Raw genomic sequence first — 288,358 nt, forward strand, 5'->3', positions numbered from 1 at the left:
CTTTCATTGAACTAACACACCATTCAGGATTTTTCTCCTTTGTGTCACTAAGTAGCTCAGACTATAAACTGCTGCAGAGGACTGTTGCATGGATACAAAGAGTGTGTGGGAGTGTGTGTGTGTCTGTGTTGCTAAAGGAGTTTGGTGCCTATATGTGTGCCGGGGAGGTCTCATTCATTTTATTTCAACCTCTCGTAATCCCCTTCGGAAATCTCTCAGTCCCATTGCTCGTTTCCTTCTTTAGCCTGTCTGCATGGAGTCAGTTTACCCCCCACCCCTCTAAATCACCCTCACCCCCTATCACTTCCACCCCCTTGTGGGTGTTGCTATGGAAACAGGCCTCCTCTGTCAGGTGGCTCCATGCCTAACGCTCCCCAGCGCTCTGATTTGCTCTGACATCGTCTGGCTGAATCACTCTGACACGTGATCCTCAATCAGCCAGTCCAGATGCTGAATATGGAGCTGGTCTCTCTTGTGACACCCCCACCGTGTGCGTGCCCCACCTCCAGTCTTCTCCCCACCCTCTCATCAGGGGAAGTTATGGGTGGGTGAGGTTCGTGTTAATTCACAGAAAAAAGATATAATTTACTAAGAAATAAAATGACTGATTTGTTCAAACTACATAATATGTGGCTTCATTTAAATAGATTAACTTTAATATTGTGCTTTGACCCTCTTTATCAGTTCAGCAGACACTGTTTCTTATCACATTCAGCTCATTTGTCATTTTTCTCTCTTTTATAACCTTTCAAAATAGTAAATGTTTGATTTTTGTGTCGCTGTTAATCAGATCAGCCTCTCCTTTTGTTGATCTAAACCACTTCTCAACAGTTTGGAGCAAGCTGAAAAAGGAAATCTGAACTGGTTTAGGTTTTTAAATGGTTTTGTATTTTCAGCATCCATCGCTCCTTGTGTTCCCATGGCACTAAATGCTAGTTTATTATGTTAAAGTGCTAAGCTGTTCAGAGCATTCTTATTCTAAGAAAAGGATGCTATTAAACGCACGAATGAGCAAGAACAAAAAAGGAAATTGGGAAGTTTTCAAATAAATGTGTGGATTGCTCCTGTCACAGAACAGTGGAAACTGGCTATAACTGGAACAGAAGGAGAAGTGGGAGCCCCCCACCCGTGCACAAATGCGTGTGCAGTTTGAGAAACCACACAGATCCTCAGCTGGCAGCTTCATTAGGCGGTTCGAGCAAGATTGTGCAGTTAATTGTAGTGAGTGGTAAACACTGTTGTGTGACATGAAATTTCATAAAAATTAGTTTTCTATAGTTAGGTCAAGAATGCTTGACATGACACTTTGTTGAGACTGCAACCAAATTCACCTGAATGGACAGATTTGTTGCTTCTTCAATCAACAACTTCCAACTATGCCAACAAAATTAATTAGACTTTTAACTTGGATGACACGCGGGCGCAGCAGTGATGGTTGCTGAAAATGGGCTTAGAGGTATTGGTAAAATTAATTAGTGATGAATATTTCTATTCATCATTATGAAAAACAAGATTGTTTTAGATAAATTTCATCTTTATTAAGTATGAACTGTTTCCTTGTTTGGTGCCGTAACAATGAAAAGAGTCAATATGCACTGACCAGTTCAATGGCTCGTTAATGCAGATATCTGATCAGGCAATCAGAAGGCAGCAACTCAATGCATTTAGGCATGCAGACACAGAACAATCTGCTGCAGTTCAAACTGAGAATCGGGATGGAGAAGAAAGAGATTTAAGGGACTTTGCAAAAACCAGTCCGTCTGGTATTTCAGAATCTGCTGACCCACTGAGGTTTTCCCATATAACCATCTTTAGAGTTTACAGAGAATGATCTGAAAAAGAGAAAATATCAGAGGTCAGAGAAGAAGGACTAGACTGCTTCAAGCTAATAGGAAAGAAAGAAAGACAAGAAAAGAAAGCCATCAAAAGGAAGCCCCTTATCATGAGGAACTGTGTGTGTGTTCTGTGATTAGATAAATTCATATTGCTGTGAGAGCAGCATTGTAGTGTTTTAGCTGGTTCAACATTGTCTCTGTGAGCCACACCTGTGCAAAACTATATTTAAGCACAGTGTTTGGGTAAACACGCCTGCTTTCCACCTCTGTTGTTTCCACCAGAAAGTTTATTGGCAGACACTTTCCAGCACATGACTAACTGACGCGCTTCCCTTCCTGTTGTTGTTTCCTCGTGTTGTTTACACTGTCATCGATGGTGTGGTTTACTGTGCTATCTTGGGCTGAGCTCCAGAGTGGCTGGGATGACATCATTGCACACATCATGCATCACCTCCTGCCAGCTCAGCAGGAGAGATGCAAAGTCAGGTACAGGGTGACACTGAAAACACACATGCACACATGCGTGCACACACACACACACACACACACACACACAGCAACGCTTTACTCAGCAGGTCGTCTGAGGATCAGCGCTGCTAATTTCTTGGCGCCCCTGTGAAAGTGTTTTAAGTGAAAGTTGGTGTGAGTCAGACTGACTCTTGTGACTCTGTGTGACGAGGTCGAACACCAGCCTGTAACCCAACCGGAAAACAAGAAATAAAGATCTTGTCTTTATTAAACAGAGGCTGAATTATTTCCTCCAGTTTGTGAATATGAGTCACTTCTCAAAAGCACTTCAGAAGCGAGGCTGGAGTATCAAACAGGCAACTTTCCGTCTGTACCGCACACTCAAGGGCCCCCAGAAAAGAGTAAAGGTCACTCTTGTAAGTATTCATATTCCACTTTCATCAAATTTGAGAGACATAAAAGAGACATCTTAAAGAATAATAGACTGACTTTTAGTTGCTGGTGCTCGGATGAACAAATTAAATGGACCCAGAGGTCTAAAAGCTCCGTGGAGCCCATACGAATAGGAGCAAGAAAAGCAAACTAATAGCAGCATTCTTGTTTTCGCTCTTTTGGTGTCATTTTTAAAAAACTGTAGTGCCATTTCAGATGTTTTGTGTCTGTTGGTTGTTTGAGTATTTCTGGGATCATCTGACAAACAAAATAAGCTCCTAAACCTGTTTCTGATAAATTGATTGGTAAAGGAAACGAGGTCATCTTTATGCTTTATCCCAGTTTTTAATAACAATTTAAATGCTATGCGCTTACCTGCTGCTCTCTGGCAGGTAGCTCCATGCCCTCCTGGGTTTTAAATGCACCTTAGAACACACATACACCAACACTACATATGAGCGGGTGGAGGGAGGTTGGAGTCTTCACACACCCCCGTTCTCTGCTGCCTGTTGGAGCGGGGGGCATGGGAGGAGGAGTTGGCCGTCCGATTGGGGTCTGGAATGTGGGGCCTCCCTGCTGCTGCCTAGTCGGGGCGGTCTGCTTCTCTCACCGCAGGGAAAAGGGTAACACTACCTGGGTCTGGGTGCAGTTTCCCCCTCCAGGGGCAAGAGTACCTAGACCTGGGGCTTAGAGTACGCTTGGTGAGTGTGATTGTGTGTACAGCGTCTCTTTGTGTCTGTCTCCACATTGGGTGAGTGCTGAGTAATTGCATATGAGAGCATGAGGGTGGGAATGGATGTTTGTATCTGTGTGTGCCTGTTTGTCTGTGTCTATATGTCAGGTTGGGTATCAGACGCCACCTCTCTAGGGACATCTCAGGTCCTCCAAGGTATGGAGGCCTATCTCCCCCCACCACTCCCCCTGCCAGTGGCAGACGCCCTCAGAATCGGTGCGTTGGTGGTTCTTTGTGTCCGGGGATGGGCGTGCAGGTACCCACCGGCTCACTCCTTGGTGGCTGCTTATCGGGGCCTGGAGCCTGGGGCTCGCTCAGCCCACTTCGGGGGTGGGGTACCCTCGGCCTCTCGGCCTGGGGCTCGGTCACTCTGGCACAGCTGGCTGCCGGCGGAGCTCACGGGCACGTCACTGCAACCCCCCCTGGCTTCTGCTCCGCGGCTGCTGAGTGACCCCTCATCTGGGGCTCCCCTCAGCTCTTTCTGGGATAGTGGCGCGGCTGCCCCTCTGTTGGTCTTCTTTGGTCTCTTGTGTTCTGGGGGCCTCTGGATGTCTGGAGTTTTGATCTCCTCCATACCTGCTTCATGCCCTGGAGGACGGGGCTATGGCTCCCCACACCCTCTAGCACATAGGTGTCAAACTCTGGCCCGCGGGCCAAATTTGGCCCGCAGCCTAATTACATTTGGCCCGCGAAGCCATACCAAATTACTATCAGAGCTGGCCTACTGGTATTATACAGCTAATATATATATTGTTTAGTATTAAGCTTTGCTTGTTCCATATTCAGTTTTCCAGCAAAACTTATTTGAGTCCATAAGAAAAGATTCATTCTTATATCTGGAGGAAGATTTTTTTTCAATAAATATTAATGTTGGCCCGCGACTTTGTTCCAGTTTTGAATTTTGGCCCACTGTGTATTTGAGTTTGACACCCCTGCCATAAGTCATTGTTGATTTTGTCTTCACTCTCCATCCCCTGCCAAGCTGCACCTGTGATTCTGCGGCTGCTCGCTGATGAGGTGACAGATAAGATCTTTTCTTGTCCTCTGCATCCTTACCCTATCACCTCTGCCTCCCACAGGGCGCCAGCCTGCCCTGTTGAAACACTATTTTTTTTCAGTGTTTCAACTGAAAAAATAGAATGCTATTGATCAAAAATAGAATGCCTTTGATCCCTTGTGATGTCATCATCTTGCTGAGAGAAAAAACCCATAAGTAGGAGCTTTGCTCTGTTAAACTTTGCTGCTCAACCTGACAGTAAGCAAACCCTTTTGGAGAGTTTTGAGAGAATTTCTCGTTACTTAGCAATTCACTGACCAAGCCGACACATTTCACCATGTTAGCTAACCCATCCTTCTGCTCAAATGAGCTTGAAATAGTTAAAGGGAGCATTTTGGGAAACCACTACAAGGTAGAGGCTTTCCTCGGAGAAGGGGGCTTTGGTATTGTAGCCAAATGTCGTGATACCATGACCAACCGAGCTGTCGCTATTAAAGTCAACAAGAGCGACCCTGATATTCTGCAACAGGCAAAACTGGAAATTTTCATCCTGGAGCAGCTGAGAAGGTTGGATCCAGATGCCGCCAACATTGTTCAATGGAACGGCTTTTTCCATGACGGAGAGCGGGTTTGCTTAAAGTTCGAACTCCTTGATCAATGCCTGTGGGACTATATAGGGGACCGGAAAAACCAGGGTCTCCCCATAAGCGAAGTCAGGCCAATTTTAGGTCAGCTCACAAATGCTCTGTCCCACCTGGGTTCTGTGGGAATAGTGCACGCTGACCTCAAACCTGGAAACATCATGGTTGTAAACCGCCATGAGTCTCCCATCAAAGTCAAACTTATAGACTTTGGCCTTGCATGTCCTGCATCTGCAGTGATGCCTGGTGACCGTGTGGGGACGGTTGGTTATAGTGCACCTGAAGTTATGCTTGGCCTTCCTTATAATGAAGCAAGTGACATGTGGTCTCTGGGGCTGGTAGCTGTGGAGCTTGGTACAGGGGTGCCACTCTACCCTGGAAATGAAGACTATGATGTTTTGAAATTCATCATAGAGACTCAGGGTCAGCCACCAGATCATGTTCTAGACTCTGGCGTGTACACTGAAAACTATTTCATTGAAGACAACGACAACCAACAGCGCTGGACATTTAAGACTGACCAACAATTTCAGTACGAGACAGGACATGAGTCCCTGGAGACAAGATACATAAAACTGACGCGTCTCGATGACCTCGAACAAGTAATGATGTTTAGACGAGGACCAGAAAATGGCCAACGTTTGTTTGTAAGCTTAATTAAACAGATGTTGGCCTTGGATGCAAACCAGCGCATAACACCGTCGGAGGTTCTCCGGCATCCCTTTTTCAACCCTAAGAGTTCCCCTTGCATTGACATGAGTGCTGAAAGACCACAAAACCCTGTGGTCTTTCAGCACCCTTCAAACTTGAAATGCAAGAGATCAGAGAAAATCAACTGCAGTTTTCAAAACTCGGTTGAATTTTCTCAGCAAGTATTCGTCCACACGTCAGCCAGCCCATCCTTCAGCTCAGATGAGCTTGAAATAGTTGAAGGGAGCATTTTGGGAAACCACTACAAGGTAGAGGCTTTCCTCGGAGAAGGGGGCTTTGGTATTGTAGCCAAATGCCGTGATACCAAAACCAACCAAGCTGTCGCTATTAAGGTGAACAAGAACCGCACCGATATTCTGCAACAGGCAAAACTGGAAATTTTCATCCTGGAGCAGCTGAGAAGGTTGGATCCAGATGCCGCCAACATTGTTCAATGGAACGGCTTTTTCCTTGACAGAGAGCGGGTTTGCCTGAAATTTGAACTCCTAGACCAATGCCTGTGGGACTACATACGGGACCCGAATAACCGGCGTCTCCCCATAAGCGAAGTCAGGCCAATTTTAGGTCAACTCGCAAATGCTCTGTCCCACCTGGGTTCTTTGGGAATAGTGCACACTGACCTCAAACCTGGAAACATCATGGTTGTAAATCGCTATGAGTCTTCAGTCAAAGTCAGACTTATAGACTTTGGCCTCGCATGTCCTGCGTCTGCAGTAATGCCTGGTGACCGTGTGGGGACAGTTGGTTATAGTGCACCTGAGGTTATGCTTGGCCTTCCTTATAACGAAGCATGTGACATGTGGTCTCTGGGGCTGGTGGCTGTTGAGCTTGTTACAGGGGTGCCACTCTACCCTGGAAAAAAATATTATGATGTTTTGAAATTCATCATAGAGACTCAGGGTCAGCCAGCAGATCATGTTCTCGATCCTGGCGCGTACACTGAAGACTATTTCACAAAAGACAACGACAACTACAACCAACAACGCTGGACATTTAAGACCGCCCAACAATTTAAATACGAGACAGGATATGAATCTTTGGAGACAAGATACATAAAACTTAAACGTCTGGATGACCTTGAACAAATAATGATGTTTAGACGAGGACCAGAAGATGGCCAACGCTTATTTGTCAGCCTAATTAAAGAGATGTTGGCCTTGGATGCACACCAGCGGATAACACCCTCTCAGGTTCTACGGCATCCCTTTTTCAACCCTGGCCTCTCCAACAGGTTCCCAAGTATCAACATTGAAAAACCATACAGAGTCAATCTCCAGCATGGCATCTTCCACCCTGGACAAAAGTGATAAAAACACAAACTGGGGTTGGAAAAGGATATTAACAGCAAATTACACTGGAAATATTAATTAAGCTGCTCCAATAATTATCACTTTGGCTTTTTTTTTTTTTTAATTTTCACTCCCCCCACCCCAACCAGTCACGGCAGATGACTGTCCCTTCCTGAGCCTGGTTCTGTCGAAGGTTTCTTCCTTTTTAAAGGGAGTTTTTCCTTCCCACTGTCGCTAAATGCTTGCTCATAGGGAATCTTCTGATTGCTGGGGTGGCCAAAACTCTAGGGGAACTAGCAATTCTTGTGAAAATTAAAAAAAAAAAAAAGCCTACCAATATTCAAAGCAGAGCAGCGGACACCTTACCATCACATCAGTCCTTTAATCCGACCTAAAACACCATGTTTACAGAAATAAATTCCATACAAATTGGAAATAAATTGTTGTTTTTGATTGTTTATAAATATATAGTGCTACCCTTCAACCTCCTAGTAGACATACCTGTCTTATAAATGTGAAACTCCTCCGATTTTCAGAAAAGTTGACCTCTGACCTTGAAGTCAAGGTCACTGAGATTTAAGCTTCACAGAGATTTTCAGTAGATGCAACCATGGTATTGATTTGAAAAATCTACACAATCACAAACTTGGATGTCCACAGCGCCTCGCCATATACCAAAGATTAAGAGGTGTTTTTTTCTAGGTTTTTATAAAGATTACAAAACACAAATAACAAAACTGCCAACGCTATTTTGATGTTGTCTAATGTAGTGCAAAAAAACAAAACAAACCCAAAATGTAATAAATAAAGTAAATAAGGTATATACTACATAGTATACAAAATTTTAGTGGTCCACAATGGGGTCAATGAACAGAATGAAGGAAGTAAGTCTTTTATATGACAATGGTGTGAAAAAGCGTTTTCCTATTTATTTGTATGTTTGTCACACTTAAACATTTCAGATCATCAAACATTTTTTTTCTTTTTTATGTAAAAAGAAAAATCCTTTAACTGTCCAGTTTTCTTGATGTTATGATGCTTCTACCACTGGTTTGTCATTAATAAAACAGACTTTGGCTGCAGCAGCAGAAAAAGACAAAGAGAAAATGCAATCACACAAATCAGAGGTGCAGATTTACACTTTACCTGAAACAGAGCAAAAGTGCTTTTTAAATAGGTTAATGAATATTAAGTAATATAGGCTAGATGTCTGGACATTACTAGTTTAATTTGGGCCTTCTGGGCCATTAGTCCTCTGGCTTATTGCCAGTTACCAGCCAAGTAGCTTGTGTATTTTATTATCTTAGTGTGTTAAAGATTCTAGTTCTTATTCTGGTCAAACTGTGCTTCATTATTTGTTTACAGCACAGCTACAGTTCCAGGTGACTTCAAGTCAAAAGGATACTACATGTCAATGGCCAGCAGCCTGTATTCAGTTTGAATATTGCAGTAAATGTACCTGGATCTGTTTCTATTGGGTTGTGAATTTGGTCTCACTGTTACATCCAACTTTTAGAGTGGGATAAAGACAAAAAGAAACGAGAGAATGGATTTGTAGTTAGAAATCCAAAGTTGCTTCTGTTTTGCCCACACACATTGATGATGATTTCACATCACTAAGCAGGTTATCAAATGTGGACAGAATGTTAGCAGAATCTTATAATTCTCATAAGATTCTGTTTTTGTGTCATTCAATACAATGTGTTTATGTGTGACGTACTGATATGAATCATAGTATCTTATGGAATTCCAAAAATGGCTGCCAGGACAGCTGCCACCACACTGATGTGACACACTACAAATCAACTCTTTGATGTTCTGTGCTGAGTCTGCACAATAACCTGCACTTAAACATTCATTTAATATCACATACACATATACACATACTGTCCCTCAAGAAGACACTGAGAAAAAATAAAGAATAACATTGAGACTGTAACTTTGCCATAAGTCATAGGTGTCAAACTCTGGCCCGCGGGCCAAATTTGGCCCGCAGCCTAATTACATTTGGCCCGCGAAGCCATACCAAATTACTATTAGAGCTGGCCTACTGGTATTATACAGCTAATATATATATTGTTTAGTATTAAGCTTTGCTTGTTCCATATTCAGTTTTCCAGCAAAACTTATTTGAGTCCATAAGAAAAGATTCATTCTTATATCTGGAGGAAGATTTTTTTTCAAATAAATATTAATGTTAGCCCGCGACTTTGTTCCAGTTTTGAATTTTGGCCCACTGTGTATTTGAGTTTGACACCCCTGCTCTAGCAGATCATTACATGAAGGAACCTTTTAATACAAGCGCGCTCATGCTCACAGGTGTACACACGGGTGCTCACACACACAAACTACACCCTTTTTGGCTCCTACCTCAAAGCACACTGTGCGCTGTAGATCTTACGTGCTGCACAGTAATGTTTAATATTTAGTGTTTACTGTTATATTCCCATATATCATCGTGATGTTGTTTATTCTATTGCTCTTTTTTTTTTCGTCTGCTTGTTTTCTCTTTTTTCTTTCTCAACAGGTGATCCAGGTGATTGATATATGTATTTTTTGTCTGCTTATTTTGTTGGTTTTTGTTTTTTGCCCTTTATCCCCGTCCCTCTTCCCCGCTGTTTTTCTTTCCCTCTTTCTTTCTCCCCTTTCTTTTCCCCAGTCAAATCTGTCCCGTATTTAGCAAGTGAAAATAAAATAAAATAAACAATAAAAGGTGAATCAAATAGACCAATACAGCAAGGCTGGGATGGTCCATTTGGTAAAGTAAATCCGTTGGGCATCTTTCTTCACCTTTAGACAATAATTCTGATGGCAAAAGAACCAAACGGGACAGGCCCAAAAAATAATTGGGACTGGATGACTTCAAAAAGTGATGAATCTGACAAATATCTTACCTTACCTCAGTTTTAGTTTTACCTTACCAGAAAACTAAAACTGAATATCATATCAAATCCACTCTGAAAACTAACTGGAACTGTGTAATTGTAGCCTCAGTTTCCCATTCCCATTTCCCATTCTTAGCTGAGGACCACCCAGTGTGGTGTTGTGCTGCTGTAGCCCACCTGCTTCGAGGCTCAAGAGCCTTCAGTTATGCTCTTGTGCACACCTTGGTTGTAAAAACTGATTATTTAAGTTTAAGTTGCCTTGTTATCAGCTCAAAGTAGTTTGGCTTTTCTCCTGAGACCTTTGACATCAACAAGGTGCTGCTCTGGTTGTTTCAATGATTTTCTGTAAACTCAGGAAATATTTGTGCAGGAAAGTCCCAGCAGATCAGCAGACCAGCTTATTTGGGGCCAACAACCATGTCACATTCAAAACCATTTAAACCACATGTTTTCCTCTTCCTGATGCTCAGTTTGAACTTCAGCAGATTATCTTGACCATGTCTACATGTATAAAAGCCCTGAACTGCAGCCATGTGATTGGCTAATTACATATTTGTGTTAATGGACCAATTGAACAGGTGTACATAATAAATTGTCTGGTAAGTGGATGACACAGTGCAACTCAAGCTACCTCCCTGGGTGGCATTTAATAGAATACTGATATGGTAATGTCTTAACTTTCTCTGTTATTTCAGAGCAGTGTTGAAGTGAAAGCACTAAACTGTAACCCCCCTCCAACGTATCAGGTGTAAGGGGTCAATTTATTTTTTTTGTTTCCCATTTTATTGTCTTAAAACCTCATTTATAGCTTTAGAAATGTACACACAGACTGCACTTTCACATTTTTTGGTGAATTCTACTGAAAAGTATTTCTTCTTCAAAGTCAGGACATTTTGTGTGCACCTCAGTAGCCTGTTTTTGGTCAGGCGAGAGTGAGGAGCAGTTTCTTATTAAAGCCCACTGACACATTGATCCTTCAACAGCCCCCAGGAGACCAATCTTCATCTCAACCACTTTAGATGCTTTCACAGGAAATCAACTCAAAAGCATCTTCTTTTTCCCTTCCTTTTTGGTCTTCCAGCTCTCTACCACCCGTGTCTCACCCATCTGAAGTCTAAATATGGTATATACAGCGTTCTGATCAATGACACCCACTGAGGAGGCCGTGCTGTTTGTGTGCACAGTAACGTTACAGGTCCTCTGCCATCGAGCTGTGCAGTATGTGAGCACAAAGGAGAAAAGGGAAAGCGGTGACCTTTTGTGGCACAATGAGAGGAATTAAAAAGGAACAATGTGATAGTAATTTGGAGGCATTGAGACACTGACGGAACAGGACTAGAACAGATGTGATGTGGCATAGCCGGGGAGGAAGCTGGGGATGAGCATTAGGCTAAAGCGGCCACTGCCCCCTCAAGGCCTCTGTCGATTCATCCTTCCGGCAGGAAGTGTTTAAGGATCAATAAGAAGCGAGGGTCTCTGGAGAGAGACAAAGAGAGAGCCTTCGTGCAGCCCAGGTCTCTTTTTGTTTCATTAAGCGGCTCCTCGCCCTGTTCTGGGCTTGAATTGAGAATAACGAGCTTAAAGGTTTCTGTCTCCATTTCTTCATCACTGCTAATGAAAACAGCAGTGAGAAGCTGCTTCCCGCATGGTCATCCAAACCAAAAGGTTTCTTATCTGTCATTTTTAACACTTTTTAAAACTTTTTAAGTGCCACACACTTTCATTAGATCAAAAGTATCTCATTCACACTCTCAGAAATTGAGTCATTTTCCCCAACACATGTCTCCATGCTTCCTCTAAAATGTGTTTATTTAGTTTTGTTGTCACATCCTCCATTCTTCTTTTGAAGCAGGAAGGTTTCTCAGCATTCAGCTCACCTTAGTCTTACACTTTATATTGCATTTATAATAACAGCTTACATAAATGACACCTATAGTTTCATTAAAACTGTGGTTCTGCATGCAGTTTACACTTTTATGTGTGCAGTTACACGCCAGCTGAATCAGTGACAATCATGCACTAGCCACTGCACTGCAACTTAAATTATTTCATCTAATTATTGTAGGTGAAGGAATCAAATGTTCCTTAAACTCGTCTTTGATTAATGAAACATTGTTCTTGCTCTGTATGATTTGAACACAATCAGAATCAGAATACTTTATTGATCCCTAGGGGAAATTATTTTTCGTTACAGTGCTCCATTATAAACAAACATTAACAGAGACAGACAATACACTAACTAAGAATAGCACAATATATACAGGCATATATATACATAAAAGTCACTTATTAATAAATAGCTGAAAAGAACATGTGCAAGAAGGGTGTAGCTGTTGCAGTAACCAGTGTGTGAAGTGGATGCGTTGTACAGGGAGATGGCCACAGGCAGGAATGATTTCCTGTGTCGTTCAGTGGTGCTTTTCGGTAATCTGAGTCTTTCACTGAACGTGCTCCTGTGACTGACCAGCATGTCATGGAGTTGGTGGGAGGTGTTATCCAACATTGTCTTTATCTTGGACAACATCCGCCTCTCCGACACCACCTTGAGGGAGTCCAGCTCCATCCCCACAACATTACTGGCCTTATGAATCAGTTTATCGAGTCTGTTGGCATCTGCGACCCTCAGCCTGGTCCCCCAGGAAGCAACAGCATAGAGGATCGCACTGGCCACAACAGACTCGTAGAAAATCCTGAGCATTTTCTGGCAGATGTTGAAGGACCTCAGTCGCCTCAAAAAATAAAGACGACTCTGGCCCTTTCTGTAAAGTGCTGTGGTGTTTGTAGCCCAGTCCAGTTTATTGTCAATGTGTACTCCAAGGTATTTATAGTCCTCCACAATGTCAACACTGACCCCCTGGATTGAAACAGGGGTCAAGTGTTTCCTGGTCTTCCTGAAGTCCACAATCAATTCCTTGGTCTTTGCCACGTTGAGCTGCAGATGATTCTGCTCACACCATGTGACAAAGGAGTCGACCACAGCAGTACTCTGTCTCATCATCCCTGCTGATGCATCCAACCACCGCAGAGTCATCAGAAAACTTCTGAAGATGGCAGGTCTCTGTGCAGTGGCTGAAATCTGTGGTGTAGAGGGTGAAGAGGAAGGGGGAGAGGACAGTCCCCTGTTGTGCCCCTATGTTGATGATTACCTTGTCAGACACACACTGTGGGAGACGTACATATTGTGGTCTTCCTGTCAGGTAATCAACAATCCAGGACACCAGAGAAGCATCCACCTGCATCGCTGCTAACTTATCACCCAGGAGGGTTGGCCTGATGGTGTTGAAAGCACTGGAAAAGTCAAAAAACATGACCCTCACAGTGCTCGCCGGCTGGTCCAGATGGGTGTAGACACGATTGAGCAGATAGATGATGGCGTCTCTGTTCCGAGACGAGGCTGATAGGCAAATTGAAGGGGATCCAGATGTGGTCTGACAATGGGTCGCAGCTGGTCCAGGATGAGTCTTTCCAGGGTCTTCATGATGTGGGAGGTCAGTGCCACGGGCCTGTAATCCTGGGGGCCACTGGGACGTGGCGTCTTTGGAACAGCAAAAGCAGTTAGTTAGTAGTCATCAAAAACTAAAATCATGTGTGAAGTTGTGTGTCTGTACATGTGTAACAAACACAGACTGTAAATAAAAAATGGTCATACTCTAGCGCTCATAATCACCCACCGGTTTGTAGACCCACAGCCTGAAGCCTCAGGCTTACTTTTATTGCAACTACCATCTTGGGTTTTGTGTGAAAAGTGTCCATATTTGCAAAGGAGGGTGGACTGCTACTACAGTACTGTGAAAAACTATTTTTGTCATGGTCCGGGTGTGTCGCTGGAATTTTCCATCAGGCTCCTGAGTCTACCTGGTATCCACCCCTGGGCAGGGCCACCTCCTCCTCCAGTTCCACACACCTGGAGCTGATTGCAGGCAATCAAACCAGAGTGAACCTCTGGATTCACGTCACCCCCTCTCATTGCTCACTTCCTCCACCTGCAAGTAAGTAAAGTTATATAATATACTCACCATCTTCAGAGCTCCTCTCCACTACCTCCCTAACTCCGATGTCCTCTCTCCTTAGTATGTCTGCTTAACTGCCCCCTTCCACTCTGCATCTCTGGCCCAATTCCCCCTTTGTAGATCCATATCCACCTAGCCACGTTAACTAGGCCTCGCAACGTTAAGTTCTGTGTTTTTGTTGCCTTTTGTCTTTGTCACGCTTTCAAATTTAACTAATAAACATTGTGAAACGTCCTGTCTCTGTTCTGGGTTCCTGCCCCTGAGTCCAGTTTTAGTACCGACCTTTTGGTCTTCTGACAATTTTCCCCTTCTTGGTAGCTTGTTTTTTTTGGATATTTATCGCATTAATGTACATGAATCCTTCAACATGCCATGGAATATTTAAGGGATTTAAGAAAATATTTTGTAAAAATTGCTTTACATGCAAAGGATCCTCATTTCAAAGCAGAGCAGGAGAGACAAACCCAGCCTCAGGGGCTTACGAGCTAATGTACTGCTGGTCCCAAGCCTAGATAGATGGAAGGGCAAAAAAATCTGTGCCAAACCAAACATGCAGATCGATCTGCTGTGGCAACCCCTCGGGAAATAAAGGAGCAGCTCAAAGTAGCTTACTTCATACTGTATTAAATAAAAAGACATAACATACATAAGCTGATAAGACATTTTTATAGTGAAATAAAAGCCAATTTTTTCCAAATGTGAAGTCATAAGAACTAAGAACCAGGTGTTAAGGTAATTCTGTGTAGTCTCCATTGAGACAGTGACACAAAACATCTAAATTCATATGATTTCTTGGGACCATATTCATCAGACACCAAGTCTCTGGGCTGGTTTTAGTACTTTACAAAGACTTGTAAATCGTTGAAGCCATAAAACTGGCACCCTTTAAATCACTATGCTTTTCTTTCATCACTTGTCTATACTGCTAATCATTACACAGATCACTTAGAGCTGCTTAATGGCTGAGAAAAGAGTTCAAAAAACAAGATCACATCGTGACTGCTCTGACTTAAAGCAGGTGTAGAGGAAACACTCAGATTAAATACTGACCTTTCAAATCAGCTCATCCACTCCCACTACCACCTGTCTGTGGCCTGACCAGGCCATTATTTTAGTCCTTAACCCCCCCACCAGACTCAATCCTCTCAGGGAGGATTATCATGAAGCTAAACTCTGTGTGCCCCCACCACTGAGACGGAAACATCACAGAGCCACGTGAAAAGCCTAATTTGGCCCAAACAACATTTATGTAATAAAGGACAAACTGACTTTATTTGTTTAACCTTGCATGTTTGAAACGCAGCTCAAAGAGCTTTACCAACTGGAAAAGATATTACCCTTGAAGACAAACCCCCCTTAAAGAAAAACTAAACCCCCATCACCCAAGGTTTTTATTTCAGATGTTGCGGACATGACCTGTTTGCTTTCTTCAGCCAAGTGATGGAAGAAAAGATCCTCTGAAAATACTTCTGTTACATGCACAGAGGGAAATGTCATTTCCCATTTTGTCTGTGGTTTTCTGTCACTTCCCTGAAGTATGAGCCTAATCCCTAACCCCACATAGGATGTACTCTGGATTATAGTTCTTCCTGGGGAGGAGCAGGAGGAAGAGAGTTACGAAACTATGAACATGTTTTCATATTTTTATGGACAGATTTGTTTTGGATTGAAGGTGTTAATTTGTGGCACATCAGATCCTAGTTTTCCTTCCTTCGTTATGTTTTGGATCCCTGATTATCGTGTTAGGTGTTCACATTACAGACCTCATTTGCTTTCATGCTGATGTGACCTCGTGATCACCTCTCAAGTGATAAAAGTATTCAGTATCAGTTTAATCACCAGATCTGACAACACAAAGCAAACAAAAGAGTAAAATTAGATGTTTGACACGCTGTCCTGGAACCCCTGGTGAGCTGCTCCAGTGCTGTTTTGGGGTTTCTGGTTTAAAGGGCAACACGAGGAAGAGGTGGGACTCCTTTAAGACGCCCACACTGTCCTCCACTCCTGTGAATCTGGGTCTGTGGTCAGCTGATTTGTTTATATGCCCCTGTGTCTGTGCACGCTCTGAAGAATGGATCAAATTTCCTGTTTTTCAAACTAATAAATGTATTTTTCCATGTACTTATTCTTTAAATAGCACGCACAGATAAACAGGGCATCCAGCATTGTGTCAGTGGCAACAATAAAAGGGTGTGGCTCCTTTAAGGGCAGTGTTAAATAGATCAGTGTAACACACACGCACACATAGCCCCCCCAGTGCAGGAAGATGCGGTCAATTCAACCAAAGACACACAGAAAATGACAGCATTTTAATGCGCCTTCAAAATAAAAGGCCCTCGTGATAATGCTGAAAGTGATTCAAAAATTTGCAACGAAAGTGTGTGTGTGTTTTCTGTGGATGCTAAATCTGAACAAAGAGTGAGTTATCTTTAAAAATGATTTTAAGGAACCAAGCAGTTTAACTGCACAGCATGTATTTTCAGTTCTGTATTTCCATGTTCAGATAACGGAAAGCGCAGTGCACTATAACTCATAGAAACCAGGCTTCAGTCAGTTTGTGATCACCCAATGAAGAACACATGTGTTTAATATACAGAAATCAGCATTGTGTGATCTGAAAGTTGCATTAAAAGCAAAACTATAAAAGGCCCCACTTTTGTTAAAAACAGCTAGAAGCTCGTTTTCTACTAGACCAACAAGTAGAAACACTGCAGAGTATCATCATCACTGAATTTATTCATTACTCATTATTAATCTATTCCTGTCTTCTTCCACTCACCCTCAACCTTTCACTCCTAAGTGAATTTGATTTTTCTTCCTGTTAAAAGGGAGTTTCTTTTACTTCCCACTGTTGCCAAAGTCTTGCTTTTGTGGGAGGGGGGTTTTCTCTGTAGGGCCTTTACCTTACAGAATAAACCCACTTGAGCTGACTGTTGTTGTCATTTGGTGCGATATAAATGAGATTGAACTTAACTGAAAATATTTTGAGGACACTTTTCTGTTTTGCTACAGAGGTTTATAAAATGTTTTTTTTTATTAGTTATTATGTAATTTAGGGAATCTGTGGTATACTTCCTTTTTTATTTTCCTGAACGCACATTACTTTCTAAAAAAGGACTCATAGTAACCAAGCACCACCTTAGTTTAGTTTAATATTATTTATATAAGAAATTCTTCCTGTTTTCTAGTATAAATTTGGGTAATTCATACATAATAAATCAAGATTACTTTGGTTTGAAATGACAAGTTTGTGGTATATATAATTCGCCTAAATCATAGCTGTGTTACAATACATTCACCTAACATTAGTCTGTATTTCATAGTGCTTTCCAGAATATGATTATAAAAGTAGGCTACCACTGAAAAAATCAACAAAACCACATGATCCCATTGTTCTGTCAGATTTACCAAGCTTGTTCAGGTTTCCATAATTCACAATAAGGAGCTGGAGAACAACTGGCACGCCACACATCATGTTAATATCTTAGGAAAAAATGTCCTCGTCCTCCAATTTCCACCCAGACACAGCTACTTTTGGCGTGTCTGTGAACATATATAATCAAGCTCTTTACAGGCAACTCATTCCTTCCCCTTAAACTTTTAGCTTTATTCTGAAAGCGGTAAGCGGAAGTAGCAGCTTTTGTGACTCTCCCCGGTTGATGGTGGTCTGTGGAGAGCGGAGCCAGGCGTTCAGCAGGAGCAGCATAGTGCGTCGAGCGGAGATGGAGGTAGAGCTGACCGGCTGTGAGCTCGCGTAAAGACAGCAGCCGAGCCCGGGGAATGACCATGTTTGATCCCGAAAAGTGAACAACCTCACCGGGATCGCCTCAGACACGCCAGCGTCATGACAGCACTCCTGTATTGAGGTGAGAGCTGATGGCACCGCAGAAGCCGTCGCTGCGTTTTATTTCTTATTTAGCGCGTCTGGACCATCCTGACGCGCAGGGTTAGACATTTCTGCAGAGCCTTTCTCGTGTGCTCGTGCTGACAGCAGAAAGGAGTCAGCATCGTGATTTGTCGAGGACAGCAGCAGCAGCACACCTCCAGGTGCTGAGGCGGAGAAGAGGCTGCTCTGTTTGGGTGTTAAACCCGCTTCATCCCCGCAGCTTAAACCTGCGCTCAGAGCCAGGCAGAGAGCGAGTGCGGTCTTTTGATGATGATAGCGGCTTGTTGTTTGGGGGGGGGGGGGGGGGGGGTTGTGTGTGTGAGAGAGGCTTCCTGGTTTTGAGGGGGGTCGCGGTGTAAGAAGGGGGGCTAATCCGTTTAATAGACTTGGGGGAGTCGGTGTGGTGGCTCACAGGAGGGCTCGGGGGCCCTGATGTGATCTGGTATGATGCACAGTCCGGTTCCGATCGCGAGGATCCAGAATCAGTATACCAGCTCGTGACTCTACACGCGGACTCCCATTCATCGCCTGCTTTTGGACCTGTGTCTGTCAGCCATTCAGCAGGAGGCTGCTGCCGATTCCCATTCATGAAGTCCAGTGCGCAGCCTGCACAGCGATTCACTGTCGGCTTTAAATAGGCTCCCCGGGCCTGCAGTGGGCCTGTTATAGGCCTGCTATTGACTTTCTCTTATGTGTCTTTTTATTGGTTATGTGAGACAGTCAGTCAATATGAAGCCTTATCAGTCAGATTGGACCAGGATGCGGGCCTGCTCGTGTTTGTTATGTTTACATCATTGTACCATCCTGCTAACTCTCCTCCGAGGCTGGACTGCGTCTCTGTCTCCAGGTTATGGTTTTCTATTGAAGTAATAGAAGGAAAACAGCATATTATTCCCGTATTTTCTAACTAAATTCTCTAATATTGCACTGGCGATGCTGTTTTTGTTTTGTGATGTTTAACTAGGATTTTAAAAATCAAGGTTGTCAAAGACCGAACAGTTCTTTGAATAAAAGTTAAGCTTCTCTGGAACTCGCCTGAGCTCTTGTGCCAGGTGAGAAAACAACACCTAAGCATTTAACTCTGAATCTACTCAGAGTAAAGTAAAAAACAAAAAAACAAAACAATAAAACACAGTAACATACAATGCGGTGTAGTTATGTGCGGACTGTGCTGGTGTATAGGCTGTTCCATCATTCTTATGTTCTGATAACACTTAAAGGATAGACCAGGTTGAAAGATGATACTTTCACTAAAACTCTAAGGTGTGACGTATGACTGCTAAGTGATGTTATTTATTCTACACCGTGAGAACACAACAAAAAAATCTAGATGTTATCATGCGGTCAGTTAGGCAACGTGTCTTTTGCACAGCTGAATCAACACTGGGCTTCGCTCTAGTCAAATATAATAGTGATATATATACATATACATTTATAGGACTTTTGATAGTTCAGCTATATAATATTTTTGGGGTCTTTTTTGTCTTGTCTTCTTATATGGTCTTGATGAACTTGAGTAATGTCATAGACCTTGTTGTGATGGACTTTTTTCATTAATAAAAAAAAATCATTCTATACAGTAATTACATTTTGCTTAGGCAGCCCCTCAAATATCTTGACACTGGAACATCTTTCATACTCTGTGTTGTGTTTTACTTCCTCGATGTTTGAGATCTCACAGAACTAGATGCTGTTTGAAATAATTACTGCAAAATCAACCCTGTGTTTCTCCATCTGCACTGATTTAAACCAAAATGTACTCACAGGCACTTTATTAGGTACACCTGGACCGTCTTTTTGTTTCAGACCTTCCTCAACAGCATGTTGGGTGGGCCCAGATCCACTACATCTCATAGGTGCGCTATTATATTCAGACGTATTGACCACGGGACCATTTGAGAACCGTGTTTAAACAATGCTCATTTGGTATTTAGGGGGCCAGAATATCCCCCACATCATTATGCTCTTCTGCATATGTTGGGTGTAACTATGGTTACTGTTGCCTTCCTATCAGCTCAACGCAGTCTGGCCATTCTTCTCTGACCTCTGACATCAGTAAAGCACTTTTCACCCAAAGAACTGGTGCTCATTGGATATTTTCTCCTTTTTGGACCATGACCTGTAAACTGTAGACATGGCTGTGCAGAAAGTAGCTCAGATTCTAGGAGAAACTTTTGTAATATTCTATGTGGTTAAAAAAGACTTGAGGATACCATTACTCAAACTTTGACATGTACCGACATGCCTATTAAGCTTTGCTATTTATTATTTATTATATGATATTCAATCAGTTAAATAAACATAAAAAATATTTCTTGTGTAACTGAAACAGCGTCAGGGTGGTGGGTTACTTTGGCACAGGGAGAGATGGGGTGGAGTAAACAGGACCGAGTGCGAGTCCATTAAAGAGCACCGATGGCGACTACGCTCACATTCACATCTACAGCTAACCTAACATGCATGACTGTGGACTGTGGGAGGAAACTGGAGCTCCTGGAGGAAACCCACACAGGCACACGAATTATAAAAGTAACCAACAGATTGATCAGTAATGAAAATTAGATTTCTGTGCAGATCTAAATATTCAGATTCAGATTTGCTCACGTTTTACTTTACATCATTTAAGGCGTGCGAGACTGAAAAGATGAAATATGATGACTTCATAAGTAAACTACAGGGACTAATCCACGGCTGAAGTTAACCACAAAGTAATGTTACATAGATCTGTGTAAGCGGCTGTCTCCAACCTCTGTCGGCACTATCATCGTGCTGTTTTCTGCATCAGCTTCACCACAAATTAAAAGCCCATCTAGTCCAGCAGCTGAAAGACTCGACGCTCACACAGGTTGTACAGTATTCCTCCTTCTGTGTGCTTCTTTGTGAGAGGCCTGTGGTCATCTGTGAAATTAGTTAGACCTGGTGGGTGAGAGACAGGAAATGGAAGTCAGTGGTGCAATGTGCATCTCCCACACACTTCGTCCTTTATCACTGGCTGCCATATGGATGCTTGAGCTCACTCAACATTTACATTGTCACTGCTTGCCAGAGGAAGCATGTGAGAGAGCGAGAGAGAGAGGAAAGTCTGCCTGCAGAGGACACGCTAATTTATGTGTTTAATATCTGAGCGATGAGGCCGTACCTACATCATTAGTAGCGTCTGGGGAAAAAAATCCCGCAGGTGAGCCGACTCAGTTTATTTGTGTGCAGTTACAGTTTGGTGATTTGGTCCTCAGGAATGCTCGATCTCCATCACCACTGGCTTCTTATCATTGTTGTATCTGTCTGCCTCTGCGCACACATACACAGGCTCGCACAGACAGCTCAGGCATATCAGTGTCTGGATCAGGGCTGTATAGCTTTCATAACGTCTGTCTGCGTGCGCCGTCACCCGTCCAGTGAACATAGACGCTCTCTGCGGTGGTCCTGTGTTACAGGACAGAAACTCTTCCAGACATTCAGGAGCTTTGGGGAGAAATGAGGTTATCGCCGCTTGGGTTAAAGGTCACTGACCAGCTCCTCTGAAGTGAACAGATCTAAAAGTAGTCGAAGGTCGGGGTCTATCACTGCTGACCTCTATTTCTGCTCTTTCTCTTGCTGCAACGTCTAATCCCCTTCCCTATCATACCTCTCTATCTCCAGTTTCTCTCTCCTGGGATTTCACTCTTTTTTTTTTTTTTTATGATTCGCCTACATCTCTTCTGGTTTTCCTTCCACTCCCATCATCCTTTCTTCGTCTGTAGTGGCAAACCTGGAGTGCATAGTACCCTTCTTTCTCTTTTGCTATCTTTACTCCTACACACACCTGGAGGACTGCTGTAATAATCCGTATTGTGTCTTCTGTAGGTGAGTCAGTTTTTTGTCAGCGTGACTTTCCTCCTGTGTCTGCTTCGGTCCTCCTTTAGCGTGAAGTATCAAAACAAAAGAGCTATCCTGTTTATTCTGCAGCATGTTTCTGCTGCAAAGGGAAATCTTAATTTTGCATGAAGCATTTTGATTCATCTCTTTATTTAAAGGCACTATATGGAGTAACTCCAATATTTAACATTAATGTGTTTGGCAGCTGATGTGCAGGTATGTTGCAGTACAACTTTGAATGGTCTTAAAATGGTTTCAGGTATTAGTACTGACTGACTAACTTTATCCAGAATTGGTTGGTTGTTTTAACTGTTTTAATGTGTTTTTCTTGTTTTGTTTCTTAAGTTTTAACTCATTAATGGGAGGGGATCTATTTCAACTCTATACTTTTATAGTAGTGCTGTACTGTTATAGTTACTTCACACGGGCAAAACCAGACAATAGGCAATGCTTTGGTTCTGGTGGAGATCGGATAAACGTTGCCTGGTCTAGATTTCGATTTCTGCAGCCATATTTGTGAGGTAGGGTCAGAATCTGGTCTAAACCAGAGGCTACCTTTGCATCGTTGCTGCCCATGTCCATCCCTATATGACCACAGTGTACTCATTCTCTGTTGTCTACAGGTCATGCACATGTCACAAAGGTACAATCAACTCAAGCTGGCGTCTTAAACACAATCAAATGGCCTCCACAGTCACCAGATCTCAATCCAAGGGAGCACTTTTGGGATGTGGTGGAACGGGAGATTGACATCATGGACGTGCAGGAACTTTGTGATGCTATCACGCCCACATGGACTAAAATCATCAAGGAATGTTTCCAGCAGCTTGTTGGATCCAACCCAGTAGTATCAATCCATAACTAATAAAGTGTCCACTGAGTTTGTTTAGCTTTGGCATGTATGAATGGTGCGCACAAATCTGTGTGCAAATGCATACACAGAGCATAAACACATAAACAGTATATCGTTTGTCCATTTCAAAGCGCTGCCATATTTCCATCTTATATAAGAACACATTGTTAATTAATTCAGAGAGCGTTGAAGATGCTGTATGTGTACATCACTGTACTGAGTGTGCTGCTAGCTGTGTGCTGTCCTGTGTAGCAGGCTAATCTTAGAAAACATGTCTGGGCTCAAACTCCCTGGAGTGGGAGCACAACATCACCAATCATCCTCCTCAGACAATCGCAGAGACTGTGCTCCTGGCACGCAGCTGCTTGCAGCATATAGGGCATATAAGTCTGGTAAAGGGCAAGTGCAGTGTTTATCCCTGAAAGTGCACAGAAGTAGACATGGCTACATAAATAAAAATCCATGTGCATCCGGTCCGCTTAGCTAAAGTATCATTTCCTCAGTAGCTCTATATTACTACCCAAAACACCACAGTATTAATCGGGCATGTGTAATTCCTACCTCTGCTCAGTTCAGCCCTGTGAGAGCTCTACAAGGTACATGAAGTGAATGGATTTTGTATGATGTGTTTTGCAGGCTGTAGCCAATCACTTCTCCCTGCACAGTAATCTCTCTGCAGTCTCCCCCAGAGTCAGTTTACAGTTACAGACAGAGCTCCCGACCACCTGACAGAGATATCTGCCCCCTCCCCTGGGGGAACGCACCAGCAGGAGGAGGTGGTGGGTGCACAGGAGTGGTAGATTTTTACAACCGATAGGGACAAGTAACAGGAAGGAAAAGGGCCTTTCGAGGCCTGGAGGATGGAGGTAAACATTTTTAGATTCCCCACGACTCCCCTTAAGTCTGTTTTATTTCTTTTGCTTCCAAATCATCGGAGCTGAAAAAAAATCTGAGGGGAGTCGCGGCAATGTGAGAAACTACAGGGTGCCCCTGCTCCCCCCCATCCTGCAGTTTGTCTCCCTTTCTTTACGCTCCCCTTGTCTCCACCTCCACACATCACTGATTGTTTTAGCAGCTGGCCTGTGGAGCAAACACATGCCCCCTTCAAGTGGTGGAAAAAGTATTCAGGTTCTTTACTTTATCAAATGTACCTATACAACAACAGAAAAATACTCCACAGTAAATTTAACGCCTTTGAGTTAAAGTAGAGTTAAAGGAAAAGTTTGCTTGTTGTGATAAGCCTATAAATTGCTCCTTTGTAATTAGCAGCAGAAACAGGTGACTTGCTGCTGTCAGCAGTGGAATATTTAGCAGCTAAAATGCTGAATATGTTCCTCACACACATCCCAGATCAACACGCGAAGGCCATTTTATGCCCGAATTCTCAAACAATGGTAATTAAAGAAAAGCCATTCATAGGTGTAGTTTATCATGAACTTTTCACTTTTTGTAACCATATTACAAAGAGCTTGTTAAAAATGAGACTTTTTAGAAACGTTTGAAAACCCCCCCAAAAAAACTCCAAAACGTTTGCTTTTGACTTTTGCTGTTTTTCTACTTCAATACTACTTTCTTTTTTTGTGCAAAGTAGATACATTTTTGCATCACCAGCAACACAACATAGTGTTTGCTTTTTTCAAGTGGAGAAAACACAGGAAGTCACAATAACAGAAATGTAGCAGTCTGTGACAATACAAGTAGTATGACAGGATTTTCCGTGCCTAAGTTTTCTGTGTACTTATAGATGACCTCCTTTATTAAAAAGTGGTTTTAAATCAGTGGCATTCTATATCATTAAAATGTTGACTTTATATTTTGCTCAAAGGACACAGGGTAAAATGTTTGCATGGTTGCTGAGTAGCCTACTTAATGCTACATTACGTTAGCTTAAGCTTTTATGTAGCATTAGCTGATACAAACATTTTAGCCCATAGAAAAATAATTGCTTCCACAAAGACAGTGCCAGGTGTCCATGAGGTATTTCCATACCTGACTCCTCTTACTACCTTTCTTATCAGTGAGTTTGGGCAGACAGGCTAACAGATGTATGCTTCCCACTAACACTAACACTAACTCACTCAGTCATTGAGTCAGCATGAAACTCAAGCCACGAGTGAATATATTGGCCAGAGCACAACCTATTCACTTAAAGATATCAGTTTAATCTTAATGTGTTGTTAGGTTTATGAAACTTAAACTGTCTGAAGTACATCTGTCAAACAAACGTTAGGAAAAAGAGTTGAACCTTTCCCTCCGCTTCCGGTCAAATGTAAAGTGAAAAAATGTGTTCCCAAAACACATTTCTGGTCAGTACTTCAAGTAAAGAGCTCGACTATTTCCACCACGGACCTCTCTCATCCGCGCTGCATCACCTCCCCCCATCACTCTGCTTTGGCTGTTTCTGCCATCATTTAAACTTTATATCCTCGTGTGTCTTTCCAGTATGTAGTCAGTCTCAGTTTGCTGAGCCTCAGAAAACCATAATGCCGTCCACTTCCTCCAGCGTCTCATGGCTTGAGTTTCATGCTGACTCGATGACTGAGTGTGTCAGTGTTAGTGTGTGTATGTGTGTTGTCATTTCAGTATCCTTGAGAGAGGCGCATCCTCATCTTTACAGAAGGGCAGGAGTGTGAGAATCGCACCTCACAATGTGTTGTTGTTTTTCTGCTGAATGAGTGGAAAGTGGGCCCAGTGCAGGTTTTTAAATAGCTGAATGGATATTGACTTCCTTGCCTTGGCAACAGCAACAGCAACACACACACACACACACGCACACACAACACACACACAAGCAGACACACACACACTCAAGGCGAGGGAGATAATTATTACAACACTGGGTTAAATCTTGTGTGCTGTGAAAGAAAGAATGAATGGATGTTTAGATGAACGAAGTGATAGATTCGTGAATGAAGTTCATGAATGAGTGGAAAGAGAATTTAGCTTTTTACTTTTAAATGTTTAGCAATTTTCTCCTAATAAGTTTTTAACATTGGGGATAATAAGACATTTACTAATGCTTTATAATCAGTTATAAGGCATTATAAGAGCAAACCTTGTACTGTTGAGTTATGAAAATCACCCTGTATACTTTCTAATAAGTCTAGGCTTGAATGGTCTTTATAATATTTAATAAGAGTTAATTGTAATAAGTGGTAAATGAATGGATTTGGGTTCAGGTCCATTGTGACTCTTTCCAGAAGCTATACTGTTCTGTGGATGCCTAACACGTTCTGTCCAACCTGAAATCAATGATGCACTTTGTCTTAATTTGCTAGTCATAATATTTTTCCCTTCCATCCGAATTTGACTGGCTGATTTCTATTCTTTGACATTTCCAGTCAGCAACTTGCAGTTTAAATTTTTTGGTTCACAAATGATTTTTCTTTGGTTTGTGAAACTGAACAGAGTCACAAAATGACCACTGTGTCTGTCTGATACCTCTTAGGATGTATTTCAGTGCCTCTCTTTCATTTTTCTTCACTATTCAGTCTTGGTGGTACAGTCGCCTCACAGCCAGTAGGTCCTGTGTTCAAATCCATCGTCCAGCTGGAGTCTTTATAGGTGGAGTTTGCATGTTTATCCCAAGCGCTCACAACTTAAAAACGTCTTTAGGCCTCCTCTGTTTCAAGTAAAGTATGGTAATTGCAGGGACACATGTTACATTTTGCTCCAGTGGACAGTGCAGTGCATTGCTGTGGAGCTTGATGGATTATCTTTTTAACCCTTTAAAGGCTTAGATACAACTAGGTTTGGACATTTAACATTAATCTGTTGCTAATTTGCGATTTGTAACTTGGTGAATTGTGTGGACTCAATGCATGAAGACTCCTTTATGCTTAGTTCAACTGAATTCAGCAGATTTATTATAGTTTTGCATTTTCTAATTAGTTTTTATTCTGATTTCATTTTAACTTTTTTTTTTTTTAACAGTTTTTCCAGGACAGGTTTGCTCATTTCAGTTTAGTTTTTATTGTTTGAAAATGTTTTCTTTTAGCTTGGTTTCAATTGTAGTTCTATTTATTAAAAACATTTTTTTTAAATAATATTGTATAGCAGATATATGTCAGAGGTAAGATTTAGGAAAATCAGTACACGTATTATAGTAAAAACAGTTTTTTTCCACTTATCAAGTTTCAGTGAATTCATTAAACCGTGCTGGCACACCCTCTGCATTTACGATTACGCCGGCAGTCACTTTACAATCACCAGTTAACCTGATGATCGTCGTCAGATGGGTTTAAACCCAGAAGCTTCTTACAACATAAGCTGCATCCAAAGACACATTTTTCACTCTTACGCACACATGCAATCCATGGGAAACATGGATGCATTCAGGAAGTGTTTCAAGGACACTTCAGTATACAGATGCACGAGCTGGGGATCAAACTACTGATGTTTTGAATAGTTGACGACCTGCTCTAAATCCCGAGCCACCACAAACACTATTTTGGTGGGTCATAGATGAGAACTGGGTAACTGGTGAGGAGTATAAAGATGTTCATCCAGAAGATGTGACTAAAATAAACCATATAACTTGTACATCTGTTTAAACTGAGACCCCTGACCCACCCGCTTCGTCACACTTAAATGAAGTAAAGGAGTAAAATAAGTCTAAATTCCCATAGATTTGTGAATAGCTGTAGTTTAAAGGAAAACATTAACCATTCTCATTTTTTCCCTTGTTAATCTGAGCCGTTCCTTTACTTTCAAGTGTCTCTAACCATCACCGCACTCCTCTAAAATTTTAACACCAGGTCTTAGAATCTAAGATGTGCTAGTGAGCTCCCTTTATCACATCCTCTCTGTGATCTGGCATACTGTTTGTTTCAGATCTGTGGGAGAAGAAACGAAAGAAAGCGACTGGCTTGTAGTTGAACATGCGTGTCAGACTTCATTCCAGCGGCGAGAGCGCTAATCCTTTCTGAAAAGACAACCCACACTGATGCTTTTGAAAATGACAACAAAGCTGCTTGCCAGAGAAATTCCAGGAAACTCTGCAGTGCAAATGTATGCATGATTTGGTTTAAGAGTGCAATTTCAGTAAGCAAACATTTGAGCTCTTACTGTGAGTCAACTGCCAAGAGAAGCCCGGCAGCTCTGAGAATAAGCCTTCGCGGCGCGGGGAGTGTTGGCCGTCCCTTTGTGTATGTTGCCCGGCCTGCCCACTCACATGTTAACTTCTTTGTTATCTGCGCGCTTTTACAGAAATGATCAAACCAGCATGTTTCTGATGGTTTGGCACTCTTTGCTAATGCTGTGTTAGTCACTCGCGCGCTGAAGCAGAGAGAGGGAGTGAGAAGGGGAGGGAGGTGAAAACTGTCGTTGGATGTTGCTGCTGACACAAAGATGGTATGACTCTGACTGTGCAGCGAAGAGTTTTTGCAGTGATGTGCTGCGCTCTGGCATTGCTGGGGCCAGAGAGGGTAGGCAGTGCTGAGGAGTGAATCATGCAAACACACACCTGCTGGAGGGCAGAGGAATGCAAGGATGAGTGGATCAGAGCAACTCTCATAAATACTCATTATTTAGAAAAGCGCCAACGAGTGAGACACACAGGATGTAAAGAGGATCGGTTTGTGTTGAATTTGCAATCCGCGCTAACCTGATCTGACAGAACACACTTCCAGATCGTTCAGATTATCTCAGCGTGCGTCACAAATGATCAATTGGCGAGGCTCAGAAGTGATAGAGACCGAGCTTTTGTGGATCATTTCCTTTCGATCCGCTGTCACATCGAATCTGCTCACATGGCAACTTCAGCCCTTCATGGCATGCCAGCACTGCTCATAATCTTGGACTGTCACACATCTGGACTCAAAGTCAAAGTGAATAAAGCCCCAACACAGTGAAATGGGGGGCTGTTTGTGCGCCAGAGCTATAACGGCAACTGAGGACACTCAGGTCATGCTTTCTGTCATTTTCTGGCTTTTTAGAAACGTGGTGGCGTTTATATCCTCATAGATTGATATTTTAAAGAGGTTTTTCTTTTAGATTGAATATCTTCTTACGATAAATAAACTATTAAAAAATGTAATTGTCTGTTAGAAAAATGAAAAATAGGCTGATTTCACATATCCTATAACACTGTTAACATTGTGTACATAAATCATAGAAGAAGCTGTTTTGCTTAACAGTGCAAAAAAAGTAAAAATGTGTAATATTTTATTAGTAAATATTTCACTGAAAATCACTTCATTTTTCATATGATTAAGATGTAAATATTGTAATGACAAACAAGCTGGTTTGCAGTCTGCCTCATCTTCTTCTTTGTGCCATCACACATGCAGGCTGTGCCACAACTGTTGCGTGTGACATCCAAGACCAAGAGATGGATAAATTCATGTCGCAGTCCATTTATAGTTTCCACACTAACTGTGCTCTTCTTCCTCCCCTTCAGCCTCTCCTCGGTGGGTTGGCATGGCCCAGTGATGAACGGAGCGGTTTTGCCCGGTAGCCCCGAGCTCTCCTCCTCGTGCCCGCTGCCCGACTGGCGAGAGTTCTGTGAGCTCCATGCTCGAGCCTCTGCTGCAGACTTCGCTGACAAGTTCCAGCGCTTTCTGTCGGAGAACCCCTGCTATGACTCGCCAGGCGCCGATGCCAGCTTCTCACAGCACTTTGCCCAACACTTCTTAGAGTGCTTCTCTGCAGCGCTGACCCAGGCCCGGGAAAACCAAGCATCCTCTCCGGGAGAGGACGGCTCCAACGCAGCGACAAAGTACAGCATCGTTCCTTTCCTGGGGATCCAGGGTTGCCCGCTGTCCTACGGTCACGACCTTTACCAGAGACGCAAGGACGCTGGGGCTTCAAGTGATTCCCTGGACAGTATGGACAGCGGAGGGGGAGGAATAAATGGGGGAGGCAGCGGCACCACTGCCTCCAGGGGCCCTCAGACGACCCACAAGGTCTCCGCTCTCGGACAGTCTCGCAGTTCAGAGGACGTTTCAGTCAGTCACCCAAAGGCTCGATTCAAGAAGGGCTTCTCCCTGAGGAACATGAGCCTGTGTGTGGTGGATGGGGTGAAGGAAATGTGGCATAGACGGGCTTCCCCTGAACCCGATGCTCCCTCTGGGACCAGGAAGGCTAATGGGGGAGGAGGAGGGGAGGCTGCGGGCGGGGAGAAGTGGTCCCAAAAGCTTCGGCTTCCACGGGGTTCCCAAGGCCACAAGGCTGAGCTCCTGGAAATCCAAAGAGAGGGAGCACTGAGATACATGGTGGCTGATGACACAAACTGTATGGGTGCTGCACAGTGGCAGAAGTGCCGCCTGCTGCTGAGGAAGGCAAAGAGGGAGGAAGGGGAGAGGTTCCTGCTAGAGTTCTATGTACCACCCAAGGTATATCAACACTGATACTCTTATCAATACTTGGAATGTGCTTATCATAACAGCAGCCCATTCTTATTACACATTGGCATGCTAACCAGTGATGTTTATTGTCTAAACTTTATACTTAGCAGGCATGAAGGTGTACAAAGTAAGCATGCCTCTGAGGTCAGGTGCTCCCTGTAGACCAGGGATGTCAAACTCACTTTATGTCACAGCCTACAGGCAGTGGGCCGGACCTTTAACTGGTCCGGCCCGAAGTTTAACTAAACATTTAAAATATTTAAGATAATATAAGCCAAAGAAGTGCAGTTTCAATAGAACATCTCAGTTTTTCTTCACGATAAAGAATTGCTGCTGTCATAAATGAAAGAAATTTGTCAGCACAAAAAAATTAAATGGGCAGCACAGTGGTTAGCACTGTTGCCGCACAGCAAGAAGGTCCTGAGTTCAATTCCACCATCAGGCCAGGGTCTTTCTGTGTGGAGTTTGCATGTTCTCCCCGTGTTTGCGTGGGTTCTCTCCGGGTACTCCGGCTTCCTCCCACTGTCCAAAGACATGCACTTAGTGGGGATAGGTTAATTGGTTAATCCAAATTGCCCATAGGTGTGAATGTGAGTGCGAATGGTTGTCTGTCTCTGTGTGTTGGCCCTGCGACAGACTGGCGACCTGTCCAGGGTGTACCCCGCCTCTCGCCCTATGACAGCTGGGATAGGCTCCAGCGCCCCCCGCGACCCTGAAAAGGATAAGCGGATGCGAATGGATGGATGGATGGAAAAAATTAAATGTGTAAAATTACAGAGTTAAAGTTCTGGTAGCTCATGGCCCAGACTATCATTTCTAGAGTAGATAGCGAAAAAATGGGAACTTTTCTTTTATTTAAATGTTTATCTACTACTTAATTACTTTGACGTTGTGTACGAATGGCAATGGATGAGCTCATTATCAGTAGGAAAAGCTACACAACCAGGAAAATACAACAATACAATAAAAGTCCAAAATCTTCACTCTCCTTCAGTTATTCCAAAGACATCCAATGGCCCAGATTGGAGTCTTGGCCTGGCCAATTCTTGCCCCCAGGCCTTATGTTTAACACCCCTGCTCTAGACATTTTAAAAACCATGATACACAAAATAGGACAGCTGAGGAAAGGTGAAACTGTGCTGGAATGAAAGGTTTTAAATCTTTTGTGATAAACATGCCGACAGCCCTGTCTGGGTTTCCTTATCTAACCACTGAGCAGGTGTTTGACTTTAGAGGCTGACTGTTTTCCACTGCGATTGCTGCTTGCCTAAACTCTAGTAGCATTTAAAGACATGGTTAATAATGATGCCCTAACCCTAACTTATTAACTAATAATAAATTGAGGAGGTTGCATTTTAAGTTTGGCACATCCTGTCAGCGTCATTCGCTGGAGTGAGCTGTGTTTTCATGTGGCTCACATGTTTGATCAGTCAGCCATGACCAGAGAACCGAATGTAAACACACAGCAATGTCAAATATAATCGCCTAAGACCGGCAGCTTTGTCATTATTTGGGTCAGTTAGGAATTTGAAAACATTATCTATGTCAAAATGAATTAACGTTGCATAAAAACCCATAACAGCAGCGTCTGCCGAGGCACTTACCAGTAGTCGTGTACGGGCTAGTCTGGCTGGATCTGGTATCAAGTTTCTTGACCCATCTCTGGTGGAGAGTTAAGGAAAAAATGATTACGATGAAAATGGATCAGCTATTATTTATTATTATTGCATTAATCAGATAGTTGTTTTTGGCTTTCAAATGTAAAAAAGTGTGCAAAACCTGAAATCCTTAGAATTTGAGAAGTGGACACCAGCTCTTTGTTGTTTAATCTAATAATAATCGTGAAATATGTTTTTCTTATCAGTCAACTAAAACAATAATCTTAAGTGTCTCAGATTGTTGTTGTTGTCGGCGTGTTTCTTTTGGCCTGTTTGTGCTTTTGACAAACTGATATAGTTAATCTTAGTCAGAGATTAATAAATACGGGTGGTCAGAGCTTGAAAATGAAGGCAGCTGAACTTTTTTTGGTTTGTGGAGATGTTTGGCCTCTCATCCGAGAGGCTCTTTCAGTTCTTACACAGTGAGGTATTTCAACCCCCTCTCAGGTGACTCACATGAGTCATAGCCTCACATGATGGTGGGGCAGTGTCTCATAGAGGTTTCACCTCTGGACACTGGCCTTTGGTTCATGTGAGGACTCACATGGTCAGTAGTGGGTCACCTCCAAAGGGGTGGTCTCTACTCCAGTTGTTTTAAAGCTGAAGAGGCCTCTTGAATAAGAGGGGATGTGTCTTCACAAAGACTAGTTTGACCCGAATCACTGAGAACCAGCACAGACATAGCCTGTTGCTTTGTGGTTGCTAGGATGTATAATTCAGTTGTTCTGTATATACGTGAGCCGTTATTGATGTGAAGACAATAAGAAAACTATAAGAAGCTTTTATTTTATTTTCAGGTGTTGTAGTTGCATAAATGCAAAACATAAGTCATTTCAGCCCGTTGCTAGAAGTTTGCGAGGCAACATGTATATCCAGTATAAATATGAACCTTTCGGGACCTAAGATTGTACCTGTGTGCCAAGTTTGGTTGCTCAACCCCTGATCATGATAGGGCGGCCGAAGACTCAAACAAACAAAGAGATTTATGTTATTATAATAAGATTTCAGCTAAGTTCCTTTTAATTTTTAGTAATTTGTCCTCATCTCCATATATTTTAAAGTTTTTCAGTGTTCCCAACATACCCAGCTGACAAAAACAAAAACAGATAATGGTATGGAAAAAGAACTTTTAATTACACATTTTGGAAATCTAGTTTTTTTCACAGCCATTATTGGTATTGCGAGTTCTGTCTTTAGCAGTTTTAATTTTCCAAGCTTAGTGCATTTCTAGTTCCTCAAGTCTATTTATAGATTAGGAAAATGTTTAAAAAGTGATGAAGTAATAAAAATAACCAGTAGTAGTAGCACTTCCTAAATTCTAGTTTTAAATTTAGTTGGGCGATCCAGCCCTGCTGACGCAGAACGACACAGTTCAAACCACGCGCTCACGTGTGTGCACACACCCTTCACATTTGTCTATATGGGATTTCCAGATCATTGCCCCTGACCTTAAGTAGGCCACAAGGCTGTGCAGCTGATTGTGTGTAAATCTGCCACTGTCCTTTGATCATGGCTGGTGGGAATATGGGGGAGAGGGGTAAGGACAGGTGGGATGCAGACGTGCTGGGGCGGGGGGGGGGGTATGAAAGTAGAAAAGCTGAGACTGTGGGAAAGAGAGGGAGAGAGGAAGCTCTTACATTGATTTCTATAAGGCGAGGGGATCACAAAGTTTCCCTTTCATGTGCAAAAAATAAATATCGATCGCTTCCGCGCCTTTGGCAAACTGTCAGCAGTGACCAACTGAAAATGGGAACCAAAATAGTTTTGTCAGTCACTCGAACTCTGCCAAGTTGCTAAGAACTACAAAAAGAACAAAAAATGTAACGACGGCTCTAAAGCAGTTTCATCTGTTAACTTCTATTAACATCCAAAATGGGAAAATTATTATCAGCTGTGAACAAGCCTGAGACTTCAGAGCGGCGGTTACGGCCTTGATGACACATTAATTAAACACATGCATTTCGACGGTCCTGCTCTGCAACTCTCTCACTTGCTTTATCACTGCCATCGTATTCGCGCAGTACAAGTCATAACAGTGCAGAGTCAACAGTGCATGAAAGATAAACTGACTCATAAAATCTCACTCTTGCCCGCTCCTGGCTCTGACTCCAGCTCCGTCCCTGTCAGGTCCATCTATCTGCTGGCTGCTCTGTGTGGCAGAGACGGCACACTGCAGCACGCTTTCGCTGCCTGCATTATGACACAGCAGCAATGCCTGAGATAACCCGCTCTGGTTCACACCACAAAACTAACCTGCACAAACTAAAGAGGAAGAGTAGCAGCAGAGGCAGTTAACCTAAGGACCAGCTTTAAAGGTGGAACTATTGTGCTTATTTTTAGCTCCACATTATTTATTCAGTTAAGTTGAATTCAGTTTTATTTATATAGCACCAAATCACAGCCACAGTTGCCTCAAGGCGTTTTACATTGTAAGGTAAAGCCTCTACAATAATACAGTGATCTGATGACTCCCTGTGAGCAAACACTTGGTGACACTGGGAAGGAAAAAGTCCATTTTAACAGGAAGAAACCTCAGACAAAACCAGGCTCAGGGAGGAAGACGGGACAAAAGACACACTGTAGAGGAGAGCCAAAAATTAACAATAACTATTGATGAAATGCAAAGTGGTGTACAATTACACAGAGAGTGAAAGGAAGTGAGTGACAAAGAGACACTCAGTGCATCATGGGAAGCCCCCAGCAGCCTAGGCCTGTTGCAGCGTTACTAAGGGAGGATTCAGGCACACGTGATCCAGCCCTCAGTATAAGCTCTATCAAAAATGAATGTTTTAAGCCTAATCTCAAAAATAGAGAGGGTAAATGTCTCCTGAATCCAAACTGGAAGCTGGTTCCACAGAAGATGAGCCTGAAAGCTGAAGGCTCTGCCTCCCATTCTACTTTTAAATATCCTACAAACCACAAGAAAACTACCAGTATGAACGCAAAGTGGTCTATAGGGGTGCTATGGTACTATGAGGCCTTCAATAAAAGATGGGGCCTGGTTATTTAAAACCTCGTATGTTAGGAGAAGGAGAGGTGCACTTTACTAGAGTAGCTTCACTAGAGTAGCTTTGCATGATTCATAGTTCAAAACAGTCCATGTTTATTTTATACTAGGACAAGCTGCTCAGTTTATCTGAAACAAGCTGTTTTATCTTCTATCACTTTAAGCCAGCTTTCTTCCAAAAGCTGCACTTTGTGCCATATGAAGGAAATCTTCCTCTCATCGACATCATTTAGAGCCACATCTAGGAATAAATGCCTGAAACCAAGCATTTTTGATCAGTCTGAAGCCTCAGCTATTGGCTACAAGGGATTAGTTATATGCTGACCTCATTTTCTGAATCTTTTGCATTATTTAATATCAGCATCCACCATTGTAACTGTATTTGTACGGGCAGAAAATAAGTAAAAACATGTGTGTACTTTTGGTCACTACTGCAGCTTTCATTTCATACATTATTCATTGTGAAATGCTAAATATTTATTTATCAGAGCCTTTACTTTCAGGAAAGTGACTAATATAGAAACACAGTAATGCACATATACACAGCAGTCAGGGAAAGCTGTTGCATGCATGCATTCGTCTTGTTTCAAACTGTTTTACGTCCTGTCATTATACCAACTCAGAGCCTTCTACGCCCTTGAAAGAAGCCAAGCCCCCTTTTCAAAGTCACTTTTCTCACTTATCTCAGATAACAACCACACACTATTAGAGTTTTAAGCACAAACTGCTATGTGCACTGGTTTGCTTTTTGACAGACAGAGCCCACTTAGATCGCACAGGAAATAGTTTATTACAGGAAATGGTTTTTGACATCTGATCCAAAGAGAGGGATTGTGGGCGGGGACAAGAGCCAGCTGCACAGGTGGATCAAGATGAGGACGGTGTTTTCTCCAGACAGATCAGCTGATAAAAGCCTCCGACTGACCATCAGTCAGTCAGCCTCTTCCCACTCCGCCTTTCCTGAAACACACACAGAAACGGCTCACGGCTCACTACCTCGACACACATTCACCGGATCTGCTGCAATTGTCATCTGGATCCAACTCTCTGCAGAGGGGGAACATGAGGCCAGCATGTTTTCTGTGTTCACGCTTTTATAAAGCCTTCCTGTGTCGTATTTGTTAGTCAGCCAGCAGGAATAATCGCCAAAAAATAGGCTTTGAAATGAGATACTGCATAAAATCTGAGCCATGGAGATACTTAAAAGTTATTTAAATGAATGTTAATTTCAACTGAGCTGTACTATTTAATCTGTGGGTGTACTGCTAAGGCTGAACCAAATGTTGTGACTGCATGTTGCCCCTTAATTATCATGTATGAGAGCGAAGTTTGAGGGTTTGGAAAAGTTATCTTTGTGTGTTTCACACTAAAGAGAGGGGGTAAAGTGGTGAAGTGGTACTATTTAAACTACCGCACTACTAATTTAAAGCTAGAAAAATATACAGTTTCTACTTTTACAAGTGTTGCAGTTACCTCCTGTAGGATGTAACCCAACGTTTTTCTTTTTAACTTTGGACCAATTATATTTGCCTCCTCTGCTTTGGGTAATAGTACACTGGCATAAAACTCAACTGCCACACAGACAGAGATGCAATTTTTTTTCTGGGGTTGAAATTATATATATATATGTATATATGTATATGTGTATATGTATATATATATATATATATATATGTGTGGTGTACAATTACACAGAGAGTGAAAGGAAGTGAGTGACAAAGAGACACTCAGTGCATCATGGGAAGCCCCCAGCAGCCTAGGCCTGTTGCAGCGTTACTAAGGGAGGATTCAGGCACACGTGATCCAGCCCTCAGTATAAGCTCTATCAAAAATGAATGTTTTAAGCCTAATCTCAAAAATAGAGAGGGTAAATGTCTCCTGAATCCAAACTGGAAGCTGGTTCCACAGAAGATGAGCCTGAAAGCTGAAGGCTCTGCCTCCCATTCTACTTTTAAATATCCTACAAACCACAAGAAAACTACCAGTATGAACGCAAAGTGGTCTATAGGGGTGCTATGGTACTATGAGGCCTTCAATAAAAGATGGGGCCTGGTTATTTAAAACCTCGTATGTTAGGAGAAGGAGAGGTGCACTTTACTAGAGTAGCTTCACTAGAGTAGCTTTGCATGATTCATAGTTCAAAACAGTCCATGTTTATTTTATACTAGGACAAGCTGCTCAGTTTATCTGAAACAAGCTGTTTTATCTTCTATCACTTTAAGCCAGCTTTCTTCCAAAAGCTGCACTTTGTGCCATATGAAGGAAATCTTCCTCTCATCGACATCATTTAGAGCCACATCTAGGAATAAATGCCTGAAACCAAGCATTTTTGATCAGTCTGAAGCCTCAGCTATTGGCTACAAGGGATTAGTTATATGCTGACCTCATTTTCTGAATCTTTTGCATTATTTAATATCAGCATCCACCATTGTAACTGTATTTGTACGGGCAGAAAATAAGTAAAATATATATATATATATATATATATATATATATATATATATACACATATATATATATATACACATATATATATATACACATATATACATATACACATATATACATATACACATATACACATATACATATATATATATATATATATATATATATATACATATATACATATATGTATATGTATATATATACATATATGTATATGTATATATCTTATGTATATATCTTACCAACCTTGGCTGAGTCCTGACTGACCTGTTGGGACTCACTGGTGTCAAGTGCAACAAGCTTACTTTATGCCTTTAGTATGTGGCATGTATGTGCACTATTTTTAATATGCGTCTGTTTGTATGTTGTAGTCCTCAAAGCCCAAAGTTAGCATCCCTTTATCAGCCATTGTGGAGGTCCGGACCACCATGCCGCTGGAGATGCCTGACAAGGACAACACGTTTGTTCTTAAGGTAGGAAATACACAAATATTTGTGCACAACTTCCTGCTTAACATCAATAACACTGAAAAACCCTACATATAAGGCAGAGCTTAAAAAACGTCTGGTATGCAAATCAAGTACACCGTGACTTTGCTGAAGTCACGTTCCACTTCACCTGTTTTTTGGTGGGGTTTTCTTTTTTTGCTTTGACGTGGTGCACTGAACACAGCTCAGTGTATGACTGCAGTTTTTGGCTGCTTCCACAGGTGGAAAACGGGGGAGAATACATCCTGGAAACCATCGACTCGCTGCAGAAAAACTCGTGGGTTGCTGACATCCAGGACTGCATAGACCCCGGGTAAACCACCAGATAAATATTTGCTGTTGACTGAAGATGGAAAGAAGGAGAGAGGGACGGAAGCGGGGGGCGGAGGAAAGAGTGGACGGGAAAAGGGGGAGGAGGGTGAACACACACAGTCATTAATCATCCAATTACTAGAGTTTTTGACAACTTTCTTGAGCATAAACATGGGCGAGCCTGCACCGCGGACATTCCTGCCCAGTTTCTTGGACGAGTGGACATTTGTCAGTGCAGCTCAGGACATAAACAGAAAGGTCGCTTGTGTAGGTGCTTGTAGGATTTGTGTAGAGTCGTCTGTTAGGACTCACTGATGTTTGTTTGCTCATGTGTGTGGATGTGTATACGTTCCTGCGGTTCTTCTGACCCAACTGCTTGTGTACAGTGACAGCGGCGATGACATCGAGTTGGCGTCCTGTCCTCATGGTCAGGCCTCCAAAGAGTGCTCCATGGTGGCCTCTTGCAGCTGCGAGCTGCTTTCTGAGGGTGAGCGTAGAGACTTGTTTTTAGTCTCCGATGCAGCACCGTGTATTGCATGTTTTGACACTGACCAATACAATAATGTATAAAAACATGTTTAGGAGTGTACCGTGCTCCAGAGAGATCGTGCTCTACAGCAGCAGAGCATTACAGCACCTCCTCAGTCCGTTGCAGGGAACCTCCTTTCACCCAGCACCCATCTCACATGCCTTTAGAGCGCTTCCTCCAATCCCCAGAGGCCCAGGGCTCCAACTCCTCTGCAGGTAATGATGAATTCATTTTATTTTCCTTACAGGGTGATCCAAGCAGGTTTACGAGAAAATAAACATGAGAAAATTACAGATGGGGAAAAATAAACCGTGGTTTCTCCTGTGACGCTGCTTAGGTGGCAGTGAAGGATCAAAAGACTCAGATGGAGATGCCAGTTTGGCAGGTTACCCGTGGTTCCATGGCACGCTGTCCCGCGTACGTGCAGCTCAGCTGGTGCTTGCCGGTGGGGCGAGAAGCCACGGGCTGTTTGTGATTCGTCAAAGCGAGACGCGTCCGGGCGAGTACGTCCTCACCTTCAACTTCCAGGGCAAAGCCAAGGTGAGATGAGTAGATGGACGATCTGCAATGTCATGTGACTGAAACTTGCACATTGGAAATGATTTCAGTTTTATCTGGTGAGCTGAAAAAATAAATGTTTATTTTTTATTTTCGTTAATTAAAAAAAAATGGGCAGCTTTAACTAAATGACATACATATTGTTTTGTTCTGTGAATTCTGGGGACTGCAGTTGCTCAGGCTCTGGAAAAGCTGCAGTAATGTCAATGTTTTATGTTCTCTTATGTAACATGATCCCTGCACATCACATCCTGCCAGCCGGCAGTGCTGAGGAAGCTTCAGCTGCCACCTCTTCCTCTGGTGTCAGCCTTGGGCGGTCTGCCACAGCAATAAGTCTCTCAAATAATGTCCTGACCTCTATCTTGGTCTGGTTTGTCTGATTGTTTCTGATGCTCACTGTGTCTCACACTTTGCTTTGTCTCTTGTTTTTCTCCTCTTCTTTCTCATTTACCGAAACCTCTCTCTACTTGTTAATGCCCCCCCCACCCTCCACCTTTCCACTCTCCCTACCAGCACTTGCGTCTGTCAGTTAATGAGAATGGGCAGTGCCACGTCCACCACCTCTGGTTCCACACCGTATCGGACATGCTGCGACACTTCCACGCCCACCCCATCCCCCTTGAATCTGGAGGCTCAGCTGACATCACATTACGCTCCTATGTACAAGTGCAGCGGAGCTCAAACACAGGTAATCAGTGCAGTAACTTACAACACATGTTGTGTACACTCGACGTTTACTTTATTTGGTATGCCTTCTATTACTAGTACTTTCCCATGATGTGAGTCTCCTGTTACACCACGTCCAAAATGGTGCTCTGTTAGCCTGAGATCTGGTGATTTGAGTGCAGTGAACTCATTGCTATATCCAAGAAACCAAATTGAGATGATGTGAACCTTGTGATATGGTGCATTAACTTGCTGGTTCCTTCAGAAATGGCTACACTGTGGTCATAAGGGGATGGACATGGTCAACAGCAGTACTCAGCTAGGCTGTTGTGTTTAAATGATGAACAGTTGCTACTACGGTGCCTAAAGTGTACAAAGAAAATATCTCTCCCTGCTATTACACCAACGCCACGATGAACAATTGATGCAAGGCAGGATGGATCCATGTTTTCATGTTGTTTATTCATTAGACCAGACAACATTTTTCCTATCTTTATAGAAATTCCTGTTCTTAGCTGGCATGAATGTTACCTGGTGTGGACTTCTGCTTCAAGTTCTGTTGTGTTGTGCACTCAGATATGGTCTTCTGCATTCCTTAGTTGTAAAAAGTGGTTATTTAAGTAACTGTTGCCTTCCTATCAGCGAAAAGCAGTCTGACCACTCTCCTCTGATCGCTGACATCACTCGCTGGATTTTGTATGTTTCTTTGTAAACCTAGAGATGGTTGTGGGAAAATATTCCAGTAGATCTGGAGTTTCTGAAATAATGAGGCCAGCCCATCTGGCAGCAACACTGTGCCATGTTCAAAGTCACTTAAATCACCTTTCTTCCCCTTTCTGATGCTCAGTTTGGACTTCAGCTGGTGATCTCAGCCATGCCATCTCTATATGCCTAAATGCACTGAGTAGCTGCCATGTAATCAGGCAACTGGATATTTTCATTAATGAGCAGTTGAACAGATGTACCTAATAAAGTGGTAAATATAATTTTAGCTGCTAATTTGCTGAATTTTTACTCACAAACCTAATAATCATTAACACTAATGATTATTAGGTTGTTATGAACTCAAACTCAGACTCCACGTAAGGTTTCCTGTGGAGCTTCGGACCTGTTTATATCTCACTGTTTATCACATGAACCCTGCAAACTAGTTCAGGCGAGCAACTTGAGCTCCACTGCATCATATACACGTAACATGGCTATTTATGCTGCAGAATTTCCCATCTGCTCACTGCTGCCTTGCTTTTCTGCCAGCTGTTTCAACCCGTTCACCATCCAGCATCCAGCTGTCGGCTCTAGGAAGGATTCACTCACCAGTTTTATACGTAGAATATTTGTGGCAATCGATAAGCTTGGACCTAAACTCTTAACTGTAATAAATCTGTAACTGTAAAGTTAAACCAGTGGCGTCGTTACTCCACAGATCTGATGTAGGTAATATAACAGGATACACTGCAATGCACCAGCAAAGGCAGAGAATTCGAAAACTGCAAGCTGGTAAACACAGATGTAAACAATACTGGATTTAAAAGACCCACCCCCACCTTCTGCCCTCCACTCTCCTGGCATGGGATAAATGCCCTCCTGTACAGGAGAGTGAGGGGGCGATTATACCGCAGGAGTTTTGCATGCAGGCCGAGACTCCGGCTCTTAGCCACTCTGGTGGTCACAAAGAAGTCCTCTGTTTCCTCAAATGCTGCACACACTCACGCACTCATTGACAGACACACGCGCGCACACACACACACACACACACACACACAGTGAGGGTTTGATTCAGGGTGTAAAAGACTTTATTGATACGCTGGTCAGGCGTGTCTTTGGCAACAGTGTTGTCGGTGTTATTGCCTTCTGAGAGAAAGGATAATAAAGGAGGTTCGCACCGCCTGTGTTTACACACTGCTCTGTGAAGAAGCTTTTTACAAGCAACTCTCTTAGTGGAAGCCAGCAAACAAATAGCAGCAGCACAGAATATTCTGTATAATTAATATGTCCTCTATTAAAAGGATCCCTTTCTTCTCCCCACAATCTCCTACAGATGTGACCTCGCCTCCAGTCCTTACTCCATCCAGGGATGCAATGTGCCGAACAGATTCAGCCCAGCCAGCTCTTCACCTTCCTGGAATCGCAGCACCTACGGGGCCTCCATCTGATGCCCCACTTTCCTCAAGCACCTCCTCCTCACCCACCGCCCTTCCCTCCCTCTCCCGCAGCGACCCAGGTACTGGAGGAGGAGTAGGTGGAGGCTTGCAGAGCCGGAGCAATAGCTCTGAACGTCTGCTGGAGGCCTCTAGTGGTACATCTGATGACTATCATGATGCTGATGGGACTCGCAGGGCCCGAGCTGTGGAGAACCAGTACTCTTTCTACTAAATGACCCAGGCCAGGTCCAGAAAGTTGAAAGCTACATTGGGCTCTCCTCTGCTGATGATAAAAATGGTCCAAATCACTGGATCACTAATCATCCAGTTTGTCGGTTTTTGTTTCAAGGCAATTTCCTGTTCCTCTGATTTGACAAGGGATGGGATGATAATGATCCTTAGCAGCGTGGCCATGCTCATAAAAACCCTCCGCCTCTGTGGATTTCTCTGTGGATGCCGGTTAATGGGAGACAGTGAGGGCTACAGGTAGGAAAGGATGGGTTAAGGTTGAGAAGGAGCTGTTTAAAAAAAAACAGAAAAAGGCTGTGGTGAATGTAATCATAGGTGGAGAAAGCAAGAGGAAGTCATCCAGTAGAGTCATATGGCTTTGATTCATCTCTACTGACCACTTCCTGTTCACCCTTACCCATAGTTCCCTGGGAGCAGAGCCCGTGTCACCACCCTGCCGAAGGCTTGCGAGTTTAAAATGACCCCGAAGAAACAGCCCTTCCCTCATGAGCTCTGTTAATGTTTGTAAAGCTGCTTTGAGCCCGTCCCGGATATCCTCACTTTCCCTGTGGGCTTTCCCTACAGAGTCCTGCTCTGGGTCTTTGCTCTCCACTAACATAAGTACAGCAATCATGGGTGTGTTAGTGTTAGCTTGGAGATGTTTTTTCCCAAACATGTACAGCCTAAAGGGTCTTAGTGCCTGACAATTATCTGATTAATTTACTGTTTGAAACATACCGAACCTGCATATCTGCATACTGAAAGCATTTTCTTCTACACAGACACACACGGTCATATGTTATGTTACAAATCAGTTTAAAACTGTTTAAATGGAACATGAACAATAGAAGTCTGCACGAACAGGGAAGCGTGGCTCCAATTTTGTCGTCCTACTGGGGTATTTCTATGAGTGTGTGGTGGTGTATTAGAGTGCAAATATTTTTCGATGATCGGTGTGCTACAGTAGTGTTTCTGAAACATGGTTTTCGGGGTCCCTCCATCTGGTGACGGTTCTGTATTCACGCTCAGCATATGAATAACCTGTAGATTAGATATCCTGTTTATATAGATCACATTAAAGTAATGCCTTGAAAATATAATTATACCAAATCCAGCATTTATTGGAGGGACTTGGGACATGTTGTTTTGAATGGTAGCAGTATTGTACACTGTATATGTGGCCTGCAGGTGAGCTTTTGGGTGTGACCTGGAATGACACAGTTAGTTAAATAAAGGGTACTACATGGCCATGCTTGAATGGACAGATATGGCATCACTGCTTTAATTTGTGCCGACATGGGAATAAGCTTTATGCAGAAAATTATTCAAGAAAAACATCATTTTCACAAAAGGAAAAGTGTGACATTTTTGGAAATATTGCTAATAACTTATTAGTGTAATACAACCAGAGCCCCATCACTTCCTATCACTGCCTCTGTTATACTTACATTGGCTGCAGTTTATCTGGAGAGTGAAAAGCAGCAAAGCGTTCAATGAATGGGACTGAACAGAGCTAAACATTAGCAGAACTTATTTGGACCTGCGCCAGATCATTTCAATTTTCGGAAAATTACTGTCAGTCATTTTGATTTTCTTACAGTAGAACAGATTTTGCTCGTTGCAAGCTAGAGCCACACGGGATTTATGACAGGACATCCTCCCTCGGAGGCGTGTTTCCAAAGCTGTGACTCGGGCTGACATTAGCACTGTAGTCAAACTAAAACAGAAACTCGCCTGCGTGTAAAAAGCAGTCGGTTATTGTGGTAAGTGGTGACTGTTGTCAGGTGATTGCTGGTAGAAATCGCACGGTGCTTATTTGATGTCTGGAAACCAGACTTGTCACTAGGTGACCCTCTGGAAAGTAAAAACTGAACTATATCTATGGTGTCAGACACTTTTTTTCAAAAACATGGTCAAAATTTGAAATGCTTTTTGGCCACATGAATGTTACAGCTACCACAGGACCAAAGTTGATTCTGGGCTATCTTGCAAGTGCCCCGTAGTTCAGGAAGTTCTGTTTCCTGTGAAGCCACACTGCCAACAGGTGGCTAATTTAAATCAAAGACTGGAAACACAGGGAGCAGTTTTCCTGGCCAAGACTCGCTTGTGTAACATGTACAACAATATGTTCTGATTGCATGCTGGACTAATTTTTGGCTGGAGCTACTTTCCAAGCAACCTGCAAGCTCGCCCAAACAGAGCACACACTTGCAGTTTGGGATTTGTGCTAAATAAAGGAGACATAAATGAGCCTCGGAGAAGCTCATAGATGGATATTGTCACCTCGAATGGAGTCAGCCTATCTTAGCTGAACCCTCTTTACCTCCAGTCTTAAAACTGGGGCAGGCAACATGATTTTGGCACCAGTGAGCAATAATCCAAGAAAACTATGATTGGATTCCTGCATCTCTCATGGCTTTGTTTTGAAGCTTTAAAAACTCTAACCTGTGGTAGGGAGACTTTGTCCAATCACAGGTATTTTCAAGCCAGATTAACTGTGCAGTATAGAGAATTTTAAGTCCATCTGGAAAGTGTTGGCATAGTAGATTAAGCAGAACCCTTCAAAGTACGTGCATATGCTTGTGCTCATCAGATGAAAGGCTCTTAGATTACAGAGGGCAGATGAGGAGTTTTTTCCTTCTAGATTTCCGCCTGTTACACCCTTATTCTAATGAATAATCTAAAAGATAAATTTGGCAACTGCAGCTTCACATTTCCTGTCAGTCATCTCAGCAATCTCTTGGCAAGGCAGTGAACAAGCATATTTCCTAACATGTCAGTCTTTTTTTTTTTTTTTTTTTTTTTTTTTTCTTTTTCCTTAAAGCATAAAAAACAGACAGTGCAACAGCCAAGCGAGCAGCTGTTTGTAACAGGTGGCACATATGCAACACTTTTCTTCAGTTGTAATAAACATATCAAGCGTTAACTGCCCCTTCAAGCGCGGCCATTTAGCCTCACAGGAGATTGCAGTCGAGGAGCGGACGGAGCGGTTCATGTGCCAATTTGAATCCTATTTTTGAGACATATTTATTCCTCAGCCGTTGTAAAATTACATTTTTCCTATTGAGTCTTACTTATGTACAATTGATTGATTCTTCTTGTTTGTTTGCAAGAAAGCCATCTCACATATCGCAGATTACTCATCGTCTCCCTTTTATTTTCTTAACACTCCTACAGCCGAGTTTTTCTGTTGTCTGGCTGAGTTTTGAAGAGTCTGTGTAATTTTGTACAAAGTGATGTACTTGACATACTACTTTATATTTCTGTGAATAAAATGTGAACAAACTTTTGCGCGCTTTCTCCAGTTATTCCCGCTGAGATGTCACCGTTCAAAAGTTCAGGCAGGTAACAGACTCGAGAGTTTCAACAAACATATTCTCATAAAGTGCCGAAAGTAACACAGAGACAAAAAGAGACCTACTTATGAGTCTATCTGTGTTAACAGAGGTATGAAAACTCATATGTACCGTGGGTTTGCTCGCTGTTTGTGTGTTTATATTTAACGTAACCACCCACCTTTATTCTATAATTAAGCTCTACGGCTGACATAAAATGACCTGCCATTCTTTCATGCTCCCCACGTAGACTCATCAGGCTGGCCAGTGATCTCAATTTAAAAAGCCACAGTTTACAAATGTTTGACTTATGCTAGACAACAAGTTAAAGACATGAGTCAATATTTGTAGTGCTTTTATGTCTTTAATATGTTACAGCTTGCATGCATTCATACTCACACAAAGAGCCTCTGGGAGCCTGTCAGGCCTCCAGCTGTAACCTAGTGATCATTTCATTGTGCTCAGATGCCCTCTACAGGTCAGCTCTTGTAACATTGGGGGGGACAAACACGGGTGCTCTGTGCACATAGTATTTAAGTAGTAAGTATTTTCCTGCAAACACCAATGCAGTATCATATAATGCATTTTTTTTATTATTAATTTCTATTCATGAGGACATGATACAGTTATCTCACAAGGAAAAAGAATCCTGGATTCAGGGCCAAACTAAAACGTAATCGCTTCTAAGCTGGGCCGAATCCTCAGCTCAGGTAATTATTAGGTAACTGCAGCGCTTTCAACTCACAGCGAGAATACAAGAAGGGTTTGAGTTCTTTGGCCGGGGACTTTATCTCTGTACCTTTATAGGTTCTCTCCCTTTACACATGCATGTTAGAGTAACGTGTAATTCTAAATTGGTCATAGGTGTGAATGTGAATATGAGTGCTTGTCTCTCTGTGTTAGCCCTCCGTGTTGTTGTCCTCTGCTTCCGGCAGCTGGAACAGACTCTGCCCTGATGCTGAATCAGTCAGGAAGAAAAGGGATGCACTGCACAGTTTTATTGTATTTTTCGTACTGCAGCTTTCCTTACACATAATAATCGACTTTAAATTTTTATTTTACAATACATAAACATATTTACACTGAAATACATGGAAGGAGGTGCAAGTATGTAATGCTACTAATACCAGCTTAATCTTATATGGAAACTTGTTTTTGCCACTGAAAAGTCAAAATAAGTAACAAGATTGTAACTTTAAATTTTGACTTATGTATCGTAAAAAATATATATTTGGTACCAAATCTTTTTTTCCCCCCAGTGGGACAAAAAAAAAGATTCCATAATCTTCAAATTTTACTAAAGTGATTTTTCCACATTACAGAGCTGGAGTATAAGGAAGGCCAAAGGAATTGTGCATTATTCAGGAAGGACAAGTTGAATGATCGTCGTCCTTTTGCAGAAGTTTGATAGACAGAAATCAACCTGAACCACCAAAAGCTGTCTGACTTCAGCCTGCTACTACAGAAAATAGTATAGGTGCTAGAAAGACTAACCCAAGTCTATGCCAGGTACATGGTTTGCAACATGTTAACAACATGTTTCCACACCGATTTCATAGATGCAAAGAAAAGAAAAAGGGTCCAAAGACGTCAAAGCTCCAGCAACATTTGCAGTATAAAGAACAGCTTTGTGATTTTTACCAGCCTGCTGCCTTCATCAGGGTAATCTTAATACTACAGGTGTTGTTGGAGCTTTGACCTCTTAAGACATAAAAACATGAAATGAGGTAATGAAGACATCACCCATAAACTGAGTGTATCAGGGGTGTCAAATGCAGGGCCCTGGTAACACGAACCGTTACACTACAGGACAGCAGCGACATCTTTAACTTGTTCATAAAATCCACAAACATCACTGTACATGAGTGAAAATGGGTCAAAGTTATTGTTGCTTTTGTTAGTTACAACAGCTACATGTGAAGGTTTTGTGCTTTTGCAGGTCCACTGTGGTGTTTAATGCGGGTTTCGCTCCAATCATCCGACTGTGGATCAAAATGGGCTGCCGGTGACTACAATGACTTTGACACCCCTGACTTACATTGAAGTCCCCAACCTGTGGGGTGGTTTACAGTTTCCACTGCCTTCGATCCATCGCCCTTCTACACGTGGAGAAACTGAAACATTCAGTTGTTGTCGTACAGGATCGCTGCCTGTCTCAACCAGGTTTTGCTTTCTGTAATCATTCCTCATGTTTACACTGGTCATTAAGGACGTGTTCACACCATGTGTGCATAGTGCTCACAATGAACCAATACATACAAAAAAAGGGACATTCAGACAAATGCACAACCTGATTTTCCACTTAGCGTAGGCACAGGTTGTTGGATTTAAGCAATCCTCTTCTTAAATGAACTTTCAAAACCTTCAAAACCCAGTCTCTTTGTTTCCCTGAAAAGCGGTTCTACGCTGAGCTCAGGCAGATATAGAAATAGTGAGCTGCCAACAAAAGAGCCTGTCTTTCAAGAGGACATCCTCTTTGAAATGGGGACAGCTGAAGGCTCATTTTAGCTTCAGTTTTTTGAATAGAAGGGGAAAACTGGGGCTTTTGTCCAACATCGCTTACAATAAAAACACATCATGCGTGATTTAAAGGTCAATTCAATGTCCTGTGAACTATTAAAATAAAGCCTGGCCTCTTTTTTTGTCATCACTAAGCATGAACAGGAGGAACGACTGTAAAAAGCAAGAACTCTTTTGGGTTTTTTTTTTTTAAATCGAAGACTTGAGAAATGAACCCATGTTTTTAAACAATCAGTATACAGTACAGACATGGAGCCTAAAAAGTTGCTGCTTGAAACAGCTTAAATAATCCGAGTGAGATGGTTTGTTTACTCCTGAAAACAAATGAACCTCTTCAGCTGTCAGCAACTGTGCAAACACTTCCCGTCTCCACCTCCTCACCCTGAGAGTCATAAAGTGCAGCCCCAGAAAGGAGCGCCTCCGGCTGCCGCTTCTATTTCAAGGCCGGTTGACATTGATAATAATTAGCCCTGCCATGGCCAGCAGCATTACCACAGCCACCTCCATCATTTTCTTCTGCCTCCACCTTCTATGATGCTTCTTCAACTCCTCCTCCATCCGCTGCTTCCTGGCTCTCAGGTCCTTCTCTCTCTGCAGCTGCTCCCCATAGTGAGCCTGATAAAAGGCATCAAAATCAAATATGGGCCTCCCTCCAGGTTGGGAGAACTGTCTGGCTCTCTGCTGAGGCTTTTGTTGGGAGCCCGTGGATCTGCTGGAAGCCTCCTTGCTGGAGGGTCTGCCTGCATTTTGGATGTCTGCCCGGCTCAGGATGCCGCGGTCGTACTTCCTCCTCAGGCTGATGTTTCCCAGCACGGTGTAAGCCTCGCTGATATCAGAGAAGCGCTGGGTGGCCTCCTTGCTCCCGGGGTTCTTGTCAGGGTGGTAGATGAAGGATTGCTTGTAGTAAGCCGTCTTGATCTGAGACTGCGTGGCATTGAGAGACACTTTGAGGATGTCATAATAGGCAGTCCTGCTCCTGTGCAGCAGAGGAGCGCCTTCTGAGCTCCAACTGTACCTTCTAGCTGCTGTGAAACTTGACTTCAGGGCGTCATGGAGCAGATTCAGACATCTCAGTCCGTGTCCACTTCCCAGCCTGTCTGATCCAGGATCTGCCAAGATGAAGGTAAGCGTGCAGAGAGCTCGGCGCTGTTGGGGGGACCTGAAGGCGTCAGGGTGGATGGAGACAGCTGCTGTCGTCCACAGTCTCATCCTGCAAAGCAGCAGCTTCTTCTGGAGGAAAAGAGCAGCTTTATGAGCTCGCAGGCTCCCCGTGTTTTCTAAAAATTCGGTGAAACCGGAGGCAGCCGCACTCTCCAACACCTGACTCCCGCTTTCCTTCACTGTGGAAACTTTCTCTGACCTGAGAAGTGTTTCTGTGCTTTCTGAAGCTGACTGAACTGCACGTCCACACTGGACTGATTTCTCTGTAACCCGACCGGAAACGAAGGCATGGTTTGTTATAAGACACCCGGGACTTCCTCCGGGGCACACGGCTCGACTCTGGCTGGTTTTGAGAGCAGACAGCCGGTAAACTCCGCTCCCCAGCCTTTGACCGACCTCTGCCATTTTACCGAGCAGGGGCCGGAAAACAGCTGCAGCATCCGGCGCGTGAGAGAAAGAGGACCCAATCAGAGTCAATGTTTACAGGAAGTAGTCAAACACAACCGACCAATCATTTAGCAGAGCACCAGCAACATAAATATCAACATTAACACTTTATTTCTCGTGTAAAATTAAAGGAATTTAGGACAATTGATTATCTTTATCTTCTAAAATGTAAAATATAGTTAAAACATTTGAGAGAGATTTAATTTAAGTCCTCTTCTTTTACTGAAATGACAATTCCTTATTCTTAAAACTGTATTTTTATTTTCTTTTGTAATGTAAAAGACAGAGTAGCTACCCATGCAACAGCGTCAATGTAGAGGCACAACCTTTGATAAGATAATTCCAACTTTGTTACTGTGTGATTAATTAAACGTGAATTTTATAGAGGAAAGGGTTTCTATCTCTCTGGATGCAAAGGAAGACGGATAAGAGGATTTCATGAAAGAATTAGTTTCTGCATAAAGTTCCTGTTTTTGTTGGAGTCAAGAGGAATGAGAACCTGGATAAAGGTGCAAAAAATAGACAATAAACATATCACAAAGATGCAGCACGATGAACAGATATATTAAAAAATAAACAGTAAGTTGGTGATGATATGGAGGGCCAAAAATGACTATAATTAGTGATTATAATAATGTAATAAATATAGTATTAAAAATATGGCAATAAATCTGATTTAAATCTGATTTTTTCATTACAGTTAATCTACAAATATTATTATTTGAGATTTATCTCAAAATGTTGCCCTCTCAAAATCAACAGCAATAATAAAAGAATGTCCTAGATTAAAGTCGAAAGACCCAAGATCCAGATTTTAAGTTGAAGTAGTAAGTATTGCAAATTTGCTACGAAAAATAATGTATGAGTATTGGGACCACATTCAGAATAAAGTATTAGTCGTTTTTTTCTAACAATCTATTCTCAATTAATTAAAAAAAAAAGAACTTCCAGTTCGACTTCAGTCTTTTTTTTACTAGCATTTCTAATTTTGAGAATTAAGTCAAAATTTGAGATAATAGTATTATGTTAGGATCAAAGTAAAAATCTATATTGATAATAAAAAATGATCTTTTCATATGTTTTTATTTATTTTATTCTATTTTTTTTTTTAGAAAGCTTAGGGTGGTCGGCACGGCAGGTCAGAGGGTGGCAGTAAAGCGCTCCAACGTTCCAAACGGTGCAAAAGAAGAAGAGGCGTGCCGTCGCTTGTGAATGACGTCAACATAATTCACGTGTGGGTCTTTTGCTACCAGGCAGCTTGTTTATAAAATAAAATTACTCCCGTAACATAACGACTGACAAGGAGAAGCGAGCATGGCGTCCAGCTGTCGACGACCCGAACACTCAGCTCCTCCAGATGTGGTCAGTCGGACGGTTTATTGTTTTTTTTTTAGCTTTTGTTTTCTGCCGGTGCTGCTTCTACAGGAGCATTTTAAATCTGTAAATGGCTCTTTAAAGGCCTCCAGCTGAAGCAGCTTTAAAGACATGGTTTAAATGGTTGTTTAGTGAACATGAGTCGGTTATTTGTTTTTTTCAAAGGATGTGATTTGGTGAGCTTTGTGTTAGTCTGCTTTAAATTATGCTTGAAGCACCAGAGAAGCAGCTGCAGGGTTGTAGGAGTAAACTGAGGTGTTACTGATCTGTCAATCTGATGTGCTCTAATCTCTGCAGTTCTACAATGAAGAGGAGGCCAAGAAGTACTCCCAAAAGTGAGTGTGGATGTAACGATACTATGTTTGTGACTACGTTACATGTTTATATGTAACACACAGCTCTTTTTTTTTTTATCCAGTGTCTCAGTGTTTCTGTCCTTTGACATAATTAAACTGTGCGCTTCATTTAGTTTTTTGTTAGGGTTGCATTTCTAACATAGAGAATCTAAACTCAGTAGTTTTATTCCAACCCTTTTACTGTCCGCTGAACTTTATATATACATTCTGTATATGATTGAGACACTTCATTTAAACCATTTTTATTCTGCCTTCACGGCTTCTTGACTGCTGTTTTTTTATGTTTAACTTGGTTTTAGGACTAAATGAGCAATCCGTTAATCTGTATCAAACCAGGTACAGTGGGTTGATAATGAGAACTCATTAGTTGCACCTCTGGGTGAATGCTCATTACTGCACAGTTGTTCAGTGTATAAATTAATTTGAAGACCTCAGGAAAGGATACATTTTCTTGACTAAATTTAAAGATGCCCCGTGTTTAGCCTCTTTCATCCCACCTTGGCTAACTTACTTTGATGTGGGACACTGACCAAAGATTCAAACACCTAAAACTCCTTTGGGTCAAACATATAACAACTTAAAGAGGCTTTGTTTGTGGCTGTCATGTATGAACCACCCTTCCTCTTCCAAAAAAGGGGTATAGCTGTGTCATTACCTCCTTTCCCCCCCGATTCAGACGGATTTACAGTAAAACAGAATAGAGAACAGTTTTATGCCTGTCCGTTAGCAGCAAGTTGCCTGATTTTGTGTTCATAAGCGAGAAAATTAAGTTAGCATATGCCAAAAAATGTTTTAATAATATAAAAGATCTGAAATCTTGTTGTGTTTTGTTGCTTCTTAGCTCTCGAATGATTGAGATCCAGACCCAGATGTCAGAGAGAGCTGTGGAGCTTTTGAGCCTGCCAGAGGGACAGCCCTGCTTCTTGTTGGATGTTGGGTGAGTGAGTGGCTGAATTTACTTATAGCAAGTACATTAAGTTAGAGATGTAACATGGTAATACATATTTACTCTTAACAATAACATGAAAGGCTCATCAGTAATCTAAGCAGTGCTTTGACAGGTAGACGCATATTGGCAGTACTGTTGCATGAATGAATGTACGTTTAGAACTAGCTCCAATCAAACTTTATTGAATTCTTTATTAGTAATGAAAGAAAAGAAAAAAGAAGTAAAGCATTTAAGGAAATCCCTGAAAAATTGAGTTTTGAGAAAGTGGCATTTTCCAGTACAGGACACATTTCCAAGAACTAGGAATGTTCTTGTGATTTGACTAAAAGGACCAGGGTCTAAATCAAGTTTCTGGGATATTATCTTTATCCTCCAAGAAGCCTCTTGCTCAGGGAATGGTGCAGTGCTTTTAGTCTAAAAACTTGGGAGGTGGGGGATGTAAACATTTATGATTGGCTGTGGAGGGTTTTGTACCTCCCGGATTTATTTTAAGCAGCATTTTTTTTCGTGGTGCTTAAAGGTGGAAATATGGCAAAAGTCAGAATGTCTGCTGGTGTTGTAGAAAAGTCATTGTTATGAGTTTTAGTTTGAACATAACTCATTGTTATGTGACACAGTAATCTGATGTATTTGTGATGAGAAACAATCTGGTCTGTGCCTCTCAGGTGTGGCTCCGGTCTCAGCGGAGATTACCTGTCAGAAGAGGGACACTACTGGGTCGGAGTCGACATCAGTACCGCGATGTTGGGTTCGTTTGACACTCAAACTTTATATCAGTCATGATATACGGAATATATCATTAAAAATTTGTACATGTGCAGCTAAATACTGGCATATTCTAACACACCTGAAGGAAATGAACAGTCAGCCTCCTGTTTTATTGATGTCCGTGTGTTAAAACATAATGTTTTTCCCAACATATGGTGCCAAAGCTTGACTATATTCCAAAAATATTCCTAAAGTCTGTCTACAGACTGGAACTAGATGAGTTAAAGGAAGACATTGTTAGCTTCAGGACATCCAATACATTCACACACTTATAGGTAGTCATAAAACTAGAAAACTAAAATGCTCAAAGTGTGCAAAATCATATATCCCCGCCACAATACACCACGAGCAGTCTAAACTGTAAATACAAGGCAGGGGGGATCCACGCTTTAATGTCATTTAGGTCAAATTCTGACCGTGCCATCCAAGTGCTGCAGCAGAAATTGAGACTCATCATCACCAGGCAATGTTTCTTAAATCCAGTTTTGGTGAGCTTATGTACATTTTAGCCTCAGTTTTCTGTTCTTAGCAGACAGGTATGGCACCAGGTGTGGTGGTCTGCTGGTGTAGCCCATCTGCTACAGCTCAGACCTTTGTGCGTTTCAAAATACTCTTGATTTACTGTTGCTTTTCTATCAAGTCCAAGCAGTCAAGCCATTCTCCTCTGTCTTCAACAGGATGTTTTAACTCTGAACTGCTCCTTATTGGATATTTTATTTTTCTGACCTTTCTTTGCAAACATTAGAGGTGGTTGTGGGGGGAAAATTCCAGCAGTTTCCGAATACTCACACCAGCCCTGATGACATCAACAAAAATGCTTAATTCAAGTCACTTAAATCACCTTTCTTCCCAATTCTAATGCTTAGTGAACTTCAGCTGATCTTCTTGACCAGGTCTACATGCCTAAATACATCGAGTGGCTGCCATGTGATTGGCTAATGAAATTTAAGCCTAAAATTTATTTTAAGCATGATAACAGATCCAATATGCGGTTAAGGTTGGTTGTTTTTTGTGCATTTATGTCACCACAAGAAATACATAAACTCTAAACAAATGCAATTCTCTTCCGTGTGACAGATGTTGCACTGGACAGAGAGGTGGAAGGAGACCTCGTACTGGGAGACATGGGCCACGGGATGCCGTTCAGACCTGGTACCTTTGATGGTTGCGTCAGGTAAAGAACAAAGGATGCTTATAAGTCAGGCTCTTCCTGGGAATTTTGAATGATTTATGACCCCTTTAAAAAACTCTTTTTCTGTTTCAGTATCTCTGCCCTGCAGTGGCTTTGTAATGCAGACAAAAGGACGCACAGTCCCCCAAAGAGACTCTACACCTTCTTTAGCACTCTGTACTCATGTCTGGTAAGATTTTATCACTCAAATATCCAGGAAGCTTATTTTTGATGAAAACATTTTATAACCTCTTTTTGCTCTTTCAGTCAAGAGGCTCACGTGCAGTTTTTCAGCTTTATCCTGAGAACTCAGAACAGGTAAAAGGGGGGAAAAAAACCTCTTTGTGTTTCCATGAAGGCTCTGTGTCAGCAGAGGAACACTCTGAAGGTTTCTCTTCACTCACTTACCACCTTCCTCTTTTCTCTCCAAAGCTCGAGCTGATAACAACACAGGCCATGAAGGCAGGTTTCAGTGGAGGCATGGTGGTGGATTACCCCAACAGCGCAAAAGCAAAAAAGTCAGTATTTACTGGAAGTGGCTCCTTTTTATTTTGACGTCTGCAACCGATTCCTTCCTAATAGGCTGTGAAATTGGTAGCAGGGTGCTCACAACACAGGGCTAATTAGAACAGGGGGGACTTGGCTGCATGATGAATGATTACATATTGGAGCTGTTTGGCTGGTTTACGTTTTCTTACACACACGCTTCCTGTTTATCTCCAGGTTCTTCCTGTGTCTGTTTGCCGGCGTAGCAGGAGTTCTTCCCAAAGTAAGAAAAGCTGTGGATGTTGTGGGTTGCTGCCTTTTGTTTCAGCCAGATGATGATCATGTTAATGTCTTTTTCCTGTATTTCAGGGACTGGGATCAGAAACGTCAGACAAAGCTGTTCCAAACCAGGTTCAGTACTCAGGACAAAGGTAAAGACGTCCACTGCAGGCCGATGCTGCCTACCCTGAGCAATTAGACTGTTTCATAAAGCTGTTTGCATGGGTTGACATAACAGCTGTTAATTCAGTTTATTTCAATCTCTGGTGTTTTTACAGCTTTTTGTGTGTTTGTGTTTCATGTAGACATATGCAATGTGTTTCAGCCCGAGGCCACTCGAGTGTTTTCTAATGTGTTTTTCTGCTGATTGTTCATTGTTGACTGCCGAAGGAAAGAATGTGTGGGATTTTAACAACCTTACATTTTTTTTTATTTCCCGTCTGTGTGGTAGTAGCTTTCAAAGGATTTGCTACATCTCTTTTTTTTCTGCAGCAAACAATATGATCAGTAAAGATGAATGATGTCGGCGACTGTTTGCTACAGCTGTAATTTATTCTCATCAGGATAATTGGTGATTTGCTTATGATTTGTGATAACGCAGCCGTATAAATCATCCCATTTATTACTTTGCATTAGGATAGTGAACTGGTCTCAGCTTTGATGAGTGCAGGTTCAGTCTTACCTGCCTTTATGAAGCCAAAAGACCAAAAGAAATGACAGAAAGGGTCGTTGTCCTGCTCGACTTAAAACCCTGTCAGGCAGGTTTTCCTCCCTTTTACAGAGTAAGACTCAAGTGACTGGATATGTGAGATGTTTTGCATCTAATGCTAAGTATTAATATTCATTTGTCGCTGTGAAGATGTCGTTTCAGAAACATGAAGGGAAAATCGCTGAAGAAGGGACGAGACTGGATCCTGGAAAAGAAGGAGAGGAGGAGGAGACAGGGACGGTGTGTGCATGAGTGTATTTTCAACTCTTAGAGGACGAAAAATTGAATTCATTATACCGAGCTTAAAGCTCTGAATGTCGTAATGTACTCAGTTTAGCTTTAACTGGATTTTACCTTTTATTGCCTGTATTTTATAATGCACCTTAACTGGCTTCTCTCTGTCTCTGCTGTGTGTTTGTTAACCTGCAGGGAGGTTCGAGCCGACACTAAATACACTGGACGTAAGCGAAGACCTCATTTCTAGCTCTGACTCATGCAGCTGCGCCTTCATTAGCCCTCCTCTGTCTCACACACACACACACACACACACACACACACACACACACACACACACACACACACACACACACACAAAACCACCTCTGGAACTGCAGAGTGTTTGGACTCTGATTTATTTTTCAGCTCTTTAATTCAAGTGGATGTGATGCAAGAGCAAAATGCAATTACAGCCAGTCGTTTTTATATTTGGTCGAGTGTTCCTCACTAAAAGCGGTGAGATTGCACTCACAATGTTCAGTTTGGCTGGAAGTACATGAACAAATGTGTGTGTACTCACAGCTGGTGGCAAAAACCACAGTGAAGAAAAAGCAAAACAGTATAAATAAATCAAAGCAATTTTATAAGTGGCCATATCTTTGTGGTTTATTGTATTATCTGCAATGTTTTCTTAATTAAAACTAAACAAAAAATGTATTGAGGTTGTTTAATTATTTATTTTTAGCTCATAAAAGAAATTAAAGAAAGAGCCACAAAATGAATTTACCTTTATTAGGGAGCTATGACAATAAAAATTACTTAATAATGAAAAAATGGTGATTCTAAAATGTCAATAAAAAAAATAAATAAATAATGAAAAAAATGGTAGTTAATCAGGTTAAAAAGAAAGAAACTTCAGGAGCTGCGTTTACAAGGGAGAAACTGAACTAGCCTCGTTTGTAATGGAGGAAAATTATTGTTTCTTGCAGCTAAGAAAAAATACATTTTTGTGCACAAGTTTTAAGTCACCCCTCATTGTTGCATATTTTTCTTGCAAGGAGCCAGACTTTCTTGAGGTTTTGAAGTGGTCTTCTGTTCTCCAGGCTTTCTGATGGTCTTTTGGGGTTTTTTTTTGGACACTTGGCATTTCTTTGCTTTTGTTTAGCTTTTTGAGTCCAGCCCTTTTTATCTGACCACTTTCAGAGGAATGTGTTTTTTTTTTTTTTTAAATGCTGACGTATGAATCATTCAAGCATAGGAAGGCATCTAATTCAAGAGATGCCCCAGTGTTTTGTCTGTACATAACAGACAAGTTGGCAAAGAACCAATTTTATATTTGTTACTAGCAACCCATTGCAAAAAAAACCCCAAACTTAAAATGTGTTCCCATTTCTTTAGCTGAATCTATGAAGAACATCAAAGATAACAGTTTGAGAGGCAAGTAGATTCCCCGTAAAAAGATCTACGCATAAAAAAAACTATCTGCAGCACCACCCGACAGTCATGTCCTTATGAAAAATGGGCTAGGATCTAACACAGGAGCTACTGTTTGCTGAAGCTTCATCAGAAGCTCAGTGGAAAGGTGGCTGTCGAGAAGTCGTTCTTAGGTAAAGGAAATGGGGAGAAAAGGGTGTGGTGTGGTATGCCAAATTACACAAGGACAGTCATCAGTATGTACGGAGGAGGTCAGGAGAGATGCACAACAGTGAATGTCTACAGCAGTCTGTAAAACGTGGTGCTGGCAATGTTGTCAAAATTGATGAAATTATGAACGCAGAAATGTACTGTGAGATTTTGATCCAGCGCGCAATATCATATGGAAAGCCTCTGCTTGGCACAAATGGAACACTTATCGGTCATGGATTGGCCTCCCCAGAGCCCGGACCTCAATTTTACTGAAGCAGTGTGGGAACAACTTGACAGAGAACAAAACATAAAGGCAGCCAGCATCCAAAAGAAGAGCTTTGAAAGTGATTTGAGAAGCTTGGAGAATTATTCCTGAACACTCCTTAAAGCAGCGGTCCCCAACCTTTTTTGCGCCACGGACCGGTTTATGCCCGACAATATTTTCACGGACCGGCCTTTAAGGTGTCGCGGATAAATACAACAAAATAAAACGAGTACCGGTACCGAAAAAAAAAAGAAGATTTATTCATAACACACGTGAAAAGACCCAGGAAAACCGAGTTAACGATAAAAACGATAACAAAATAACGCTGAAAACCGATAAAAACCCTGAAAACTATACATTTCACACCTGAGCCTCAACTCTCGCGGCCCGGTACCAAACGACTCACGGACCGGTACCGGTCCGAGGCCCGGGGGTTGGGGACCGCTGCCTTAAAGAAATAACAAGAAAGCTGCCTACGAGAGTTCAGGCTGTGTTGAAGAATAACCGTCGTCGTACTAACTACTGACTTTGAAGTTTGTAAAATTGTACAAGCTCTGTTTTTGCTTTATATACAGTATTTCACATTTCAATAAATTGCTGCACCATTTTTAGTGGTGTATGGTACCTGCAGGGATTCTGTGCCTGGAAAAGGACCAGTGACACAGACTCCAGCCCACCCAAGAGTTGAATAAATGCTTAAGAAAAAACCAGCTGGAGGATTGTGATAATGTCAAAATTTCTACTAATACAGAGTTATTTTTAATGCTTCTTTGGACCTTGTCTTTATTTTAATTTGCTCAGGAAACAACAAATATTGACTAAAGGAAAAAAAAAACAGGATTGTTGTAGTGAGATTGAGTTTATCAAGCATCTAAACACACAAAAATAAATTCTTTGAATTATATTTTCTCAAATGGAGCTTTAAATACAAAAATATATTATTGAAGGCAATATTTCTGGGTCATTTCGAGCTCCTTGTACTGTTGCCATATCCGTCTGTTTCGACAGGGGTCGCTGTTCGCTTTGGCACAATGCAAAGTACCTGGGCGTTATCTCTGAACCTGCTCAATTGTTAACCAGAGTCAACACAATTTCCCCCCTCAGGCAGGCTCCCAGTGCTTTTGGTTTTTGTGTCAAACTAACCTTCATGCAGTCGGACTAAATATTCAGCCAAAATAATAAAAGAGCTCCAAAAAGAATAAAGAAGAAAAAAAAAAAAGTCAATTAGTCCGGATTGAGGAAGTTGTGGGTGTGTAATGGGTTAACGGCGGAAGGCCTCGCCTCACCTTTATTGCGCGTCACCCAGCTCTGTAAAGTGGTCTCACCATCCCAGCATCCGAACCGAAGGGGGAAAATCACCGCCCCTTGCTGCCGCCAGACGCGCCTCTTCCTCTCGGTCGAGCTCACGTCTACCCGTCGGTCTCCGCCCCGCCGCTCCATCACCGTCACATACACCCAGAAGACAACGGGAACTGAGGGAATAACGACAATTTACCGGCGAAACGGGGAATCATGAAGGACCGCATGCAAGAACTTAAACATGTAAGTTTGTGTTTGTGTGCTTTCTGCTCAGCATCCACCTGTTAATGCGAACAGACGGGCTTTTTTTTATGGAGCGATGTGTGCTCAGAAAGCTCCTGGCCACAGAGCGAGGTGCGCGGAGTGAGCAACAGTTGTGATTCTCGGGTCCTGATGGAAGCTCAAATGTAACGTTTTATTGTAGGAAACGAGCGCGTATTGCTGCCATGGTTTGCTGTGCGTAAATCGGGATGAAGCGCAGCAGACAGGAATGGTTTTAGATGTTAAAAACAAAGTAAAAGTCATTTTCTCAATGGCCCCTTTGATCTTTTTGTCAGTGTTGTGAAATGAGTTTAAAGGCTCTTTGGTGCTAAAGAAAGGGTCATCGGCTAAGACTTTGTACTTAATAGCATCAAATCTTTCTGGTGTCGCTGATTAATCCACTGCTGGTTTCCTTTTAGGAATTTTTTTTAAATTGTAAAATCATTCGGAATTTAAAGGTGTTAGATAACAAATATGTGCACTTTATGTGGAAATATGCCACCAGTGATTTTAATTAATGTGTGCAGTGTGGTTTGATCGATCTGGCCAACTATGGGTGTGTGACTCGAGTGGGGAAATTGGTCCCAGCTCGCCCATTCCACCTGTGAAATGTCCGCCCTCTGCGCGTCACAGGGGTCTTATCCAAGAGCCTTTAAACACCAACAACAAGGAACGCAACGTTTTGTCTTTCAAACCCCTGCAATGTGCTTTATTAGGGATGTAGTCTTGTGGATATGAACTCCGAACCATTTATTCTTACCGCTGATGAGAAATAAAGCCTTGAAATCTTGAATTGTACCATTTGACTTTCTGCCAGCTGTTTTTTTTTTTTTTTTTTTTTTTTTTAAAAACAATTTTTAATTGTTTAAAAAAGCTAACGTGGTAACAAGAAGACGTGTGATTGGATGGCTAACAGGTTTTTGGCTTGACTGATACAGAAGTACAGCCACTGAGTAGCATCCTCCACAGGAATGTTAGTTTCAGCTTCATATAGGCTACTTTCTGTGTGTGTGTGGTGGTAAAGTGGCCATTGTCAGATCTGGGTAATTGGCAGTTAAGCTGAGGAGAGGGGAAACAATTTGCAGCTCTTCAGTTTTCAGTGAAGATCTAGCTATGAATTGGTCACAGGGGAGACAACCCAGCCTTGCCGTGTGTGTGTGTGTGTGTGTGTGTGTGTGTGTGTGTGTGTGTGTGTGTGTGTGTGAGAGAGAGAGAGAGGCGTGCCTTCAGCCTGCCATGCTATGTCTTTGGAGTGCTGGAAAGATGCAGTTGTATCATTGAGAAAGAGAAAGATGGAGAAATAGTCCAAATCTTCCTCACCAGCTTCAGTGTGAATCATCAGCCAGTCCACAAACACCCTGATTCTATTTTCTTTTATCAGTTTTGATCATATCCGTCGTGTCTGAGAAATGGCAGCTGGAGAAGCTCAGCCGGACCTATTTCAGACAAACTGCACCAAATAAAACTGGAATAAATTGCAAGTCACAGAGAGCTACTTCCCATCAGCATTAGATTAATATTGCTTTCCTCTTCAGCTTCAAGTTAATGTGGCTTCTTGATTCTTATCTGTCTCTGAAGGGCCGGCTATAGATGGGATTGTGTCAAAAACCGAACAACAAGCAGTGACAGTAATTTAGTTTCTGATTACTCTATAGTTACTTTAAACTCATTTTTATATTAAATATATTTACAAGTTTCCAGGACCCAAAAAACCCTTGTGTGGCTGACCAATCGTATAGACGAAAGATTATTAGTATGATAATAGAAAAGCGAAGAAACAATTATCAGTCGTATTTATGTGATAAACGATCCATTTTTAATCTATCAGCGCCCTGACTTTTTCAGAGCTCCAGCTTTAGTGTAGAGATGTATTTAGAGAAATATTTTGCAGACCTTTGCAATTAAGTCTGCTGAACTTGAGAGCTTGGTCAGTTTATTGCCAACACTTAAGCTCAAGAACAAGAACTTGTAGCCTACTCATTGGTTTGTTTAGCACCCAGTACCTGAAAGTAACTCTGCAAATAACTGCACTTTTTATATTTCTCCTCTCAGGTGGACAAGACGGGAGAAGATCAAGTTCTATATTGTGCATGCTCATTTCATTATTTTTGCTTTGGATTTTCTATTTCCACTGTTGTATTGGTTTTAATGAGATTTGGGAGTTTCGGGAGGCCCTCTAAGAGCCGCCACCTTAACACTAGGGGAAATCTTGGATTCCCATGACCCCAGGAACTTTTACTTCAAGATCTCTGTGGACTAGCAGCATAACAGAGCATCCTCGCTTTGGGAATAGAAACTAGAGGAACTCATGATGAACACTCGCTAGTGACTCAGTCAGTGTTGCAACCTATTTAGGCTTAAGTACATTAAGGAAGACATGTGGAGGTTTCTTTCTTAGCCAGCAGCCACCACAACATAAACCTACATAGAGTACTGTGCAGTTGTCTTAAATCACCACTAATTTCTTTATATTTTGTTAGGAAAGTGAGAAATAGTTGCAGCAATTTATTGAAATGTGCAAACATACTTGGAAGAGACACAGTCTATAAAGTAAAAACAGAGTTGCAGCTAGCTCGACAGTCTGTATTTGGTATGATCACCTTTATTCTTCAGCAGCCTGAACTCTCTTTTCTTGTAATTTCTTTAAGTAGTCTTTGGGTACAGTTGCAGTAGCTCTCTGGGCTTCTTCAAGGACGTTCAAAGCGCTTCATTGGATGTTTGCTGCCTATTGTTCTGTTCTGTTCTGTCAAGATGACAGTGTGTTTGGCATCACTGTCATGCTGAAAAATGAAGTTGCTGCCAATCAGATGCTTTCCAGATAGTACCTCATGGTGCATTAGTATCTCATGGTACTTTTCCTGTGTTCATAATTCATCCAATTTTGACACGCTCTCAAACAGCACTGCCTGAAGTGCAACCCCAAAGCATGACACAGCCTTCACCGTGTATCACAGATGGCTCCTGACCTTCTCTGTACGTACTGACAGCAATTTGAACCAAAGATTTCAAATCTGGCTTCGTTGACACGGTGCCACTGAGTCCTTTGCACATGTGTCAATAAATAGATGTGCGTGTTTCCCATTTTTTTAAAGCAAAATATAAAGAAATGAGAAGTGGTTCACAGCATTGTATTTGTGTGTGTGTGTGTGTTTGTATATAATTATGGATGGTTGTTCAAAGATTTGTATGTGTTGTAGTTGAACAAGACAACAGATGATGTCTCCAAATCATGAAATGGAGGGTTGAGGCATTTAGCTCGGGGCATCAGTCTTTTTGCCTAAATGTAACATCTGGAAGTTGGTTGAATCATTTCTCTGAAAAACAACATGAGCCTGTTTTACCATGATTGCACAGACTAAAGAAATAGACTGGACTGTGTCCTGTATCTGCTCTGTGTCAGTATTGATCATAACTATCTTATAGTATTTGCATTTGTTAACACTTGCTTTGAGGGTTTAATTTAAGAACTTTTGGTGATTGCTAAAAGTGTTGGTGTTATCATTTATTTGGACTTTGTGATTAGTTCTTCAGTGTAAAATAAGCAAACCAGTTCAGCTAGAAAACCTCCCCCATTATATAAGAATTCTTTTTCACATCGAAACAAAGCATATCAGGAGCAAACGGAAGACTTGTGAGCTTTACAGATTTTGTTGCTTATGTGTCTTTGTGTGTGTCACACTGCAAGTTTACTCAGCCATGTGCTCGTGTGTCATTTTGGCAGGAAATTGAGTTTTGCTCATATTGTGTGAGGGTACAGGTTCTGCTCCAACACTGCCCATATGCACATAAAGCTACTTTATGAGCTCAACACCTGCCTACGACTCTGCTCTCCCTATAACTTGTTAGCTTGCTGCCTAAAGCCGCCCGACTTAATAACAAGGATGGCCACACGGCTTCCTCCCTCCCCTCACCTTGTCCCAGCACTCCCAGTTGGCCCAGCAGTGATTTGGTGACAGATGGTGATGATGTGACGCGTTTGTCAGCCTTCCTCGAGCTCTGAAACCTAAAGGGAAAAACACTGATGAGTTTATTACAGATTCCACACACGACAGGGACTGTTATAAATCAAATGTGATTGTTTATCATTTTGCAGCAGCGAGTTATTCGTTTAGGCCGGCATTATGAGCGCTGCACCTGTAACAGTTAATTTCGCCTTCAGATTTTTTTCCCTGACATTTTATCAGCTCTCTTTTTCTTCAGTCTTGTCATTTGATTGACTGTATCTGCCTCTGTTCCTATCTCTGTGTCTTTAATAGTAAGCCTCTCTTTTCCTTTCTTTCTCTATGTAATGGTGAGTTCGGCCATTATTGCTCTTTGCTCTCTTCCTATCAGTGATTTATCAGATGGCTTCCTGTCCTCCCCTAGATTTTTCCTTTCCTTTATCCCTCCTCGCTTCTCTAGGCATCCTTGTTAGCCATTGTTGGCTCAGGCAGCTCTTTATGTCTCTGAATGCTGGGGCTAATCACTGTCGCTACCTGTTTGGCATTGGAGTGACACATTAACTAATAGGATAATTGTCAACAAAGCCCATTCGTGTCTTTAAAAGTCTTGTTTTTATTTCATTTACCCACCTTTTTTGTTGCATTTTGTTCTGTGTCTTTATCTTTTTTTTTTCTTCTGTCCAGGACCTGAACTTCACTGTTGACCCTTTTTCATTGACACTACCGGCAGTGAGGAAAAAGAAGCCACTTTGGTGGCTGTTGAACTGAACGCTGATCCTAGGGGGGGGGGGGTCAGAGGTTTTGTTTGTCGTCGTTCAAAGCTTTGAGCCTCTGTAAACTGCAGGGCAAACTGGCTGGTTTCTGCTTGTGACCAACAAATGAGACTTTTCTGTAAAATTATGGGTATGAGGAATAAACTGACATTGTTATTGCACTATATTATCAGAAAGGCACACAGACTGTCACAAACACATTATTCATTAACAGATAAATGCTGCATAATTGCATTAATGAGCCATGAAATGAGTGTGACCGATCTGGCATTTCACCAGAGACTTGTCTGTCTTTGCAAATGAGGTGACAGTTGCAATGATATCCAATATCTCTTGGCTGTTAATAGACATTAGATATGTGTGAATGGACTGTCGTTTATACCACTGTTTGCTGAATATTGACTCCTAGAATTAATGCAAATCACCATGTTGCTTGTGGCGTCTTCTGCGTGCCAAAATCATGTTGCGTCTTCTCATAAGCAGAAGCAGCTTTGAAGAGGCGTGAGCTAAAAGAAATCCTAATAATAAATAGATGATTCTGTAATCAAACTATTCCCATCTGTTGTGGGAGACTTAGCTTCAGGTCATCTTTGTTACCGCTGCTAAAATTGAATTTTTAATGTGCTGACCTCTCTTTTCTCATCATCTTATAATTAATGGCAGCAGAAGGGCTCTGTAGCTGTGCCGATAACATCTTTTTATCACCGATGTTTCTTGGTGATTAAGGTCGTGAATTGCCATTGTCCTTATTAGTCCCGGTTTAGCTCTGTCTGCATTTGTAGGTAGTTAATATTGTGGTACAGATATTTTTAACTAAGTCCTCTGGAGTAAACAAGAACATATAACAATATTTGTGCTCAATGTCGCTGACCCAGCAGTTTCCTTTGGTTTCGATTGCTCTTATTAAACACGCTCTCGTCACCTTCTGTCAGATGCCACTGCTGTCTCGGGTAAACACAAGGTGTTTTTCAAGCTTATGTGACTTGGTGCCACATCGTTAGGTGTTAATAGCTCATAGGCCACTTTCAAAAAGAAGAAAAAGTTAAAGTGTGTATCTGGTTGTAGAGGAGCAAAAATAGATGCTGCCACAGTTTATATCAGCGCTGAAGGCATGAGAACTCACTGCAGTATTCTCCAGAAAGACAGATGTCGCCACTCAGACGAAACCTCCAGATCAGCACAGGTATAGCAAAAGAAGACAAGACTGGAAGCAATGAAGTCACAGAGGTTTAATTTTTCCCCTGAGCTTGTATTTTTTTTCCCTTCCAGAAAGCCTCATCTTTCGAGACTGTTGCAACATGGCCTCTGTATAGCTTCTTCACTGATATATATCATTAAAACGGAGAGTTGCACAACCAGCCAAAAAGAACACCAAAGTGCGGCTTGTACCACCGGATGGGACGTCACTTTTGTTGTCTGCTGCTGAGTGAAAATGGTGAACTTAATGGGCCCTTAAGGGGTAAGATACTGTCCTCCTTACAAAGATCAATCATCTCCAACTCAGCCGCAGCCTCATCTGTGACTAGCGGGACTTTCAAACAGTCCGTCTGTGTATTAAATGGGTCGATGAGGAACGCAATCTGTGGCCTTTTCAATTGTAGATCATGAAACCGGGTCACAAAGCTTTCGTGCAAGTTTTCAACCAGCGTTGCATATCTGGCTCTTTGCTTACTCAGGGCGGCGCTGGCGACTTGGCCGCTGGCTTTTAGCAGAGTGGGAAAATGCGATAAATCTACCTTTTGAATATGTGCCTTTAACAGCTTCAGTTTGTTGATAAACGCAAACACACTTTGCACCAGGTCAGGCAGCATTTTTAACTTACCCTGTAGGGTCAGGTTCAGTCTGTCCAAGTAACACAGCATGTTGACCAAAAAGGCCAGATCCATAATCCACTTGATGTCCGAGAGCTCAGGATAGTCCTTGTCCTTCTCTTCCATAAACAGTTTTACGGCATCCAAAAGTGAGAGAGTACCTGGCCTTTTGACACCCACCTCACAGTGCACTGCAGCGGCAGGTCAGCGATGAGATTCTTGAAATGCCTGCGGGTTAAGCGCATGTGTGCGGGTGTAGTTGACGATTTCCATCACAAGCTTCATGATGTTATCTAAATTCAGTGATTTAGACAGGAGTCACTCCATGTGGATGATGCAGTGGAAATTCCAAAACTCAGGAAAAGTTTGGTCAGCTTTGCACAGCCCCACAAGCACGTTCACAGATCCCAGCATAGCTGGTGCTCCGTCCATGGCTATTGCAGTTAATTTCATTATGGGCAGATTTGCTTTTTCAAATGCTGCCATCATGGTTTCACATCTATGCCACGGGTTCTGTCTTTTAATGGCACAATATCAAGGAGTTCTTCTTTGATCACACAATCGTTTGACACAGACCGTGCAAATATTGCCAACTGAGGCTTGTCTTGTATATCACAACTCGTGCTTGCGAAGTTCAGTCCCTTTTGGAAATTCCTGGTCAATGTTAGCATGGAGTGAGCTGAAGCTGCACTGAAGATTTGAAGCTCAAGCGAAGCGAACACGCACATTTTACTACAACAACAACAACAACCGCAACCACCTTTTGATATGAACGTAAGAGCCGCATGAAACCAGGCAAAGAGCCGTGTGTGGCTCGAGAGTCGCGGGTTGGCCACCCCTGGAATGCAGACTGGTTGGTGATCTCACCACCACCACCACCACCCCTGACAACCTCCATAACCACCTTTGATTTCTTTGGTTGCTAGGAGGTTGCCGCGGAAGTCTGGAGTATGCATGGACGACGGTAATAGTGATACTTCAGAAAGTACAACGCAAATAACAGACAGTAAAAGTTAGAAAAGTTGTGCCTTACCACGGCCAACACGTTTGGAAAAAGCACAGCTTTTACTTTGAAGGTGAACATTTAGTTTTGTGACTGTTCAGCTAGAAGTAAGCGAATGTCTGCTGGTAGGTGAGTGTGTTCCATATGAACACTGGGCAGTAATCTGCTAATCAAAGCAATTGCAAGGAGGTTTTCAGAGCAGCAAACCTGAAGACTTCTTCCGTTTGCTCCATTCGATGACTGCTCGATGGTCGTCGACCTCACTGTAGGCCTGTGTGACTGGGGCCCGAGACGCAAGTTTGTGTTTGGCTTTGTTTTATTTTACTCACTTTTTACTTTTGCTTCCACCAAGTGTTGTTTGATTAGTGGTCCTTCACAAGCACCTGTATGTGATGAATTTGGAGTGATAGGCTGATATGAGTATTGCCATAGTCTGGTCAGTCGTAGCATCATTATCAAAGGACACCTTCGGTCATCAGGCACGGCTTAGAAATGACAATATTCAACATATTTCTTAGTGTTTTCCTTTCTCTCTATCGTCTGGGTGACCCTGTATCTTACTTTGTTTTTCACCTCCTGTTTTATTTTCAAGGGACTTCCTTCTTGTGGCTTTGCTTCCTGCCATCATTATTACCCGGCTGAATTCAGTTATGCCTTATTATCTTTCTCCCTGGTTTATATTTTGTCTTTATGCCTTCCCTAAGTTAGTCTGTCGAATCATCAACCTTCCTGTCTTTTTCCTATTTCTGAGTTGAGCTTTCATTATCAACTTTTGGACTGTTATTTTCTTTTCTCATAGTTTTTCCTTTGTTGGATTTTTGCTGCTGTGTCCCTCCAGCACTCTTTTAATAAGTTCAACTTTATTTAAATTGCCTGTTTTTGTCTCTTTGTTGTGTTAGTAACTTGGTTCAGTTTTCCCCAATTACTGAAAATATATGTTTTTGCAGAACAGCATCAGTAACTCCTCAGGAACCGCTGAAGCTGTGAATACCATCCTGACACCATCAACTTTTAAACTGATAGAGAAAACTTTCTAGTGAAAAGCTTCTCATTTACACATCTGCTGTGTTTCTGTTCATCAGGAATCTTTAAAATCAATATTCATGGATACTTTAGCTTTGTTGTAGATAATAAGGTATCAGCCTGTTCATGCTAAATGCTTTTCTGTGTTCACAAGCAAACTGTTTACCGTGACAACTGTTGTTGGGTGCAAAGCAGGAAGCTTAATGTACTCTGTTTTTTTTGGGTTTTTTTTAAACCTTTCTTTTTGGACATGGAGTCAAACCAGAGCAGTATAATTATGAGCCTGAGAAACAAAATCATGTTTGTTTGTTTTTTATTATTATTTTTGATTATTCTCTGTAGATTCATAAGGTACCCAAGTTATTTCAGCCACAATGGTGTAATAAATAAAATAAAATGTAACATCAGTTTGGTGTTCATCCCTCTGGGTCCTGATTTTTATAGATAGCAATTGCTTTTTCTTTAGAGAAAGAGAAGAGTGATACCACCAGAACGGATAATTACGGTACCTTTTTATTACTAAAATACTGAAAGTGTGATGGTGGCTATTTTTGTTTGTATTTTTGGATTAGGTTAGATTTGCAACAGTGCCATTTTCGCCTCCTTTAGCTTCAAGTTATCACTAAGGTAGCAGCTATGGCTAACAATAAAGTGGTACCGATAACATTTGATGCCTCGCTCCCCCATTATCAGTATTGCCTCTCTATAATGTTAACAACAGTGGTAATTTAGCAGGATAACGGTTATTTGTGTCTAAAATGTGTTATGTTTCTCTTCAAAGTCCCTGATTGAATATGTCTGTGAAGGTTCTCAGTCATCCAGGTCATCGTAGTGAAAGGAGCTTGATCCTCCCTGAATCAAGCTCCCTGATTGAAGTTAAAAAAGTTTACCATCAATGGTAGCAGTCTGCCTTAACGAATAAACAGGAAAAAATCAGGGCTGTAGCTTAACACATTATGCCTCGTAATTTTTACCATCGAACCGGGTGTTGCAGTCAAGGTTTGAAATTCTTGCATCACGACGACCCTGAATTTGGCTGCGTTTACTATTACAAGTGTTTTAAAGCTGAAATGACTGTTAAACTGATTAGCAAACACTCTAACGCCAACATAACTTTAATATTTTGATGAAAGTCACTTTTCAAGCAAGACTGGAGAACAAATTCAGTGATTTTCTACTTTTTTTTTTTCCACTTGCATCACCGGAAACTAAATTCTGTAGTTTCGAGCACACCACCTTGGGTTTGAGATATCAAGGGCACTTTTAACTTTATTTATTCCTGACTTAAATACCAAAATGTAATCAGTTAATGGAGATCAACAGCTGTAATTGTTTTGTTTTAAATTTGCCATTTTGTTTCAACCAGTGCTTCCTGACAGCCTGTTTTTCCTCTGCACTTCTTGTCATATAGCTCTTTCATCGCTCCTTCATTTGTTTTCTCTGCATCTTGCTATTCTTTGACATCCCTCTCACTTTCAGTTACATTTCCTCCATATCTGGAATATAATTGCTTTAGTGGTGCATTGGTGCTGTCATAATCCCTCATGGTAAGCGAGATACCAAGCAAAGAACTTAATATATTCCCCAGGGAAGAAAGAGAAGAGACTAGGGGTGGGCAAAGCCATAGTATAAACGGTGACAGCATATCTTTTCACTGCCTGTGATCTGTCATTAAAGTTCAATTGGAGCTTTTATGACATTTTCTCACCCACTACTTCAACGCTGAAGACTAGCCAATGATCCACTGCTTCCTACACACATGCTCAGGGCAAACAAGTTTGTGTATGAACAGCATGTCACTTATATATTCATATCCATACCCATAGGCCAATTATGAGCAAGCCATAACGGGAGTAAGCATCCACTGTTTAGTCTAAAAGGTCAGTCATCTCGTGAGCTCCTTCGGCAGAAAACGATACCTGTAGGAACTACAGACATTGGAAATCTGGTCAGGAAATCAGGATTCACACGAAATCTTCCTATGAACATGATAAGATATTATTTAACCAATAACTGTGTGCCACTTTGTATTCAGACAGGTTTAAATCACTCTGATGCTACGATATTTCTAAATTGGAAGTATTTCCTCATCTGGTCTGAAAAACACAATCGCATCGTTTGCATATTCCACTTGTGGATCAGTTGTCGTACCTTGGTCACCACCCCTCAAATGCACAGCGACACACATAGTAACTCTTGTCGGTGAGTCAGCCATCACTGAATTAGTTTCCATTTTCCATTTGTAGTTTTTCCTGTGCTTGTCGTCTTTCTTTTTCTTCAGCATGTAAGGATACACTGGATCACAGTCTTGTTGTCATATGCTGCCTCCTTCAGTTCTGAAAGAGTTGCAAATCTGTCAGATCTGTGTTGTTTGATATTCCACTTAAGAAATACACTCAGAGGCCACTTCATTAGGTAAATCTACTTAACTGCTTGTTAATGTATAAGTCGGTGACTTGATACGTTCAGACAGATCAAGATGACCCGTGAGATTCAGACCAAGCATCGGAAAAATTGCAAAACTCAAATCATCTCAAACTAGTTTCTTGAACATGACGAGAATTCACTGTACTTAAATGGTCTCCACAGCCACCAGATCTCAGTAGCAGCATGTGCAGCAACTATGCGATGCTATCGTGTCAACATGGGTCCAAATCTCGGAGTGTTTCCATCACCCTGTTGAGTCTGTGTAATGAAGAAGTAAGCCAGTTCTGAAGGCAAAAGGGAGTCCAACCTGCCTCTAACAAGATTTGCCGAATAAAGTGGCTGGTGAGTGTCTAGCAGAATGAAATGTTGATACTTCTGAGGGCAAAGTATCACAACATACACAACATAGCAATTGGTGGTCTTGGCAAGAGATGGTGAGATAGTAAAGAAGAAAAGACAAACAGTGCAGGTCTGAGGAGGGAGAGCGAGACAAAGGTAACTGAGTCCATGCTGTGTGGGCTCACTGCTGTAATGATTCTGTAGTGAAGCTGGAGTCTGGAGGAAGGAGAGCGAGAGAATGACTGACAGGAAGAATGAGAAAGAAAAAGGGAGACCATTAAAGGGGGAGGACATTGAGGAGGATTGTTAGGAAAGGGAAATTGTTGCACATGTTCACACTTTGACACTGTGCTGCTGTAGTGGCAGCGCTTCATCTGTTCTCCAACCCACATTATTCTCCTTCATCTATCTACCCCGTGCTCTGTACACTGTAGGCACAGCTTATAATACAGTCTTGTTAACCTCAGCCACATCTGTTCTTTTTTTAATGGAATATAAAACATTCATACTTCATAAACTAGATGGATATCCTTTTCTAACTAAAGTGAAACTAAAACTCCCAAAATTAAAAAAAATAAATAAATATGAAGGAGAAACATGTAGTATTGGCTTAGCCAAACAGCCAGCAGGTCTATAATATGGTAATAGCAAAAAAGTAATGATTACAGCTCTGGAGCTAAGACTGGAACAAGAGATTTCCTCTAAAAGGACCCTGTTAGCCCTTAGCTCCAGGGTTTTAATGACTGGCTTTAAAATGTTATTTCTTGTGTTGATTCTTTAACCCTTTTGGAGGAAAAACTTCATGTTTTAGGTTGGCGCAGGTGCCAAATAACTGCCTTTGTTCAGAAGCCCCACAATCTCTCCTTTTAATTACCTTCATTTTACCAGGAAGTCCCACTGACTCTTTCACCTGTCCAAGTTAGCAGCCATGCAAACTAAACAAATCTCGAAAAATGCTACAGATTCAACATAAAATAGTTACCCACAACACGAAACATAAAACACTCGTGGCCACTTCAGAGAAACATCCACAAGTCTCATTCATTGTATCCTTACGATGCTTTTAAATTCACTAATAGATATAGATATGTTTAAGTTGAGCTCTTTCTGTAAATTAATTCTGTGTTCAAGCTGCACACTTGTTTGCTTAAAGATTGTGGTTTGGGTTAAACATGCTCCCCTTTGCAACATGAACTCTGCAGTTTATTTAAAGTGGGTCCTAACAAATCATCCACATGTGTCAAGTTGGAGTGAGACCAGTCTCTCTGTTGCTGTAGCTGGCACAATACCTTTTTTCATATCTCTGTGATGCCAGCGGCTTCTGATGGCAGCATTTGACACCCTGGAAGGAGGAACAGCCTGTCATTGTCTTTTTCTTTTTTTTCCTTGGTGAGTTCCTTCTTTCGATTTGTGCCATTTCAGTAAATTGGCTGTGGTTTGATTGCAGAGTGTTGTTGAGTGTTGAAAATATAGACAGGTGGTGTATTGAGCTCAGATGATTGATAAGAAAGAGAACAGTAGATGTTCTTCTGTGTGATTGCTTACACAATATTTTATGTTTTTACTCAAGGCCAAAACTGTAAAGCACCTTTTTAGATTCATATCTTAGATCAACGCAGTATTGAGCTGTATTTTTTTTTTTTTAAAGCACGTTACCAGCAGGAGTCAATGGACAAACCAGTGCATACGAAGAAATGAACCACATTGCTTTTTCCAGCTGACTGCATCTGCTGAAATTCACACTTGCCATTAGTGTATGTGCCCTTAAAGATGGAGACTTGTTGATTTTCTCTGCTCCTGGTTCTGTATGAGAGAAGATGGAACAGTAATGTGAAAAGACCTGAATTAATTTTACAGTTGGCTGGTCTTCTGGTTCAGTCTATCACTTCCTGTGTCCTCTCATCACCCATACTGCTCCATGGTTGTGTAACCTGTCTCGATAGCCCTACGCTGTGTCCTTCTCGTTCATCAGCCGGTCACGCAGTTAGCCAATCAGTGGATCAATCGATCAGTGAGGTTTGTGAAATTGTGGTTTCGATGTGTCAGCACCATCTCTGTACCATCAGTGCTATGCCACAGATGGCTGTCTCTTCCCAAGCCTGGTTCTGCCGGAAGTTTATTCTTGTTAAAAGGGAGTTTTTCCTTCCCACTATCTCCAGGTGCTTGCTCATAGAGGTTCATCTTATTATTGGGGTTTTCACGGTATTCACTGCATTACGTTTATGTCTACTTGGTACAAGAATTTGTATCTTATATGGATTGACTTGTGTTCGGTCCTGCAAAAATCCAACAGCTCACCTGCAATGTGTAGGTTAAATGCTGATTGTTTGAACATTTGGTGTAGCAGTAGCCAGGAAATGCAGCATGCAAAGCACAGTGTAGTCAGTCACTGCAGCATTCTTTTATTTATTTATTTTCAAGGCAACAACTTGATGAGTGCTTAATTATTCACTGATCAGCCACAACATTAAAACTGACAGGTGACGGTAAAGCCGTTCGATTTTAGAACAAATGATAATCACATTTATTTAGGTTAATTAGCACGAATAGTCATTAACTTAAAAAAATGCCCTGCAGTGACTGAGTTTAATAAGATGTCACTTTACAGCAGATTTCCTCAAACTTTTAACATAATTAAACTGAAATAAAAATAAAGAAAAGAAAAAAGAGGTTGCGAGAGGCACAGGATACAGAGTTGGGCCCTGATTAGGGGGTTGCTTTTGATCAAAAAGCCTGTAGTCCAAGGGTAACTGCCAGTTCCTGGTAGCCTGCTTTCACCATGGGACATCTGCTGGTTCAGTCGGGGACAAAGAGAGGCCCAGGTGGCAGTGGATTTCCAGGTTTTAAAGGCATGCATGGCAGCCACAGGCGAGTGGCTGAGTCTGAATTTATAACACACAATAAAAGGGAAAAAAAGAAGATCTTTGTAGCAAAAATAGAAGCAAAAAAGCAACAGTTTATCCTAATTTATTTCTGTTTTCACAATATAGTTGTGAGTTGAATAATTGAAATTTATATTTAATTAATTGCCTAGCCCCAGGTGAAGTGGTTAACATCTGTTATCTGGTAACAAGGCAGTGGTCTGCATGGAAAAATTTGTTACTTGGTCACATAGGATGACATAAATACCCTCTACTGCGAAATCTTCATGGCAACGGCCGTATCCTGCAGCATGACATTTTGCCCTGTCACACTGCAATACTCATCAGCGACGTCTTCAGGAGTACAACAAAGAGCCCAAGGTGTTGATGTGGCCTCCAAATTCCCCTAGATCCCGACTTAATCAGGGAGGCATTTGCGCATGCCTGCAACCAATAGAACCCAAAGAATCTGCTTCTCATGTCCTGGTCCCAGACTTTGCAGGAGACCCCAAAAATGCCATGTTAATGCCCTGACCAGTCACAGCTGTTTACTGTGGGATAAGAGGAGTCTTCACAATAGTAGGCAGGTGAAGTGGTTTTAGTGTTGTGGCAGATCAGTGCATGCACAGCCTCTAAATATAGTTTTTACTCGTACTCTCCTGCGGTGGTTGTTCTGGTGACAGATAAATGTAATTAAACCTGTGCCCCTCATAACAAAGTAATTCTGGGTATGATTTTCTGCTTTAAGCGAAAGTGAAAAATAACATTTCACTTGCTAGCTTTGCTGGTAGATTTTCCTGAATGCATATAAGCAGAGCGTAGATCTGCATATAAGCGTAGAGCGTTGAGTGTCTCGAGGGCTTGAATGAGTACAGGCCATAGCGGTTTAAGTGGAGCTGGTTATATTCAGTGTTTATCTCTGTGGGGACCAGTTGGAGCATTAAGCCTCAGAACAGGGGTTTATATTCAAATAATGAGCAAAATCAAGATGGCTGCAAAAAACCAGTGTGAGTTGATCGTGTAGCAGATTTGGCATCTTATTTGTTGCTTCTTATTCAGACCACCTATATTACTTTAAAAAAAAGCAAACAAAACAAAAGCAATAATGGTAATGCTAAAATTATTCACTTTTTTTTTAATAGACTGAAATGACCAAACACAATCTGAAACTCCAAAAAAATGAAATGAATGAAAAATACAAAATTAGTTTCCAGTTTACTTGGACCTGGAAGGACACGTGCCCATTTAGTTCCCTTGTAGTGAAGTGAGGGGTGAAGGACTTTAATACAGAGTCTTGTGTTCACTCTCTGACAAAATTTATGGCGCTTGAGCCCATGCAAAACTCGCTGTAAGACTGCAGTTTGAAAGTCGTCGTTCTCTTCCTCCTTTACTAGCAGATTCGAAATATCCTGTGAGCAGCAGGGCTTTGCAAACTGAGCACAAATCTGTTACTATATCGTTCAGATTCTGCTGTTTCTAGCTTGGTGTTTGTCTACTGTAGGAAAATGAATAAATAATCAAAGGTTTGCGTGTCACTGAGTGAGCGCACATCTATAATGAATGCTACCTAGCTGTATTGGGATAATAAATGTGGTTATACGCTCAGTGTTCCTCTGTGCAGCTGACACAGATTTTTATGAGTCATTTCTAATGGGACTGCAGGAAGCTGCTTGATTTGGCTGCGATACAAAGATGCAGGAAACGGGTCTGCTTTAATATGGTAACACAAAAGGACAAAGTACTGCTCACATGAGTGTCTACTTGAACTGTCTCTCACTGGTCTTACTCAGCTTATTTTCATATAAAACACTGCACAGAGTCTGAGAGCGTACAGGCTTGCAAGCATATTTTATTCCAACCCCTCCACACCCCCTTTATTTAATCCGATTTCTTGTACATCAACACACTATTGCCTGCATGGCTTTTTGTTGCACATGTTAATGCACTTTAACAGCTTTCTGTAATTGTTTTGTTCCCCTGTTCTCCCTCCTTTTTTTTTCCTTTAATACCTTGGTGATAGGAACCGTGATTCTTGCAGCCTGCTCACTATGCCTGTTTTATCTCTCCCTCCCTCACACTTGGACTACATTTCCTTCTCCTCCTGTGTCTGTGCAGGCACTTTTGTCTTCATAGAGCGATATCTTGCTGGCATGCTGCCCGCATCAACTCTAATCTAATAAACACCATAATCAGGCCACTACTTGACTACACCACAGTTGGGGAGTTTCACCCGAGTGTGAGCCCCAGAGGCAGCAGGCATTCAAAGGTTCTGGTATGATGGGGACCAGCTTGTATATAAAGCTCATTCTCTGTGTGTGTTTACCCTCTGCTGTATATTGCCAGTGTGCTAGCTACAGTGTGTATGTATGTTTGTGTGTCTTGCTCAGAGCATCTGTTGTGTGGATAGTCAAGTCTGTAGGCTCAGTGAAGAGCGCAGCACTAAAGGCCTCTCCCATCCTCTTTGTGGCTCAGCAGGAGCTTCAGATCTGGTGGGAGGAGGACGTTTGAGGTGCGCTACTCGGTCTTCTGTCCTCCTGACCACACAAAGTAAAACCAGACCAAAGCCCTCCTCTCGCTGTGGGAGATACAGCATCTCTCTGTGGAGGCTGAACACAGTACTGGTGCTCTGAGCCTATTCTGATTCCCTGCTTATTCTCCTCCTCTGCCTCCTGCTGCTGCTGCCGTCTCTACTCTGGCTGCTTCTGAAAGTTTGCAGCTCCGTGAGTGCACATCAGCGCCATACCAACACATTAAAGATTAGGTCTCAAAATGGACTTTTAGGACCTTTATTCTAGTTTGTTAGCAATTTACTGTACCTGTAGTGAATATATATACTCTGTGTGTATTTGGATTAGTTTGAGTAGGTCTAGATGTTAGTGGGATTACAGCATCTCTGTACTCCTCTCGCTTAGATCTGTGGCATTTGTCTTGCTAAAGTCTGTCTTCACAAGCATTTTCTCAGGAACTGTTTCCTTTTCTTCAGTTGTTCTCGTCTGATTTCCTTATGTCTCCTCCCCATCTCCTACTGTGTCAGCATATCACATTTTAACCCTCTTCAAAGAGAAATGGCATCGAAGAAGACATTTAATACAGTTATTTATTTATTTTCACAATTTTTATCTTTCAGTGTCTACGTGGTAGAACATAAAAAAGAAGCGGTATGATTTGATTTAAGTCATATTAGATTTGTTGAGTCATTTTATCATATTTTTCAGTTGTAATCTACAAAAAATCTCCTACGCAGACTTTAATTTCTGACGTTCTGACACTTCAATGCTTTTCGCTGAATAAAAAGAGTCAGAAGCAATTTTTCATACTTTAGAATGACTTTAAAAAGATGAATCTCAGTATTTAAGTAACTTGCAGTGCCACCATACATTGGCAACTATATTCACTGACCACTTTATTAGGTACACTTGTTAAGCTGCTCATTAACACTTCAATCAGCCAATCACATGGCAGCAACTCAGTGGATCTGGCATGAAGGTCAAAGCGAGCATCAGAATGGAGAAGAAAGGTGATTTGAACAACTTTGAATGTTGCATGGATGCTAGTGCAAGATTGGCCAGATAGGAAGGCAATGGTAATGCAAATAATACAAATAAATACATCCAAGTATGCAGAAGAGCATCTCTAAATGCACAATATGTTGAACCTTGAAGCAGATGGGCTACAGCAGCAGAAGACCACACTGGCTGCAACTCTTGTCAGCTAAGAGCAGGAAACCGAGGCTACGGTTTGCACCCGTTCACCAAAATAGGACAATGGAAGATTTGAAAACTGTTACCTGTTCCGATGAGTCTCGATTTCTCCTGCAGCATTCAGGTGGTAGGATCAGAATCCACCCTGCCCTGTGTCAACAGACCAGGCTGCTGAGGCATGCATGGCAGCCGCAGGCGAGTAATTGTGTGAGGGATATTTTCCTGGCACACTGTGGAGCGCTTATCACCAACTGAAAATCATTTAAACATCGCAGCCTACCCGACTATTGTTGCTGACCATGCCCATCCCTTTCTGACCACAGTTTGCCATGTCACAAAGGTTAAATCATCTCAAACTTGTTTTCTGAACATGAAAATGAGTTTACTGTACTCAGCCAACAAATCTGCAGATACTGTGTGATGCTGTCATGTCAATGTGGACAAAAATCTCTGAGGAATATTTACAGCAACTTGTTGAATCTATGAAATAGTGAATTAAGGCAGCTCTGAAGACAAAATGGGTTCAATCCAACACTGACAAGGAGTAAAGTGGCTGGAGAATATAAATGTATTTATGAATGTTTGGTAATATCAGCTGTACAAACTTGTATGTATATGTGCATCCTGCTGATCCATTGTTAAACAGTTAACAAGGGATAAGTAGCTCATTTCTTTTACTGGAAATTGATCACTTGATGCAAAAGTTTCCTGTGCTTCCTGCCTCCTGATGCATGTAATGCCTGCATTTGTTTCCCTGTCTGGTTGAACCTGGCTGGCTGCCCATACACATGGAGAGCATAAATAATATCTGGATATGATTCATTGAAGTTTTTAAATATTTACTGGTTAATTTAATGGTTTAAAGAGTTTTTAAAGTTTTAGGGACTCTTAATCGTATTCTTATTTTGGTAACAGTTTTATTTTGAGGTTTGAGAGGAAATGAAGTCGTCATTTTGACAGACACTGGGAAGCATCATTTGCATAATTCAGGACTCTCTTACTGCTGTTTGGAAATTCTGGGATAAGAGTAAGGAGTCATTTCAGGCAAAAGAAGATGAAAACTGCACTCTGTCCTCACAGCCTTGATAAGCAAATGGATCTCATAGGCCACTAATGGGGAACCAAATTAGTTTGACAGTGGCTGTGATGAATGAGATGAGGCCACACGAGATCCCACTAATGCAGTATAATGGCTGATGTGTGATTAGAAGCATGCATTTCAGAATGAATCATATGCCAGACTGCGAAAAGTTTGCAGAGTTTTGAACTTTTTGTTTTTATGTTTTTGCGTCCAAGCTTTGATTTATTCACTGAGAATGTTCAGGCCTTAGTGACGTGAATGTACCTCAGTAACAGCAGAAAACAACCGTAATTACTAGAAGAGTCATTTTGAGAATTTGAGTTTGAACAGGTTCCAGTCTTGTGATTTTTTTTTTTTTTTTTTTTTTTTCTTTTTCTTTGAGTAACCCTGTTGTTTGTTTTTTCCGCAGTAAGCTTTTAGTTGGCTATTTAGGGTTTATTTTTCTACATTTTATTAAGTCACGTAAATTTGGAGAACTGCTAAGGGGATTTTATTACCATTTGGACGAAGTCACAACAGCTGGTTTCCCCCGATTAAAGTCTAACTTGTTGCATGATTTAGTGTGTTAACTACAGAGAAATAGGAGTGGTATCAAAATATTAATCTGCTGCTTTAAGCTGAAATGGTTACATGTATCTGTGCCTGTGTGAAGGTAGAGGGGTGCAGGAGTCAAGGTTTTCTCTGCCCGTAGGTTCTTATTTAATAATGACTTGCTAATCACTCGACCTGTGGTTCTAATTAAAAGTGTCATTAAGTGCTCCTTTATTCTAATCAGGTGATGTTTGGAGAGGTTTCGGGAGGAGGGGGGGGAGTGTTCTCACTGTTCCATTTAACCTTGAATTATGTAAAAACAACCTAACATGGTCCAATTCAGTCATCATCAGTGTTGTTGTTGATAGAAATTATGTTTACATGTTGTTGTTGTGTTTTTTAATGTTATTAACCATGTTTATTGCTTTATTATTTAACTGGTTCATGTAATGTAAGTAATTAAATTGTATTAAGATTATGTATTAATATATGTGTATAATTTTTTTTTATTTCGTGTGTGTGTCCAGGGGAAGGAGACGACTGAGGAGGAAGATGAAGTCGCTGTTGGGATGGAGAAAGGCTTTATGGACGAATTCTTTGAACAGGTTTGTTTCTCTCCCAATCCTGATCCTTCCTTCTCCTTTTTTTTTTTTTGCTGCCAATCACTTTTTCCCCATTTACACATTATCAGGCTCATTAAAGGCTAATAACTTGTCAGTCCAGGTAATTTGCTACTCTACAACACGCCCGGGTGTTTTTCCTCTGCTGATATTGAATCTAATCGTGCTGTTTTTTTTTGGAGCGCTGTAATCAATCTCATGCCGTTTGTCTTCTCTGGGGTGCGTTTTTATGATTTATAACTGTTGATGTTGTTGCTGGTGTGGCATAAATTGTTCTGCATTTTATTTCATTTGAAAAAGCCTTTATTGATTCAACATATCACACCAGTGCTCTACTCGCCCAACTCTGAATAACATTGATATTTTTCATGTATTTCTCTCAGTCTTTCCTCGTGGCACGACAGATGCTGAGCTTGTGTGTCAGCGGGGGATCGTTATTTGATCCCCGGTTAAATTTGTTAGTTTGCTCACTTACCAAGCAATGAATAGTACCGTAACAGTCCCCGAGACACAATATCAACCAAAAATAAAACTTTAAAAAGCGAAAACGCGTTACATAAAAGTTATAAATGGATTTGCATGTCACTGAGTAAAATAAGTAGTTGATACCCAAGCAGATCTTGTTGGAGAAACCCTTATTAGCCGGCACAGCGGTAAGACATTTCTTGTAGTCTGTCACCAGGTTCATACACATCTCAAGAGGGATTTTGGCCCACTCCTCTTTAAAGAAACTCTCTCAGTGCTTTAGGTTTATTGCCAACCACTGCAGTGACAGCTTCGTACCCCTCCATAGATTTTCTGTAGGATTCAGCTCTAGAGACTGGCTAGGCCCTTCCATGACCTTAATGTGCTTCTTCTTTAGTCACTCCTTACTGTCATGCTGGGAGATCCATCGATGACTTCGTCATGAGTGTTCTGGTTGAGGAGAGGAGGTTCTCATACAAGATTTTATGGTGCATGGCCCTGTCCATTAGGCCCTCCTGTACTTTCCTGTACCCTTAGCACATAAACAGCCCTAAAGCATAATGTTTCCATCGCCGTGCTTGACTGTGGGGTTGGTGTCCTGTGGGTCAGCTGTCTCTTCCTCCAAACACTGTGGGTCAGCTGTCTCTTCCTCCAAACACTGTGGGTCAAGTTGATTCCAAAGAGCTCGATTTTGGTTTCATCTGGCCATAGCACTTTCTCCCAGGCCTTCTCTGAGTCATTTAGATGTTTACTGACAAACTTCAGACGTCCTGTACATGTGCCTTCTTGAGCAGTGGGACCTTGGGGACACTGTGCTGTTCTTGGTGACTGTAAACCCAATTGTCTTCATTATGCAGTTTTTGGCTGATCCACCACTTTTCTCACGATCATCCTCCTGTTATCTTTCCCCTGATGTCCTTTGACAGCTCTTTGATCGTGTCCAGGGTGGTAGAGAGGTTGGAATGCAAGAAACTGATTCTGTGGACAGACGCGCTTTATGCAGATAAGAAGTTGAGATCAGGAGTCTCTCAACAATGCTGATTGTAGTCTTTAGATTATCGTCAATATTCTGTCTCTCTTCATTAAAATAAAATTACCATAGAAATTAGATTGTTCACTTCTTTGCACGTTTGCAAACTTACAAGTTCATCAGAGAATAAAATAATAATTTTCCACACCGTCAATTTCTTTTCACATACATTTGGGAGCGTGTTCCCAGTGCGTGCCATGCACGTTTGCTGAGAGTACAAGCTGAACATCATTATAGCTCTCAGAGGGAGGGCCTCGTTTCAGCATGGCAGCAGTTGACATCTCCGCCCCAGAGAGAGGGAGACCCACTGGGAATCATCATTCATATGGTGCCAGGCCTTTTTTTTTTTTTTTTACCCGGTGACGGCGTTCACTGTGAGAACAGTAGTGTAATTTTTTTTTATTACTTGTGTTGTTGGCAGTTATATTTCTTGTATTATATGCGCCACTACTTTCATTTTCTAAAACACCTGGGATTTGCCTTTGAAGTATTTAAATCACCATTGCAAATGCTGCTACAAAGGTGGGTCGGGCGAGGTTGAATGGCATTTAGCAGCATTTTTGAGTTACGAAAAAGGTCTGGCAACCAGCACTTTGATACTTGAGCTTTCAAAGCGCCGTGAGACAACAAACACATCGCCAAAAAGCCGCAATCATCAGTGACTGAGCTGAAGGGAGATCAATCAAAACGTCTGTATAGATATTTAATATTTCAGCACAGACAAACGTCAAAAAGGAGAAGAAGCAGCCTTCTTTACAGACGTGTGATGGAAATATTGTTTTTATCATCACAATATTGTTGTTAAGTCATCAAAAGCACTAATTCATGCAACTGGGCAGCATATAGATGTGAGTTGATTAAATGTGCTCAGTGACTGCCTGCGATTGTTTAACACACTCCACCTCTCCACCCACTTCCAGCATTAGCATTTAGATTTCTCCATCAACCATAACTTCATGTAAATTTAAATGTGGTGGAGTGCACACCCTGCCAGATGTTTGAGCTTAGTAACAAGTTTGTGTTAGACTGGCACAGTTTTGGAGAAACTCTGCAGCAGAGGCAATCAAAAAGCACCATATAGTATGTAAATATTGATAATAAATGAGTAATTAGTCTGTGAATACCTCTTCTGACTGTGTGCGTATCCTCGGAAAATCTTTTCTTACTTGGAGTCATCTGATCACAGGTCAATCAAACAGGCCACCTCAGCTGCTTCTGTCCACAGTCTTATTATTTTATTCATGAGCCAAAGAATGGGCAAGAGACGAAATGCAGATTAACCAGAAAATCGAGAGCTTGTCTACTACAGTGGTCTCTCAAATGGAGCAAAATGTTAATGCGCACAGAGCGGGGAAGTTATGCTTGTAGTAGCTGGCTCGGCTCGGCATCGGCTGCTTCATTCATTCTTCACCATTAGTGGCTCATTCATGTGCTTCGCGGCTATCAGATGACTACTAATCTGTTATCTTGTTACTGCAGCAGGTCCCTCAGGTCCTTTAACCACTTAAAGTTTTTAGTTTTTTCTTTTTTAAATTCAAGGTTGATTGGACTCTGGGAGCAAGAGAACCCACACAGTGGGGAGACCATGAAAGCTCTACGGCACTGCTAAGCACTGCACGGAAACCAGGAAAAGGACTAAGGATAAACTGGAACCAGTGACCACCAGAATGAATGGTCTCTGGTGGCTCTGCCATGCTAATCTTTTCTGGCATGCTTTTGATCCACTTTTCTACCAGGGAATGATTACTTTAAATCATTCAGGATTTTGGAGGCAATTACCTTCATGCTGCGATGAAACATTCATGTCCCAATCGAGATGACGATGTCCCCATCAACAGGGCAAGAAGGGACACTCAATAATTTGACTGTGAAAATGTTGTTAATCATGTCTTCAAAACATTGAAGATTTTGGACTGACATGTCCAAGTGTTTGTACCACTCTCCTCAAAGCAAAAAAGGAGGAAATGATTTTGGAAGAATGTCGTTCAGTCCCAGAATCAATGCTTAGTCACTGTGCAGACTCGTGCTCAAAACGTATGCTCTCTTTTTTCCCTTGTTTTTCTGAGTCTGAGCTGTGGCCACCTTTTAAAACATTTCCTGTTATTAAGATCACAGGTGGCTAAGGTGGCAGTGGCAATATTTGTTGCACATGCTAGTATACAGTGGGGTGGGGGTGGGGGGAACACAACAGAAGAGCACCATCTAAAACAGGAAGAGAATCATCAATCGGCTTGTGGCTCAGCATCCTGGCACATCTGGTACAGCCGTCCATTTTGTTTAAAAGCTTATCTAATGCTCCGATGTTGCCTATCCAGGGTGTCATGGCACGGGAGGCTGGGCACTAGCAAAGCAGGTAGATGGCCCATCACAGTAAGAGCTTTTCTGTTCAGTTCAGAATCACCAGTTTTTGTTTTTTGTTGTTGTTGTTCTTGTTGTTGTTGAGTTTTTTTGTGGAAAGCGAAGCACTGGACAAAGCCCACACAGGCCCAGGGAGATCATGGATTTGAACCAACAACTTTCATTGTGTAAAATGACAGTGCTAAGCAGTGCACCAATGTGCCGCCGCGTTGAATGCAAAATATGAAAACAATTTTGGTATCTCTTAGCTACGCCTGTACGTCAGCAACCAGAACAACACATTTTTATATTTAAAAAAAAAAGTGCAGAAAGTTTTCTATTCTTTCTTTCTTCAGCTGCGAAGTCTAAAACTCCTGAATCTGAGGTTTGACAGTCAGTACAGAGGTAATCCAGGGTATAACTTCAAAAAGTCTGTAATTATGGGATGTTTTAGCTCCGGAGGATCGCTGCAGGCTGCAGCCATTTCTCTCACATTTGTCTCATTTATGTTCTTCTGCTGCTTCCAGCTTCTGACAGACTGTCTGTATCCCTGATATAGAAACGCAGCCCTCTTTATCTGTCTGTAATTTTCAGTCTGTCTCAAGTGAAGAAATGAAGGAGGCAGAGTTTGACTGAAACATGTAGACAGAGGGATCCACAGAGAGCGGTTTGACACTGAGCTAAAAGCTTCAGGGAGAGTGAGAGTGGCAGAGTCGTTAGGAGAAGTTAGACAGCAAGACCAGAGAGGAAGAATGGGTATCAATATGTGACAGAGAGATGTAGATGGTGAGGGGAGCAGAAGGAGAGCAGGCGCGGTCAGGCTTCGACCCCGACTGGGTGTGTTAATTAAGCTTTCACTAGTGATCTGCAGGGATAACGGACAGTGGAAATACCACTGTGACCTTGAGTCACACTGTAAACACTGTGTGTGCATATTGATTTTATGTTGTGGAATTTTTGTAAAGATGAATGTAGCCACCTATGGTCATGCTTAGTATCTATCTGTGTGCATGCCTGTTTATGTGGAGATTAATGCACATAATACCTATAGGGGTAAGAGTTAAGGCTGCATTTGTCAAACCAACAGTCGGTTTTAGCAGCACATGGCTGAATAGCTTCCTGATGCTGTCTAAACTATGCGATTATGTAACAGTCACTGAAACTGCCCAACCCACGAAATATTGTTTTTTTTCCATGTCACACAATGAAAATTGTAACTAAAAGAATTGCTTATATTTCCGTAATCTTTATTAGTGCTGTTGAAATAGTGGATACACAGAGAAGTTCTAATTAGTTTAATTAGAAAATTAATTTAGGATCTGCTTCATGTGATGTGGCTCGTCTTTGAAGCTCATTAGCCAGGACATGCATTCACAATAAAGTGATTAAAAAGCTCTATTTTTACATTTAAGTAGCGTTTTTACTTTGTTGATTATGAAAATCAGCAGTGCAGTTTTTCTCTGCAAGCTTTTTCTGATACGTGCTTTTATAAATGTTTACAGTACTGTGCAAAAGTCTCGAGCCACTCCTTTCTTTATATTTTGCTTCCGAGGAGATGGGTTTGCCTTGAAGAATAGTTTTCAGGCTTTCTGACGTTTTTCAAGGTCTTTCTTTAGACATCATCTGCTCCTCACTTATTTTCAGTCAAGTCCTTGTATCTGATCATCTTCATAGGAATTTTTTTTTTTTCTTTCTTTTTTTGGTTGTATGCCAAACCACAACGGAAGTCTCAAGGTATGAAGCAGTGTTGTGTATAAAAATAACTTGGGAAAGAGCCAATTTTAAATGATATCTTTATTCTCTTTGTTACTAGCAGCCTGTACAATAATGCATCACTTGTTCTCATTTGTTTAGTTGAATCTATGAAAAATACAAAAGACAAAAGTTTGACAGTGTTTTTTTTTTTTTCCCCAGTAAATTTCAGAAATACTTTATTAATCCTTCGGGATTAATAAAGGATTATATCCAAAAGAGCAGTTACTGAAAACTTCTTTTCCACATTGTGTGGCTTTTTAAAAAACTGAGGAAACTGAGGTCTATATGTATCCAGGAGGTCATGAGAGAAATGCAACAGTGAGTGCTTACAGCCATCTGCAAAACACGGTGGAGGCTCCGTCCTGGTGGTGTCAAGATGAACTTTGGAATGACTTTTAGGAAGGTGAAGAGCTATTTGATTATGAGTAAGCTCTTATGTAATACAACTCAAGTTTAGCTGAATTCTACAGCTGTTTTTGCTTTATGTTCTGTGTTTCCATATATGTTTGCATGCTTCTCCTATTTCTCATTCTCCTAAAGAAACATAGAGACGTGATGGGTGGCTCAAGACTTGCACAGTATGTGAATCATTAGACTCCTGCTATAAAGAAATCATTCCTTTCTCATGTATTGCACACAAATGTATTCACAACAGCAAGTGTGTGAATACATTTGTATGCAATATGTTGAGGCTTTAATCTGCTTTGGCGTTGTCTGAGTATCACATCGTTTAGATGGATGCAAACACTACTCTAAGACGCAACTAAATCTAAATTGTGATGCTGTAGAAAGATAGTTTAATTTGAAGATCTAAAGATGGGTAGTAGATGAGGCTGATATTTGAAATTATGAACAATTTTGAAAAAAATGTTTTTAAATATGGATAATTCTAAGAAAATAACAGTGAGCTAAAAAAGACAAGGCAGAGAAAAGATCCTCATCTTCAGCTATTTGTCAAAAAATATGTCTTACTTTTCTTACATTGTGCAACCGAGCCCATTTATGCTTCACCTGATGATGCAAGAATGAAGTGAGCCAAAGCAAGAAAGACTTGCTGTGGCCTCGAGGCTCCTAATCATTCTCCTTACCAGATAAAAATGAGACTTTTACACTAGAATAACTTAAAACTAATGATTTACTGCAATATCCAGCTGGGATTAAGGCTGTTTAACAGGACATTTGCACAAGACACAGAGAATAATAACTAATGTCTTGGGTCAAAAAGTCACAAGCAGTTGCAAAGCTACCCTCCAAGTACGTGTATCAGTTTGTTTTTACACATCTGTGGGCTTTTTAGCCTCGTCTGATCATGTTTTTCTCTCATACCAATAAAATTTATCTGATGCCTTATAAGAGCAGAGAGATGTGCCATGACTCACTAACGTGTGATTTCTAAACCGAGGCAGCTTAAAGTGGTTTCATCTTCTACTCTCTTTGACGTCCTTCCTTTCTCCAGTCCTTTCTCACTCTCTTACATCTTTAACTTTTGCTCTCTTCCCCCCATGACGTTTAACTCTGCATTCACCTAAGCGACCCACCCACGGTGTCTGGTCTCTCTCCCAGTTGTCTTTCAGAGCCAATTATGTTATTAAAAAACAGAGCCAATCAGAAGCCAATTAAAGAGATAACTGGCGAATAATCACCGGGGCTGAGAAGAGGAAATCTCAGGATTGTAGTAGAGCTGTGAAAAGTGACAGAGGAAAAGTGGAATTAGAGTTAAAAAGCCAAGCCAGAGAGATGTGCAAGGAAATGACCAGAATGACATGGGGATAGGCTGGCCTGTAGCAGAGCAGGTGTAAAGGAGGAGAAAATGATCAGCAGTTTGATGGACTGAGATGAAAGTAGAGATTGATGAAGTCACTGACAGATGTGACCCGCTGATCTTCCAGCTGTCACCAAGAGCCAGAGACGGCACAGCTGGCTGCCAGGCAGCAGGAAGTATAGGCGAGAGGTGATGGGGTAGAATATCAGTCCTGAACCTCAGTGGATTTCAAAGGAGGAAATGAATATGATGCACTTCAAGGATCAATTTTCGTCAGTGTGCTTAATGACTGGGTTAAAGGCATTCATTTCCATTTATTTGCTGTCAATAGCACTCTTGTATCTGTAAGATACGTAGGAGGCAGCAGCGGGTTACTGGGAAAACTTCCCCTAGCTCACTTATCAGTCTGTAGTACAAACAAGCCAGATCTTGAAATCTGTGTCAGAATTAAACAGGGTATAAATAAGAGAGTCGTCCAGTTTTGCATGGAGCAATGATGACTGAGGCTGGATGAACTTGGAAAAACTTTCATATTTGTGGTCTTCACAGCATCTGCCAGGTTAGTCACAGGTGCTTCCTGCTACGGAGCAGATCTAAAGCACCTTTTTGTGTCTCGCTCTCTTGACAGGTGGAAGAGATCCGGGGTTTTATCGAATCGCTGGCAGAGAAAGTTGAAGAGGTGAAGAGGAAGCACAGCGCCATCCTTGCCTCACCCAACCCAGATGAGAGTAAGGCTCTTTTGTCTGTTCTGTTTTCTAGTGTTTAGCTCTTTAAAATGACATACTCAGGGTAACTCTTGCCTCAGAAATACTGTACTTTTGTTCTGATGGGACTCGACTGCCTTAGGAGTTTCCATTCAGGTGAAACTATAACTTATATTCTTTTAACCAAAGTCCTAATTTATCCAGAATTTGAATGGGTTTTTATTAATCATATCCACAGAGTTTTATTTCTCACTTGTTAAACTTGTTACCTACCCCCCAAAATCATAAAATAAGAGATGCCACCACTAGAGCAAGTTTAATGATTTAAAAAAGGGGCCTACAACAAAGTAAAAGGATAAGGCTGCGTGCAGTACCAACCACACTGATGTAAACTAATATTAATGGGGAAATAACCATCAAAAGAAATGGAGAATATACCAGTGCAGACACACACGACACGCCGGACCACAGGGCTAGGTAGAGACCGTTTGTGCAAAACCATCCTCAGATCTCAATCTAGCTTTGAAGGCTTAAAAACAACCTTACCAAATCACTTAATGTTGTGTTGGTTTTAATTGATTTTTTTACCCATCGATTTGTTGCTCCCTTATTTCCAGAAAGAGTGATTCGCCATGACTTAATTTCTTGATTCATTCAGCCGAGGTTACGTTGTCTGAGCCACGACTGACCCCTTGTTTTCACCTATCACTGTTTAATGATAACATCAATGTTTAATACTGCAGTGATTCAGTAATGAGTCAGAGAAGCTTTTAATGGAAAGGAGAAAGAGAAGAAAGCCAAAAGTCACAGTTTGCCGTCTAATGTACGACGGCAGCCAAAAGCAGGATAATCGTCGCAGAATCCACTGAACAAAGGGAAGAAAAATGACTGTGTAGTTTAAAAGAAATTGAGGAAATAAGGAACAATTTGTCAGAAAGAGCAAGAAAGGCTTTGTGCAGACTGGAGACTTCAGTAGAAGTCAGAGGACCTTGAAAATGTTTCAAAGCGCTCCACCAATCCGTCCTCTCTCTGCTTTTGGGGCATTTATACCCTCACGGTGAACTCTCTTACCTTCCCGTTTCTCCATTTTTCTCAGTTTTTCTGCTTTCTGTCTCCATCACTCTTTACTGCTACATTTTCCTTTTCAGCTGCTGTTAACCATATTTCATACTTCCCAGTTTCTCTGCTGTCTCTTTGCCCATTTGTGCCCCTCTTTACATTGCTTTTTTTCAGTCTGTGCTGGATACTCAATCCATCGTTCCTGCTGTCTTTTTGCTCCACAATCTCTCATCACCTCTTCTTCTCTCATTTTATGTCAGGGCATTGATCTTGACCCTTGTTCACACAAGGGGGATGTTACTCATGCTAGTGACACCTCCTACTAATAATTTTCCTTTCCTCCTCACTAATTCCCTGCCTCCTCTCCCACCTGCAAATGTATCTATGTGCTTGCAGCGGCAGGCATCAGATGGGCCCTTTATCTATCCTGAGCGTGCAGATAGACGCACTGAGCGGAGCAGCAATGAGGAAAGGTGTTGCATTTATGATACAAATTCTCCTGCAGGTCATTTCCTGACTGAAATGACTGTGAATGAAATCAGAGCCGTGTGTGCGCCTTTGTGATAAATGCTAAAGAACCGTACATCAATCAACGATTGATGTAAATGTCAGGGTTGTTCATTACAGGTAGGTCATTATGTTCTGTACTTTCTACCCGTTGCACTGCGACCACTGACGGCGACTGAAATAACCTGGAACGTACATTCAGGACGCTCATTCGTTTGCTAAGTAGGATTTTTATACCCTGTATGTTTTTGTGCATATATATTTACATATTACATATTACTGCTTTTGTTTAGCAGTAATTTCCCTACATCAGTGTTTCTTGTTACATTTCCTTACATTATCTGTTTCTGGGACCTGAGGCATGACTAAATTTAATAAGTAGTATGATAAGTAGGATGTTGAAGACTGATCTGCTAGGCGTGAGAAAAAAGAGGAAGACCACAGAGGTTCATGCATATAGTGAAGGAAGGTTGCTGTGGCTGTGGATGCTTTGCATAGGGTGAGATGTGGGCAGATGATCCACTGTGGCCACCCCTAAAGGGAACAGCTGATAGAAGAAGAAGAAGGAGCACTTAATCTCTTTAAACAGGCACTGGATAAGAATTCTCCACAAAGGAAGGAACACATTTATGAAATTCAATTTCAAAACCACCTTCTGACAACAGTTTAGTGTTGGAGCAGCTTTTTAAATTAATCTGCATTCATAAAAATGCCCGTCACATTAAACATGATGTGCTGGCGTGGATATCTGCTGGCTCAGAGTTTTGGACATTGTCCCTGGCTAAGTCTTCATATAATAGCCATATATTATCCATGATAATAGATGCTAATCTTATGATGTGAAATAGATTTGTTTTGCTATTTCATGATCAGAAGCTACAGTCTTAGTAAAACTGAAACGTTGACCTAATGAGAAACTAATCTCAAAAAAGAGATTAAATTCATCCTGATGGGAACACAATTGTTTTATCCAATTTCACCGTTTATCCGTGCATTATAAGGTCTGCATGTGTATATGTGTGTGAGTGTGGTTGTGCGTGCCTGTGTGAAAACGTCATTTTTTTGTTTTGGCTGCTGTGGTTCTAATTGTGATTTTGACATTTCCCTGCTTCTGCTGGAGTGTGTCATCAAAAGTAATTGCACAGTGGCATTTCATTGTGAAATCTAATGCATGCAAGACCTACGCTCATTCACTGCTGTATCGAAAATGGAAAGTCTTGCTAATATTCACTGATTTTTCCTCCCCCGTGGTAAGATGAATCAGTTCTGCTTCTGAAGGTTCCTCCCATCAAATCAAACTTTACCTCCTTGCTGATGCATAATAGGCGAGTCTGTCCTTTTCTTTTCCTCTTCTAGCACAAGTATTTTGCTACTCATCCAAGAATCTTGACTCTTAACTTCTGTTGCTTTTCCCCCCACATAAAAACGGGTGTTTACAGAGAAACTATCCAGTGAGCGGCAGTTCTGTGTGAAAATATCTTGTTGATGTCAGAGGAGAATGGCCAGAGTGTTTCAAGCTGACAGAAAGGTAGCAGTAACTCAAATAACCACCTGTTACAACCCAGGCATGCAGGAAAGCATCTCTGAATGCAGAAGATGTCGAACCTTGAGGCAGATGGGCTACAGTATCAGAAGAACACACTGGGTGCCACTAGTGACACCTAAAAACAGGAAATTGAGGCAACAATTTGCACGGGCTCATCAAAATTGGAAAAATGTTGCCTGGTCTTTTGTGTCTCAGGTTCTCCAGCAACATTCAGATGGTTGGATTAGAATTTAAACAGCATGAAAGCATGAATCCACTGTGCCCTGTGTCAACGGTTCTGGCCCTGTAGTGGTGTAAAGGTGTGGGGGGATATTGTCTTTAGTACCAGTTGAGCAGTGTTTAAAGTCTACTAGTGTCCGATCATTGCTGCTACCATGTCCATCACTTGGTGACCACAGTGAACCCATCATCTGATCACTGCTTCCAACAGAATAACACACCATGTCGCAAAGGTTAAACAATCTAAAATTGGTTTCTTGGACATGATAATGACTTCACTGCACTGCACTCAGATGGCCTCCACAGTCACCAGATCCGAATCCAATAGTGCAGCTTTGGGAGAGAATCACATCATGGGTGTGCCGCCAAAAAAAATCTGCAGGAACTATGTTATGCTCTTATGTCAATATGGAGCTAAATCTCTAAATGGGAGTAGTGGGTTGTGCGTTATATTGAAAGAGAGAGAGAGGAAAAACACTGCCATATATATTTTTTTTTTATCCAGTCTGCTGCTACTGATGAAGTACTATGTAATATGTAAGATTTACTTTTGTTTGTTTTAATAGAGATCTATTAATCTATTTGTGCTTCCACCATGGCTTCAAAAACATTTCACATCTCCCCAGGAGCTGCGCGCTTGGCCAGCTTCACAACCTCGAATCCCTCCTCTTCTTCCCCTTCTGCTCGCTGCAAACTGCCCGAGATGTTTCCTCAAGAACTCCACAGGCTTAGATCCTACATTCATACGCACACACATATTGTCATGCATGTAGCCTCTTATCTCAGTTTATTCACCCCTCTGAATGAAGCACAGAAAATTACCTCAGGGGAATTGCAGTATGCTGTTTGTGTGCTTTTTTTTAAAGCTTGTTTGTAGTTAATTATGTGTTTGTGTGGACGGTTTTCTGTAGCTGCGTAGAATAGTAGAAGTTTCACAAATGATGATGGATTCCGTAATCATCTGTGTCATAATGTGTATTAAGCCCATATGTTCTCATGAGTGCATTCCTCTAATGCAGGAAGAGAAGCTGCAAATTTAAATTTAGAAACATTATTGATTTTCCATTCGCAATTAAATGATTGCATTATTTGTTTTAGCTTGTCGCACTGGTTCTCATTTTTTGATCAGTGAGGCAGAATATATAACAAAACGTCAAAGGTCAGCGTTCATTACTTTTCCTACACAGTTGCATCCACGTCCTCCACACTCTGTTAGTCCCGGGAGAGTGTGAAATTTATAGGATACAGTGAGGCATGCAGTTATTTTCAGTTGGGAGTATTCAGGTGTTTTTAAAGCACCTTTTTAATCCACATTAGGGTTTGTGACACTGAGACATTGTGGTTGTTATGGATGATAATCAGTAGCTTTCAGAGATTGTGTGTTTTCTAGTAACGCATTACCGCCCGCTGTGGAAACTGGAAGCCACCATTCATATAGTTTGCTGCTCGCTTCACTGCTGCTGAATGTTAAAGTGTGTTCACGAGCTGATAATAGATTACAGTGCATGTTTACAGAAGGCGTTTAGCTCGGCTGATGCTGAGCAGAGCTTGATTCTACTGTGCTTTGGCACATGGATGTGTTTGCTTGCTTTCCTTCTAATTTCTCGTGCCTCTTTATGCTGTGTGACAAGCTGCATATATGCTGCTTTAATAAAAGTATTTACCCATTTAGTTTAAACATCAATTGAATTGAAACTTGTCAAATATAAGACCAGTTTTTGCAGCTCGACATTGTTTTCCATCGTAGGCTACGTGCAGTTCATTGTTACTGTTTTCATGGCTTGGTCAAGCCATTTAAAAAAGGTTGTCCAAACAGCAGCATTAAATTAACTGAGTGATTTTTATTAAATAATACTCAGAAAGTCAGTCAAATTGAAGGGAGATGCTTGGTCCAGGGAAAGTCCTGGCCTTCCAAGGGGGAGTTGGAGACCCAGCAGATCCTGAAACTGCCAGTCACAACCCGATCCATTAAACAAAGACGGTTACAAAAACAGTTGTGAAATTCACTTTGACATGCTGGGATAATCCCTCAGCATTTTCTTTTTAACCCTTTTATTCATTACATGTCAAGTGTGTATAGCTTTGGAGAGGATGGCCAGTGCTTACTGTTCAGCATCTTGGACATAAATGATAGATTTTATTCATGTAGCAATAATGCACCAGCGAAGGGCCTTTAAATGATTGGATTATCCGTGCCTCTCTCCTTACTGTACTTAACTACTAGCACCCATTTTAATTGCATCCACTTGTATTTGAAAAGACAAGCTGTTAGACACAGAGCTCAAAAAGGGAAAAAAACCCCAATTTGGGGGCTGGTTTTTTTTTTTTTTTTTTTTTTTTTTTTTTAGCAATTGGCTTTTCAGGTGTCTGGGTTGTTGGGAATAGAAGTAAATCTCAAGATTACCAATCCTTCCATTATCTGTATGTGCTATCCTGTTGCAAAAATGGAGCACATTATGGATGATCACTGAACACACCTAGTTGGGAAAGTTGAAGACCATCCCAACCACGCCATTCACCACAGGGAGAATATATTCAAGCCATACTTAGATGACATAGGAAGCCACAAAGTGTTTGCACTCTGTGAGGAATCCTGAGCAGTGACTGTGTGCCAGGCCTGAAGAATGATTGATCCTAGTGCACTTAACATGCCTTCCTCATCTGTCCATTAAAACCATTTAAGACAGACAGCCTGGTGTAAGACCTTGAAGTGGTGCTCCACTAGTAAACAACTTTTAGCATCGAGGTTCATTATTGACCATGCAAAAGCAGTGGTGAATATTTTATCACAGATAGCAAAGTGATGTTAAAACTGATGCAAAACTAGTAGAACACCAGCGAAGGGCCTTTAAATGTTTGTTTTCTCTTACATCTCCTGGCTGGAGAGTTTTGCATGAATCATAACGCCAGACTCAAACTCATTAGCTGAAATTTATGTAAACAGAGGGACTCGGTCTATTCTGTCAGTGTTCACATTGGTATTTTTTTATACATATTTTGTGATGTGCTGGGAATGTTATCCCTACAATATAACAGTAAGGACGAGTGGTACAGTTGTTAAATGCACCTCAGAAACACAATAAAGCAGTAGACACTTATCTGCACTTGGCTGCAGAGAATCTGCCCTTTAACACTGATACTTGAGAGGTTATTTGACAACATTTCTGAGTCTGTTTTTCCAGCCACTTATGCGTTCGCACCCTCTGACATCTCAGCCTCCAATTTGTAAAGAGCATCGTTCCCCTGAATCTTAAAAGTCCTCAACTCACAGCACTGGAGATGCTTGTTTTAATTGCAGCCTGTGAGTGTTACTATTTCTAGTTAGTCAGTTTTTGGTCTGCTCCCACCCTCGGAGTGCTGTTTGCCAAGGCTCCTCCACCCTCAACCAGAATTTGAAAGTGTTGTGTAAGTTCCCCCAGCTTTCTGTATTCTCTTTGTTCTCCCTCAGCTGTCTTTTTCGTTGTGTTTCTCTCTTTTTTCACTCTGTTTCCTTTTCTCTTACGTCTCCCTCATTATGTCTGAGCTGAGATAATGTGGTGCTATAGCCTCCGAAGACATGGCTTTTTACTGTTGAATAATAAGATCTCTATGAAAGTGAGGTTATTGTAATGCGGATTATCGCATCCAAGAATAGGGACGCATTAAGAGACAATGGAGGTCAAAGGTGGTAAGATAACGTATTCACACAGGGATAAGTCAGTCTGAGTGCCTTCTGTCCTCGACTGTAGAGCCAGATCAGCGATGCCGTGCAGGGTTAGTGGTCTGATCTGCATTGGTTTCAAAGTGACCATATCATTACCATATTAATTCTTTATAACCCTGACGTATCATCTTGAAAGATGTTGCAGGGCAAAGGGAGGCTCTTGGAGAGAAGGAAATGGTTTGTTAGCAGAGACATAATGAGGTTATGTGCTCTACAGTGAGCGGTAACCAAAGAGATAACATGACCAGTGTTTTCATGCAGCACAGAGTGTAGGACATATTCATTTAAACTGAGTTCTGAGATTGAAAATTTTAGATTTTCAGGATTAGTGTTATAGCATCATAAGCTGATTTACGGTTGTGATCACAAGTGTACACCCACTTACAGTGGTGCAACGGATCAAAAGTCTCACGGTTCGGATCAGATGATGTTTTTTTCGTCACGGATCGGATCAATTTTCGGATCAGCAGGAAAAAAAAAAAGAAGACAAAAATTTAACTCGCCGTTTACTTATTTAAGTATTTTTTGCCTATTAAAAAACATTCAACTCAAGACTCATTCCACGCAATTATATAAAAACAAATTAAGGTGCAATATAGGGCAGTACAAGGCTTTGTATCTACCACTGCGCTGTGATATAATGAGCGGTCGTGGTCACGTAGCTTTCCGTTGCCCTGGAGGTCCACCCAGTTGTAGTTAGGGCAACAGAAGATGCGTGGGACAGCTCAGCCATAACTTTAAACTTTTCCTGCTCATACATGCTGGGAGCGATCTTGTCACTGAAGCGGACGCGCGACGGGATGTCATAGCGTGGCTCAAGCGCCTTCATCATAGTTTAAACTAGTGCTGTCAGCATAAATCTCGTTAAAATGACGTTAATGCCATAACTGCATTACGCGGCAAATCTCCGTTAACTAGTTACCACGGATCGCCCCGTGCGTGGGGCTGCACGGCGTCAATGCGTAAACTAACACGTTGACTAGTTTAAACCCCTTGTTTTGCACAACAGAATACGGCCTCCCGTCTGCAGCTAAACACCCCAATAACTTTTGTAATAGCTTTAGCCCGGTCGGATTGGGCAGCAAAGGGCTGCTTAGATACTGCAAACTCCTCTGCTCCTCCACTTAGCTATCACTTGACAGACTGACCACGCGCACCATACGCAGACCTTTTTCTTCTTTTTTAAATCTTCGGATCACGTGCGTACCGAACCATGGAGTGGGATCGGTTCGGATTACGGATCAACCGTGATCCATTGCACCACTACCCACTTATCGTGGACATGAATGAATGAATGAATGAATGAATGAATAGTAATCTTTGGGCTTTTAATGATTTCTTTGAACTGTTCTTTTTCCAGTGTGGAATGAATGTACAGCAAACATGTTTAATGACTTTAGCAAGTTGCAACTTCATCAGATGCTTTTGGAAGAAATTAAAGCTTCTGGCATAATTCTGACTCAATGTTTGATCACTCTGCTTAGAAAGTGGTCAAACATTGAGAATTTGGGGTAGTCCTCCTCCTTTAATAATTTATCCTCAATATACCAGTACCACTGGAAACAAAACAGAACAGTGTATGATGCTACCACCACCATGCTCTAAACATACCTCGTTATAACCAAATGGCTCAGTCTTTGTCTCGTCTGACCATAAAACTTTTGAACGAAGGCATTTGGCTTGTCCGTATGGGCACCTGACTGAAAAAGACCCTGCTTGGTCTGCTGCTAGCAGCAGCTACATTAGATGCTACTTGTAAGAACAAGTAGGAACCAGTCCAACCAAAGCTAAGATGAGGAGTTGGCTGTAGAGCTTCTCAAGTCATAAAGGTGCATTTATCTGATTTCTTGCAACCTTTTCAAGTACACAGCATTAGTCCCCAACAGCTTTATAGAAAGACCCATATTCTCTTTGACGTGCTGTCTGACTGTATTGAAAATCAAATGCGTTATAGTTGTTATGAATGACCGTGCTGGAAGGAAAAAAGAAAAGTCGTCTGTAGCAATGCAGGGGGCAGGCCCAGTATCATTCAGAATCATTTTTATGACCAGCTCTCCAGGCAGCTATTGATGGTGTTCACTCATTTACACATGAGAAGTGCCGTAAATTGTACCAAATTAAAAAAAACAAAACAACAGGATGAAAAGTGCAGTTGCCATTTTCTCTTTCCTCCAAACACAGTATTATTTCTTTCCTGTAACACATAGAAAGTTACAGGAAAGAAATAAGTCCGCACTGAGAGGTTACCAGGGATTTCAAATCTAACCCAGGAAAGGAAGGAAGGAGCTCTATTTTTAAACACTTCTCGTATGCATAGTACTTTAGTGGTTAAATTGTAACTGTGCTTTCAGTTTGCCATTATCCATGTTAGGACAGCATTTCTGGAGTAAGGCAAATGTCAGTAATATTTGAGGGATGAGCTCACACTGTCTCTCTGAAACATCAGGCATCTGGACTCTAGACGATCAATAAGCGGAGCAAACACACAAAGGACTGGTAATATATTTACAGAGGGAGCTGAGAGAGAGAGAGAGAGAGAGAGAGATGAAGAAGAAGATAAATAGCTGCAAGTTAGAGATTGGAATGGCACCAATTGACCCTGCATCAGAGAGGAGGAAACAGAAGCAGCTTGGTATCTTGTCAGTGTCATGTTACCCATGTTATGTGAAGAGCAACCTCGGATTGGGTTTTGATGAAGGGTTAAACACTCCTGCTGTAATAGTTCATGTAGGCTAGAAGCTTAATGTTGGAAAGAATTCTGGGATCTTTTTCTCAGTTCACATGATACGATTTCACGATCACCTTTGAGGAAAGTGATATGATGATAAGAACATGCTCACTGCAGGAGGTTTGCTTTTTGATTCAAAGCTTTAATTGAGATATCATCAATCTGATAATCAGGAACAGTCTCACACTGATGGCTTAAAGTTAAAGGAAATGTTTTTGGGATTATTTCTACAGTGATATTACATTTTTTATTGCCAACAGCTGAAGAAATCAATACTGATGTTGTCTGTGCATGGCAAAATATTGCAAGTGTGGCATAAACGTTTACATTTTGCTTTTTTCTTTCTAATCCACTTTTCTCTACTGTTTTTGAATGTTTATCATTATTGGTTTTTTTTGGGGGCTTTTTGCGCCTTTTATTATGATAGGAACAGTTGAGAAAGCAGGGAAAGAGGACACACAGCAAATTGCCCGGAGCACTGCATTACTGCATTAGTCTTGTGTTGTATGCATTTCCACCCTAACTTGATGAGCTTAATGGTGTTCTGCTCCACTGTTTTATATGTCACGTGATGTCTTGGTCAGGAACAGTTATTATTAAGATATTACTAAATACTCCCGTAACAGATTTGATAAAATGAGCATTTCAAATCTCCACCGTTCTGGTTGTTAAGTCATCAATCTCTGTGATTGTCGGTCCACTGTGAAAAAGGTCATTGACTTGCCTGGTGTGTGTGTGTGTGTGTGTGTGTGTGTGGGGTGGGGGTGGGGGGGGGTGTTTTCTCCTTGTGTTTTGTTTTTTTTGTCTTTTTAAATTAATTCATTAATTTTGCCAGTGGGAGTGGAGATCTGCAGTGTTTACACATGGGAGAAATGGTTTGTTTATTTAACCAATTTAATCATATGTGTGTCTTAGTGTGTGTTGTAACAGTGTGTAAGTTGTAAATGACTACATACTTTAATACCTAGACTGATATTGGGAAGAGTTAACTGAGCACGCCTGTCTGATCTGTTTTGTTTCTGCTTTGCGTCAATAATTAGTAAAATAGCCAACAACATCATCGGACGCTTAAAGGAACTATTCGAAGGAAAGACGCTTGCTGTGATTTTTAACAAAACCTGAAAAATTATAAAAGCAGATGAATGAAGTGGGAACCCAGATCCAAGGGAAACTTAATCGATCTGGGTGGGAAATTACACAGATGGCTAAAAGGCAAAGACGAGAAGTAAAAGATGCACAAAAAGTGGTTACCAAATTAAACAGGATGTTACTATAACACAGACATAAAAAAAAAGAGATGCATAAACAAACAACGGCAGATAAAGATGATGAAACACAGGGTACAAGATGTACAAACGACAAAATGTGAAACAAAAAACTGCAACAAAACTTAAAATCATAAGACTGCTCTGCGGTGAATAAATTGATTATAGCTCGAGTAACCAGAGTAACGTGAGTGTAAATCCTGCAAAAAGGTAATTTTATTACCCTTCAAAACAAATTCATTCCTGTGTTTCCTGCGTGTATTTGATATGTGCTCACACTGTTCTTCTCCGAGCTTCTACATTTCTCCGTGCCTTGTAGCGTCTCTCTCGCTCTCCTTCCCTCTGTCACTTTGAAACAATCTGAAAGCTGGCGAGAGGACTGACTGCAGACATCGCCATAGCAACACAGTCTTAATGATGGCAACAAGCATGACCTGAAGATTTCATTTGAGAGCGTCTGGAAGAGGGATGGAGTGTGATGCCACAGCTCAATTGACTCCTCAGTTTTGCCCTCTAATTTGCTTCCCTCTCTCCTCTCCCTCTGCTTATTCATCAGCTCCTGTACTCTTCCTCTTTTCACACAGTCAGTAATGAGGCTGAATAGACACTTGATTCAGCAGCTTGGCCTCCTCTGTTTGGTAACCACAAGCGGGAAATCTAATCTAACTCCTTAGCGCACGCACAGGATGCACACACACAAACACATTGCACGCAGCCTCAAACAAAGCTCAGTTTTTTTATGGTATTTTCTCTGTAATACTGGTAGCTGACCTCATCGAACAGGTGACCAGAGGTTGCTATGGTTACACAGAACCGAGAGACACGCTTGTTAATAACCTCACACCCCTCTGAGTTTCTGAAGTAGCAAACACATGAATAAGTGGGCACAACGATGAACCTTAACTGCAGTGGGGGGGGGGGGGGAATCCACAAATTAAAAGGCTCTTCATTTTATTGAAGATAAATGGGTATAATAACAAATTTCTTGCAATCTGTGATGTTTAACTTTGATTCAGATTGATTATTGAAGTTGGGAAGATCTGTGCCATCATTTAAACGAAATCATTTGCAGGCTCTTTTGTATCTGACAATCAGACTGCAAGTAAAAGATGGACATGGCCATTATGACATCGCTCATTGTTTTGGGGAAGTCACGCCTTGAAACTGAGCGTCTTCCCATTTTGATGTTTGATCAGAAAACTGAGAAACTGCAATTTGTCAGTCACTTATTAGGTGCACGCTAAAGCGTTCCTGCCCTTGTCACCCTTTTTGGCTTTAATAGAGAGCATAAAATCCAAACTGAGCATCGCACTGTATTCAGTAATAATTGAAACTTATGATTGAGTAACTGGAGGTCATAGATCACATGAGCAGTGAGAGCTTTTCTTATAGACTGTCATACAACCAAAATTTGCAGGTTGACATTTTTGCCGGTGCCCATTGGAAAGAATACAGAGTTAACGATCTGATGCATTCCCTTACTTTTGCCATCCCAGAAGCTATGTCCATATTTTCTTCTGCTTCTTCATCTGCTTGTTAATCAAAGCTTTGCACTGTCCTCCCATTGACCACATCATCCAACATACTGTGTGCGCCCTTTGCATCTGCTCTTTTTCCTGCTCCTGGTCTTTATACAGCCAGTCTGTTTTTGCTGGTTTGTGAAATGCGCCCACAAATTTACATATATATTTTATTTCTCCCTGAGTTTGTCTTATCACAAACTCGGCAGAAGTAGTTGTGTGTGGCTTAATTAGCAAGAGAAACACACACCAAGGAGAAGAAGGCATCATTTTCTATTCAGTCCTACACAACTGTCCTATTCTCTGAGTTTGAGATTTGCTGTTTGTCTGCATAAATAGCCAGCCTGGTGGCACGGTGGTTAGCACTGTTGCTAAGGTCCTGAGTTCAATTCCACCATCAGGCCGGGGTCTTTCTGTGTGGAGTTTGCATGTTCTCCCCGTGTTTGCATGGGTACTCTGGCTTCCTCCCACCGTCCAAAGACATGCAGTTAGTGGGGATAGGTTAATTGGTTAATCCAAATTGCCCATAGGTGTGAATGCGGGAGTGAATGTGAGCGAGAATGGTTGTCTGTCCCTGTGTGTTAGCCCTGCGACAGACTGGCAACCTGTCTAGGGTGTACCCCACCTCTCGCCCTATGACAGCTGGGATAGGCTCCAGCGCCCCCCACGACCCTGAAAAGGATAAGTGGAAGCGAATGGATGGATGGTCTGCATAAATATGACATCAGCAGATTTTATTACTAGTTCTAAAACTCATAGAACCCAATTAAACAATGAATTTACAATATTATACTTTTTTACATATCTCTGTGGATGAAAGTGTTTTTTTAATCAAGCCCTCAAACAGAGACGATTGAAGTAAAAACGATTCTATCACTATCACGCGCTTGAAAAGGTGCGACTTTTGAAGGCAGACATTCTCTGGTTTGTTGTTCCCCTTTTCAAACGTGAATAAATCCCCTGTGAATGGTTTGCAGGCAATTCAGTGTCTTCCATGCAAACTACAAGCGACTGCAGCAATCTGCTAGTGGCCAAAGCAATCGCAGAGAGATTTTAGGCTTAGTGTGCCATGTATCTCCTTGCAAACAGTTTTACCTAGTAACTACCAGCAACCTCAACCAACCGCACACAAACATCACATCACAACCTGTTACTCAGGCCTACAGGTTTATTTCAAGTTGTAATCATTTATGAATAAGCACAATGTTTTTATTTCAAGAACAATCAAAATCCCAACACATTTTAGAAAGTAAGAGTAGGAGGAATTCATGCTAATCAGTCATGAATGCTAATCAGACTGGAAAATGTTACAAATCTGTCTCTAAAGAGTTTAGATTTCACCCATCCACAGTCAGACAGATTGAAGTTCAAGACTCCAAAATGACGAAAGACCTTCACACATTGATTAATGTTCATGAGTCAACGATCAAAAGAAACTGGTGTGCATGTGAAGACTGCAAGAAGCTCATCTTGCAGTTTGCTTAAGATCGCAGGAAGAATCCATAAAGTTGTTTGAACAATGTTTTATGAACCGATAAAATTAATATGAAAAAACTTTGTTTGGAGAAAAGGAACAAAGACTGCACTCCAGCATGAAAACTGCCATTGTCATAGTATTATCATGGTTTGGGTTTATTTTGCTACAACTGTGCAAGAATAGCTGCCCATGATTGATGGAGCAAGACATTTTGAAATATTATAGCAATTCTAAGGATGATGTCTGTGAACTGAATCTTACCAGCAGGCTTTGCAGCAAGACAGTAACCCTCAGCACATCAGTTATATTACCAAAGAAAAAATAACAATGGTTTTAGAACAACCAAGTCAAAGTCCTGACCTTAAGCCAGCAGAAATGTTGTTAAATGTCCTGAAGTGAGCAGTTCATGTGTGGAAACCAACCATCTCAAAGATGAATGTGTTCTGATCATATTTCTGACTATTCTGATCCGAATGGGTTAAAATTCTTCCACATTGATGTGCAGGACTGATGAAAAGTAAATGTAAAAGTAAACTTACAAATGTAAATGAAGGGACAAAATACATGATCTCACTTTATATGCATAGTCCTCTTAAAATAACAATTTTAAACCCCCTTTTTTTCTTCCACATCTACTTTTTGTAATCTCAAGAGAGTGAGTCTTTCCATTAAGAGTTTTTTGTTTTTTTTTTTATCTGGAAAATGATCCTGTGCTCACGGTTCTATTCCCGAGGTTCTCGTTCTACATCTTTCAGTTGCTATTAATTGGATTTTTGCCCAGTGTTTGTGCATCACATTTCAAAAAGACGCTTGACTATATCCTAAATTTTTTTTGTTTCATTTCGTTTACTGAAACAGGTATTTTCTGACATTTCTTAAACACAATCTCCTGCAAGGATGTGTGTCTGGATCAGTGATACACGGCATGAAAAGGCTTTTCAGGCTTGAGCTTTAAGGAAGTCTTTGGTGATACAATAAATTTATTGTTGGCTTTTCTTTTTTTTTTTTAATTTATTGGTAAAAAAAAAAAATAGATTCAGATTTATTCTTGATGTGTTTGAAGCTAGACTTTAGGGTGATCAGTGTGTTTGCTGTCCGTGTAATGAAAATGTTCCACTTTGCTGTTTAAAAACAAACAAAACAAAAATGCTGTATGTGAAAGGACACCTATCAGCCAGCACTCTGTGTGTCCACAGCTTTGTCTCACTGAGCTGTACGTACCACAGGCTGATGTCTGCTGATATGGAAATGCATCTGTTAAGCAGATTAAAGTCTTGTAGTGCTTTGCTGATCAGTGTATAAATGGTTTACCATCTTTTGCATTATCGCATCAGTGAGGGTTTGTTTGAATGAGCTCCTGATTAGGATTTAGATGAAATGGTATGTACAGGGAGTGCAGAATTATTAGGCAAGTTGTATTTTTGAGGAATAATTTTATTATTGAACAACAACCATGTTCTCAATGAACCCAAAAAACTCATTAATATCAAAGCTGAATGTTTTTGGAAGTAGTTTTTAGTTTGTTTTTAGTTTTAGCTATTTTAGGGGGATATCTGTGTGTGCAGGTGACTATTACTGTGCATAATTATTAGGCAACTTAACAAAAAACAAATATATACCCATTTCAATTATTTATTTTTACCAGTGAAACCAATATAACATCTCCACATTCACAAATATACATTTCTGACATTCAAAGACAAAACAAAAACAAATCAGCGACCAATATAGCCACCTTTCTTTGCAAGGACACTCAAAAGCCTGCCATCCATGGATTCTGTCAGTGTTTTGATCTGTTCACCATCAACATTGCGTGCAGCAGCAACCACAGCCTCCCAGACACTGTTCAGAGAGGTGTACTGTTTTCCCTCCTTGTAAATCTCACATTTGATGATGGACCACAGGTTCTCAATGGGGTCCAGATCAGGTGAACAAGGAGGCCATGTCATTAGTTTTTCTTCTTTTATACCCTTTCTTGCCAGCCACGCTGTGGAGTACTTGGACGCGTGTGATGGAGCATTGTCCTGCATGAAAATCATGTTTTTCTTGAAGGATGCAGACTTCTTCCTGTACCACTGCTTGAAGAAGGTGTCTTCCAGAAACTGGCAGTAGGACTGGGAGTTGAGCTTGACTCCATCCTCAACCCGAAAAGGCCCCACAAGCTCATCTTTGATGATACCAGCCCAAACCAGTACTCCACCTCCACCTTGCTGGCGTCTGAGTCGGACTGGAGCTCTCTGCCCTTTACCAATCCAGCCACGGGCCCATCCATCTGGCCCATCAAGACTCACTCTCATTTCATCAGTCCATAAAACCTTAGAAAAACCAGTCTTGAGATATTTCTTGGCCCAGTCTTGACGTTTCAGCTTGTGTGTCTTGTTCAGTGGTGGTCGTCTTTCAGCCTTTCTTACCTTGGCCATGTCTCTGAGTATTGCACACCTTGTGCTTTTGGGCACTCCAGTGATGTTGCAGCTCTGAAATATGGCCAAACTGGTGGCAAGTGGCATCTTGGCAGCTGCACGCTTGACTTTTCTCAGTTCATGGGCAGTTATTTTGCGCCTTGGTTTTTCCACACGCTTCTTGCGACCCTGTTGACTATTTTGAATGAAACGCTTGATTGTTCGATGATCACGCTTCAGAAGCTTTGCAATTTTGAGACTGCTGCATCCCTCTGCAAGATATCTCACTATTTTTGACTTTTCTGAGCCTGTCAAGTCCTTCTTTTGACCCATTTTGCCAAAGGAAAGGAAGTTGCCTAATAATTATGCACACCTGATATAGGGTTTTGATGTCATTAGACCACACCCCTTCTCATTACAGAGATGCACATCACCTAATATGCTTAATTGGTAGTAGGCTTTCGAGCCTATACAGCTTGGAGTAAGACAACATGCATGAAGAGGATGATGTGGACAAAATACTCATTTGCCTAATAATTCTGCACTCCCTGTATTATTCAGTGTGTCTAAAATCCAAACATGACATTCTCCTTTCAGAGTTCAGTTTGCCATCCATGTGGGCTTTTCTGACTGTTCGTAATCATTAAAATGATATCCCAGACTGCCATGAGGAGCATTCATATAATATGGATCTGCATTGTAGTTTCAGAGGAAGAGATGATGATGATTTCACATTTCTCAGTTTCTTTCCCATCAGAGATATATGCAAATATTATATTTCAGTAATTGAACATCTAGCAGTGATTGAAGTATTCCTCGTACTGTGTAATCAAATTATCCACTGAGGCTGTGTCTCTAATTGGGTGCAGATGTTTAGCACGAATTTTACTTTAGTGGGGCTAAAACTGGCCGTTATTTATCGTTGTGATTTATTCAGCTTTAAAAAGGAGGGAACTACGCAGAAACAAACTCATTAGAAAGAACTACTGCAGGCGGTTTGGTTTGATTGAATAGGTTGACCGGAATAACTTTTTAGAAGAATCTTTTATGTATGCTGGCCTCCTACAGCTTGTTAACATATGGAGATTTGGTTCTTTTATGGCATTAAGATGATAAATGAGTTTCTCACCCCCTTGCAATGTGCTAAAAATGGCAGTTAATGCTCCAGGGTAGTGTGTGTGTGTGTGATAGAGAGAGGGAATATGTGTGAAAGCTTTTCCATTTTCTCTGACTTTTTTTTTTCTCCCCTCCGTATTGAAAATTGAAGCAATGGGTAGCACTTTACTTTAACCCTTAAACAGCATTTTTAAGCTAATACTAATTTGCATTAGGGAAGTTGTAAGAAGATTTAAGTGGAATTTGCAACAGCTCCTGTGGACACCTGTAAGTGGATGCACCTGTGTAAACATAATAAAGCTTGGATGTGTACCAAACTTATGGAAATGGCAGTTTTCATTGTCACATTTCATCCTGCTATACTTCAAAAACTAAGAAATACAAAGAAATACAAAAGAAATACAAAATACCAAGATGCTGTTGACTTGGCCTCCAAACTGTCAAGTTCTCAGACCTTTTGAGCGTTTTAGGGAAGGTTAAAGAACAAGTAGCATCAGCAGAGATCCTGCACAACAACTTGCGGGACTCAAATGATTTGGATTTCCAGATGAAACCAGAGGTGTTCTGTCCATGCCCTGATGGGTCAGGTTGTTTTTGGCATCATAGAGGCGGCAATTTAAAAAAATCTCCAAAGAACATTGGGCAACAATTCCTACACAGTGATGTGACAAACTCACAATTATCACAGATCTTGATTGGAGTTCTTATCTGATTTAGGAGGGAAGTGCTTTTTCACACAGGGTCAAGTAAGGTCGAAGACCTTTTTTTGTCCTTTAATAAATGAAATAATGCTTTCAAAGCTGCACTTTGTATTTATTCAGGTTATGTTTTCCTCAATTTTAGCATCTGTTTGATGATCTGACACATTTAAGTGTGATAAATACGCATAAAACTAAGAAGCCAGGAAGGAAGCGAATACTTTTTCACAGCACTGTAAATGTTATTATCTCCCTGCTTCTTCCTCCACTGCTGTCGTTGTCATAAAGCAAATAATTAACCACGTACTTTCTAATATGAGGCCATGCAATTATTTCACTGTAACAGCGAAATAGCATGCCCTAAATAAATTGAGGTTAATTGAGGTTGTGTTGGTGATGAATGCACATGGAAAAAATTATGAAAATGCACTTCTGCACATTTATAAGAAAATGTAGATCCATATATGAAAAAAGATGAATCATCTTCAGTGTAAATGGATGTATTCAGCCTTTAAACAGGCAATGGTTAATGCTTCAGTGGCCCTTTTACATGAAAAAAGCCACACATTTGACTGCTAGAGAAAATAAAATGTATTTCCAGCAAAATGAAAATGTTTGCCTCAGCTGAAAGTATAATGGGCAACAGTTGGTTCTTCAGTTTATCATAAAAAAACACTACATGGAAAGCACTCGAGTGGGCCCTTCACTGCTGCTGACTTTTGAAGGTTTCACTGAAGAGAAAAACTTCCTTTGTGCTCACAAAATAAAGTGTTAAACATGCCCATGGATGGCTGGATAGAGGGGTGAAGGCATCATTCTTTTTTTCTTTATGTTCTCCACTTAGTGCTGACCTTCCCTTTCTGTGAATCCTCATGAGTGCCCTGTTCCAAGACCCTCACTCTCTTCAGCAACTAATGCCATCTTTGGTCCCTCTTGTAAACATTTGAATGTAAAAATGTGTCTGATTATCATACACTTAGGCTACTGTTGCGGGTTCATAAAATTTAGCACAGTAAAGTCGGTAGGTTATGCCTGTTGCCAAGGCAATCTAATGACTAGCCAGCATTGGGAAGGTATGACAAGAGAAATTTTACCTTTTTCCCTGTTTCCTATAACATATTATACTGATTTGACCTGAAACTAGCAAATGTTTCAAGTCTTCATCGTTGATCAAAGCTACACCAGTTGTTCCAGTTCTAGTACCTGCTGTTTTCTCCATTTGAACATTTTCTACGTATTAAACGATCAGTAAAAACTGCCGGCAGAGATTTTAAATGTATTAGTAACTCCATCATCTATATCAAATTTATACAGTATATACTAAAATATACTAAATTCGTCTTGTTGTAGGCCAGAATTTTCATCCATCGTGATTTGACTTATTGCTACGATCACTTCTTTGTCCTCACCAGGGGTCAAAGTAGGAAAATTTGTAGGACCAGGACAAAATCATTACTTACTTTGGCACACAAACTAATGCCTTGATTTTTCTTCATGGCAGTGCACTGTAGGAAAAAGAAAAAAGAAACGGTACCTATTGCAGTTAACATGTGCAAGCCCCTTAGGGTCTCCACCACTATTTGTGTGGCCATTCTTTAGCTTGTAGTGGTCCTGCCACTCTTTGGCTCTGCGCCGGCTCCACACTCATTGATCTGTATCTTTGTGTCTCTATAATATAAATGTGAATATTTAACAGTGTAAACCTGGAAAGAAGACGAAAGACTGCAAGAGAAAAGGGAGGATGTAGTTACTCCCTATAGAAAAGAAGCATTAAGAAGGATGAGTTGTGCTGCTGTGGACTGAAAGTGATGAATGTTCGTCTCTGTTGGGAGCGACACTTCCTGTGTGTCAGTATGGAGTCGGTGCCTGTGAAATCGTATTTCCCAGTGGTTTATGTGCTTGGCTGAGTTAGTATATAATCCACTAACACATCCTCTCCTTTTGTCTCATCTCCTCTCAGAAACTAAAGCTGAACTTGAGGATCTTATGGCAGACATCAAGAAGTTGGCCAACAAAGTACGCTCCAAGTTAAAGAGTGGGTATACTTTCTTTCTCTTTTCGCCTGCCAGAGCCACTACTATTATTTTCTATGCTGCTTCAACTTTTTTGCATTTGTTTAATTTATTTAAATGTGCCTTGTTCTGAGAATTAGTGACCAGTTGGTTCCCAAAACTCTGATTGACATCCAAAAATTATTGCACTTTTGAGTATGACAGGGTTTTTATGTAATAAATGCTTAAAATTGTTTTATTGTCTACAAGGATGTGAGGAATTTTCTAATAACTGTGAATGAAACTACCAGGAATAAAATGTTTAATTTCTATCTCTTTTTTTAAAGCAAAACGTCTGGAAAATTTTTAAGGTTGCAGTTTCTCAGATGTGAGAATTTGCAGCTTTTCCTTGACTTACATCACTGTAAACTGAAAAATGAAGGCTTTGGACTGCCAACATGGGACTATAGAGATTCTGACAAGCATTTTCAATGTGTTAGCAAATTGAATATCTTAAATTCATACATTACAGAGACCAATTAACTGGTTAATGACCATGTAAAATAATTTTCTTGCCCTGTTTATTATATGTGTGCACAGTGGTTTATCTCGTGGTCCTGGTACTTTCTTAGGATCGGAGAGATGGTAACAAGCAAGACATAATGAGACAGTGAACTGTATAGCATTTGGCAGCTGACAGACGACTTGGTTTACACTCATAGATTCAGTAAAGAAATAACGGTATACTCTGAATTAAAGGAAGATAAAATATATACTTCAGTGTACAGAACTAGATGATGATTGCCTTATCCTTCATCGGGCATGCCTGGAGACACAAAGATAAGCACACATATATGTATCGGGTGGCACATGCTGTCAGGCAGACCAGGCCTTGCATCACAGTCCACTGTGTCACTCCAGTTCACGTCATTTGATGCCACGGGATACCTTTGTGTTGCTGCTTTCTGTGTGTTTCACTGAGTGACCTCAGAGTGCACCCTATGATAGATCCTGAAGAGGGAGCAGCAGCAGTTACTTTTTATATATAGTAGGAGAAATAATTATTTGAACCCCTGGTGAATTTGCTCAGTTTGCTCGCTGGAATTAACGGTCTCTAATTTTTATGATAGTTTCATTTTATTGGAGAGAGACAGAATATTGACCAAAAACACAGAAAAAAACACAGAAAAGTTAGAAATTGATTTGCATGCTGTTCAGTGAAATAAGTATTTGATCCCCTCCTACCTTGCGAGAACTCAGGCTAGCATAGATGTAGCATACAAATCAGAATCAGCGAATCAACTCATTATGTGCATAAAGCACACCTGTCCTGACCTATTCACCACCATGGGCAACATCAAATAGCTGTCAAAGGACATCAGGTACAAATTTAGACCTACATAAGGCTGGAATGGGCTAAAATACCATCAGCAAGAAGCTTGGTGAACACTATATAAATAAAATTGAATTGACGTTGACAGCTGTTGGTGCAATAATTTGGAAATGGAATAAATATGAAATGACCATCAGTTACCCTCATGGGTCATGGGGTCAGGATGATCATGAGAAAAGTGGTGGATCAGCACAAAACTACATCATCAAACTCATGATCTAAAAGCAGTTGGAACCACAGTCACCCAGAACACCATTGATTACACAGCATGACAAAGACTGAAAACATGTCTTCAAGGCTACAATGGAGTGGCTAAATAAGAAGCACTTTGAGGTCATGGCGTGGGTTTGCCAGTCTCCAGACCTCAGTCGGTAGAAAATCTGTTTGGGGGGCTGAAACAGCAGAAATCTAAAGGATTTAGAGTTTCTGTAAAGAGGAGTGAATCAAAATCCCTCCTGAAATCTGTGCAAACCTGGTGACCAAGAACAATTAAACAGCTTACCGCTGTGTTCAGCAACAAAGTGTTCTCTACCTGTTTTGCTTCAGGATCAAATACTCATTTCAATCAATGACATGCAATTCAATCTATATATTTTATGTAATGTGTTTTTTCTGATATTATGTCTCCCTCCATTAAAATGAAACTACTATAAAAATTTCTTTGTAAGTGAGCAAAACTACAAATTTAGCAGACGACCAAATAATTATTTTCTCCACTGTATTTCATGTGTATTCTTTAACCATTATGAATAATTCAAAATTTCTTTGCAAACAGACAACAGATGGTTCAGAGGTCAATCTTGGTCTTTTTGAATTGTGGTCATTTTGGTAAATCAAAATGAACATAAAGTTATTATATTAATCGCTGCTGAAGTTCTGCAGGCAAGCACTTGTGGAAGTCAAGACAACTGGCTCAGTGCAGTTTTGTTTTTATTTATTTGAAGTAGTTGTTTGAATCTGGCATTTTATCATCAGCATAATCACAACAACATAAGAAAATACTGGAATCACCAGGCAACCGCTGATTTATTTATTTTTAATTGGTTGTAAGGTGACTGCAGTCTTATTTTTGCTTTAGAGTGACTCGTGAGGTCAATTGTTCACTTAGTTTTAAAGAAAGTTTATTTCAAGAAATACCAAGAATTCAAATAAGTAGTTTTAAGCATCAAAATAGCAAAATTGAAAAATAAGACAATTAAAAAGTGAATTCTTTGTACCTTCTAGAAAACTGGTAAATGTACCAAATGCCTTTTTCAATAGCTTTCCAGTTAAGAATAAAGATGGGAAATTATAGCATTAATGAGCATATTTAATTTCACAATACCAATACTGCAGAGTACTGCATATACAGTCTGCTTTGGCTGTTAAGGACCTCTTATACTGCATTTGTGCTAGTGGTTTATTTTCATGCACCTAAACTGTTTATTAGGAAAAACTTGTATGAGTAGTGAAGCAAAGGTTCGTTTTCTGTGCTGTGGACAAGACGTACCTAATTAGCTATATGTGCCTAGAGTTATAAATACTCTCAGGTTGTACTGAGCGCAGCCTGGCACTGTGAAGACACAGACTTAACAAGCTCAAAGAGTGGATTTAATCATGCTCTCAGTGGTTTTGGAAACACATTCAAGGCAAAAATCCAATTTGAAATGATTTCTAAATGATGCATAATACTGATTATGTTAAAGTAAATCAAAAATCCATTGTGGATTTTCCTGGAACAATTAAAATACAATGTCTCCTTTGTGACACAACCAATTATTGTGTTAAATAAATAAAGCAACTCCTCTAGCCTGTCTGGGTTTTCCAAATAATACACAGTTGTAGTTAATTGGCAAAAAGGAAGCATCCCCAGTGGCTGAATCGATCAGGACCGATCGATAAATGGATGTTAAAAGTACACATTTTCAGAGATCCTGAAAGCAAGTAATTTATTATGAGTTATCATGTTTTTTAACACCCTATGAGCTGTGATACTTTGTTATACTGAAGCTGTGTGTATAAATAGAAACGAACACAGACCCTTACAGTAACAAGTCAGGTGTAGCTGCACATATCACTGTAAGATGTGTCGATGAAGGTGTAGCAGCCTTCATCAGCCATCCAATCCCATCTTAAATAATGAAAAACTGGATTTAAATGAAAGCTACATCTCTGTATATTTCAGCAACAGTACTTCCCGTGGCCTCTGATGGCCTTTCATTTACATTATTATGCTCGGCAGCATCTTCCTGATGTGTGACAGTGAAGAAGCAGTCAAGAAAAAGTGACTATTACACACTAACATGTCACTGGAAAACTAGAACGGGAACAGTCACCCCAGTAATTTGTACCTTGATGAATTTCTTAATAGTCACTGCTTCTTCCACATCATCAATTATTCATCTGAGTGACTGATTTGACGTATGATTAGTTAATCTTTGTGTCATGCATGTATAGCAATCTTAGTGCATTACTACATTATTATACGTAGATATAATAACCACCCCCCGGGTTATAATTATAGTTTAATACATAGATCACATCCTCTTGATTACAGGTGTTGAATTAGAATTTGATTCCCCTATTGACAAAGTGTCCAGCACTTTCACTCCCAGCTCGACAAGCATTGACCGAATGCGGTAAAAAAATTCACAGCCTCCAGAGTGTTATTGATTATGATTTGACCTCCTAGCCTTTCCTCTTGTAACAGTTCATCCTTTCCCTTGTCCACCTTGTAACAAGGTATCTCAAAAACAAATAGCTGGATTTCTAATAAATTTGGATGTGTATGTTTGTGGTCTCCAGATATTGAATTCTTGTATTTTTAATAACCTCTGGACCTTTCTTTCTGCTCTAGCCTCAGGACAAAATGCCAGATCTGCACACAAAATGAACTGCCGTTCCTCATAATCTATTTAGCAGAGTACCATGAGGATTTGTGAGCACAGTTCTGCTCTCGTGGTTACAGTTCATTTTTGATTTTTATTAACCTCCTCGTCTTTCCTCTGGTATCATCAACGGATTCGTACCCTTATTTTCACCACTGCTGAACAGCTAAATCATTGGTATCTTAGTTAATTCATCTAATCTGTACGTTGTGTATGATTTAATTAATCTCTACAGGCAGACAGCAGCATTGGAGGCTTTATTCAAGGAGAGCAGCTGTATGTTGATCAAATGTGTACGTTTGTGCATTTGCCCAGGTATCCAACAAACCATTGAGCAGGAGGAGGGGCAGAACAGGTCATCGGCTGACCTGAGGATACGTAAAACACAGGTACAGTTCAGGGAAGCAGCAGAATCACAGCTGTGCTCCAGTTGCATCTTACTGCATGACGGTGAGCCATATTTGAGTACGTTAGTTAACATCCTCCCGACTCTGTGAGGACATAGAATCACTGGATTTCTCTCAGACAATCAGCAAAGATGAGACAACTTCACAGATGATGACATCATGGCATTCAAACTCTATCCGTAATCACAAATAAAACTCACATGTGAGAGGTTCCTCCATTACCTCCTCCCATTACAATGTGGATTAATGGTGTCTATCAAACAGCACATGAAAATATCAAGTGTTTCTTTTAGTATTCATAGTATAGTATTATACTAACTGCTTTGAGTATACTTGTTGGGCTTATTTGTCCTATTTCCAGTTGGAACACGCTACATTTGCATGTAATTAGTGTGTAATATGCAGTTGGTACACTGCTACACTCCTGTTCGCGTAGCATTGACTTTATTCTTACTTCTCTTATTTACTGTCTGGCGCCAGCATCAGTCGGACTCAGGTGAAGTGGTTTGTTGTTTCTCCTTGTCTCTGCAGCACTCCACACTGTCCCGTAAATTTGTCGAGGTGATGTCAGAATATAACACCACTCAGTCGGACTACAGGGAGCGCTGCAAGGGACGCATTCAGAGACAACTGGAGATTAGTGAGTAGACCCAGGAGACTAAAGCCACCGCCACCCCTCAAACTGTGACTGTACCTGTGTGAACACTGCACCGATTCAGAACATCTACATCTATTTTCATATGCCAGATAAAAACATCTTATTTGTGGTTCTAATTTGTATTTTCTATCTGGTTTGTCTGATCCCACCTAGAACACACCCTCTTATCCTACAGTATAACATCTAACTCTTGTGTAGGTGTGCTGTTGCTACACTGTGAACAAAATGGTCAGCTTTAGTCATCTCTGTCCAAAAAAAAGGCTGTCATAATCACTTTTCCCACATTTCCTAGCATGTGTTTTATCCTCAGGCCAAGCATCGTCCTCTTCATATCTGTCCTCCCTCTTATTGCTCAGATGTTGAATTCATGTTAATTAGGCTAAAAATGAGATCTGCATCCTTTTTTTCCCTGAACTGTTTATCCAGCTTAGGGGAGATGGAGCTTATCCCTGCTGGCACTGGGGCCTAAAGCAACATTCGTGCCTACATTCACACCTACATCAATATAGAATAACCAATTAACCTAACATGCATTTTTTTGGACTATGGGAAGAAGCCAGAGAAGCCTTGGAGGACCCACACAGGCACAGAGAGAACATCCAAACACAGAAAGGGTCTCAGTTGGCGGTGACACACTCCTCCTTCTTATTCTTCTTTCAGCTGCTCCCTTTTTGGGGTCACCACAGCAGATAATGTGCCTTAGGCCATGTCCACACTAAAACGTTTTCGTTTGAAAATGCATCTTTTTCTCTCCGTTTTGGCCTTCCGTCCACACTGAGAGCGGCGTTTTTGGTCAAGGTAAACAGAGCTTTTTGAAAACGTTCTCCAAAGCGGATACATTTGAAAATGCCGCTTTCGCGTTGCAGTGTGGACAGCGAACGAGGAGCCTTTTCGAAAACGATGACACATTTTAGTCATGTGATGTAGTCATGTGACCAATTAAACTAAGATAGCGAAGGGTGCACATCAGTTGTTATGTTTGCTCTCAATTTTGACAGCCCTATTAAAGACTAATATTAGTTTGTACATGTAGATAGCTTTTCTTCAAATTCTTTAACCCTCACTCGCTTTTCCAACGTTGTACTTTTGTGTTACTCGCAGCAACAACTCCACCTCATTGTTAGTCCATTTAAAAAATTCGCTGCTTTTCCTCAACATCTTGCGCTTCACGCATGCGCAGTACTGGAACGTAAGTGTTTTTGGCCGTTTCAATGTGGACGCACAACTCTGTGAAAATGAATGAAAACGATAGTGTGGATGCGGAGCGTCATTCTATCCCTGGTATCCTTTGCCACAACAACAGTCTGCGTGACCTCCTTCACTACATCTGTGAACTTTCTCTGTGGTCATCTTCTTCTCCACCTGCTTAACAGCTCAGCATCAGTTGCCCCGTGCATCCACCATCTCTTCTCTGACCATGTCCAAACCATCTCAACCTTGTGTCTTTAAATATGTCTCAACACTTGTAAACCTGAGTTATCCCTTTCATGCACTCATTTCTAATTATCTGGCCACTGCTAGTGAAAATCTTAGCATCTTTAGGTCTGTTACCTCCAGCCAGACCTCCTGTGTTTTTATCAGCGCCACCATCTATAAAACATCGATCATAGCAGGTGTCACCATCTTGCACACACTGTTACTGTTGCTGTTATCTTTCTGTCACAAATCACTCCTGACACTTGTCTCCACACACTCCACCCTTCCTCCACCTTCTTGCTTGCCACTCTTGCGCACCTGTTACTTTAATAATAATAATAATGGATTGGATTTATATAGCGCTTTTCAAGGCACTCAAAGCGCTTTACAATGCCACTATTCATTCACACACTGGTGGAGGCAAGCTACGGTTGTAGCCACAGCTGCCCTGGGGCAGACTGACAGAAGCGAGGCTGCCATATCGCGCCATCGGCCCCTCTGGCCAACACCAGTAGGCGGTAGGGTAAAGTGTCTTGCCCAAGGACACAACGACCAGGACAGAGAGCCCGGGGATCGAACCGGTGAACTTCCGGTCACAGATACGCTTCCCAACCCCCTGAGCCACGGTCGCCCTTTGGATGGTATTTAAAGTCATCTACCATCCAGCTGTGCTACTGTACCCATTTTCTGCAACTGTGTGCAGACTTGAGGTGTATTCACCATTTTTGAAAGAGCTTTAGTATTTCTGCACACTGTTTACCACACACTATGACCCCTCAAACCTCAATTGATTGACTTGATCAAATTCAATCAGAGAAACTTGTGTAGCGAGAAGCGTTGAAATTCTAGGCGCAGGTTCTTTTGACATTTTCTGTTTTCAAGGTTTCTGCTTTTTTTTTTTTTTAAAAAAAAATTCCGGCAGGAGGAAAACTTCATCATCGCAACATCTCGCAGCTGCTCCAACAGCTTCCAGCACATCGTTATTCATAGAACATTCGCTCAGCTGGGCTGACATTCAAGTTTAATTTATAAATATATTCACTTTATTCACTCTCAAAGTCGCATTTGAATGTCTTCAGCTTAAACTTGAACACACACGCACACATAAAACAATACAAATTGGAGAGTGTGTCCAACCATTATCATCCCACAGAATTATCAGTAACACTTGTGGAGAAAAGACTACAAAATGCAGTCTTTTCTTGATTTTGTTTATAGAGAAATTTCAGTTTCCCACACCCATATTTTATTTTGAATTGTTTTGTGTAGTGTACCAAAACAACCACCCTCACACTGAAACCACTTTCCAAAACACATAGATCACCAACACCCACACCCATATGCATGCACATGCCAGGTTGCTGCAGCTCAGATCTGAGCTCATCTCACTCGTGACACGCTGTATGTGTAATGTGATTTGACAGGTATTAGCTGTAGGCGCTGGGCTCCTGGACCAGGCACCTTGCACGGCCTCTGACACAGCATCCTGGCAGACCGCACTGTCCCAGCTGCCCCTAACAATCATGATAGAGTCACCTTTATAAAAACACACATGCACACGAGCATCCAGAGACAGTGACTCATGTAATAGCAATAGCAGAGGAGAGCAAGGGCAGTTATGTTGCACGGCGCTTGGTATAGATGTCATTTCCTCTGGCCATCTGTCAGTTTAGATGGACACATGCGACCAGTCTGTATGCGTGAGCTCCACCCAGTATATGTAGACTACAACAACAACAACCGTGCGCAAAAAAGAACAACGCAAATCCACTAGTGAAGTTAAACACACGCATGTGACTCACTTTTTCCTTGAGCTCATCTAGATCCATTTGGATTTGATTTGTCAGCTGGTGGAGTCACAGGAGGCCTTAGCTGATCTCACCTGTCGTCAAGGAAGGGATTAGTTACAGAGAGAGAGCACAGAGATGGAAAGAAAGATCGGGAAATCATCAGTATGAAATAAAGACGGACTTGGAGTTTAGGGATTTAAGAATGAGAAGACGTCCATAATAGTTGAATCTAACACTGTTTAAATCCTTTAGGGTGATGTAGCAAGTGGCCTTTTTCTGTTGTGCCTGCACCTTTGACATGTGTATGTGTGCACGTCTGTGAATCAATGAGAGTGTGTCACACAGAGGGAAACAGTCTGCTCTGTCAGACTGAGTATTGATGTTCCCTCTGCTGCTCATCCCCTTTCCTGTTCACTCCTACTCAAACCCGCTGGGTACATGCATGAAAAAGAAAACAGGAAAGGTACACTGTCATGTAAACACGTTGTTGTCCAGACAACATTTTTGCCCTTGATCAACAGTGACTCCAAAAAAGTCTTTCTTGAATCAAGACCACTAGCTGCTATTAGTAACAGTGCCGAGAAGTTATTTCGGGTAATTGAGAACAACTTTCTTGCTTTAAAAGAAGGTTCATAACTTCTTGTCATCCTTATGTTCTTCTTTCCTATGTCTTTTACAAATGAGCAAAATTGGTAGTATTGGTGGTGTTTAGTGTTCCTGGCTCGTCCCGCAAAAACGCCTGTCACGTCAAGTTATGTGAAGGCTACAATAAACCCATAAAACAATAAATTTACTCATGTGTATCTTTGCCTCAAGTGTTAGATTTATCTGCGACAACAGCCGTGAACCTCAGCTGTGCACTCATGTCAGTGCATGAAAACACTTATCATCTCCTTTAATTGCCATCTTTGGTGTTTCCTCCACAGATTTGTTGTCAGAATTTTTTGAGTACCTTATAATGTCCTAAATAAAGCCCTAAAAAGATCTAGATGCATCATTTCTAATAAAAATGCATTTCTATACATCTATTCTTCTGGAATTTTATCTCTATCAATAGAATTTGGGCAACACTGCTGTGTGTTTAGCCCCATTGCCTCACAGCAAGACGTTTTTGAGTTATGCAACATTTCTGTGTGGAGTTTGCATATTCTCCCCATGACTTTTACTTCAGGAACTCTTTGGGACTGTGTGAACACATGCATGTTAGATTGATTGGTGACTTTAAGTTGATCTTAGATGTGAATGGCTGTGTGTTTCTTGTTAGGCCTGTGGTACATGTCTAAGGTTTACCCCGCTGGGTTAGGCTCCAGGCCAACCGCAACCCTGAAATGGATAAGTGAAAGAAAATGAATGGATTGATAAATACAATTTTTGGTTTTCAGACCTGAACTCAAACAGTTTTAGTGTATCGGAGACACATTATTAAAACCATAAAACTGTGTGCTATTTTCACTTAAATCATCGTCAAGCCTGTAGACTCCTGGTGGGGCATAGGGCCGCAACAACACCACGCCAACGGACTCTGTTCTGGACCGTTCTCTTCAGCTGGGTCCACATCATTTCACTTTACTTCACTGTTTTCACTAGAAAAAGAGTAAGAATTAATTTGTTAGTGATTTTAAAGCTTTAGGTTATCCAGTTTTATTCTTTTAAGGTAGAGACAGGCTCTGTTTTCTTTTCTGATTATAGGATTCATGCTCAGCTAATACAATATGTTTTCATATTCAAAAGCTGAATATTAGAAAAATATAAATCTTTACTATTTCTTGAAAGACAGCAAGTGAGTGCAATTTACAAATGCTGAACTAACCCATGGAATTTCAGCTAATCTTTTAAAGCACTTTGATATGAGTTAAATCCACTGTGTTTGCATTTTAGTTTACTATTGATTGAGAATGCATATTTTGATATGCTATTTTGCTTCCATTATTTTGCAGCAGTGAGCAGAGAGGCCAGGCCAGCAGGGTGGAGTGGATGTTGGTCACAGGCATTGCAGGGTCTCTTTGACATTTGATTGTTGTGTTTTATTTCTCAGTGGACGCTCTTTTAGCTTAGGAGGAGCGCGCTTGCAACGCCAGCGGAAAAGACAGAGATGTACGCCACATACCTGCCTCGGGAACAAAAGAGATCGATCTCCTTTACATGGGTGCAGATCGGCAAAATGTAATAGAAAATTACACTTCTTGTTCTTGTGCCTGGTTGTGCAATTTGCCGTTTCTCTCTGCTCCTGGAGGGTCTCGCTTGATTTGTGTTATATAACAATGGAAATGAAATAATGCTGTTACTGGTAGCAACATAGTATCAATGATTTAATAGCCCATAAACACCATGGGTGAAGTGAGACTTCTTGGCTTCATATTAGGCTTCTCAGGGTTTAGGTCTCCATGGTAACAGCTAAGAGCCTCCCTCAGAGACTGTCATGGCTTAAAACAAAAAACAAAAAACAATGAGGAACGTGTGTGTGTGTGTAGGAAGTGAGATAAATAGTGTAGGGTAGTGTGCCTCAATTTTTTTGTCTTCATGATTATGCATGACTCATTGTCACTCCTCTCTGACCCTCTTCAATGTTGTAGTTTTAGTCTGATGTTAGAGCGATTATTATCAGAGAGGACTGGAAACCAATCACAGCGATGTAGTGAATGTGGCCTCTCGCTCTTCTTTGTGCCTCGTTCTCATCCTCCCATTTGTCATGCTGCTAAAATGTTATTGCTCAACATGTCTCTTAAGCATGGTAATGAAACTGTGCAACCACTTACTCACAACTAAATGAAATTCATTGGTTTGATATGGATATGAAGTTTGAATTGCACATGATGCGCTCTGTGTATATAAAGAGAAGTGTGAATGGACTCTGCCATGGATGCTTGCGTGCGGCTTCATCAAAATTCTGTTCGTGAAGGCAATCATCGACTCTGACTCCCGACCATCATCAGTCACCATCACGCTACCTGCTCTGTCTCTGAGGCCCCACAGCAACCACCAGTCTTCATCACACGCATTCTCACACACGCTGATTAGATCATGAATCCAGATTTTGTTGCCTCTAAAATCCCCTCCCAGGGGTCCAGTGGTGAGAAAGAATGAGAAGAGTTCACAAAGCAAGCCGTGCAGATCTGTTACTTTAAGCTACTGTGAATGAATTGAGTTGTGTTTTTTCTAATTATTTGAAATTTTAGGAGCTGGAGTTATTTGCCTTTTTCCAAGAATTTCAAGTTAATAAAATCATCGTTATAAGCAAAGCACAAAGTGTCAAACTACTATCTCGCTACACTCTTTTTAATATCAAACAGAAGAACTGGTCACACCATGTCAGGGTTACTATAAATTTCTTTGCTCTACAAAACAATTTCCCCAAGGAGTTCCAGTTTGAATAGTCTTGAGTTCAATTTGACTCATTTTATTTATATAGCACCAACAGCAGTCATCTCAACGTGTTTCATATTGTAAGGAAAAAACAAACCTTTCAATATTAGACAGAAAAGTCCAATAAACACCACCTCCAGACAGACAAATTCTCTTTTAATGGGAAGAGACCTCCTGCCATGGCCGGGGAGGGATCAGGGAGGGGCGACCATCTGCTGTGACTGCAGGGCTGAGGAGAAAGAGAAGAGAAAAGAAACTATAGAAGAGACACGTTAATGACCGGCATTAGTGGCATGTAAACACATCAGGAGTGAAAAGGGGCGAGTGGAGAAGAAGAGCTCATTGCGTCATGGCAAGTCTCTCATTCCCTGCCTTTACCAGCACTGCTAAGGGATGCTGCAGGGTGACGTGATCCATCCTTAACTATAAGCTATGAGTCAAAAAGGAATTTTTTGAGCCTAATCTGGTTGCACAGGAGAGGGGCCTGATAGCCGCCTTCCATTACTTTTGCAAACTGTGGGAACCACAAGTCACAATCTAGCAGTCTGAGAGTTCTCTGCTGGGGTGATATGTTGTGTTGGGGCCTGATTATTCAGGACCTTGTATCTGTGTAGAAGGCTTTTAAATTCAGTTCTGGGTTTAACAGGAAAGAGAAACAGTCTCTCTTTCTAGTCGCTATTAGTAGTTTTTCTGTTGTGTTCAGGTTCAGCTTTTAGAAAAACCTGATAAGAGGGAATTACTAAAGTAGAACCTTGAAGTATTAAATGCATTAACAAGTTTTTCAGCATCACTCTTCAGCGTTTCTACTTTTAGCAGTGCTGCACATTTTACTGCAACAGACTGAGGTCACTATGTGTTGTAACTCATCAGCACGTCCTAACCCTTATTGATAGTTTAAGTAATGCTTTGATGCTTTTTCTTCTTATAAAATACTTTAAAATTCTTTAATTTACTTAAGTGCATTTCTTCTTGGAGTGACGTTATACTAGCAGAAAAAATAAAAATATTAATGATGGGCTTAGACATTTGTAGATATTTCCATTAATGACCAGCTGAATAAATGTATCTAATTAAGTAGTTGGTGAGTGCATATAGCAGCTAATTATTACAGTATGTAGCAGACTAATAAAAAGACAGAAATTCTCTCTAAACTAAACCAATTTGAAGCACATAGTTCTTGGACATGCTGTACCTCATAGAGGGTCATAATATTTGTCACATAATTCCATTAAAAATACTCCAGAAGGCACCAGCAGCACACACACTGCCATGGGGTCCAGCTCAGTGCCACAAATTAGTGGAGTTGAAGTCTTGCCGACAGCTATTGCTGATAACGTTGTCAAAGCAATCATAACTCTATCCCTGAACAAAATACAAAGGGAAGAAATAAATCCCCTGGAGAGATGTTTGAAAGCAGAAATTCACTGTAGAGACCCAAACCATTTTTGTACCAGGCTGTGAGCATGTTAAGATTATCTCTGGAGTAGTTAAAAGGGTAAGCAGCCTCAAGTGGCCACTAGATGAACTGCAGGTTTTTGGCACTTCCAGTTGGCTTCTTTTGTCAGCCCCTGTGGTTGCTGTTTCAGTATACCCCAGTAGCAGAAATGAGCTAAATACATTTATTAAAGTGCTGTATTAGCACAGTGTAATTTGAAGGGCTCTTTTATGTTAATTTATATCAGTTGCTGACAACCTCCAGTCATTGAGAATTTCCCGACATGTTGGTAAGTGGCTGCCTGAGCTTGCTGTAGTTGACCTGTAGTATACGACACTACAGGTCAACTACAGGGGACCACAACAACCTGTAGTTGACCTGTAGTATACGACACTACAGGTCAACTACAGGGGACCACAACAACCTGTTGGCATTCAAAGCAATCACAAGAATGTTTCTGGTGTAGCACTACATACCTCTTTGCGAGCAATTTCACTCAAGCACAAGTAACGTGCACATTTTTCTCTAGCAAACTGTGATTGCCAGGAGATCACCCACTGGTCTCTAGGCCTGTGACGCTGAGGCCGTAGGAGAAATGTTATAGATGGTGTGCTTTTTAGATCTTTTTCTAGACAGACATTGTGATGTGGTGCACTAGGGAAGGAACAGGCAGAATTAATGATTTCCACATAATATCCCAGCATGCCACAGCAGTGAACCAGTATGAAGAAAATGGAAAGCAGCCATCATGAAGGCACTTGTGCTGTCCCTGCTGCGAGTCAAAATATCTGCTTTGAAAATGTTCAAAATATATTTCTTAGTGTTTTAATTTAATTTGTTAATCTTAATCCATTTTGCCTATTGGGCAGTTTTGATGATTTAAAATCATTTTTACGACAATGTTTCTGAACTTTTTCTCTAGATGGCTTTTTCTTGTACTTCTATTTAGTAAAAAAGCTCAGTGTTTCTCTCACCACTAGGTTTTTTTTAATAGACAGTGTTGTTAGAGAGCTTTTAGATTTCTTTGGCTTGCTATTTGTTTTTGTTTTTTTAACCATAGCCGAGAGAAGTTAAACTAACTGCTCAGCTCTGTACATCGAGTTACTATTTGATGGGTCATCAGGTGTGTCATCACAGGGAAGAAAGGGAAAGTCCTGTATTCACATGCAACCCCAAAGAGGATTTAAAATGTGCAAAGGAAAGATTGGAAATGATGCTGATAGTGTCTGATTATGACTTACAGTAACAGTGGGGCAGTAATGGAGCCCAAGTGGAGCAGCGCTGCATGCAAACTCAGCGCTCAAACGAGAGTATTAGTGTAGGTGTAGGGAAATGTTTGTAAAGTAGGGCAACTCTGTCGGGGAAAATAAAGATGGATGAGGAGCAAACTCATCAGCAGAAAGAAGCCATAAGAAATGCTGTCATACAGAAAGAGATGGGAGATTGAAAATATTAAAGCAAAATTAATAAACTGCTGAATAAGTAGGTGATAGTTCTCCGTCTTCCTCTGCTCCTCATGCTAAGAAAACTACACAAGCCTCATATTCAAATGAATACGAGCCGTGTTTACTCATGTTCTGCCTGTCTGACAGTTGAAGGGGAAATGTCAAAAGATGATCAGCGAGTATCAGATTCAATCTCAGCTACTACAAATGAGATGCAGACTGATATCTCTGACTCAGCTGCAGTCGCTGAGCTACCGTGTGTGATTTGTCAAAAGCGAAAAAAATCTAACTTGTAGGTTTTAGAGTATCCACAGATCCTCGTTCAAACGTTAATGAAACGTGCTGATAGGATTAAAGAAGAGAGACCGTGAATGTTTTGCTTCAATTACAGCTTCAAAACACATCAACAAATGGATATACACAGAGCAAAAAACTGAACTGTTAGTTTCTCGAGGTATTTTACACCATTAATCGTGTTCACATTAGTGTGGCTGGATCAGAAAAATGCAAAACTCCTGGCCTGCAAATGTCAGAGATGTGGGGTTAAGTGCAATAAGAAGTCCGATGGCTCACTCCTGTAGTTAAGCGATATTTTAACTGTAGGCCCATTAATGTTTGAATTGCAGGGTTTATGGCTTTCTGTCTGAACCTTAGCTTGGAGATAATTTGAGATGCCTAGTTAAATACTGACAGATGTATGAACACATATTTACCCTGCGACATTCAGATCAGTTTTTCTATTATTACATCTGTTTTTAGCCCTTTTTCTGCCTGGACAAGTCTTTTACATATTACATCCAGTGTTACCGTTCCTGTACAGTGGAGACGGATGGAGAGAGGATGGAAAATAAGTATGTGTAAAAGATGAGCAAACAGCTTTTATTTTAATTAATCCTCAAATTGGCATATAGACCAGGAGGGGATGACTGTTATCATCCAGGGCGTTTTATTAGTGTTTTATTAATATAGTCTTCATTCTCTTGGATTTGGAAAACCTTTTAAATGAAATATCGATGCACCTACAGTTATCCCTAAAAGTTTAAGCAAGCTGGCGGTCTTTTTTTGAAGTTTGTGCGCTTTGCCTTTTTAGCTGGAAGAAACACAACAAACGAGGAGCTGGAGAGCATGTTGGAAAGTGACAACCCAGCCATCTTCACCTCGGGGGTAAGTCTTACAAAAAAACAAAAAAACAAAACATAAAGAATGCAGCGGGGGCGCACCTGTCAGTCACTACTTCCTTAATTTTGTACCTTCTTAGATAATTATGGACAACATCACCCAGCAAGCAATGAATGAGATCGAGACGCGGCACAATGAGATTATCAAGCTGGAAAACAGTATCAGGGAGCTTCACGACATGTTCATGGACATGGCCATGCTGGTGGAAAGCCAGGTGAAAACACTGATCTCTCTCTCTCTCCCTTTCTGTTTCTACAGCTGTGTTGCTTGAGTCTCGGCCAAATGCATGCAAATGAAACAAACATGCAAATGCTCAATATGTTTATAACTGACAATCCATTTGCCAATTGATGCATAATGACTGGTTTCTACATGCAGAAAGGGCCATCTTGCCATTGCAGCGGTTCAGTAGCTCCCCGTGTTCATTAATAGTAAAATCATTAATCAGCTCAGCATGTTAGCATGCTGCTCCTCCCTATTAAAGCTCAAGTAACTACACGTCTTTCATTTTGCAGAACGGTTTTTAAGTGTATTAGTGTAATTGAGGGCTTGTCTATGCCAACACAGTTGGAAGGAGGTTATGTTTTCAGCTCCATCTGGGTGTCTGTTTGCAAACTATCTCAGTAAATTTAGACAGTTTTGGGGGAACAGATCATTTTTGGCTCAAAGATAAGTTGATTGGAGTTTGGTGATTATCTCCACGTGGGATTTCTGGCTTTGGACTGGTTTTTTCTTTTTTTTTTATAAATAATTCTCCTGCTGCGATCATTAGCTGGAAAATAAATCTGACATCTACAACTTTCAAGTTGGCAACTTAACAGAGTCACATTTTGTTAAAGCTTTTAATTATAAATAAACCTTAAATATTTCAGGCTTTAGCTTCGCGCATTTAGAGCTGTTCAGAATTAGTCTTTTTATTATGTTGCAAAATTTGAATGCTGCACATTAAAAAGCGTTCCAAGCCTCGTGGAGTGAACAGTTCCCTAATTTTCCGATACATATTCGGGTTTTCTTTAAGTGTTGAGTTGCCTTTTGTCTCCATAGCAAAGTGTGGAACTTAAGGGCTGCTCCCTGCGTGTGTGTGCGTGTGTGTGCGTGTGTGTGCGTGTGTGCGCGCGTGTGTGTGTGTGGGTGTGTGCGCGTGTGTGTGTGTGTGTGTGTGTGCGTGTGTGTGGCTTAACCCCCACAGAGATGAACTATTTCCTTCATCAGAAATAATCGGCCTGAATTGTACAGAATGGATTCTGAGTTAGAGAACACTTGAAAATATGAAAAATAAGAAAATATGTGAAATATTGAAGTAAATCGTTACATGAAACTGATTTTGGTTACACTGATGGCACAATGCAATAACATTTAGCGGGAAAATGTCTAATAATTCAGTGGAAATGGGTGTTTGTATGTGTGTGCTCTAAACAGCTCAATTAACTAACCCTTTATGCTCTCAGTGCCACATGATTTAAGATTAAACTGGAGTGTGATTGTTAAATCTACCCTTCTCAGCTTTGCTCTCTCTGTCTCCCACTCTCTTGGTTTTCGCCTCTGTTTTCTTCTTCACTACACAACACTGCCCCCACTCCAATGACTCTAAGCTCTGGAGAACACAGAACGTTGTTCCCCTTCTAACACAGCAAGGTAATTTACCTCTAACTCGTGACTTTTCACCTGTGTGGACTTTGAATTGTCTTTGTTTTAGTGCATGCACAGAGAGCAGTCTGGGTCACTTTAGTAGTCATTTGATTTGTCAAGTGATTGTGGGTCAGTGCTAATGTGAAAAGTTATGATTTTTTTTCTTGTTGATTAATGCTGTTTTAATCATGGTTTGTTACCAATACAATGGAAATGATAAGAGATATGATATCACAGTTATTTTGTGTTCTATGACATTCATGTAATGATAGCTTTCATTAGTCTAGTCAATTTGAAACATATTTATGAAATCGAAACATTGCTGGTACTACAGATTTCTTCTTACTATTACCTTAATGTGTCTCCATCTCTGATTCTTGTGCAGGGCAACCTCGTGAACAACATTGAGTGCTGTGTTATGGAGGCCCAGGATTATGTGGAGCAGGGAAAGGACAACATCCCAAAATGCAAAAAGTTCAAAAAGACCAACAGACGGGTGATATAATTATTTCTTTTTCTCTTTTTTCTTCTCCTTCTTTCTTCTCTCTCCTACTCATTTATCTGTTATTCCTCCCCTGTCACTTGCCTCCATCTGTATCCGCTCCTCCTCCTCCTGCCTACACATCTGGCTTCCTCTTTATTCTTCTTGTCTGCATGTCCTCCACACCTCCTCTGTAACTAACTTCTTCTAGGGGGAAATGATAGACCGCATTGAGTACAATGTGGAGCACTCGGTAGACTATGTGGAGAGGGCGGTATCAGACACTAAGAAGGCTGTTAAATACCAGAGTAAAGCCCGGAGGGTGAGTTGCTTAAACGGAAAAACGTGCTGTCATGTGAAACGGTGGTAGTTAAAGTCAGAATCGGTGCATGTGCATAGTGGAGTGGAGTGGTTGCTGTGCATGCTCACCTGTCATGTATCTGTGTATGGACTGTGGTTATTGTGAGTGTATTTGAGTCTACAGCAATGACTTTCAGCCTCAGTATCTTTAGCATATACACTCACCGGGCACTTTATTAGGTGCACTTTGCTCGTGACCATTTGATACTACGGTGATTAAAGCGGCAAGTGTGCCAAGAAAATATCCTCAACACAATTATACCACCAGCCTAAACGGTTGATGTTCTGCTGCTGTAGCACATCATGTCGTGCCTCCAGAGATGCTCCTCTGCATACTTTAGTTGTAACAGCTGGTTATTTGAGTTACTGCTGCTCCCCTACCACGACCTTTAGCAGGTCATCTTGACCATGTCTAGATGACCTAAATGCCTAAATGAATTTAGTTGCTGCCATATGATTGGCTAATTAGATATTTGCTTTAAAAAGCAGTTGAATAGGTGTACATAACAAACTGGCCGGTGAGTGCCTATAAGAATCTGACCTAAGAACAATTCAATTTGGTAAGAAGAATGATCTTCATATTTGTATTTAAGAGGAAATGGAATAAAAACACCCTGTATGTATTTTTAGTTCAACCTTTACAACCAGAGTCACTTTTAACACATGAACACTACATTCTGGTGGAGAGGCATGACAAGGAGCCACAACAGATAATAGTGATTTTACATGTTTAGTGCATATACAGAAAATGCACAAACTGTCATCTTTGAATAGTTGTTTGCTAGTAAAGCAAGATGTATCATCTTACATCATGAACTCTGGAGGTTCACTATCTGAAGCTGATTGTTCCCATAGTATATAAACATTTGACAAATGCTTTTGAAAGGAATCATGACAGTCTTCCTTCTTTTAAACAATCTGCAACACAATGGAGCAATTCTGCCACCTCTTGGTCAACGTCTAACAAGGTGCTCAACATTAGATAAATTGCACACATCCAATGACTCAGTGCAAGGGTCATCTACATGGTTATTTCCCCATTTATAATTAAAGACTGCAAACTTTCTTTCTTTCTTTCTTTCTTTCTTTCTTTCTTTCTTTCTTTCTTTCTTTCTTTCTTTCTTTCTTTCTTTCTTTCTTTCTTTCTTTCTTTCTTTCTTTCTTTCTTTCTTTCTTTCTTTATTTCTGTCTCTCTCTCTCTCTCATGTTCCTCTCAATCCCCTGACTCATTATCTAACGCTGTGCTCTCCTTGTTCTCCCTCCCCATGGTCCCCCATCCAGAAGGTGATCCTGATAGGAGTTTGTGTTGCGATTTGTATCACCATCCTCATTATTTCGCTCGCAGTGGGACTCAGTTAGGAGCCTAAAAAATCATCACATGGCAGACAGGACAGTCATTATGAGTGACATGAATGCCAAAACACACACACACACACACACACACAACTGTTCATGTGTTAAATGTACTGTATGGTGGCCTCTGCAATGTGTGCAGTGAGCACTGCTTATGAACTGGGAAGCAAGTCATTGCATTACTGGTCTGAGGTCTGTGCAGCAAGCTATGAACACTCAAATATAATCTGCATCAACTTTTATTCTTAATGTGTGCTTCAGCTCCAGGAACGGTTTGTGCTTGGCCTGTTTGAGTTGCAAAGCTTTGTCATGTGCATGTTTCTCTCTATGTTGTCCCACAAACACAAATTGAAGATGTTTGCATTATTACTAAAATGGTCATCAAAATAAGCTTATTACCAATTAGTTTTAACAATGATGTATTACTAAAGGTAAAACAAAATAGTTAAACATTTTGGGAAATCCACTTTTGAGTCAGGTTGGTCAAATATGTGGCTTAGAGATTTTGTCGTTTCGCAGGCATAGTGACTTTATGGAGGAGTGATCAAGAATTACAGCAATCTCCAAAAATGTATTCTCCCTTCCAGGTTTTCATCTGTAGTGTGCATATCAGTGTTTATGCTTCTGTGCAATTTCTGCTTTTGGAAAAGTCTAACAAATATAAAACCATTGACTTGTGGTGATGTGTTAACAGCTGGGTGGATGTTTTCTTTTTTGTTTAGTTTTTTTTTAATAATTGTGATTTTTTTTTTTTAATCATGATTTTTAAGATACTGTAACAATGTAGAGATTTTATTTCCTTCTCACCCGATACATCCATGATATATCGATGAATCTGAAATGACCAGGTAAATTAAATAAGCTATTAATAGTTTATGAGTGAAATTAGGATTTATAACACACAAACAAATGTAAGTGTATAGTTGTAATTTTTTTTTTTTTTAGACAGAATGAGATATCTGTTTTCAAAAGAACGCTTTCTTTTAATTTAATTTAAGGTTGGGACATTTAAAAAGTTAGTCTGTTACTTTACAGAGCTTAAAATGAGGTAAAAAGAACCTCAGATGAATAACAACACATGACATATGTGTCATTATTTATTTTTTAAAAATCCAAAATGCAGAACCAGTGTGTGAAAAACTAAGTACATTCTTAATACTTTCAGAGGAATTAAAAGGGTAAGTAGCAGCCACGTGCTGCTAATCTAATGCATTTGATAGTGGAGAAGGGTTCTCGTTAAAGTCTATGCCTCAACGAGAACCATCCCTGTGTACTGCTCGGTCCCTCATCCTTCTCTGTTGTTGGGAACGAGTCTTGGGTCGCCAGGTTCTCCGTTAACGCTGTGCCTTTGATGTGTCCTTTCATAGTGTCGGGGCACTTTTCTACCTGAAGCTCAGAGATCAAGATATTTTCATTTCTCTGAAACAGGTCTTTGAGCAGAAGGATGACCAGTTCGAGGGCCTAGCACCGAAGGCCCTAACCCTAACCCCCCTAACCCCCCTATAGCATATCAAACACCTCATGATGATTTGGGTTTTGCAACCACAGAAGCTGGGCACCTTACAGTCACTGACAATGATCTCAAGCATGGCAGCAAAACGACAACAGAATGGCTGAAAAAGAAAAGAATCAAGGTGTTTCAATGGCCAAGTTAAAGTCCAGACTTCAACTAGATTGAAATGCTCTGGTGGAATAGCTGTGCTTCATTAAATGCGCATAAATCTCAACAAGCTGAAGCAATGTTAAGAAGAGTAAGCCAAAAAAACCCAATAATATAAAATACTGAGAAATTTGTACAGAAAATGATTATTTCAAGTTATTGCTGTTGGAGTTGGTTCTACAAACTACTGAATCATGTTGTTTACTTAGCTTTTCACACACTGCTTCTGCACTTTGCCTTTTTTTTAAACAAATAATGACACACTGTAATATGTCACATGTTTTGGTTTATTGAGTAAATTAAAATTGAATGAACTAATTTAAGTCTTTCTTTGTGGAATTAGCATGTTCTCCCCATGTTTGTCTTTCCGGGAACTCCAGCTTCCTCCCACAGTCCAAAGACATGCAGTTAGTGGGGATAGGTTAATTGGAAACTTTAAATTGCCCATAGGTGGGAGTGTGAGTGTGAATGGTTGCCCTGTATCTGTATGTTAGACCTGCAACAGACTGGTAAACTGTCCAGGTTGTATCCTGCCGCTCGCCCTCAGACAGCTGGGATATGCTTCAGCGCCCTCGCAACCCTGAGAAGGATAAGCAGTAGAGAATGGATGGATAATTTTAGTTTAGTTGTAATAACCAGATGATTTTGTTTATGTCCTGATATGTAAAACTTTAGAACTGCATGAGGGTGTCTCATAGAGAGAGATGATGTGTTTAATTGAACTTTTATTTTCTTCTTATTACACTGATGTGATGAGATGTATGTGACTCATAACTAAGGGCATATTTCCTTAAACAGTTTCTTTAAGAATAGTTGGAAACTGTGCAAGTCCACAGGATTCATTTGCTGCATGCTGAACTTCTTCATTAGAGGGACCTTTGCTAAAAAACACGTTTTAAAAGTTAAGTTTGTGTTTGGTGGATTTTTACTTTTTGATAAATTTGCAGTCTTGCTTGCATATTCTCGGTTAACCACTAGATGGAGCCAAATTGATGCTTTTTATGTTGTGCATGTGATGGCTTTAACCGCAGAGATGATTTCTGTTTGTGGCATGTGTATATGACAGATGGTATGAGCAAAATGCAGGATTTAAAGATTTCTTTCTTTTAAAAGAAGATGTAGAAATAATGTAACATTTTGGTCACACATTGGTCGCATTATTAGAACGAATTAAATTGCATTTTTTTCCCGCTCGGTTCTTTTACTTTTGTTGTAAACTGCATTTTGTTCAAATTATTATTAACTCTGTTCAAGTAAAGCACAAACAGTATAACTAACATGTTTTCTCTGCTCCCCATTTGCTGCTTTGGATGTTTTTTTTCTTTTATTTTTGTTAATACCATTCAGAAGAAAATTATGATTATTATATGCTGTATCATTCTGGGAGTCGTCATTGCTTCCATTGTTGGGGGAACACTGGGCTAAACCTCAGCCACGATCACACTAAAAAAAACACACAAAGTCACACGACAGAGCTAAAAGCAGAATAACACACATTTCCCATTTCCTGTTTTAACAAATGCAATCTATTACGTGTTCAGCAAAAGATACGTTACATAATGTACAATAAATTTTACACACAGTGTACAGGGCCAGAGGTGTTTTGTTTTTGTTTCGCATGAGTTGCTATTTTGTAAATGTGTGGTGCAGCAAACTGTTTATCAGAGTGTCGAGTGTTGTCAATGATATGATGTTTCTTGAATGAAAAAGTTACTAAATGAAATGTAACGCTATACTAAAACATTCCAACTTCCAAGTGTGACACTGATTCAGATGTGTCTTTTTTTTTGTGTTGTACAGGCAAAGTGACAGGTAACTCATCGGTTATGTTTTCAGAGCTATGTTATCTGTAGACCTCTGTTCATTTGCACATGTATTTATCTTTTTTGTAGTCTTCTTACTTTCTCTCTCTGATGTCTTCTACCTCCCTCTTAAAAGCCCTGCATGGTTTAGTTCACTGTAAAGTGGTGTTTTGTACTCTGTTGCAAAAGGGAACACATCAAAAAGAACATAGCTACGCTGATGTTGGGTATTTTGCTCGTATATTTAACACACTGCCAAACTTTTTTTCTAATTGCACATCTCTTGTAGTTGACAGAAGCAATGCTACTGTACTTAATTTCATCTGGCCTTACCGGTTGTGCAGCATTTTTGACCGTTGCTCCAGTGTTGAGTGTGATTGAGTGCATGCATGCATATATAAGATTTGAAAGGATATTTGCAAGTTCCTTGGTAGCTACATGTCTGAACATGTTGTATGTGAGTCGTTGGATGAAAACATGAGTGCTTGTTGGTAGCCAAATGTGTCTTTGTTTTCTAAAGTAATATAAAGCTCTCTAACACTGCCAGTATATTTAAATAAGCTGTTAAAGTGGAGTCTAGTCTGGTTGGATTAATGAAGTGACAAACCTTTTGTTTATTTCTGCCGTTTCTGTAAACCCCAAGGTTTAAACAGTGCATATTATCCTGTCAAGCTACTTCTACTGTATGTTTATTTCCATTGATGAACTCACTGAGTCAATGAATGCATCAGCATGAACTCAAAGTAGCCCCGTTAAAAGACTCATATCATTTTTGGGGGGAAACATCAGACAGCACAGACTGCAACCATGTTACCATGTTGCCTACTCAACGTGTTGCCTTTGTGTTGTATTGTAATGACATGGGTTTATTTGTTTAATGAGTCTTGTTTTTTTCTTTTTTTTAAGTAAAGTTTGTCCCAAAAAATTACACTGAGTTTGTACTTTGCCTTGCACACATGATTCCACAGGGGAATAATATATCCAGAAGTCCAATACCAGTGAAAAGATGAGTCCTTGAAGTTGATGTGTTGGTAGCAAATTATTTAAGCACCAGAATGTCCACAAACATGATTGCAAAATTGGAGAGGGACGTCAAACATTCAGCCTTCCTCCAGCCCAGTCCCAAACTGCTCTCCTTCACTGGTCTGGACGGGCTGTCTTGTCAAGATGAACTGACGATCCACAGGACTATGATGTCACTTTTTCTAGACAGGATTCTGATTTTGAGGAGTTCAGTCATAATCCGGCAGATGGTCGCTTTGCACCATTGACTCTTCAGTCAAGCACATACACAACGTTTGAACCTGAATGCACAAAGCAGGATTATTGCTGCACCAACACATCATTAGTAGCAAAAACCAAACCTGTCCTTAGCTTTCTATCAACAGCAGAAGTGCAGTAACCTGAAAGCTGGGGCAGAGCGGGACTTGTGGGTAGCCATAATACCGCTTTCAGCAATTTCTCGTTTTCTGCGGCATGGGAAAAATGCAAAATAAAGATTAAAATGACAAAGATCTGTTTAGACCCAAAGAGCTTGGAAAAAAAATGACTGGACTAAGTTTCTTGGAGATGTTTCACTGTGACGAGCCACATAATTAATACTGGCTTAGTGACCCTGTCAAGGTACCCAAGTAGGGTTTAACAACTGGGACAGTCTACCATTTGATTTTAGAACTGAAAGGTTTAGCCCATGAAACATCTTCACAAAATCTAAAGTGCAGTCGCTTTCTTTCCAAACTTCTTAGACTACCTGCATTACAGAACCTGCACAGACCTGTTTACACGTTTCACTGCCTCTGATGTGATCTGCGACACATCTGAATATGGACATGCTTCCACTTCATAGAAAACACACCTTCACTGGCAGCAGCACTCTGTGTCTAGGTTTAGCTTGCTGAATGGACAAGCTGAAACTAAAATGGCAACACTTGGGTAGCTTCATATGAGTTCTTCCAGGTTTATGCGCAGATGTATGTTTTAGGAAGCCCAGAAGACCACATCTGATGGCAAAACTGCATCACTGCTGCTGGTCAGATTTCCCTAAATAAAGTTGAAAATTGTAGCAGTCTTCTTTTATTAGAACTAGCAACTTCAAGAACTCAAAAAGGAACAGGCATTTATCTAGATGGTGCAGAAAAGTAACATTAACAACAAAGCCAACATTACCATCCACAAACAGCCAACTATATTATGTGTCCAGTGCTCAGTTCCATCTTTTAACCTATAGCTTGTGCTGTATTGTATCTATTTTTCCCTTATCCAGTATAGTGAGACGATGCCCCACACATTTATTGGCAATATTTGTTCAAAAAAATCAACACTTCTCTGGCATGTGACTGTTTATCCATTTGAACTGAAAGCAGGGAAGGTTGTCATGATGCATCTGGGTAACTTTTCAGCATATTATATTCTACTCAACAGGGGAAATTGCACAGCCTTAAAATCTGCAAAGGCAGTGATTTTGTCAAAATATGATGGAAAATTTGGGAAAGAAAAGGGATGTCTGCCCAATGAAACACCGGGAAGCTACCTGAGTAAAGTTAGTGGAGTTCTTTCAGTTTCACAAGTGTAAAGTATGACATATAGTCACACAATAAATAAGGAGAAGCGAGAATGAGTGCAAGTAGGCAGAAAAGACCATATGAAGAAACTTCAGCTTCCTTTTGTTTTTATTGTATTTCTTAACTTTACACTGAAGATTTGAAAATTGCAGTAGTATTTGTTCTTCACATGCTAACTGTCAAACCTGCAAAGTTTTTGTGTGTTTGCTTTAAGCTGAATAAATCCATATTTCAGACAACTCAGCATTAGCAACATGTCGCATGTTATCCGTCACGTCCTACGCCCCGGTTTAAATTTGTTTGGATCTGGTTACCCTGCACTCAAATCTACATTTAAACTTCTCATACAGAATTAAGAGTGTAATTCGTTTTACTTCCTAATGGCTCTTGTTCCAGTTTGAACTTGTTGTTTTTGTAGACATGAACTTCCTACCTACTTCCCTCTTCTAGGCGCAGGCTCTGTCCTTTTGGCACCTAACCTTATATTAGCTCGCTGGACTCTGCAATTTCCCGTTTTGTCACATTTAAATCAGATGACAATTACTTCCTCTGTAGTCTTGTGCCTGTTGTGATAATCAAATAAAAACTCAATCACTTCACATATTTAACAGATTTAACACAGAGAAACAGTACCAGCCATTCACTATCATCAGTTAACGTAATGTCTGTATGTGGCTGTGGTTGCTCTAATTTACAAGTTAAATGTAATTGTCACTGTCATCTCAATTACTCATTACACCAACTTACCATCATCTGCTTGTATTTTACCTCACATGAGTTGGTTTACATCAGTTACAACATTGTATTGTATTGTATGTCGTTTCATGACATAGTGCTGCGCTGCCTGGTACACACAGAACAAGACTGGAAGGACCTGCAGAGGGTGGACAAAGCTGCTAAGGGTGTCATCAGAATCACAGTGTATATGACCAAGATATGACAGAGATATACACTGTGACTGGCACAAGAAGACCAGCTGAATAATAAGGAAAATAACCCACTCTGAACACTACCTGTTATCCCTCTCCACTTTACCTTTTAGACTGATTTTATTACACCCTGCTACTGCTATTCTTACATTTTTTATTTATACTTTTATTATTCTGCATAGAATTGAAGAGCTGCTAAAGAGACTGCCGTTACCATTAAAATTTAAAAACTTAAAGTTCAGTTTTGAAAATGTAAATTAAATGGATAAAACTTTACAGTCAGTTTGAACATTCAGATATTTTACACTGCATACCACTAAAAGTATGCACTTTATTTTTTTTTTCTTAGATTCCAAATTAATACTTTGAGTTATTCTTTAGATTTCTTTAAACCCTTAAATTGAGCAAAAGTCTTGTGCGACCCATAATTCCTCTATATGTTGCATGAGAGAGACCAGAGTTTCACCTACTTTTTCTTTTAGTATTTGAAGGCATTTCAAAGTTGTACACTTAATGTTACAGGGTTTCAGGTTTGTGGATTTCCTTTCAATTTTTTTTTTTTTTTTTTTTTTTTACCAAGAAAGCTACTTCCTATTTGCAAAACTACTTTCACACCATCAGGGTCATCTTCCTGTAAAGAAAGAGATGCACCGAGATGCAGGAAATCATCAGTGAACACGTTTGCACTACTACTTACAAGCTTCTGGCTCGAGTGAAACAAGCAAACCATGCTTTTCATGCAGCATTTCATCACTTGAAACCACGAAATTCTCAATAAATGAATAAAATTGTTAGCTAAAGAGAACCGATAAATGGTTAAAACAGGCTCATGAATATAGCTGTTACATGGACTGCTAACTAAACATTTTAGATGCATGTCTGAAATATAAACCCACTACCAACTGATTAAAGATTTAGGCAGTTTGCTACAAAGGTAGGCTGCATGCACCGAGCGTAAGAGATAAAGCAGTGCAGGTGTTTATAAGGTGGTGCTGAAGGGAATTATTTTTAACCCATCTAACAGGGTTTTGAGGGTGGGGGCTACATCAGATGACCAAGGTTGAAAACCACCATCATACAGGATGTGGCCTAAACACTGCACAACTTTTAAAGGCACGAGCTCACACTTTCTCTCCACCCAGTTAAGGATCTTTTGACCTATCTGTTGTTAGCTAGCCAGTCATAAAAGTAAAGAAGTGCTCATCCCCAGATGAACAAGTTGAGGAAGCATGTAATGATTTCTTTGAATATGAATGTGTTAATATGTCAGTAACTGTACTATATTATCTTTTGTCTAAGATGTTTTAAAATGCTCATTCCCACAGTCAAAAATGCTGCAGCCTGCTTAAAAAACTGAAAATCCCACTGGGCCCTCACAATCTTAAATCTTCACTCTAATTAAAATACAAAATAAAGTGATGTATTTCCTTAAAACTCTACTCAAAAAACATAAATAACAAGGGCTGTCAGGTATAAATTACTAAAGCTTTCTAGTCTATACAATGTGTTTAAATCAATGTATAACTAACCTGCCACTGGATCTTCAACAGAAAAACAGTAAATTTAGGTCACAGTAATTAGTAATATCACAAGCTAACCACCTCCTATTGGCAATTTTATTAAAACTTTTACATAAATAATTACATTTCTATAAATATGTAACTTTATATAGTTGTAATTTCTATTACTGTAGCCCACCTGTAGATTAAAGATAGTTAATTTGCAGTAATAAAAATCTGAGTTACTAACAAAATGCTTGTATTAAGCATAATTATATGTTGGACCACTGGTCATAGACCCACATGATTCAATTCAATTCAATTTTATTTATATACCACCAAATCACAACAACAGTCTCCTCAAGGCGCTTTATATTGTAAGTTACACCCTACAATAATACAGAGAAAAACCCAACAATCATATGACCCCCTATGAGCAAGCACTTTGGTGACAGCGGGAAGGAAAAACTCCCTTTTAACAGGAAGAAACCTCCGGCAGAACCAGGCTCAGGGAGGGGCGGCCATCCTTCTCTCACCCGAAAGTTCTTTTTAGAACTTTCTGATAATAATGAATTACAGTAGTCCAGCCTAGTTTTTCAGCGTCACTCTGAGACAGGATATTTCTAATTTTAGAGATGCTGCGCAAATGGAAGAAAGCAGTCCTAGATATTTGTTTAATATGTGCATTGAGGAACATATCCTGGTCAAAAATGACTCCAAGGTTCCTCACAGTGTTACTGGAGGCCAAGGTAATTCCATCCAGAGTAAGAATCTGGTTAGATACCATATTTCTAAGATTTTCAGGGCCGAGTACAATAACCTCAGTTTTATCTGAATTAAGGAGCAGAAAGTTAGCGGCCATCCAGGTCTTTATGTCTTTAAGACATTCCTGCAGTTTAACTAATTGGTGTGTGTTATCTGGCTTCATAGATCGATAAAGCTGGGTGTCATCTGCATAGCAGGGAAAATGTATGCTATGTCTTCTGATGATACTGCCTAAGGGAAGCATGTATAATGTAAACAGAATTGGTCCTAGCACTGAACCATGTGGAACTCCATAATTAACCTTAGTGTGAGAAGAAGACTCTCCATTTACTAAATTTGTGACACGCCATTTCCTCTCCAGCTTACGAGTTATCTGCTTTAGGTTATGTGTTTGAGAATTATACCACGGAATCATAATTCTCAAACACGTGAGATGAGAAATAAAGGTTTTAATGTGAGGAGAAACTTTGCAGACTTATTGAAATGTGTGGTATATGAAGGGTATATGAACCAAAACGATACAGAACTGTCGATTAAAGGTTCACTTCATCTACTTTCTAAACAAAAGATATAATTTTTTTACTTGGCTCTAGTGTTTTAGTACATTTTGTTTAGGTTACAAAGTTAATTTCCTTAGCCGCATTTGACATATGGATTTTTTTCAGTACTATTAATACTTATAAACCACTTAGATAATACCACATATAAGTAAATCAACACACTTGTCATGGTCCTGGGTGGGTGACCCAGTGTTTTTGGTTGTGTAGTTTTACTTTTGATAGTTTTTTGTATTATGACTGTTGTTTTGGGTTTCCTAGGGTTTAGTTGTGTTCCCTCTGTTTGGTGTCTTCCCTTCTTGTGTGTATCCCCTTAGTGTAGTAGGTCTCTGTGTTTAGTCCGCGTCTCTGAGTCTGTGTCATTACGTGTATGTGTTTCCTGTTTTACTTTGAAGGTCTCTGTCTGTTCTGTGTTCTGTTTAGGTTTCCCCTGCCTCGTCAGCTGTTATGTCTCCCAGGTGTGTTTCCCTCCTGTTTCCCATCCCCTGATTACTGGTGTGTGTATTTATAGTGTGTGTTCACCCGTCCTTGTTGCTGGTTTGTCTGTGTTATTACCCTCCGTCTTCCTGTGTATTTTCCGCCGTCTTCCTGGACATTCTCCCTGCAAGGTATCCTCATTCATGTTCAGGTTTTGTTGTTTAAGTTTTAGTTTTCCCAGTTTAGAGTGTTTTCAGTTCTGTTTCTCGCCACCCTTTCTTTTGTGTTGTACTCCATTGTCACACTAAAGCTCGCTCACCTCAGAAACCACCTGCATTTTGGGTCCTTTAATAATTCACACGGCTTGCCCCGGCAACCCGTGACAACACTAAAATGTAATTGAAACTGAATAAATGTCCAAAGAGACCAAATTTTACTTTCAAATTTTAATTTTATTGTTATGCTGGTTTTACCTTTTGTAACCGAGGGATAGGTCCACTAATCAATGTGTTAATGTTTTAGTTAATACAAGATTCATTTACTGTAACTAAGGGCTCATTTACTTATTTAGACACGTAACAGTGATGACATTATAGACGAGAGCAACTGATGAATGTAAACGATACACTCACTCATATAGCTACTAAAATCTCCAAACGTATTAAAAGTTGACAAAATCTCACATTCACTTTCACAATGCATTAAAAACAGAAACAAAGAAATCAATATTTTACATATAATTCACAATAATCAATGCATATCCCTCGTTATACTACAGATAAGTATGAATCCCTTATTAGTAGGAAGTGATAATCCATGAAATCATTAATGTACTTATTAGCACTTATTATGAGTTTCCTTTGACCAAAATTCAATCCTGTCTCAGCGGCCTGGAAAGAGGTAGAAGCGCTTGGTTAGAGTGCATCTGTCTTTGGTTGGCATCTGTCTCAGTTTCTCAGAGGGAAAATCTTCAAAGCGTTGCATGACCTGTGTGATGAAAACATAACCAGTGACTGCATCTGTTTGCCTGCAGCACTATCACCAAACGAGTTTTCAGGTACTTACTTTTCTGAAGAGCTCGTCGATGTCGTCCTCATGAGAGCACGTGTTGAATACCTCCTTGATGAATTGGATCAGAAAAGACCCACGGTCTTCCTGTCTGTATGAAACGGTGTCTGCAGGAAATCATGTGAAAACAGAATGAGACTATGCTTGTGTGTTATTGGTGCAAATTTCAGATGCTTATCTTAATAATGGCAGAAATCTTTTGCATAATAAAACCCATCAGCAGACAAACTGACCTGGGGTGCTGGACAGAAGTGAAATGAAGTCCTTTTCTTTGTGCACATATCGAGTAGAGTCATCCACAATGCTGTTTTCATCAAAGCGGCTCTGTGACACATCATCACAGACCACTTTTGCACTGTCACTAACCATCACGGAGCCACCAGATTCTGCAACACACGCAGCATGCTTTTAATTCAGGTCCAAACTGTAGCTACGAGGACATTTGTGGATGTTGGTCAGATGAAATGATTGAAAGTCACCTCCTCTGCAGGCCTGGATGATGATGATCTTTGGTTTGTTTAGCAGTGCTGAGCATTTCTGTGAGCCCAAGTACTTGTAAATATTGTCAACAGGGAATTCATCTGGTTCCACTTCTTCTCTGTGATTGATACCGAGGACAATTCCCCGTTTCCCGTGAGACATAATCACCACAAACACACTGTCTGTCTCTTTGAGTTTGGGATGTTTGGAGAAATTCATCAGAGCCTCATCGATCATCTGATTGAACACAAAAAGTCCCAGCATCAGCCGTAATTTGCTAGGAAAGAATAAAAGATTAGTATTTAAATACCTTTCCAGTGAGATCTTTGTATTTGACCACTTCATAATGCAGAGATTGGAGAAGTTTATCCACGTTCTCCTCGTCAACTTCAGCTCCTTTTCGGGTTAATCTCTCATCAGAAAAATTTCGATTAGTGATTAGCAGGGCCACTCGACTGCTGATGGACTTTTCTGCCACAGGGTAAATCTAAAAATACAAATGTAAAGACAGAATATTTACTGTTATAAATGTAAAATTTAAGTGTATAAACTTACAAAGTATTCCAAATTTGAATCTTGTTTGTTAAAAGTGTTTGAACAGTCATGACAAACATTTTTATCGTTCAGCTTTGTCCTCCAGAAAGAGTCAGTTGTGGTGATGAGTTTGGACGACCAGCTTTGCTCCTCCTGAGACGCTGCAGCTGGAAAAAACAAAAGCACTGTTCAGACTTTATTCTGTACGATTTCCTTCTTCCAAACAGGGTGAACTCACCAGGAGGCTGACCACAGGACAGACCCAGCTCAGAGTAAAGTGTAGGATCTCTCTTCTCCAGGTGTTCGATCATCTTCCTGCTAGCTTTATCTCCTTTCCTCTTCACCATGTCGATGAGAGCACGGGCCATGTCTGCTTTGTTGCTGTTGTCTTCGAGCACAGAGTCTGTCTCTCCATCATTCAGCAAACCCTCTTCTAAAAGGTCATCCAGGAGCTGTTTAAGAAGGGCTTTTGATACCTTTTCAACAAACCGTCCTCTCACTCTGGCAAGCTCCTTATCTAGAGGGAAGAATGAGATCAAATAATCATGTCAAAATCAAAATCTATCACACATTAACACTTGGAAAGTGCATGGATCATGATACCTTCTGTCTTACCTGCCATCTTTCATAAACTTTACTTCACAAATTTGCAACCTGTGTCCTCCAGCATGTACAAATGATTGTGTGTTTGCCAAGATGTTTTATCTATTAATAGTTGTGTGGAAACCACACTTCCATGGAAGTGGTTGTAATCAAGTCAAACTTGAAATGCAACATAAAATATTTTCTTTTTCTTCTGAGCAGTGGTCTCTTAGAAATGAAGTCAAGACAATTATCTTTGTTTGCAAAGAACACATCTTTTATATTTTCTAAGAGTCATGTTCCTGAGCACCTCCTGCACTACTTGTGCTTTCTGTATGTTACGATTTGCAAACCTTTATGTGTGCTCATGTGTGCTGTGAAGTATTTTGGACAGCACTGCCTGATTTCCTAGGAACAAAGAGATGCCAATAAGTGGTTATAGAGCAGTTAATGAAATGTAAGATGTTTTTAAATTCAAGGATCAACTAGCTTTTGCATTTTTAACATTTTTATTTAAGCCTTAACTTGTATTGAACAAGAGTTCATAAACTCTTCTTCCTGTTTTAGTGCATAGGCAAGCTGCTGCTTTTGTGACAATCTTTCTTCTTGCTTTCATAGGTTCATCTGCTGCACGTTAGGCATATAAACTCTCCAATCTTGCATTTATAACTTAATTTATTTTCAATTTATTTTCAGATATTTTCACGCCTAACTTACAATAAATGCATTTTGTGTATACTGAATTATGATCAAAACAACTTACTTTAAAAAGAAGGCAGACATAAGGAACAGGAAGTAAAAGTGAAACTTGGGCTGCTGTCAAAGAAAACAGAAAGATGAGATAAAGCAGTTTACCGACAGTATCAATCAGAACTTGACTTTCTGTGTCCTTTGAATTACCACAACGTGTCAAGTCGTGTTTGAACTTGTCTGAACATTTCAACTCTACGATGTTTTAATGGCCAATATTATACGTTAATGACAAAAAATTTAAAAAAAATATAACATAACCAGAGAAAAATCGCCATCTCTCTTCATTTCATATAATAATTTTCTTTCCATCTACCGTTCCTTTGTTGAGTGTTTCCAATACACTGTACTATGCCTGTAGGGTTGACTGCATCAAGACCACAGATATTCTTATCTATCATTGCAAGATCTCGAAGAAGAGAAACAAGTTCAGTAAGTTTCAGTTCACAAGTAATCCCCCTCCCTTCACCTGCCTTACTTGGAAGTGTCTGCTCTGGGAAACTATGAAAACATGCCTGTCTACAGGTCCTTCTCAAAAAATGAGCATATTGTGATAAAGTTCATTATTTTCTGTAATGTACTGATAAACATTAGACTTTCATATATTTTAGATTCATTACACACAACTGAAGTAGTTCAAGCCTTTCATTGTTTTAATATTGATGATTTTGGCATACAGCTCATGAAAACCCAAAATTCCTATCTCAAAAAAGTAGCATATTTCATCTGACCAATAAAAGAAAAGTGTTTTTAATACAAAAAAAGTCGACCTTCAAATAATTATATTCAGTTATGTTAAGTTATCTCAAAAAATTAGCATATCGTGAAAAGGTTCTCTAAACAAGCTATTAACCTAATCATCTGAATCAACGAATTAACTCTAAACACCTGCAAAAGATTCCTGAGGCTTTTAAAAACTCCCAGCCTGGTTCATTACTCAAAACCGCAATCATGGGTAAGACTGCCGACCTGACTGCTGTCCAGAAGGCCATCATTGACACCCTCAAGCAAGAGGGTAAGACACAGAAAGAAATTTCTGAACGAATAGGCTGTTCCCAGAGTGCTGTATCAAGGCACCTCAGTGGGAAGTCTGTGGGAAGGAAAAAGTGTGGCAGAAAACGCTGCACAACGAGAAGAGGTGACCGGACCCTGAGGAAGATTGTGGAGAAGGACCGATTCCAGACCTTGGGGGACCTGCAGAAGCAGTGGACTGAGTCTGGAGTAGAAACATCCAGAGCCACCGTGTACAGGTGTGTGCAGGAAATGGGCTACAGGTGCCGCATTCCCCAGGTCAAGCCACTTTTGAACCAGAAACAGCGGCAGAAGCGCCTGACCTGGGCTACAGAGAAGCAGCACTGGACTGTTGCTCAGTGGTCCAAAGTACTTTTTTTGGATGAAAGCTACTTTTGCATGTCATTCGGAAATCAAGGTGCCAGGTTCCCTCTCCCCAGTCTGGAGGAAAGGCCAAAATGCCTGAAGTCCAGTGTCAAGTACCCACAGTCAGTGATGGTCTGGGGTGCCATGTCAGCTGCTGGTGTTGGTCCACTGTGTTTTATCAAGGGCAGGGTCAATGCAGCTAGCTATCAGGAGATTTTGGAGCACTTCATGCTTCCATCTGCTGAAAAGCTTTATGGAGATGAAGATTTCATTTTTCAGCACGACCTGGCACCTGCTCACAGTGCCAAAACCACTGGTAAATGGTTTACTGACCATGGTATTACTGTGCTCAATTGGCCTGCCAACTCTCCTGACCTGAACCCCATAAAGAATCTGTGGGATATTGTGAAGAGAAAGTTGAGAGACGCAAGACCCAACACTCTGGATGAGCTTAAGACCGCTATGGAAGCATCCTGGGCCTCCATAACACCTCAGCAGTGCCACAGGCTGATTGCCTCCATGTCACGCCGCATTGAAGCAGTCATTTCTGCAAAAGGATTCCCGACCAAGTATTGAGTGCATAACTGAACATAATTATTTGAAGGTTGACTTTTTTTTGTATTAAAAACACTTTTCTTTTATTGGTCAGATGAAATATGCTACTTTTTTGAGATAGGAATTTTGGGTTTTCATGAGCTGTATGCCAAAATCATCAATATTAAAACAATAAAAGGCTTGAACTACTTCAGTTGTGTGTAATGAATCTAAAATATATGAAAGTCTAATGTTTATCAGTACATTACAGAAAATAATGAACTTTATCACAATATGCTAATTTTTTGCGAAGGACCTGTATGTGTCAGGCTGGGTCTTAGGCTTCACCTCTTTCTGAAAGTCTCGGGCATCCCCAGGTGTGGGGGCTTATTTCCCCCACCACACTCCCTGTCAGTGGCTGGTGCCCCTACCTGCTGGGGCATTGTAAGGACTGAAAATAAAAAAAATCCTTTAAAAAAATCTTCTAAGCTATGACCATCAAGTGGACCAGTATAGCAAAAGCCCTATAGCAATACCAATCTACATCTGTATTAAACCAGTATACCAGTTGTCACCTCAGGGCACTTTATATTGTAGGCTAAAGGTCCTATGATATAAACAAACAAACAAAAAAGCACAATTACAGTCAGATGACCCCCTTTGAACAAGCACTTAACACCAGTGGATTCTTTCTTAACAGGAAGATGTGGCGACAAGGGCAGAGATGAGAAGAATTGAGAGCAAGACACTCTGTAGGAGAGAGAGGCAGAGTGTAGTAACTACTTAAGTTAAATGCAGCAGTGGTGTATGAATCCAAAGAGAGAGAAAGGCAGTGAGTGGAAAATAAAAGCAAAGCGCATTTTATTTTTATTTTTTTATTTTTGTATAGCATGAAAACACAGCAACAGTTATGTCAGGATACTTTACATGTTACTCTAGAATAATAGAAAAAAAATAATACAAAGAAAACAGAGAAAAGCTAACAGTCATATGGACTCCTATGCAAGCAAGAGGTTTAGCGACAGTGGGAAGGAAAAACTCCCTTATAACAGGAAGAAAGCCCTAGCAGAACCAGGTTGAGGGAGGGGTGTCCATCTTCTGCAAAGATGGTGTGAAGGGAGGAAGATAGGACAAAGACATGCTGTGGAAGAGAGTATGACTGTCCCTCTCTGACCCTGTTTCTGCTGGATGTCTCTTCCAGTTCGTCCATCCAACCGTCTCCAATTGCCACATAGAGGATATTTCATGTTGATGTGTTTTGTGTGCATGGGTCTCACATGAAGCTAGAAATGTCATCAGGATTTCTTTTTAACAAAGGAGACAGACAGATGGCAGCTTTGTTTCATTCTTTTTAAATTTTTATTATCATTGTATTTTCCATCTGTTTGTAGCTATTTTGCATCTTATTGTGGCCATTTTTGTCTAACTGTGAGATCATATCATCTTTTTGCTTCTAGGTTTCCATCTCTTTGTAGTTCTTTGGAAATGACAAAATGACCTAACTCTGAGCACTAAAAACATCAATTGAAATTGCAGCAAAGTTGAGATAAATAACTGTAAAAATATCTCAGAGGCCTGGAAAGAAGTAGAAGTGTCTTGTCAGTGTGCATCTGTCTTTTGTTGGCATCTGTCTCCTGTTTTGAACCTCGAAGTGTTCAAAGCGTTGCATCACCTGTATGATTAAAATGATGTACGACATTATTAGAGTAATAATGTACGACATTATCACACTAATGACACGAGAACAAAGTAATTACTGCTTGACTATAGCAATACAACTTTCTCATTGATTCCTGTAAGCGTAACTTCCAGGAGATGAAAAATGCGTTGAAAACCTTCTTTTGGGCCATACTCTGCAAACTTTTCAACCTTTTATTATTTTACTTTTAATACTGTACATGCACTATTTCCCAGTGATAATTGAAGTGTAATTTAAATATTGCTTTAAAGTAACTGTCCACATAAATGTCACAAGCAGTATCAACATGGTTGTGAAGTAATGAGACTTGCTTCCAGGAAGTATAAAACAATTTACACTTGCAGCGCTTACTTTTCTAAAGAGCTCCTCGACGTGGTCTTGATGTGCACAGGTGTTGAAAACCTGAACAATGTACTGTATGAGGATAGACCCTTGATTCCTGTCTCTATATGACACAGTATCTGCAGCAAGAAAATTCAGAGACAGAAATTGGATACAGTTTTTTTTGAGGGGGGGGGGGTGTTATCATTACAGATTCATGTGTGTCATCAGTGTGTGTGTCACTAAGTTTTAATAATTGCCTAGCTACACTGACCTGGAGTGCAGGAGAGAAGAGAAATGAAGTCTTTTTCCTTGTGTACACATCGTAGAGTGTCGTCTTCTAAGCCCTCTTCATCAGCACATAGGGATGGACTTGGCTGTTTCAAGTCATCACAGACCAGATCTGGCTTTGCACAGTCACTAACAAGCACAGCTCCTCTTTCCTCTGAAACATATTCAATGTACTTGTAAGATAAGAAGACTCCAGCAAATCTATAACTTAAGCCTTTTTTTGTAACTGTAAGAACAGGTGATCACCTCCTCTGCAGGCCTGGATGATGATGATCTTGGGTTTGTCCCGAAGTGCAGGACACTTGTCTGAGCTCAACTGCTTGTAAATGTTGTTCACCTCATACGCATCTTGTTCCTCATTATTAGAAAGAGGTTCTTTGCAGTCGACACCAAGGACTGCTCCTAGCTTCCCGTGAGACATTATAACCACCAACACACTGTCTGTATCTTTGAGTTTTGGATGTTTGGAGAAGTCAATTAGAGCCTTATTAATTGCCTGTAAGAACATAACAAAAAAAAAAGTCAAGGCATAACTTCCTGTATCTCAAAACAAACCAGACATAAAATTTTTCCCCAGATTTTCCCTTTTAATAAAAATACCTTTCCTGTGAGATTTGTGTATTTCACCACTTCATAACCCAGAGCAGAGAGCAGCTTCCTCATGTTCTCCTCATCTTTCTCAGCTCCATTTCTATTGAATTTCGCAACAGTAAACTTTATGTTAGTGATCAGCAGAGCTACGCGATTTTTAAAGGCGTCTTTGGTCACATGGTAAATCTGGAAAACAAAAATAAAGGGGAAAAAAGTTGAAAAATCTATCTTGTGTCTCAACATTAACTTTAATAAGAAAACACTTTATTTCTTATTATTAAACTGAGATATTTTACATGAGTTTTGTGAATGACTCACATCCGCATCCATTTTCATCTTCCAGAATTGCTCAGTCGTGTGGATCAGTGTATCTGACCATTCCGGCGGATTCCGAGGATCTGGAGCTGGGGCTGACAAAACAGATTATTGCTTGAAATAATGTATTTTATTCTGTTTGTACCTGTGTGATCATTACATTATCTTCTGCACTATATTTTTTAATAAAAATATTTTTAAGGTTTCTCACCTGCCTGAGAAGGCTGACTGCAAGACAAACCCAGCTTTTCGTAAAGTGAAGAGTCTCTCCTTTTAAGGTGAACGATCATCTTGCTGCTGGCCGTGTCTCCTTTTTTCTTAACAATGTCGATGAGACAGCGCGCCTTATCAGCCCTGCTGTCATTCTCTTCAAGTATTGACTCGCTCTCCATATCATTCAGCACACCATCTTCTACGAGGTCGTCAAGCAGCAGCTTTATAACCGCTGTGGACACCCTCTCCACAAAGTCTGACCGTACCCTGCTAAGCTCCTTATCTAGAATAGAGAATATGTCATTTTAGAAATGTTTAGAAAGATTGCTGACCTTTGAAAACTTTTCGTCTCAAACTAAGTGGGCGATGTATACATTTTGATGTTTTTATTTAATATATCGAATACGAGGGGGAAAAAAAGCTTGAATGTTTAAAAATACGATCGGTTTGGGACTTTTCAGCTGTATTATCGTCTTTGGACGCTTCACTTTGTGGTGGGGAGCAGTAACGCATAACACATGTCAGCATCACTACAAACTGTGGTTTTCACAATGACTCTAAAAGTTGAATAGTCTTTTTTTTTAATTAAAAGCAAACATTGTGATCTATGTACAGATTTATTGCTTTGTAACAAAGTAAAATATATTAGTTGTATCTAATAATCCGGCATCTTAATGCAGTTAACGGTGAAAGACCCACATTTACAGAATGATCCCCTGAGAGATTAGCGCTAATCTACAACATTTAATGTGCATGAATCACTACAGCATTTCTAACGCTGGTCCCGTATAAAGAGTGAATGTTTGCGCACTACGTAGGACACCCTGCCTTGTTATAGTAACGCCTGGTATTCTTCGGATTGACGGAGGAAATGGCTGATATGTCCTTCTTCCTCATAAAGTGCAGAGTAAAAACGAAACTACTGTTTTAGTGCATAACGAAGCCATTACCGATGCCTGTCGTCAACATACAAATTTGGATATTTTAATAAAAAACAAACAAAACAAACTTTATATGCTATCCTGTCGCACTTTGGAAATGTGTGACCTCCCATCTTTAGAAGTTGTACTTAAAGAACAGCCTCCGTGGATTCAGTGTGTATACATAACGCAAATAGTTGTAACAAAGAAACTTAAACTCTCGCTCTCTCATCTCTGAAACCCTTCCACTAGATGATCTTTTCAACAACAGACATCCGGGCGGGAATAATTTTCCGCGGTGCAAAACGAAAGTATGGATCCAACCTGGCATAAACATAGTATGAAAATAACAAATGTCGAATCACACTATTCAAACTTTTCTCTGACAAACACTTTTGTTGCAAAACTGTCGAAAGTGTAAGAATACATATTTTCCGCCGCTGTCTTCCGCAAAACGTTCGTAACACAATCCAGTGGTCGTAAACACTTTATGCCTATTGTGCTGCATTCCTGCTCGCTGGCTAAACTCATATATGACAACGTAGAACAAAATGCATTTAGTCCGTGTGCTCTTACCTGCCATTGCTCAAAACTTGTGTGGCCAACCTGCTTAAATTGCTGCTGACTTTAACCTGATTATGCTTGCGTAATGTCTGCTATCAGAGATGAACGATAAAAGGCTCCTCCTTTCCGCATATGACCTACATAGTAGTACCGCACAGTGCATAAATATGTGTTTAAAAGTCAGAGCAGGCCTGTGGTGCTCCTACTTTGATGTGAGTAACCCGGGTCATTAAACTGTAACTTATAATGGCTAAAACTATACTGTAACATTATAAAACACCGTGGCACCCATGCTAACCATGCACTTGGGAGCCATAACAAACAAACAATCGAACAAAGGTCCACATGTCATTGTACATGCAAATTAATCATACTATATAATAAACACACAAGCTCATTTACTGTCGTTGAGATTTAATTCAACTAGATTATAAAATGATCTTAACCCTTTAAGACCTACCATAGAACCAAGTCCGCCAGAGCTTATATTATATGTTTACATGCTGTAGAGCCATTTTTGGGAGCATTTCAAGTTGCTATACATCAATACAACCATTATAGCCCAGATTTTAATAATATGTATTCATTAAGTGCATAGTAATTACATAAATTGCAAAAAAGTGCAATAAACTACAAAAAAATTGAAAATCGTTTTTCTTTTTTAACATATATTTCTAGTTAGAGAAATTTAAGAGGCTTATCCCTCAAAACTGTAAATACAAAAAAGTTGCACAAAATAGTTTCCTACCACAGGAAATTTATTTTGAGTGTCTTCATAGTTTTATTTTTGAAATACACCAATTTTTATACACTGCAGGAAAAACGAAAATAAATATTATACTGCAAATTTGCAAAAAAGCAGCATATGCATCAAAATAAACTATTTCCAGCAGTGCAATATGAGTCCTAAGCATCCCAGAAAAGACACAGAAAGTCATAAAGTCAAAGATAACTTATAAAAACACCAGTATAGGCCCTGAGGCCCTGATGATAAAAAAAACTACATTTCCGCGAAAATGACGTCACTTCCGCTTTCGGGCAGGTAATGGCGGACATGCAGAAGTTCGCGCTGATGTCTATTCCAACGTAGGAAGTGTTATGAATAGCTGATCTGATCGGCAAAGCGTGTTTCTGGAATATTATGTTTTTGTTGCTGCAAGTGCTTTTTATGCAGTTTTTGCAAAGCTATATGTGGAAGGAAACTGTGACCTAGGACAAGCTGATGGCATAAGATGTAAGTACAACTCCTCCGGTTTCATATGCAAAAAAAATTATTGCGCTAGCTTACGTGGTTGCAGAGCTACCGGGATTTAAAAATAGTTATGCAAAACAGGCTCTAAAGGGTTAATGTAAACAGATTGTAATTTCTGTAATTCTCATCCATCACATGCAAAAAATAATGTACAGAGGAACCTGGAAACATTACAGTTTTATGTTCATGCACATTTGAGAGCACAAATAGATTGTTTTTCTGATTGTCACGTTGGCAAAATATAAAAGCATCATATAATAGTGCTCTAGAGTGTAAAAAAATAATTAAGATACAGTATTGTATCTTTAGATGTGATCATTCATGTTGATATTATTGCTTTGAAAAGTAATGATGTTGAAAGATGAGCATGTTCACTCCACATTTCTTTATTTCACAAAGTCTCGGCAGTAGGGATGAGTGTTCACGAGGTTTTCGTTTCCTCCTGTGGATAAAAACATAAATACGAAAAATCAGGTAACGGTAAAAAAAACAAAAAACAAAAACATGGTGCCAAACAACAATGCGTAGAGATTAAACATAACCTAAGTGGCATCAACCAAAGTCAAAGCCTGATAGATCCTATTTCTGTATTTCAGTGTCAAAGTACAACATCAGTTTGTGACACTATGTCATAAAATCAGGGTTAAAGCCTCCTTTTGCTCATATGTGTTGATAAGCTCCACTGATGTATCCCATCTCACCTGGTCAGACAGTCAGACCCAGCTCAGCGAAAAGCATATGATCTCTTTTTTGAAGGTGACGAATCAACTTGTTGCTGGCTAGATCTCCTTTTTTCCTCACAGTGTCAATGAGGCAGCGCGCCTTGTCGGCTCGGTTCTTGTTCTCCTCAACTATTGACTCTCTCTCTCCATCATTCAAGATGCCATCCTCCAAAATGTCATCCAGGAGCTGGTCAAGAAGAGGTTTGGAGGTCTTTTCAACAAACTTACTCCTCACCCGCACAAGCATCGAGCTTGCGCTTTCTAGGAGAAAGAAAATCCTATTTATCAGGTTTAAGATGATTCAACACAAACTCACGTAACAACTTGAATAATTTGCTCTCATTTTGACTTCTTAAGGTGACTTCAAGTGGTAAAAAATTAGTCAACACGCTTGTACACAGATTGAAACACATCTGTAATTTAGAAAGCTCAGTTCTCAGCTGTCTGACCAGTGTTTGTTTGAATTTTTTGGAAAACTGCAAGTTTGAGCAGTGATCTCTTTATAAAGCTCTGTTTGGTTTGCATTACATTTTACAGGTGTACCTGATTTGAGATTTAATTAATATTTTAGTGATGCATATTAAAAGCACTCCAGTGGCTTGCTTCCCATCTGAAAACACAAGATATTTCTAAAAATATTTCCTTTTCGAGATAAATGCAGCTAATTTATAACTAAATGTAACTTTTAAAATCTGTGTTGACATATTCTGGCCAGTGATCTTCATCGCGCGCTGTGTGGATATGTAAACCGATTATTTAAAAAAAAAGTGGGTGGGCAGTACAAAAGTGAAACTACAAACGATTTCGCGCTGAAAAAAAAAAAAGGGGGGGGAGAATACAAATAAAATAAAAAGCAGAACAATTAACAGTATCACGTCATTTCCTCTAAGGGCATCACTTAGGCGAATGCGTTTTGTGAAAACACAATCTCTGCGGATACTAAACAGGATTTAGATCGGAGGAGGATCTCCTTTGCTTTTCACTCTGCAGCTGTGCCAAAAAATGACAGCAGAGCTTTTAACCGGTGGTTTGCCTTACTACCAGGTCAAGTTTGATTTCATCCTGAGCTCTGGCAACGAATAATTAATGACTAAGAGAGAGAGAAGAAAAAAGAGAGAAAAAATGAAGTTTTCAAGTAGCAGTCAGATCCGTGTTTATCGCTATAGCCATTCTCCAACTTCCTCAACCCGTGCTGCTTGTTTGTATTAATTGCGTGTGATTTAAAACTTCAGTTATGTGTTCACATTTGAGTAGCTACAACTTACTTTAGATGACAAATCGCCTTACCTGCCATTGCGCCAGAACCTCAAATCACTCGAGTTAACCTCCAGACAGATGAGCGGCGTCCCAGCACGCATAGGTATAGTACGAGTCAATACAACTTCTTTCGAGTGCTTTTTTGCCTCAAGAGGTCGCCAAAGCCTAGCGTTCTTCCTCACATACGTTACATTTTATGGTAGTGTATGTTGGCGCAACGTTGCATCCATGGAAGTGGTTGTAATCAAGTCAAACTTGAAATGCAACATAAAATATTTTCTTTTTCTTCTGAGCAGTGGTCTCTTAGAAATGAAGTCAAGACAATTATCTTTGTTTGCAAAGAACACATCTTTTATATTTTCTAAGAGTCATGTTCCTGAGCACCTCCTGCACTACTTGTGCTTTCTGTATGTTACAATTTGCAAACCTTTATGTGTGCTCATGTGTGCTGTGAAGTATTTTGGACAGCACTGCCTGATTTCCTAGGAACAAAGAGATGCCAATAAGTGGTTATAGAGCAGTTAATGAAATGTAAGTTTTTAAATTCAAGGATCAACTAGCTTTTGCATTTTTAACATTTTTATTTAAGCCTTAACTTGTATTGAACAAGAGTTCATAAACTCTTCTTCCTGTTTTAGTGCATAGGCAAGCTGCTGCTTTTGTGACAATCTTTCTTCTTACTTTCATAGGTTCATCTGCTGCACGTTAGGCATATAAACTCTCCAATCTTGCATTTATAACTTAATTTATTTTCAATTTATTTTCAGATATTTTCACGCCTAACTTACAATAAATGCATTTTGTGTATACTGAATTATGATCAAAACAGCTTGCTTTAAAAAGAAGGCAGACATAAGGAACAGGAAGTAAAAGTGAAACTTGGGCTGCTGTCAAAGAAAACAGAAAGATGAGATAAAGCAGTTTACCGACAGTATCAATCAGAACTTGACTTTCTGTGTCCTTTGAATTACCACAACATGTCAAGCAATACAACTTTCTCATTGATTCCTGTAAGCGTAACTTCCAGGAGATGAAAAATGCGTTGAAAACCTTCTTTTGGGCCATACTCTGCAAACTTTTCAACCTTTTATTATTTTACTTTTAATACTGTACATGCACTATTTCCCAGTGATAATTGAAGTGTAATTTAAATATTGCTTTAAAGTAACTGTCCACATAAATGTCACAAGCAGTATCAACATGGTTGTGAAGTAATGAGACTTGCTTCCAAGAAGTATAAAACAATTTACACTTGCAGCGCTTACTTTTCTAAAGAGCTCCTCGACGTGGTCTTGATGTGCACAGGTGTTGAAAACCTGAACAATGTACTGTATGAGGATAGACCCTTGATTCCTGTCTCTATATGACACAGTATCTGCAGCAAGAAAATTCAGAGACAGAAATTGGATACAGTTTTTTTTTGAGGGGGGGGGGGGGGGGGGGGGGGGGTGTTATCATTACAGATTCATGTGTGTCATCACTGTGTGTGTCACATATGTGTGTCGCATATAGACACAAAGCACAAATTATTTACACTCATGGGAAAAAGAAGATTTTCACAAGATTACTCACAGTACACCCTTACTTCCATATGAATTCAGAGGATATGTAGCAGTCAGGTGCTCTTAATCAGATTCACTTGATTGATCGTCAGTAAGTCTGAGCACATCTATAAAGACAGACATTTGCTATTCTGGAGCATTCAAGTGTGCGTCAACAAAATCTTGCCAGGAGTGGACATCACAGCATCACAGTCCTTAGGACTTTTTTTTTAACCTCATTCCATCCAGATTGAAGAAATTTTAATAAGTAACTGTGTTGTATAGTATTATCTTTCAGAGAAGCCAGTGGTTACCTCATTGATGCAAAGGTATGTTGTGCCTGTGGTATAGCTTGTATGGTAGTCTTTCTTGGTTTTGTATTATCTTTGTCTGTATACTACGGTGGCTGGGAAGTGTAAATCGCAACAAATTAAAAAACCCGCAACAAATTACAAAAACCCGCAACAAATCACAAAAACCCGCAACAAATCACAAAAACCCGCAACAAATTACAAAAACCCGCAACAAATCACAAAAACCCACAACAAATTAAAAAACCCCACAACAAATTAAAAAACCCCCACAACAAATCACAAAAACCCGCAACAAATTAAAAACCCCACAACAAATTAAAAACCCCACAACAAATTAAAAAAAACCCGCAACAAATTTAAAAAACCCCACAACAAATTATAAATCCTTGACGGAAAGGGATTGTCTGAAATACCGGAAGTGATACAACGATTAGCCTAATAGGGCTTTTGGAGCGTGATGTCACGAGAGGGGGCGTGGCCAGGATTTTTGGTTGAGGCGCCATGTTTTTGGGCCAAACAAAGCGCTAGCGAAAGAGGCGTGAATGGATAACACCAGCTATGGTTCATACTTGCTGTGCGGTCGGTTGTAAAGTTAGATCGCAAGACCGGCAAGGGAATAAGGTTGAAAATGGTTTATCTTTTCATTCTTTCCCCACCTGGAAGCAACATGAGGCAGCTCATGTATCGGATGTTACCAAAAGAAGGCGTCTTCTCTTCCATCTCCAAATATCTGTTGGTGTGCTCCAGACATTTTCATTCCGGTAAGTTATAGATATGTTCATATCACTCTTTATCCGGTCTTTAAGTCTGACATCACTAGCCGTGTCTGGGCTCAAACGCCACTGCAGGTCCATAAATCACACCATCACTGTGGCATCACTGAGAGTTGAAAAACTATCTAAAGTCTTTCATCTGTAATACAATGATCAGCGTTCTGCTCTACCATGTGCAACAATTGAGTTTATCATCCAGGCAACCATGAAAACGAAACGGAATTTGTGACATTTAACAGAGTTAGAAATTAGCAGGAAGTTAGCTCGCTAGCTTCCATCTAAATGAGGGATTTTGGAAACAAATTCAAACGTACAGCTCTGCTATCACTTCCAACATAAATGAAGACAGAAAACTAAACAGCAGTGACGTTTGTAGGGTACTGTGAGTAAAATGCGTTTGATTTTCTCTCGAACATTCAAATTAGTGCAATCATAAATTCGTTAATGAGGGGCAAATTACAGTGAGAACATGTGGAGGCTCTGGCTAAGATCACACTGCATGACTTTTTTGACCCTATGCGACCCATATCCAATCATGGTATGACAGTGTAAAAACAGCACAAATCCGATCTGGGTCACTTTCGTATGTGGTACTGAATCCGATACATATCTGATGTTTTAGAAAGCAACTGCTGTTTGAATGGTCATGTCGCATTAATTCCGTCTTTTATGTCACTGACACAAAACATATGCCAATTATCAGCGCTGGAGAAGCGCCCGAGAAGACATTGAGAACACATGAGCGCTTCGTGTCCATCCCGTGTAGATGTCAACTGTTGGGAAGACAATGTGAACATTTTATTTATACTGTAAAATCTGCAGATTCTGACAGAAACTGCAACTATCCTTTGAAGCACCGCTCCTCTCTAAAACAGCAATTAGGATAATTATTAGGCCATATATATATATAACAAAATAACTTAAAGCAAAATTGGAGAACGCAAAGTCTGCTTTTGCGCATGCGGGCCACTTTGAGGGTTCACAAAGGAGCGCGTTTGCTGTCACATTTTATTTGTAGTGTGAACAAGCAGACACAAAAAAATCAGATTTAAATATAAAAATCGGAATTGAGCATTAAGACCTGCAGTGTGAACATAGCCATAGTGAGTTCAGTGCACTGATGTGACATTGTCCTGAAGGATTTAGTTATTCTCAATGGTTAAAGAAATTGCAATTATTTATTCATATTTATTATAAATAATCCTAATTATATATCTTGCTTCCATGTTTGTGTCCTGTGTCACAAAAAATACATTTTTTACTATAATACATTGATTAATGACCTGCAGAATCTCCTTATCATATTACGTGTCCATAATTGTCACCTAAAGTCAAACTTTATGCTTTCTCCATCTTGAAAGTGATGACATCCTTGCATTACATACTTTAGGTTCATTTTCTGAAGGCAGGTTTCTGAAAGAGAACAGGCAGATTTGGAATATAACATGCAGCGTTCTAGATGGATGCATAAAAAAGAAAAAGAAAAATTACATGTATGTGCTAACTTTCTAAACACTTTGTTACATTTATGATAAATGGATTAGAAAGTAGATAAAACACATTTATGTCGGCCTTGGCTCATTAAAGTCCTTGTCTTTAAATTAACTTTGTATGTTTCAGGTACTGCACTCTCAAAGACTGAATGAACCAGCATTGCAGCCATGGGTCATTGTGAGCATCACAGGGAAGGTTGAAGCCGCCCACTGCACCTGTATGGCCGGAGTTGTGGAGACCTGCAGCCATGTCACTGCTCTTCTGTTTAAAGTAGAAGCAACAGTGTTGATCCGTGGCACAAGGACTGTTACAGATGAACCTGCATACTGGGTTTTGCCTGGTAATATGACCAAGATACAGCCAGAGGTTGGCCATAAGATAGACTTCTCCTCTTCAGCTGCCCAAAAAAAGGCTCTCGATCAAAACATAAACAGACCATCCGTATTGAAAGGTAAAAGGAGCCGTCCTCAAAAAAGAAAAATCCCACCTGCTACTGTGGAGGAGTTGTCACTGCTATTGGATACTTTGCTGGAACGCAGTAAAGCTGTGGGTTGTGGGAATGACCCATAATGTTTTATCTAGGGGTCTAGATTTATGCCTGAAGTGCACTGCCATATAAATAATTTGCATTTACTGAATATGTACTGACTGAGTACCACTGTTCAAAAGTTGAATAAAGAAACAAACCAATTTTTGCCTTTTTTTAAAAATTAAAACCACTTTATAGAACATCACATCAGTTACAATGTAGAATCCATGTCATTTATAGTTTACAAATGACAAAATGTTTACACAAAATCATGACAGCGTTTACATGATATCACCCACTACTAACACTACTTAATTTACTGTATCTTTTGAAAAATTAACGCTATTTATACAGCACAAGACTTAAGAATATTTAACAAGAGCAAGTTTCATTTTTCCCTGGTTTTACTACCACACTGTTCACTAAAATGCAGCAAACCTTCACCATCTTATCCAGAAGGGTCACCTCTTCACCCTCACACGGAATAAGTAATCTGATTGGCATGGTGGTATGTTTGAAGCAGGGATTTCGGAGTGCTCATTGTGTAGCGCTGGAACACAGTCATGATGTGTTTAATCCATTTCATTGGCTGGTTTGCCTGCAATAATGGCACATAATTAGCAACTCTATAAATAGAACGTAGTTCTGCCAAATCACTCATTAGGATGTTTGTTCTAATTTCCTTCGCAAATAAAACTAATAGGCTATAAAGAGTGATATGAACATAGAGGGCCAAAACTTTCACTGGCAGCTGGTAAAAATAGAGCTCGCTCTCTCTGAGGTTGAAGGCGTAGCCCCAAAATCTGCCGGAGCTGAGACGGAATCTCTCTTCCAAGGGGTTAACGGATGCTGGCTGAACCCTACAAAGATGCATTTGTGTGACTTGCGCTGGAGTCGCAGAACCCCTGTAGCTGGTTACAGGGGTCTGGGCGAGCAGGATCAGGTGGGCAGGTCTGGGATCCATGTTCTTAAAGAAAAGAGAGAAAGTCTTTTTTTCTTTTTCTGAAAAAAAAAAAAGAGCTAGGGTTGATAACTAATTTATCAGTTAAATTTAAGATTAAATGTTAGATTATTTATTCTGAGTGTGAGACAGCCAGCGAGCCTATGGCAGAGAAGGTAAGAATCATTCCGGAGCTGAGACGGGGCTAGTAAGACGGACAATTTAGGCTGTGCGCTGGATGTGAGAAGAGGGGTCCTGTGTAGAAAAGACTAAGGTTTTTCACGGGATTTCCCTGTTATCACGTATAAGGTTTTGGGGATACAGGGGAGTCCCTATTAAGTTATCCTATCGGGGTTAGGAGTGGTGCGAGTTGGGACAAAGAGGAAGGGTTTTTTCAGGAATTTTTTTTTCCTGTTAACTTATCTAACGTTTTGGGGATAGAGGGGAGACGCCGGTTTTTTTTGGGGATCGGACTTTGATTCTCAATTTCCTAGTTCGGATTAAACAAATGCAAATAAATTGAAATAAAGTTTTCCACGGGGGCATGCAGCCTGTATGTCTCGCCATACTGAACGTTACAAAAGCACAAGTTTAACTAAGCACATTAGTAAGGTTTAACAGATTTTTCACACATACACACTCACATACACACATAGGCGCGTGCACGGGCGCAGGCGCGCACACACCCGTGGACCAGAACAGATGGCATTTTTTGGCCATAAAAACAAGTAAAAACTTTTTTCTTTTGCTTAAAATGAGAAAAGTGCTATTGATGATAAAAATTATATATTTATAACAATCAGATATTTTTTTGAAAATTAAAGAGTTGTGAAATATGAAATTTTTTATTAATATGATATTTTTATGGCTACCATATGTTTTATAAAATCACTTGTTTGACATAAGGGATATCCCTCTTTCTGTGCAGCAAGCAACAGGCGCACCTCGGAAACGGAGGGTGCCCTTACTCGCAGCAAATGAGCGGGAGTAAAAAAATGCATATTTTCCCCAATCATGCAGCACTTTCAGAAGTTTTACAAATGAATATTGCAGTGGAGGTTCTTTTTTTTCCCCCTTTTCTTTTCATCAACCCTGACACCATGCCCTGGCATGATGTCAGGGTTATTTTTAGTCACAAGGGAGGCGTGGTCTTAAAAGTATTTAAGCAGCTATGTTTGCCTCTTCTTCTGCATCTCAGTGTCAGATAACCAAAAGGCTCCCAGATGATTCCGTTTTGGACTCTCGGATTTGGTAGGCGAATTTCCCACCTTTACTGAAATCGATTTTGAATAATTTGAATAACTTATTTTCCTTAACTTTACAGTAATTCTTATCTGCCTGTTCTTTCAGTTTGTTTAATTATTGGCTTCAGCACTGCTCATGGTAAGTAGGTTTTATTTTTATTTATTTATTTAATGAGCTCAGAATAAAGGGCCACTGATGTTTGTTGTGAGCTTGCCTGTGTTGAAGAAAGTGGAGATAAAACAAAGCACCATGTGTAATTTAAAATGTAAATCATATCCTACTCGTTAAATTAAAGCATTATTATTTTAAAAATAAATGCTCTTTGTTTATGTGTAAAGCCTATTTAATCTATTTGAAATATTAATTTAACTAAATCTGAGTAAGCGATGAGTGGATGCTTAGAGGGGGCTTTTTTTCTTTTTTTTATGAAAGAATTTCATGAAAGTACACAGAAAAGGTTTCCATAGCCAGGTACCAAACTATTATTATTGTTGGGTTTTTGCTTTGTGTTTTTCCACTTTCAGCTGTGTTTGCAAACCTTTGTCGGGAATGCGCTGCCTGTGTTTCGTCATAAGATAATAATTTACAGGGGCTTTATAGAAAAGTGAATGGTAATTGATTTGGCAGAGAGTTATGCGTGTATGCGGTACACTGATACTGTACTCGTCTCTAAAGAAGAACTGGAGGGCATTTTTGTTTTTCACCTTTTAAAGTCTGAACAATGCTGAATGTATTATATTCGTTTAGAACACCAGCTGACATATTAACACGTTTTAGCTTGTTAATGCCATGACTCACAGCTTTGACTTTACGTTGGTTGGCAGAGCCTGCAGCTGGAGCAAATGCCGCCTCCAAAAACCACTGTTCCCGGTAAGTCGACTCTTTCTCAATTGTTTCTCAAAAGTTGTGTTAAAACAACCCCCCCAAAAAGTGATGTATTTCGACCATTATTAGGTCAAGCACTGACCTGGAGGCTCAGGGAACCCATGACGATTATGATGTTCCTCAGAAGAATAGGATAAACAAATAAGGAGGGGGGGAGTCCAGCATCAATAAATATATAGTGTTCAAGTTAAAAGTTTAACTACTAAATAGACAAACAAGTAAATTATACATTTCACATCACATTGGTGTAAAGTGACTGTTGGACCAGGACTGGTTCATAAAGTATTTCTGAAAATTTCTCTGGAGCACATTTCAGTAAACTAAAGTAATCTAAACACAAGACACTGGAAATAGGAAACTATCACAATCAGTGGCGGGGGGGGGGGCTTATTGGGCTTAAGCCCGGGTTGTTTTTTCAGAAGCCCGGGGTCTTTTGGAGTGTAATTTTTTCATAGTTAGATGCCTGGCTGACACTGTATAAAACAAAAACTACACACAATATTCGAAGCACATAGTGCACACTGTGGGAATTTACGACTGTGCGTAAATCCCCCTCAGACACTAAGCGGGGCGGGGCAGCTGCTGCCTGCGAGTGCGCTGTTAGAGAGGCAGACAGAGGAGAACTGAAGTTCAACCAGGTACCAAAGCAAATAATTCGTACTGTACAAATAATGTAAATATGACGGTGTATCACGAAAGATTGATATCAAACTGATCACTTGACCCATATTACATTACTTGCTCTTCGAGTGAATCAACAAATGGCGAAATGAAAAGCCGAACAACAACAATGCTGTTTCTTTAGAGAGTCTTAGCTTACATGTGTGTTTATTTCATATTTTCAGTTGTTACCCTCCGCGGCTAAATGAATCGGTTTCAGTAATGCACTGATATACAAGAATGGACATAAGGGGCTTCTTTCAAAAAAAAAACTCTGGTAGTATTTTATATATTATGCTTTGTATGTTGTTCAGTATATTTCTATGCAAAACAAGAGGAACTTCAATACACAGCAGTATATTCACAGTTGAAACCAGATATTTACATACACTTTATGGAAAACACAAGAACATTTTTTTACTGTACAACATCAATTTAGAGTAAACTTGTTTTGTTTTGGTTAAATAAATATTGAAATATCTTTTGAATTAGTTAAATGTCAGAATAAAGAGAGACAGAGCTGTCTATTTTTTATCACTTTCATCAAATTTAGGAGTACATATACACTAAGTTTATTGTTAATTAATAAGAAAACTCCAGACGATTCCATTCTGAGCTGAAGAAGCTTCTGATAGGTTAGTAGAGTCCATGTGAGTAAATTGGTGGCACAGCTGTGGATGCATATAAGGCAAAACACAGAGCCTGTTTCTTTGAAATGGGAAAATCAAGAGATGTCAACCAAAACACCAGGAAAAGAATCGTGGAGCTCCATAAGTGTGGCTCAATTTTGAATACAATTTGGTGCCATTTGCAATTAAGAAATACAGATAGTTTCTCTCTTTACTCTTAAAGTTAACAAATATGTTTTTTATATTTATCAATCTAAAAAAAAATAAACATTTAGTCTGATTTGATGTTACAATTAAAAAAGTGTTTTTATCTGAAGAGTGTGTAAATATCTGGTTTCAACTGTATATTTGATGATTGTCAGCACAAAGAGGGAGAGAGAGGAACAGAGAGGGAGAGAGAGGAACAGAGAGGGAGATGGAGAATGAGGACAGAACAGAGATGGAACAAGAGCAGGTGAGACACCGTATCATATATGGTACTCATGTATCTCGTACCTAGTGTTTCTTTTTAGGTTTGTTATTTTTCAAATTCTATATTTATTAAGTTATGCAGGCTTGTTTGCACAACAAGGCTAAACAATTATATAAACTTTTCTCAATCTAAATAGTGGACTTTGGTAGAATTAAAAAATAAGTGTAGTGCAGGTATATGATGATTTTTAGTGCTACTATCATCTAGCTCTGATTCTTGTTCTGTCTTGGTTAAGTCCTCAGTAGTCCTGATTTTGAACTCTTGTAGTCCTGTTTTAATTCCGGATCAGTTCTGGGACTGGTTGAATTGGGGTTTAGTCCCTGTGTCTTGATACAGCCCTGATTTTGCTCTGCCTTGCTGCTTAATTAAAAAACTAGTTTAAGGTGTCCTGCATATGTGATATATTTTTTTCCTATATGAAGTCATTCTTTTTTGAACAAAACTCAAAACAGAGCCTATTAATCTTTTTCATTCATTTCTACACCCCCCCCCCCCCCCCCCCCCCCAAAAAAAAAAAAAAAAAAAAAAAAAATCCCACATGCATACTACCCTTTATGGCTAAGCCCCGGGTGTTTCAAATGTCTGGCTCCGCCTCTGATCAGAATAATACGCTAAGTAAGAACCACAGAGAAATGGGGACCTGCAGACACAATAAAAAATATAACATACACCATGAGAGCACTTCTAACACAGAAATTTAAGTGTTTGGCAAGATATAATGTTCAATAAATATTAGCTCTAAATGAGTAAGTAGCCATTGTGAAATTGTGTTTTGCTTGTGGCTCCAAGGGTTAGGGGTGCATCTGTAGTTTGGATGAGTTGAAAATATGTGACTGAAGACAATATGTAAAGTGAAACAAGCTTCAGGTAAACTTTTCACTTTAAGTAGAAACTTGAGGAAGAATCTATCTAATTCTGAATAAGCATCATCAGCATATCATCATGAGTAAGAGAAGGAGGACCCAACCATCCGGGGTGTAGATACATGTATCTATGTCTAATACTTTGCATTCAAAGATTATGGACACCCATGTTACTGTTCCAAATGTTTAGTGATAGTCCATCAGAGGGCGGTATAAGAATATAAGGGGGAAGTGGGAAAAGTCTTATACACATTATCCTCCCTTATTATTATTATCTTTAATACGTATAACATGCTATAATTGCTGGGGAAAAAAATCAATTATATGATCAACAGTATAGAACGCTGCTGAACACTGAGGTCTAGCAGGACAAGCACTGAGATGAGTCCATTATCAGAAGCCATGAAACGATCATTTGTAACCTTCAATGATTGACTAAATCATCCAGGTAAGGAGTCTCAGACTCAAGTCTCAGGCTCAGACTGAAGAAGTCATTTGGATGAGTAGCGAAACGTTTCTCCCACTGAAAAATGTCACGTCCAGATGAACTGAATCAACTTTCTGGGACTTCAATAATGTGTTTCTGCACTGTAAGGATTTCTGAAAGTGCCTTGAGGCCGCCGTTGTTGTGATTTGGCACAGACACGGAGCCATGGTGCCATGCTGCAAACAGGCAGAGATGTGTGTTATGAAACCCACAGGCATCACTCTCACCTGACTGAACAGAGAGCAACCTTAGTTTATTGGCCAATCTTTTACACACACACAGCAACTTCCAACATGGCAACCTATCCGCCTCTCATCCAGCAGTCCACCTTTATATACTCTCAGACCACGCCTTCTCAATTCAAACTGGCCTATGACAGAATCCCTCCAGAGAGGAGGAAAGAAAAACAAAGAAGATTAGTTTTCACAAATAATCCTAAAATGATCATTTACTTGTCAAAATGAAGCAGACATGTCATATATACATACAGAATTTAAAGGTCATTTCACATTTCAAATTACTTTAAAGTTCTGCAAATGGTTGAGCAACCAAGCACCTACTCTTGCTAGCTCACATCCTATAAAAAAGCTGCCTTTTTTATAGGATTTTCGGGCTTCCTGAGAAGCTAGAATTATGGGCAGGTTGTGGGGCATCAAATACTAATTTCACTTAATGTTATGTAAATCAATTTATGACATTTATGTAAAGTTTGTTTTCTGGATTTTTGGCTGATATTGACTTAATCCTTCATGGTATACATTCAGCAAGCTGCTGGAAACATTCTTCAGAGATTTTGGTGAATAATGACTTGATAACGTCAAACATTTGCTGCAGATATCTCTTTGAAAGAGATCTCTTTCAATCACATCCCAAAGGTGCTCTGTTGGATTGAGAACTGGTGACTGCGCTGGTCATTTAAGTACAGTGAGCTTGTCATGTTCAAAAAACTAGTTTGATATGGTTTGAGACTCATCAGAATATTTTGTCAGTCTTCTGTTTTCCAATTTTAGTGAGTCCTGAATTCTAGTTTCAGTTTCCTGTTCCTAGCTGACAGGAGGAGCAGGCGTGCTCTGCTTAAAGGTTTGACATGTTATGTTCAGAGATGGTTTTCTGCATATCTTGTTTCTTGGTTGTAACAAGTTGTGATTTCAGTTTCTGAAATAGTCAGAACAGACTCTCCAGCATCAACAATCATTCCATGTTCATAGTCACTTCAGTTTCAACTGTCAGCAGGTTTTCTTGAGCATGTCTACATGTCTAAATGCTCTGAGTCGCTCCCTTTTAATTAGGTGATTGGATATTAGCATTAAAAAGGAGCAGAAGTATACTTAATGAAATAGATAGTGAGTGTAAATGTACTGCTGTTGACAGTTATAGATTCTTTTTCTTTTTTTGACAGCTCCCTTTAGGAGTTGCAAAAACTGATCATCTTCCTCCATCTCACCCTATCTCTTGCATCCTCTTCTATCACACCAGCCCTCTGCATGTCCTCCTTCAATATATTCACAAATCTAATCTGGGATCTTTTCCTCTTGCCTGACAGCTTCATATTTAACATTCTTTATCCTTTGTCCAATATATCCTGCGTGCATTCTCTTCTTCACCTTCTTTATGCACTGTCTATTGCTTTTGATTTAAACTCGTTTACCTTCACCAAATCTACTCTTATGTTATAATGTTATGCATGTGGAATAGAAATGAGTGACAGGGATAATATCCTGGGTTTTGTTATCTGTGCTTTTTTAGAAAAGACTGCAGTGGAACACAGTATGACATCCAGGAGGCTGCTTGCTGTGAAAACAAACTTCATCCAGGTTCAAATCTGTTTTGTTGTGGAAAGGAGCCTTACAATCCTGCTACAGCCACTTGTTGTAAAGTTCAACATGAAAAGATCCTCACAGGTAATGAATTTGTGAATTAGCTAACTAAAAGCCAATGTTAATTTGACTTTGTAAATGTGAAAGAAACAGAGTGCCTGAATGTAAAGAAGCAGCTTCAGTGTTTTACTGTTTTGTTGTTTTCATTTACGCGTCGGGAATCAGGACGGTCTCTTTAAACTCCTGTTTTGGTAGCTGCAGTTTGCAGAAAAGTTAAATTGCACTACTTGAGATTAAAAAGGTTAATATTAATACTTTACAAATTAAACTTGCAGATGATTGTATAAACTTCCTACTTTGGTTTGAAAAGCTACATTACGTTTAACCCCCTTACCCAATCAGCAATGACTTTGATTCAACTTGAAGCATATATATTGTGCTTTATAAGACAAGAAACATCCAAATATAGAAGACAACCACATCTAAATTTTAAGAGTCTGCCAAAAAAAATATTCATCATTGGTCGATCCATCTGCTAGCACTCAGTGTTAGATGTTTCAATTTATTCACTGGGTTAGGGTTCGGCAGAAGAAGTTTATTTTAGTTTTTCGTTAAGTCAATCTTGCATTCTTCCATTTTGTTCTTATAATGGTTGCAGTACATGAAGAAATACAACAAAAGATTAAAAATTTATCGTCACAGTTTTCATCCAGCCCATAATTTATTCCAAGCAAGAGATTTTATGCTCAAATATAAGAAAAACCTACCGGGATACTTTTAGACTCAACTGTTTGCTTCTTTAAACTTCTGAACTTCCTTGCAGTGATTTCATTACCATAAACCACTCGCAATAACAAATTTTCTGTTGTTTACAATAAGCTATCTTGTTTTTACAGCCAATATTACTCAGGGTCTGAGTGAAAAGGTGTCCAAGTGCTGTGACCTGAAGGCCTACAACCCAGTCAATGAAATATGTTGTCAATCATCCATCATATCAAAACCTGGACCAATGGCTGAATGCTATGGTAAAGGTGAGCAGACATACTGATGGAAAAGAAGACTAAATTACATCTTCATTACAAATCATTACTGTCAGTGAAATGTTATTAATTAAACACAGAAACATTATTGGTTTTTCAGTAGAAAAATTGTACAATTCTGTGAAATGTACTCCATTCAAACATTTTGAGGATACTGGAGCAGCTTCTCAGTTGAGTTATATTTGAAGTAAAAATTTTAAAAATGACAATGATCTTTTCCACAGATGTTTTTGATAAGGACAAGCAGTTGTGTTGTGGTCCAGCTGATAATAAGACAATTCTGGTGAGGAATTCCCGTCACCATGAGTGCTGTGGTCACAGCCAGTATGACACTGAGACTCAGTGCTGCTGTTCAAATGAGGAGAAGTTGGAGATACAATCGAAGGATTCATCCTGCTGTGTCAGGAATTTCACTCCAGGTCAGCTCAGTACATAATAGCATGTCATACTTTGCTGAATGGATTTCATGACATTTTTTTGTAGTTTGAGTCCAACTTTACATATCAGTCTTTAGGTATGTCAAACTGAGGTGTGTCATGCAATGTTCCCTCTAAGCTGCTCGCGTGCACAATTGCACACTGCTGGCACGGTCTCTGCGCACAGAAAATCTGTGTTGCGCACAAAAAAAAAATCTAACCTGAATTGAATTTAAAATAAATACGTTAACAAGTCTGTTTCGCAGTGTTAGTATCTAAGTGACTGGCTTCTCCCGTATGGGATTAGAACGATGCCACCTTATCCCATAGTTCAGCCAATGATGCGATTCACATTCGTATATACGCAGCTAGTCAACGTCGACAGGCTATGACAGCGTCCTTATGTGCCGACACCGGTGTTTTAGCTAGCAAAGCGGCGTGGCTGATGTGGAGTGAAGCCACGTTAATGACAACGTGTACAACCATTGGAGATGTGAGCAGGACAGACGGAACAATTGACGGAAAAAGTGTGGACTATACCACAATTTAAAAACTATACCAGTTTTTACATTGTGTTGATAGGCCACGTAAAACCATAGTTATGATAAAAAAAAATATATATATATATGCAATGTTTGTTTTTTTTCCCCCATCGTTGTTTATATTTACTGCGGGAAGAAACGGTAAAAACGCTGTTCTATAAGGAAAATGCTTGAAAGCACTCTCCGCCTTTGAGCAAAAACAGCCCCCTTCCCAACCCCCCTAGCCTTTCCTATTGGTGGAAAAATGTACCATGTGGACCAATCAAAAAATGATATGGTAATATGGCTTTTAGTTGTTTAGGAAACGGGGAAGTTTTAGGAGTTGCGGCGGTGTTTTGAGATGTGAGAGATTTGCGACATTTAGCGCAAATCTTGTGTAGTTAGTGTGTAGTGTAGTCAATAGTTTTGTTGTGTGTGTCAGAACAATGAGGCGACTGCTGAATGTTACAGGTGTTACAGCAGTGATACATCTCCTGTTGTCAGGCCTGCAGGTATCAGGCTGTTGTTCTCCTTTATCTCATAGTGGACAGAAATTATTTTTTGGAGTGGCACAAATAATTTGTGCGGCATCAAATTTGATGCAGAACAGCTGATTGTTCTGTAAATATTTTTGAAATGTTTATTTAAAAAAATGCCTTGGCTGCATTTTAGGTAAACAGCTGCAAGAAACTTTGTTGTTTGCAAAACTCAGTTACTTTTTTGAAGAAGTAACTATATAATTAATTGCCCAACATTGGTCATTATATACTGTATTTTGCAGACAGAGAGTTACAGGACTTTCTCCCAGACCACAGAGTCATAATACAAGTCAGAGCTTTATAAAATAAAAACTAAAAAAAGAAAGTTGTTTTTTCAAAATTGGAGTTCAAGTTATTTTTAGTTCCAATAGTGTTAACATACTACACACGTCATGAAGATTTTTTTTAAATTTTCATTGTAAGTGGGCTAAAGCAGTTAATTAAAAGTAGTCTAACATAAATGTAAATGCTGTAATTTGATTATTTTAATAAACCATATAACTTGGATGGATTCAATGCTGGAGTGACCACAGTGCACACGTCTGCTGTTGCTCACAGAGGTCCAATTGTCCGCTTGGACCACTGTGAGCAAGTGTCCGATTTACGATATGGAAAATAAGTTGTGTTGTGGTTTAAATAATGTTAAAAAGATCCTGACAAGGAAGTCCAGAGATCATGTGTGCTGTCATCATGGCCAGTTCAACGTCAAAACTGAATGCTGCTGTTATAAGAATCATAGTGCTGAAGTACAGTTGAAGAATTCGCCTTGGTGTGAGTCAACTATATTTGAATGTGGGAACTTCATGTCACACTGTGATTCTCAAATTAAGTACAGTACTTTTAATATTAAATTCAGTTTTGTTGTTGTTTGTTTTGTTGTTTTTTGTGTTTTTTTGTCTGTTTGTTTTGGTTAATGAAAACTTTGCGCTTTATATCCACAGGTATGAAACAGCAGGTAAGTGCTGTGTTTCGAGAGATACCCCACGAAGATATGAAAACAAGACTGTGTGTGTGTGTCTGTGTGTGTTAAATCATTTATTTAATTTTTCAGATAATCAAGCTCCAACCCAAATGGTAAGTTAATGGAAACGTTTTGCTATCATTTCACGCCTCGACCAGTACGGCTTTTTTATTATCCATCTAATCATCAATGCCATTCATTCATACTTTGCAGTAAAAATTACTGTAGTTCCACTTTGTATACCATCAGTGCACTTTACATAGTTAAGTACCTTATATAGAGAGAAACTCAGCAATCCCTTTTTGAGCATGTGTTAGTGTGAACCTTTTTGGTTGTTTGTTTTGGTCAGAATGTATGTCTTTACAATAACCTGAAAGATTAAAAATGATGTTAAGGACACTTAGGAGATCCTTTCCATCGATCCTTCGCATATGTGAAGAAAAAATATTCTGCATCATGGCACAGATGCCTAATGACATTAAGTGTGTATCTATGAGAGGCCAGTCTCTTTGACAAAAACTCTGAATGGAAATGTTATTTTAGCTTGGTCAAATATTCCAACAGTTCAAATAACACATGGGCTTATAACTGCCATTCTGCCTTATCTGACACATGGCTGCATTTTGCACACCAGTGTTGTGTGCAATTGTATGTGATAACTGACTCCCAGAAAAATATAACTATAGCATGATTGGAGGTCAAGGATTAGAAACCAACCAAACTTCCAGAAAATCATTAAACCCATTACTGCACTGAAATGTGCATAAAATTTAAATATAAGTTGTGCGGCCTACATTATAAAACAAATTGTTTCCATACTTCTTTTCTTTTTTTTAAATTTAATGTGATATGGACTGTTTTGTGTTGATTGTTGCCTGTTTTACACACATCCACAGCACTGAACCAAACACACATCTCTGTGGGTCGTCGTGTTACAATCCAAAGCAAAATCGCTGCTGTGAGAGTAACCACAAGCCTCACTCACTCGACAACTCAGGTGTCACTATCTGTTTGTTTGTTTGCCTTTGTTTTGTAGTTGTTTTGGTTGTTACTACTGTATTACATCACTCTGTGGTGTATGTAGTATGTAGCTATGTAGTAGAGTAAGTTGAACAAGTAACCTCACCCCAACAAGGCAGTTAGAGCTGAGTGAGCAATTGTTTCTTTGTCATGTTTGTCTTATGTGTATCATTGTAAAAAAACAAAGAATTACTTGAACGCGTCATTTGTTCCTGTGGTACTTATAATTTTGGAAAATACCTCTAGGGGTAAACAGTTAAAACAAAAGAAAGAACATTGTTTTAAAGAACCTCTAGTGGATTTAGTGGAATGTAGTATTGAGAATGCAAACCGACATGATACCCAAAGAAGCAGTAGCAGCAAAACATAAAAAGAAGGATTTTACCTTCCTACCTGTGTTTGACATATTCATCCACCCCCCCCCCCTTTCTACAATCAGCTGAGCCATGCTCTAGGATTTCTAGCCTTTTTTTTTGTCCAAGTTAACAAACTATGAGCTCACAATAATGCGATTTTGTCATGATCATTCTTGTAGGAACTTGCATTGATAGTCATGAAACATTACTATGTTATTGTAGCAACAACAGGAAGAAGAAATTGGTCATATAATTATCAGTTATTATACACATTCTTGAGCTTATCTCAGCTCTTGACAGGTCACGGGTCTAATGGTAAATTAAGAGATGATGAGATCATGACTATGCAAGAAATAAGAGGGGGAAATTAGATAGAAGAAGTCTGGGTGTCTGTCTGAACTCGTTCATTGTTAGTGGAAATCAAAAAGTGTAACAATGTTTTTACATCACTTGAAATTCAGGACAGTTCAAAGGATGTGAAAACACATAAGCTCTGACTTCAAAGAGTGAATGAGTTACAACTTGCTCGCTATATCTCCTTTCTCCTCTTTCTATTCTCTAAACCCCCCTGTTTAGGTCAAAGGAAGGCCACAGCCACCGTGTATAACCCACATACTCAGGTCTGCTGCGATGGACGTGTATCTCCGTGGAAGCCTTGGATCGATCAGGTAATGTACTAATTGCTCCCCAGCCTCTACTGGGAAAAATGATCAAACCACCATTTCCACTGAAAGTTGAAAATCTAAAGCACTGTTTTACTGAAGCAGAAAAATGTTTTAAAGCATACATACCTTTTATTATTAAATTCAATCATATAGCTTTACAATGTAGAAAGTTGGCAAGAGGTGCAGGCCACTGCTTTCACACAGTGCCAGAGGCTGGATTCTATCTCTGTTTTCTACGTGTAAAATTCCCTTAACACCGTCCGTGTCACAAGCAATGGCGGGAACTCAAGCGCAGAGCAGAGTTCAGTCCCAAAAACAGAGTTTTATTTACACAATCACCAGGTGCAGAATATTTACAGTGGAGGAAATGCGGGGTTCCTAGGGTCCAGGGGGAAAATCCGGGAAGGGGAAGCTCTCTCACACACGCTCTCTTCTTCACACACGTCCACACAGCGGGTAGTTTACGGGTCCGGGAAAACTATTCATAAGAGAGATTGGTTAAGCAAAATCACAGATTTACACACAAAACTTCACTGAGGCTAGAGTCTCACTAACGTGTCTTGCACAATCATCCAGTGATGAGACTGTCTGCGTCCTGGCTTTAAATGGCAAACACATAATGGCAGCCTGATGCTCAATAGGTGTGTGGACCAAGGGCGGAAGCCCACGGAGAGCTCCGCCCATGCAGCAGGGCGAGAGAAAGAGAGAGTAAACAAAAACACATGTAGCCTTGCGGGGCCGGCCGGGCAGACACGGGGACCATGATAGTCCGTATTCATTACTGCCAATACAAAAGGATCAAAAGTCTGGTAAGGCTAAAAGACTGTAGAAACATAATGCATGGATGTTACATGTATGTAATGCAGAATTTTTGCAAGTGTTTTATGTTCTTAATTTGCATTTTTCATCTGTTTTTTCTTCATAACTCATGCATTTCTCTGTTTAGCTTTGAATGTGTAAACTAGAGAGTCTGGTTGTGTCTGCTTGCACAGTTTACTGTATTATGTCTGATTCTTCAAGTGCTGTGGAGAGATGCCGTATGGCTCGGCACAACGTGGAGTTCTGTGTTGTAATAAGACCTTGTACGAGGGCAGAGATGATGGAGAGGAATGTTCAGAGATGGGTATTCCTTACAACCCGGCTAAAGGGACCATGTGTTGTTCTCAGTTTCACGGCAGCCCAGGACAACACTGCTGTGGGATAGAAATTTACCAGCCTCGTACTGAGATCTGCTGCAATGGACACAGGTGATTGTGTGCATGTGTTCTGTTTACTTGCTTTACATTGCTGATAAAATCCTGTGAAAAGGGATTTCTTCTTTTGTTTTATCTGATTAGTATCTAATGGCTCCCGTTTTGAATTTAGTCAGTCAGAGCAGCTGGGAGCATGGAAACTAGTTTAATGTATTGTCTTCTGAGTGAGGGTTAAGGGTAACCTAGAGAAGTAGAATGAAACATTTTTCATAGCTGATGATTTCATATGGTTTCTAAGACACACAGACAGTTACGTAACAAACTTTGCCCTGCCTTTCGTTTGGTTCCCAGGACTCTTAAAATACAATTCTTTCAGTCTGTGTGGTGTCTCATTGTGTTCCGTGTCTTGTTTCTGTGAGGTCATGACTCATCTTAGAGCTAAAGTATTTAGCTATTGCATCATTAAGTATTTTGCAATTTGAAGTGACACATTTGAATTTAATATATAAATTATTGCCCAGCTCACCAGGTATTTTTACTCAGGATTCACTTTTATGGTTATCTCTGTTGGAGTTGAACTGGTTGACTTTTTGGCTGCTCTTGAGTCTGTTTCCAGTTGCAGTAGCTGTCAAAGTGCATTTGGTATAAATGCTTTCTATGTAGACAATGACTGAGAGCTTAAAGTGCAGCTCTGATGTTCTGCTTTCAGTACACAGCTTGTGTAAAGACTGTGAAATGAAGAAGTTAGCTTCCAGAATGACATCCAACACTATACATAAAGACTCTGTCACAGGATAACCCATGCCTCTGGAGGACTAAGACTTCGTATGGCCCACAAAACACTAAGATGGCAATTTCTATTGTTTTATATCTAGCCGAAAGAATAGAGTTGTCTCAGTGAATGTGACACTAATGCTGCTGTGAACCACTTCTTTATTAGTTTGTTTCAAGTGGTAAGTAGGTTAGATAAAATACATATTTCTGTTAATATTAGCATTTCCCAAGTCATCATCTTCATACTATAAAATAATTGTGCAGGGGGCCTATGCATTCAAACTATTTATTGCAAAGTTAAATTGTCAGTATTGATAATTCAACTTATCTGGGATGTTTGAGGTTTACTCTGTTCCATAATGCAATCACTTTGGAGATCCAGACTGCCAAACAGGCAATGGTAAGTTCCAAGTCCCCTATAGTAGGGAGGATTGGGATCTTACCAGGTAAAAACAGAGGGAATGTTGTCAGTCAAAGATAAGTGGAAGTGGAAGTGGAAATGGATGGATGAATGGATGGATGGATGGATGGATGGATAGATGGAGTCAAATTTGTGAGATAATTAATTAATGCTTGCATGGTTTGTTCTGGGGGAGGGGCTTAAGCTTTATAAGCCTGGGTTGTTGCTCCTGAAGAGGAGTTTAAGGTGCAACTGTAAGAGTAAAGCTAGTAGCCCAACAGTCACGAGTCTAGCCTTTTGGAGTTTCATGTAGTTGATTTATAATTTTCCATAGTTTTTTTTAAACAATCTTAAGTTTGTTGGCACAAGTTTCTTCATTGGTTGTTCATTCCACTAACCTGGTAATCACATTTTTTTGTAAATAAACTGCATGCAAGAATTCCGGCCTCAAAGTGTGTTTCCTCCATTTCATCTGTTGCCTCCTTACAGACTCATCTAACTCAGCCTCTTACAAACATAATTATTTATTTTTGTCAATATTTTTAATTTATTTGTCCCTCTGTTTTCCAACCAGACATCTGAAATCAGAAAACATTCACTGCTGTGGGGTCAAAGCCTACAACATTAAAGACCCACAGATGAAGTGCTGTGCAGGAACACTGCACAATCTGACATCATTAGACAAGCATGGAGGGGATATGCAGTGCTGCGGATCCATTCTGCAAAAGCCACAGGTAGAATTAGTAATGATGTTATGAAAATCTGTTGTTTGTTCATCTTATTCGTGTATTCCACTGTATTATGTCATTAGATTTAACACAGCTAAGTTGGCCTCCCTGTCCCATAACCTTTCACACTGTGTGTCTTGTTTACAGTGGCCTATCATTGTTAAAGCGCCTCTTTCTGACTGGTGTCTTCTGCCTCTTGGTGTCATTTCAAAATGACGCATAAACCATGATTTGATCAATATGAAAATGGAAAAAAGAAACAACTGTTGAAAAGTTAGATTTCTTGAGCTTTTTAACTATTTCAGAGTCCTGTCTGTAATTTTGAAGCAACATGAATAACACTGGTAAAGTAGAGAAACTGATATGGGCCTGAGGGGTAAACAGGAAACCGCAACTCTCTCTCTAACTGCATAACTGAACTACAAATCCAAAATATATTTAACTTAAGCACAGTCACTGGAGCTACTTGGCCAACTGTTAAAAACTTTTCATAAACATTTAGAGGCTTTTTTAAAGCAGATTAATCATCTTGTGTGTACATTTTATGATTCTTTCTGCAAAAGCTAGATTCACAACAATTCGGTACAGATTATTAGCAAAAGAAGCCATTCTAATCTGAACCAGCAATAATTATCAGGGTTGATGAACCATTCTAATCACTTCCTTTCAAATGCTTCATCTCTCTATCTTGAAACTGTTTGCTGGAGTTATTTACTGTATATTTGACAGTCAGACTGACTTTAGTCAAAGTAATCTTTTCTATTAATCTCCAAAAATGTACCTGATACCAGCTCTGTATCAACATTACAGGCTGAAGTTGACTTTATGGCTTGCCTGAACTAACACAGTGTTCAATGAGTCCAATCAATCATGCTTTTATTTAACATAAAATGCTATATATCTTTTCAAAAACCAGGACATTTGCTGCTCAAGTGAGGACAAAGAGGTGCTCTACTCTGCCAAGACAGGGTTCAGATGCTGTGGTCACCTTTACTATAACACCACCCTGTGGTCATGCTGTGCTGGGGGGCTGAGAAGAATCCATGAACCAGGACAGGATCAGAGAAAGATGATTAATGGTCTGTTGTGTCTGATGAGATGTTCTCTCACAAAGTGTATCTTCAGTGTATGTCATATTATCTCAATGCCACAGCCCAGATTCTGTATTTAACCAATAACAAACCAATAATGTTCTTTTTTTTAGGATCCAGACTTCTATCTGTGGATAATCTGAACAAAATCGATCTTTGCAAAGAAAGTAAGATATCATCTGTTATTTAGATTTTTGTTTTTTAAATATCAGAACAAATGCTGTTTACAAGTATATGTAAAGTACTTGTGTGTCTCATTGTTTAGTGCACATTGGGACTGTGGAAAGTGTGTCGCTGCAGAGCATTGTGTTCAGGAGTGTGCTGAAGGTCCACGGAATGGAGGCCAAAGTGAAAGCTCTGCCTTTGCCTTACGTCCTGGAAAGAGATGATCGCTGCAGCTCCCCTAAACTGATTGCTGGAAAGACCTACTTCTTTAACAAAGTTAATGTTTTCATTGATTTCAATCATGACTCTGTTCTTCAGTCACTCCATTTCATTATTTCCAAATGTTCATCACTAGTCACCACTGGCTGATGTATACGTGGTCAGTTTGGATCTGTTACTCTCTTCTTTGAAGTTCTTTTTTTCCCACATATTTACTCACAGTGTTGGCTTTATCACTCAAAAAAGTAATTAATTACAAATTACATTACACTGGTTAACATTATTTTACAAAGTAATTTGTTACCATATTTATTATGGTTGCATTGCAACCTAATATACTAACCCCAAATCGCTCTCTGATGCACCCATCACAGTGTGAATGTTAGCTCGAACTTAAACACAGGAAGAAGTCGTTGTATGAATGTGTGAATGAGGGACGCTATATAAAGCGCTTTGAGTGCTCAGACAGGGTAGAAAAGTGTTATATAGAAGAACCTGCCCATTTATCAGTAGTATACAATACTTCACATGATGTGTTGTTTATACATTACTCTGCCTGTGTCCAGCCAAACCATGTTGCTCTGTTGTTTAACACATCCCAAGATGTCGTATCACAGACAGAATTTAGGTACTTTAAGTAAAGAAAACAAAAAACAACGTAGCTTTTCACTTCAGTTTTACGGGGATTCACATTGTAGTGATTCACACAACTTGACAATAATCAATACTGTAACACAGCAAGCTGGTGCACAATGTTGTTGCTCAAATCTAAATTTGAACAAAATCTAAATGTAACTTTGGTTCTTGCACTGAACTAAAACATAAGTGACAACTGTTTGCACGTCCTTGAACCATACAACTGAATACTTGTGGTAAAGTCCATGATGTACTGTGATTGTTAATTCTAATGAATGATAAACACTTAGTGACAATATCAAGAATACAAATATGTTAGAAGGACCCACTAAAATTTTCATGAATTTCTGTTTCTTTGAATGTGATTCATGTAAAATAGTTGTGGAAATGGTAAGGATAGGTATGGGAATTTAAGAATGGTAAAGAATTTAGTAAGGATTTGGGGGACATTTAAGCTATAAGCAAACATAAACACTGCCTGTTTGATTTAGTGACTTTGTTGTTTATATATATATATATATATATATATATATATATATATATATATATGTATATATGTGTGTGTGTGTGTGTGTGTGTGTGTGTTTAATATTTGAATGGACCTGTTATCCTTTAAGGATTCAAATAAATAAATACAAACATTAATTAAACCTGCTGTGTTTTCTCTTGTTTTGAAATAGCTTCTCGATACTAAAAAGCAACGTGAGCAAGCAATCTAAAAGGTCCAAAATGATCTACCCAACCAATATACCTCTGTTTGGCCTCTTAATGTAGCTTTCATTGTTAATAATAATTATATCTGCTCAAAACTCAACTGACTTATAGTTTCTTTGAGCATTTTCTAACATAGTCATATCTGAGCATTACACTTTTTTGTGTCTTTGCACAACATAAATTATAGTCAACAATATAGTTTTGTATCAAAGATGCCAGAAAAAATAGGCTAAAAGAAGAAAAAAAAAACCCTCAAAATACTTTCCATTTTACTATTATCAGTTGCGTGGGTCATCAGCAACAATCTCTGATAGTCATTTTGATCATAAAAACGTTTTTGTGTTTATATTCACAGATGTTTCTTTCAGCTGATTTTAAAATTTCATGCGTGATTACATCCTGTTCTTCCCATGTGCAGGTACATTTACCTTAATTCGCCATCTCCCCTCTGAAATCCACATAAAAAACAAAACAAAACACAATCACAAATCCCAAACCTCAAATCTCAGTAAGTCATGTTTGTATTATTTTATTTAAATATTCTTCTGCCAAAGTTGAATGCTGGTGAAAAGGAAACTCTTACAAATACATATGCAAAACACCCGTGTGACATCTTTGAGTAGCCAAGCTGCCTTCTGTTGAAATCAGTCCACAATACACACAATTTGTTTTTTTCTCTCTCTATATATAATATTAAAAATCTGCCTAAATGCTGCAAATGAGGGGAGACACCTCATAAATATCTTAGATTAATGTCTGAATCTTAACGATGACGTTAATAAATACTTAGCATCTCATGGCACTCACGATAAGAACAAAAAAAGAAAAGAAAGAAAGAAAAATCAATAGCGATGTGCCCATTTACGCACGTGTTAAAGCTATTGTATAACTTCAGCACACAGACGGGTCATGATTTGACAGCTTAAGATGCTTTGTGTTCTGCACACTTTATAGATCAGCTGTAGCGCAGACTTCAGGTTTACACGGCGGAATAGTTTGTCAGCAGTCTTCAGCGAATCCTGCGCTCCACCTTAGTTATTAGGCTATATCTATAACTCCGAAAACATTTTAAGGTTTCATGAACTTTTTATCTGTGCTGTTTGTTACATAAAAGTTTTCAGTTCGATTCCGCAAAAATTCCATGAATGTGAACTTATTTTCACTAACACTAACTTGTAGTGGTGTGTCGGTCGCGAACGAAACGGCTCTTAGAGCTGGATTTTGGAAGTGAACGACGAGAGCAGACTCCTTATTGGGAGCCATGGTTTTTTTTTTTCTTTCTCTCACCCTCGCTCTCTCTCGCACTTTTCTTCCGCTTCACTCCGCACATGAGCCTTGTGCTTTGCACTGGGAAGATGGGCGGAAGTTATGCTCTCAGTAGCACAGAGCTGGAGGGAAAGAGAGAGAAAGAGAGTCAGGGACAACAACATCACATTAGAAAAGTATAGTAATCATCCACAACTATTTTCAGTTGCGGATGATAAAGGATTCAGAAAGTTTATTCATGCAGGCCCATATGACAGAGAATATGCATCTTCTTTTTGTTTTCATATTTTAATTTATATTTAATTGTGTTGTGGTTTGCAGTGTTTTATGTTGTTTCATTTTAAATTTGTTTAAAAGGAAAAAGCTGAAAATTTAAATAGTTAAAAGTTAAAATGTGAATAGTTGGTTTTTGTATTATATGATTTATTTATTACATTTTATGTGGAGTGAATAAATAAAAGTATATTTATGGTGGCCCCTACAGACAAAGCACGTACAAACTCCAAAACACGTACAAAACACAACAGAAGTGCTCCAGGATGCTAGGGGCAGTGTTGAGCTTTTTTTACCTAGTGGCTGCACATCCAGGAAGTACCAACGACCGGATTTGGTGTGTGGTAGTAACAAGTAAATGAACATTTTTTTTAAAATATTTGAATATATATGAGTGCTTGTGTATGAATACACAAACAATACACATATGCTTTCAACTGTGTAATTTAAGTGATCTAGGTAGCTCTGCTTCGGAATTTGTACATGCTTTTTGGAGTTTGCTTTGTCTCTAGGGGCCACTGTATATATTTATATATAAACATATATAAATAAAACCACTTTTTTTTTTACATTAGTAAATCCTTTTGTGCATAATTTTATATTGTTGTTAATAATAAATTAATTAAAGCAACGAAACAACCTGAAGATCCGGTTGGGAGCCGAAAGAGCCGTCTCTTTTTAGTGAGCCGAGCCGAAAGAGCCGGTTCTCTAAAAAGAGCTGGAAATCACATCACTACTAACTTGATTAATGACAGTTTTTCGAAGAAACATCAGGTGAAATTTGTGATTGCATAACTGTCACAGTGGTTTTGCAGATGTACGTCACGCTCTCTCAACCGTTGAACCAACAGTAATTAAGTTTTGGCTTGAACGGAAACCTTTTGTACTGGATGCCAAAGTAGGGACGATTTATAAAAAAAAGAAATGCATATTTTGTGTGCAACTTTTAGAAAGACAAATATCTTCACCTTCAGAGAGTCTCTATAATAAAATTTCTTTTTTTTTTGTCCGGGATGACGTTAAATTCATGTGTTAAATTGTTTTTTACATGTAAGATTACATTTATTTTCCAGTCAAGAACAACAACAGTAGGAAACATATCTCTCGCTGTAAATTTCTTCCCGCTTTTGTTCTGCATTTAAAAATTTCAAATCACAATAACGTTGCAGCATTGGTATTTAAGGATTAAGTGAAAATAAATAGGCGTAATTTGTCCGAGCAGCCCCCCAGTTCTCAGGACCACAGACTGTCCCCAGCAATTTCGAACAAAGTGTTTCATCTTTATATCAGAAACACGATTCTCCTTCAGCTGCCTCTCATTGATATGAATTGCGAGGCTTTTCAGATCAATGGGAGGCAGAAAGAAACTCGCTTCTTCGTTGATATAGAAAGACATAGCCAGTTTATTTTAATAATGATCAATGTAATCTACCAAAACTGACTTTGATTAATGAGTCACAAACGAGCACACCGCACGATAGCGCAGTTAGTGTAAGAGCAGGTTTTACGTGTTCAAGAGGCAGATCTAGGATCATGCTGACGCTCTGTTGTAAGTGATTTTTATTTTATTATCATTCATTCTTTTTTATCTTTGACATTATTTAGCTCAATAATTTTCAAGAGAAATTGCATTTAAGTTTGATTTTTTTTTATTTCTAGGAGTACTGCATTTTTCAATCTATGGAACTGAAAAATAAAACAGGATTTTGTTTTTAGTAAATGACGTTTGAGGTATTTTTTGTGGATGTAGTGAAAACATGTTTGTGTGTTTTACTGAGTGTTGGTTTGAAGATACAGGTGTTTGTTAGTTTTTCTGTGGTTCAATTATAAAGGTGATTGGTTAATTCAGTTTTATTTACACAGCACCAAATCACAACAACAGTTGCCCAAAGACACTTTATATTGTAAGGTAGATCCTACAGTAACACATACAGAGAAAAACCTAACTTGGATGACCTCCTATGAGCAAGTGATTTGGCAAAAGTGGTGTTGTGTGGTGTTAGTTCAGCAGGCATTACACACACACGCAGGTAGGAACAGAGGATTACCGGAGATAACGCCTTTCTTTATTTTTCTTTTTCTTCTTCAAAAACCACAACCAGAACAACATACTCACTAGCGCCCTGTAGCACTTCTGGTAAATGCATCTACAGAACAAATGCAATAGTATGTGTGGACACAACAAGTGGGAAGGAAAAACTCAACCATCTGCTGCGACCGGTTGGGGTGAGGGGTGGAAGACAGGAAAAAGACATGCTGTGGAAGAGAGCCAGAGATTGATACCAAGAAAAAACAGTTGGTTAGAAATGCCAACTGTTGCTTCATTCTGTGTAGGTTAGTGATGTAGAAAGACAAGTTGTAAGCGATATAGAACTTTTTATATTTGCTCTAATAGTATTTGCACATCAGAACCAGTTTGTGTTACTTGTTAATTGTCCCCTTTTAGTACTTTGCTGGCCTCATTCTCCATCTAACATGACTGTCAATGAACCATATTTACATTTTACTTTATTTCAAGCAGCCACATGAATAATAAAATATTAAATTGTAGTTAAAGATCTGAAAATGTATCGAAATTTGATTGAGAAAATGAAGAAACCTTTTCTCTCAGAGAAGAGTTGTTCCTCTAAGGCAGGGGTACCCAATCCCAGTCCTCGAGAGCAACTATCCTGCAGCTTTTAGATGCTTCCCTACTCCAACACAGCTGAATCAACTGGTTTGATTACCTCTTTAGCATGCCATCAAGTTTGACAAAGGCCTGATAACAAGCTATTCATTTGATTCAGGTGTGTCGGAACATGGACGCATCTAAAAGCTGCAGGACGGTAGCTCTCGAGGACTGGGATTGGGCACCCCTGCTCTAAGGTTATTATAGGGTTTTTTAATTTGTTTGTTCACAAGATGGAGCCAAAGTGCTTCAAAATTGCAAAGTCATCATTAAGTGAAAAGAGATAGTGGAAAGCTGTGGGTTGGCAACCACAGGAGTGAATCCAAAGTCTCATTCCCTCACTACTCCCATGTGTATTTAAGCCCTGTGTTTCCTCTGCCCTTTGTTGCGCCGTACCCTCACTATGCTGTGTTTCGTCCCTCCGTGTTCAAAGTGATTCCTGGTTCAGTTTCTAGTGTTTTAGTTTTCTTCTTTTGAGTTTTGTTTTGTATTTGTCGTAGTGATTTCCAGTAATATAGCTGCCACTTTCAGTTAAATTTGGTGTACTGTTTTTTTCCATCCCAAAACACAGAATTCATATGAAGGAAACTCGTCCACCACAAGGGATCACACCTAACAGGGGAACAGCCAATCACAAAGCAACAAACAAAAGTCAGGTGATTAGTGTGAGCTGTGGGTACTCCTTCCTGACATTTTCCTGTGCTGGGTTGTTTCCCACGTGGTTTGGACTGACTAATGTTACCTGTTGGGCTGGTGGAACTTTTTTAAATGAGTATTTATTTCGTCATTGTGATGTTCTGTTTCTGTACTGGTGTATCGTTTTATTAGGTGCCATAACATTTTATTATAGGCAGAAAATAATTATGAATGTGTAACAGTGGTTGCAGGTATTGACTGCTGTTCAAGTGAAGCTTTTTTTTTTTTTTTTTTAAAGATTTTTTTACCCATTATTTCCCATTTGGCAGTGACGGGATGGTTAAGTAACAGTCAGAGTGTCTTGTAGGGTTGGTGTGAGTATAGTGAAGTAATCTTAGATGGCAGTCAGTGCAGAAAACCGAAGAAGCATCTAACATGAGTGAAACTGAGGGACTTTCTGTGAACAGCTTAAAGCTCTTCAGGTTGGAAAAAAGAAAATCAACCTTCTCCCCAGTCTGAGGTCCAGAACGCTCTGGAGCAGGTTATCATCAAGGATGTCTCCATACATTGCTGCATTCATCTTTCTTTTGACCCCAGTCTCCCAGTTCCTGCTGCCAAAAAACATCCCCACAGCAACACGCTGAAACCACCATACTTCACTGTAGAGATGTATTAAACAGGTAAGGAGTGGTGGCTGGTTTGCTTCAGATACGATAGCTAATCATTTTACTAAAGTTTTATTTTAATCTACCATCCAAAGATCTTTTAATGCATCATAGTAGGCTTCTATTCTAACTATATATAACTGCTTCTTGTAAGTGAGTAAGTCATCCTCTTTGCTTTTGCTGGGACTTGAGCGGCTGTGGTATTACAGGACTGGCGTAACAAGTTAGGCACAACTGTCACCTCTGTACCACCTTAACAATGGTGTCCACAACAAAAACTCGTTGTTTAAGTTAATGAGGTTGTGTGTGTCACGGTGCCTGCAAGAAAATATGCGAGTCTTATGACAACCGACATAACGCTTACCTTTTTGTCTGCAGATAACACTTTGATAAGTCACCGCTCAAAATGTTTAGCAGATGAGGAAAAAAAGTAAAAGCAGCACGAAGTTTATCCAAGCCAGCATGTGTTTGGGGTGGAAAGTTCATAACAACTTAGCAGTCATTGTAGCAGGTAGCATGCAAGAATATTAGCATAAAGTTTGATGTTAACATAAGCTAAACTGCTATCAGCTAATATGGTTTATCATTTAAAATGTATGAAAGTTATTAATTTTATGCTACTTTCTTGCAATAAGCTAAATTTTAAATGGCATGCTTGGTTATGTTCTTGAACCATACAATTGAATGTATACATGTACTGTAAAGGCCCTAAATTAATAAATTAATAATACCAGTGAATGATAAACAGTTAATTGCCAACATCATGGACACAAACATGCTATAAAGACCCAAAACACTACCTCAGAGGTCCAACTAAGAATTAATTTCTACTTGTAACTACTTATTATTCGGTCACCTTAGTTTAAGGTGAAGTTATTTTTACATGAGAACGTGATTCATGTGATGTAATGGATGATATAGTAGTGGAAGTGTTTCTTTAGTGAATATGTGAGGGACATTCAAGCTATAAGCAGGAGAAACTGATAAAACTGCCTGTTTGAATATGTTGGTTACAATTTTATATTGCATAGTTAACAGGACATAATGTCCTTTTAAAGATTTAGACTTTAAAAGGACACCAGCATATCATTTTCAAACTCTTTTCAAACTAACCCTAATATTATAGTAAGATACCTTTCTAGTTTATTTTAACCAATATACTGAACTATCATGTTTAGAAACCTACATAGACCAAATAGTCTATAAAAGGGGTCAGCAACCTGCAGCTCTGGAGCCACATGTGGCTCTTTAGTGTCTACACTGCGGCTCCGTGGCTTGGGAAAATAAATTGTAAAAGTATTTAGCTGAAGTGTATTTCATTTGTGTTAGTTCTTTTTTTAACTTGTAGTTCTAAATTGGAAGATTATCATGATATTGAAATATAACAATAAAATGATATTTTATTATTTTTCGTCGCTCAAAATAAGGATACACTACTCACCGAAACGCCGTGCATTTATCCAGACTTTCAACCCCAGGTAGGCCAAGTATGGAGAAATGTAAGAAAAGAAAAATATCTGAAGAAAATAGAACATTTAATGATGCCTGGGCAGATTTATTTGCGTTTACTTCTGACGAGAGCAGCCTACCAGTATGCCTAATTTGTGGATTGTCGATCTTCGGATCCACATACGTATTTGAGCAGCTAGTCTCCACCATGAACTATTACAAAAACAAAAACCGCTCACACCTCGCAGATGACAGCTTACAGTCCTGCGTAAAGACAAAAGTGACTTCGTACAGCCCCGGTCTGCACACGCTGTGTGCAGAGGTTCAGGAGCAAAAGTCCCATGGAAAACTTGTCACGGCAGACCCGATGATGTTTGCATGAACATGCTTTTCGGCTTCTCTTTATTGACCACTTTTCACACACAGTTGCTGTACACGTGCAGCTGGCTTTAGCTTTCCAGCACACAGCCCGACACATAACACAACAGCAGAGAGAGCACAGACTTTAAGGTGGCGAGGCGTGATTGCGTACACTCAGGTCCGTCCACCTCTTCTGCAGAGGCACTGTAGGCCAATAAGGATGACGGCTCAGTTTTTGTTTGCTACATGAATAATTTAAGTTCAGCTTTTTAATTCATTTAAAAGAGACCTTCAACTGGATGTCTTTCTTTTTTGTAATTTTTTTAAGATTTCAAAATGTGTTCATTACAATAAAATTTCATTTTCTTTGTAGCACTTGTACTGTAGCTCAGGTGGCAGAGCAGGTCAGCCACTAATCAGAAGGTCGGTGGTTCGATCCCAGGCTGCCTCCTGGCTGCATGCCAAATATCCTTGGGCAAGATACTAACCCCATGTTTGCCTACTGGTGGTGGTCAGAGGGCCCGGTGGCGCCTGTGTCCGGCAGCCTCGCCTCTGTCAGTGTGCCCCAGGGCAGCTGTGGCTACAATGTAGCTTGCTATCGCCAGTGTGTGAATGGGTGAATGACTGAATGTAGTGTAAAGTGCTTTGGGGTCCTTAAGGACTAGAAAAGCGCTATACAAATGCAGGCCATTTACCATTTAGTGACACAGTGTTTCCCAACACCCAGATATGACTGTTGCGTTTTAATGCTTCATGCGCTACAGTGTACCAAAGTGTCTACCAAATGTTATGGATTTTTTATTGACAAAGTCTGCAGACATGATGAGCAGTAGCTAACACTTTTTAATTCCCAAGAGCTTAAGAGAGCGAGAGCATTGAGCGGGGCACGAGTCTCTCCAGATCCCAGCACAGCACTTGCTTAAATACAGTCAAACAGTACAAAAACATTCCACAGCTGCTGCTTGACCCCCATCAACAGGAAATAATTTACACCCCCCCTTATCTCCTCTTACAGGGTCACCTAAAGATTGCTTCCTCCCTCCCACACTTCCTGAGATAAGATCATCAAGCCCCACCATCTATTTAACTGTGTGAAACAGATGTATAAAACCAAGTGATACAAAAGCACTATTACTAAAACATGTGACCAATACATCAAATTGTGAAGAGAAAATTATTAGAAAGGCAAATGAAGTCACACTCAGATATCTAATTTTTTACATGCGCATGGGCGGTCACGGTCCGATCTGCTCTGCTTTCAAAGTGCGCACAACAGATGTGACAGAAAAACCGCCCAGGGCTCTCAGAGCATTCTTTATTTATACCAAGCAAGCTTACAAGGAAGTAGGAGTGGTATGTTCAGTATACAAAAACATTTCCATAATAGAAGAAAAACTGTTCGCTTATCTGCTGAAACAGGAGGCAGCTTGGTATGTATAGAAACTTAAACATTTCCTTAAAAGGAGAGTGAGAGAGGGGGGACACCGTTATCTCAGGAGGTAGTATCGTATGTCCCCGCATTCCTCTACACATCTGGTTCCACTTTCCTTTCCTGTGGTGGTTCCAACTCACAAGCTCTCCTATCTTAAATAAAGCTACAACTAAACAATAATCACAAAACTAAAAAATCTCTTATCAAAATAAAAGAAAGTTCCATCACACAAAGCAAGTTTTTTCCCCCCTTTTTTTCTTCCTTTCTATTCGGGTGTCAAAAGTGTTCAGTTTTAGTTGAGCATACACGTATACATTTGTATCATGCTTTTAAAAAAGTGACTTTGCATGATAAAAAAGACCGTATGAATACGATTCCAAAAGTGTTTAGCACTGTTGCCTCATGTTGTACAAACCTCCTAAATGGCTGACACCTTTCTACTACCCCGTGTGGGTTTCTGTCAAAGTCCTGTTCTCTATATGGAACACAATGATCTAAAAAACATGTTCTGTTGTGGGTCCTAACTGTAAATGATTAGCAAGGTTCAAGGTTCAAGGTTCTTTATTTGTCACATGCATAGTTATACAAGTATAACACACAGTGAAATGTAGCCTGACACGCTCCTCGACATGTGCAAAAATGGGGGGGGGGGGGTAGAGGAAGAACATTATATATATATATATATAGTATATACATTGGGTGAATGTGCAGTAGTAGCAGCAAGCAGGTGAATTCTGTACATTAATATGAATAGACATCTGACTATTTTACAGAATAGACAATATAAACATATTTAAAATTAAAGGAATTTGGAATGTACATTGTGCCTGGGTTTATTGTGTCTGGAAGAGAGTCCTGTCTCAGTCAATTATAGATGATGTGAGAGTGTGTGTGTGTTTAGGGCCCGGATGGCTTGGGGATAGAAGCTCCTCTTGAGTCTCTCTGTCCTTGCCCGGATGATGCGGAACCTTCTACCAGATTGCAGAAGTTGGAACAGTTTGTTGCCAGGATGGGACGGGTCCTTCAGTATCTGCGCTGCTCTATGCAATATTTTATTAGTGTATACCATTATACTACTACTGAGCCAATTTAATAGTTAGGATCATCTTACTCAGCAAACAGATAATTTAGAATTCATCCAATCTGTACAAATTTGCTTTTCTCTGAACAGGTTTGTGCCTACTTTTTAGACTGGTCTTCCGTTTGTCTCATCTCAGATCCAACCTTCAGTCACATTCATTCTCTCTGTTGCGTGGCGAACCAAGCAATTTATTATTATATATTTTATATTTTATTTTGTATCCATCAAAGGCTTCGGGTGATCTGCAGTTTCACCCTTTCCCAAGCTGGAGACATTTACCTTTTCACACACTTTCCTTGGCTGAACAATGACACAGCCCTAATGTACCTTATGCATCTCTCTATTTTATTTAAAAGGTTTTCATGTGAATTATTTCCTTTTATTCATTTTATACATTCTGGGCATGATTGTCATGCCAACTATGTTTCATTGTTAATATCAGCTTACAGGTTGTTATCTTTCCTATTATTAGTTTCAATACATTAAAAATAAGTTCTAATGTAATTTTGTCTTTGTTTATTTTATTTTTGTACTTCTTATATTTATGCCTATTCGGTGGGGTCTATTTCCAACCTTTTTAAACTACTTTAAACTATTTTGATCTCTAGTTTTCACTTAATAAGGGTTTTATTAGTCACTGCACTGTAGTGTGACCTGATGCTGATTTTACTATTAGAGTATCTTCTGAGAATTGTACTTCCTGTGGTTTTCTGTTCAAAACGGTTTTACATACTCCTGTATCACATAACATCTGCACTGGTTTGCTATTAACATATACTGTCAGTGTAAGTTTGCCTTTTACTTCAGACACTAATTGATAGACATTAAATACTTCTGCGTCACTTTTATCATTTTCATTTGGCTTTTTCTCATTTAATCATTCATTTGAATATTGCCGTTTGTCTGTTTTATGTCTGCAATCTCTGGCGAAACGCCCTTCCTTGCCACAATTCCAGCACGTATTATCTCTTTCTTCACTTCTTTCGCGTAAGTCTGTCTGTCCTACATATCTCTGGCCCTTTCCTCTAAATCCTCCTCTGTCCCTGTCTGTTACCTCTCGCTTCCACACTTGGAAATATTCTAATTCTTACGTGCGTTTTCCTTCTTTCTTTATTTTGTCTCTCCTATTTCTTTCAGTAATGCTTCTTTAAGTTGTATTAATGCAGATGGGCTACATTTTCCTTCCCAGGTGGGACATTTAGTCTTTTTAGGATTTCTCCATCTTTGCACACTAATTTGTCCGGCACCTGGACATTTTTTTTTTTTTTTTCTAACCACTGTTCGTCAACAGTAAACTTAGTGGGCTGATTACCCATTAAAACAGAACTGCAGAGCCTTCTCTGGTATTAGACGAATAAGAGTGGTTACTGACTACGCCCTTCTACTCCACTCTAATTAGTGGAGCGGTGTCAGTTTTATGAGGCGGAACTCAACCGTTCTCTTTTGTCACCAGTACTTCAGCTACTGACAGGAAATAAAATGACAATAACAATGAGAGTGATTCAGCAGCGTATTTGTGCTGTTTAAATCAATTCACTCTCAACACACAGAAAACACAAACATTTAAACAGACATTTCACACAGTCGCGCAGACCTTTTTGGCAGGTCAGTCCTAAAGCTTTTATTTTGAAAATCCTTTCGGCGGATTAGTCCCAACGCTTTTATTTTGAAAATCCCCTCGGCGGATTAGTCCTAAAAAAACCTTTTATTTTACAAATCCGTACAGTGGATTAGACTCATTAAATCCGTTCGGTGGATTACCCCTACTTTTATAAATCCGTGCAGTGGATTAGACTAATTACACACTTTCGGCGGGTGAGACCTAAGTTCGTTTTACGCGAGTGTAAGTGAGTGACTTCCTTTACCTTCCCAAGATTCTCTGGCTATGTTGAAAGTCAGCCACTGGATCCCAGCGTCGTGGACCACTTGATAAAACACTGGCCAGGAATCGAATTTTAGCGTCCCTGGACTTTTTCACTCCTACCTAGAGGACAGATTTCAGTGCAGCTTTCCACGACGGCAGGACACAGCGGCCGATGCTTCCTATCCGGCTCGAAGGACCAAGAAAATGTGAAGAGAAAATTATTAGAAAGGCAAATGAAGTCACACTCAGATATCTAATTTTTTACATGCGCATGGGCGGTCACGGTCCGATCTGCTCTGCTTTCAAAGTGCGCACAACAGATGTGACAGAAAAACCGCCCAGGGCTCTCAGAGCATTCTTTATTTATACCAAGCAAGCTTACAAGGAAGTAGGAGTGGTATGTTCAGTATACAAAAACATTTCCATAATAGAAGAAAAACTGTTCGCTTATCTGCTGAAACAGGAGGCAGCTTGGTATGTATAGAAACTTAAACATTTCCTTAAAAGGAGAGTGAGAGAGGGGGGACACCGTTATCTCAGGAGGTAGTATCGTATGTCCCCGCATTCCTCTACACATCTGGTTCCACTTTCCTTTCCTGTGGTGGTTCCAACTCACAAGCTCTCCTATCTTAAATAAAGCTACAACTAAACAATAATCACAAAACTAAAAAATCTCTTATCAAAATAAAAGAAAGTTCCATCACACAAAGCAAGTTTTTTCCCCCCTTTTTTTCTTCCTTTCTATTCGGGTGTCAAAAGTGTTCAGTTTTAGTTGAGCATACACGTATACATTTGTATCATGCTTTTAAAAAAGTGACTTTGCATGATAAAAAAGACCGTATGAATACGATTCCAAAAGTGTTTAGCACTGTTGCCTCATGTTGTACAAACCTCCTAAATGGCTGACACCTTTCTACTACCCCGTGTGGGTTTCTGTCAAAGTCCTGTTCTCTATATGGAACACAATGATCTAAAAAACATGTTCTGTTGTGGGTCCTAACTGTAAATGATTAGCAAGGTTCAAGGTTCAAGGTTCTTTATTTGTCACATGCATAGTTATACAAGTATAACACACAGTGAAATGTAGCCTGACACGCTCCTCGACATGTGCAAAAATGGGGGGGGGGGGGGTAGAGGAAGGACATTATATATATATATATATAGTATATACATTGGGTGAATGTGCAGTAGTAGCAGCAAGCAGGTGAATTCTGTACATTAATATGAATAGACATCTGACTATTTTACAGAATAGACAATATAAACATATTTAAAATTAAAGGAATTTGGAATGTACATTGTGCCTGGGTTTATTGTGTCTGGAAGAGAGTCCTGTCTCAGTCAATTATAGATGATGTGAGAGTGTGTGTGTGTTTAGGGCCCGGATGGCTTGGGGATAGAAGCTCCTCTTGAGTCTCTCTGTCCTTGCCCGGATGATGCGGAACCTTCTACCAGATTGCAGAAGTTGGAACAGTTTGTTGCCAGGATGGGACGGGTCCTTCAGTATCTGCGCTGCTCTAGTCCGGCATCTCCTGGTGTAGGTGTCCTGAAGCGGGGGGAGAGCAATCCTGCAGCAGCGTTCTGCTGTACGGATCACTCTCTGGAGAGCTTTTTGGTCCTTCACACAGCTGTTCCCAAACCACGATGTCATGTTCTGTGTGAGGATGCTCTCCACAGCGCCTGTATAGAAAATCCTGAGGATCTTTGGAGAGACCCTGGACTTCCTCAGTTGTCGTAGGTGATACAGGCGCTGCCTAGCCTTTTTGGTCTGGACCTGAATGTGGGCAGCCCATGTCAGGTCTGAGGAGATGTGGACACCAAGATACTTGAAGGACTGCACCCTCTCCACTGGAGCTCCATTGATGATAATGGGCTTGTAGTCTCTGTGCTGACCCCTTCTGAAGTCCACCACCAGCTCCTTGGTCTTGCCGACGTTCAGCTGGAGGTGGTTGTCCTGGCACCATGAAGCCAGATTCTTCACTTCATCCATGTAGGCCGCCTCATCGTTGTTGGAGATGGCACCCAACACCACTGTGTCGTCAGCAAACTTCACAATGGTGTTGGAGCCATGGGTGGCCACACAGTCTGAAGTGTAGAGGGAGTAGAGTAGTGGCGAGAGGACACATTCCTGAGGTGCTCCTGTGTTGATGGTGATGCTGTTAGAGACGCATCTACCCACCCTCACCACCTGAGTTCTGCCAGTGAGGAAGTCCAACACCCATGCACATAGATGGCTGTTAAGTCCCAGATCCCTGAGCTTTGTGAACAGTCTGCAGGGCACTATTGTGTTAAACGCTGAACTGTAATCAACAAACAGCATTCGCACATAGTTACCCTGTTTCTTGTCCACGTGGCTGAGAGTGGTGTGTAGGACGTGGGCGATGGCATCCTCTGTGGATCTGTGGTGTCTGGGATGGAGGAGGAGATGATGTTCTTCAGCAGCCTCTCAAACACCTTCATTACTACCGAGGTCAGTGCAACTGGCCGGTAATCGTTCAGGGATGAGGGTTTGCTGTTCTTGGGCACAGGGATGATGGTGGATCTTTTGAAGCATGTGGGGACCACAGACTTCGCCAGGGACTCGTTGAAGATGTAAGTGAACACACCTGCTAGCTGGTCAGCACAGCAGCGCAGCAGACGGCTGGTGATGCCGTCTGGCCCCGCCGCTTTCCTTGTGTTCACTCTCCTCAATGCCGCTCGGACGTCATGCTCTGCGATGCTGGTCACCGGTCTCTCGCTGATGACGTCACTGTCCTCGGTAGTCAGGCGGTAGATAGCATTAGCCGCCTGGCTAACCTCGAAACGGGCGTAGAACTGATTCAGCTCGTTGGTGAATGCAGAGTCGGCGTTGATCGGCGCAGTGTCCCTGGCTTTGTAGTCCGTAATGGTGCGTAGTCCATGCCACATACTCCGTGTGTCGCCCTGGTGGAAGCGGGACTCCACACGTTCCCGGTACCGGCGTTTGGCATCTCTCACCGCGCGCCGCACGCCGTATGAGGCTGCTTTGTAGGCGCTCATATCGCCAGTGGTGAGACCCGCGTTGTAGGAGGTGGTCCTGGCATTTACTGCAGTGCGGATCGATCTGTCCATCCACGGTTTCTGGTTTGGGAATGTGGTGACTCTCGCAGTGGGGATAATCTCCTCCGCTAGCATATTGACGAAGCATACTGCTACTTCCGTAAACTCGTTGATGTCGACTGCGCATGCTCTGAACATGTCCCAGTCGACGTCGTTGAGTGCGTCCTGTAGCGTAGCTTCTGATTGGGCAGTCCACCGTTTTACCTCCCTCGTGGTTACGTCTTCCCTCCGTATGTTTTGTTTATACTGGGGAATGAGGAAGATGGCGTTGTGGTCAGACTTCCCAAAAGCCGGGTGTGAGACAGCTTTGTAGCCCTGCTTGTATGGCGTGTAGCAGTGATCCAAAATTCGATCCCCTCTCGTTGGACACGAGACATGCTGGTAAAAGTTTGGCATGACTTGTCTGAGGTTCGCTTTATTAAAGTCTCCTGCTACAATGAGGGCTGCGCCCGGGTCCTTGTTTTGAAGCGAGCTCAGCACATCATGTAGTTCGGACAAAGCCATACCTGTGTCCGCTTGGGGTGGGATGTAGACCACCGTGGCGATGACCGAGGTGAACTCACGGGGCAGATAGAAAGGGCGGCACTTAATGCTCAGGAACTCCAGATGTGGCGAGCAGCTGCTGGAAAGAGTAGAAATGCTCCTGGCATCACACCACTTTGTTTACCATGAAACACACTCCTCCACCTTTGGTTTTGTTCAACTCTGCCGTTCTGTCCGCGCGGAGCACAAAGAATGAATCCGACGGAGTTACGGCCTGGTCCGGCACGGTGGGGGTCAGCCATGTCTCTGTGAAGCACAGAATGTTGCAGTCCCTCATGTCACGTTGGAAGGTGACCCTTGCTCTTAGGTCATCGAGCTTGTTCTCCATGGATTGTACATTGGCTAGTAGGATACTGGGCAGTGGTGTGCGATGCGCCTGCTGTCTCAGTCTGTTCCTAATGCCAGCGCGTTTCCCCCGGCGCTTCTTTGTTCTGCGCCTCGGATGAGCGGCCCGTCCTTTGTTCTCCGCGCCGCGTAGAATCTCTGGTGGCCAGGAAGGGTCGGGTTTAAAAGTGTCCAAGATTAGATGTGCAACCTTGTCACCGATGTTTACAAGTGATCCGCTGTCGTATACTATAAGACTACATGAACTATGAAATCAAATTAACCTATAAAATAAAAGACATTGGAAAATTTGTATTTGTGATAAACTTCACCCTCACTTCAAATGGGTGCATAGCCATAAATTAAAAAACAGGGAATACAGAGGATCGATGTCATGTGAGCAGTAAACAGGCAATAAATATACATGACAGGAAGTCAGGGCAGAGAGGACACACCTGGGAAACACGACTGAACACAATCAAATGAGGAGACAGGGGAAGCAAAGCTGAACATGGAACACACAGGGCAAGAGCCTGTCAAACTAAAACAGGAAGTATGGTGCAGATAGACGAAACCCAGGGAACAGAAGGAGAAGAGAGAGGGAAAGGAAGCAAGGGACAGATAGAGCGAGGAAGAGAGAGACCAGACTCCAAATATGAATGTATACAAATATAATTATATATTATTGTTGTTATATAAAGGGAACCATGTGTATGAAATGTAAGTGGCACACTAATTTCAGAAAGTAATAATAATAATAATAGTTATTATTATTGTTATTATTATTATAAAGTGAAATAATAGTCTTAGTTATAACATAATATAAACAGGAAGTGATACCTAAATTTCTGTTGTCAGCTCCTTTAAATGCAAGTCCGAAAAATAAATGAATGAATGAATAAATAAATAAATAAATAAATAAATAAATAAAATAAATAAGCTATTATAATTATTATTTATTCATTTGGCTTGAAAAAAGTTTGTTTTGGTACAACAGAACATCAGCTTGATCCTAGATCTGCCTCTTGAACATGTAAAACCTGATCTTACACTTACACCAACTGCGCTATCGTGGGGTTCTCGTTTGTAACTCATTAATCAAAGTCAGTTTTGGTAGATTACACTGATGACTATTAAAACAAACTGGCTATGTTTTTGTACATCAAGTCAATCCCATGATGAGGCTGAAGGAGCGAGTTTCTTTCTGCCTCCCATTGATTTGAAAAGCCTCACAATTCAAACCAGTGAGAGGCAGCTGAAGGAGAATCGTGCTTCTGATATAAAGACGGAACACGTTGTTAGAAATTGCTGGGGACAGTCTGTGGTCCTGAGAACTGGGGGCTGCTCTAAAACAACCAGCTTTATAGAGAAAGAAAAAACAGTGCTAAAAGAGAGTGGATCATTTCAATATAGAGACTGTCTGAAGGTGAATATATTTGTCTTTCTAAAAGTTGCACACAAAATATGCATTAATTTATTTATAAATCATTTCTACTTTGACCTCCAGTACAAAAAGTAAAATAAAAATAATCTTTAAAAAATGTATTTAGGAATTTTAGGAATCTTTTAGAAAAAAAAATCTTATGAAGTGAGACACACAGAGTAGCGAATTTCAACACGTATATTTTACTTGCAAGGAAGGAAAAGCATACAGAGTGAACGTCTATGCAATTACTCATCGGGGCAATCCCGCCAGTTGTATTTATACACTTAACAACTTTATGCCAAGATTCAGCTGTGTGCAGGCAGGAGAAGGAGCCAAACGCAGACTCACAGACACGAGGGATAAACTCAAAATGCCACAGCTTTATTGGCAGACATTGAGAAAGCATACACAACTACACTGAAACTAAAATGGGAAAAAGCTAAACTGATACTGAAGGAGACACACAGGGAAACACAGCCACGAGGGACGATGAGACACGGAACAGAGGGAGACTGACATCAATACACAGAAGGTAATGAGGGATGTGGGAACACACGGGGAGCACAGTTGAGGACAATTACACATAACAAGACAGGGAGGACACGGAACTGAAAATACTGACCCAAGACGGGATGTAATAAACAACACTGAACAGAATAACCTAGGAAACCTGGAGTAATCCTCAACAAAAAGCAAAGTGTGACCGAAAACACAGGAAACTTAAACCGCTGGGTCAAAATGACCCAGGATCATGACACTTTATACAACTTTATCCTGGGAACAGACAAGTGTGACTCTTTCAGAATCACACAGTAGTAGTTCCTTGCAGGTTTAAAGCATGGATATTGTTGGGCAGTATTTTCAAAATATAAAGCACACTAACAACTTAAAAAAAGAAAAGTCTTCTGACTTTTTTTGTTGTGAACTTTTTTCTCAACGGTTGAGAGAGCGTGATGTACATCTGCAAAACTGCTGTGACAGTTATGCAACCACCAATTTCACCTGATGTTTCTTCGAAAAAGTGTCATTAATCAAGATAGTGTAAGTGAAAACAAGTCCTTCACATTCCTGGAGTTATTGCAGAATCAAACTGAACACTTTTATGTAACAAACAGCACAGATAAAAAGTTCATAAACCTGAAAATGTTTTCGGAGTTATAGACAAAGCTTAATAACTCAGGTGGAGCGCAGGATTAGCAGAAGAGTGCTGACTAGGGATGGGTATCGTTTAGGTTTTATCCGATACCGGTGCCAAACCGGTACTTTTGAAACGGTGCCGGTGCTTAAACGGTGCTCAAACCGGTGCTTAAAGAATGGAGAACACAAAATTGGTCCAAAAACCTCTCATGTTCAGCTGTTTTTTTTGTAAAAAGATAACAATGTTAGCCTTTTCTGCAGCTATGGGGCATATATGGTATCACTCTTGGCTGGAAGCAGTGCTTAAACAATGGAAAAAACACAAACTTTGTCCAAAAACCTCTCATGTTTAACTGTTTTCCACTTTTTCTTTGGTCATTTTAGCCTTTTTGGCCAGGGTGAAGGGAGTATCTGCCATCAAACAAGAAGACAGCCGCATGTAGCTATGATGATGTTTGCTAGTTCACCTTACATGCATTAATGTAATAACGTGGTGAGCCTACTCAACGTAAATTATACGCGAACAACATTAAGCTACTCACGCAGAGAAGAACGGCTGCTGCTGCCATCATCATCCGTCATCATTTCTGCTACACTGGAAGGGCTAGGGGCCAGGACTCTACTCTTCGGGTTTTTGGGGGATGATGCTAACTCCGGGTCCGATAACAGGCACCACACCCGCAGTAGATGCGCTCGGTGTGAGGTCTCGCAGCAAGCTATCAAATACGGCGCATTTCTCGGCTTTTAACAAAAAGGCTATGCTTCACCAGGTGTTTCATCGGATTTGAGGTGTTACCTCCTTTGACAGTATCACAGTATCACCTTAAAGCACTTGTTGCAGGCTGCTGAGTTTGCATCTTTTGCTGTGAAATACAGCCAGACTTTTGACCGCTTGGCCTTGGGCATTTTTAATCTGTAGCTCTGCTCTAAAAGAACGTACGTACCTGGACCCGCCTACTACGCTCGGAAACGGAAAATGATTGGCTAGAATTCAAAGTGTATGACATCTCAGGAAAAAAAAGCACCGAAATAAAGCACCGAAATGTGCGCTGCTTTTCGGTCTGGTTACTACCGTTTATGTCAGAACCGGTGCCATCATGGCACCGGATACCGGTACCCATCCCTAGTGCTGACAAACTATTCCGCCGTGTAAACCTGAAGTCTGCGCTACAGCTGATCTATAAAGTGTGCAGAACACAAAGCATCTCAAGCTGACCGTGCGTTGAAGTTACACAATAGCTATAACACCCGCGTAAATGGTCCAAAGATGTACAGTTAGTATGTCTTTGTACTAAATTGTCCATAGGTGTGAATGTAAGTGCGAATGGTTGTCTGTGTCTGAGTGTTAGCCCTGCAACAGACTGGCGACCTGTCCAGGGTGTACCCTGCCTCTCACCCTAAGACAGCTGGAATAGCCCCCCCACCCCTGAGACCCTGAAAAAGGATAAGCGGAAGCGAATGGATGAATGATTTCTTACTGTGGGCAAAATGACAATGAAAGATTGTCGCTGATGATCCATGCAACTGATAATAGCATAATGGGAAGTATTTATTTTCTTCTTTTAGCCTATTTTATCTGGCAGCTTTGATACAAAACTATATTGTTGACTATAATTTATGTTGTGCAAAGACACAAAAAAGTGTAATGCTCAGATATGACTATGTTAGAAAATGCTCAAAGAAACTCTAAGTCAGTTGAGTTTTAAGCGGATATAATTATTATTAACAATGAAAGCTACATTAAGAGGACAAACAGAGGTATATTGGTTGTGTAGATCATTTTAGACCTTTTAGATTGCTTGCTCACATTGCTTTTTTAGTAACAGGAAGCTATTTGAATACAAGAGAAAACACAGCAGGTTAAATAAATGTTTGTATTTATTTATTTGAATCCTTAAAGGACAATAGGTCCGGTCGAATATTAAACATTTACAATATAACTATGCAATATATTATATTAACAACAAAGTCACTAAATCAAGCAGGCAGTGTTTATGTTTTGCTTTTAGCTTAAATGTCCCTCAAATCCTTACTAAATTCCTTACCATTCTTAAATTCCCATACCTATCCTTACCATTTCCACAAATATATTACATGAATCACATTCAAAGAAACAGAAATTCATGGAATTTTTAGTGGGTCCTTCTAACATATTTGTATTCATGATATTGGCACTAAGTGTTTATCATTCATTAGAATTAACAATCACAGTACATCATGGACTTTACCGCAAGTATTCAGTTGTATGGTTCAAGGACGTGCAAACAGTTGTCACTTATATTTTAGTTCAGTGCAAGAACCAAAGTTACATTTAGATTTTGTTCAAATTTAGATTTGAGCAACAACATTGTGCACCAGCTTGCTGTGTTACAGTATTGATTATTGTCAAGTTGTGTGAATCACTACAATGTGAATCCCCGTAAAACTGAAGTGAAAAGCTACGTTGTTTTTTGTTTTCTTTACTTAAAGTACCTAAATTCTGTCTGTGATACGACATCTTGGGATGTGTTAAACAACAGAGCAACATGGTTTGGCTGGACACAGGCAGAGTAATGTATAAACAACACATCATGTGAAGTATTGTATACTACTGATAAATGGACAGGTTCTTCTATATAACACTTTTCTACCCTGTCTGAGCACTCAAAGCGCTTTATATAGCGTCCCTCATTCACACATTCATACAACGACTTCTTCCTGTGTTTAAGTTCGAGCTAACATTCACACTGTGATGGGTGCATCAGAGAGCGATTTGGGGTTAGTATATTAGGTTGCAATGCAACCATAATAAATAATGGTAACAAATTACTTTGTAAAATAATGTTAACCAGTGTAATGTAATTTGTAATTAATTACTTTTTTGAGTGATAAAGCCAACACTGTGAGTAAATATGTGGGAAAAAAAGAACTTCAAAGAAGAGAGTAACAGATCCAAACTGACCACGTATACATCAGCCAGTGGTGACTAGTGATGAACATTTGGAAATAATGAAATGGAGTGACTGAAGAACAGAGTCATGATTGAAATCAATGAAAACATTAACTTTGTTAAAGAAGTAGGTCTTTCCAGCAATCAGTTTAGGGGAGCTGCAGCGATCATCTCTTTCCAGGACGTAAGGCAAAGGCAGAGCTTTCACTTTGGCCTCCATTCCGTGGACCTTCAGCACACTCCTGAACACAATGCTCTGCAGCGACACACTTTCCACAGTCCCAATGTGCACTAAACAATGAGACACACAAGTACTTTACATATACTTGTAAACAGCATTTGTTCTGATATTTTTAAAAAAAAAAAAATCTAAATAACAGATGATATCTTACTTTCTTTGCAAAGATCGATTTTGTTCAGATTATCCACAGATAGAAGTCTGGATCCTAAAAAAAAGAACATTATTGGTTTGTTATTGGTTAAATACAGAATCTGGGCTGTGGCATTGAGATAATATGACATACACTGAAGATACACTTTGTGAGAGAACATCTCATCAGACACAACAGACCATTAATCATCTTTCTCTGATCCTGTCCTGGTTCATGGATTCTTCTCAGCCCCCCAGCACAGCATGACCACAGGGTGGTGTTATAGTAAAGGTGACCACAGCATCTGAACCCTGTCTTGGCAGAGTAGAGCACCTCTTTGTCCTCACTTGAGCAGCAAATGTCCTGGTTTTTGAAAAGATATATAGCATTTTATGTTAAATAAAAGCATGATTGATTGGACTCATTGAACACTGTGTTAGTTCAGGCAAGCCATAAAGTCAACTTCAGCCTGTAATGTTGATACAGAGCTGGTATCAGGTACATTTTTGGAGATTAATAGAAAAGATTACTTTGACTAAAGTCAGTCTGACTGTCAAATATACAGTAAATAACTCCAGCAAACAGTTTCAAGATAGAGAGATGAAGCATTTGAAAGGAAGTGATTAGAATGGTTCATCAACCCTGATAATTATTGCTGGTTCAGATTAGAATGGCTTCTTTTGCTAATAATCTGTACCGAATTGTTGTGAATCTAGCTTTTGCAGAAAGAATCATAAAATGTACACACAAGATGATTAATCTGCTTTAAAAAAGCCTCTAAATGTTTATGAAAAGTTTTTAACAGTTGGCCAAGTAGCTCCAGTGACTGTGCTTAAGTTAAATATATTTTGGATTTGTAGTTCAGTTATGCAGTTAGAGAGAGAGTTGCGGTTTCCTGTTTACCCCTCAGGCCCATATCAGTTTCTCTACTTTACCAGTGTTATTCATGTTGCTTCAAAATTACAGACAGGACTCTGAAATAGTTAAAAAGCTCAAGAAATCTAACTTTTCAACAGTTGTTTCTTTTTTCCATTTTCATATTGATCAAATCATGGTTTATGCGTCATTTTGAAATGACACCAAGAGGCAGAAGACACCAGTCAGAAAGAGGCGCTTTAACAATGATAGGCCACTGTAAACAAGACACACAGTGTGAAAGGTTATGGGACAGGGAGGCCAACTTAGCTGTGTTAAATCTAATGACATAATACAGTGGAATACACGAATAAGATGAACAAACAACAGATTTTCATAACATCATTACTAATTCTACCTGTGGCTTTTGCAGAATGGATCCGCAGCACTGCGCATCCCCTCCATGCTTGTCTAATGATGTCAGATTGTACAGTGTTCCTGCACAGCACTTCATCTGTGGGTCTTTAATGTTGTAGGCTTTGACCCCACAGCAGTGAATGTTTTCTGATTTCAGATGTCTGGTTGGAAAACAGAGGGACAAATAAATTTAAAATATTGACAAAAATAAATAATTATGTTTGTAAGAGGCTGAGTTAGATGAGTCTGTAAGGAGGCAACAGATGAAATGGAGGAAACACACTTTGAGGCCGGAATTCTTGCATGCAGTTTATTTACAAAAAAATGTGATTACCAGGTTAGTGGAATGAACAACCAATGAAGAAACTTGTGCCAACAAACTTAAGATTGTTTAAAAAAAACTATGGAAAATTATAAATCAACTACATGAAACTCCAAAAGGCTAGACTCGTGACTGTTGGGCTACTAGCTTTACTCTTACAGTTGCACCTTAAACTCCTCTTCAGGAGCAACAACCCAGGCTTATAAAGCTTAAGCCCCTCCCCCAGAACAAACCATGCAAGCATTAATTAATTATCTCACAAATTTGACTCCATCTATCCATCCATCCATCCATCCTTTTCCACTTCCACTTCCACTTATCTTTGACTGACAACATTCCCTCTGTTTTTACCTGGTAAGATCCCAATCCTCCCTACTATAGGGGACTTGGAACTTACCATTGCCTGTTTGGCAGTCTGGATCTCCAAAGTGATTGCATTATGGAACAGAGTAAACCTCAAACATCCCAGATAAGTTGAATTATCAATACTGACAATTTAACTTTGCAATAAATAGTTTGAATGCATAGGCCCCCTGCACAATTATTTTATAGTATGAAGATGATGACTTGGGAAATGCTAATATTAACAGAAATATGTATTTTATCTAACCTACTTACCACTTGAAACAAACTAATAAAGAAGTGGTTCACAGCAGCATTAGTGTCACATTCACTGAGACAACTCTATTCTTTCGGCTAGATATAAAACAATAGAAATTGCCATCTTAGTGTTTTGTGGGCCATACGAAGTCTTAGTCCTCCAGAGGCATGGGTTATCCTGTGACAGAGTCTTTATGTATAGTGTTGGATGTCATTCTGGAAGCTAACTTCTTCATTTCACAGTCTTTACACAAGCTGTGTACTGAAAGCAGAACATCAGAGCTGCACTTTAAGCTCTCAGTCATTGTCTACATAGAAAGCATTTATACCAAATGCACTTTGACAGCTACTGCAACTGGAAACAGACTCAAGAGCAGCCAAAAAGTCAACCAGTTCAACTCCAACAGAGATAACCATAAAAGTGAATCCTGAGTAAAAATACCTGGTGAGCTGGGCAATAATTTATATATTAAATTCAAATGTGTCACTTAAAATTGCAAAATACTTAATGATGCAATAGCTAAATACTTTAGCTCTAAGATGAGTCATGACCTCACAGAAACAAGACACGGAACACAATGAGACACCACACAGACTGAAAGAATTGTATTTTAAGAGTCCTAGGAACCAAATGAAAGGCAGGGCAAAGTTTGTTACGTAACTGTCTGTGTGTCTTAGAAACCATATGAAATCATCAGCTATGAAAAATGTCTTGTTGAAAGATTTTGAGTTTTGTGTTATGTTTATTTGTAGCTTCATTTAAAGGAAGAAGAGCTTATGAGTTGGACAATTGCAGGAAGGGAGTGAGACATTGTGTGCAGAAAATATGTGCTGTGTCAGCTAAACAGTTACCTCCTGTTTCAACAGATAAGCTAACGGTTTTTCCTTTTAAGGAGTTGTTATTGAGTTCTGTACATGCCACACCTATTGCTGTGAAAGCTTGTTTGAGTATAAATAAAGGATGTACTGAGAGCCCTGCGCGATTCCCTCTGTGACGGGGCATCGTCCATGTACATGTAACATCTCTGAGTCTGTGTTTCTTGCCTCCTAAGACTTTTCTCCTCACATGTTTCATTCTACTTCTCTCTCTCTCTCTCTCACTCAGAAGACAATACATTAAACTAGTTTCCATGCTCCCAGCTGCTCTGACTGACTAAATTCAAAACGGGAGCCATTAGATACTAATCAGATAAAACAAAAGAAGAAATCCCTTTTCACAGGATTTTATCAGCAATGTAAAGCAAGTAAACAGAACACATGCACACAATCACCTGTGTCCATTGCAGCAGATCTCAGTACGAGGCTGGTAAATTTCTATCCCACAGCAGTGTTGTCCTGGGCTGCCGTGAAACTGAGAACAACACATGGTCCCTTTAGCCGGGTTGTAAGGAATACCCATCTCTGAACATTCCTCTCCATCATCTCTGCCCTCGTACAAGGTCTTATTACAACACAGAACTCCACGTTGTGCCGAGCCATACGGCATCTCTCCACAGCACTTGAAGAATCAGACATAATACAGTAAACTGTGCAAGCAGACACAACCAGACTCTCTAGTTTACACATTCAAAGCTAAACAGAGAAATGCATGAGTTATGAAGAAAAAACAGATGAAAAATGCAAATTAAGAACATAAAACACTTGCAAAAATTCTGCATTACATACATGTAACATCCATGCATTATGTTTCTACAGTCTTTTAGCCTTACCAGACTTTTGATCCTTTTGTATTGGCAGTAATGAATACGGACTATCATGGTCCCCGTGTCTGCCCGGCCGGCCCCGCAAGGCTACATGTGTTTTTGTTTACTCTCTCTTTCTCTCGCCCTGCTGCATGGGCGGAGCTCTCCGCGGGCTCCCGCCCTTGGTCCACACACCTATTGAGCATCAGGCTGCCATTATGTGTTTGCCATTTAAAGCCAGGACGCAGACAGTCTCATCACTGGATGATTGTGCAAGACACGTTAGTGAGACTCTAGCCTCAGTGAAGTTTTGTGTGTAAATCTGTGATTTTGCTTAACCAATCTCTCTTATGAATAGTTTTCCCGGACCCGTAAACTACCCGCTGTGTGGATGTGTGTGAAGAAGAGAGTGTGTGTGAGAGAGCTTCCCCTTCCCGGATTTTCCCCCTGGACCCTAGGAACCCCGCATTTCCTCCACTGTAAATATTCTGCACCTGGTGATTGTGTAAATAAAACTCTGTTTTTGGGACTGAACTCTGCTCTGCGCTTGAGTTCCTGCCATTGCTTGTGACACGGACGGTGTTAAGGGAATTTTACACGTAGAAAACAGAGATAGAATCCAGCCTCTGGCACTGTGTGAAAGCAGTGGCCTGCACCTCTTGCCAACTTTCTACATTGTAAAGCTATATGATTGAATTTAATAATAAAAGGTATGTATGCTTTAAAACATTTTTCTGCTTCAGTAAAACAGTGCTTTAGATTTTCAACTTTCAGTGGAAATGGTGGTTTGATCATTTTTCCCAGTAGGGGCTGGGGAGCAATTAGTACATTACCTGATCGATCCAAGGCTTCCACGGAGATACACGTCCATCGCAGCAGACCTGAGTATGTGGGTTATACACGGTGGCTGTGGCCTTCCTTTGACCTAAACAGGGGGGTTTAGAGAATAGAAAGAGGAGAAAGGAGATATAGCGAGCAAGTTGTAACTCATTCACTCTTTGAAGTCAGAGCTTATGTGTTTTCACATCCTTTGAACTGTCCTGAATTTCAAGTGATGTAAAAACATTGTTACACTTTTTGATTTCCACTAACAATGAACGAGTTCAGACAGACACCCAGACTTCTTCTATCTGATTTCCCCCTCTTATTTCTTGCATAGTCATGATCTCATCATCTCTTAATTTACCATTAGACCCGTGACCTGTCAAGAGCTGAGATAAGCTCAAGAATGTGTATAATAACTGATAATTTTATGACCAATTTCTTCTTCCTGTTGTTGCTACAATAACATAGTAATGTTTCATGACTATCAATGCAAGTTCCTACAAGAATGATCATGACAAAATCACATTATTGTTAATGTTTGTTAACTTGGACAAAAAAAAGGCTAGAAATCCTAGAGCATGGCTCAGCTGATTGTAGAAGGGGGGGGGGGGGGGGGGGATGAATATGTCAAACACAGGTAGGAAGGTAAAATCCTTCTTTTTATGTTTTGCTGCTACTGCTTCTTTGGGTATCATGTCGGTTTGCATTCTCAATACTACATTCCACTAAATCCACTAGAGGTTCTTTAAAACAATGTTCTTTCTTTTGTTTTAACTGTTTACCCCTAGAGGTATTTTCCAAAATTATAAGTACCACAGAAACAAATGACGCGTTCAAGTAATTCTTTGTTTTTTTTACAATGATACACATAAGACAAACATGACAAAGAAACAATTGCTCACTCAGCTCTAACTGCCTTGTTGGGGTGAGGTTACTTGTTCAACTTACTCTACTACATAGCTACATACTACATACACCACAGAGTGATGTAATACAGTAGTAACAACCAAAACAACTACAAAACAAAGGCAAACAAACAAACAGATAGTGACACCTGAGTTGTCGAGTGAGTGAGGCTTGTGGTTACTCTCACAGCAGCGATTTTGCTTTGGATTGTAACACGACGACCCACAGAGATGTGTGTTTGGTTCAGTGCTGTGGATGTGTGTAAAACAGGCAACAATCAACACAAAACAGTCCATATCACATTAAATTAAAAAAAAAGAAGTTTGGAAACAATTTGTTTTATAATGTAGGCCGCACAACTTATATTTAAATTTTATGCACATTTCAGTGCAGTAATGGGTTTAATGATTTTCTGGAAGTTTGGTTGGTTTCTAATCCTTGACCTCCAATCATGCTATAGTTATATTTTTCTGGGAGTCAGTGGAAATGGAAAGGATCTCCTAAGTGTCCTAAGCATTATTTTTAATCTTTCAGGTTATTGTAAAGACATACATTCTGACCGAAACAAACAAACAAAAAATGTATTCCCAAACCTAACCAAATATTTTAGTGTCTAAACTTAACCATCATGTATAAGTGAAAGTAATCAGGGAGCAAAAACAAAGCGAAACAATGTGGAAAACAGAAAACTTCTTAACTTTCTTAACTCCAAGAAACCTGAACTTAAATTTTTTGACCGTTTGAGAATATAAAGAAAATTAAATGAATAGTCAAAACAATCCTTTGCTACTTTGTAAAATAGTCGTACTTTGTGTTATGTCTGTAAGTTACCTGCATGATTGTACATCTTTCAGTGGAGTGTTTCATTCACACTAAAGCTTGCTCAAAAGGGATTGCTGAGTTTCTATCTGTATAAGGTTCTTAACTATGTAAAGTGCACTGACGGTATATAAAGTGGAACTATATTGATTGATTGAATCTTTATTTTGAACATGTTGAAAAAGTACAACAACATAGAATAAAAAAAGAGACAAATAAACAAAACAAAACAAAAGAAAAACGAGGAACCACAACCAAACGTTTTCATTAACTTACCATTTGGGTTGGAGCTTGAATATCTGAAAAATAAAATAAAAGATTTAACACACAAACACACACACACACACACACACACACACACACACACACACACACAGAGTCTTGTTTTCATATCTTCGTGGGGTATCTCGTTGACATAATGCTTTCCCTAGCCGCTTACCCTAATCATCAAAAATAAACGCCCAATCATAACCCTTAGTCTAAACCTAACCATAACCTAATTGTAACCCTGACACTAATTGTACCCCCCCCCCCCTACAAACAGATTTTTGTTTAATAATTAATTTAAAAAAATAGGATTTTATTCCTGATTTGCCTCCTTGTCCCTTTTTTCAAACTTGACATTTTTATTGTTACTTCCAGAGGTCCCCTGGACTTCCCAAGAAACACAACACCTACCTTCTGTTTCATACCTGTGGATATAAAGCACAAAGAGTTTTCATTAACCAAAACAAACAAACAAAAACCCCTATAAAACCCCTATAAAAGTACTATACTTAATTTGAGAATCACAGTGTGGTATGATAAGTGTTTAGGTTTTTATTTTGTTAAAAATAAATGACAAGTTCTGACATTAAAATATAGTTGACTCACAGCAAGACGAATTAGTCAACTGTACTTCAGCACTATCATTCTTATAACAGCAGCACTCAGTTTTGACGTTGAACTGGCCATGATGACAGCACACATGATCTCTGGACTTCCTTGTCAGGATCTTTTTATCATTATTTGGACCACAACTTATTTTCCATATTGTAAATCTCTGTGGAATCTCTGTTTTTTAGATTAAATATTTTAATCTCAGTAAATGATCAGCTCTTTAAACTAAATGCTCGGTTTACATGTTTTTCATAAATGATATCCATTAAAGACTGCTTTTTCATTCAGGATTATAAGGTCTTATCAGCTCTACTCACCTTCACCACAACTTCCATTCTTTGGTGATGGTTTGTTGAAGTTGGTATTTCCACTTGAAAGGCCTGTAGAGGGAAAGACAAAGTCAACATACAGGCTTCACTCACAGTAATTAGCATAAGCTTCCTTTAACCATCCAAAGGAAAATGGAAAAAGGGAAATTTGCTGCAAGCAAACTAATCGAAAGCTCTTTTTTTCTTTTTTCTTTTTTTTTTTTTAGCAAATGTAACCATACATACAGTTTGACATACCTAAAGACTGATATGTAAAGTTGGACTCAAACTACAAAAAAATGTCATGAAATCCATTCAGCAAAGTATGACATGCTATTATGTACTGAGCTGACCTGGAGTGAAATTCCTGACACAGCAGGATGAATCCTTCGATTGTATCTCCAACTTCTCCTCATTTGAACAGCAGCACTGAGTCTCAGTGTCATACTGGCTGTGACCACAGCACTCATGGTGATGGGAATTCCTCACCAGAATTGTCTTATTATCAGCTGGACCACAACACAACTGCTTGTCCTTATCAAAAACATCTGTGGAAAAGATCATTGTCATTTTTAAAATGTTTACTTCAAATATAACTCAACTGAGAAGCTGCTCCAGTATCCTCAAAATGTTTGAATGGAGTACATTTCACAGAATTGTACAATTGTTCTACTGAAAAACCAATAATGTTTCTGTGTTTAATTAACAACATTTCACTGACAGCAATGATTTGTAATGAAGATGTCATTTAGTCTTCTTTTCCAACTGTGTGTCTGCTCACCTTTACCATAGCATTCAGCCATTGGTCCAGGTTTTGATATGATGGATGATTGACAACATATTTCATTGACTGGGTTGTAGGCCTTCAGGTCACAGCACTTGGACGCCTTCTCACTCAGACCCTGAGTAATACTGGCTGTAAAAACAAGATAGCTTATTGTAAACAACAGAAAATTTGTTATGGCGAGTGGTTTATGGTAATGAAATCACTGCAAGGAAGTTCAGAAGTTTAAAGAAGCAAACAGTTGAGTCTAAAAGTATCTGTCTGTGAAGGTTCTCAGTCATCCAGGTCATCGTAGTCTGAGGAGCTTGGAAAGAAAAGCGTCTGGACTTCTTTGAGTTGCTTGAAGACGTTTCACCTCTCATCCGAGAAGCTTCTTCAGTTCTAAGGGTCAAATGGTGGAGAGTCCCAGATTTAAACCCAGTGGGAGTTTCCCCCCAAAGAGGGACAAAGGACCCCCTAATGATCCTCTACCTAATCACATGAGCCAAGGTGTGAAAGCGGGTGTTGGTCACAATCAGCAAAGATGCACAGAAAAGAAGATCAGACACCAGCGAGGGAGGATAAGAAAGACAGACGCAACAACATTGTCATCCCCTATGTAGCCGGTGTATCAGAGAAACTCAGGAGAGTTTTCTCCAAGCACGACATCCCAGTGTACTTCAGACCCAGCAACACACTCAGATAGAAACTGGTTCACCCGAAAGACAAAACTCCTAAACACAAACGTAACAATGTGGTGTATGCTGTAGAGTGCAGCGAGGAATGCTCAGACCTCTACATTGGAGAGACCAAACAGCCACTTCACAAGCGCATGGCACAACATAGAAGAGCCACCTCCACAGGACAAGACTCGGCAGTCCATCTGCATCTAAAGGACAAAGGACACTCTTTTGAGGATGCTAACGTTCACATTTTGGACAGAGAGGACAGATGGTTTGAAAGAGGAGTGAAAGAAGCCATTTACGTCCACTGTGAGCGACCATCTTCGAACAGAGGCGGTGGTTTACGACACCAACTTTCTGCCATCTTTAATCCAGTTTTGAGTTCCCTTCCCAGACGCCTTAACGCCCACTCACATCCTGGGCCATCTGACCTCAGGAAATCACATGATAGGATAGCCGCTTACCCTAATCATCAAAAATAAACGCCTAATCATAACCCTTAGTCTAAACCTAACCATAACCTAATTGTAACCCTGACACTAATTGTACCCCCCCCCCACAAACAGATTTTTGTTTAATAATTTAATAATTAATTTTGGCGCCCCAGGGTGTGTTAACAAATTGTGCCAATCCTTACATGTTGCACCAGGCTGATTTATCATCAAAAGTGGAGAAGTCTGTGACAGAGGAGACAGAAGAGCAGCAGAGAGAGATGGAGCAAGAGAGAGAAATAAAAGAGCAGGAGAGAGAGATGGAGAGATGACTTTATGTCATCCATGAGGGATGCATTTGACATATGTTTCACATATTATAGCCCAACAAGTTACTTATAGCAATTTAAATACGAGCAATCAGTTTTTGGCAAATACCGGAAATCAGTTTTTGGCAGACAATCACTTTTTGGCACAACACCGGCTATTGCAGTTAATAATACAACAGCTTCTTGCCATTTTTTGTGTTTCTTTTTATCGCTGTGTAACTGAGTTCAATTGAAAGCCTGCATGCGCTAGTACCTCTTGCCACAAGTTCCCAGAATCCTTTGCGGTTTTACCCCTGAATGACGTCACATTTTTGGTGGGCCGGTCTCTAGTCAAAATGCCCGGGCCGATTTTTTGTCCCAGTCCAGCCCTGGTTGTGTGTGCTCTGGTTTTTCACTGGGCAACTTTCCAGCTGCCCAGTGAAAAACCAGAGCCAATAAAAACTGTGTGCAACTGCAAACGCTGTTGTCGGGTCCGTCTTTTACACATTATCTTAATTTAATTTTTTGCTGCTCTTGTACTCTAACCAAAATTATCCCTCTTGTGGGACTAATAAAGGTTTATCTTATCTTATCTTATCTTATCTTATTGTAGTGAAGTAGATTTTAGGGAAGGATTTTACGTGATGTCCACGAATGCCCATTTGGCAGTCTTTTCCCATCCAAGGTGGCTGAGAGCGTTAGGCAGCTAAGCACTGCAGATCTCCTCAGGAAAGCTGCTCATTTTAGTGTTGCCCTTCACAGAGTGGTAAGTGGGACTCTTGCGTTTGTCATAATGTGGCATATATTAGGGTGGACCTTGACGACTATTTCCTTCTTTTGTTACAGGATTGTGCCATACTGCTGCTGTCTTGTTTTGTCTCGTTCTGTCTTGTTCGGTTTTATTCTTTCTGTCACTGTCCGCAGCTCGGTGTCTGAGGAGCGATTGGGATGCCCACGCCTACGGGTGTGGCTGTCGTCTTCACACCTGCATCCCATTCCAGGCGATCATCAGGAGGACTATTTAACCCCGCACGGCCGGCTGCTCCACGCAAGTCCGTCAGTCACCTTTCAGTGGTTATTATCCGGCGTGTTCGAGCTTTCACCTGCCTGTCCTCCTACCCGCCTGGAGTTCAGATAAACCACCTGTCATCATCCTCTCTGTCTCCCTGGAATCCTCTCCCGCGGACACTCACCCCTCCCTCCGGTTCCCACGGTCCGGCCCCGATCGTAAGATAAATAGCTCTACCCCTATCTCCATGCTCCCCAGTAACTCTCTCCCAACGTGATCACGGCATTCCCGAATCGTTTATCTCCTGGACTCTTCTGTTCTAACATTAAAACAGCGTGTTCCCTTTGGTTATTCCGGATCACCTTTAGTTGAGAAATAAAGTTTATTCTCCGTGCATTTCCTGCGTATTGTGTTTGCTTCTGGGTCCAGCTTGCGTGTTAGAACTACGGTTCTTGACACGGTCTTGCTGTGGCCTGTTGTCATCTTAAAAACGTTTATGGACTGGCCTCGACTGACTCCTCGCTTTTACTCGGAATTGTTTTATACATTTTAATCATGCTTTTTATAAAGAACTGTAACTTAGTGTGTATTTGTTTTTATCTCTTTTATTAATTTGTTTAACGTTTTATGCTTTGTTGTTTTGTTGTTTTAGTGGTGGTGCGGTCGCTTGTTGAAGGGCTAGGCACATGAAGAGGAATCCCCTCCCCGATGCATGAGTGTATACAAACTAGGCATAGGTAGATTGCACCATTTAGATTTCAGAGTGTGTGACAGTGAGGTTTGCAGTGGAACTATACGGGTGAGTAATTGGTGGCACCCTTGGGCACTCCTCTCTGCAGGTTGCCTCCTCAACTGGCTGGTCTCCACCATTTTGTTTAGTTATTTTATCGAGCTGTTGTTGTTCTAGGGAAGCATCGTGGCAGCGAGCCTCGTCATGTTAATCATTGTTTGCTTATAAAGTGATCTTAATTAACTATCTTGCAGTCTCAGCCCTGCTACCTTAAGAACTTTTCTGATTTTACAGTTTTATGCTTTTAGTAGTTTTTCTTAATAAAGTGTGATTTGTAAAATTGATCGGCCTCACCTCTGCTGTTAATGTCGAGCCTGTGGGCTTTGGTAGCTAGTGTAACATTTACATTGGCTATAGAAATCTTTCCTGGGGTGTAACTCTCTCCCCAGGTGGCGTTGTCAACATCCCTCACCTTTCCTGGTTATCCCTCATTCGCGCCACCACATTATCTTATCTATTGGCAATTCTTGTGGGTGAGCTTATAACACATACATTTTCTATGACTTTATAAATAATCAGAGGTGGTCAGGTGGGAATTTTAAATGACTGACTTTACCTGTATGTATGAGCTGGGATATGTTTAGTGAAAATGTTTTTCTTAGCTAACTCAACCTACGTTGTAGTTAATGTCTTAAAACTGTGTATGAGCAGTGTAAAGGACAATCACTATTGTCCTTTCCAATAAGTATGTCTTTAGTTTCTATCTACAATTTAGAAAGTAGTAAAAATAAAGAAAAACCATTCAATGAGAAGCTGTGTCCAAAATTTTTCAGTGTAATTTAAACAGTTAGCAACTAACAAGCATACTGCTTCCAAAGCCACTCACCAGTGTGAAAGGACCCTGTACCGTAACTATTTCTAGTTGTATTTGTTTCCTTTATGACAGCTGAAAGTTAATAGCCGATCAAGGTTTTTGTTTTTAAAATGGGGAAGCTATGATAACACTAATTGTTCAATATTATGTTTAACACTGTTTAATAAACAGTGATCTGGTTATTGTCTCTGGATGCAGACGGCAAAATATAAACCGGTAAAATGAAAGCTCAACTTCTGCTTAAATTAAATTCATTCACATCTGACAGCAATGGTTATTGAATACTCACTAAATTATACGATTGCTGCTTTTGATTAGCCTCGTTTGCCACCTGGGCCCAGTCAGCAATCACCTCTGAGGCTATATAAGCTGGGGATGAACTGTGAGTGAGGTGGTTTTTGCCCTGTGGCGCTACACGGTTTTTCCCTAGGTTTTGGACAGGCTCCTTCGAGTAGTGAGCAGACGGGCTTGTGGGCCCCGGAAGTGTATCCCCGTGGTGAGAAGTTAAGTGGGAAGTGCCTCCCTTATTTGTTTGGTAGTTTTTTTCTTTTGTGGCTGCAACTGCTTCTTTTGTTTCTTTGGCATTATAGGTAAAAGCAGCGTTGCCGGCTCTTTAAGTTAAGGTTATTTGTAATAAAACTATATTATTTGTAATAAAACTATTATTATAGAGCAACTCTGCCTTTTCATTCTATTTCCGGACCCATTTGTTACTGGTCCCCAACCTCACACCCCTAGGCCTCTTTGTGGGGACATAACAATGATTTCCAACAAAACCAGTTGTACCATAAATAAAAAAACTGCATCATTAAAAAACATGGCCACTGATATATTCTTTTAAAATTTATTCATTGGATAAAATATGAATACATTTATGAATATGGTGGTTTCAGATTTTTGTATAAATGTGAATATATATAGTAACACAGAACAGTTCAAAGACTTCAGGGAAAAATTAGCTATTGAGTAAAATTTGAGAAATAAATAATATAAACACAGTTAAGAATTAAATATATGCAGACATCACAGGGCACCTGCAAATTTAGCGTTTATTGCTGATAGTAGAGCAAATTAGCGGAAAATCGCATCCGCCCAAACAACTGCAGTTTTTATGTTTTTTGTTACATAATACAAATTTGAAAAGAAAAAAAAACCCTGGAGAACAAAACTATAAAGAGCTTTTATAAGAACGCAGAGAACACACCATTTAGTGCACCAGCTCATTGCATGACTTTGACTGCACAAAGTACATATTTTACTACTGAAGCTTTTGTCACTCTCTGAGAACTAATTTCATATTGCACAGGGACATTTGGGAAAATGTGTAGTACACTGGAGCAGATTAACCAGGACAGGACTAACATTTGGAAATAATGAAACGGACTGACTGAAGAAGAGAATCATGATTGAAATCAGGGGCGATTTTAGCCCATTTTTGGGGGTGCTTCAGCATGAATCAAAGTACCCCCAAAGATGTCTTACTTTTCTGACAATATTTGCTGTTGGTGTGACACACTACTAAAAATATAAAAAGCACACAGTACTTGGTTGAGACGTAACATTTTAACAACAAAAGTATAGATACCCCCCCCCCCCCCCCCCCCCCTCCCAAAATGGTTTGTTCCAGCTCGGCCCTCCCCTACTCTGGCTCTAGCACCCTTTCTGCCAGAGCGATGTTGGCTGTAGTGATGGGATTTCCACCTCTTTTTAGAGAACCGGCTCTTTCGTTTTGGCTCGCTAAAAAGAGACGGCTCTTTTGTCTCCGAACCGGCTCTTCAGGTTGTTTTGTTGCTTTAATTAATTTATTATTAACAATAATATAAAATTATGCACAAAAGGAATTACTAATGTTAAACAAAGTGGTTTTATTTATATATGTTTCTATATAAATATATGTGGTGGCCCCTAGAGACAAAGCACGTACAAACTCCAAAAAGCACGTACAAACTCCAAAAAGCACGTACAAACTCCAAAGCACATTCCTAGAGTTAACTGAACTTCCAAAACAGAGCTATCTAGATCACTTAAATTACACAATTGAAAGCATATGTGTATGGTTTGTGTATTTATACACAAGCACTCGTATATATTCAAATGATTTAAAAAAAAGTTCATTTACCTTTTACTACCAAATCAGGTCGTTGGTACTTGCTGGCTTGTGTAGCCACTAGGTAACAAAAGCTCAACACTGCGCCTAGCATCCTGGAGCACTTCTGTTGTGTTTTGTACGTGTTTTGGAGTTTTTACGTGTTTTTGCGTGTTTTGGAGTTTGTATGTGCTTCAGAGTTTTTACGTGCTTCAGAGTTTGTACGTGTTTTGAAGTTTGTACGTGCTTTGTCTCTACGGGCCACCGTAAATATACTTTTATTTATTCACTCCACATAAAATGTAATAAATAAATCATATAATACAAAAACCAGCTATTCACATTTCAACTTTTAACTATTTAAATTTTCAGCTTTTTCCTTTTAAACAAATTTAAAGTGAAACAACACAAAACACTGCAAACCACAACACAATTAAATATAAATTAAAATATGAAAACAAAAAGAAGATGCACATTCTCTGTCATATGGGCATGAATAAACATTCTGAATCCTTTATCATCCACAACTGAAAATAGTTGTGGGTGATCACTATACCTTGTTGTCCCTGGCTCTCTTTCTCTCTCTGTGCTACTGCCAGTGTAACTACCGCCCTCCCCCCTCTGCCCAGCGCAAAGCACAAGGCTCGCATACAGCCTATTTAAAATCTAAAACTTAAAATTGTTTTAGCCTACTGTTGTTGCCAGTGGCGGTCCTAGCCTGTTTAGCGCCCTGGGCGAACACTCCCTCTTGCGCCCCCCCCCCACAAAACATATTAAGGACTGTACATTAACATAAAACTGTTGTACACACACACACACACATGCATAGTACGCAAACGGCTACCAAACAGCCATCATAATTTGTCATACAATGAGAACAGGACAAATCAACAATTGACAATGACTAATTAATATTAAAATCTGTAACATAATGTATTGTTTGGAGTTTAGTCTGTTACTCTTACTATTTTTACCATTTCTTCTTGGAGCAACTGTAACTCACATAATTTCCTTAGGGATTAATAAAGTATTCTGATTCTGATTGTTTCAGGATGAGCTGCCATAATCCAATCACACATCTGCTTACCTGCATCTTTTGCTCGTTTCTCTTCTTTTCTCTTTTTTCTAAACTGAAGACCTGATGGCTTTGAACTTTTCTTGTCCATCTTCCATTGGTTTTAATTTTGCACTCCAGTATGAACACAAATCCCCCAACTCGAGGATCGCCACCAGGGGCGGAGCGTGGGGGTGGCTTACTGGGCTTAAGCCCAGGTTGTTTTGTCAGAAGCCCGGGGTCTTTTGGAGTGTAACTTTTTCATAGTTAGATGTCTGGCTGACAACTGTATAAAACAAAAAGTACACACAATATTCGAAGCACATAGTGCACACTGTGGGAATTTACGACTGTGCGTGAATCCCCCCTGATATTGGTATGATCCGAGCTCAGGCACTAAGCGACTGAGCGAGAGGGCGGGGCAGCTGCTGCCTGTGAGTGCGCTGTTGGAGAAACGGAGCCAGCCATACTAAGGAGAGCTTAAGTTTGACCAGGTACCAAAGCAAATCATTCGTACCGTACAAATAATGTAATTATGACGGTGTATCACGAAAGATTGATATCAAACTGATCACTTGACCAATATTACATTACTTGCTCTTCAAGTGAATCAACAAATGGCGAAATGAAAAGCCAAACAACAACAATGCTGTTTCTTTAGAGAGTCTTAGCTTACATGTGTGTTTATTTCATATTTTCAGTTGTTACTCTCCACAGCTAAATAAATCGGTTTCAGTAATGCACTGATATACAAGAATGGACATAAGGGGCTTCTTTCAAAAAAAAAACTCTGGTAGTATTTTATATATTATGCTTTGTATGTTGTTCAGTATATTTCTATGCAAAACAAGAGGAACTTCAATACACAGCAGTATATTCACAGTTGAAACCAGATATTTACATACACTTTATGGAAAACACAAGAACATTTTTTTACTGTACAACATCAATTTAGAGTAAACTTGTTTTGTTTTGGATAAATAAATATTGAAATATCTTTTGAATTAGTTAAATGTCAGAATAAAGAGAGACAGAGCTGTCTATTTTTTATCACTTTCATCAAATTTAGGAGTACATATACACTAAGTTTATTGTTAATTAATAAGAAACTCCAGACGATTCCATTCTGAGCTGAAGAAGCTTCTGATAGGTTAGTAGAGTCCATGTGAGTAAATTGGTGGCACAGCTGTGGATGCATATAAGGCAAAACACAGAGCCTGTTTCTTTGAAATGGGAAAATCAAGAGATGTCAACCAAAACACCAGAAAAAGAATCGTGGAGCTCCATAAGTGTGGCTCAATTTTGAATACAATTTGGTGCCATTTACAATTAAGAAATACAGATAGTTTCTCTCTTTACTCTTAAAGTTAACAAATATGTTATTGATAAATAATATATTTATCAATCTAAAAAAATAAAATAAACATGTAGTCTGATTTGATGTTACAATTAAAAAAGTGTTTGTGTTTTGATCTGAAGAGTGTGTATATATCTGGTTTCAACTGTATATTTGATGATTGTCAGCACAAAGAGGGAGAGAGAGGAACAGAGAGGGAGAGAGAGGAACAGAGAGGGAGGTGGAGAATGAGGACAGAACAGAGATGGAACAAGAGCAGGTGAGACACACATGTTAGTCAAATGGTTGTTTACCAAAAGTATCACCGTATCATAGGTACTCATGTATCTCGTACCTAGTGTTTCTTTTTAGGTTTACTATTTTTCAAATTCTACATTTATTAAGTTATGCAGGCTTGTTTGCACAACAAGGCTAAATAATTATATAAACTTTTCTCAATCTAAATAGTGTACTTTGGTAGAATTAAAAAATAAGTGTAGTGCAGGTCTATGATGATTTTTAGTGCTACTATCATCTAGTTCTGATTGTGGTTCTGTCTTGGTTAAGTCCTCAGTAGTCCTGATTTTGAACTGTTGTAGTCCTGTTTTAATTCCGGATCAGTTCTGGGTCTGGTTGAATTGGGGTTTAGTCCTCGTGTCTTGATACAGCCCCGACTTTTGAGCAAGAGATGAATTTCAAACAGCGAGTGAAAGCTGAGAAGACGAGCTTTGCGAGACTTTACGAGACTTCACGGTGCATTATTCAAATGCACATGCAAAAGACTGTCCAATCACAGACAAGTATTGGTGACGCATGGAGCAGAGAGAGACCAGTGATGCGCAGCGGAAGGATCGGAATTTTGAAAAATCTTATAGTGCACAGAGAAAGAAGATAAGAAAGACCGAGAAAAAGCGAAAGACCGAGAAAGCTACCTAGAAGGTTCATAGAGGAGGAAAAGGACCTGGATGAGGAACCAAGCTCGTCTGGAGTAGCACCATCTAAACGAAAGTAAGTGATGCATTTTGCAAACATAAGAAAATTGAGATTTACTTACTTGGATAATTGAGAATGCATCAAGATAAGAAAATAACAATTTTGAAACCAGAGCTGCTTCATACTAATACGACCCTAACTCTGTTGCTACCAAGAAGGCAAACTGTTTCCCTCCTTATGATTAGGAGTTCAGTGACTAAATGTAATGACCAAAGTGAGATAGTTGGTCACATTTTTCAGCCCTGTCACTTCTTCTGTTCTCCACTTATCCAGTTGTCTCAGATTTTCAGGGGCACACTTCACACCATACCAAGATATGCTTTTCGGCTAATAATTCTTTTGGTATCTCCTTACTGATGCAAAAAATAAAAGGTTATGCCTATGAAACTGTTACTATTGGCATTTTGTTTTCTTGGAAGACTGGTAGTAACAAAGTCCCTACATAATACAGGGTTAAGAAAGTAGTATGGCTAAAAAAGTAATTGTAACATTTCTACGGGATGCTGTATTTTCCAGTGTGGCCAAGAATATTGTTGAGTCGTGCATAACAATTTTGCTAAACCCAAGTTTCTACTTTGTGTGATTTTTTTGTTATTATTATCTGTAATTTTATTAGTTTCAATTATCAATTTTTCTACAATTTCAATTATCAATTTTTTTCTACTTAGTATACATACCTCCATTATTATTATGCTATTTTATAATTCTTTTTTTTGCCTCTATGTATGCAAGGTTTTTTATCATCATTCCTATTTTTATCTGACTTACCTTTAGTTACCTTTATTCACAGCTAATGCATGTTTTTAGGCAAGTTTCTGCCTCTATTATGTCCAGGAATCAGTTTTTTACCATATCAGCTAATATTCACATGAGTGATCCAGCTGAAGATGTCAAAAATGACAAGAAAAAAGGCAGTGAGTCTTATGACTGTCTCCATCGGGTCAGGCCTCTTCTTGAAATGATGAGGATCCGAAGCATGTCCCTGTATCATCCGAGGCAGAATATTTCTGTGGAAGAAAAACTCCCTGGCAGTGTGAGCAGTGCAGTGTGGGTCTCTGTCTCCAGGTGGATAGGAACTGCTTCAGAGTCTTTCACACAGGCCCAAAAACGCCTGGACATTTGTAATATAAAAAGGCCAAAAAATGAAAAACTGAAAGAGCAGGGCTAAAAAACTTTTTTGTATATGTTGTATATTCTCGCAGAAATGAAGGAGCAAATTATGGATCTCAAGAATACTCTTCAGGAGGAGCTGAGGGAATTTGTTCGACCAGCACCAATGCCACAGACGTGTTCAGCTCCCAGAGGTGAGAGAGAAAGGCGGAACTTTAGTTCCTCTCAGTATAGGAGATGTGCTGAAGTGTCTGAGCCACCCCCAGCGACAAAGCAAATCTCACGGTTGGTGGAACGACCACGGCATGAGTAGGATGAACAAGGGCAGCCCATCTGTAGTAAGTGTGGAGCCAGTGGACACGTGGCAAGAGAGTGTCGGGGCACTCCATCTCAGATGGCTTTAAACGAGTAAATCCAGTCACTATGGGCCAGGTGACTGGAAAGGATGACAGTGGTCCAGCCCAGTTAAATCACTCTCAATTTCTAGGGACATGCCGTCAAGTAGAGGTATTCGTTGATGGTAAGGAAGTGACATTTTTGCTAGATACTGGGTCTAATGTAACATTAATGCCACAAGCCTGTTTTAGGAGATTGTTTGGTGAGCAGGAGCCAGGAAAAGAAAGCGATCTCAATTGGTTAAAGCTGAAGGCAGCGAATGGATTGGCTATTCCTTATGTGGGCTATGTGCTAGCTGAAGTACAGGTGGGAGGCATTACTTTGAAGGATATGGGAATTGTGATTTCAAAGGATGATCCCAATAATCCTAATGCATTACCTATCTTAGGTATGAATGTCATCGTTCCATGCTGGGATATGCTTTTCTCGAAACCTCAGATACAGACCCAGACCTGGCCTGTTGGCTCAACTGTAGACACTCAACAAGCGTGGGCATCCCAGAAGAGTGGGCAAAACTTCCAAATAAGTCCAGGTGGCCTAAATGATGCTTGGTCAATAAAGGTTAATATAGATATTTCTAATGAAGTGGCCAGTTAGTTTGTGGTTATTTTTGCCCACCTCTCAGTCTCAAGACTGCGGGAGTCTTTACGCAGAGTCGATGCAGAAGGAGTGAACATCAGACGTCTACGGCTGCATGTATTAAGACGACGGCAGTATTCTGTCCCAGGTCCAAACTCCTTATGGCACATTGACGGCAACCATAAGCTAATAAGGTATCAGTGGTGTTGGCATAGGAATACTTAACCATATTATAGATATTTTAAATAATTGTTCTACAAAAAGGTTGATTTTTTTTTTTGTGTTTTACATATTGTCTCACAGATGGAGATTTGTTGTCCATGGTGGCACGGATGGATTCAGTCGACTAATTGTCTACTTGACAGTGGCTGGCAACAACAGAGCTAGAACAGTCTTGGAGAGCTTTATTGCTGCTGTTGAGCAGTACGGACTGCCATCAAGGGTTCGGTCTGATAAAGGTGGGGAGAATGCCGATGTAGCTGAATTCATAATCACGAGCAGAGGCACCAACAGGCACTCTCACATCACAGGCCGAAGTGTCCACAATCAGCGGTAAATAACGTGTTTTGTTGCTGTGTTATAGACTCTACCAGTTTAATGCTTTATGAAAATTACATCACATAAACATTTTCAATTTTATTTTAATCACAGAATAGAGAGGATGTGGAGAGATGTCTACGAGCATGCCCTAGACCTTTTCTATCAGATGTTCACTTCACTGGAACATCAGGGAACACTTAATCCAGACAGTGAAATCCATCTTTACGCCTTGCACCGAGTTTTCCTTCCACACATACAGAGCAACCTCGACTCTTTCAGAGATGCATGGAACAGTCATGGTCTTAGAACTGAACGGAATCAGTCACCACAGCAACTCTGGATAAGATACAGAGACCAAGGCCCCGTGGAGGATCCTTCAGAGGTTAGAGAACAACAGCCTTTTAACAAAGTTATTAAAACTATCTGACCATAAGTAAAAAAAAAAAAAAAAAGCAGCTGCTACATACTGTTCTTAGTTTTTGACTAGGGGAGAAAAACCATGTGCTAAAAGGTGATACTCAGCGATTCAAACCTAAGCTCTCCAACATTTTCTGAGCTAAGATTTCTTTGTCGCATGTACATTTTTCTAGCCTATGCAGAATTGTAATGTTTTATAGTATTTGATTGTTAACATATATTATTTAAATGCGGACCAAAAAAAAAGTCCCAAATAGGTTGTGCAATGACCTAAAGCATTATTAAAGTAGTTGTAACTACAACACTAAAGATTATTCCATGTTCAGGTTTCTGAAGACGACGGGATTGACTGGAACGGGCCTCACACTAACCATGGAGGCGCTACATCAGTACCTGACATTCAGCTGGGCCGTGAGCTATCAGATGAAGAGCTTGCTACTTTGCCAGTTTCAGGAGTTTCATTGACAGATGCAATCGGATCATACTTGGAGACCGTCCGAATTCTGTCAAGAACCATAGGAGACTGATATACAACCCAAGCTTTTTATTTAGCATGCTAAAACAAACAGACATGCAATGTAAAACAATTTGCTTCCCTCACATAATCTTACAAGCTCCTTTCTTTCAAGTTTTTCCCATCATGACATTTGTCACATAACTTTTTGGTTAACAAAATTATAATTTGTTTTATTGTAATTGTGGAAAAAAAAAAAGACATGACAGCTTGGGATGCAGAACTGTCTCTCCCATTTTATATCAAAATGTAAAATTGCTTTTTATAATCATGTGAAACATTAAACATGTGTTTCATTCCCCTTTGGTTGCTTTCTGTTTGAACTATGACGAATTTTCAGCCTGAAAAATCTTAAACCAGTCCAAAACCTGTGTGTGCACTATTTATTGCAGAAATAAGTGCTTCCTCGAAGTCTCGGTATGTCTGGAAACGAGCTGGCAGCTTTAGCGTTTCAAAACAAGTAGACGCTGTCGGAAAGGTGCCACCAGAGATCTCCACATTGAGTTCAGGAGTTGGGCCAGTCTACTTGATGAAGCTAGAAAGTCAGAAATGGAGTTAAGGAAACATTTAGTTAATTGTTCATAATGCTGCAGAGAATATACAGTTAAATTATGAATTTCATACATTATAACTTTCAATGCTTATTATCAAGCATTTGCAATATGAGCAAAAGCTTTATTTAAAAAAACAACAAAAAAAAAACAACACAACAGTGCCTATACCGGTTTCAATGAAGATCCGTAGAAATCCAGTGATGCGGCACATGGACTCAACATCAAATTCCTCATCTTCATCACTATCCTGAGCTGGCCATGTGATTTTGTCTATTATGGAAGAGGACAACTTAGTCTTCAGTACTGGTGAAAAGAATATATATTTTACCATTTTTATTAATAGGAAAACAACAATTTCAGTATATTATATCATGGAAAGTTCTCCAAATACATTTATAAATAAGGTCTCATAAATCAGTGGTCCCCAACCCCTGGGCCACGGAACGGTCGGTGAGTCATTAGGTACAGGGGCTGTGAGAGTTGATGCTCAGGTGTGAAATTTATGGTTTTCAGGGTTTTTATCGTTAACTCTGTTTCCTTGGGTCTTTACCCGTGTGCTATGAATACATCTTTTTTTGTTACCGGTACTGGTTTTATTTTGTTGTATTAATCCACTACAGATTTAAGGCTGGTCTCTAAAAATACTGTCGGACATAAACCATTCCATGGTGCAAAAAAGGTTGGGGACCGCTCTTATCAATGATGAGAAAGAACTGGTTTACCTGTGGTGTGAACTGCATTTCTGCCATTCGTGGGAAAAGAAGCGGGACAACATCTGGCCTACTCGTTAGCAGGGGCCATACCATGACATCCTTGATTCCCTTTCTCAGCTGTTTGAGTTGGCACATGGTTCTCCCAATAACCTTCCAGGCAGACAGACCCAAGCCATAGTATAAGAACAAATATCCTTCTGAATTCTACACAAGTTGGCACGGTAGAGGAAATTTTCATGAAGACACACTGACGTGCTTTGCCATATCTATTTACACTGTAGTAGACTGTATACACCAAAGACAACTATAATAAATTTGCACATTTTACAGTAATATATTCTTCAATTCACACACACATCTTTTATGGGGGCTTTGTTATTTTCCCAACATCAAACCACATTCTGCAGAAAAAAAAATAAATAAAAAAATTGCTAAGGTAACCTTTTTCATTAACTACAATGTGTCTTTAATGCCTATTTAAGTGCAAAACGTGGTAATGCAGACTTGAGATAACTGTTCTGCTGAAGGCATAACTGATGGGTGAGTGGGCAGATTCCCTTTCTAAATTTTTCTAAATCAAGTAGTGATTTGGAATGTGTTTAGTTTAAGAAGGAAATTTTAAAAACACAAACATACAGTAAATTTTTTTAACTGCTGTCAGTATACTATAGCCTGAAGATATTTTGTAAAGGGATTTCTGTGTTTGTGAAGTTTCCTCTTGTGTGCGCATTTGTGGAATTAGGGTGTGAGTGCCAACACTTCCAGGTATGAAGGAAAAGGTCCGATTTTGGTTATGAAAAACTATGTGCATGATTTAAGAAAAAAAAAAAAGAAGAAGAATTTTAACATGACTGGGAGAATGGTAAATGTTAGTGCTTAAAAACCAAATATTTACAAAACTAATTTCAGCACTAATAAAAAGGGGGGGAAAAAGGAAACATGACCATTGCCTGCCAGTGTTGAAGAAAAAGCTACTCTATACAAATCCGTCTGCTTATTAATTTCAACAACTACAACAATGTCTTTGATACTTAACCAGCAAGAACCTACCGCATGCACTAGAAGTTTGTTATGCAGCCATCTCCGATTTGTTTTATTTACTGCTGGGAGATCCCAAGACAGGGAAAGATCAGAGATGGTGTCTTGCTGTTCCTGAGTAAGTTCTTCGAGTTCAAGCTAAAATTAAGATTAAACAAGTTATTATGGTAGTCCACACACTGATTTTAATTCAATTAATTTTTTAATTTTACATACCATTTGTATGATACTCCTGATGTGCAGATCAGGACAGTCTTCTATAACAATTGTTGCCAATTCCGGGTCACCATTGAACAGCATGTGAATTATTGCAGGACTTAATCCTGTGACACGGGGACCATCATGCAAAAAGGTGTGGGCCAACATCCTTCCTGCAACCCGGAAGAGGCTGCTCTCGATAAGTACCTCTGATGTTGCTGGGACCAGATGGTCCGGTTCACCCTCAAATAGCTGTGTTCGACCCATTCCTCCTAGAAGTACCAAGAAAGCAGGGTTTTCTTTATTTTATTTTTTTAAATTTGCCAGTGCTTTATGTAAAACTGTATTTTAAAAATTATCACAAGCTTCAAAGCAAGGAGAGTAAGGTAATTATGATAATATATACCAATATTATCCTTTTGTTAATTTCTAAAAAAAAAAAATCCAGACACAAACACCACATAAGAGTAAAATACATTTAAAAATGGTGAAATACCGTGTATAGGAATCTCTTTTACTTATGTATTAATTACATTATTTTATTGTATAATGCCTTGGTGCCACTGGATTTTAACATGTCTGACACCCATACTGTAAGACAAATGGTGGGGGTGTAGTAAGGAAGTTGGGGGGAGTAGGTCACGCCACAGAAAAGAGTCTTTTGTCTCTTCGAGGACTCTGGGAGGTAGCAAGGGAGTGTGAACCTTAAGGTGTGAAACAGCTGTGTACTGCCTTTTGTTCCTGAAAAAGGTATTTAACTGAGAGCCATGCTAGGCTCAGGGAGAACTCTGCTGACCATCTGTCCCGCGGACATGCAGGCTCCACCAAGCTTGGTTGTCTGTTCTTTGTGTGTTTTGATTAAAGAATGTTAGCTACCGCTCACCGCTCGTCTGCAGGCTTTATTTAATGGAAAACTTCCACAACAAAAGCATATGAAAATAGTGGTACACTTACCAAAATCTACTCTGAATCCAAACTGGAGTTTGGATATTATTGTTGTCACAAAGTACCGCATCACCCCTTGTCCAACAGCAGCATCACCTGAAATAAAATACAGATGATTACACTGTACAAAAAAAAAAAAAAAAAGGCTGAGTATTATTGCCAAACCTATTTAATTAAAAACATTGTTTGTTTTTTTTTAAAAGAGAAAGCAATATTATTTTGGTTGTAATCCTAGAATCCTGACCCTGCCAGAAAACAAAAAAGAGGAGTATTGTACAATACACATTTTTATTACTAGTGGTCAGGTATATTATTTAGGACCACTGGGCCCATTCACAACAAACTTATTAACCTGTAACAAATTAAATTTATTTAAGTTCAATTCAGTTTTTCACTGTAACAGGGCTACTTCTGTGTGATAGAGTAAAAACACTATAACTGTGATTGTAGTTGGCATGATTGGCCAGCGGAGCTCATCGTATGATACATTTCAGCCACATGAAATCAGTAAGCCACTAAGACAACTCCATTAAAAGACATTTAACGAATTACATTTATTTAACACAATAGATTTCTATTACTAACCATCAAGGGTACAATGAAGTGGACATGCCCATTCTTGTTGCTGTTTATAGAATGAGAGAAGTGCCCGTTCTCTGTCCTCCTCAGAGTCCCTCATAGGGCTGAACGATTATGGAAAATAATCTAATTGCGATTTTTTGCTTCAATATTGCGATGCGATTATTTTTTAAGGTCTTTGTCTTCTGTATTATTAAATAAAGACAAGCAATAAATCATATAGTATGGCCAATACTATATTACATTAATTTTAAACTGTTCTTTCCTGGAAGACAGACCTCTGTTATGATGACATGAGGTGATGCATGAATTGATGACTGACATTTTTATTTAACTTCTTCAATCACAACAGTATATTTGAACATACACAATAGTTTATTTTTAGCTTACAAACATCTGAGCATAAAGTGCTGACAAGGAACCCTGGTGTAAACATTAAAATGAAAGTCAGTACAATGTGCAGATTGCAGAAATATACATAAAAAAAATCAGTGGCTTTACCACACTCAGTTTTTCGACATCTGTGAACTACTAGACAGTCATTAAATTAAAAAATAATATTAAATAAATAAAACAAATAAAAAATACACACATCTTACTGATCTCTGCAGTCAGTAACATTACACATAAAGTGCAAACATAATAGCAATTGTATAAACACACACACAAACACGCCTTTAAATTAAAACTGGCTGAACATCTTGATTATCTGCAGTAAGTAACAGCAACACAGCACAAACTAAAGTGCACAATGAGTATGGCTCAGCTAGCCATAATCATCCTAGCTCACAGGTTTTTTGCTAGGAAGACCAGCATATCTACTTTTGCTGGCTTTAAGGATGAGCGAGTGCAGGTCACTATATTCCCTCCAGTGCTGAACAGACGCTCTGAGGGGGCACTTGTGGCTGGCACACACAGATATTTGCGGGCCATCTTGCACAGTCGTGGAAAGTGAATGTTGTGCACCTTCCACCAGGCTAAGGGATCATCCTCTCCGTCAATGACAGGGGTCAACAGGTAACTATTCAACTCTGCCTCCACGACATCTTCAAGTGGCAGAGGCAAAGCTGAAGAGGCCGCACTGGTTTTAAAAAGACTACCAAGAGTCTTCTTTGCCTTTCCCCCAGAGGCCTGTGCACTTGGAGAATTTTGAGCAGTTTCAGTGCGAGACCTCTTCTCCTGCCAGATGGGAAGAGAGACATTAGTTTTGCAGTTAGCTTATATATAAATATTATGTGTTTGTGGAAATATAATTTTCAAGGATTTACCTGATTATGTGTACGTCTAGCCGATTCCACCATTTCTGTCTTCAGTCGGGCCTTAATGGCAGGAAGGTTGTCTGCGCTGATGTATTGCGTTTTGAACCTAGGGTCCATGAACGACGCAACATCCGAAAGCTCCTGGGTGTTGAGGTCACTATACTTGTCGTTGAGGTATGCCAGGACCTTGGTTTTAATTGATCTAGTCAGATCAGTGTCCTCAGCATCTTCAGCCAAGACTGATGTTGCCAGAAGATGGAGAACTGGCTTGAGGTAGGAGATGCTCACATACTCTTCTCCAGAAAGAGCATCAGTAAATTCGGAGAGAGGATGCAGTGCCTTATGAATGGACTCCAACACTTCAGCATCCTGCCAGGTTGGGATGAGGGAGCGTGCATGTCGGTCACCTGTCAATACCTGCAATATGGCTTTCATCTGTTCCAGCACTCTGGAAATCATTTTCTCTTTGGACCCCCATCTTGTAGGGCACTCAGTAATGAGAGAGTGCTCAGGAAGCTTAAGCTCCTTCTGTGCCTCAGTGAGTGCTGCCTTTTTCTTCCAACTGTGCGAGAAGTGCCCCACCAACTTCTTGCACAGCCCAATTGCTCTTGATACTCTACCATCTTTGATTGCATTTTCTGGAGGGAAAAAAAATAAAGTAAAAAGTAAAATTAGTGTTAGACATACAATTGCAGTTATGATGCAAGGTTTCACCATTTCTCTCTCTCTCTCTCTCAAATTCAAAGTTGCTTTATTAGCATGACTATGGGAACAGTGTTGCCAAAGCTATTGTTACATACATCATGACATACAAGAACATAAGACAAAAACAAAAAAGAAAATACATAAGAAGAGGTGGGTACATCAGTGTGGGGTTGACATAACATATCTAGAATTAACAGCAGTAAAGAACAAGATAAATAATAGTGTGGTGTGTTTGTGGGAGAGAGTGATACACAGGCTCGCGCATACATGCATGCACACGCACGCACTCTCTCTCTCTCTCTCACGGCAGTAACTTACCAATAGCAAGATGTAATCTGTGTCCGAAACACTGGAGCCTGGTCCATTCGTTCAGCTGTGCTGCTTTCACCATATTTGACGCGTTGTCCGTCGTTATGCAGACAAGGTTGTCTTCAGGGAGATCCCAACACGCAAGCCCCTCTCTCAGGCCAGCAGCAATGTTTTCCCCTGTGTGGTCTTCGGGGAAGTAGGCCGTTTGTAGGCTGCGAGCTTCGAGGTGGAGGTCTTCGGTAATGTAATGCACCGTCAGACTTTGATAGGGCTCTGCTGTACGGCTTGACCACATGTCTGTTGTCGCCGCAAAAAACTCAGCCTTTAACTCCGCTGCAACCCTCCGCCTACATTGCATATGTAGCTCGGGTATTGCAGTCTGACTGAAATACGTGCGGGAGGGCATTCTGTACCTCTTATCCAGTGTAGTTACCAAATTATTGAACCCAGGCTTGGTCACCGTATTGACGGGCATCATGTCTTTCGCGATGCAGTGGGTTACTGCTTTGGTGATTTCCACGTGCCGTTTTGAAGTGCGTTCATATGGCGTAACACCTTCAAACAGTTCGGTCAGTGATCCTTGCCGAGTAACGTTACTAGGTTTATTCTGCACACTACTAGATTTTTTAGCCATACATCTATCATACTCTGTTTTGTGCTGAGTCTTAAGGTGCTGATACAAATTCGTAGTGTTTCCCCGAGATGTAGAAACTCTACCAAGACAGGTTTTACACAGTACCTGACTCTGTGCGACATCATCTCTTTTAAACCCAAAATATTCCCACACGGCTGATGTGCAGTTCCTCTTTGGTACTAGCATCCCCGCAGGCTCTGGTTCTGTTGAACCTGAGGCCATTGTGTAGGCTACAGCTTTTCTTGCTAGTTCACTCTCGGTAGACTGTTTCAAAACTTTGCTCCCCGTGTCACGTGACCAGAGTGCAGCCTCTGTGGTTAGACAATCTCGTTTGATCATATCACATGTTTTACTCGCGCATGTCACGTAAACAGAGAATAATCGCAGCCTTTGCGGTTAGAAAATTGCACTTGATCATGTCGCGATATTATCGCAAATGCGATATATCGTTCAGCCCTAGTCCCTCACATCCATCCTCAGCTGAAGTGGTGTCCCAGATGCATGTGCCCGAAGTAGATTTTCTCTGAGAACTTTGGCAGCTTGAGCTGGATCTTTAATCAACACCCAATCTAGACCGCAAAAATAAATGAAACAATTACACATAGAAAAAACAGTCTTAACATGTTACATGCAGATATGCATTCCTTTACAGTCAAAGATGAAGAACACCTGAAAAATGTCATTCAGTGCAGCACCAAAAGGCAAATGGCCTAGTACCTATATAGTGTTTTACCACGAACACCAAAAGGCCTTTATACTACAGTCGCATTCACCCAATCAATCTTCTAATACATATTACCAGAAATATTCTAAATATTCCATTTCTGCACAAAATGAGGTTTGATTCCTGGTTTCAGTTACCCTAGCATCACTTTCAGGGTTTCAAAACAACATTAAGAACCCAAGAAAGTATTTTAACATTAATAGTCATGAATTACATTGTTGATTACATGCAGTACTACTTATTTTAAAGTAATTCTATTAAAGGTAATATTTTATTACTGAATGAATGTAAGTTGTTTGCAAACTTATAGCAGCTCTATGTGTTTACACAGACCATTGTCGGGTTCTTTGTGAACAAACTCCTCAGTACCAGTTACTACTGGTACTACTGCACTTTGAGCTGAGGTTTCTGATGTTTCAGGCCTAACTGGCACACTTTCACTGACTGTGGCTGGCTCTCTATCATTTTCTTCACCATGGCCTCCCTCTCGTTCTCTATGTGATTCCTGCGTGGATGTCCTTGAAGTTAACAAAATTGACATTGTCATACTCTCTCATTTTCCTAATGTAAAATGAATATGTAGTACACATATGTCTTTGTTAGTACATACCCAGCACAGCTTTCTCTGTGCATTTTTATTTCAGAAAAGGAAACTTCCTTCTGACAAGTGATACAGGAGATGAGTGGACCAGAGGCATGACCTGAGCTCTCCTAAAAGATAAAAAACATCCATTTATAAATGTAAATTCCACAATGCTATTTATTTATATTATTATGTGTGAAATGATGACAATATAGATTTATGTACACAATCAAAGTGCAAGTCCTGTTGAAGTGGACGGATGTAGATTGTAGCCTGCCCAATCATTGCAGATGGGTCTTTCAGATACGCAATGGTATATCCAGTGCTGGGACATTGAAGCAATGCAAGATTTCGACTACGAGTAGATCCTGTAATTTTTAGAAGCTCAAATCCTCCCCCTTCTTGGAGCTTTGGAAACACTTCCATCAGTTTAGTTCTTACAGTCTCGGGATCATTGTCATTCCCTGTATTTAAAAGAATAAACAGATAATCTCCATTCAATCAAACACCCACATATTTGAAAACAAGCCAGTACTATCTAATAGCCACAAAATAACAATCACACAGTTGAAATTTAAGTCCAATTTAAATTAAAATGACAAAATATTTATCAAATTCACGGTAAAAATTAAAAAAAAAAAAAAAAAACAACAACAAACAAAAAAAACCTACAGTGAACCACAATCAAAACTGGGCTCTGGTAAATTTCTACTATCAGACTTACCTGAAAATGTCACTTTTTGCTCTCCAAGTCCTGCAGCATGGAGGTCTGCTTTAAGCTGAATGCTTGGAACTTTGTTAGCCTTGTGATCAGCCAAGCAACAGAACGTATGTGTGTAGCTTCTTCTAGGTACTAGGCTCTGTGCTGACCGTCTTATCATATTTCTTCTACTCCCACCATTATACGGAGCAAAGAGCCTTGCTAGCTCGGCTGCAACACAAACAAAATATCCCAGCGGAACAGACCACCAGTCAGCTACAACAGTCTGAACTTTCAGCTTAGCATCATTTTAAACGTCACTAACGCTACACATCAGCACCAGGCATGGTGCTGCAAAATAAGGGCGTTTTACCGACTATCTAGTTTCATGCCCCATCCACACACACAACGAAAGTGAGTCACACACAAAGCATAATTAGCTAACTACCACACATAAACCTAGGTGCACAACCCCCGCCCACTGAAATTTAGATGCTCATATGAATTGCTAAGATTTAACTGTGTGCTAAGTCATCAATTAGTATAACACGTGGCTGACGTTACTTACTTTGGACAGGTGTATGTAATGGTGCCGCAGGTATCTGCTGTGTCTGAGCTGACGGAGTTGGGGAATTTGTCCTCAGAGCTTCTTCAATTAAATTCGCTGCTTCTCTCAGCAGCTCCGGACAGCTTTTTGACATTTCTCGTACACGTCGTGCAATGTATCAATTGAGGTACACAACTATTGTCAAGTGTCTTGATTTTTATGGCGGCAACTTCTTGCTTCCAACTGCATAGCGCATCCAAGCAAAGTTAAAAATGAATATCACCACCTAAAGGATCGGAGTGAGATTTACTGGGAGTACATCAATCTATTATCAGGGATCGATCTGTGTGGACTTGCTTTACAGTTTAACCAATCAGATGTCAGACAAGCGTTAACCCCGCCTCCTTGCCGTGATGGATGAGTTTGACAGATACAATGGATTCAAGATGATAGCCAGGCGCCAGGACTGCCAAAATGAAATAAATAAATATATCATTAAATAATTAATTAAATGTGTCAATAATTAATTAATTACATGTGTCATAACTATTTATTTAATTAATTATTGCCACATTTAATTAATTATTTAATGGTGTATTTAATTAATTCATTATGGCAGTCCTGGCGTTCCATAGTAATGCACCTTTCAATTGTTTGCCAACCGCCAATATAACTGTAAGATAGAAGAAGAAGAAGAACGCATCAGTTGCCTCCACGGGACTCATAACGGCCTATTTGTGGGAGCTAAACTTATCAACACAAGGAAACATTTACTGGGAATACATCAATCTATTATCAGGGATTGATAATAGAAAGGAAACATGGTGAGTGTCAAGTTTTTTTTTTTGTCTTTTCCTACAATTAAGTTCAAACTGAAGTTATATCACGTGGTAGCCGGTAATTAAAAAACAGCTGAAAGGGCCGTTAAGTTCAGCCGTTACTTTAATAGCTATAAGAAGTTATCATTTCAGGCTGCTGCATCCTCCTGAGGACCCGGCCTTCGCGATCTACGTGGGCCGGGTCCTCAGAAGGTCGGGTAGGCCGGAAGTAAACGGCCGTGAAATTGGACGGTCTAGCCTTCTGATTAGCGTCACCGCTGTCTCGGTGGAGTTTAATAAACTCGACTGTCTCATACTTCTGCTCATACTAATGCTTAGGATTTTCTATGAGTCTGTTGTGGCCAGTGCGATCCTCTATGCTGTTGCATGCTGGGGGAGCAGGCTGAGGGTAGCAGATGCCAACAGACTTAATAAACTAATCCGTAAGACCAGTAATGTTGTGGGGATGGAGCTGGACTCCCTCAAGGTGGCGTCGGAGAGGCGGATGCTGTCCAAGATAAAGACAATGTTGGATAACACCTCCCACCCACTCCATGACATGCTGGTCAGTCACAGGAGCACGTTCAGTGAGAGACTGAGATTACCGAAAAGCACCACTGAACGACACAGGAAATCTTTCCTGCCTGTGGCCATCTCCCTGTACAACGCATCCACTTAACACACTGGTTACTGCTACAACTACACGTTTCTTTTCCAGCTATTTATTAATGAGTGACTTATGTATATATATATGTATATATTGTACTATTCTTAGTTAGCGTATTGTCTGTCTTGTCTTAATGTTGGTTTATGTTGTTTTATAATGGAGCACTGTAACAAAAAAATAATTTCCCCCAGGGATCAATAAAGTATTCTGATTCTGATTCTGATTTAATCAGTTTTCTGTTTGACGTTTAGTCAGCTGTGTAAAAACCAAGGAGGAACCCACCCAGGGGATTAATAAAGTTTTATTTTATCTAATCTAATCTAATCTAATCTAATAACTTTAATCTCAGCCAAACCGATTTACTCACGAACAAACAAAACACTGAAAAAAGCCCAACAATAACATTTTTAGGTTGTCTGAGTGACTTATATATTACGTTTAACCCGAGCAGCGAAAGTCCGCGGTGATCTGAAAATGATGTGCCGGGAGTTGTGCCGTTCTCGGCCGCATCAGTAACCCTCGAGCTCCCGGCTAGCTATCGAGCTGCTGGGTAGCAGACGTCTCCGAAAACGTCGAAGCACTTTTGCAAATATGCGATATCTTGATAAACCGAGCAGATATTTGATGTTTACACAGCTACTTTCTCGCCTGAAAATATGTTAAAAGTTTATTTTGTGACCCAGAAAGATTAGTATGAGTAATTTTAAAACTTAGTAGCGGCCGCCATTGTTGGAAACTGGAGTTTGGCTGGGCCGCGCTATGAATTCTGGGATATGGTAGGCCACGAAGGACACACCGGACCCATCCTTCAAATTCGGGGAAAAGGAGGACGCATTTGTCGGCTGCATTCGGAGGAGTCTACGAATTTGGACAGCCTTCGGCGCGTCGCTGTGATGTAATCGGTCTACAAATGCGGCCTCAGGAGGATGCAGCCCATGAATTTGAACACGACCTTAGTGTATTTTTGGTGTAGCGTGACGAGGCACAGCTCAAATTCAAGTTCAGCCCCGTCTGTCTGTTTCCGGCTTTTCATGCGCACATTGACCTAGTTGGCAAAGGTCAGCCTGCAGCATTCCTCTGATTAGCGCCGCTCTGAAGAGGCCCGGCCTTTGTGAAATTGAAGCCACAGACTCAGCAAACAGAAGCAGCTCACTTAAAGTTTTATGGGTTTTTTTGTGTCTTTTGTTTGGTTTGATGTGAAAATGTTTGTTCTCGACACAAAAGATTTGCTTGTTGCTTTGCTTGATGTACATGTGATATTTCTAAAGGGCTCAGATGTTATCAGTCTCAGGGGAGTCATGACTGTGGCATCCCACTGCTAACAAAGAGCCTTATTTATTTTCTTCTTCCTCATGTCTCACATTAGTTCCAGAGACGGCCTCAACATGTGATGAGTAGCTTTCAGCTACTATTGGGATTAAAAAAATAGAATCAATGACAAATGAATGACTACTTTTTTTTTTTTTCCCCCTCTCCACAGCGTGAGTGTATCTCGGTGCACGTTGGTCAGGCTGGTGTCCAGATCGGCAATGCCTGCTGGGAGCTTTACTGCCTGGAACATGGGATCCAGCCGGACGGACAGATGCCCAGTGACAAGACCATTGGAGGAGGAGACGATTCGTTCAACACCTTCTTCAGCGAGACTGGAGCTGGAAAGTACGTCCCCAGAGCTGTTTTTGTGGACCTGGAGCCCACTGTCATCGGTAAGTGTCATCACCGCTCGCTGAACGCTAATGTAGGAAAATTAAAAAATCTTTAAAGCAAAACTAAAGTAATGTTGTTTGCATAGATGAGGTGCGTAGTGGTACCTACCGCCAGCTGTTCCACCCTGAGCAGCTGATCACAGGCAAGGAGGATGCTGCCAATAACTACGCCCGTGGATATTACACCATCGGCAAAGAGATCATTGACCTGGTTCTGGACAGGATCCGCAAACTGGTCCGTGAATTCAAAGCAGCTAGTATAAAATGTATATACGAATTAAATTATTGAACGAAGTAACTCATGCCTGGTTGTCATCTCTTCCTCTCTGTCCTCAGGCTGATCAGTGCACTGGTCTTCAGGGCTTTCTGGTGTTCCACAGCTTCGGCGGTGGCACCGGCTCTGGTTTCACCTCTCTGCTGATGGAGCGTCTGTCTGTCGACTATGGCAAAAAGTCCAAGCTGGAGTTCTCCATCTACCCAGCTCCCCAGGTGTCCACCGCTGTGGTGGAGCCCTACAACTCCATCCTTACCACCCACACCACCCTAGAGCACTCTGACTGTGCCTTCATGGTAGATAACGAGGCCATCTACGATATCTGCCGTAGGAACCTCGATATCGAGCATCCTACTTACACCAACCTGAACAGGCTGATCAGTCAGATTGTGTCCTCCATCACTGTTTCCCTCCGCTTTGATGGAGAAGGCTTGCTACGAGCAGCTAACTGTATCTGAGATCACAAACGCTTGCTTTGAGCCAGCCAATCAGATGGTGAAATGTGACAATCGCCACGGCAAGTACATGGCCTCCTGCCTGCTGTTCCGTGGTGATGTGGTTCCCAAAGATGTCAACGTTGCCATTGCCGCCATCAAAACCAAACGCACCATCCAGTTTGTGGACTGGTGCCCCACTGGTTTCAAGGTTGGCATCAACTACCAGCCCCCCACTGTGGTTCCTGGTGGAGATCTGGCCAAGGTCCAGAGGGCTGTGTGCATGCTGAGCAACACCACTGCTATTGCAGAGGCCTGGGCTCGGCTCGACCACAAGTTCGATCTGATGTATGCTAAGCGTGCCTTTGTCCACTGGTACGTGGGTGAAGGTATGGAGGAGGGAGAGTTCTCCGAGGCCAGAGAGGACATGGCAGGTCTGGAGAAAGATTATGAGGAGTTGGGAACTAGCTTGGGAGAGGATGATGAGAGAGAAGAATATTAAATGAGTTTGTTCAATGACTGCAATTTGTATTTTTTTCTTTTAAAAAATACTATAAAGGGCACTGGATATCAAATTCTCAAATTTAGAATTTCAGTTATTAGAGCTTAATCTAACTTGTGTGGAATCAAAGTGCTCACATGATGCTGTAATACTTTCTGGTACGCACCACTTTAGAAGCCAAAAATCTGCAAAGCCCATGCATCACACAAAGGGTTGATCCTTTCTTTTAGGTCAGAACAATCATAATGTTAACCTTTCAAAATTCCCCACTTAATAAAGATCTCATAACTTGATTTCACATTTTTCATCTCATCAGCATCCATCTGTAGAGGCTCTACATCCCAAACCCTGCAAGACCCACTGTGGCTTAATATAATCTAACAGGTGTCTTGTGTGGTCACTAACAGTGTTTGAAAGTAAAACTGATTCAAGTCTAGTCACTTGGGGGCAGTGATGCTCCACAGATGTTCTGAATCAACATGTTGAAGCTGATCCACACTCGCGTTGTTAGTGCTCCACTTGTTTTATCCATTTCAGTTCATGATTTGGAGGTGTTCATTTCCCAGTGAGGTACAGTGCTTCTCATTACTGAAGTGGCAGTCCAGGCTTATGCCCACAAAAGTCACTGTGCACCTCAGCTGAATTCTACCGATACACCTCAACTATAAGTTATGCCAGTTCATACAGTTTTGTAATGAAACTTAAACAATCACGTAACTGATAAGTTGTTGCAGTGTGAGTTCAGTTTAATTACAGTTTACAGTGAATCGTGTTAACCACCATGACTGATGAGGACAATGAGCAGATGGGTCAGACTTTGAAGTACCCCTCACATCTATAAAACAATAAAGGTGCCATTCATCAGGTTGTACAGCTATTTTTAAAGCAGGACTGTTTGAAAATTGCAAAACAAAATGGAAATGTGTCGAGGATACTGTGAGCACAGTCAAATGTTTTAGTGAGTGGTGTACTCTGGAAAAAATTTCTCTCCCATTTGTCTCCAGCTTTGTCTCCGCATGTAATCTGAGACAGATATGTTTGCCCTCTCATAACTTTGCCTACATTTTTCTATGTGTATAAGGTTTAAAATATGCATCTTTTTTATGATGATAATTTATTTTTAATGGAATAACAAAGTGACTTCAGCAAAATGCCCCCGTTCATATTGTCTGCTGCCACCTCTGCTCATTCCCCCAGTATTTCTATAGGATGGATGAGAAATAAAAAATAGAAAAGCAGAAAATAGCCCAGATTTCAGAGACTCCAAGTAATAGAAAGGATTTAAAAGATGAATTCCAATGGCAATTTTAGCTTTATGGACTTTAACATTTTTCTAATAAAATGGTGCATGATTTCCTTTTATACTGTCATGTATATCCCTGACACTGCAATATAAGTTTGTCAGGAACTGTAAGAGATGAAATATTGTCAAGTATAGAAAACTGAATGTCAGCAGCCTCATACAACTCATTTCTTATTAAACCTGTGAAGTGGACGTGTAACGCCATCAAAAAGAGGCCTAAAGGCAGAATGTGGGGCAACCAAAATGTAGGCTATACAGTAATTGATTCATCATCATGCAGGAAATGTCATGCTGTCAATAATGGCAACAGCACCCTGCCACCTGGCATTCCTTCCCCTCGGTGCACCCCTGCTTGACAAGAGGCCAAAATCTGATTCCACACTGTATGTCCTGATAAGTTAGATTGTCCACCAGCCAAGGGCATCTGCGTTGAGAAAAGCCCTTCATGCAGGGGCAGTGCCAGAGCATAAGCACTGGGCGGGAACCCAACTTTCACAGGGGTGGATTTGGCTCACATCAATTTACTGTTTCAAGTCCATTATGTGCAGGAGGTTATTATAGGTACTAAAACGTGAAGTAAAAACTGAAACTAGGTGTTAGAAAAAGAATGAACTGAAACAAAAATACAAACTAAAAAGAAGGTTAACTAAAATGATAATGCACTTACAAGATTAACTAAAATAAAATAAACACTAAATCTTATTTTTGGTCTTTGATGAGGTCAGATTTGTAAATCAGTTTATTGAGACAAGGATGTCTACATAACCTGAAAATGTGTATATACACATTAAAATATAAAGCTAACAGTGAAACTGAATATTTTCAATTAATAAAAATGAAACAGAATGACTCAATCCGCTGTGGAAACTAAAATCAAATGAAATAAAAATTAATACAAATAAAAGAAACATGTAACTCTGATGTTCAAAGCTATACTTGTAGTCACGTAACAGATCCATAAAAGAGAGGTTATAAACAAAGATGCAAAGCAGAAAAACCCGGTGAATTTACATTACATTTAAAACAGCAGGTCTACTGCAGGAGGCTTTAATAAACTTCTAATTTGGCCACATTTACAGGCTACACAACAAATTCAACTGAAGGACAAATAACCGACTTTAAACTATCTGACGAACAGATATTCTTTACTACAAGCTTTCAAGTGGCTAAATTAATTCACCACATACTAGAAAAGTTGGAGTCACACTGCAGAATTTCTCACCCCATTTTTATTTATTTTTCGATTGTCTTGCCAGATCATGCATTAAAGCTGCATGAGCTGACGGATGACTGTTTTTACTATAGCTCCAAAGACAAAGTGTAGGATCAGTGTCTTCAGTCATACTAGTGATCTTTATGACTGTATTAGCACTAAGCGTGAGCTTTGATATTTTTTACTGGAGTAACTTAGTGCAGATGTTTATTTTAAGTTCTTTCAACCATAAAACCTATTTATATAGTTTGGAAAGTGTATCGGTAACATTCAGATGATGAGGAACAAAGACCTTTTTAAACATACCTGAACCAGCAAATGAGGCGATTTCCATAACCTGTTTTCTCAACAGGTTAAGCTAGATGAGGTTTCTCAACCTCATCTAGCTTCTTTTCCAGGCAATAACCCAATTACCCAATCTGCATCATTAGTACCTTTCCACTGAATTTCCAACCTTTTCACATAATCCTGAACAACAGCCACAATGGCAGTATTATTGCCCATCTTTAGTTTCACACCTGCGTGCTGTGGGTATCTCTGTTAGAAGAGGAGTGAGAAGGTGGCTGAAGTCAGCCTGGAACAAAAAAATCAGCAAAATTCAAGGATTGGTGACCAATCAACTTCCAACATACTTTTCTCTATAGGCTATTATTTAAAACCGCTCTGGATCAGAGCTTTTAGTTGAGGTTTGAGGTAGAGGTGCACACAAACCTGAGAATAGAAGTTCCAGATCCCACTATCAGGACTCCTTTCTTCCGTTCCTGGCATCTCTTGGACAACTTAGTGCAAAACCTTCTGGTTGGACAAATCAGTGTTCTTTGCAAATAGGTGGCAAGTGACCAGATCCATTAAGCCCAGATGTTAGATCTTCATAATGTTTCTTTATAATTCTGAAGTCGATAAAAGCCAAATGTTCATATGAAAGTGTAACATATCCATTCTTCATATAATGAAAAAGCCCTAACAAGTTGTTAAAACCATTTTGTACTCCACAAATATTTAAGAAATCGTAAGAAAGCACCTGCAGAGATCTCCACCCTACCGTCTGGTCCATTTTAACCAATAGGCGCAGGTCTCATGCGACATCAAACCAATCAGATCCAGCAGACCGTTTCCGGAGGATCTGCGGTTATAAAAACCACCGTGTAGCAGGAGCTGATCATTTATCTCTTACACAGGATTCATAAAAGCCTGTTTGTAGGAATGAACTAATTTCTCCCCTTTTCCTGATTTCGGTTCTGAAACTTCTTGACTTCAGGAAACATGGTGAGTAATTTTTTTTCTCTTATTAAGTGCCGATTTGATCAAAAATCATTACTGAAATAGTCAATAATTAGGTGGCAGACCGTTAACTGAGATTAGCCGGAAGTATCAGCAGGATTTAGTAATACCAATTTAATTTTTAAAAGGATAAATTTCACACTGTTAACCAGACTACGCTGTCCTGACTGTACTTTTGGTGCGATATGACAGGACACATCCAAAATTCAAGTTATTTGCTTGTGTCCGTTTCCGGCTTCTTGTGCGCGCACTGAGCCAGTTGTCAACAGGTCATCCTGCTTTCAGGCTGAAGCATTCCCATGACTAACAACTCTTTCAAGGATCCTGGCCTTTATGAACCTGCGGCCACAGACTACAAACAAACCAACTCACTTGAAGCTCAATTGTTCTTCTTCTTCTCATGTCTTTAATGTTTTTGGGCGTGTATGGGCTGCTTTTTTGTAAAGAAGTCTTTCATTGTCTACAGCTGTGTTTGCTTTGCTGAACTCTGATGTGCACATGTTTGTTCTTGACAACTTGTTGCCACTGTCCTGTTTGAAATGGAATGAGAGAAGCTGCTTATTTTGTCATATGTGCATGTGCTGATATTAAACCCAGGAGCCACATTCAGGTAAACGTGTAAGAACAAATGATCTGTCAATCAAGAATAATGTTGGATCAGTGTTTCAATATTTATATCTTTTATTAGATGTACATGTGGTTTGGTTATCTGCCTTTTGGTTGAAAGTACACTAAGAGAGGACTTTTTTTTATTAGTGATCTTAATAATATTTTTTTCATATTAATGTAATTTTTTAAATCTAATTGAATACAATCTATTTGTGTATGATTGTCTGTCCAAAGAGGGAGAGAGGAAAGAGGGGAAGGTGAGGAGAAAGTACAAGGTCAGGAAGAACCAGGTAAGAAAACAGACAGGGAACAGTGACAGGCAAAACAGAAACTGTTAAACTGCTTGAGAGACTTGACCACCAAATGTGATAGACAGATTTGCCAACCTCAAGGTGAGGCCACATAGGTTAAAATAAAATAAAATCTGCAGAGCCATAGTAGTATCTGCAGTAAAGATCTTTTCATACATTGTATACATTGTACCATAGGCAAAGTTGCCTCCATTTTTATAATTTTTTATCAATATTTTGTACATTTGTTCATTTCAAGGACTCTATTTTTGGAGTGTATTTTTATATATCTGTATTGTATTATACATAGAAGTGAACCTCTGTCCAAAAAATGCACTCAGTTTACTTCTCATTTACTATGAGCATCATTTTCCCCCAGTAATTAAGGTTAGGATATGTATTTTTTTTTATTCCAATCCATTCTTCGTTTGCAGCATTTAAATAACCTTTATCTGATTTGATGGTTTTGTTACAGACTTTAAAAAAAGTGTTTTGCTTTTCTTTTACAAATGTGGGGATTAAATTGTGTTCAAATGTACAAAACAGTGATGTCATGTTTTGTGATTTAATAAAAAAAATTTGCAGACTTGCACAGAGATGGTAAAATTATGATGACTGATAACGGAAATGAAGACAACAGAGGACGAGGACAGGGAAGAACAGGGGTTTAAATGCACCAAGGAGACAGTCAGAGAGAACTCGGGACAACTGGAGACATTTAAGGATGCAGGGACTGACAGAAACAGGGAAGAAGTCTCATCGTGACGAGTAAAGTTTATCTTGCCTGGCTGGGCAGCTCTCTGGGTGCTCAGCACCCCCAAAGCTCTGATCCTAGAATCGCCCCTGATTGAAATCAATGAAGACATTATCATCATTGAAGAAATATGTCTTCCCAGGAGTTAGTTCAGGTAAATAAGGTTTGTTCCAGGAATAATGCCAGTCCAGAGGTTTCAAAGAAGCTATTTGCCCATTGATTTCCAGCAAACTGCTGAACATGATGCTGTGCTGAGATACACTTTCCACAGTCCCAATCTTCACTAAATAGATGGATAAACAAATACACTGAGTAACCAAACTCCCATTTAATAATAAACATTTTTCTTAATGAAGTGTCTATGGAATTATTGAAATGATGTCTTACTTGGGTTGCAAAGTTCTGTTTGATTCAGTTTGTTCAAGGACAAAATCGTGGAGTCTGAAAAAGAAAATTTTACACACATCCTGATGCCATCATACAGGAAAAGTAATTTAAAAATTGAAAAGATAAATGTACTTACTGTGGAACACTCCTGATTTCCGAGGTCTCAGTTTCCCTGCACAGCATGACCACAGAGAGGTGTTATAGTAGAGATGTCCACAACATCTGAAATCTGTCTTTGCAGAGTAGAACACCTCTTTATCCTCAAAAAAACATAACACCCCACCCCACCCCTCCAAATCTCTGTATCACAATGATTTCATTAAAGCCATTTTATTTTATGGGGGCAATATCACAAATTACCGTAGATCATTAATAGGGAACAAATCAAATTCAAATTTCATTTGTCACATACACAGTCATACACAGTACGATATGCAGTGAAATGCTTAGACAACTGCTCGTGGCCTAAAGAAAAAAAGACTATGAATAGGATAGGAAATCAATATGAAAATTAAAATGAAGGGTAAATTTAGCTAAGAAGGAATAAAATAAAATATAAAAATTTAAGTTAAAAATAAAATAACTGTACAACAAAATACACAATACACAATATAGAAATATATAAGAATATATGAAGAAATATAGAACAATAACAGCAGCTGTACAAGTACTAAATGGTATGAAGAAATATAATGTCCAGGGTTGTGCAATCCACGTGTAAGTGTCTTGTGCAGTGCAAATATGCTTAAAGTGATTTATTGAAGTGACTTGTGATAAAGTGATTTGATTAGATGACCACGCAGTGTAGTTGTGCAGTGGCCACTAGTGTAAACAAATGTCCAGAATGTCCAGTGTGTGTGTAAAAACCATACCATACTATGTGTGATGTAGTGGTGTGATTGAGAGACCGTATCTCCTGCGGGGAGAAGCTCCTCCTCAGTCTATCTGTGTTGGTCTTCAGGGAGCGGAATCGCTTTCCTGACCTCAACAGAGAGAACAGTCCATTATTGGGATGGCTGAGGTCCTTCACGATCTTCCTGGTCTGAAGTGAACTGAGCGAAGCTACATTATAAAGTGGTTTTTTTTGTTTGTTTGTTTTTTAAATCTTATTTATACCGTATCTATTTGTTTTTCCTTTTGTTTTGTTTGGTCCCTTCTCTGTTTTTGTTTTGTTTGTTTGTTTGTTTGTTTATTTGTGGGGGGGGGTGTTGTTGTTGTGATGTTGTTGTTGATGTGTATGGGTCTTGAGATATTGTTTTTTGTGTGTGTGTGTGTGTGTGTGTGTGGGCAGAGACTGATTCTCTGCGGTGTCTTGTCTAGTGTGGACCTGGTAGGGGGAGAATTCGGGTTGGGGGGGGGTTGGAGGGTATAATGGACATACAACTGTTCTGAAATCAAGATTGACTTTGCTGTTGCTAACTTTGTATGTCATCGTTGAAATCCATAAAACAAAGTTGGAAAAAGCTTCAGGATTTGCAAATGAGATTTGGCTACAAATGCTTTGGGTGTGGGAAATTATTTACTTAATGTTACACCTTTGGATTCACTCCTCTGGTTGCCAACCCACATCTCTTTTCACTGAACGATGACTTTGCAAATTTGAAGCACTTTGGCTCCATCTTGTGAGCAAACAAATTCAAACACCCTAGCTGAAGGGAAGTTATGAACTGTTTCTGAGAGACAAATAACACCAGGATCCTTTTCTACATAGCTGACAACTGTGCAGGGGCGGGTCTAGCAAAGTTTTGCCAGGGGGCCAGGTAGAGCATTAACAGGGAAAGGGGGGCACAAAGAAATACTTCTCTTTCTTATTCTCATTATTCTCTGAATCTTACAACCAAAGTGGTCATCTGATGTAAAATGTATAGAAATCACACCCCCACCCCAATTGTTATTGATCCTTTTACCTTAATTTTAAAGTGTATATTTGTACCCTTTACCTTTACCTTAGTCTTGTAATGTTCCTGGGTCTCTTGACCCAGCGTTTTGAGTTTTAGTTTATTTGGATGTTATGTTTAAGTTCTTTAGGATAGCTAAGTTAATTTGTTTATTATATTCCCTTTTTGTTTTCTACCCCTGTATTTAAGTTTCCCTCTCCCTTTATGTGTTTCATGCTGCGTGTCTTATGTTGTCAAATTTATATTGTCATGTCTGCGTCTCATGTTTCCTGTTTTATTTTGAAGGTCTGTGTCCTATGTCAGTTTAGTCAGCTTTACTTCCTTTGTCTCGTTATGTCAGACTAGTATCAGCTGTATCTCCATGTGTCTTTACTAGCCTCATTAAACGGCTCGCTTTTCGTTAATTCAAGTTTTGTTCTCGTTTCGTTTTCGTTCCATTTTGTCTGAATTTTGGGTAATCTCCGTCAAATTCAGAACGACCTGACCAGTATGGATCCAGCGGACATCTGTGAGGATTTATGTGAGTTCAGCACTCGTGTGACCATTCTCCATGGACAGTGGAAAATCTACTCCACTGTCCATGGAGTCACAATGATTGAGACTGGTTGGTAATGCTGGGCTTACACTGTGCGATTTTTGGCCCATTTTGAGACGATTTTTGAGTCGTGTGACCGTTTTGGTGATCGGCCCGAGTTTGGCCTTCATCGTGTGTCGTGCATCGTGTAGTATACGTGAGGTAACAAGAAGCGATTAACACCTCACGACCAGCTCCCAATCATCAATCGCTTGGTCGGGAGGATTTCAAACCTGTTTGAAATCCTCACGACCGTCGTGAGGGTGTCGCCGCAGCCGCTAACACTGTGCACGCGCAAACACATAAATGTCGGTGAAAAAGATGGAGTAGCACAGCAGTGCAGCGTGTGATCTGGACACAAGCGATGGAGGCACTTGTAGAACTTGGGCTCATCCGAGCCTTTTCGATGTGGCCTCACAAAATTATCACAACCACAACAACCGTGAAAATAGTTGGATGGACATTGCTGCTCAATCACAGCTGCCTGATCAATGTTTTTCATTAGCAATTTAGCAAAGTTGATGGTGGTGGTGTCTGTGTGAGTGAAGAGAGGGAGAGTGAGCGACAGATCTTCTGTTATAACCTTCATTTTTATGGACGCACAGTGTGAGCACTCAGGTCGCATCAGAGCATCGGGCAGTATAGTGTGAGACCCTGCATTGTGACCTACGAACTTCTTACCCCTGCGAGTCAATCGTACAGTTTGAGCAGGAGCTGAATTGCGTGACTGAAAAAAATCGTACAGTGTATGCCCAGCTTAAGGAAGTCTTTGATTCAGGAGCAGGTGGCAGAGGGGATCTGAAGGTGGTTCGTTTTGGTGCTGAGGATGTTTGGAATTATGGTTTTACATGCTGAGCTGTAGTCCATGTAGCTCCTGTTCTCTAGATGGATCAGTGCTCTATGAAGGGTGATGGTGATGGCATCCTCCATGGACCGATTTGCTCTGTAAGCAAACTGGTGGGGGTCAAGGGAGGGGGTAGACAGTCTCTGATGTGATGAGACACTATATGCTCAAAATACATCATGACTGCAGACATGGGGGCTATAGGTCTGTACTTAATGAGGCTGTCTATACCAGTTTTTTGGGGGATGGGAATGATCGTGCCTTCAGACAGCTGGAAATGGTGGCAGGGAGAGGTTAAACAGTCTAGTGGGGATCCCTGCCAGTTGGCTTTAACCACGGCCCCTGGGATGCCGTTGGGGCAGTGCATGTATGTGATGTCATCGGGCTTTTTATTAGCTTTAATGAAGCACTTTTAAAAGAATGTGCCAATTGTTTTTCAGTATCACACTTTCCAGTATCACATTATCACGTTCATCTATGCCTATAGAACAGGCTGGTCTGTTATGTTAAAGGTTTGATCAGGTGAAAAGCAGATACAGAATTTTCTTTGAATGCCGTTTGGAAAAAAAATTGCATAAAAGAAAAGATATAGTTGGCTTTAATTGTATCATGCAACAGCCCTTGTATACTTGTGAAATCTGTTTTCTGCTCTAAATGTTTTCTCTCTGAGGTCCAGTACTGATCAAGCATGTGTCGTTTTAAGGCACACATTTCTTGTGAAAAAAAAAAAAAGACCATTTTCTTACAATCTTTTGATGCTTTGATGTAGTTCTGATACATCAGGAATATTCTCACCACTTCCAATGCAGTTCTCAAACAGTTAAGGCCGTTTTTACATTCAACTTTAACCCTGTGACCTTTCATTTAAAATCTTTCAGCCCTCTTTTGAAACTCAGAAACGAAATTGTTTTATGCTTTTATTCAAAGAATGATTGTATCTATAAAGCTAATTGCCGTGTTGGTAATTTAAGGTGTTAGTAATGTGTTTTTTTTTTTTTTTTGTTTTTTTTTGTTTTTTTTATAAATAAAATTGCCTCTGGGCCAAAGAAATCCCAGGTATGGTTACATAATGAAATGACTGCAGTCAGTAAACATGGCCGTTTCCTCTGTGACATAAAGTGTGAACAGAATAGGAAGGGTCTACACTGAGCCCTATTGGTGAAGCAGGCTTTTTTTTTTTTTTTTTTTTTATATAATCTTATGTATATGGTGTATAGGTTTTATTTGAACCTAAAGGTATATGTATAGGTTCAAATAAAAAGATTGACTGTGTAACATTCAGATGGGAACCAGTGCAAATATATGCCTCCTAATTGAATAATCTGATTAGGTTCATACCATTGTTTACATAGTGTTGTGTTGCAAAGTCATGATTAGTCTTCAAAAGCCTTTAGTTAGGTTTTACTTTTTGGATTTACAGCATTCACTCACATCCTCACACTCAGGCACACCCTACACCACTGATCTTAGGGATTAGTACACCTCATTAGTTTATTTCTGGGTTCTTTTTAAGTTTGCGTAAGTTGGTAATAACATCACTTCATTTGTTTTGGTTGCATCCAAATGACATCAGTTGAATATTTTGGTATTTCCCTAAAAGCTTCCTGTGTTATTGAAAAGTCCCCTTTCTTTTTATATTCTGCTCTGTAATATTCCCATGAGAAGGATTAACAGGACCAAAACAAAGTAAAAGACTGAGTGTCAGTTCAAGCAAAATTGCATTCATACACTTTCCTTTGTACCCTAGAGGAAGTCAGTCATTCTGGATTTTGTTTTGCACAGTTCTTTTTTTTTTTTTTTTTTTTTCTCTATCAAGCCAAACCTCTCTAGTACAAGAGAAGAAGAGGGCCTTTTCTGCTCATTCTTACAAGGTGTAATTTAATGACCTTGTAATGTACGAAGAATAATAACAGAAAGGGATAACCTTATTGATTTTCATGAAATGTGTTAAGTGCTCCTGTGTTGCATTGTTTTTTCTTTTTCATATTTTGACATGTCAGGTGTATAATTAAGTTAATTTTTTAAACAAAGCTATTAGATATGAATATTTTTTAAATTATCTGATTTTTCAAAGGGTACAAAGCAGCCTAATATTACTTTAGAGTAATCTGGTACCTTATAAAGCTACCAGATAGTCTTAATCTATCTAGAACTTAATGTCAGAAAATTTTTTTTTTTTCAATAGTCTTGGGATATCAAGTTATCAATTAACCTCCTAAGACCTGAGCTCTTCCACGGCATGCATTTTTAATTTCTCTTTGCTATTTGGGCTGATTGGGACCCGATGAATGTAAAAACAAAGAATTACACATTTTTTACCTTATTTTTGTTTCTAAGACAAATAAGAGCCACATATGAGGATATTTTAAAATTTTGATAGAACAGTAGCAGCATAATGTCCTCGTAAGTGGATATCAGGCCCTTGTAGAGCAAAATTGAGTATTTTGGGCTAAATAATCAAAAATGTGATGTCCACATATGTGGACGCCAGGTCCTAGGAGGTTAAGCAGTCTAAATGGGTGTACACTAATGCTTGAATACCACTTTTCTGACCTAAAACGTGTACCAGATGTACCAGTAATACATTTATAGATGCAGCCAAAGTCCCATGTTTTTAATGAATCTGATCTGAGAAAGGTGCAGAATCCTCTTTAACATTTATTCTGGACTATTTAAAAGTTCAAAACTAGTTAAAATAAATGTTTTAACTTTTTTGCAAACATTGCATGTTAAACATAAAGTCTGTAATGAAAGCACTTTTTTTAGTAAAAAAAAAAAAAAAAAAACCTCTGCCAATGGCAAGCCCAGCCTCAAGATCATCAACTCAACAGGATAAAGCAAAATATGTTATTTATTTAAAGCTTAAATCATAAGAACATTAGGCCACAAAATAAACACAAACATGCAAAGTCAAACATGCAGTATCGAGACAGTACTACAAAACCCAAACATCTGCCATTACCACTACTGTGTCTGTGCACTGAGGCCTTATATAAATTACATTCCAATAGAAAAAGTAAGAATAAAAACAGCTGTTTATGAAAAGAAAATACTTTCATGGTCTTTTCAGTGGGACCTCTGGGTGGTACAGCATAGTAGCATTCATGGCATTGGCAACTCAGTGGTTAACATTCACTAGCTTTAGCTATCAAATGCATACTTTTGATTATGTGGGTCAAGGTCAAACATTTTTTAAATTATGTATTATAATTTGTTTCAGTGCAAGAAAATAGCTTAAAAATAAAAAATGAGCCATATGCTAATATTTTATGAAGCTACATTTTATAGTGCTGTAAGAAGTCAGCAACTGTTGATTCCATGCTAACAAGAATCAAGAAGAAACTAAAGCTTTTTTTTTTTTTTTTTAGACTTCTGAAGTTAAGTTTCATCGTATTATTGCATACACTGTATACTTAAATATGTACCAACTGGGCTGTGTCACAGTAGTAATAACTGTCTTAAATTATGTGAGTGAGTACAATGTGAAACTCAGTAAATATTTCAGTAAAAAGCTACAATGTTCTCAGTGATTTCAAAAATTTTACTTAGTCATCTCAGTGAACAGATTTTCTGAGAGTGGAGGAATGGCAGGGTTTGGCTAGTTATGTGCAGAGTCACATGTAACTGATGCTGCAGTTTTAGTAATATTATGTATGTAATTATTTTAAATGCATAAGTAAGCAGTGTTAAGTGTAACAATTTAAAAATAATGCATTCTGTAATGGCATTTTTCTGTAATGCATTACTGTTTCTAAATCAGGTAAAGACATTACGGTTACAGACGGTACATAAGGAGTTTTTTGATTTAATTGTGAGAATCAACCATTACTAATGGCTCTAATAATACACAAAAAACAAAGAACAGATTAGGTATATGTCTTTCTTTTTAGGATAGCATCACTATTGCTAACAGACCAATGTATACCAATGCAGTAATGTGTAATACATTCAAGAGAGTGAAAAACCCAATATTGCAAGCACAAAATAAAAATACAAAATTAGTACTTTGTCAGAGAATAGAGTAACTCATCAGGACTGCCCATGTATAAATCAGCCAATGGTGACCTAAGGTGAACATTTGGAAATAATGAAATGGAGTGACTGAAGAACAGAGTCATGATTGAAATCAGTGAAAACATTAACTTTGTTAAAGAAGTAGGTCTTCCCAAGAATCAGTTTAGGGAAGCTGCAGCGATCATCTGTTTCCAGGATGTAAGGAAAAGGCAGAGCTTCGGCCTCCATACCATGAACCGTCAGCACATTCCCAAACACAACGCTCTGCTGAGACACACTTTCCACAGTCCCAATGTGCACTAAACAAAGATACATAAAGCCATGGCATTACAAACCAAAACATCAGCATTTTTTATGTTAAAAAAGACTTACTTTTTTTGGCAAAGATCTGTTTTGTTCAGATTATTCACAGATAGGACTCTGGATTCTGAAAACAACATTATACATGTTACTGGTAAAATGCAGGATCTGGGCTTTGCCATCAAATTAAAATGACGTCAAATGAAGTTCTACTGCATGGAAAGGACATCTAAGCAGACAAAACAAACCATTAATCATCTTTCTTTGACCATGTCCTGGTTCATGGATTGATCTCAGCCTCCCAGCACAGCATGACCACAGGGTGGTGTTGTAATAGAGGTGACCACAGCATCTAAACCCTGTCTTGGCAGAGTAGATCACCTCTTCCTCCTCACTTGAGCAGCAAATGTCCTGGTAGTGAAAAGAGATGTTAGTTAAATTTCTAAAGACAGGTGTAATATTCCTTATGCTGAAGGTATTCTGACTGTCAGATATACACTAAATATATCACTAAATATAAAAAATGTTTTAGTATTGGTCTTACTGGGGCCTTGGCAGCAACTGCATAGTTTGGCTTGCAAAGCCTAATAATGATGGTTTGGTTATATTGAATTATAAATTGTTGTGTTTAGGTTCAGACTGGAGATCCTCCTCTTTTTTGAAATGATCTGTAAAGGATTCTTCGGACTGACTTTTATAAAGTACAGTAATCTTCTCCTGGATGCATTTATCAACTATTTGTGTGACAGCCGGACAAGCTGTGTCCATGAAAGCAGCCTTGGGAGCCAGTGCATTGCAAGGTGTTGTTTTCCTTCACTGTAGAGTAGGCATATATTCTAGATTTAATGCTTAACTGGTTATTGAGAGGTGTCACAAGTAAGAAAGGAAATTCAAAATGCTTTTGGAGAAAAAAAAAAAAGAGAATAAAAAAGAAAATGTCAAAATTAATGGGACCATAATTTCTGAAACTAGGGTGGCCTGTAATGCTACTTTCACCTTGCAGCTCTATTATCTCATTCATTAGTTGGGACTGCAATCTCAAATATGATACGGAAAACAGATGGAGAAAGCAAAGATCATTGCCTGAGACTGCAGTACAGAGAACGGCTCAGTGACAGATTCTCAGTGGCTTCTGAACCTCACAGATCCCCTGATAATGATGAGAGGGTGTGAAAAACTGATGGATGGACGGTGGGGCATGGAAATGAGAACAAACAAGCATGTGAGCCATTTATAGAGATATAACCTGAAGTGGAGCGTGTGACGTGTCGTCCTGCCCCTGAAATTCATATAGTTTATCTCAAATAAGTTCTCATGGCATGAATAGGATGCACGAAAAATGGTCAGATAACATGATAATTATATTATATACATCATTACTGATAAACTACCTGTGGCTCTTGCAGAGTGGATCCGCAGCACTGCACGTCCCCTCCATGCTTATGTAATGATGTCAGATTGTACAGTGTTCCTGCACAGCACTTCATCTGTGGGTCTTTAATGTTGTAGGCTTTGACCCCACAGCAGTGAATGTTTTCTGATTTGGGATGTCTGGTTGGAAAACAGAGGGAGCAATTAATATCAAATGAAGCTCATGCATAAGTTAAATAATGAAGATCTGCAATTACAAGATCTCTCTGGTTTTCTGGGTGTTTGCCTGCTAGTCAATTCTTTGCATGACTTCCAATTTCCCACGCTGTCAAATTCAATACTGACATCATTACACTAGTCCAGTGCTCTTCTTACCCGCCTTCTTTGAGCCAATCAGACTCCACCCCGTGTGCTTTAAATCTGTGGGCTTTTCCATTATTTTCCTTTCCAGGAACCCATCTCTGTGTCCCTCAAGTCACTTAAAGCTCCGTCCAAGCCTTTATCTTCACCATAATTCCATTCTGCCATCATGTGTCATCAGAGACTAATCAAAAGGATCAATTAATTTCTGTAGCTTAGTAAATCATATTCAAGTCTTCTGAATGATCATTCCTCATTGAAATAAGGAGCGCAAGATAAGTTTATAAGAGGCTGAGTGAGACATGTCCTTATGTATATTGTTGGATGTCAGCCTGGAAGATATTTATCCACTTCTTCAACACAGTTATTACACAGGCTGTACACTGAAAGCAGAGAATCAGAACTGCAGCTTCAGCTCTCACTGTTCACACATAATATATTCATACCCAGTGTTGCTGTCATCACCCACTCTGACAGACTCTGCAGTTGAAAATACGCTTAATGAGAGCATTCAGGATACAACCTGCTCCACCAATACTAAAACTGAGACCGAAAGAAAAGTAGCTGCCACAAATGTTTTCAGGCCATAGAATATCCAGACTATTGAATGATGCAAACACATAGACAGTTTAACTGCAAACTTTAACCCATGTGGCACCAAACCGAGTCAGAAACCACATGGACTGATTCAGAAGAATGCTTTATCACATTAGACCAGAGCACAACGGTGCCTGAAAGTAAACAAAGGTGGGACAGTGTTATGCACAGCTGGAATTTCTATAAAGAAAAGACCTTCTACTGGAATGCAAGACATTTCCTTTGCCTCTCCCTTCTGGGTTTCCCCTCAACCAGCACAAGATGCATAAAAATTAACTGCCCACTGACCTAAAATCAAACACTGTTACATACCAAGCTGATGAATAAGGAATGGAAAAAAACCCATCCCTTTTCACTAGATTTTATCAGCAACACACACACACACACACAAAATCACCTGTGTCCATTGCAGCAAATCTCAACATCAGGCTGGTAAATTTCTGTCCCACAGCAGTGTTGTCCCGGGCTGCCGTGAAACTGAGAACAACATATGGTCCCTTTGGCCGGGTTGTAAGGAATACCCATCTCTGAACATTCCTGTCCATCAACTCTGTCCTCGTACAAGGTGTTATTACAACAGAGAACTCCACATTGTCCCGAGCCGTACGGCGTCTCTCCACAGCACTTGAAGAATCAGAGATAATACAGTAAATTGTTCAGAAATGCCTTTTGGCCCTTTTGCATTAGTAGTAGCGAATACTGAGGCCGTTCGATGAGTTTTAGACAGATCGAAAAACACCCTCAGTTATTGTATAAAAGGAGCGGGGTGGAGCTCTGAGCTCTCTCATCAAAGGGTCAGTAAAGCAGAATTTTTTCCTAGAATCTCTCTTTTCCACTGCTGTCAGCTCTACATCCTAATTAGGATGTGACACAACACATCACATTTCATTTAATAATGAAATGTGTTGCCCATCATTTTACCCATTAACAATCTTATTAAAAATTCTTCCAAAATTCTCCATATATATATATATATATATATATATATATATATATATATATATATATATATATATATATATATATATATATATATTATTATTTTATTTTATTTTTTTTATTTGAAAGAAAACGTTGCTTTAAGTCTATCACTGTCATTGGAAAATGATTTTTTTTTCCCCAGAGACACAAATTAAAACTTTTGACCTTTCTATTATAACTAAAAATGAGGCCCAGAGACAGAACAACAAAACAAACAAGACAAGGAAAAACAATTTGATTATTACCTGATCCATCCAAGGCTTCCACGCAGAGATACATCCATCACAGCAGACTTGTATGTGTGGATTATACACAGTGGGTGTTGCCTTGATTTGACCTAAACATAGAGGTGTGAGGGTTGGAAGGGTGGAGAGAGGACAGGAGTTAGAAACTTCTCATAAATTCTGAACTCAGTTACATCAGGAAAGACATAACAGGAAAAAAAAGGATCTGAGAAAGGAAAGAAAATAACATTTACTCAGATCATGGAACATGTTTGAGAAAATATTAGTCAGGGTGTTCCCTTGCAACTATAGTTTCACATTATGTTTTTCCAAATATAAAACTGTCATGTTCCATGGCAGTGTCTGGGATTTTCCAGCCGGTGTTGGTGGGTTTCCGGGGTCATTCACCATTCGTGACTCTCTGTGATTAATTATTCTCTGCCAGTGGCTCTCCATGATAGTCTGCTCTCAGCTGGTGTATATTCATGTTTACCTCACTCTTCTGCTGTGTAAATAAAGTCTTGTGAAAAGTTAAGTTGGGTTTGAGTCTACATAGGGTCCATATCTTGCATGAACCTCTGGTTCATGACACAAAACCCTCTTTAATGCACACATTTAACTAAAAATGAGCATATAGGATTTTACAAATAGAAATAGAAGACAAGATAGTATTTCTTTGTTTCATCATTTGATAAACTCCCAAGGCATTATTCTCAGTTTTAGAAAGAGTTAGTTTAGTATTACAGTATATAAAATGATATTACTAGGGGCATGTTTTATGTCTTCACACTTTATTACTTGAAGAGTTTTCCACAGTGAGCTAACATCACAAGAACAAATGGCACAATGTGCTCTGTAGGGGAAATTTATGCTGAAAACAACTATTTGTTTTTACACCAGTAGAGCAAAATAAACTGCTCACTAAGTTCTAACTGCTTTGTTGGAGTTTGGGCTGTGATCCAGTTCCACTTTCTCTTCCAAAAGTTGCAAAGTTAGAACCACAGGGTTATGTAATTTTTATGTGATAGTAACTGACACGACAGCTGCAAAACCAAAACAAACAGACAGTGATACCTGAGGTACAGAACCAGTGAGGCTTTTGGTTTCTTTCACAGCAGTGGTGCTCTTTTGGATTGTAGCATGATGACCGACAGAGATGTGTGTTTGGTTCAGTGCTGCGGATATGCATAAACAGGTAAAAATAAACAAAAACACAAAAACAGTCAACATCGCATAAATACTATGCTAAGTTTTCAAAGCCTCTCACAGATATACACAAGGTGTCATGTGGCATCTATGCCATTGTCACTGTCGTGGGTCTGTGACCCAGTGTTTTTAAGTTTTATTCATTGAATTATTGTTTTCTGTTGTATTATATTTAGCCCCCCGGATTTCTGTTCTGTTCCTGTGCCTCACCTCGCCTCGTCTCATGTTTCCATGTCTAAGTGTCGAATCTGCGTCTCCGTGTCTCTCTTGTATTTACTTTTTTACTAATGACAGTCTGTGTCTCGTGTCACTATCTTCAGTTTTGGTCTCCTCCCCGCCTCGTCACGTCCCAGCTGTGTTCTCACCTGCTCCCCATCCTCTCATCACTTTAAAACTTGCAGGAAATTGCAAAGATGTATTTTAACCCCAAACCTAACCAAATAGTTTCAGTGCCTAAAAGGACTTAAATTCCTAACCAATGAAAAGTGCCTCATAAACAGATTAAAGCCATTTTTAATATTAAAGCATTAAGTCATAAATGTCATAAATATCATTGTTGACAAAAATAAAGCTGTGATATGCTGGTGACCTGTCAGTTGATGTCTGAGATGCACTCCATCGACCCCGCAGCCCCTGATACACTAGCAGTCAAAAGTTTGGACACACCTTCTCATTTAATGTTTTTTTTTTTTTAATTTACATGACTAGTTACGTTGTAGATTCTCACTGAAGGCATCAAAACTATGTATCAACCAGTGATAGGAATAACAGCGTTACAAGTAACGGCGTTACTAACGGTGTTGCTTTTTTCAGTAACGAGTAATCTAACTAATTACTATTTCTATCGTTACAATGCCGTTACCGTTACTAACAAGAAAATACGGTGCGGTCGCGTTACTATTTTTCAACAAACAGACGGCTGAAGCTGTGTTCAGCTTATCGCATCTTATATCAGTTGTAAGGAAGTAGCTGTAAATAAGCTGGGCTCTACAGCTTTAAGCAGCTCTGCGGGCTCCCGCGGGCCACAGTCACTTTCTGGCACAACACCTGTAGCTAGGGGGCAAGACAATCGCATGAGTGCTGCTGTTTGACTGAGGAAGAATAAAGTAGTTGTGGTAAGCCAATCACATGATCACATCAAGATGACAAAGCAAAAAGGTGATATATAGCAGTTTTTAAATTGCGTTGTCATGTTTACTGTCTAAGGTCAGCGCTAGCAAGCACTCTCTGCTTATGACCCCAAAAAACGACCAATCAAAAATGATATGGCAACATGACATTTGGTTGTTTAGGAAGAGGGGGAAGTTTTAGACCGAGAGAGAGAGAGAGAGAGAGAGGCAGCAGAAAAAGAGAGAGAGTGAGTTTTGAGATGTGAGAGATTTGCGACGTTTAGCGTGGTTGGAGTGTGTAGTTAGTGTGTGGTGTTGTGGATTGCTTTGTGTTGTGTGTCAGAACAGTAAGGCGATTGCTGTCTCCAGGTAGAGAACAGGAGTGATACACCTGCTGCTGTCAGACCTGCAGGTATCAGGCTGTGATGTTCTTCTTTATAGTGGACAGAAATTTTTGAAGTGGCACAAATAATTTGTGGCATCTTACTGAATGCAGAACACCCGATTGTTATGTAAATAGTTTGAAATGGTTATTTAAAAAAGGGGTAAAAGGTAAATGGCTGCAAATAACTTTGTTGTTTGCAAAACTTGTGCATAGGATTTTAAAATTGACAATTTATATTTGCATTTAAAGTTATGAAATATGATTCATTAAACATGTTTGTGGTTGTTACAGTAAAAATGATAACTTTTTTCTACTCGAATTTTATGTTTTTTGTCTGATTTTAGATCAATTGTGTTAATACAGTATGTCAAATGAAAACATAACTGTAAATTCAGACACGTGAGGTTGTGCTGAAAACAATGATACCAAACAAGGCAAAGTAAATAGTTTTTAAAGGTGAAATGTTGAGAAAACATCAAAAGTAGTTAAAAATGGCCAGTTATACCCTGGACCCCAGAGGGTTAAACATATTTTTAAAAGTAACGCAATAGTTACTTTTCAAGTAATTAATTACTTTTAGAATCTTGTAACTCAGTTACTAACTCAGTTACTTTTTTGAAGAAGTAACTAGTAACTATAATTAATTACTTTTTCAAAGTAACTTGCCCAACACTGGTATCAACACATATGGAATTATGTCGTAAACAAAAAACTGTGAAATAACTCAAAACATGTTTTATATTTTAGATTCTTCAAAATAGCCACCCTTTACTTTGATTACTGCTTTGCACACTCATTGCATTCTTTCGACGAGCTTCATGAGGTAGTCATCTGAAATGGTTTTCCAACATTCTTGACAGAGTTCCCACAGATGCTGAGCCCTTGTTGGCCCTTTTTCCTTGACTCTGAGGTTCACCTCGGCCTAAACCATCTCGATTGGGTTTAGGTCAGGTGATTGTGGAGGGCACACCATCTGTTGCAGCACTACATCACTCTCCTTCTTGGTCAAATAGCCCTTACACAGCATGCAGGTGTGTTTGGAGTCAATGTCCTGTTGATAAATAAATGATGGCCCAACTAAACGCAAACCGGATGGGATGGCATGTCGCTGCAGGATGCTGTGGTAGCCGTACTGGTTCAATGTTCCTTCAACTTTGAATAAATCCCCAACAGTGTCACCAGCAAAGCACCCCCACACCGTCATACCTCCTCCATGCTTCAAGGTGGGAGCCTTTGACCTTTTCCGCATTGTACAAAGACATGGTGAGTGGAACCAAAGCTCTCAAATTTGGACTCATCAGACCAAAGCACAGATTTCCACTGGTCTAATGCCCATTGATTGTTTTTCTTTTCCCACACAAATCTCTTCTGCTTATTGCCTTTCCTTAGTAGTGTTTTTTAGCAGCTATTTGACCATAAAGACCTGATTTGCACAGTGTCCTCTGAACAGGTGATGTAAAGATGGGTCTCGAGCTCTGTGTGGCATTTATCTGGGCTCTGATCTGAGGTGCTGTTAACTTGTAATTTCTTAGGTTGGCGACTTGGATGAATTTTTCCTCAGCAGCAGAGGTGACCCTTGGTCTTCCTTTCCTGGGGCGGTCTTCATGTAATCTAATTTGATGGGTTTTTGACTGCACTTGAGGACACAGTCAAAGTTTTAGCAGTTTTCCAGACTGACTGACCTTCCGTTCTTAAAGTAATGATGGACTGTTGTTTCTCTTTACTTAGCTGATTGGTTCTTGCCATAATATGAATTCTAACAGTTTTTAAATTAGGGCTGTCAGCTGTGTACCAACCTGACTTCTGCACAGCATAACTAATGGTCCTAACCCCATTAAGAAGGCAAGAAATTTCACAAATGAACCCTGACAAGGCACAACTGTGAAGTGAGAACCATTTCAGGTGACTACATCATGAAGCTCATTGAGAGAAGTCCAAAGATTTGTAGTGCTGTCAACAAAGCAGTGGATGGTTGGTTAAGAAAATGTTTGTATATATAATGTATATATATATAATGTTTGTATGTGTGTATGTATAGATAAGTGGACAATAATAGGTCAAAGCCACAGTTAACTTATCAGTTGGGTTGGAGCACAGGTGCCTGGACACACACACACACACACACACACACACACACACACACACACACACACACACACACACACACACACACACACACAATAAATAAAATAGTATGGACTTTGGACTTGGGTACTGCCAAGCTGACTCTATAGGCAAAGGCAAAAGAGAACTTTTGGGAGCCCTTCTATAGCCACATACTGTGGATAAAAGCATGTTTTCGGTTAACAGACATTTTTTTGTGAACATCTTTTTGGTTTTGTTGTGTTTCTTTGCTTTTTTTGCCCTTGAGTGGCGCTTGTCTGTTATTTTCAGTTTAATTATTAACAACTTCCTTCCTTGGAAAACATAACACTTACCTCTTGTTGCATACCTGTGAACATGAAGCACAAAGGATTTTGATTAAAACGATAATATATTAACAATTTTTATTGCATTTAATCTGATTATAAGTATGTAATGCGATAAGCGTTGTGGTCTATGAGTTGATTTCATTATAAATATGATGGAACTGTTCCCAACACTAAAATAAAACTGTATTCAGTTTTCATGATTTAAATATAAAATATAAAATGAAGAGCATACTTTTAAATCGAATTTTAAGATGTGCATTAAGCTGCCTTTGGCAAGTTATGCCATTCAAATATACACGACTCACAGCAAGATGAATTCCTCGGTTGTATCTCAGCACCATCATCCTTCCAGCAGCAACACTCAGTCTTGCTGTTGAACTGGCCTTGATGACAGCACACGTGATCTGGGGAGTTCCTTGTCAGGATCTTCTTATCACTAATTGGACCACAACACAGCTCCTTTTCCACATCATACGCCCCTGTGGAAAAGATACAGATATCAAAAACTGAAACACTTGAACTTTAATCATAGCTAAACTAATATGGAGCTTTTTAAAGATGTCTGTATGTTCTTCATTTGGTGAATAATCTTCCTAATCATCTACTGTATATTCAGTGAAATACTTTTCTGTTTTTTCAGCTTCACTTACTTTTGTCACAGCATCTGTGATTCGGTGAACGTTTGTCAATAACAGTTGACTCACAGCATAGTTGTGTGTTTTTGTCATAGGTCTCATTTCCACATAAATGAGCTGTAGTTGAAAAGACAGTCAACACACTTTCATTACTCACAGTAATTAACATTGGCTTCCTTTAAATACTCTGTGACAGCTATCATACTTCCACAAAGATTTTTTTTAAGTATATGCAACATTAAAGACATGGCATATCTAGTGCAGATAGTCTTGAGGGATAAGACTTTTTTTTTTTTTTTAATTTCTAGTCTATCAAATGACTTTCTTGTCTTGGTCTAACATGTAAAGTATGATGCAAACTGCAAAAACTTTCAGATTTAGATTTTATTAAATCTATTCTGCACAGTGTGATATGCTGTGTTGACCTGAAGTGGAGTCCCTGAGACAGCAGGATGAAATCTTTGGGTATACTTCCAGCCTCTTCTCCTCACTTGAACAACAGCACTGAGTCTCGGTGTCATACTGGCTGTGACCACAGCACTGATGGTGACTGGAATTTCTCATCAGAATCATCTTAATATCAGGTGAACCACAACACAACTGCTTGACCCTATCAAAAACATCTGTGAAAAGAAAATATGTTTTGTTTTTTGCTTTCTTAACTTACCTTAACCATAGCTAAGCTGTCAAGCTGCTGCAATGTTGGTAAACCTTTAAGTTTGTGTGTGTGTGTGTGTGTGTGTTTTCTAATCATGTTTTACTGTATATTCTGTACATTCAGTTTTTATGTCTTGTTGACCTTTTAAATTAAAGTTCATTTAGAAAGTGCCTCATAATAACTTCCCAAACGAGTGCCTTGATGCATCTCATTATGACTGTTTCAAGAGACAATCACTGATTTCAATTCAATCTAGTTATGTCCTTTAGTAATACTTCCACCGTTATATTAGCTTTATACTTGCTAGGGGTTGGACAGTGGCCATGTTGGCTAATGTTTGGTATATATGGTGCAGTCTAGTTGACTAAATCCATAAAGACAACATCCTTTGATTTTGACTTTAACCCCGTGTTATCTTGATGTAAAACTTAATGGTCATGACAATTTGCATAATAATGATCATGAAACTGCCCTCATGACCCATTGTTAGTCAGTGGTGATAGTGCCTGTCATTATGCAGATGTATTACTTATAAGGTTGGGGAAACCAGCAGTCAGCTGAGACTGAAGAAATCACTTGGATGAGTGACAAAAAGTTTCTCCCAATGAAAATGTTGGCATTCCCTTACCTGAATGATTGAGCATGCATCAAGCCACCACTTAATCATTTTCTCTGCCTTCAGTCATTTCTCTTGATTTCCAAAGTCTGCCATCTGATGGTGGCTAGTTATATTCTCTCTTGACACCACCTTGCAGTTTCCTATCTCTTTCAGTTTGCACCTTAACTGAATCTCACGATTTAATACTCAAACAACTACAAATTTGCAGACACTCAAAACTTAGTGATGGAGAAAACATAATTCCATATTTACATTGTATACTTTATAATTGATTTAATGCTTTCCATCAGTGCATCTACTCACCTTTACCACAACACTCAGCCATTGGTGAAGGTTTTGCTATGATGGCTGACTGGCAACATATTTCATTCACTGGGTTGTAAGCCTTCAGTTCACAGCAGCTGGATACCTTTTTACTAAGACCCTGTGTAACTCTGGCTGTAAAAACAGGATGCAGACATCAGTACCTTAATGTAACTGCTGAAAGAGTGTTATTACATGTGCATCAAATCACGATTAGAAAGTTCACAACTTCAAAGAAACTCAAAGTTCAATCTAAAAACTGTTTTGTTTTCTTTTGCTTCTTTTACTTGAGCAGCATCGAGACAGCCACAGTGTATCTGGAAAATATTCACACCTATGAAACAAGATTGTATCAAGACACAGATATGGGGTAGAGTACAGAAAAGTTTCTTCAGCATTGAAGGTCCCAATGAGCACATTAATGGAAGAAGTTTGGAATCACCAGGGCTCTTCTTAGAGTTGGCCGCCCCACCAATCTGAGTGGTCAGGGCAGAAAGGCCTTAGTTAGGGAGGTGACGAAGAACCTGATAATCACTTTCACAGAGCTCCAGTGTTGGAGTGTGGAGAGAGGAGAACCTTCTAGAAGGACAAACATTTCTGCAGCACTCCACTGATTGGGCCTGTCTAGTAGAATGACCAGACAGAAGCCACTCCTCCTAAAAGGCACATGACAGCCTGCCTGGAGTGGCTGTCCCCTGAAGGACTCTCAGACCACGAGAAACCATTCCCTGGTCTGATGAAACAAAGATTTGCCTCTTTGGCCTGAATGCCAAACATCATATCTGGAGGAAACTAGGCACCACTAATTACTTGGTTAACACCATCACTACATTAAGCATGGTGGTGGCAGCATTACGTTGTGTGGATGTTTTTCGACAGCAGGGACTGGAGAAGGGGCAATGGTTAATTTTCCAACAGGACAACAATCCTAAGCACACAGCCAAGACAGCAAAGGAGTGGCTTTGGGACCAGTATGTGAATGTCTTTAATTGGGAAAGTCAGAAACCAGATTTAAATCTAATTGTACATATCTGAAAATGACTGTGTACATATGGTCCCTGTCCAACCCAATGGAGCTTAAGAGTTTCTGGGAAGAATAATATGACAAACTGTCTAAAAATCATACTCAATAAGACTCAATACGCTTCAAATGTATTGAGTGAAGGATGTGAATACTTGTACATGTATATGTTATCATTTATTTTATTTATTGTTAATGAATTTGCAAGAATTTCAGGCAAACTATTTTTCTACTTTGTCACTTTGGGGTGTTAGGTGTAGAATGTTGGGGTGAAAATGAATTTAATCTATTGGTAAAGATTGCAATATGACAAAATGTGGAACAAGTGAAGCGCTATGAATACTTTCCTGATGCACTGTACTTCTGTTTCCTCACATCTCCCCGTACTTTATGATGGTTGCAACAAAATAGTGTAAGCTTTCCCTCTCAACCATCACATCAGCACTGTAGGTGTCTAGCACTTTTTTGTTTGCTAAAAAAGAAAAACCTTTATCTGCTTAATACCCATAATGCAAGGTTGAGTGATACACAAATGTTCTCAGAAGTGAGAAAAAGACCTTCAAGAATAGATCTGAATAGATGGAAACATATAACCTATTTTAATACCAGCTGATGAACATTTATTGACAGACTTTTTAATATTACTATTCTATTCATATATTTTTTTACATTCCAGTTTTCTATCTTATAAATTCATTACCTGTGACAGTGTGTCTGTGTTGCTGTTTACAACAAGTGGCTGTTCCAGGACTGTAAGGCTCATTTCCACAACAAGACAGGCTTGCACCAGGGTGAAGTCTGTTTTCACAGCATGTAGCCTCTTTGATGTCATACCATGTTCCATTACAGTCTTTTCTGAAAAGCATAGATGACCAAAGCCTGGACATTATTGCTGGCAGTCAGATATAAAAGTATATCTTCCTCTGCAGGGAAAACAAGTGGTTTCATTACCTTTATTGTATTTTATTAATTTGTGGAAGATGCCTTTTGTTTGAACCTAAAAGATACTGCCGGTCAAACTGACAAGTGGTGTCAGAAGTGTGGGCTCTAATGAGTGAAGTGAATATGATGATCAGAAGTGGAAAGATAAATTACTTTAATGAAGTGGATGGTGAAGGTACTATGGCCAATCAACTGGTTAAAGCAGAGGTTAACCCTGAACTGACAGATGTGGTCAAATCGTTAATGCACACTTAAGCAGCAAGAAACCAGAGAATGGACAAATGTTTAGTCATTATTCAGCCATTAAAAAAAACAAAGGTGGACAAGCATGCAACATCAATTTCAACAAATCCAACTCGTGCCTTTTGTTTGAACAGGCACGACAGCCTCATTTGTTAATTCTTTTCTTGTAGGGAACCTCAGTGACACTCACTGAACAGCACTTAACTTGCAATGATGATCAAATGGTAAAAATAAGCATCACACATTTTCACAGTAAGGCAGAGGTGACTCACCGATGACAATTATTATTGGAGCCTGCAGGCTCTGTGGACAAGCAAACATTCAAAGCTGTGAGTAAATTGTATTAACAAACTAAAACCCGTTAAATCTGTTTTTCTGAATAAATAGATTCAATATTTCCTAATTCAAAGGTTATGCCATGTCATTGTCTAACGTGATACAATTTGATAAATATTACAAAAGTATCTGTTCAAAAGCAACAATCGACTGCCTTTTTCCACTGTACATTAGTCGCGACAAAACCACAGAATAGTGCACAGACAGAGAGAGAGAGGGGGGAAAGGGAACAGATGGAAACAGAAACCTAGTTCTTCTGCTGTTGTCTTTTCACATAAAGCCCATTTTAAAATTATTGACGTGAAAAAGCCTAAAGTGGACACACACATATATAAACACTATTCTCTCTCTCTCTCTCTCTCTCTCTCTCTCTCGGTAGGTAGGTAGGTAGGTAGGTAGGTAGGTAGGTAGGTAGGTAGGTAGGTAGGTAGGTAGGTAGGTAGGTAGGTAGGTAGGTAGGTAGGTAGGTAGGTAGGTAGGTAGGTAGGTAGGTAGGTAGGTAGGTAGGTAGGTAGGTAGGTAGGTAGGTAGGTAGGTAGGTAGGTAGGTAGGTAGGTAGGTAGGTAGGTAGGTAGGTAGGTAGGTATGTATGTATGTATGTATGTATGTATGTATGTATGTATGTATGTATGTATGTATGTATGTATGTATGTATGTATGTATGTATGTATGTATGTATGTATGTATGTATGTATGTATGTATGTATGTATGTATGTATGTATGTATGTATGTATGTATGTATGTATGTATGTATGTATGTATGTATGTATGTATGTATGTATGTATGTATGTATGTATGTATGTATGTATGTATGTATGTATGTATGTATGTATGTATGTATGTATGTATGTATGTATGTATGTATGTATGTATGTATGTATGTATGTATGTATGTATGTATGTATGTATGTATGTATGTATGTATGTATGTATGTATGTATGTATGTATGTATGTATGTATGTATGTATGTATGTATGTATGTATGTATGTATGTATGTATGTATGTATGTATGTATGTATGTATGTATGTATGTATGTATGTATGTATGTATGTATGTATGTATGTATGTATGTATGTATGTATGTATGTATGTATGTATGTATGTATGTATGTATGTATGTATGTATGTATGTATGTATGTATGTATGTATGTATGTATGTATGTATGTATGTATGTATGTATGTATGTATGTATGTATGTATGTATGTATGTATGTATGTATGTATGTATGTATGTATGTATGTATGTATGTATGTATGTATGTATGTATGTATGTATGTATGTATGTATGTATGTATGTATGTATGTATGTATGTATGTATGTATGTATGTATGTATGTATGTATGTATGTATGTATGTATGTATGTATGTATGTATGTATGTATGTATGTATGTATGTATGTATGTATGTATGTATGTATGTATGTATGTATGTATGTATGTATGTATGTATGTATGTATGTATGTATGTATGTATGTATGTATGTATGTATGTATGTATGTATGTATGTATGTATGTAAAATGAATAACAAATAAATACATGCATCCTCTGCGTCCACACACATACAGAGTTCAGGAAACACAATATCTGCACAGTATAAGCTGTATGGAACAAGTGGTCCCTAATTTTCAGGAAAAAACCTTACTTACCACAGACAGTGGTGATGCCAAAAATCAGCAAAACTGAAAGACGGGAGATGGAAGCATTATTAAAGTAACAATGTTTAATTCAAAATAATCAATTTTGGCAAAGGAATGAAGTAGCCTACCAAAGCCTAGACCCACAATGTGTTTGCTTAAAAATGTACACCCATCATAAACCTTCATTTACAACACGGGTTCAGTAATATCAAAGCAGGGTAACTAACTTACCTCTGATTTTAAAAGATATATGATGAAGACAAGTTTTAAAATTGTCCATTATGTTCATCTGGGTAGAAAGCGATCTAAATTATAAAATACAAAAGTTTTGGAATGACCAACAAACCCATCTGCACACTTAATGACTGAAAGACTACTCGCTAATACACCAGTCGTGTAGCATATGTGTACAAGAAGACACAAAACAATTAGCACATACTTTTTTTTTTTAAAGAGATCATAGTGTGTGTGCCCATAGGTGTGAATGTGAATGGTTGTCTGTCTCTATGTGTTAGCCTGGTTAGACTGGGGAAATGCTCAGGGTGTACCATGCCTCTCGCCCTAAGACAGCTGGGATAGGCTCCAGCCCCTGCATGACCCTGACAAGGATAAGTGGAAGAGGATGGATGGATGGATCAATTGTACAAGCCAATATCCTTAAATTCCCTATCAAGCATACTGATTGTTTAAAGGTGACACAAGTCAATTCAAATATTTTAGAGAAAGAGGCAAAAATAGACCAAGAAGGGGGATTTTCACATGTTTACACTAAGGAACTCACTCCCCCCAACCATAAATTGTTTGATGTGTGTTTGTGTTTTTTTAAACTCTGTGCTCCATGGTTGGTTGGGTGGTTGGTTGGTAGTTTTAGGTCAGGGGTGGGCAACTCCAGGCCTCGAGGGCCGGTGTCCTGCAGGTTTTAGATGTGTCCTTGATCCAACCTGATTTAAATGGCTAAATGACCTTCTCACCATGTCTTGAGGTTCTCCAGAGACCTGGTAATGAACTAATCATTTGATTCAGGTGTGTAGACCCAGGGTGATATCTAAAACCTGCAGGACACCGGCCCTCAAGACCTGGAGTTGCCCACCCCTGTTTTGGGTGGACTACACCTCATGCGGGGCTCACTATGGGTTCCAGCTTTTGGCCCACGCACCTGCAAGCAGTTACTCATCTGTGGCTCATTATCCTGCAACTCCTGGCCACTATTTAAGGCAGTGGCTCAGTACTTTTTGTCGCTGGATCGTTGTACAACTCACATTAATGTAGCCCTGGCCCTAACTGTCTCTCTTGTTTCCTTGTGATTTCCTGGTTTTGATCTCGTTTTTTTTTATTGTATATAGATTCCCTGGACTCATTCTTGTTTCCCACCCCTGGATTCCTGAGTGTGGGTGTTTGGCAGAGTGACATGGCGTATCAAAAGTGGAGCGTGGTGTCGTTCTCCCTACATCCCGTGGATTCCTGGAACCCCCGACTCCCTCACATTTGTATCTTGCTCACTTAGTGTTTGCAAATAATCCTTCATTGCACTTTTTCCCTTGAGTCAGTCCTGACAGATGCACTTGATATGTGGGCGATTGTGGCTCAAGAGTTGGGAGTTTGCCTTGTAATTGGAAGGTTGCCGGTTTGAGCCCCGGCTTGGACAGTCTTGGTCGTTGTGTCCTTGGGCAAGACACTTCACCCGTTACCTACTGGTGGTGGTCAGAGGGCCCGGTGGCGCCAGTGTCCGGCAGCCTCGCCTCTGTCAGTGCGCCCCAGGGTGGCTGTGGCTTTGGGGTCCTTAGGGACTAGTAAAGCACTATACAAATACAGGCCATTTATCATTTGTGGAGCATGGAACCTCTTTTACAATATCCATGTTTATTTAGCTTTTTGTTTTTGTGTTTAAACTGCTCATCAGTTCACATCACAGTAATGAGAACAAACACTGTGGCCTCTCTGTGGCCATTTAAACTATGAGGGATGATTAGGGTAAGAAAGAGGCAAAAAAAAAGTAAGACTGGGGTCAAGTGATTTTTTTCTAACTTATGGTTTAGATCTGTTATGGATATTGTTAGAGAAATAATGATCTCAGTTCTCAGGTCAGCAGCCAAAATATCTCAATCTCTTTTGAAGATTGCTCAGTCATCATGTCAGCCTCCCGCACAGGCTGAGATATGGGGGAGGCTGCCTGCTACACCAAAATTTAGTAGGTCATTAGTAATAGAACTTGGCTGAATGCTGAGGTGGCAATTCAGCAATTTGATTCATGTTACAGCAGCTCAGGGTGAATGAACATGGTGCAATAAAAGTAGTTTTAGAAGTACTTTTTTACAATAAACTTTTACTTAAATTTACTTGAGTTGGGTTAGGGGTTGCCACTAAATTTTATTCAGGTGTGTTGCAGCAGGGACACATTGAAAAGTTTCAGGACACCAGCCCTCGAGGACTGGAGTTTTTGGACTGTATGATATAAATGAATAAAACTAAAGATATAAAAAATTTTTTTTAAAGAATCTAGGTTATATACATGTGAGAAAAATCTAAGAAATGTGGATAAATGTATATATAAAACTTAACAATAAGTAAGGAAAAACTGTACAGGAACACAAGAGGTGTAATCCTTCACTGCTCACATTAACTCTGTGGATAAAAACATCAAGTTCACCAGGGAAGACACAAAGGATAACTGTTTGCCATTCCTGGACTGTGCCGTGTACATTGAAGGGAATGGAGACCTCAAATTGAAAATTTATCGGAAGCCCACACACACGGACCAGGACCTCCTCTTTGACTCCCACCACCCTCTGGAACACAAACTTGGAGTAATCAGGACACTACAACACCGGGCAGAAAATATTCCCTTTAAGCCTGAAGGGAAAAAGAAGGAACACACACATGTAAAGAAAGCTCTTAAAACATCAAGTCAGCAAAGATGCACAGAAAAGAAGATCAGACACCAGCTAGGGAGGATAAGAAAGACAAACACAACAACATTGTCTTCCCCTATGTAGCCGGTGTATCAGAGAAACTCAGGAGAATCTCCTCCAAGCACGACATCCCAGTATACTTCAGACCCAGCAACACACTCAGACAAAAACTGGTTCATCCCAAAGGTAAAACTCCTAAACACAAACTTAACAAGGTAGTGTATGCTGTAGTGTAGCGAGAAATGCCCAGACCTCTACAATGGAGAAACCAAACAGCCACTTCACAAGCGCATGGCACAACATAGAGGAGCCACCCCTACAGGACAAGACTCGGCTGTCCGTCTGCATCTAAAGGACAAAGGTCACTCTTTCAAGGATGCCAATGTTCACATTTTGGACAGAGAAGACAGATGGTTTGAAAGAGGAGTGAAAGAAGCCATCTATGTCCACTGTGAGCGACCATCTTTGAACAGAGGCGGTGGTTTACGACACCAACTGTCTGCCATCTATAATCCAGTTTTGAGATCCTTCCCAGATGCCTCAACTCCCACTCACATCCTGGGCCATCTGACCTCGGGAAATTCCATGATAGGGTGGGGTTAGGTTTCACAATGAGCTCACCCAAAACCTTGGCTGATTGTGACCTACACCCGTTTTCACACCTTGGCTCATGCAATTAGGCAGAGGATCATTAGGGGGTCTATTGTCCCTCTTCGGGGGAAACTCCCACAGGGCTTAAATCTGTGACTCTCCACCATTTGACCCTAGAACTGAAGAAGCTTCTCAGACAAGAGGTGAAACGTCTTCAAGCGATTTAAAGAAGTCCAGATGCTTTCCTATCCAAGCTCCTTATACTACGATGACCTTGGATGACTGAGAACTTTCACAGACATATGTACAGGATCTTTGGAAATAGAGAGAGGTCGAGTGGGAAGCACTTGGCTGAGTGGGTGAATTCTGTTTGTCTGCTGTCTTACCTTTGTGCAGAGATGGAGTTGTTCATGAAATGCAGTTTTATTGCACTGAAATAAACTTTTGGAACCAAGACAGGCAAAGTTAAAACAGAATTCATGCCACAAAATCTTTTTCTAGGGGGAGAACAGTGCTTGGTGTCAGTGGGTGGAGTCACAGATGATGGAAACGATGCTTTGCTGAGACGTCGTTTGTGCACAACATCCTGGATGGATGGAGAAGTCCTGATGATGTTCACTGCAGTCCTTACCACTCTCTACAGTTGTTTTTTGTCTTAGACCGTGCAATTGCCATACCAGGTGGAGATACAGCTGGTCAACATACTCCATTGTGCCTCCGTAGCAGTCGTACATGGGAGCTATAGAGATGATGTAGTTCTTAGCAGCCTCTCAAAAGCAATTCATCATTAGGGGAGCTAGTGCAACAGTCATTAAAACATGTGATGGTGGATTTTTGGGCACTGTAATGATAGGATGGCAGACTTGAAACATGATGAAACAACAGTCTGCTTCAGAAAGGTGGTAAAGTTGTCCATCAGGACATGTGCCAGCTGGTCAGCAAACTCTCTGAGTATGTGTCCTTTCTTCAGCCTGGCACTGTTGCTGCTGCTGTGACCTCAGAGGAGGGTTCCAACATGGCTGGATGCACCACTGAGAGAGAGGCAGAAACTGGCTGTATCCCAATTCAGGGTCTGCAGCCTTAAAGGCCGCATTTTAAGGCCGATTACGTCACAGCGACGCGACGAAGGCTGTCCCAATTCGAAGGCTGCTCGAAATGCGGCCCTCAAATGCGTCCTTCATTTCCCTGAATTTTAAGGATGTGGCGGTGTAGACTTCGTGGCCCAACATATCCCAGAATGCATAGCGCAGCGGTGGGTGTGGATAATTTTGCCGAAAAAAAAACTGCGGATGAGGGGCGCCCGAAGAGTAAACTTTAAGTAAGTACTGAATATTATGTCACTTATTTATGTGCAAATGTTTAATAACGAAGAACATTAAAACATTACTGTTGGCCACATGTCAGCAAAGTTATGTGACATTAGTGACGTTTGTGCTAACTTGGTTTTAAAGCCTTTACTTTAAAATATACGCCGTTCAATAGCTGAGCTTAATCTTACAGAGAATGATCAAAGCTCATGTAGAAACAAACAAACAAATGAACAAAAGATTTTCTCCTTCATTTCTGTCAAACAATGCTGAAAAGTTTCCAGCTGTTAGTATCATGGTTGCCAGGCAACCTGGGCAGCGCAACGGATGCTAGACCGTCCCATTTCACAAGCCTCGCACTTCCGGCCTTAGCGGTCTTTGAGTACGCGGCCCTTGTGGACCGTTAAGGCTGCGTACTTCAAGGCTGCAGACCCTGAATTGGGATACAGCCACTGTCTGGGATGCACTGGCAAACACTGGGCCTCCACCTGTCACTCAAATTAATAGCAACATGAACAAGGTGCCTGTGCTTCCCAAACTATGTATGCTGTGATGCTCATCTCATCCTCAGACCCCCTGCTGACCCCAATTGGGGGGGTCTTCTACACCCAGGTTAAATGGAGACAGACGGTGACAGGATCTGTGTGCAAATATGTTAACTGTGAACAAAGCAAACTTTTAAAGGACAAAGCGTCAGGATTTGCAAATGAGCTTAGGTTACAAATGCTTGGGTGTGGGAAATTATTTACACCTTTGGATTCACTCCTCTGGTTGCCAACCCACAGCTTTCCACTATCTCTTTTCACTGAATGATGACTTTGCAAATACGAAGCACGTTGGCTCCATCTTGTGAACAAACAAAATCAAAGACCTTATAATGACCTTAGAGCAGGGGTGGGCAACTTCAGGCCTCAAAGGCCAGTTTCTTGCAGGTTTTAGATATCACCCTGTGTCAACACACATGAATCAAATGATTAGTTCATGACCAGGCCTCTAGAGAACTTCAAGACATGTTGAGGAAGTAATTTAGCCATTTAAATCAGGATGGATCAAGATTGGATCAAGGACAGATCTAAAACCCGTGGGACACTGGCACTCGAGGCCTGGAGTTGCCCACCCCTGCCTTAGAGGAATAAATCTTCTCTTGGAGAAAAAGCTTCTTCATTTTCTCAGCTGAAGTTAGATACATTTTCAGATCTTTTACTACAATTTAATATTTTATTATTGATGTGGCTGCTTGAGATAAAGTATAATATACATTTGGTTCATTGACAGTCATATTAGATGGAGAATGAGGCCAGCAAAGTACTAAAAGGGGGAAATTAACAAGTAACACAAACTGGTTCTGATGTGCAAATACTATCAGAGCAAATATAATAAGTTATATCACTTAAAACTTGTCTTTCTACATCACTAGAAATGTAGAAAGGCAACAGAGTGAAGCAACAGTTGGTATTTGTAACTAACTGTTTTTTCTTGTTATTAATCTCTGGCTCTCTTCCACATCATGTCTTTTGTCCTGTCTTCCTCCCCTCACTCCAACCGGTTGTAGCACATAGTCGCCCCTTCCTGAGCTTGCTGGAGGTTTCTTCCTATTAAAAGGGAGTTTTTCCTTCCCATTGTTGCCAAAGCGCTTGCTCAAAGGAAGTCATACAAGTTGTTTTTTTCTCTTTATGTGTTATTGCAGGATCTACCTTACAATTAGGGATGGGTACCGGTATCCGGTGCCATGATGGCACCGGTTCTGACATAAACGGTAGTAACCAGACCGAAAAGCAGCGCACATTTCGGTGCTTTATTTCGGTGCTTTTTTTTCCTGAGCTGTGATACACTTTAGATTCTAGCCAATCATTTTACGTTTCCGAGGATAGTAGGCGGGTCCAGGTACGTACGTTCTTTTAGAGCAGCGCTACAGATTAAAAATGCCCAAGGAGGACCGGTCAAATGTATGGCTGTACTTCACAGCAAAAGATGCAAACTCAGCAGCCTGCAACAAGTGCTTTAAGCTGATACTGTGATACTGTCAAAGGAGGTAACACCTCAAATCCGATGAAACACCTGGCGACGCATAGCGTTTTTTTTAAAAGCCGAGAAATGCGCCGTATTTGATAGCTTGCTGCGAGACCTCACTCCGTGCACATCTACTGCGGGTGGGTTGCCAGTTATCGGACCCGGAGCAACATCCCCCAAAAACGCGAAGAATAGAGTCCTGGCCCCTAGCCCTGCCAGTGTAGCAGAAATGATGACGGATGATGATGGCAGCAGCAGCTGTTCTTCTCTGCGTGAGTAGCGTAATGTTGTTCGTGTGTAATTTACGTTGAGTACGCTAACCACGTTATTACATTAATGCATGTAAGGTGAACTAGCAAACATCATCATAGCTACATGCGGCTGTCTTCTTGTTTGATGGCAGATACTCCCTTCACCCTGGCCAAAAAGGCTAAAATGACCAAAGAAAAAGTGGAAAACAGTTAAACATGAGAGGTTTTTGGATAAAGTTTGTGTTTTTTCCATTGTTTAAGCACTGCTTCCAGCCAAGAGTGATACCATATATGCCCCATAGCTGCAGAAAAGGCTAACATTGTTATCTTTTTACAAAAAAACAGCTGAACATGAGAGGTTTTTGGACAAAGTTGGTGTTCTCCATTCTTTAAGCACCGGTTTGAGCACCGTTTAAGCACCGGCACCGTTTCAAAAGTACCAGTTTGGCAAACCTAAACGATACCCATCCCTACTTACAATATAAAGTGCCTTCAGGCAACTGTTGTTTTGATTTGGTGCTGTATAAATAAAACTGAGTTAACCAATCACCTTTTAAATTGAACCACAAAAGCCCTAACAAACACCTGTATCTTAAAACCAACACTCAGTAAAACATGTTTTCACAAAATCCAAAAAAACTCAAACTTTATTTATTAAAAGCAAAATCCTGTTTTATTTTCCAGTGTGAAAAATGCATTACTCTTAGAAATAAGAAAAAATCCAACTTTATTGCGATTTCTCTTGAAATTTAGAGAGCTAAATAATGTCAAAGATAAAAAAAAAAAAATAATAATAAAAAAGAATGAATGAAAATGAAATAAAAATCACAAAATATCTTCCTTTATGTCTTGATGGTCATAAGAGGCGTGGACCCAGGCGCAGACAATGATGCAGGACAGAGTGTTTCAAACTGAGCCTTTATTGCAGCTGTAAGAATTACCACAAAACCACCAACAAAAACCTAAACTGGGTACAGCTAAACATGAAACTATAAAACTAAACAACCTGAAACATGGAAACATAGCTGGAGAGACACTGGGGAAGATGAGCAGGATGACCAACATGCATGATACACAGACGCTCCGATGAAAAACAGAGGTAACCACACACTAAATATACACACAAGGGCTGTGTCTCAATTCAGGGGCTGGACCCTTCCGAGGCCGTATTTGAAGGCCGACTACGTCACAGTGACGCGACAAGGGCTGTCCCAATTCGAAGGCTGCTCCAAATGCGGCCGACAAATGCGTCCTTCATTTCCCCGAATTTGAAGGATGGGTCAGGTGTATCCTTCGTGGCCCAACCTATCCCAAGATTCATAACACAGCCCAGCCAATTCCAGTTTCCAACAATAGTGGCAGCTGCTTAGTTTTAATATTAATCTTATTACTCTTTCTGGGTCACAAAGTAAACTTTTAACATATTTTCAGGCAAGAATGTAGCTGTGTCAACTTCAAATATCTGCTCACATATTTGCAAAAGTGCTCCGATGTTTTCTGAGACTCAATAGCTGAAAGGGTGGTAAGGACTCACTAAAGCTGACGAGAACACCAGACTCCCTGCACATTGTTTTCAGACCCCGTGCGGTCTTTTGCCACTCAGGTAACTTAACAATGTTATTGTTTGGCTTTTTTCTGTGTTTTATTTGTTCCTGAGTAAATCGGTTTGGCTGAGATTAAAGTTATAGTTTTTACACAGCTGAATAAACAAATAGAAAACTGATTAAACAGAAGTGTGAGATGGTAGAGAATTTACTCCAATGTCCTGTTATATTTAAGACAGCAAGGAGCAGACGGCTGAGTTTATTAAACACAGCTGGTGACGCAAATCTGAAGACTAGACCGTCCTATTTCACAGCCTCGCACTTCCAGCCTTCTCAACCTGGCCTGAGTAGACTGCGAAGGCCGGGTCTCCGAAGGATGCCGCCCTTGAATTGAGACCCAGCAAAGGTAACAAGGAAATGGCACACAGGAGGGAGACACAGCTGAGCCTAATTAGACAAGACAATGGGGAAGCAAAACAGAATACATGACCTGAGACACAGACCTTCAAAGTAAAACAGGAAATACAACTGTCTTAAGAGCGAAACTTGAAACTACACAGGGGACACAGAGTACAAGGACCAAAACCTCTGAACTAGAAATACAAAACAGAAACCATCACACTAGCAGTCAAACCCCAGATAAAAACAAAGGTCTATAATAATATGAAAACCAACCCAGGACCGTGACACCTTATGTCTATCTATCTGGTTCACTTGAGCTCTGTTTTGCTACACTGTTTACTACACAGTGGCTGTGGGGCAAAACAAGCCCCGGGTGTTGTGAAAAGTTCAACTGGTAATTCATCTTACTTCATCTTTCAAAATTATGTGCTTTCAAAATTTATGTTGCAACATAACAACGGACTAGTGAAAAGTTATATATATTGTTTACATCAGTGGCTACAAAATTTACTTATGCTCTGTGGGTGGATTTTTCAAATGTTTGCGACTACAGGTCCTGAAGAAAAATGCTACAATGAGCTTAAATGACAACAGAGGAGGTAATTTTCAGCAAACTAGCTTGTAGCATGACTTTGATTTCAGAAATGCTCTTCTGCTTATGTCAGATTTAATTAATGGTTATTTGACTTACCTTTGACACACTTTTAACAAGTTACTTTACTGTGTCTTTAAAAAGTAATTGTATTCAAAAACATTATTTTTAATGGTATTAACAGTTGCTTCTTGATATCTCTACACGTCCACCTTTATTATTATTATTATTATTATTGATGTATAGAATAAAATATTTCAAAATTCACTTTTCAAATTAAAAAAAATGCGAATATTATTTGCAAATTTGGCTCTTTGCCCTCACGTCCAGTAAGGGGCGGTAATGCACATTTAAGCTGATTTATATGCCCAAATGAATCCGTCGAGGAAGAAACCGAACAACAAGGCCTGGGACTAGATAGCTGTTGCTAACGGTGCTAACACGAGAAAGCACACAGTAAGTAAAGGAAAGAGCATTTGTGCATTTTTGATTCGATTGTTTCACTATGCTTTCTGGTCGTTTTGTGCGGTTATGTTGTGTCTAAATTAAACGGGATTGTAAACCAAGTGTCTAACCGTTAATGAAGTTCAGTTGATCATAAACTGGCCAGTTTTGCTTTTCTGGTAAATTTGCCTCATGTAGGTCAGCGTACATGAAACGTTTTAGCTCACTGTAACCTCTGCTCTGGATGAAACGATGATATAAATCGGGGTATTTTTTCGTGTTTGTTAATAACGTAAATTTGAAGTGCATTTTTACAATGAAAAGTTCCAAATGTATTTAAGAAAGAAAGAAAGAAAGAAAGAGGAGGGCGGGAGAGAAAACGATAAAATAAAACTTAATGAAAATGTGGATAACTTGTTATCAAAACCCCGAATGGCGCATCATGCTTTAATCTTACAAAGGCACGCACAAAAGGAAAAACACAAAATCAAAATATACTTTACAGTGATATGCAGCAGAGAATGGGATCAAATCATTTGTTAATCAGCAACTCTTAGCGAGCTATGAAAGGTTTGTTGATTTCAGTAAAGCTAAGAATGCACGACACTAAGGCGAGTGTTGTTGTTGGGTTTTTTGCTTGTTATGTCTCCGTTATATCTCTCTTATCCGTGACATGCTGCTTTTAATTCTGCCCATGTCACACCATCTTTGACTGAAGACCAGTTCTCAAAAATCTGAAAAAAAAAAGAATAACCACTTATACTTAGAATTGTTAAGATGTCATTTTGATCCCATAGAAATGAACTTAAAACAAACACATATGGTTTACATAAATTTTGTAGCAGGATCTGTAACTGTGGCGCTATAATTACATAACTGCTTTTATACCTGTTACTTAATGTAACTAATAAATAAATAAATAACTTTTCCATGATGATCCCCCTCACTTCATCTTAAATACTTAGTTTGCCGAGTCTTACATATAATAAAAGTTAACTGACAATTTACAAGTGACAGTGAATGACTTTTTCATAATATTGTAGCTAATCTTGAACTGCAAGTAGATCTGTTTATTTTTAGTTTGCAGTTTAATCTTTTTTTTGTGTGGTTGTGCTTGGAAAAGTTTTTCTTGAGCACATTTATTTTCCTGCTCCTGACTTTTATTTTCCTTTTGCAGGCTTTGGCAGAAGCAGTCAGCATGGCGACTCCAGTGCCCGTACTCCGCCTGCCCAAAGGACCTGACCCCAACAGCCGTGGATTTGACCCCAACTCGCCCCGCTTCATCGCTCTCTGCCGAACCTCCATTTCCTCCTCAGCAGCTTCAGATACCGACAGCGAGCAGCTGCAGAAAGAGCAGGATGCTCGATCTGTGCTGAGAGAGGGCTTCCTCCGGTGCTTGCTCTCCATGACCAACAAGAAGGTTCAGTTCCAGATGTACGAGAATGTGAAGGTGGAGGCCACATTTGGGGCATCAGACATTGACGTGCTGAACTTTCAGGTGTCTGACCTGCACACTCCCATTGGTGTGCAGAAAGAGGCTCTAATCAGATGTCAGGATGTGATATCATTCACCTTTGATGTATAAACATGTTGCTTTTGTGTGTGCAGTGGACTGGATTATATGATAGTGATTTGACTGCATTCAACAAGCAGTCCCACTGTTTTAACACAAGAGGGAGTCGCGTGCCTTTGTGTCAAGAGGTAGCCATCCAAACCTGATGGCAGAGTTTAGTGGTTGCTCCAGAGCTCAATGATACTCTCGAGTTAAATATCAGAAGTGCCACTAGTGGTTTCATAATAAGTCTCAACAAATGCCTGAGGTAGAGGCTGTAACAGTCTGCAAAGTTAAAGAAGTGCAAAATTTCAAAGATAATGCAGCTTTTTGAGGTCAGTGAATCCTGCCAGATGTCACCTGACATTTAGCCTCAGTATCATATTTATGAACAGGTTTCCTGTCTCAGTTAAACATCAGAGTTGGATATGTACAAACATGTTACTGCTGTACTGGTGCTGGAGTTGTGAAATTGCCTCATTCAATTTAACTGAATGTGGTATATTAAGTATTGCACTTAAAAGAAACACTTTTGTATTCTCTGTGAAAGTGATCAGGACTGTGTGGCAAAATGTTATTTTTTGCAAAATAAAATGTTTAAAGAAATAACTGGTAAATATTCATGTTTAATGAAAAGCTCAATTTCAAAAGCCACTCTTGAATCTAGCTCTTTTCCTAAAGTGGGCTCATTAAACTCTTCCTTTTGGCATTGTGCAAAGGTCTTGAGGTACCTCCATTTCTTTATATTTTCTACAGAAATGGGAAGTATGTGTGATTTATTGAAACGTGCAAAAACATACAGTTTAAATAAAGCAAAAACTTTTTGTACATTTACAGTACAAGCTTCAAGGTCAATATTTTGTATGACAATCTTGATTCTTCAACACAGCCTGAGCTCTTAGCTTTTTTGTAATTTCTTGAAGTAGTCTTCAGGAATAATTCTCTGGGCTTCTTGAAGGACATTCAAGAAGCTTTGGATGTTGGCTTCCTTGTGTTTCGTACTCTATTAAGATAATACACTGCTTCAGTAATGTTGGAGAATAATCCATGATGTCTTTCATTGTCTTTTTCTATCCAGCTATGCTTCTACTGCATTGGCAATATGTTTGGGATGCTAAAAAGTAAAGCATTTTCCAAGATTGCACTGCACACCGTGTCAAGATATGCCAGGTTCAGCTGATACCTCTTGTGGTGGAATTACATTGCTCGTGCAAAAATTCTATTTTATGCCTGTCAGATTTTATTATCTTTGGTATTTAGCTTAATAATATAATAATGATAATGGTAATAATAATAACAGATTACTAGTAATTAATAATTCTTTAGATTAATCTAAAGAAAAGGAGCAAATTGTGGGGGATTTTTTTTTAGGGACGGGTTTTTGTTTTTTTGTTTTGTTTTTTCAACAACAGGCTGCTATTAACTGTCTGAACTGTTCAATTTAAAATGGATTCTTTGCCAAGTTGTCATTAACTGTAGACACAACACTGGTGCATTACTTGAGTTAGGTGCTTTTTATGTTTGGGTGATTCATAGGTCAGTGTTAAGTGACTTAAACATTCCTCTCAAAACAATAACAAAGCATTCCTCTGAAATGGTCGGCTATCTGGAAGCTATATATATATATATATATCCCACTTTTGTGTAGTACTGTATAATGTGACTAAGGGTTAGGTTCATACTAAATATGACACCAGTCCATCACAGGGCTAAGAACATAAAGGGTAACACCATTCGTACTCAACCATATCTATAACCAATTTAGAACCATCGTCTAACTCAGTGGTTCCCAAACTTTTTTTGCTAGGCCCCCCTTTGTTTTACAAGAAAAATGTTGGCCCGAGCCCCGTGCTAGCAGTGTCCAAGCGTTGGTTTTTTTTTTTGTTTGTTTTTTTCCCTTTTCATACCGTGCCCCCCCTGCAATGCCCCACACTTTGGGAAGGTCTGGTCTAACTTAACATGCATGTGTTTGGACTGTTGGAGGAACTCTGTGCATTCACAGGGAGATCATCCCAACTCCACACAGAAGCACCTCCAGCCAGTTGGAATCAAAGTCTGTCCTGTAAGGCTTACCACTGCATAGCTATATTTTAACCCTTTTTTTATAATTATTTTAAAAATGCCTGACAACAAAGCTACAAACTGCGTTTTCTCCAGTTGGCTCTCTATCATCATGATGACCAGTGTAATATCTGTGTTTCATCAAACTGGTAGAATAGTGTGTCGACTATAGTAGCAACAGTTAGTTGCACGCAGTTTTTATATTTATTGGTTTCTGCTTGAAAATGTATTATTATTTTTGTTTTGTTTTTTTAAGAAAAATATATGTGTCAGTGCCCTTGACGTACATATATCATACTGGATATTTAGTTTGTTTGTTTTTATTTGGAGAAATAAAAAAAAACAAAAAAACATTTAATCTATAAAAGTGTGACAGCCGATTTCCTTGATCTTCAGTTTCATATTCATAATAATGATATTAAACGTAATAAAAGTGTTGCTGTACAATGAGCTAACTTAGACACAGTTCAAAACCTCATGTTCACACGTAGAACTGTTATAGTATGTTATGAACACTTTAAGTCTTCATACTCAATTGAGTAACTGATCAACTGAAAATTGTAATTTGTTCCTCTTAAAGGTTTCATCAGGTACAGAGTATAAAGAAACAAAAGATATTTCTCCAATATCATCATAAAAGTAATGATGTTTGGACTGCTACAGTATTATCTTGCCATCCTCTTTCTTAGCAAGTTTTTCACAATTGTTATTTTTTTACTCATGAAACTCGCTTGTTGGACTGTTCAGCAGGATCTCAACTGACTGACTGAAAATGATTATTCTGATGATCAAGAAATTTGTAATGATGACAATTCTAGGTTCATCATCTGTCCTTGTTTCTGACCTTGCATCTATGGATGCAGATTATAGTGATGCGATTATATTTTTTCAGTCAAAGATTGAAGAGATTTACAGCATGGAACATACAGTCCCAATCAAAAGTTTAAGGCCACTTGAAAATGATTAAAAAAAAAAAATGCATGGTTGGATCTTAACAAGGTTCCAAGTAGAGCTTCAACATGTAAGAGGAAGAAATTGGAGTAAGACAAAACAATTTTTGGAGCGTGCAATTTATTGAAAACAACGCTTTAACTGAAACAGTCTGCTTTACAGTTGATCAAAGGTTTAGGACCACATGCCTTTTAAAGGCCAAATATGTGCAAAAATATGGATTCATTGTCATTTTCTGTCAGGTAGCACGCTTGCATCAAGCACGCCGCGAAACAATTTTTGAAGTGATCAACAATAATGGTGGACCTACTCATTACTGAGTTCGTGTTTGGGACTGTTTTTGGGGGGTTTATGTTTTTTTTTGTTTTGTTTTGTTTTTTGGGGTCCTAAACATTATTTCAGCTATAAAGTAGCCTCTTTCAGTTTAAGCTTTGTTTTCAATAAATTGCATGCTCAAAAAATGTTTTGTCTCACTCCCATTTCTTCTTGTTGCAGTTTGAAGCTCTACTTGGAACCTTATAAGATCGAACCCTGAAAAATATGATTTTTTGCCATTTTTCAAGTGGTCTTAAACTTTTGATTGGGACTGTATAACCTAAATCAACTGTACTCTTTGATGAATCAGGATTACACCAGATTGTTTTTCTTGAATGTTTCAGTAATAGAGCCCATACTGACTCAACATACGATGGCAGCAAAGACATCCGTCGTGTAAGTCCCTGATCATTAATTAAATACAGAAGAACAGTATTGGTCATTGTTTTGTACCAGGCTCATGGGGAGGAGGAGGGGTGGCATCAATACTATTTAATCTTCCTAAAAGGTGTATTTTGCGAGTTCCCAATAAGTCATTTTATTTGAGTGCCATTAGGCGGTCGTGCTGTGCCTGTGTCTCTTTTTGTACCTGAATTATCTGACCACTCAGTGGAGACAGTCATCAGTGAGGTAGTGACTCATCCCCCCCCCCCCGTCCGCCTCCCCGTCCGCCTCCCCGCCACCCCACATTGCTCTCACTCTCACTCTCTCTCACCCTCCCTAATCCGAAATATGACTTAAACCTCTGCATGACGTCATCAAGCCTGTGTGATTGAATCAGGAAGCCCTCAAGGACAACCAATGTTAATTTCATATACTGTTCTATGACCAGCAGCTCTCAACTCCCCCAGCTCTCACTCTCACCTCTGTGACTATCTGCAGAAATGTATACAATACATAAACACATTCATTTAAATTTTATACAACTTCATGCTTTAGTTGGTTCCTGGTTCATTTTCTAATATTACTTCTGATCTGATATCTGATAATGTATTGGAGGTAGGCATGTCATTGTCAAAGTCTACAATGAAGAGATGATTTATGAACATAAATACAGAGGGCTTACAAGGTGCAAACCACTGGTGACACTCAAGAACAGAAAGGTCAGATTAGACTTTGCCAGAAGACATTTAAAATACTTTGCATAGTTCAGTGGATGGTCTTTGGACAGATGAAACCGTAATGAACTTGTATCAGAACAATGGGTAGATCACAATGGTCATCTGTCAAACATGGTGGAGGCAGTGTTTGGCATGGACATGTATGGCTGCTAGTGGAACTGGGTTTTTGTTGTTTATTGATGTGACAGCTGGTAAAAGTAGTAGGATGAATTACAAAGTATACAGGGCTATACTTTCTACTCAGATTCAGCTGAACTGATCAGACTGCTTCACAGTGCAAAGAGATAACGGCCTAAAGTAAGCTGCAAAAGGCAAAAACTTGAATATTGCTCAATGGTAATGTAAATAACCATTGAGCAAAATCCAAATACTTCTGGACAACATCTTTAAAAAAAATGCAATTAAAAGAAAATGGAAACAAGCAGAAACCTTTTTCAGCTCACTGTTTTGGTGTTTTCAGTGAACACCTTCACAGATTTGGTTCTATCTGACTGGTAAAAAGCTTTTTGTTAAAGAGTCTGTTATGTCAGCATGCCAGGCTGTCATTGTTCATGCAAACGTGACCTAGAAAATTAAGCTTTAGTATGGAAAAGATCAGTCCAATTTGAGGGGAAGAGCTTTGTCAAACAGATGCATTATTAAGTTGGCCGAAAGAGTGATCTCTTCATGACTTCACTTTATTCAACAAAACAAATATTACATGAGTATTTTCCAAAGGTTAAGTGAGAATGAGCTTTACAAGGCAGTTCTGAAGGCCTGGTGTTGGCTTATGCTTCCCGATGTGCCGCACTGCACTTGAACACGCTGTCTCAGTGTTATCTTTTCTTGCTGTTTGCCTTTCCTGACAGTCTGCTTCTCCCTGATTTCAGTGGAAAAACATCCCTGCCTTTTAGTGTATGCATGTGTGTGTATGCTGGTGTATCAGTCACGATGGTACAAGGAATCTGCCCCTGTACACTACCATCGGCCAACAGGAAGCACATTCCGCTCCTTCCTGTTTGTGGTCCTCTGTCACTTCCTGGCAAGTGTCTGATAGCTCTCAAAACCACTTAATCACCCTTTTTGCCAAAAACACCAGCCAGCAGACAAAAATAATTGGGCAGTGACCTCATGAATTGGTATTTTTAGCACATTTCATTATCAAAAGGGGGAAGAAATGATGATTCACATGATAACATTCATTGGAACAAGTATTAACCCAAGTATAAGCAAGTATTAACTTTGGTTGTCATTGCATCAATGCTAGAGTTAAACCCGTTAACATATATGGTAACGAGGACTAAGTTTCCTCTGAGCTGTGACACTGGGAGCACAATGAATGGCAGGGATAGCTCAGTAGGTAGAGTGGTGGCCCCATGATCGGAAGGTCGGGGGTTCGACTCCACTGAACGGCTACCCTGAGGTACCCCTGAGCAAGGTACCGTCCTTACACACTGCTCCCCGGGCGCTGCATTGGTGGCTGCCCACTGCTTCACTGGGTGAATGGGTTAAATGCAGAGGAACTATTTCCCTATGGGGACATACACACACACTTTACACTATACTGGAGTATGAGATGGGGAATTCACTCAGCCGGCTGATGAGTCAGTGAAACTGCCTTTCAGTGCTCTGCTTCCTCAAAGAGTCAGTGTGATCACTTTCTCCCTTCAACTTCACATTTAATTTAATATTTTTGCTTATTTGTAACTGACTTGGAAACATTGCGGTTGTTGTCTTACTGCTCATTCTTCTTGTTTAGTGGGGAAGGCAAGAATTCACAGTACCAGCTTTACATAGTGATGCTTGCGTACCCTTTTCTCATTACATGTGCCTGCAGTATCACTCTGCCTCTGTGTAGACAGTTTTTTTTTTGTTTGTTTTTTTGTACAATGAACAATTATGCTAAAAGTGAATGCTAAAAGAAGGGCTAAGGGGTCCTGATTAAGCATCAGTATAAAATGAGTTGGAAGTAAAAATGGGTTGCTTCAATCCCCCCAAAATTAAAAGAAAAACAGTAATGAAAAAAGCCAACTTTGTCATTCATTTTACCACGCTTTTCTAAACTCTAACTGAGAAACTTTTAGTTTAGCTTTTAATTGGGTACTGACAAAGACCACAAAGAGAGACCACAATTTTCCCATATTACCTTCCTAGTTAAATCCAGAATTAAATCTAAACTCAGTTTCAGGTCTTATCTTATCTTAAAGACCTCCTTGTACCCCAATAGAGCACTTTGCTGTCAGACTGCTGTTTTTTTGTGGTTCCTATGATATGTAATAGAATGGGAGGCAGAGCCTTCAGGCCCCTCTACTGTGGAAGAAACCCTCGGTTTGGATTTGGGAGACAGACACCCTCTCTACTTTTACAATCATGCTGAAAACCTTTCCTCCACAGTGTGTCTTTTGCCCTGTGTCCCTCCTTCACCCAAAACCAGTCAGAGCAGATGGCCGTCCCTCACTGAGCCTAGTTCTGCTGGAGGTTTCTTCCTGTTAAAAGCAAGTTTTTCCTTCTCACTGTCACCAAAGTGGTTGCTCATGGGTGTGTGGTTTTTGTTCTCTGAATTATTGCAGGGTCTTTACCTTTCAATATAAAGTGCCTTGAGGGAACTGTTGTTGTAATTTTGTTGCTTTATAAATATGACTCTGAATTGAACTTCTCTGTGGTGCAACCAACAGGCAAATCTCTAAAAAATATCTTTGTGAGACAAAAGGCACTAAATTTAATACAGACCTTCTTTAGTGCAAGGTACAGTATGCCAAGAAGATTGTCCGATACTTTGCCTCCTGACTGCTCATTTGCATTCAGCAGCTTGCATACATAAAAACATTGTCTCAGCAGACATGTGCACAGTTCTAGACAACTGTATCATTCTCTGTTTACTATGCAAGGCAGCAGAATTACTTTGTACTTAAGTGTCTGCTTTCTAATTATGAACTTTATACACTAGTTAATGAGTTCAAACCTTCTCACAATGGAAGTGCTGAAAATCCCTCAATGCAGTGATTGTAGTAATTATGATTAAATTAATCCTATGATATTACAGCCACCACTGATGACAGAAAAGATTTATGTTTATTTCTAAAACACAAATTAAATATTCATTATAGAATACTGTAAACTATGTAAGGAAGTGAATGAATGAGAGAGTGTTTCTGGTGCTTCCCTCCTTTATTATTATAGATATTATTAAGAAGAATTGGGTAAATAAATGAATAAAACCCCATTTACGTTAGCGCATACAATACAGTCACAGTACGTTTTCTAAAGTAGAAGTGCTGATATTTACTGTAAAGTTCTCACTGAAGGTGTTGTCAAAGCAGCCAGGCAAACAGACACAAAAGGAATGGCTGAGTCACAATCAGTCCCCAGGTTTGTTTGACTTGCCACTGCGGGGAATGTTGGAGGATCTCCAGCAATTGTGAGGGCCAGGCGCTCTGTGGCAGCCTCATTTCCCCAGCTCAAGTGGCCAGGGAGATAAAGAGGCCAGCAGTGGAGCATGCCAGCTGGAAAAAGCCTGGGATCCAAACAGTAAAAACCCCTTAGGCATTGAAAGACTCAATTTTATTTGTGTTTAGGGTGAATATATGAACACAACAGCATTTTGAGACTGTTTCCCATAAATGAAGCTGCCAGTTGTTTAAATAAAAAAGTGAAGATACTAAACTATAATTTTCCTTTTTATTGGCCTGCAGCCCTGCAAAGGAACCAAATCCATATTAGACTATATCTATCTGTGCGCATGATCAAGAAGTTGCCACAGCATGATATGGGAAAGTGGAGGCTTATGTCCAACTCAAGTCTAGACAGGAAGACATATGAGGAGGTGGGAGGAGAAGGGAAGCGCCAATTAGAGTGAGATTAAAGTTATCTACATTTATCTATAAGTCTGTAGACTCTATCACGGCCCACTCCCTTCCCCACAGGAGTAAACACAGGAAGATGCTGCTAATTAGTGTCTGTGATGCTGAGGACCAACTGATGTCAGCGCTGATTGGACAGGTTCATCAGCTGTGACCAATCAGGACCAGCTGGAAATGCTATTATTGAGAAGCTTGTGAATATTTGAGTGAAGGTTTGACTGATGTTTATCTCTGAGATCCTTTTTTTTTCTACACGTAAAAGTCACATTTGTGCAGTCATCAATATTCCTATTAAATATGTTGTATCGATTTCAAAGTCAGTTTACTGACTGCCATCATGATATTTCAGCTAATGCCAGGATCAAGTCACAATGGTCATCTATTTAATCCTCTGGTGTATGACATCTATATGTGCAAAATTATGAAATTTTTTTATCAACTTCAACTGTACCTTTTTGGTCCCAACTAGCAAACGTTAACGTGCTTATCTTGCAGGGATGTCGAACTCCAGGCCTCGAGGGCCGGTGTCCTGCACGTTTTAGATCTCACCCTGGGTCAACACACTTGCATTAAATGATTAGTTCATTACCAGGCCTCTGGAGAACTTCAAGAAATGTTGAGGAGGTAATTTAGCCATTTAAATCAGCTGTGTTGGATCAAGGATACATCTAAAACCTGCAGGACACCGGCCATCAGGGCCTGGAGTTCGACACCTGTGATTTAGAGGTTCACGACATATTACAGATCTTACATCAGCTGAACTATGGTCATGTTAGTATGCTGAGCTTAGGATCTAAGGTAACGTCAAAGATTCCCAACTTTATTTTTACAAGGCCTTAAAATAGCTATTTTTAGATTTTACATTTGCATTTTTGGCCTGTGACAGCTGGTATAGGTTGCAGTTTACCACAGCATTCGTGGGATGAGAAGTGCGTTACATCCTGGAGAGGTTGCCAGTTTATCCCAGGCAGCAGTTAAAGTGGGATTTGGCAGTTGGAGTAACCTGAAGATTGGGTGTAGCAGTGCAGCATAGGGAAAGGAATCACTTGGAAATAAGCCACATAGTTTGTTTTGGGAGCACCAGAAGAATTTTCTCAGTGGACAGGCTGTTATCAGTTGACCTGTACTGATACTCTGACATTCACTGCTCTTTGTAGATATTGTGATCTGAATTCAACAAGGTATAAGCAGATGTGTAATGAGCTATATGGCTGCTTTCCAACCCCCTAGACAATATAAAGTAAGTAAAAATTTGGTGAGCGACTAATCAGCATTATCACCTTCAATATTGACCTTAAATTGATACCTGTTAGCCTTGATGTAGCCCAACATAGACCATGAACAGCACAGCCAGCCCTCCACCACTCCAACATCGTGCATTACTGTAAACTTCACCCCGGTACTGCAAAATAACCCGTTTAGCCCGCAGTATGCCAAAATACCTTATATTTTCACACAATCTTTACACAAGAAAAAATGAATATACTTCTCAGTTCTTCCATGACCTCAACTTTATTTACATCTGCACCATGAACACAACTCAGAGATGAGGATGAAAAAGAACATGTTGAGTGTGTAGGCAGACAGTGGGATGTCATTCTTTTATTATTACTGAGCAAATATCTCTATGCAGTCAATAAAGCAGTGCCAAGCTGCTGAAAGTGCCAAGCACATGAAAAATAAACTCTTTGAACAGTAATATACACTAAGTTGTTTATCAGATTTGATGGTTCACTCAAGCCTTACTTTTGAAACATGATTTGAACCATATGTTATTCAGAAACCTTTCAGCTATGTTTGCTAATAAGACAAAAATAGGAACACATTGTTGATGAGAATGATTTTCCCTTTAAACCCTGCTTCAGGTGCAGGCATAGCTGGACTGGCCATTGGCCATACCGGGGAGGCAGGAGGAGGAGAGACCCGAGGCGGCCACCGGTCTGAGTGTGGTGAACTGAACTTCAGGTAAGAAGTTATGACCTGCAGTCTATGTGGGTCAGATATAAACCAAGTTTAGGTGTAGTTTATTTTCATTGTGCTGACTTTTTACAGTCAGTTACAAGAACTCGTACTGCATACTAGCTAGCATGACAGAGTTTCTATACAGCTGGGCGAGTTGTATGATGTTACTGATAGTGAACTTTATTTTATTCATAAGGTTAGTTAGTAGAGTTGCCAACCGCCCCTTAAAAAATGGAATGGCCCCTCATTCAGACAAAATATTACGCGTTTCGTATTGAGCTAAAAAGGAACGCAGTTTGTCCCGTACCTCAGCTACAATGAAAAAGACACAAAGCTGGAGTTATTCTGTGTCTTTACGCTGCAGCTGCCTCTTCTCCTCTCATTCTCTCCCCCTCCCTCTCCCGTTTCTACTTCAATCACGAAACTGATCAATGACCAGCTGATCGGCTTTTCTCTCTTGTTTGTTTATCGCCCACTTTGCACCAGAAAGAGGAAACCAGCGGATGTCGCGCTAAACAACAGCAGCATGTTCAAGCTTGATCAGCTGTTGTTAGAATTTATTTAATATTAATTTCTAGTATCAGCTGATGTTTGCTGGAGCCACAGCTGTAAAAGCTGCTGGTCATGATATCGGTTTGGATATGTGGTGAGAGGGAAACATGAAGATGAAACCAGGAGATGTCCTTACTGAATCATCAGAGCTGGACAGGTGATGGAGAAACAGGTTTACCTTTTAGGTGACATGAATGAGTTGAAGGGAAATTATGAACTGTTTCTGAGAGACAAATAACACCAGGATCCTTTTCTAAGTAGCTGACAACTGGTAACTGTGCAGGGGCGGGTCTAGCAAAGTTTTGCCAGGGGGCCAGGTAGGGCATTAACAGGGAAAGGGGGGCACAAAGAAATGTGTTTCTTTCTTATTCTCATTTAAAATGTCTAGCTTTTAATAAATAATTATCTGAATCTTACAACCAAAGTTTTTATCTGACGTAAGATGTATAGAAATCATAAATATACCAAAAAGACAGTGTACATCACTGTCACAGCAGCGTTTGTTTTTATTCAAAGGCTTTATGGCTTTAATACCTGGTGGGCCGGTCTCTAGTCAAAATGCCCGGGCCGATTTTTTGTCCCAGTCCATCCCTGGGTGCAGGCCCAATCCTGTCCTTAGTTTTTTTGATGGGATCGTATTATTATTATTAGTGTCTCATAATATGTTTGCTTGAAATGTTTCTATGACCTTGAATGTCCACATTACTTTTAAGAAATAAGTGTTTCTGGTGTTTTGTAGGGCGATCGTGGCTCAAGAGTTGGGAGTTCATCTTGTAATTGGAAGGTTGCCGGTTCGAGCCCCGGCTCGGACAGTCTCAGTCGTTGTGTCCTTGGGCAAGACACTTCACCTACCTCCTACTGGTGATGGCCAGAGGGGCCGATGGCGCAATATGGCAGCCTCACTTCTGTCAGTCTGCCCCAGGGCAGCTGTGGCTACAACTGTAGCTTGCCTTCACCAGTGTATGAATGTGAGAGTGAATGAATAGTGGTATTGTAAAGCGCTTTGAGGGGTCCTGAAAAGCGCTATATAAATGCAATCCATTATTATTGTTTTGATTATGTTTTCTGTGGCATGGAAACTTCCTTGGCAGTGGGGGTGGTGGTTGGGTATACAGCTATTTCATCAGGAGGTAGATCACATACTCATAAAAGTTGATGTTCTTTTAGTCATTAGCCGAGTCTTTGGGACACTTAAGTACTACATCTAAGATCAATTTTGTGGTGCTTCAAAGAGTTACATAAAAAAATAGATAAATATTTTCATGCAAAAACAAGGAGATGCTTACAAAACATGACACATTGCTCCACATGAATTGTCTGAAGCCATACAAGCCTTTTAAGAAAATTATAAACAGTAAATACTAATTTAATACAGATAATATATTACGTAATCTGGGGAACAGGGATGTGAGTAATTTTTATTTATGTTGCTAGTTTGCAGTTTTCTGATGGTACTTTCCTTAGAAATATACTATTAATTGTAAGTTAACTTACTCTTGAGTATTTCCATAGTCTGCTATTGTTACACTCACATTACTAGTTCTTTGCTGCACACTACTCTTTTACCTTTCCCTTTTTTTTTGCTCTTTTTTTCTGTATTCCTCTGTCTCTGCAGATCACCTGTGACCTTCTCTGGTTTAATGCAACCCAGCCCACTCAACCTAAACAGCTTCAAACACTTAAACTGAGTCATTTCACCTTCTCTGGCTTCCCTCCTTCTTGTTTTCCTCTTCATCAAAACAACATTTCTACAGTGGGCTCAGAGGCTGAACTAATTGCCTATAATTTCACTTAGACACGCACTCACGTCCAGCCCTGCACTTCACTACTCCAGACAGCAATCTTGGTCTCTGTCTTACTTGTTTCTTCCCTTCCTCTCCTCTCGTTCTTGTATTCTTTCCCCCAAGAGACATGATTTACTTCTGTCATGGACAAGGACATCTGCCTATTAGCGAGTGCCACTGACGTAGGCATTGCCATCCCCTCCTGCTTATTATCCCCCTTCCTCATCCGCCTTCTTCTCCCGCTCCACCTCCTCCTGCCTTACTCAAATTGGGGTCACCAACCTTCATCATGCAGGCTGGTGAATCATCAGTGGGACTCTCGGGAGGAGGGACTGCCTGTCCAGGATACTTCCGTCCTCCTCCCTAAATTACCAGGGTAACCCGACATTGTCTGCTCTCTACTGTCACACCACTCTGTCGCACAAAGAGAGGAATACAGCAATAGAGGGAGACACTGAATATGAATGAGGGACATTGCAAGAAGATGGGGATTGTGAAAGATACAGTAATGCTTACGTAATAAAATCAAAGCTCACCAACTCCTATTGCTTCATCAAAATGCTGTCGCAAAATTATAATACACTTTAGTCATTTTATTAGTCTACAAAAACATGGGAGACTTTATTCCATCATTACTTTGCTACAGTTTTTTTCTAGTTCATAAAATCCTCTACGAGGTCCAGCACCAAAGAGCAGAAGTTAAAAGGGTTGATTCATCCATTTCAAAATAGTACATTTCTTAAATGTAGGCAATAAATTACCAAGAGTCCAGCCAGCAGTGAAAGTCATAGTCTAGGACATATTGGTCAGAAAATTAGCCACTGTACAGGCAGGTGAACAGAACTTAGCAACCCTCATCAAACCATTATCATTGGCCAGTTGACCTGGTTAGAGCACCCTTGGCATGATGAGAGGTTCCCACATTAGCAGTGATATAAATTAAAGCTCATTCTATTTCATGCCATGCAACAGGTGAGTAAGTCCACCAGGAATGCACTGTGGGAAGAAAACAAGCTGCTGGAAGAATAACGATGTTCTGGCCAATGATTTACTGGGAAAGCTTGGGTTAAGGAACTCTTGTGGCCACACTTTTTATGCTGTATGCCTGCTACACCTCTTCATGGCAATAATATTCCCCAGTGGCAGTGCCTTCTTTTAGCTTGCATCTTGCAACAATGCACAGACTGTTTCAGACTAGTTTGAGAAACACAATGAAGACTTCAAAGTGTTGGTCATAGCATAATTCTCAGTCAGATCAAGTATCTGTGAAATTTGCTCACCAGAAAGACATCAGAGCTAGCTTCAACAGCCCATGAGCCGGTTATAACTTTCACCAAAGCTACGTGGCAGGTGGTCATGTTCCTTCTACTCCTGTATGTCATCTTATTTATATAACCTACAACACCATAGAGACATGCTGCTTGTGAGTAAGGCTTTGGTGACAGTAAGGAATAAAAACTCACCTTAAATTGTAAGGCCAAGGGAGGATAGATATATGGCAGCTGCAGGGAGAGCAAAACAGGTTTAATAATAATGAAGAAAATATTATATCTAGGAATAGATTTGCTTGTGGTATCACAACTGTGTCCATTGTCATATGCTACAAGAGGCTGTCTGGTGTTGGTGCCAGTTGGTGATGGTGTCCAAGAAAGTCCAAATAAAGAGGTTGGAGGGCTGGCATAGATAACACGTTTCTAAGCCAGGATATTATTACATTATTACAATTAAAATGATTCAGGAATGGTTAGGAAACAGTGAATTGGATTTGGATTAAAATACAGCCCCTCACACCAGTAACACCAGCTTGGTAGCAACAGCTCCACCTCGTTTATCCCAAGACCCTGTTTGTCACCCAGTGTTCCCAAAGGACAGCTTTTGTGTATTTTTGTGAGACATGTCACATTTGAAAAAATATAATTATTTTTAAAACGAGAAAAATAAGAACAGGTTGTATACCAAGTAATCAATGTTATCACCATTGTCACCATCATCAGGATCATTTATTTTAAGATGATCTCCAAAATGCTGAATTATGTTAAAACAGTTTTTAAAAATCTTACTTTCCTCTCCATATAACAGAGAGGATAGTTTACAGCAATGTTCCCTCTAAGCTGCGCACGTGCGCAATTGCGCACTGCTGGCACGGTCTCTGCGCACAGAAAATCTGCGTTGCGCACAAAAAAAAAAATCTAACCTGAATTGAAATTAAAATTAATACTTTAACAATTCTGTTTTGCAGTGTTAGTCAGTAAGTGACTGGCTGCTCCCGTATGGGATTAGAACGATGCCACCTTATCCCATAGTCCAGCCAATAATGCGATTCACATTCGTATATACGCAGCTAATCAATGTCGTTGACAGGCTATGACAGCGTCCTTATGTGCCCACACCGGTGTTTTAGCTAGCAAAGCGGCGTGGCTGATGTGGAGTGAAGCCACGTTAATGACAACGTGGACAACCATTGGAGATGTGAGCAGGACAGGAAAAGTGTGGACTTTATAACAGTTTTTAAATTGTGTTGATTGGCCACGTAAAACCAGAGTTGTGATAAAAAGAAATGCAATGTTTGGTTTTCTTCCTGAATACTATCGTTGTTTATATTTACTGCGGGAAGAAACGGTAAAAACGGCGTTTTATAAGGAAAAAAGCTCGAAAGCCTGTGAGCAAAAACAACCCCGCCCCCTTCCCCCGCTGCCCTTTTCCTATTGGTCCAAAAAAGTACCATGTCGACCAATCAAAAAATGATATGGCAACTTAGCATCTAGTTGTTAAGAAACGGGGGGAAGTTTTAGGAGTGACGGCAGTGTTTTGAGATGTGAGAGATTTGCGACGTTTAGCGCAAATCTTGTGTAGTTAGTGTGTAGTGTAGTCAATAGTTTTGTTGTGTGTGTCAGAACAATGAGGCGACTGCTGAATGTTACAGGTGTTACAGCAGTGATACATCTCCTGTTGTCAGGCCTGCAGGTATCAGGCTGTTGTTCTCCTTTATCTCATAGTGGACAGAAATTATTTTTTGGAGTGGCACAAATAATTTGTGTGGCATCAAATTTGATGCAGAACATCTGATTGTTCTGTAAATAGTTTGAAATGTTTATTTAAAAATGCATTAGCTGCATTTAAAAAAAAAATAGCTGCAAAAGACTTTGTTGTTTGCTAAACTCAGTTACTTTTTTGAAGAAGTAACTATATAATTAATTGCCCAACACTGGTCATTATATACTGTATTTTGCAGACAGAGAGTTACAGGACTCTCTCCCAGACCACAGGCTCATACTAATAATACAAGTCAGAGCTTTATAAAAAGAAAAAAGAAAGAAAGTTGTGTTTTCGAAATTGGAGTTCAAGTTATTTTTACTTCCAATAGTCTTAACATGTCAATGACTAGATTTTTTTTACATTTTCATTGTAAGTGGGCTAAAGTAGTTAATTAAAGGTAGTCTAACATAAATGTAAATGCTGTAATTTGATTTGATTTTAATAAACCATGTAACTTGGATGGATTCGATGCTGGCGTGCAAAGGTGGAAAGTAACGAATTACATTTACTTGCGTTACTGTAATTGAGTAGTCTTTTTGTGTATTTGTACTTTTTAAAGTCATTTTCCAAGTCGGTAATTTTACTTTTACTTAAGTATATTTTTTAAAAAGTATTGTACTTCGCTACATTTTCAATCACACCCGTTACTGAGTAAATTAAA

General features: G+C 40.0%; 14 protein-coding genes and 1 pseudogene across 18 annotated transcripts; 7 read left to right on the forward strand and 8 right to left on the reverse strand.

Moving 5' to 3' along the window:
* The first annotated feature begins 17,650 nt into the window (after positions 1-17,650).
* On the forward strand, positions 17,651-45,262 carry sh2b2 (SH2B adaptor protein 2). The gene is made up of 9 exons (XM_084951730.1): positions 17,651-17,867; positions 28,996-29,929; positions 37,426-37,527; positions 37,764-37,855; positions 38,241-38,341; positions 38,437-38,598; positions 38,721-38,923; positions 39,455-39,629; positions 41,646-45,262. Exons 2-9 carry the CDS (start codon positions 29,027-29,029, stop codon positions 41,978-41,980), a joined length of 2,073 nt encoding a protein of 690 aa, XP_084807856.1. The 5' UTR covers positions 17,651-17,867; positions 28,996-29,026; the 3' UTR covers positions 41,981-45,262.
* A 1,032-nt stretch (positions 45,263-46,294) lies between these two features.
* On the reverse strand, positions 46,295-49,446 carry dnajc30b (DnaJ (Hsp40) homolog, subfamily C, member 30b). The gene has a single exon (XM_084951731.1). The coding sequence runs from the start codon at positions 49,395-49,397 to the stop codon at positions 48,270-48,272; it is 1,128 nt and encodes a 375-aa protein (XP_084807857.1). The 5' UTR covers positions 49,398-49,446; the 3' UTR covers positions 46,295-48,269.
* Positions 49,447-50,608: 1,162 nt separating this feature from the next.
* On the forward strand, positions 50,609-56,464 carry bud23 (BUD23 rRNA methyltransferase and ribosome maturation factor). Its single transcript, XM_084951734.1, has 12 exons — positions 50,609-50,801; positions 51,111-51,148; positions 52,011-52,106; positions 52,784-52,866; positions 53,964-54,060; positions 54,151-54,247; positions 54,325-54,375; positions 54,490-54,575; positions 54,781-54,826; positions 54,913-54,974; positions 55,682-55,771; positions 55,961-56,464. The coding sequence occupies exons 1-12, from the start codon at positions 50,754-50,756 to the stop codon at positions 56,013-56,015; spliced, it is 849 nt and encodes a 282-aa protein (XP_084807860.1). The 5' UTR covers positions 50,609-50,753; the 3' UTR covers positions 56,016-56,464.
* A 2,260-nt stretch (positions 56,465-58,724) lies between these two features.
* LOC146373720 (syntaxin-1A-like) lies at positions 58,725-131,756 on the forward strand. Of its 2 annotated transcripts, XM_084951733.1 has the most exons (11): positions 58,725-59,180; positions 79,217-79,294; positions 87,287-87,386; positions 107,560-107,634; positions 112,166-112,239; positions 112,789-112,897; positions 123,455-123,528; positions 123,623-123,757; positions 125,558-125,668; positions 125,865-125,975; positions 130,374-131,756. In XM_084951733.1, the coding sequence occupies exons 1-11, from the start codon at positions 59,151-59,153 to the stop codon at positions 130,449-130,451; spliced, it is 975 nt and encodes a 324-aa protein (XP_084807859.1). In that variant the 5' UTR covers positions 58,725-59,150; the 3' UTR covers positions 130,452-131,756. The 2 variants fall into 2 exon arrangements, with proteins under 2 accessions (XP_084807859.1, XP_084807858.1); XM_084951732.1 differs by lacking the exon at positions 125,558-125,668 and having other exon boundaries at positions 58,730-59,180.
* A 5,634-nt stretch (positions 131,757-137,390) lies between these two features.
* On the reverse strand, positions 137,391-141,532 carry LOC146373721 (caspase a-like). The gene is made up of 8 exons (XM_084950797.1): positions 140,254-141,532; positions 139,877-140,155; positions 139,717-139,805; positions 139,415-139,591; positions 139,104-139,341; positions 138,858-139,010; positions 138,622-138,731; positions 137,391-138,543 (listed from the first exon to the last, which is right to left on the reverse strand). The coding sequence occupies exons 1-8, from the start codon at positions 140,258-140,260 to the stop codon at positions 138,439-138,441; spliced, it is 1,158 nt and encodes a 385-aa protein (XP_084806923.1). The 5' UTR covers positions 140,261-141,532; the 3' UTR covers positions 137,391-138,438.
* Positions 141,533-143,826: 2,294 nt separating this feature from the next.
* Positions 143,827-147,936, reverse strand: LOC146373722 (caspase a-like). Its single transcript, XM_084950796.1, has 8 exons — positions 147,808-147,936; positions 146,310-146,594; positions 146,102-146,193; positions 145,793-145,969; positions 145,439-145,688; positions 145,176-145,346; positions 144,932-145,041; positions 143,827-144,553 (listed from the first exon to the last, which is right to left on the reverse strand). Exons 1-8 carry the CDS (start codon positions 147,812-147,814, stop codon positions 144,449-144,451), a joined length of 1,197 nt encoding a protein of 398 aa, XP_084806922.1. The 5' UTR covers positions 147,815-147,936; the 3' UTR covers positions 143,827-144,448.
* Positions 147,937-153,133: 5,197 nt separating this feature from the next.
* Positions 153,134-174,935, forward strand: LOC146373723 (uncharacterized). Of its 3 annotated transcripts, none has more exons than XM_084950922.1 (16): positions 153,134-153,642; positions 155,275-157,868; positions 157,968-158,000; positions 158,687-158,732; positions 163,605-163,759; positions 164,572-164,706; positions 164,940-165,134; positions 167,133-167,146; positions 167,243-167,265; positions 168,049-168,149; positions 169,105-169,196; positions 170,361-170,440; positions 172,135-172,294; positions 173,205-173,367; positions 173,493-173,546; positions 173,645-174,935. In XM_084950922.1, exons 2-16 carry the CDS (start codon positions 157,841-157,843, stop codon positions 173,911-173,913), a joined length of 1,548 nt encoding a protein of 515 aa, XP_084807048.1. In that variant the 5' UTR covers positions 153,134-153,642; positions 155,275-157,840; the 3' UTR covers positions 173,914-174,935. The 3 variants fall into 3 exon arrangements, with proteins under 3 accessions (XP_084807048.1, XP_084807047.1, XP_084807049.1); XM_084950921.1 differs by having other exon boundaries at positions 170,214-170,440; positions 173,645-174,933; XM_084950923.1 differs by having other exon boundaries at positions 170,214-170,440; positions 173,622-173,706.
* Positions 174,936-195,175: 20,240 nt separating this feature from the next.
* Positions 195,176-206,038, reverse strand: LOC146373724 (uncharacterized). Its single transcript, XM_084950135.1, has 13 exons — positions 206,029-206,038; positions 205,010-205,144; positions 204,582-204,776; positions 204,238-204,300; positions 203,720-203,733; positions 203,318-203,340; positions 202,371-202,471; positions 201,325-201,416; positions 200,081-200,307; positions 197,889-198,048; positions 196,816-196,978; positions 196,637-196,690; positions 195,176-196,535 (listed from the first exon to the last, which is right to left on the reverse strand). Exons 1-13 carry the CDS (start codon positions 206,036-206,038, stop codon positions 196,267-196,269), a joined length of 1,506 nt encoding a protein of 501 aa, XP_084806261.1. The 3' UTR covers positions 195,176-196,266.
* Positions 206,039-207,361: 1,323 nt separating this feature from the next.
* LOC146373725 (uncharacterized) lies at positions 207,362-218,064 on the forward strand. The gene is made up of 6 exons (XM_084950136.1): positions 207,362-207,626; positions 215,698-215,799; positions 216,627-216,774; positions 216,884-217,132; positions 217,232-217,502; positions 217,864-218,064. The coding sequence occupies exons 1-6, from the start codon at positions 207,362-207,364 to the stop codon at positions 218,062-218,064; spliced, it is 1,236 nt and encodes a 411-aa protein (XP_084806262.1).
* On the reverse strand, positions 217,921-222,470 carry LOC146373726 (uncharacterized). Its single transcript, XM_084950296.1, has 7 exons — positions 222,085-222,470; positions 221,509-221,595; positions 220,573-220,826; positions 220,369-220,494; positions 219,328-219,468; positions 218,774-218,875; positions 217,921-218,586 (listed from the first exon to the last, which is right to left on the reverse strand). The coding sequence occupies exons 1-7, from the start codon at positions 222,176-222,178 to the stop codon at positions 218,557-218,559; spliced, it is 834 nt and encodes a 277-aa protein (XP_084806422.1). The 5' UTR covers positions 222,179-222,470; the 3' UTR covers positions 217,921-218,556.
* Positions 222,471-222,639: 169 nt separating this feature from the next.
* LOC146373727 (E3 SUMO-protein ligase ZBED1-like) lies at positions 222,640-225,426 on the reverse strand. Its single transcript, XM_084950294.1, has 3 exons — positions 224,361-225,426; positions 223,347-223,975; positions 222,640-223,257 (listed from the first exon to the last, which is right to left on the reverse strand). The coding sequence occupies exons 1-3, from the start codon at positions 225,322-225,324 to the stop codon at positions 222,865-222,867; spliced, it is 1,986 nt and encodes a 661-aa protein (XP_084806420.1). The 5' UTR covers positions 225,325-225,426; the 3' UTR covers positions 222,640-222,864.
* Positions 225,427-225,437: 11 nt separating this feature from the next.
* Positions 225,438-227,917, reverse strand: LOC146373728 (uncharacterized). Its single transcript, XM_084950295.1, has 6 exons — positions 227,561-227,917; positions 227,017-227,223; positions 226,518-226,756; positions 226,320-226,420; positions 226,043-226,227; positions 225,438-225,554 (listed from the first exon to the last, which is right to left on the reverse strand). Exons 1-6 carry the CDS (start codon positions 227,691-227,693, stop codon positions 225,442-225,444), a joined length of 978 nt encoding a protein of 325 aa, XP_084806421.1. The 5' UTR covers positions 227,694-227,917; the 3' UTR covers positions 225,438-225,441.
* Positions 227,918-230,509: 2,592 nt separating this feature from the next.
* LOC146373729 (tubulin alpha-1C chain-like) lies at positions 230,510-231,937 on the forward strand (annotated as a pseudogene). The gene is made up of 3 exons (XR_014802178.1): positions 230,510-230,727; positions 230,814-230,962; positions 231,064-231,937. The product of XR_014802178.1 is annotated as a tubulin alpha-1C chain-like (transcript).
* Positions 231,938-243,903: 11,966 nt separating this feature from the next.
* Positions 243,904-258,192, reverse strand: LOC146373730 (uncharacterized). The gene is made up of 13 exons (XM_084950137.1): positions 258,006-258,192; positions 256,285-256,419; positions 255,130-255,327; positions 254,720-254,821; positions 254,337-254,548; positions 254,076-254,089; positions 250,012-250,112; positions 248,959-249,050; positions 248,130-248,356; positions 246,796-246,955; positions 245,653-245,815; positions 245,478-245,531; positions 243,904-245,403 (listed from the first exon to the last, which is right to left on the reverse strand). Exons 1-13 carry the CDS (start codon positions 258,190-258,192, stop codon positions 245,156-245,158), a joined length of 1,893 nt encoding a protein of 630 aa, XP_084806263.1. The 3' UTR covers positions 243,904-245,155.
* A 12,240-nt stretch (positions 258,193-270,432) lies between these two features.
* gemin7 (gem (nuclear organelle) associated protein 7) lies at positions 270,433-272,931 on the forward strand. Its single transcript, XM_084951791.1, has 2 exons — positions 270,433-270,536; positions 271,702-272,931. Exon 2 carries the CDS (start codon positions 271,723-271,725, stop codon positions 272,107-272,109), a length of 387 nt encoding a protein of 128 aa, XP_084807917.1. The 5' UTR covers positions 270,433-270,536; positions 271,702-271,722; the 3' UTR covers positions 272,110-272,931.
* The last annotated feature ends 15,427 nt before the right edge of the window (positions 272,932-288,358 follow it).

The sequence above is a fragment of the Perissodus microlepis genome, chromosome 14, assembly GCF_051167445.1.
Source record: "Perissodus microlepis isolate ML-2025 ecotype Zambia chromosome 14, ASM5116744v1, whole genome shotgun sequence".
NCBI lineage: Eukaryota > Metazoa > Chordata > Actinopteri > Cichliformes > Cichlidae > Perissodus > Perissodus microlepis.

What these genes read in the sequence shown, in the direction of transcription:
- LOC146373728 (XM_084950295.1), bottom strand. Translation starts at nt 227,693, where the DNA reads ATGTCAAAAAGCTGTCCGGAGCTGCTGAGAGAAGCAGCGAATTTAATT. An exon ending in CACAGAGAAAGCTGTGCTGG is followed by an intron (nt 226,228 to 226,319) that starts GTATGTACTAAC and finishes GTTAACTTCAAG; the next exon opens with GACATCCACGCAGGAATCAC. An exon ending in TCACAAAGAACCCGACAATG is followed by an intron (nt 225,555 to 226,042) that starts GTCTGTGTAAAC and finishes TTTGCGGTCTAG; the next exon opens with ATTGGGTGTTGATTAAAGAT.
- LOC146373725 (XM_084950136.1), top strand. Translation starts at nt 207,362, where the DNA reads ATGCCCACGCCTACGGGTGTGGCTGTCGTCTTCACACCTGCATCCCAT. An exon ending in GGCAACCATAAGCTAATAAG is followed by an intron (nt 216,775 to 216,883) that starts GTATCAGTGGTG and finishes ATTGTCTCACAG; the next exon opens with ATGGAGATTTGTTGTCCATG. An exon ending in CCGTGGAGGATCCTTCAGAG is followed by an intron (nt 217,503 to 217,863) that starts GTTAGAGAACAA and finishes TTCCATGTTCAG; the next exon opens with GTTTCTGAAGACGACGGGAT.
- LOC146373730 (XM_084950137.1), bottom strand. Translation starts at nt 258,192, where the DNA reads ATGTCCAGGCTTTGGTCATCTATGCTTTTCAGAAAAGACTGTAATGGA. An exon ending in ATTTGCTGCAATGGACACAG is followed by an intron (nt 246,956 to 248,129) that starts GTGATTTTGTGT and finishes TTTTCCAACCAG; the next exon opens with ACATCCCAAATCAGAAAACA. An exon ending in TCAAAGAAAGATGATTAATG is followed by an intron (nt 245,532 to 245,652) that starts GTTTGTTTTGTC and finishes TGTTGTTTTCAG; the next exon opens with AATCCAGAGTCCTATCTGTG.
- LOC146373722 (XM_084950796.1), bottom strand. An exon ending in AGATGAAAATGGATGCGGAT is followed by an intron (nt 145,970 to 146,101) that starts GTGAGTCATTCA and finishes TTTGTTTTCCAG; the next exon opens with ATTTACCATGTGACCAAAGA. An exon ending in TCTTCTCTCCTGCACTCCAG is followed by an intron (nt 145,042 to 145,175) that starts GTCAGTGTAGCT and finishes TTCTTGCTGCAG; the next exon opens with ATACTGTGTCATATAGAGAC.
- dnajc30b (XM_084951731.1), bottom strand. Translation starts at nt 49,397, where the DNA reads ATGGCAGAGGTCGGTCAAAGGCTGGGGAGCGGAGTTTACCGGCTGTCT.
- LOC146373727 (XM_084950294.1), bottom strand. Translation starts at nt 225,324, where the DNA reads ATGATCAAACGAGATTGTCTAACCACAGAGGCTGCACTCTGGTCACGT. An exon ending in CAGATTACATCTTGCTATTG is followed by an intron (nt 223,976 to 224,360) that starts GTAAGTTACTGC and finishes TTTTCCCTCCAG; the next exon opens with AAAATGCAATCAAAGATGGT. An exon ending in CTAGACGTACACATAATCAG is followed by an intron (nt 223,258 to 223,346) that starts GTAAATCCTTGA and finishes CCCATCTGGCAG; the next exon opens with GAGAAGAGGTCTCGCACTGA.
- LOC146373724 (XM_084950135.1), bottom strand. An exon ending in TGTCAGGAATTTCACTCCAG is followed by an intron (nt 204,301 to 204,581) that starts GTCAGCTCAGTA and finishes TTCCCTCTACAG; the next exon opens with GCCTTTCAAGTGGAAATACC. An exon ending in ATCTGCTGCAATGGACACAG is followed by an intron (nt 198,049 to 200,080) that starts GTGATTGTGTGC and finishes TTTTCCAACCAG; the next exon opens with ACATCTGAAATCAGAAAACA.
- bud23 (XM_084951734.1), top strand. Translation starts at nt 50,754, where the DNA reads ATGGCGTCCAGCTGTCGACGACCCGAACACTCAGCTCCTCCAGATGTG. An exon ending in GCCAAGAAGTACTCCCAAAA is followed by an intron (nt 51,149 to 52,010) that starts GTGAGTGTGGAT and finishes GTTGCTTCTTAG; the next exon opens with CTCTCGAATGATTGAGATCC. An exon ending in ATCCTGAGAACTCAGAACAG is followed by an intron (nt 54,376 to 54,489) that starts GTAAAAGGGGGG and finishes TTCTCTCCAAAG; the next exon opens with CTCGAGCTGATAACAACACA.
- sh2b2 (XM_084951730.1), top strand. Translation starts at nt 29,027, where the DNA reads ATGAACGGAGCGGTTTTGCCCGGTAGCCCCGAGCTCTCCTCCTCGTGC. An exon ending in GGGCTCCAACTCCTCTGCAG is followed by an intron (nt 38,599 to 38,720) that starts GTAATGATGAAT and finishes GACGCTGCTTAG; the next exon opens with GTGGCAGTGAAGGATCAAAA. An exon ending in ACTTCCAGGGCAAAGCCAAG is followed by an intron (nt 38,924 to 39,454) that starts GTGAGATGAGTA and finishes TCTCCCTACCAG; the next exon opens with CACTTGCGTCTGTCAGTTAA.
- LOC146373720 (XM_084951733.1), top strand. Translation starts at nt 59,151, where the DNA reads ATGAAGGACCGCATGCAAGAACTTAAACAT. An exon ending in AGTACGCTCCAAGTTAAAGA is followed by an intron (nt 107,635 to 112,165) that starts GTGGGTATACTT and finishes GCATTTGCCCAG; the next exon opens with GTATCCAACAAACCATTGAG. An exon ending in CCATGCTGGTGGAAAGCCAG is followed by an intron (nt 123,758 to 125,557) that starts GTGAAAACACTG and finishes ATTCTTGTGCAG; the next exon opens with GGCAACCTCGTGAACAACAT.
- LOC146373721 (XM_084950797.1), bottom strand. An exon ending in CAAAGCTGAACGATAAAAAT is followed by an intron (nt 139,592 to 139,716) that starts GTTTGTCATGAC and finishes TTGTATTTTTAG; the next exon opens with ATTTACCCTGTGGCAGAAAA. An exon ending in ACTTCTGTCCAGCACCCCAG is followed by an intron (nt 138,732 to 138,857) that starts GTCAGTTTGTCT and finishes GATTTCCTGCAG; the next exon opens with ACACCGTTTCATACAGACAG.
- LOC146373726 (XM_084950296.1), bottom strand. Translation starts at nt 222,178, where the DNA reads ATGAGGGACTCTGAGGAGGACAGAGAACGGGCACTTCTCTCATTCTAT. An exon ending in TCAGGAGTATCATACAAATG is followed by an intron (nt 220,495 to 220,572) that starts GTATGTAAAATT and finishes TCTTAATTTTAG; the next exon opens with CTTGAACTCGAAGAACTTAC. An exon ending in ACGGATCTTCATTGAAACCG is followed by an intron (nt 218,587 to 218,773) that starts GTATAGGCACTG and finishes CTGACTTTCTAG; the next exon opens with CTTCATCAAGTAGACTGGCC.
- LOC146373723 (XM_084950921.1), top strand. Translation starts at nt 157,841, where the DNA reads ATGATTCCGTTTTGGACTCTCGGATTTG. An exon ending in GTTTTGGACTCTCGGATTTG is followed by an intron (nt 157,869 to 157,967) that starts GTAGGCGAATTT and finishes CTGTTCTTTCAG; the next exon opens with TTTGTTTAATTATTGGCTTC. An exon ending in TGGCTTCAGCACTGCTCATG is followed by an intron (nt 158,001 to 158,686) that starts GTAAGTAGGTTT and finishes GTTGGTTGGCAG; the next exon opens with AGCCTGCAGCTGGAGCAAAT.
- gemin7 (XM_084951791.1), top strand. Translation starts at nt 271,723, where the DNA reads ATGGCGACTCCAGTGCCCGTACTCCGCCTGCCCAAAGGACCTGACCCC.